The sequence below is a fragment of the Astyanax mexicanus genome, chromosome 19 (assembly GCF_023375975.1).
Source record: "Astyanax mexicanus isolate ESR-SI-001 chromosome 19, AstMex3_surface, whole genome shotgun sequence".
NCBI lineage: Eukaryota > Metazoa > Chordata > Actinopteri > Characiformes > Acestrorhamphidae > Astyanax > Astyanax mexicanus.
In genome coordinates, this window is record NC_064426.1 from 8,098,940 (window position 1) to 8,387,297 (window position 288,358).

Sequence of the window (288,358 nt, forward strand, 5' to 3'; positions counted from 1 at the left end):
GGCTGCGACCGAGGAGAGGAAGTGAGGGAGTGACTCATTCAGCAACATTTCGATTGCGTCAAAGTACACTACATACAGAGACTCTTAAACACATCTAATTAAAGAACACACATAGTCTTATCACACACCAACTCATACTTTTCATTCACTGATATTGCAGACACCAAGAGCCAGAATAAAGCTCTTCGTACGTGGGGCTGAGGTAGTCTACCTTCAGAACCCTGAAGCAAGAAGAAAGAAGAAAAGAACGACACGCATTGTAACTTTAACATTTACACATATAAGGTTATAAACTGTGATTTGCTAAATTAGGGGGGGAACACTTATTTTTTCCTTTACAGGTTGCCTTGGACATTTTTTCTTTACAGGTTGCCTTGGACTTGTAAAACGGAATTGTAAAAAAAAAAAAAAACACTCTGTAACCTTAACACTTACACATATAGGGCTATAGATAACAGTTTACTAAATAGTGGGAAACTTAGAGGGACAACACATTTATTGTGTAATAATGGTTTGATACGTCAAAAGGGGGTGGAACAGGGCAAAGTACGGACACTATAACGAACCAGCACTCCCTCCAGTTATTCCAATATGGCTCCAGGTAATAATAACCATTACTCTAATGGGTATAATGATAATAAAGACTGTAAACCACCATGTATTTTACCTATACTGGAGTGTGAGGAAGAGCAAGAGGAACTGCTGTGAACTGACCAGTCTTGGGGATGACTTTAGGGCAATAAGGTCACTTCCTCCATTAACAGGGTATCGTTAGCCGCCTGGGGCAGAAGGGGCTGTGAGAGAATTTTTCCTGTCAAAAATTGGTTGGTAGGCTGTCGGACAGGTTTTCGCTCTCACTTGTTAGTTAAATGTTCACTCACATGTTTATCAAGTGTTGAACATATGTAAATGCATGTTTGGAAGAATTACAATGTGTTGACGTATCTTGTTGATACGTCAAAAGGGGGAATTGAAGAGTAACTGTTTATTTTACCTTGGGTGTATCGACAAATATCTTTCAATTATGATTACTTATCTTAGTATCTATAATTACATAATCATTGTGTGAAACCTTGTATTTTATATGCATTAACCAATACTCACATTGTATTTGATCATTTTTACTCACAGTGTATTTTATACGCATTTATATAGAAGATTAACCAATAACCACAATATATATTCTTTACACAGATAGTAAAACATTGTTTGATCAGGTATGTGGGCATGTGACAAATTGTATGACAAATTAACCCACATGATACATAAGGCATTTACTAACACATAGGATCTATTGTATGGCGGACTAACCACGCGCCACTAACACATTAACATATAACATATGAAATCTATTGTGTGACTTGCGTAGCTCATGCTTGAAGCATTTCGTTTACTGCATGTCTCTGACTAACGGCCATCAATCATCGGCTAGTGCACTCTGTACGAACTGAATTGATACAAAGGAGACTTCGGGACGAACAGTGCGGCCTACCAAACAGTTCACCTACCAAAGCGGGAGGACGCGCGCACATAGGGAGGACGGCACTGTATAATTACTGAAACAATACCACACTGTCCGGCTGGATACAGTCAAGGCCAAACACTAGTGGTCCGGTCAGACCTGTGAAACTTGAGTACTAACACGTGAAATTACACATACTAACATGAGATGATTTTAGCAACGCCTCATCAGCAGGTTTCACGTCATTTGGGGTATAAACATGGAGTCAGATCAGAGGGGGTCAGAACTTATGCTGGGACGGCTGTTAGACGGTCTTTCATGTGTGGGTTCTCCTGAATATTCAGTACTTTGTAATAAATACTTGGTTTGCTTTCAACTTCACTCCACCTGTCTGCGACTCTCTATCAAACGAACACGTAGGGGAGTTGTACCCCGGACGAGAGGTGGGTGTTGACCCACCTTTCATTTTTCTTTTTCTACAACAGTGTGGACCCATCTTTCATTTTTCTTTTTTACAACACTAGCTTGCCGCTAATGTTAGTATTTTAGCATGTTAAATAGCTCACTGCTTATGTAAGCTAGCTCTCTGTTAACCTTAGTTCTCTCCCTGATAACGTTAGCTAACTCATCGCTAAAGTTAGTATGTTAGCTAACTCATCGCTAAAGTTTGTATGTTAGCTAACTCCCCGGTAACGTTAGTATGTTAGCTAACTCATCGTTAAAGGTAGTATGTTAAAGTTAGTATGTTAGCTAACTCACCGCTAAAGTTAGTATGTTAGCTAACTCATCGCTAAAGTTAGTATATTAGCTAACTCAGGGCTAACCTTAGTATGTTAGCTAGCTCGACGCTAAGTTAGCTAGCTCTCCGTTAATCTTAGTTCTCTCCCTGGTAACATTAGCTTACTGGAAACTACAGTTAGTATGTTAGCTAACTCACTGCCAACTTTAATATGTTATCTAACTCACCACTAAAGTTAGTATGTAACCTAGCTTGCCGCTAATGCTAGATGTTTAAAGTGGGCCACTGTGCTTTCCTGACTTTAAACACACCATCTGAAAATGTAGTACCTACAGCAGACTTACAGTACATGTAAGACAATTTAAGATGTTAAATACCTGTATTTTAACTTTAGGACTTTTTAAAAACCTGCAAGAACTCTGAATTATGCCAAGAACTATTCAACCATGTAAAGAAAAAACAATATTTAAAGACTTAAAGGTCAGTCAATCCAAACAAAGACGTTCAAAAATGTTAAAAAGTCCCAGGAAAGGAAGATCAAGGGTTACCTCTGTTGCACAGGATTAGTTAGTCCGAGTTACCAGCTTCAGAAAAGTTTACAGGATGCCCCCTCCCCCCACCCTCTTTTTTTTTTTTGAAGAGCAGGACTTTATCATTGAAAGCAATGCTAAATTGAGCGTTAAATGAACTCCACAGTAATATTTAAAAGGTGAATAACATATTCTGAGGTAAATACTGAAGAGTTAACCGTTTATTATACCTTGGGTGTGTTGACAAATATCCTTCAATAATGATTACTTAACTTTAGCATCTACAATCACATAATCATTGTGTGAAACCTTGTATTTTATATGCATTTATATAGAAGATTAACCAATACTCACATTGTATTTTATACACATTTATATAGAAGATTAACCAATACTCACAATATATATTCTTTACACATATAGTTAAACATTGTTTGATCAGGCATGATACTAACACAGACTCTATTATATGACAAACTAACCCACATGATACATAAGGCATTTAACTAACACATAGGATCTATTGTATGGTCTACTAACCACGTGTTACTGACATATTAGCATATAACATATGAAATCTATTGTGTGACTTGTTTAGCTCACGCTTAAGGCATTTTGGTCACTGCATGATCCTAACTAACGGCCATCAATCATTGACTGGTGCACTCTGTACGAACTAAATTGATACAAAGGAGACTTCGGGATGAACAGGGCGGCCTTTCTCTCTGTGCGTGTAAAGTCCTTCACCTATCAAAGCGGGAGGAGGACGCTCGCACATAGGGAGGGCGGCACTGTCCAATTCCTGAAACAATGCCACACTGTCTGGCTGGACACAGTCAAGGCCAAACACTAGTGGTCCGGCCAGACATGTGAAACTTGAGTACTAACACGTGAAATTATGCATATTAACATGAGCTAATCATTAGCAACGCCTCATCAGCAGGTTTCACGTCATTTGGGGTATAAACATGGAGTCAGATCAGAGGGGGGTCAGAACTTTTACTGGGACGGCTGTTAACTGTCTTGTATGTATTGGTTCTCCTGAATTCAGTATTTTGTAATAAATACTTGATTTGCTTTCAACTTCACTCCACCTGTCTGCGACTCTCTCCATCAAAACGAACACGTAGGGGAGTTGTACCCCGGATGAGGGGTGGGGGGAAACCCATCTTTCATTTTTCTTTTACAACAATACCAAGGTTTTCTACCAATTCAACTACAACAATCTACACATAATTAATATATAAAAATATGATTTATATGACATAATAAATAATTTTATACATTTGATAAAACCATAAAGAAAGTTACGGTCCCCAGAAATCATGTCACTGATTTAACTAGAGGCTGCATATGTCTTGTATGTAAAACTCAGAGACCAATGTTTATTTTCTGTATTTGCTTTATTTTCTGTAACGCCTATAGAGATGAAGTAGTGCCAAATTGAAAAGCAATCACTAGAGTGGAAAAACATGAACTAATACAGAATAAGGTGATAAAATCCTGCACCTAACAACCCATTCCCTGCACCTAAGCTGAGTGCACAGATCTAACTATCCCATGGAAATGACATGAGTATAAATAAATAAATGCACATAAAAATGTATAAATGTATAAATAAATATATCAATAAATTAATTAATACATACATTAATTTAAACATGTGTTTATCTATTTCTACATTTATTTATTTCCTAATTTCTTCATGTACTTACTTATTTATTTTATATTTTTTATGCCAGGAAAAGATTATATAGATTATAAACATTATCATCAACTAAATATGTGTCAAAAACTTCATGATGCAAAATTGTCTGGCTTTCAAATAAAAAAACGTGCAATTAAAATATATATATTGTTTATTAGTACAGTGGTACAGAATACTGAATGTACCTTTTGGCTGGTGAAATGGTACAAATTTGTACTTATTGCTGTAAGGAATGAGTGTAGCCGGGGAGATATGTGAGACAGGACCTACACACGCCCAGAGTCGTGACCACTGTTCCGCGGCCCGCCCGTACAAAAATCTGTGGAATTAAATTGGGGCACTGCTTTACTGACTTGCCCCTTGAAATATTAAACATAAACTCATCATTGAAACAGAATGCACATAACATTTTGTTTTAATCAATGACTGTATAAAAACAGGAACACTATGATTTCATTTATTTTAACAGTAAACCTTCAGTCCATGTATTTTACATACAGAACCATTTACATTTCCATCAAATTACTCTACCGGAGCTCAGCTCTTGTGAACTAGAACTACTACGGTCCAGTTACTCTGTATAAAAGAAAATGTAAATTTAAAGTGTATATAGAGTACTGCAACGTGACAGTTGTTTTTGCTTTTCATTTTGGCACATATTTTGTGCATGTTTCTATGAAAAAATGTATGTCATGTGTGCATTGCATTTCATATTTTTGTCCGCTGTAGTGATTGCCGTTTACTTTTTCTTCTCTATAAAAACTGGCAAAACCGTTCCTGGGCAGGGAAGCTGGACTTGAACCACTTGTGATCCAAGATCTGCTGCAAATTAGGTCTTGAGGATGGCTGGGCCTGCAGACACCACCTAACCAGTTCATGGAATTCTGTGTAGAGAGATGAGATTGGATGGGAGGAAGATGTTCAAAGTATTACATTTACAAAAAGACACTACCATCAAAAATAATTTTTACACTTCAGGACAGCTGTAAAGTTTTATCTGTGCATATTTTTACCAAACTAAATACTTTTGGATTGAGTTACAAGGTTAAAGTTGAAAGTCAGTGTCTGTTTTACTCTCATTTACTTGGATGCTTTCATTTATCTTACCATCTGATAGGCCATCTTTAAAGCTGAGATGACCACCAAGGATCTCGTCCTCATCTTTAAATGGAAAGGATGCACTGATGACCTGGAACAGCATCTCCCCTAAAGACCATACGGTTGTAGGAATGGCGCAAAAAACTCTGGGGGCAGTATTCCAAAGTGCCTGAGAAGTGGAAAGAAAACAAGCAGAGATGAGCACAGAACTTCATTTCTACTGTATATTCATTTAAATGGCCATGGGACACTAGCTTATTCTCAGGACCATATTTTTAAGGTAATTATTTTTTTATTTTAAAGTGACCAAGACTCCATCTTACCGTCAAAATAACTATATCCGCATCTTCTGATCAAATCACCACAGCCGAAGTCGATCAGTTTGAGCTTCAAAGTGTCCGTGTTGATCAAAATGTTATCCACTTTGATGTCTCTGTGGAAGACACCTCGCTTCTGGCACTCAATCACTTACCTTCACTACCTGTATCATTAAATTTCTTGCCATCTGTTCACTGAGAGATCCTCCGTAGGTTTGAATGAAGTCATTCAGGCCCATGCAAGAAAAAAAAACGCTCCAGGATCAAAATATAGCGCTCAGGCTCATTGAACCACTCGATGAGTTGAATTATGTTTTTAACAGGTGGCTCGCTCATCTTTTGCATCAGGGCCACTTCTATTGGAATAGACCTGGAATCACGAGACTGCAAGAAATACATGTAAGACATGATTAGTTAAATAGTAAATGCAGAGAAGAACATATCAAGCTTAGGACTTCAGGACTATGATGTTGCACAGCTTATATGATTTTTGGTCATGTATTGAAAGTAAAATTCATTTACAGGTTTACTTACGCTTTTGAAGAATCGGTCTTCCTCCTGTTTTGGGATTAATTTAATGGCCACCTATGCAAAAAGACAATAAAAGGATTAGAGATCATGAGGATTAAAAATTAATGTATGTGAGATAATGAAGTTATGGAGACATGGTCAAGAAACTGTAGGCCGTCAGAAATGTGTGTTCCACTGAAGACCACTCCAAAGCCTCCTTCTCCGAGTCTCTCTCCAACAGTGTAGAGAGATTCGTAGTTCTCTGTGGAAACTAATGTTAAAACTGAATATTAGCTCTATTGGATTAATTTAGCATATATTTACCTATTAATATTCCTGGTTATGCAGGTTGCAGTGGAATGAACTTTCTGTTAATATTCAACATTTTAATAATTACAGTTCACTCAGCATAACATTTTATTTAAATGTACATTGTGTGCAATGGTCTGGACAATGAGCTGACCTGGCTTGTTGTTGACCTTTGACTGTTTAGGCCTTCTTCTCCTTTTTCTATACTTTTGTTTCCTGGGCTGTTTGTTGTCTTTTCTCTGCCTTCTTTCTCTTCCTTTCTGGGGATTTGATTTTAGGATCGTCCGTTTGCTGTGGAACCGTCTGCAAATCCTCCTCTTCTTCTCTCTTCCTCTTTCTTTGTCTGAATATAGACTCCTCCATCGTCTTCTAAGAAACTTTTCTCACAATAAAGCTAATTAATTAAATAAATTAAACTTTACTGTAACGAGCTGCACAGTTCTGCTGCTTCTTCTTCGGTGAACTGAGGAGAAATGTGAGGCTTTAGAATTTACAGTTCTTTACAGTGACACTGGATTGTGACATTACGGTTAGAATGCGGTGCTTGGTTGCCGTAGTGATTGTGTTTGAGCTCCACCATTGTGCCCTCTATTGGCTTGTGTTAAACTTTTGAGAAATTATTTGCCTTTCCAAAGAAAATAAAACATGTTGACAGTGATACTCATTACCGTCATCATATTATCATAGTGCTGGGAATGATATACTATAGGGGAAACTAGAACGGGTGTGTATTTCTCTCATACCGCTAGAGGTGCTGTGGAGTGCCGTGCGGAGCAGCAACGTCAAAGAAGCACATGCAGCCCTGTGTAGCCTGTCACTACCCGAACTGTGCCCCATGCCCGATTTGTGCCGTGCATGTGCACTGCAAAATGAGCAGGGGCACAGATCAGGTAGGCAATGCCAAGGTTTACTTCCGCCCACACTGTCGCAAACAGTTTGTACACTGTGGTGTCAAAATGAGGGATTTTAAGTTTTGAGGGGAGGAGCGTTGTGTGTGTGCTCTTACTTTGAGACTGCACCAGAAAAGGGAGGGGAGGCAGGGCTCCACGCTGTCTACTGCTCTCTGGTCCAATGAAGGTAATTTAAAAACCAGGACATTTCCTCACTTTCTGAAAAAAACCCAGGATGCCCGGGACAAGACGTAAAATACGGACATGTCCCGGGAAATACGGACGTTTGGTCACCCTAAAATTTTAATAAAAAACAAATATACCTTTTTGTTCTTTGCTGGTGGAAATAACTTGTTAGCTGGGTAGCTAAGCTAATGAAATACACATATGATAAGCCATTGTAATATAAAGCTGATATTAGTAATTCTTGCTTTTTTTATAAAGACATAAAAAGACATTGTAACGAGAAACAATTATCAATTATCAATTAGAAAAAATTATCAGAGTAAAAGTATTGAAGTCAAAGTACTAAAGTATTAAACTCAAAATATGTAGTGTAAAAAAAAAAAAAAGTAAGTGGAAGTAGGAAAAAAAAAATCCTCCAGTAGATACAGTTACAGCATTTTAGTATTTATGTACAGTAGTGTAGTAGTTTTACTTCATACATACTACTATCTCTGATTTTCTCCACTGTTAGAATAGTCTCTAATGTGTTTGCTATGAAGCAAGGTAGCAAGGTAGTTCTGTTGATTTGTGTTGCCTGGTCAGTAAGCTTACATTGTATAACGCACCAGAGAACCAAAAAATCACAAAACACACATTAAAGATTGTGGGTGTGTGAATGCACAGAGCTCCTAAGTGGCACAGATTGGTTAGCAGGAATCAACAGAACACCCAGGCTTGGCTAAACTAAGCTACACTAAGTTAAGCTAGATGCGGTTAGTGATATAAATATGATGCTTTTTGACTAGTTAGAATGATTAATCAAGATATCTACAAACACAAGATTTCTATGAACACCCATTTTATTGACTTTGTCCAGACACCAAATAATCACGACTGAAACCCTACAATAGTCCAGTGTTTCCTAACTATATTCTTAAAGGCACACCATAGAATCTCTAGCGAGGAGAATACCTCATTTTACCACTTTATTTAGGTTCTGCAGTGACCAGCATGTATGGAAGTAAATAGAAAATAAAATAAAACTGAAAGGAAAACGCTAAAATGAAAATGCAAATACCATTTTGCATTTTCTGTGTGTGTAAAAATATTAAGACCAACTTAAAAAACAAATAAAAGCACTTAATTTACAGTTTTTTGTGACAAAAATAAAATTTAAATTTCATTTTCATTACCATATGGGTATTTCACAGTCAAATCTAAAATAAAAAAGCTAATTGTTAAAAGAAAAAAAAAGTTTTACTTGAGCTTTGGCTTTTCTTGATGAACTGCATAATAAATGTCAAAACTAAAATTAAAATACAATGGTTATGTTTTTATTTATTTTTTTTCTTGCGATATGCTGCAACAAGCATTTAAGCAAAATCATAGTTTATAAAAGGTTCTATAATGAACATTGTACTAATTTCCTTTACATAGAGTAATATCAAATGTTTTAAATGTGCTTTGGCTTTAACTCTAGCATCAGCTCATCAACCAGTAAGCACACACTAACAGTAATAGATATGAGTAAATGGACCTTGTCTTTTAGTAGTACTGAGGTTCTGCCGCTAGAGGTCAGTGTTCCATCTCGTTTATGCGTTACTGCGATTAATGTGTTTAAACGCTTTACTGTTTAAATGGCCTACAATGAGAAAGTGGTGATGTAGTTTACAGACTTAAATCAGACTCTCTCATATCTTTTTGTATTTAAAAAAGCATGTTGCCAATTTTAACAGCCAGGAGGATTGTCTCTCTCTTACCAGTCAGTCAATTTGCTGTCCGGGTTAATGTACAGTTTTTACTGAACCTCAATAAGTGTAAAATTAAACTGCCTCCAACATAGTTAGCTAGCTAATCGAGAATGTTCTGGCACTAATTCATGGATGTGTCCAGTCCAGTACAGCATATTATACACATCCCGCACCACCAATTTAGGAATCTTTACAGTTTAACTGGTTAAATGTTTAAGTTGCCTTTGTCCATTCGAATGCCTTTCAGGATCAAAATCAAGACACACAGCACAGCCATAAGACTGTTACTACTTAAGAGCCCATGTCCTTTTTTAACATAAAGTTTAAGATTAAGGAATTAATGTTTATTATTCATGTATTAATTCTAATGCAGTAACGATCAGAAATTCTGAGTTAGCTGTTTGTTGTAGCATGTTTTGTGGCATCCCACATCCCACTGATGTTAATTATAGAGCTTAGTAAGCAGTTATGAGAGGGAATAACTCAAATGTGGACTTCCATATGAACTCTAAAATGAAAAAAAAAAAAATAATAATAATAATTTAAGACTGTATGTCAATTACCTATGTCCTGATTGGTTGCCCTGCTAAAAATCCAGCTCAAGATCAGCTGGTTATCCAGTAAGAAACATAACCTATGCTAGTCAAGAATTAGTTATTGAGCTAACCTACCAGAGCTGTTAGAGCTGTAAAGGGAGTAAACCATATTAATGTCCATAGATTTAGAAAGGGATGTCATAGATACTCCTGTAGATGTGATGTATAGGTATTACAATATATGTGTCCATGTAATGTGTGGGGATATATAGTATGAGAATAGGTACATTTTCATAACTCAAAAATAAGAAGAATTTAAAAACTTTTTGGTGATTAATTTACATATATAGACAATCAAATGGGAAATAAAAGGTAACTTTGCATATTATACTTTACATATTAAAGGAAACTTTATATATCAAACCTATTTTTCATGATATAGACTATTTATTATAATAATACTTTGATGATATAATTATTTATGGTCTATCATTAGATCTTTTTGTAATATTGATTATAATCATAGTTATAATAATTAGTAGTATTTCTAATATTATAAATCAAACATTTCCACATTTATACATTTCACAGGTAACACACTTTATTTTTCACATCTACATCTCATCAGTGTTCAGTGACATTTCATAGCATACAATATATGAACCCTGTAAATAAACACATTATTATACTCACAGTTATGTTTGGATCACAGAATTATCTGTATACTGTATGTAAATATTTTCAGTTTATCAGTGATTACAGGTAATCAGCCTCTCGCTTTCTTTCTCACTGGGACCGGAGAAGGTTCTACACATACGTCAGAAACTAGCATTTCTAAATCTGTCAGCCTATATGTTCTGTACAAAACATTTGGTTGCATAAGCCATCCCAAGGGTGCAAGACGCATGAAGCCTAGTGAAGCATCCTGGGAGAATGCTCCTTAGCTTGCACATTAATAACTCTTGCACATGCTCCATAATATGAATCTGTCTGTGTGAATCATTGATAAGAGGCAGCTTTTCTAAACATGATCCTGAAAACAGAGCAAATCGTAGCAGATGATATAATGCAAGTTATCCTGTAAACAAAAGGCAGAAGCACTGTCTGTGTGTCTGAATCCCATGATATGTTGATTTGATGCCTTGCTACCCTCACACATCTCCTCAAGAAGGCCTTCTGTATCCAACAACACATGACATGATGCCTTCTTTCCTCAGCATTTTGCATGAGTATGCAGCATTTCTAATGTTTCAGACACAGGGCTCACTTAAAGGGCTTCTATGGTACAGTTTATTTGCATTCAATTAATGTCCCCTGAAGCACATTCGCAATATATGTTTATTTTATTCTAAAATCAAGTGTAATTATTTTTTGACACATTTTTACACATCTATTTTACAACTATTAACCAACCACTCCTTAACACTTCTTTAAAAATATATAAAAATAATACTAATAAATCAATTTGATCAGTACATACACTTTTTATGCATCATTTGAGACATCTTAAAAACAATACATTTAGAATGTTTGCTGCTGTGGAGTAAACTCTACATTTTGAATGAGTTTTTCCAGTTTTACAACCTGCCTAAAAAAGCTGTTAAACTCACATTCCACACCTTTCATTAAAAAGAATTAGGAAAATGAATTAAACATAGTCATTGGTTGCTAAACATGTGTAGCATAATAATCACTATGTGCAGTACAATGTATTTATTTATGTGAATTATCACTGGTCACTGCTTACAAAAACACCATGTTTCCTCCCTATTACAGAAATAGTGTCATATGGTGTGTTAGCCATTTAGTACTTTTGGAAATCTCAACAGTTCATTTTATTCCCAATATAGGTCACTATAAAACACCCAAAATGCATCACAAAATGTAGTGTACAAACAGACTACATCCAGAAACCCTTGGAAGTTACTATTTTTTCTACAGATCCTCCTCCTCTCATTTGTGACCTGGAAAATGATTTTGTCGCCTGTCCAAATACCAGAGGAGACGAAAGAAGCCGTTTAAAATCCTTTTCAAAGTGTCTTCCAGTGGAGGATACACCAGATTATCTTACCCAGGAAGCCTTTTAAGGAATTTGGACCTCCACAGAGCACATGGGCGCTCACATGTTATTTAATGATATTATTTATTTACTTTACTTTATATATATTATTGTGTATGTGTAGAAATTAGAAATAATACATTTTTATAAAGAAAAATACATGACTTTAGACATAGTCAACATCTTATTAAAAGGAATCAGCTGTCTCATTTCTCCCATTACTACTTTTTATCTTTATTCCTCCTCCGATATATATATAAGTTATATCTTTGAGATTAAAAGGACTGTTTTATTTTTTCACTTTTTATAACCTAACCTAGCTTTAAGCTTTTTTTCCTGTGAGCACTGTAGTGATTTCAGCATTTTTAAAATGTTTAAAAACGAGCAGAGAAAAACTAATAAAACCTACAGAAAATATCGCCAATGTAGAATAGTTTATATGTCAGTAGAAATGAACACTTCTGCTACTCTGACCTAGACTCCAATCTGGCAACCCAGCCAATCCCTTTCTCTGCGCTACGGAAGCCCGGTGGTGTTTGAGCTTTGAGGAGGAAAAATGCGATTGGAAATGAGGCTCGCCGGGGTAACGTGAGGACACTTAACGGGTCATTTTAAGGCAGGCTGTGTTATTGTTTATCTTTACAGATTTTTTAACGTGGAGCCGCGAAGAAAAGCCCTGAACTGTTGCATGTTTTCATTCTGACATTAGGCATTAGGCTACAGCATGGTGAGTGATAAAACGTTTTAAAACTACACTATACCATTTCTTACAGCCATAATATACAGGTTACCCCATCCCCTACTGCTTTACATGGTGTCAGGTGACTGTACATCATCATTATATTAAGTGTAAGTTAGTAGGCAGATGTGGGGAATGGTGCAGCTGTACACTCATAAGGTTTGATGTGATTTAATATCAGATCTACAGTAACAGAGAATCTCTATTATCTGATGAATTAAGAAGGTCTGGGTTTTGGATGTAAAACAGCGGCTTTGTGGAGCTTTTAAATACAAGTGTGCGTGTGTGTATGTGCGCGCGCGTCTGTGCGTTCGGCCTACTTTTCTCTTTTTCACGTATGGAAACTAGGCGTTGCCTCTGCCGCTGTTGCCATGGCAACGACGTGGCGCACAAGAACGCGCCGACAAAAAACGTGGGAGCGCGCGCACCATCGATCGAGTCACTCGTGCGGTGCTCACTCATTACACCCCCCCCCCCAACCCACATTGCTTCTCCTCCCCGTCTATACAGTACCGCAAGAATCAAGATAGCCACTGTTAAAAAGCTACTGACATTTTATAATGAAACAAAGTAAATTAATGTCATCAAAAGTTATTTTTGTGAAAAATATGCAACCCTATTTTGGTTTAAATATTCTGTTTTTGTAACACTGAAGATTTACTTTATTGGTTCAGCTTAATTAATTAATTGGATTTATAAGATTTAAGACTAAATCAAAACGTTGGCATCCAAATTAAAATTTAAGTATATATTATTAGTGTGTATATAAAAAGTCTGGCAAAACATTAGGCCCAAAAAGTTTTAGTTTAGTGCGTTTAAAAAAATAAAGTATATATATAGGCTTTTGAATGTAGCAAATAGTACTCATCGCTCTCTGACTTAATTTGTAATTTTTCTAAAAAAAATATACTTATATTTTGAATAACTACAAATGTATCAGTTTTTTTTGTGTATTTTCTGTATTGTTTTGCATCCGTTTCCAAAGCTCAAGTTTACTTCCATTGCTACAGTGCAGCTGTAAGCTGTTGACCAATGACTTGTTTCCTAAAAATCAGCCCATCCCCCCTTTTATTGGTTAACATTTTTAAAAATATTTTTAGCTCTTTTTTCCTGGCAGTTTATTGCTAACACTTGTATCATTTAAGTTATCTGGATTTGGTAGCATTTTAGGTTAATACCTGGGACCCAAAAAATTTTAATGGCAAAAATAACTAAACAAATATTGGTGTGGGTAGTGTATTTATATACAGCAAATAAATACATAAATGAATAAATAAACGAGTAGCTATATGAGAAGATATATAAATATAAAGAACATAATTTAAGGCCAATATTTAATATGGAACTAATCGGTGACTCGGCACTCCGGGAAGAGCGAAACACACAGAAAAAAGGGGGGCTTCGTGCTCGATTGTTCGGCGATCGACCGCGCGCCCTCGCCCTCGCCTGCCTCACAATGAATGGCCGTTTCTAGCGAGAAAGTGAGGGAGAGCGTGAGAGGGTCGGACGCGTCCATCCAAACGCTTCGTTCGTAACGGCTCCCGAGCGAAGCGGGTGAGTACGGTTACAGCTCGCGACAGCGCGTTCACTTCATATCACTGGGGGTCCTGGAGGGGTAGAGAAGGTCGCGTGAGGTGAGGTTGCGGGGGTAACGTGCACGAGTCGGGTCCCGTCCCGGGCACGTCTCTGTTCTGTGCGCTTTTTGGGGGGAATTGTTTGTGTTCGTGTTTTTATGTATCTATTTGTTTCTGATCCACTCGCTGTTTTTTTCTGCGGATTTTTGGACGTATTTTTTTAAGGTGGGGGATGGGCGCAGACGAACGGTACCGACACACGCACACACTCATGCACACACACAAAAAAGAAAGTTTAACCACTTCACGGACCTCTCGCGGCGTCACGGCAGCTGTTGCCGAGTCCAGGATTTAAAATCCAGGTCCAGCAAGTGAAAATCCATCCCAGGATTTGTTTTCAACTGCGTTGGCTAGTCTGCTGCAGCTCATCAAACCGTTTAAGGCAGTTGGAACAAAATCGTGTAATGGATTTTTACTTTGTAGACTTACTGAATCAACTCGGCTAGAGCAGAGCCGCACAAGGAGTTGGAACTAAATTATGGGATTGATGAAGAAAAAAACAAGAAATCGAGTAAATATGCATTTTGTTGCAGAAATGAAAATCTAGAAAAATGAATAAAATCCCTTTTTACTATTTGTTTTACTAAATTGGACGGACAAGATTAAATAAGTTTTAAACAAGTTTTACAAGCAATTTCTATTTTCGCATTTAGTCTCAAATGCTTAAAATACTGCACTAATAAATATTGCTCTGACCGAATACACAGCTCTACTAACATAACTACAACTGTCCTTTCATGTTAAGTGGTTTATCAGTATTTTGGGAGCAATGCAGTCCTAGCAATTTTTGAAACGTTTATTTGACACGTCCTTCATTTTATTATTAATCAGGTATCGATTAGAAATTAACCATATCTTTTCTAACTGAATGTCTTAAAAAATAGGTTCCAGTATGAAATGGCATGAAGCAGCGTAACAGTAGCTATCAATATGGAACAAAGTTCTTATAGTTCTCTTATTATAGTTGTGAAACTAAAACGATAAAAATTTACCTACAGGAGAATATTGTTGTGATTTTAGGCAACTTCGTAGCATAATCTAAACACACACGCATACATTCACATATACACCACCTCCCCCCTGCCCGTCTGTGCTGTTGGTTCAGTCCGGCTCGCCCCCAGTTCCTGCGTTTGTCCCGGGATGACCTGTTGATGTCTGTAAAATAAGACAAGGTAGGCTTTACTGGGTTTTTTGGACGGGTAATTTTTTTAAATAAATCTAGATGTAGAGTTTTTAAGCTGATTCAATCAGTAAAGTGGGGTGAAAATGGAAAAAATAAAATAAATTAAAAAAAAAAAAAGAAACAGAGAGAGAGAGAGAGAGAGAGAGAGAGAGAGAGAAAGCGGGCGAGAGACACCCGCCTGCTATACCAGCAGCCTCATAATCATTCCCCCAGCGCTGCACTCGTGTCGCCGCTTCAACCGCACATGGACGAAGGGCGGCCAGCCAGCCCCAATCTCGGCCGCGTCGTGCTAAGCTGCGGCTAACAGTCGTGGGAGGCCTCGCTTTCCGTCCGTTTCTTTCTCCTCTCCTTTATTTCTCCCTCCTCTTCTTCTCTTCGTCGCTTGTTCGTGTCTCGGGCTGCCGCATTTCTCCCACCGGCTTCGTGCCCCCCGTGCCAAGCAGGGAGAAAACTCGCCATCCTGGCACGGCCGGAGCTGGAGCTTTTTTGTCTCGTCTTCTTTCCGTCGAGGTTTGAGTTTAACGTACTTTTTACTGGGGTTTTGTGTTTTTTTTTTTTAGCTCTAGGCCGTGTTTATTTGGATCATTAGGGGGTGGCTGTTGTAAATGGATAGCTATCCCGCCTGCCCCACTGACTCTCTGGATACTGAATGTACTGTACTGTGAGGGGGGTCCTGCAATCAATACAATACAATACAACACAATGTAATGCAGTGCAGTGTAATGCGGTGCGGGATGGACGTCCACCAGAAAGAGCGTGTTTTCCTGTTTTGTTGATTGTCTTGAATTAGGAAAGTAGGTAGTAGTTTGAACCCTGGACAAACTCAGGTAGCTAGACACATGTTTTGAGTTTTAAAGCTTGGGCTTCTTTATGTAGGCCTTGTTAGATAGGAGAGTGTATGGATGAGAGTTAAACATTTATTTTTGTTGTTATACATCCTCTTCTTTTGGAATTTGAGTTGACTTTTCTATGCCAGTCAGCTTTGTGCTTTTTCTAGGTTATTTTATGTTTAGCCTGTTGTAAATGAATTGCCTACATAATTTACTTTCAGGATACTGTAAGGTATTCCATGTATTGAATTCATTGCCATGCAATGTGTTGCTAAGTGAGAGGTGGGGGGGGTCCATCCATAAAAAGAGTTTGTTGTCCACTTTTGTTGATTGCATTTTGTAGATAGATTAGGAACTTTGTTTTAAAACTGTACTAACTCCAGCATCTAGACACTTATGTGAAATATGTTGTGTGTGATGGATGGCAGTGTTTAAAAAGTATTTTTTCCCGTTCATTTCTCTTTATTTGGAGTGTGAGTTTAATATATTTTGCCACTGGGGTTTGCACTTTTTGGGCCATGTTTTGGTCATATCTGCAGCTTGTTGTAAATGAATAGCCTACCCTATTCACTCACAGTGCACTGTACTGTACTGTACTGTACTGTACCTCTGTTTTGTAGACGGTATTAGGTTAGGAAAGTAGTTAGTCGTTTTTAAGCCGGAACATAACTTGTAACAGGTTTGTCAGCATAAATATGACCACCTATGAATGAATGGGGCAAAGGGGCAGTGAACTATGGTTGGGTTCAGAGCATGGGTTCATTGTGTAGGCCTTCTTGCCACTTCACTGGCAGTCAGTTAGACAATTAGATTGCGACATTCTCCATTTCTTTTTGTTTAAAGCTTGAGTTTAATGTACTTTGCCAGTTTGCTTTGTGCTTTTTTGGGCCATGTTTTGATCATTTGGGCAGCCTGTTCTTAGTGAGTAGCCTCCCAGGATAGTGCACTGGAAGGGTTGTCATATAATAACTCCAATGTAATGCTATGCTAGTGCTGAGTGAGGGCTACCATGATTATCTCCACAGTTCTGTAAATTCTCATGTTACTCCTTGTTAATAGTTTTCAGGGTGACCTGTGGTGAAGTTCATAAGAGACCAAAGCTTGGGCTTCCTCAGTCAGTTCTTCTATCCACTTTACTAGTGATCAGTTAGGACATTAGATTTTGAAATCTTTTGGGTATTTGTTTGGAGTTTAAATTTAATAAACTTGTCCACTTGTCATTGCACTTTGGTGTATGTTTTAATCAACCCTTAATAGACTAAAGACTAAACTTGTCACAACTGAATTGGCCTAAATATGACCACCTCAGGCTTTCTCATGCAGAGTGTCTGAATGGGTCTAAAACCTAACCATGTCTTTTTGTTAGGATTTTAAGTTTAGCCTACTATTCAGTTTGTCGTGGTAATGTTTTGATCATTTGGGCAGCATACCCCACTCACTTTTAGGATAGTGTCATGTTATAGGTCATGTAAGGAATTGAATATAATGCTATGCACAGTGGGGACTCGCTCACTAAAACCTCACTGCGTCCTCTGATTTGTAGACTATATGACAGCAGGAAAGTATCTGATCATTTTTAAGTTAAGACTAAACTTGTCATACAGCTGGTTTGGCCTTAATATGGCCTAAATATGAATAAATATGACCTCAGGTTTCCTCATGGAGGCCTTAATGCCAACTCACTGATGGCCAGTTAAGCTTAAATAGAAAAGTGTCTGGATGAGACTAAAACTTGAGCTCTTTTTGTTTGGGTTTTAAATTTAGCCTACTTTTTCTATTTGGCTTTATGCTTTGGGCTGTGTTTGGATTATTTCGAAGCCTGTTGTACATGAATAGCCTACCCTACTCACTTTCAGGATAGTGTCATTTAATAGGTCATGTAATGAACGTAATGTAATGCTATGCAAAGTGGGGGCTAGCTCACTAAACCTCACTGCATCCTCTGTTTTGTGGACTATATGACAGTAGGACAGTATCTCATTTTTGCTTTTTATAGTCAGGACTTAACTTGCCACACCACTGTATCAGCCTAAATATGACCACATATGAATGAATGGAGCAAGTGACCTGTGACTGGTTTTAAAGTTTATGCTTCTTCACGCCAGTCTTTTTGTCACGTCACTGGTGGTTAGTTAGTTAGGAAAGTGTTTGTGGGCGTCTGAATTTAAGTGAAAATTTTGAAATGCGTCTCCATGTTGTGCCCAGGACGACCCTTTTCTCTCTCTCTCCTCCCCCTCTCTCCGGAGGGAAAAGTTCTTAAATAAACCCTGGGCCTCTCAGTGAGTTTGTGTGAGAGTGTATGTGAATGTGTGTGTGTGTGTGTGCTGTGGCTCTGGCCAACTGTAAACAAGCCATTTTGTCTGTGTGTGTGGGGAAGGGCCTTAGACAAAGAGGGCACTTCTTTTACCACAGAAACCCCACTGCCACCTAGTCAAGCTAGTCATTTTGTTGTGTGTTTTAAGCGCGATCAGAATGTGGTGCCCATGCTGTTCACCCACTCGCCATCCTCTGATTTGGCACACAGTTCAATTTGACACCAAAAATCAAGAGCTAGCTTTCCAACTCCTACCCACAGCACTCTGTCAGGTGGGGATGATGTGTTCTGTCCTGTGTCGGCGGTGGCGTCTTGTGAGGGAAGCAGTGCTGGGTGGTGTTAATGAGAATTCAATATCTCAATATTTTCCACTTGTATCACAGTATTAGGTGGTGATGATTAACGGGGAACTCCAACGATCTTTTAAATTTATGCATAATTCAGTGGAAGGGATGTAAACAGTCTGGCAGAGTGGTTTGATGTTAAATGGTTCATTGTTGGGGAAACTTGCCGGCTTAAGGTTTCTTTACAGTGGTGGTGAAATGAACCTGGTACTGTGATGGCTACAGTGCAGATGTAGCCATTTTATAAACTGTTGAAAAAAAAAGTTTGAATGTAATTGAGCATGTCACAATATTAATCATGATAATGATTTATCATACAGTGTATGGACATGACCTCAATCATTTTTTGCTGATTTCAATATTGGCCTTTGTTTTTTTCTTGACAAGAATAGACCTATAGTGTGAATGAGCCAGTATGTTGACTTTATTTAAAAAAAAAAGGATTTATTTTATTTGTTTCATTTAATTAGAATAGAAAATAATTACTTAACAATTAAAATATCTAAATATTCTTAATAATTAGAAGTGCATTGTTCTTTATTTTAACAATTAAATCAATGTCTGCACCAGTTTATCGTGCAAACAAAATTAGTTACAGTTTTTTATGTAAACTAGCAATAGAAATTTTGGTGGGGGAAGGGTTTTTTTTTTTTTTTTAATTAATATTTTACTGTACAAGTAAAATACCTTGAATTTATTTCCAAACTGTTGTAAAAGCATATTTAAAACCATATTTTGTTATGACTATCTTTGCTAAAACTTTTAGAGGGGTTAAATTCTTACATTGACAATCTGAATATTTAAATCATATTGAAATTATTTATACAAAAAAAAAAAAAAATTTCCATTAGCAAAAATATTTCTACAGATGTGTCCCAGGCAACAATTAGAAAAGCTTAATGCATGCCCCTGCTTCCAGCATAATAATCCTATATTTATTATTTAGTGTAAATTCTATGATACTTAGCCTGTTAGACAAAATTGAGACATGTACAGACAGTGTGATTTTCTAACTGAAATCAATATGTCTCTCTGTACAACACTTAGAGAGTGTTATGGTAGGCTGAAGTTGTTTTGTCTCAGTGTTTAAGTCTTTAATAATTAAATATTTGTTCCGGGTTTTTTTCCCCCAGTATATTTCATCACTTTATGGTTGAGTTGGGAGAAATGGCAAAAAGGTATCACAATTCAAAAAGACATTTGTACAATGTAAAATTATATTAACCATGCTTTTCTTGCACATGGACAAAATGGAGCAGTAGACATAAAATCAAAACATCTATTAAACATTTGTTTTATGGTTTAGTACTGTCTAGGACTGGTGATGCCAAGGGTTTTCAGTCTCATCTGCGAATAGCCAGTGTTGCTGGGGTTGAAGTATTTTCTTTATGGGTGCAATATTGTTTTGTTTGGTATAGTATCTCCTGTGGTTGCTAAAATGTTGCCAAATCCCTGCTATGGTTGCTGTGGGATCCAATGTAGTAGTGATGCTATGGCTAAGTGGTTGCTATAGTGTTGCTTGGTGGGTTCATTGGTATAACAAGTGGTTGCTGCGTAAATTGTTTTGTTTGGTATGATATCTAAGGTGGTTGCTAAGATGTTGCCAAAATGTTTTGTTTGGTATGATATCTAAGGTGGTTGCTAAGATGTTGCCAAATCGTTGCTATGGTGTTGCTAGATGATTTCTGTTGTATTTAATGAGGCTGCTATGGTGTCCAATGTAGATGTGATGGTATTGCTAAGTGCTTTCTATAGTGTTTTGTTGGTGGGTTCTTTGGTATCACAAGTGGTTGGAATCAAGTTTATTTGTGTGGTACCCAAATCTGGTTGCTGTGGCCTTCCCAAGTGGTTGCTGTGTTATCCAGGGGGTTGATATGGTGTTGCTAAGTGGATGCTAGATGGGTGCTGCAGTGATGCAAGATAACTGCTGTGACTTCAGGCTAGGTGGTTTGCTGGACAGTTGAAGTTGTATTCCATGTGGATGCTTTGTTCACTTGGGTGTAGAAAGATTACATCTGCTGTAGCCTTGTTGGCATTACATAGAGATGAATAGAGGGAAGCTATGGAATGATGGTGCTCCATCAGGTACTTTTGGGATGAGTTGGGGAGGTGGGAATGAGGTAGGGTGGTGAACATTTTTGCAATTAAATGATTAGTTAAAGAAACCATGTAAACCAATAAGCAGCTCTCCCAGTACAATTGTCCATATGGTGTGTACCACTGAATTATTTATGCATATTAGATGTTGTTAATGTATTTTCAACTTTCATGTTTAGTGCATTCATGTTTCATTTAGAACCAAAACAATCCAAAGAATAGAGAAGTCTAAAGACTTCAGCTCATAGACGCTTACTGCATTGCTGCTGGGCAGTGGTTCATTTGCTTTACTTACAAGTTTCACTGCAGTGCTATAAGTTACTCAGCAGACTGAGTGTTCATCTTTGTGGTTTAAAGACACGGAAACCCCCTTCTAATTATTTGTTCTTTGCCATGGTGGAACTACAATGCTCTTTGGTGTTGGTGGGGATGGGGGTGTTTTTGTTTACTCGTTTGGTCAACTGCAAATGAAGAATAGGAAATTGGATAAACCAGGAAAGAGCTAAGAGGGCATAACACCAGTATTACTAGTGTTTATTAGGGCATGTTCACACTTGCACTTTTTAATCCAGTTAAAACTGGACTCTGGATTTCATTATTACCTTTGGTGGTATTTGTTTGGGTAGGTGTAAATACAGTAAGTGCACTCTGATGTGGACCAATACAATCAAACTGAGACCCTTAAGAGGGGGTGCTCTTTGTCTGTTCTTAAATGAACTTGACTCATCTGTGGTGAGAATGTGATTTGCGACATTGATTCAACACAACATATTTGAATATTCAATTTTATACTTAACAGCTCTGCAGGTGTAGTTTAAATTGATTTATTATCCAAATAATTAATTAAGCTATTATCATAAATACCATTTGTATTAATATAAAAACCATATCTGCCTTTTCTTCATGTTAAACTGCATAGTATGTGCTAGACCAGAAGACTTACTTTTTTGCACCCTCCCCAGACAGCTCTGACCAATAAGACAAGAGAAGGTTCACAGGTGGTTTCTTATGCCACATTTTGGTGCGCGGAGACTTTCCCTTCTGGTTTGCTTTGCTTCCGCAGTGTTAAAAATCCAAGTTTACAAACTCTAACTGGTTTAATTCATTAACTGATTTAAAATGGAGCTAAGAAACTATAGGTTTGAAAAGGTCCTTAGTCAAAATGTTGATAATTAGCCTAGCGATTGAGCATTCATTATAAAGATTCTCAATGGGTCTTTGATTGTTGCATAAAGAATGCTGGATATCTTGGTGAACCTTGATGAGCAAAATGGGTAGAAGTTAGTTATATTAAACAGGACTGTTTTAAGAATATTATATTTAAAGTTTCAGGTCAGAATGTTCCTTTTAAAACTACTTTTAGTCCTTTTACTGTGTTTAGCTGCTTCTTAGCTGCTAACTTGCTAGGCTAACTTTGCTTCTTCCTGAACTGTTTTAGAATAAAGCAACAGTTTTTATTATCTTTACTTTGCTACTTGACTCTCCTCTGCTATATCTTCTATTCTAGAAAAATCTGTTAGCTCAAGTGTTTGTACTGTAACATTAGCAAGCGGGGAGTTAAAGTGATTTGTTATCCAGTTTTGAGGCAGAAAACTGTCTCATTCCTCCAGAACCCTCGAGCTATATTAGCTACAACATGACCCTTTCATTGTATGTGAGATTGTAGTGTGTAAAAGAGCACAGCTGTGGGCTGAAATGAAGAGTTTCCTCATAGTGTCATGTTAAACAGGGCTGACAGTGTCTACAGTGTCAGACAAAGCGCAGTGTTTGTACACATTCATGTTCAACTGTGACCTCAATCACTGCGAGACTCAACCTCTGTGGAGGGCTGAGATAAAGCGCCATTTTATCTCCCTCTGCTGAATCTCCATCACGTTCACATTAACTCTTCCTCCTACCGTCCCATCCACACACTTTCAGAAGTTCAGCAGCGTTTATTTGCCCGCCCCCGCGTCTCTGAAGGAACTTCACTTGGTGGCCTTGGCTATTGTCTGAAGAGATGAGTCTATTGAACAGTAGCAGTTTTGTCTTTGACTGTATGTGGATGTTTCATTGCAGTTTTGTTATTGTCTCGCTTGGAAGAATGAATGTGCAATGAGAGCAGACAATACATGCAATATTGCAAGAGTGGAAGGCACTTTTTAATCACAATATTTAGCTTTTCTTTGTTTAACAAATCAAAATGGGCTGAACGCACCAGTACAGCTGTGATGCCGAATGGAAAGTGGAAAAACTACAATAAGTGCAATAATCTTGTTCAGGAAAATCTAACTACTCACTTCTATGCAACACAGATATGTCACAATCCACCGACCCAGTTTACACCCAGTCAGTTCATCCTTCCTCAGTTATCAGGATTATTTGGATAAGGCCAAGCCACATCAAATATAAGTGTAAACACACCCAAGACGCATAAAAAACAGATACAAATCCACTTCGGAAGGTGATTTTGAGTAATTCATGACAGCATATGCAGTTGCAAATTTTGTGGCACCAGTCATCTTTAGCACAGCACAGGACGAAACGGTATGAATCAACAGCTGTAATTGGGTTTATCTGCATAATTGCTGTGCAATTGTTTGTACTCTGAGTAGCCAGACACATTTACCTACCAAGTGCAAGCGAATGTGGTTAAAACCATATATATGAGTGAAGTGACCTGATGGAAACAGGTTTGAGAACTGCCAGATACCCATCAGGGATGCAACGATTAGTCAGCCATTGTCAGCTGACAATGTTGATTATAAAATGTCATTGTTGACTAATAATTATTTGTAACAGCACAGCGCTACTCAAAAAGTACTGTGAAGCCTTAAACCATAGCCAGTGTTTGAGTTGCTATTAATCTACAATAAAAAATATTTAAGTATATTATTCAATATATTAATCAATTGAAATGCTCTATTAAAAAGTTGAAGGATATTTTTTTTTCTCCTTCTCTCCTTCTCTTATATTAAAATTAATCATCTTAATTTAATTTCTCATTTAGTTTCAGATTGTCAATGTTTTGCTATGTTGGCCTACATATTTAAATTTACAGCTAATTTCAGTAGTTTTAGGAGATGGGCCCAAGCTTTTTATTTTGGAATTCGAACACACATTTTGAAATGATCTTTTTACAGTCAATGCAGATGTGCAATATAGTTAATCAGAAGTTATGATGTTGTTTATATATTAATAAAAGATTTGTCATGACCTATTTTTTAGTAACTATGGAATTGTCCATTTATTCAATTGGTTTACCAAATAGTTTATTTAGATTCATGTGACTTTTCTGTATAAGGTAATAATAACAAGCGATATAATACTGTCAAAATGGCATAGTCAATATGTCTATATATATGTCTATATTTGCAGGATTTCTCTGGTTAAAAAAAAATATATTCAAAATCTCCCCTCTCATGCCTTATGCAAGTATTCCCAATCTGAAGCTGTGGCACATTGAAATGATTATAGAGAAAAGTAACATGATTTGACAAAGCTTGGTGGTTTTGGGGTGTTTTAAGTTCTTTAAATGTTGGTGTTAGATCTGTTCTCAGCACAGTGTTAACTTGCGTGCAACAACATTTTGTATTACATTTGACTATTTGTATGCTAATTAAATTTGTCTGTACACATCAGTTTGCATATTTTTGGTCAATTCAAATAATGTGCCTCTGCCATACCATATAACCTGAGCTTTTCTTCAGCATGCATAGAAAGGCCTGCTTCTGTGACCCTATAAAGCAGACAGAGGAACCTCCAAGTTAATATTTGCAGAACCTTTCTCCACTGACCTTTTTAGCTAGGATGGCAAAAAAACTTGCTTGTGGTTCTGATCAGAAACTCGAAACATGGTTGTGAACTTCTTTAGCTTTTGGTGGGTCTGGGTGTTGTTCTTTGAGCACAACTTCTGATATCGTCCAAATTCTCAGACAATTAGTGTGCATCATAATACGATAAAATATTGTTGTTGGTACCCTAGTTAAATGCTGATTCTTTTTGTCACTACATTTTCACAATATCCAACAAAAATAATGTTTTATATTGTTAGCATCACTCAAACCTTTTTTTTATTATTCCGTTACTTATAAAAGGCAAAACTACTCATTCATAAACCTAAGCTGTTTTGTTTAAGAAGGTTTTTGACAGTTGTTTTTTCTTCTGCTTCTCTCCTGATGTTTTCCTCAGTTTCCTGCGGTGGTGCTGGCCAAAGCGCCATGGCTCAGACCCTTCAGATGGCGATCCCAAACTTCGGCAACAACATCTTGGAGTGTCTGAATGAGCAGCGGCTGCAGGGCTTGTACTGCGACGTGTCCGTGGTAGTAAAGGGCCATGCATTCAAAGCCCACCGTGCCGTGCTGGCTGCCAGCAGTTCCTACTTCCGTGACCTCTTCAACAGCAGTGCCGGAAGCAAGACGCCCACAGTGGTGGAGCTCCCTCCGGCCGTGCAGCCGCAAAGCTTCCAGCAGATCCTGGCCTTCTGCTACACTGGGAGACTCAGCATGAACGTAGGTGACCAGTTTTTGCTCATGTACACGGCTGGGTTCCTACAGATCCAGCAGATCATGGAGAAAGGTACAGAGTTCTTCCTGAAGGTCAGTTCCCCAAGCTGCGACTCACAAGGCCTCCACACAGAAGAAACTCCACCATCCGAACCTCAAAGTCCAGTCACTCAGACGGCAGCCGGAGCATCAGCCAATGGAGGAGGAGGGGGCGTGGTTGCCACAGCAGCCAGCCGCCCAGCATCCTGCTTGACCCCCCTGCCCTTGGTGTCTAGGGTAAAAACGGAGCAGCCCGAAGCTTCACCCTACTCTGTAGTTTGCACCCCTGTAGCCAAAAGGCTTTGGGAGGGTAGTAGCCGAGAAGGGGGCGGAGGATCTGGAGGTTCAGGAGGGGGCGGGATTAGAAAAGCTGCCCGATTTTCTCAAGAAGCGTCACGAGGGAGCGCCATCCAGCAACAGGGACTGAACATGGGCTTGGCAGTGGCAACAGGAGGCACCAACGGCAATGGTAACGGCACCAGCAGTGGCGCTACCCCAGAGGGCACCAGCCCGGGCACCATGAGCGCCTATGCCAGTGACTCTCCAATCTCCTATCATGATGATGAAGAAGAGGAAGAAGCGGTTGAAGATGGCACAGAGGAGCAGTACAGGCAAATCTGCAACATGTACACCATGTACAGCATGCTAAACATGGGTGCTGCAGGTGAGGAACTGTGCTATAGTGAACTATGTAGCCTTTTGTGATTAATTCTGCAGCTCAGGCGACTCAATGGGCGTAGCATTTTGTAAATGCTTATCAGATTAGTGGATTAGGAACAATTTGGGGTGTGTGATGTTTGCGTTAGTTTAACAATGGAGCAGTGAGGCTAAAGAAGCTAACATGTAGAGGAAAAACCTCATATAGCTATTTTAGCACATTAGATCTTTGCCACAGAAAAAAATCTTATTAGTTAGCTTGTTGGAGTAACTGTCTCTATTACTAGATATTTTAATATAATTTATTTACTATTGTATTATATTAGTTTTAAATTACTTCATTCAGTGATGAGTGTTATTGATGTCAGGATGTTTGATCACCACCCAACTTCATTCCTAATTCCTTCAAAAGTATTGGATGGAACACCATTATTCCAGAGAACACTGCTCCACAGCTAAATCCTAGGAGTTTTTCTAGATTATATTCTATATTCTAGATTAGATAAACTGTGTGTCAGCAATATGTTTGTAACTTGAAGGAGCCCAATGTATTCTCTAGAAGAGGTGTCCACAAACTTTTAGATCTTTCATTAAAAAAAAAAAACACAACAAAAATGTAGCATAGCTAAAACCACTCATTTTATTTGTAATCTGTGTAACCTATTTGTAAAACTATGTAACCTAAAAGTAAACCTTAAACAGTAAAATTATCTTTACTGATCCACAATATTATGGTAAGCAATGTTAATACTGCATTTTTAATGCTTCTATTTATTCCATTTAATTGCTTTACTGCAGATTCAGCTAATTTTAATACTAATAATTTATTGTTATTTGTTAGTTAAACTTTTACTGTATGTAACACTACTCAAATGTTGTGGGTCAGTGGAGAAAATGTCAGTTTGACACCTTTTTTGTCTCACACTGAAACTAATTGTATCTAGCTAGACAAGTACAGAAATACTTAAAGCATTGTTTTAGCCCAAAGTGTTAGCTGAAGTAGGCTCGTAGCTCTAGTGTAAAGCTAGAGCATTACACACTGAAGCTGTATGTAACATTAAATGCTAAGTTTTATGTTAAACATCCTTAAAGAAGTGTCTCAGTTAACATATGACTGGTAGAAATAACACTGGTACAATGAGGCTAATGTAGCTAATGAGTATAGATAAGTACAGTTCTCAGGAAATTTGCAGTTTTACAGAGGTGCAAGGGACAGAACAGAATTAGGAGGAAATATACAATCAATAAACAAAATTCAGTGCATACAAAAAAATACAAGGGAATGTGACAATATATTTTTTATATAGTGTAAAAACATATAAAAAAGTTTTGTTAAAGAGTTTATTCTTACCCTACGTTTATTTGGTTCACACTGAAACTAATGTTGCTAAATGTTTTTAGCTAGAACTGTTAGCTATGTTAGCATTATATCTCTAGTGCCTAACAAACTTCAGACACCAAACCTGTTCTTGGCTGGTGAGGAACTGGACTGTAGCATTTTTTTAGCATAGCATTGATTGCTAAGTATTTTGTGTTGAACATCCCTAGTTAATATAGTGGGTCAGGTTAAAGGTTGCTTCCATACTTTATACTGGGGATATAAGGCTAATGCAGCTAACTAACAAATACAAAGAAAAGCTATTCAGTGTTTGTGGATACGGTGCTTGTTTTTTTTAATGTCTATTTATTTATTTTCTTTCTTTTTTTTACAAATAACATTGTCCTATGTAATGTAAAAAACACAAAAATAATTAATGAGGCTAATGTAGTTAATGAGTATAAATAATAAGTGCAGTTCTCTGTGGTTTTAGATATGCTACACAGTTTTGTTCATTTTGGTAGATTATAGATGAGGTAAGACTTTATTAATCCCGCAGAAAGAAAATTGTACAATCATTCAATATAGCTAAGATAAACCAAAATCAGTCTATGTAAAAAATACAAGAGAATGATATATTACAATCTTTTATATAATGTGAGAAACCACATAAAAAACAAAGCTACATCAAAGTTTGCAAATGTATCATGGGTTATTTATATTTCAACTACCTTTCCTCAAACTATCAATTTATTATAATCTTCATTAGGTTAATTCAATATGTTTTCAATTTTGTTAAAGAGACAGAGTTTATTCACAGACTAAGGTTATTAGGTTTACACTGTAACTATGAGGCTAATGTTACTAGCTGTTTTTAGCTAGAACTGTTAGCTATATTAGCATCATATCTCTAATGCCTAAAAAACTTCAGAGACCACACCTGTTCTTGGCTGATGAGGAACTGTACTGTAGCATTTTTTTAGTATAGCATTAAATGCTAAATATTAGTGAGTTTTTTTTAGTGGGTGAGTGAAGGTATTTTCCTTGTTAAATGTTGCTTTCGTACTTTATACTGGAAGTATAAGGCTAATGGGGCTAACGGAAATATACAGAGAGAAGCTGTTCAGTAGTTGTGGTTACGGTACTTTTTTAATTTCTATTTTTATGAATAACATAGTCCTATATAATGTGAGAAACCAACAAATCAATAAGCATCTGAGTGTGGTTTGAGCCATATGTGTTAGTTTGAATTATGCTAATTGAAATTTTAATATCCTAACGCTACTTGTTAGTTTTATAGCTCCAGTTAGAAGAAAAAAAATCCTTTAGAAATTGCTTTTGATAATCTGCAGTGTAGCAATTAAATACAATAAATATCAGCATTAAATACATTATAAACACCCCTTTTTAACATATCGTTAGATGTTGTGGATCAGTGAAGATATTTTTCTGTTTATGGTTTGCTTATTTAGTTTTACAGAAGCTGGTAACAGAACATGTTTTGTAGGTTTTCATTAATTTTGTCGCTTTTCTCACTATTAAGTAAATTATACAGCCTAAATCTTTTTTTTCCTGTTTTTTTTTTTTTTTTTTTTTTTTTTAAGATAAACGGTTACTTTTCAGGCATTTTCAGTTGAATATTTTTGTTTGCCAAATACTGCATAAATACACGTTGTGTCCAAATGTTTGTGAACACCCCTATAAGATATAAACAAATTGCTCACATACAGCATATCTACCGGTAGTCTCTTTAGAGAAGCATTGCCAATAGAATAGGACTCTCTGGAGCAGGTTTTCCATTCAATACGTTTGAAGGTATTAGGAATGAAGTTGCATACTAATCATTTCACTGAATGCAGTAATTTGCAGTAAATCACTGGAATTCTCAAGTAACTAGTAGACACTTTGCCTAGACAATAAAGACATTTACTCCAACAAATGCAGAATAAACTATGTTTACATGCCCTTGGTTTCTATAGAAGCCTGAAGGAGCAGGTGTTTGTTCGTATGTATTTATAACCAAGACGTCATTTTACAAAATGACAGTTTAAAGGCTTTATGTGTTAGCTACGTTAGCCTTGTAGCTCTAGTAAGCAAAACTACAGAAGCAAATCAGACGCAAAACTTGGGTCTTGCCCTATTGACTCCATTTGAGTAAATGTAAATTTAAATATGACAATTCTGTAGCATATAACCTGCGTTCCTTTAAGCAGAACTAAGTAAACACAGCCAGTCATAGCACATTCCCTGTGTGGTAGCGATGAATATTGTCAAATCTCCATCAGTTTTTGCCAAGCTAAAAGACATTTCTCAGAAAAGTTACACAAGTTCCATATAAACTTTGTCTTTTTTTGTTAAAAGCTCAAATCATTACAGGAGCATTAATATTTAATCAGTGAGTCCTCTCATCTTCTCGATGACTTTGAACGCTCAGTGTATTCTCAAAGCCTTTCAGATGTTTGCAGTCTTTTATAAGACTGAGCTTCAGATGATTATTTTAGGTCATGAAAATATAGATCTTCATTATCAGTAAACAAGTTGTCTGTGAGCTGGAGGGTTTCTGCCTAGTTAAAGTGGGGGTGTTTCAATAAAGGCAATTATTAAACAATAGAGCACTGTTATACAGTTTAAAAACACTGCAATTAGTGGAAGTGATCGTTGGCACAAGCATTGGGACATCTGTTGTTTTAAGGAATAATTGTAGTATAGTTAATTTACTCTCAATATTAAAGTTTTAGTTCATGTGAACAAAAGCCTGGAATGTTTCTGGGAGAACAAACTCGGTCACCTCTTGTAAAAAAAAAAAAAAATCAAATACCACAGCTTTCAGAAATTATCATAATTTCACCATGACTAAAGCTTAGTATGTGGTTCTGACTAAAGTTCTTGCTTTTTTATTATTTTTCTAACTTTTTCTTTTTTACTTACTTTCCCTTATTATTTTGTTGCTTTTTGTCTATATGCATTTTTGTCTTTCTTTTGTTTTTTGTTTAATTCTTTTTCTTATTTTTTTTTATCTTCTGTTGCACTTTCATCAACCTTTTTTTTATTTCTCCTCTTCCTGCTCTCCCACTATTTTTCTCCTTCCTCTCTGTCTATCCTTTCCTGTGTTTTTATCTCATTCTTGTTTTCTCTCTCTCTCCTTTGCAGCAGGTGAACGAGTAGAGGCTCTCCCGGATCATTCGGAGACTCGGAGCCGGATGCGCGGGAGACAGGACCTAGCATCTTTGCCGGCTGAGTTAATTGCGCAGATCGGCAACCGCTGCCATCCTAAACTGTATGAGGAGGGAGATCCAGCTGAGAAATTGGAGCTGGTCACAGGTGAGAGCACATTACTTCCCGAGTCAGTCACTAACATGAGTTTTACACCATAGTAGTTAGTTAGTAAAATCTGTCCTTTAAGTATGTGGTATTGGTGGGTTGCATGAGTTGTCCAATTTATGGCCCCTAAAATTATTTATTATGGGTTAAGGGCTTTAACAGTCCAAAATGGAATATTTCTATTCGACTATTTCTTTGCAGACTTGCATATATTCTTAGGGTCACTGTCTTGTTCTGTGGCCCGTTTTTGGTTAAGATCTAAGATCTTAAGTTTTATTTAGATCCATATTTTGGATTCATTCATCAGTTCACAGAACATTCTTGCAGTAAGCTTCTGGTTTATTCATGTGGTTTTTAACATTCTGGAAACATTGTTTTTTTTGTTTTGTGTCCTCTTAATGTGATGTTCTATTAGCAAGCAAAAAGACTGTAGATGATTAGCTTTTAGCCTTTTTAGAGTCTTACGTTGAAGCTTAGGTTTTAGGGTGAGGTAATTCTGTTTATTTTTTAAGTTTGGAAATTCCTTTTGAGTTTGTGCCACGTTTTTGGGCCAATCGTTAATACCGTTTAAAGGCAGGGCTGGCAGCCACATTAACTCTTCTAGACACACTTGAAAATGCGTCACCACAAGGTGTGTTGGAGCCTGATGGAGCTCATCCAAGCAGTTTAACAATGACTTGAATGTTCTTGTAACCAATGAGCCCCTGCAATGAGGCTTTTAGAGAATTTCTGTAATATTTAATTTCCGAATATAATATATTTAAAAAATATTATCCGGCTGCTGACTGCATTGCTGAATAATCTTTCCACTTCTGTTTGTGTCATGCCAGTTAAAAAGTAAAGTTGATGCTCTGCAGGCAGTCCACGGCTGTCCGATTCCTCCACACTGTTTTCACAGAAGCATGCCTGTATTGTTAACAAGCTCCATAAGCACTGTACATCCATCAGCAGTAGTGGGTAATTTTGTGTTTGTGCACGTTAGCATGCATACGTAAAGGGGGAAGAGTACACATACGATTCCATACGAGACCATAAGCAAACTCAGCTAGTCAGCCATAGCAGAGCACAGAGACGGGCAGAGTCTGAGCTGATGAAACATGTTTTTATCCCTGGATGAGAATGAAGAGATTAGGTTACAATCATAATGTCCCGTGAGTCATATTCAGTAGCCCATGAACACTGATCACGCACACACACACACATGCACACTCACTCTCCTGCTCTCTTGCTTTTTTCACTCGCTCTCTTTCTCTCTCTCTCTCTCTCCTGTTCTTCCTGTTGTTCTGATGAATGAATGAACATTGTATGGACATGCAGTGTCTTGGTATTGTGGTAAAGATCAGGTTTTGTTGAATGCCTGTAAGCTAATGGAAGTTTTCTTTTCTTTTGTGTGTGTGTTCCATACTGCAAGAACAGCTAATGGTAGATATCCATTACTAGGGGTAAAAAAAAAAAAAGAGCTTTTTCACTACCTGTTCATTCACCCTCTAACAAAAAATGCACCCTGTTATTCATATGGGCAAATGGGTTAGTCATGTAAACATAAGACTAATTCTGATTTTTATTTATTTTCAATAGTCAGTTGTTCAAGTTACCATTTAATCCATATAGTAATTGATTTGGGTGGGTGAGCGAAAAGTTTTGGCATTATAGTGTACATGCAGCAGTGTCCAAGCCACATTAAGTTCACAAGTATTAATAAGATGTTAAATTTGGAATATGAGTAAAAAAACTTTTTCATGGTTTCAGTTCCCAATATGAGAACAGTGACTACGAAGAAAGATTAAAAACAAGCATGCAAATGCAGGATTGAATCATTCACCACATGGCCTTCATCCTCGAATCATTCAGTCATCTGAACCCAAACTGGACCTGTATTTTTCTCTAAAGATGTGATACAGTTCCAGGTTGTGGCAGTCCTGGTTTTATGTTAACAACACCACTGCAAACGAAGGCAACGCTGGCTGGCTGATGGACTGTCATGATGACAGGCAGTTCATCAAAATGACTTTTCTCTGAAAGTTTATTTTTTCTTGTTACGCCAGGTTTTGCACATGTGGCATTTTGTTAGTTCTTTTCAGACTTTTTTTTTGTTGTTGCTAACCTCAGAATGTTGTGTTTTTCCCCCCATAGCACCCCCACTGTAACCTGTCAGCTGTAATTTTAAATGTTTTGTTCATGTAACCCAAATATCAAATCAGTTTATTCGCAGGCGCCCAGTTTAGAACACAGAAAACTTTTGAGCAGACGTTATTTACAGCAAGGAAGTAGAGTTAAATGCTTGGTTGAATACTCTTTGAAAAGACATCCTGAAGTTTGTAATGCACAGACAGCAGATGGTCACAGTCTTTCCTGTTGATTCTCTTCTGGGACACAGCTTCAGCCATGTTTAGACCCTTTTTTTTTGTCTTATCTTTAGTCTGCAATATGCAGTATGCTTGCAGGATGCAAATGAGTTCTCTAACTAGTAACAGTCTAAATAAGGCATGTTTTGTTTAAGCTGTCTTTCAGCATTGACAACAGTGTTTGTATTTTATTATTATTATATATTGAGAGGGGTGTTAGTTGTAGTATGTAGAAATATATAATTTTCGGTGTTAACTGCTAAATACTGTGTGATAATTTGAAGAGTAATTAATGGTAGCTAATTAATTAGTGTTTCCTTATTGATATAAACTGAATAATTTAGCTACTGGATAGTTTGTAGTAAGTGCTAGTGATAAGCTCACCATTAAAAAGCTCAAAGTAGCTCCACACGTCATTGGTAGAATTTTAAGGGTCCTGACATTTAAAACGAGGCACTGAGAACTTTTGAAATAATAATCTGAAACTGAGTCATGATTAGTGGATGGATGAGCACCAATGAAGAAGTAAAATAGGGAAACGGATTGCAAGCTTGAATTTGTGCATTTCCACAGATTATCAAATTATTGAGACTTAATTTCAAGATGGTGGCACCTGGAGAATTTTACCAGTGAAGTGTGGAGCTGCTTTAAGCTTGTTAATAGTGTAAAAAAAAAAAAAGTGATTTACTTATTTTTTGCATGGGCCACGCTATGCCCCTATTCTTAGCATTGTAAGCCTGTTGGGAGCATCAGCTAAAAGTGTTGTATTTCAAAATGCTAGGAGTGAATAGAAGTGGGCTATGACACAAAAGTTTGTACTCAGTATCTTGTTTCAGTCTAGAGTTAACCACTTGCTATGCAAATGTATTCTAAAATATCTGTGTTTGTGTTTTTATGTTTGTAGGCACAGGTGTGTTCATCTCACGAGCTCAGCTGATGAACTGTCATGTTAGCGCTGGAACCAGACACAAAGTCCTGCTGAGGAGGTTGCTGGCTGCTTTCTTTGATAGGTGAGTGTGTGTTTGTGTGTATGATGTTAGACAAGGAGTATTATAACTCACTCTATTGGCTAAGTTGTTTAAAGCAGTGTTACTAATAGACACATGGTTTGTACCCTCAAACAGTTTGCCTAATTGTAGTAAAGCTGTGTAGTATTTTTTTTTTTTAAATAATATGCATCTGTGAGTTTTACTAATGTTTCTAAAATAAGCAAAAATAAAATAGAAATGCTTCTGTGTTTAAGACATGTGTTGCTTTAAAAGGGAAACCCTGGTATTATTTAAAATATTAGGCAACCCCCCATCCTCTTTCTCTTTTTTTTGCAGGAGCACTCTGGCCAACAGCTGTGGCACGGGTATCCGCTCCTCCACTAATGACCCCAGTCGCAAACCGCTGGACAGCCGCGTCCTGCACGCTGTCAAATGTGAGTTACCCTTGATTTATCAGCACCCAGCGCACTTGCTCTAGGACATAGTTATGATTTAGTTATTCCTCACAACCTTGGAAAGTGGCACACACATTTATGATAATGATAACAGAATAAATTATCCAATTATCAAATTGTTGGCTTAATAATTTTGTATCAGTTGTATCAGCACAGAAAATACGACCTTCAAAACATTTTTATAACCTTTAAAGTGCAATAATCTAAATAAAACTATTAGATACAATATATAAATAAAATGAGCAATTCCTAGGGTCCAAGCACAGGAAAGGATGGTGCTACATCAAATGCTTTTGAAATTAGTTGGGGTGTGCTAACCTGGCTAAAGAACATTTTGTAATACAGAATTCCAGATGTAATGTGTAGTAGTGTAGAGTGTGATCACAGCTCTACAGTTTACCCGCCCTCCACTGCCACCATCTTTGGACGGATGTTCTCAATCCATAATGTAACCCTGAAAAAGGCTGTAGCTTTTCAGTAGTGTAGTTTTACTTCTGATTGATTTTTATTGTTTAAAATTTTTTATCAGAATCACAGCAGCTAGACAGTAAAAGTTGACCTGGCTGGGCAGCAAGTGTACACTTCGCTTATGCATGCAAAGATAAATCAGATTATTCCACTTGAGTCTGTATCGACCATGTGGGTGTTTGTCAGCACTTATGGAAATGATAGTGTCTGTATTCGTGAATCAAGGCTACATTTCAGGCTAATTATGCCATGTTAAAATATCCATAGCATAAATTTCCCAATACAAAATTTGAGAGTGCAGACCACACCTTCATTTGATCGATGGCGGTTTGAGGAATGAATGTAAAGCAGAAGGCCTAGGGGGGAAAGAACTCTGAAACCTGGGCTGGTGTCCTAAAAGTCATCTCATGCAGCTGTAGTGGTAAGTAGGGAATATGCCAGCTGGATAGAGTTACAGGGATGGGCTTTCTCCATGCTTACATACCTACATTTATTACTTGTATAGTTTAGCTTTTCTACAGCTACAAACTTTATGATTTTAACTGCAGCAGAATTTGAGAAGTGTAGAAATAAAGGTAAACTATCTAGATGCTGAGTGCTAGTGGTCTTTCTACCAATAGTGTAATTACACCAGCTAAAAGGCTAATGTAGCTAATAAGTAATAAAAGCTAATAGCTATCAGTTAGCATTGCAAAAACTCAATGTGTTCTCCTCAAACCTTGAACAACCAAGTGAATAAGAAACCTAAAGAAGATGTCTTAATTCTTAATATACACTAACATGCAAAAAGTCATGGGACAGGAAGTACTGTCATACTGTTAAATTTCATCATCTCAGTATGGCGTTAATTTCACAAGTGGATGGAAGTTATCTGGAGGGATGTTGAGTCATGCTGTCTGGTCTGTCACCCATTGCTTAGTGTTATTTGAAGGTTCAGAATCTCTGGTGCCAATATATCTACCCACCACCTCCCCTAAATGCTCAGTTATGGCTAAAACTGGGCTAAACTTGGGTTTTATGACATGGTATATTATCCTGCTGGAATATCCCATGAAGGGATGCTTATGGGTTACCAAGCAGTAAAACAGTGTACTATAGTGTAATATGTACATAGAGTACTGATTGATGATATGACAGACCAGAACCAAAACTATGCCATAAGAAGTTACTAGGGGGGTGACAAGATGTTCAAGATGACAAAACCAGATGGGACTCAATGTTGGGTTTACGAGAAACCAGAACAAATTTTAACAATACAAATATTTTGTAAGTAATCATCTTGTAATGGATGTCAATCAATTTCTCCTCTGATTATAAATTATGCATGATTTATCATATGCTGTAAAATATAGAACAGTATGTAAGTACTGCAGCTGGTTTTGCCATAAACCCTGTATGATCTCACGTGAGTCTCTTCAGACCTTTGAACTATTGTCAGAATCCCCCCAGTGAGGGTTCTGTATTCAACTGGCAACCCTCTGTGGATTACATACAGACCTGGCAACCTATGACCTAATCTTCTGTGTCGGATCAACACATTGCCTCTGCAGGTGTCTGTGATTCCGCCTCACTCTGCAATTTTAACCATGAGGGCGTGTGTGCGTGCTTTGTTTTGATTACTTGTACACATTTCTTGTGAGACATGACAAGACCTGGCATAAAAAATATTTAGCCATTTTAATCTCAGCACACCACAAGAATTCACCCCAGAAAGGAATGGAATGACCACCAGCTTCACAGTTCTTTGTTGGTCACTGTTGTTAATGGCTTAATAGGGTGTAAGTTACACACAAACCCTACCATCAGTCTGAAACATTTGAATTGCAGTGTGATTTTCCCCCATGCTACAGTACTAGAGATAGAGGAGATAGACTAAGGACCTTCTTTAGGGGCCCAACAGTGGACACCTGGGTATTAAATCCACAAGCTTGTGGTCAGTAACCCAGTCATATGCAGCTCTACAGTTGCATATATAGTCATCACCATGTCATAAACAGTTACACAGATACACAGTATCATGACCTCTCTGTTTTCTCACCTGAATTTATGTATCTATTTCAAAACGTAGTTGATTATTATAGAATTTTAGAGGGTAAGAGAGACACAATTTACACAAGCCTAATATGGCTGTTTTTTACTGATCATTCAGCTACGTTTTAACTGTTTCTGTTAATAATTAAAATTGGGAAATCAAGCCAACCGCAGCATTCGCAAATCCGTCTCCTTCGCATCGCTACTGAAGACTATACTTTGCTTTAATCTTATTGGTCAGAACAGGAAAAAAAAATATTAAAGAAAACTCCCTTCAAAAACAACTGAAACTGAGTGAGTAAGATGGTCCTTACTGTCTGTGCCCAGTCATTAGTGCAGTGCTAGCCCACATGGGCATCTGTTAGCTGACATAACACAATTGGTATTGGCATTCTCCTCCAAATGTATTGAGCTGTCCAGTGATGCGTTAGCTGCCTTAGCTGGATTCAAGTGACTTGAAGAAGGCGCATGCTAGCCTTCGTCCTCCCAACATTGATGTTAATGGTTTTTGGTGGTGGAATTTTTCATTGTGTCAGTAGGCACTATGAAATGGCAAACTAGCAGAACTGTTTTGAGAAATCTCTTTCTGTCTTCATATGTAGCTAAATATCTTTAGTATCTCTAATATTGATCTACCCTTTTCTTTATCTGCAGTTTACTGCCAGAACTTTGCGACCAGCTTCAAAGAGAGTGAGATGAACGCGATTGCGGCGGATATGTGCACCAATGCCCGACGTGTGGTGCGAAAAAGCTGGATCCCTAAGCTAAAGCTGCTGATGGCCGAGAGCGACGCCTACGCCAGCTTCCTACCAGAAAGCATCAAGATGGAGGCCGACGCCCTCGGGGCGGAGCAGGGTTTCGAGCCAGCTGACCTGGAGGGTGGCGCTCCAGAGACGGGCGGATCGGCCGGGGAGTCGCTGCAGGGCGTGGGTGGAGACGGAAGTGCTTTGTTCCAGTGATTTGGAGTTGATTGGGGAAAAAAAGTAGAAAAAGAAAAAAGGAAACACCCACTCCCAACCACCCACCGCTCCCCATGTCTTTCTGCTGCCCCTTATAAAGAAAAAACCTGCCTACTGCCACCCTGCCTCCAACTCTGGACTCCGCTGCTTCTGCTTGAGATGGAGGTGGAGAAGGCGTGAGGGGTGGAGGATTATGTTTGAAGATGAGAAGATGCTTGATGATCAGGGGAGCTAGTGTTCAGAAGTTGAATTTTCCAAAAAAGGTCAAGCCTGTCCAATAGGAGATGCGATTATTGGACAGTCCTCAGTTTTGGATTGAAATTTTCTGCTTTATAGAAAATTCCTGCTTCGTGAACCTCCTCCTCCTCCAAAGGGTGCCTGAAATTCGTTCCTGGAGAGTGTAGAGTTTAGTTAAACCACATATCTTGTTTAGGGCTGCATAATACACAGAATATTGGTATTGCGATTAGAGTGCTGACACAACTGAGACAAAACATCTGACAAATCAAATTGCCAATTCCTTTAATGTTCCCTGTGAAGAAAATCACTGATAGAGATACTAAAATATAGGGAGAACCATATCACTATTGAAATATTTTTATATCTTGATATATACGGATTGAATTATTGTTCAGCCTTAATATCTTTTTTGTTAAATTTATCTAACTATCAACGAGCAAAAATACATATTTGTTCATTGTATAGTCAGCCTTAGCTAACTTTACAAAATCCAGGCTAATATCGCAATACTGAATTACAAGCGTTCTATTCTGCAGCCCTATTGCTTTGATCTTTAATACTCTTGGAAGCTTTGATTGTCAGTTTCTGGTAACCAATGCTGTGTTCTAATATTAGGTTTAGTACTAAACTCTGCCAGTGTGGTACCAGAATCATGGGCTAGCGTACAGAAAACTGAGGAGTATGTGGAGTTTCTTAGGAGGCGGGGGTGCGCTTTTATTTGTTTTTCCTTTATAATCGTTCCCTTATTTTATTTGTTTATTACTAAACTTCTATTTGCACAGAAGCCCCCTGCCTCCATGCTTTGCAGATATATGTATCTTAAAACAAAAATCCTATTTTAATTTTCTGACTAATTCCACTGATTACGAAAAAGACCCACCCCTTTTTTTTGTTTGTTCTCCTTTCCAAGCTTTCTCAAACACACAATGTATGTGCACACACATTCTCAAGTGGCGGTGGTTTCGAGGTTTCCCTGATCACACTGTACTGATTTTTAATTTTTATTATTTTTTGAATGTACAAGTCAGCAGCGCTTGGCTGTGCAAGACTAGCCGATTGTATTTTGGCCTGAGAGAGGGAGGAAAAGAGTCGTACCCACTGTAGCAATGTAGACAGGCTGGAGAGAGAGAGCACAGAATGGAGAGAAAGAGGACGAGAATGAGAAAGGTGTAGGTGGCTCACTCTTTCTCCAGAATTGGAAAGAATTTAATTCCCTCCTCTACTCCTATTCTTCCTCAAACAATCTGGCATCTTGACCAGAAGAGGAAGGAGGAAAAAAAAAAGAACAAAAGAATCTTATCCTTTGTTGAGCTCTCTCTTGTTTTTATTTTTTTTATTTTCTATTTTTTATTGCCTTTTATTATTCCTCCCTTGTTTCTCTGCGTGTGAGACGTGGATCAGAAGATGTACGATGTTTAGGACTGTAAAGAGAAGGGGGACAGAAAGATTTAGTCATATTTTAAAAATATATTTATCTACTCGCACCTTTGGCGTGTGCACAACGAGAAAGAGAGGGATTGTTTAAAATCTCTTTTTGTGTGTGGAATTTTTTTCCTTATTTTCTAAGTGTTTTAGGAGACACCTTAGCTATGGGATTTTAAGAGGGTATGAAGAGAGTGAGAGAGAGAGAGAGAAATATTTTTGCATACTGATATCTTTAAAAAAGATTGGTGCTTAGCTTGTTGTTCCCGACTGGCCGCAAAAAGATTTCTCTTGTAGGCCGGTCCATAACCGACGCTGTTTAAAAAAAAAAAAAAAATAATAGATTGGCCTTTGACTCTTGTTTGTTTGCACCACTGATTTGTGACTTTGTACGGTTTTGTACGTGGATCGGTGCCATTGTAACTGTAACAGTGTGCTGGTACTTAAAAAGTCCAGGGTGACTGTTCCGGATCCAGATGTTTAAAGCGCTAGTTTGGTGGAAAATGTTTTGCTCTTAATATGTGTACATTTGGCCTGGTTTGTTTTCACACTGAGGAAAATCCAAACATGTCAAAATGCATCACAGCAAAAAAAGGCTTCATTTAATCAGACCTAAAAAATTAGTAGGCTAATCAAGATTTTAGCAACTGGCATGGTGCAATCTCCTTTAAATTAATGTCATCTTTAAAAAAAAAAAAAAAGGTACTAACTAAGAGATCTGGGATTTGAACCCACCACCTTTTGGTTGCTGTTTAGGGGTCTGTTTGTTTAAACAAATGAAATCTATTCTGAATTATGTCTAGTAGGCAGCACTGATGTTCTTATCACATAAACCAGTGTTGGCGTGAATAAACTAAAATCTGACACAAACATATTAAACACTTACTCTCTAAAGCATGTTGCCCAAGCGATTTAGAGACAAGGATCTGTATTCTTATGTAATTGAGAATAATTTAACCCAACATGTCTTTGTGGTGTAACAATTTCTTATCATTGATTTTGCACAGAGATGTTTTCATTTAGTCTGGTCATTTCTAAGTGATCCATATTGGTCATTTCCAAAGTAGCTTTGCTCTCTTTAGCTGATAATTGTTTTTTTTGCACTCTGTGGAGAAGTGACCTGGACTTGCCAACTAAGAGCGTATTCTCAAATGTTCCTATTCTTAGATTTTTTTTTTTTTTTTTGGTTTTACATTATGAACTAATTTGAGGTATAAATCTAAAAAAAAAATGTAAGGCCTTTTTCACCAAACTGTCGCTTTAATAAGAAATGCAACATTCCCTGCTTCTGGATCAGCTCATCCTGGCGGGCGTAGTATATGTAGAGTGTATGCGATGATGGTTTTGTACTGGTCTGTGACCTTGTATGGCCCTGAGTGAGTTTGGGGAACTCTCCCCCGATGCATGCGGACGGATGGACTGTATGCTCAAGCCCTTTGTGGGGGGGAGAGGCTTAAGTTGTGCTTCCTATTGTTATGGTCACCTTACTGTCTGAAAGACAGGGCCTGAGTGTGGGTGGGTGTGAGTGTGAGAGTGTGTGTGTATGTATATGTGTGTGGCAGTGGGGGATGGTATCCAGCGCTTGTGTCCCAGGAGAATGAAAGAGAGGGCCAATGGAGTGTGATTGAGCCTGTCTGTGTGTATGCCCCTGTTTGGGCAGCTGTGTGTGTGTGTGTGTGTGTGTGTGTGTGTGTGTGTGTGTGTGTGTGTGTGTGTGTGTGTGTGTGTGTGTGTGTGTGTGTGTGTGTGCATGCTTCAGCAGGCATGTGTGTGTGTGTACACTTGAAACCATCTGTGTACATTCCTTGCACATAGTTGGCTCTGTGTGCTTGCATGTGGGTGATGCTTCGATTAAGATTGAAGTTGTTTGTTTCTCTTGTTCTGTGTGTGTGTGTGTGTGTGTGTGAGAGAGAGAGAGAGAGAGAGAGAGAGAGAGGGAAGGAAGGAAGGAGTGTGTGTATGTGTGTGTGTATGCGTGTGTATGCGTGTGTATGCGTGTGTATGTGCGGGCTAAAGTGTGTTTTAAAGCTTTTTGGAAGCTTTACTCCAGCTAAAGCTCCCCCACCTCCTTTACTAAAACCCATGACGCTTTGCATACCACTGCTTGCTGAGATTTCCATTACGATTAGAATAGGGCTGCAGTTTTATCCTGATCGGACTCAGGAGAGAGCAGTTTCATTTTATTTTATTGATGCTGTTGCCTGATATTCAACATTTTGGACCACTCTGTTCTAATCAAATAGGTAATCTACACTGCCTGTCAAAACCTGTGAATTTTTAATAGCTTAACACAGGGGTGCAACAGCTCTTCATCTCATGGGGTGAGGGGGGTGGGCAATGTTTGTGTTAAGACAAAACACTATACTAAAGGGAAATGAGGTAGACATGTTTCAGCTCAAATAATTAAGATGATTAAAATGTATTATCTAGCAGGACACTATTTTATTGTTCAACAGCCCAAATGTTTGACCCCCGTGATTTAGTTTCGCACCAATCAGTTTTTAAACCTCATTTACAAAAACTAAAGCATATATTGAAGCTCAAATTGATTCAAAGTTGGCCTAAACAGGTCTAAGCTGTGTAAAGAAAAAAACACCAAACTGCTCATATTTAGATATTAGTAAAATGGTTCAAACTCAGTTTCTCAGTAATATTTCTCATTTTTATTTCAGTTAGTAAAAGTTTGAAAAGTAATAGAAAATATAAAATAGGAAAGAATTCTGTAAAACCAAATTAAAACTTTTACATTTTCATTTGATACAGTAAAGAATAAATACGGTTTCGTCAATTTTTCAAATGTCAATTTTTTTTCTCAGTCTAAATTCAGGTAAAATTTACTGATTTCTGTCCATTTTTGTGTTTTGTAACAAAGGTCTGATGGTATAATAAATGATAAATAAAACAAAAACTGAAAATCAAGTAATAATTAAAAATAAAGTACAAATTTAGCTTTTAAAAACAGTCAACAGTCAAGTTGAACTGATGCATTGACAGTTTTACCTCTGACAATTGAGTTGTTTTGAAAATGTATTTTCTAACAGTGCATTATATTTAATTTCAACAATGCTTCAAATATGACAAACGTGATATATGACAACACCGGCTAAAACCCCTACATTTCAGAAAATACCAAAGACCTCCCACAGTTTAGTTGGAAAGAAGATAAATCGTTTTTAATCTAGAATGTATTTTACAGTGCACTCCATCATATTGCACAAATCACAATGCATTCAAGCTCAAATTGGCCAACAACCAATTTTTGACCTAATAATTTGTGATTTTATAAAAACACCAAAAGATTTGCAAGTAGTTTCTACAAAATCTTCCAAAACACTCTATCAAAAGTACTGGCACAATTTAAAATCCTTTAAATTAGCTGACTTGTTAATTAAGACTTGACAGACTGTGTAGAGTAATCTGTAGTGTACGGCTAGTCTCAGCTACATTCATTTATTTAGCCTATTGTTATAAGGATTGGAGTGGGACAAAATATCGATATTGCGATATTGTATCTGTTTTTAATTGTGATACTTTATCAATATGTGGCATCAAATATGCATATTTTTATGAAAAATTAGACACTGTAAAATTTTATTTTGGAGTATTTTATCATGTTCAGTAACACAGATGCTGTGAAGTACTGTAGAGAAATATATCTCTACAATATATTGAGTATCACAGTATCGAGATTCTATATTGTGAGATGCCCTGTGATTTCCACATCTAATCAAGAGAGGGAATTGGTTCTACTGTGTAAACTAGGGCTGAAATCCAGTTCTGTAAAGACTCCATAAAGCTCAACGTTTAATAATGAAGGGATTGTGTTTGTGCGCATTCCCTAAAAGTTTATGCAAACCACGACTACTACCATATGGTGGCATGAAGATGAGCCTTTAAGATAATCATGACACCCTGTAATTGCACTATGGTTTGCAGCGTATATTAAAATGTACTGAACTAAAGCAATGAACGAGTAGCATGATTAAACACTGGCCTGAATTATTTACATCATAAATTAGTTATACTTAAAATGCTTCGATTGCAACACAATTTCTTTTGCAGACATATATATATTTAAAAATGAAGAAAAACAGGACATTGTTCACAGATTTCACCAGAAGGTTGTGATCTAAAATGTTATGGTATTAATCACCATTGCATTCATTTATTCTTCTGTTGCTTCACAAAAAAAATATATTATCGTTTGGTATAAATTGTCCTTTTACTTTGTTTCTGCACATCCCAAATAAATATAATATAATATAAATATAATCTTCATAAAAAAATTGTGGAAAATTTTATATTTGTATTGAGCATCAAAAAAAGTTGCAATATGTCATTTTGCATTACACATGATTTTGAACACCCTGCGATGTGTCCATTGCTTATGCGCAGATTATGAAGGCAATGCTGAAATGATATATTGTGCAGCCCTAGTGTGTGTGTGTGCGGATGGGGTGTGTGGATGGTTGTACACAAGGCCCAAGGATGGTCTCCTGGGACACGGCGGTTGGCTGGCCGTCAGCAGGTTTCTTCTAGAGGTAAATGGAGCTTTTTGCACCTTCTTTTGTAGACTGAAAAAGTGCTTTTTGCACCTGTTTTGTAGAGGATAGGAGAGCGGTGGATCGTGCACCTTTTCTTTTGTAGAGAATTGGTTGATGGATTGTTTCTTTTGGACTAAAGCGGTGGATGCGTGAGTGTGTGAGAGTGCGGAGGAGAGGGAGCGGGCTTGCACCCCTGCTTCCGTCTCGTCACACTGACTTACGATGTAAATAACGATGAGACTGTTGAACAGATTTTTACCACATTTTGTGACCTTTTTTTTTTCTTTTTTTATTATAATTATTATTATTATATTAGGACATCTGTCACTTCACTCAGTGGCTCACAGTAAATCTTTCATCCTTTTTCATTTCCTCGTTTTCCTCGTTGTTCATTTTCGTTCTTGCATTTCCTTCATTTGCATAACCAAGTTTGCGCTTCCAGCTGTGTGCGGGACGTGTGTAGTTGACGCTAGTCTCCCGTTAGGATAGCTTTGGCTACCTTAGGATTAATAACCCTCTTTTAGATCTGAGAGCTGAAATATATGATGTCACTTGCATCCAAATCAATATCTTTCTTTAATTCTGTTTGTTTATTTTAAGTCACATAGATTAGCACACATCCGTTACGTTGTTTTTTTTATGTTAATGAAAAATAATCATGTGCGTACTGTATCGATCTTAAATACTACTAATTTCAAGGCAAAAGAGTTGAATTGCCAAGTCTTTTTTTGTAAGAATAGGAAACAAGATACAATATAGAGATGTATGACTGATGAAAAGACTGTTTGTTTTATTGTTTTTGTTTGTTTTTATTTTATTCTTTTCTTCATTTGTACTGATTACAGTGCTGGTATGGTGGAGGATAATAGCAGGCATATCTTGGTGCTATGTTTGGTGCTGTGTAGATGTTGACCTGTTGGGGCACTGGTGCCTTGGCCTTGTCAGGATGACTGTAGGGCTTTGAGATTGTGAGACTGAAATCCAAATAGCTTCCTGTTCCCTGATTGGTGCGCTACGTAAGTCCTGTAACTGTGGCTTCTACACCCAAACTATAGTATGTGAACACTTTTATAGAGGCATTTAATCATACTGATCCATTTACATAATGTAAGGGTTGTATGCTAGTTTGACAGTTCTTTAGTTGGTTCTTCTATGGCATCAAGTCTATGGCCGCACCTTAATGAAATCTAATTTACTTGATACATCATCCACTTTTTCCCCCCACACATAATTACACTCCAGATCAGGTCAGCAAGTCTAGTAACTAAAAATATCAGTGACCATTTGTTATGATAAACTGTAAGAAATAAATATATCTACTACAGTTAACCAATGAAAAACATGCAGAAAACATTATAAATCTCATTTTGCCAGTATTTTACAATAATATTAATTAATCAATAATTTTGAGACCTTGTTTGTGAGACCATTTAAGAAAATACGCCCCTAAAATTTCAACTTTTCAAACTTAAAAAAAAAAGTTTTATCAAAGGTAATTGAGAGTGGATGTGTTCATACTTTACCTAGAAATGGGCAACAGGACAATATTTTAACGTTTTATTCAATTTAACCCTCCTGTTATGTTTGTCAGGAACAGCATTGGTGTTCCCGAGTCAATTTGCATGTTTAATGATCCAAAATATGTCTGAAACCAAAAGAATCCTTACCAGCAGTGTAAATATTTCATTAATAACTCCATTACTAATTATTTTATCAATATTTAGTGCAATAGTGTTTCTTACCTCTAACAGGTAATGGTTCATTTAGGAATATGTTTAAACTTTTTTTTTTTATGTTTCACTTTTACTTTACGTATAAAACAAAAGTTTTACATAACATTGAAACACATGTCAATTTTGTTTTAGTTTTTGCAGGGGGTGGTTGTAAATATGTGAGATGATCCATTTTCCTATTATATGTTGATTACACTAATGAAAAAGTACTTTTAAAATGTAAAGATCTTGGACAAATTGTTAATACAGGTCAATTTGACCCATAACATAACAGGAGGGTTAAGCACAGCAAGTATGTCATCAGTTCTTTAAAGAACACTGACCCAACTGTGTGTTTAATTATAGAGGTGATAATTAATTTATTTCAGGAATTGCAGGAAATTTTGAAGGAAAAGTATACTTAGTATGGGAAATTATTTGATGAATAGATGTTTTTTAAGGATCACTCATCACTGATGCAGTCATCACTGATAATCATGAAAATGTGGTGATGTATAATATTTTTACCATATTGCCCAGCCTTAGCTCCACCCACTCGCTTCCCCTGCTCCACTGGGGGGAAACAAAAGATGCTCCATACAGAGAACCACGTAAATGATTGTTTTAAAATATAGATTCAGTATCATTACACTCTGAATGTTGTCAGTATTTTTCCTTATAAATGAATTTAGTTATATAATTTACTATAGTTTTTCCCCCCTAAAATTATGTAATATGGAACTTTTAGCTAACTCAATTTAGCATAATTATTTGTAAATTATCACATTTAGGTACCCACAAATGAACTAATAACTATATTCCAACATCCATTATAGTGCTCCTCACACCCACAGTGAGATGTCCATCTTACACCTGAGTCTCAAATCTCTCCATTTACCTCTATTCTTATATTACAGGCAGTGTTTGCATTTGGAAGCTGCTGTTTCGGGACCTCTGTAGTGCACTGTATAGGCAGCAGGGAGCCATTTTCAGTCTCAGTCTCTCCGCCTGACTCGACAGCGATGGTGCCAGTGTGTGTGGTTTTTTTTTCCTCTTTTTTTTCCCCCTGCGTCCTCCATTTTGATGGCACAGATCACATATGCTGCATGCATAGCATCTCTCTATGCCACCTGCTGTGTGCGAGATGCTACTGCAGCTGACATGCACTACCTGTAGCGGACACCAGATGGCGCCACAGCATGAACTGAACTGGGCTGTTGAGTCTTCGTAAGACTGAGATTCTGTCACTGTGGCTACGTACGTTCTGTACGTGGTTACAAGCCTTATTGTGTTTTGTTTTGTATTCATTTGTATTGATTTGGGTTATTATTGTTCCTCCTTTGCTGGTTAACAATCATATGTGTAAACCTTTGTCTGTGTTGGTGTGAACACACTTCTGTCCTGAAAGGACTTGCACACAAGCTTTCGATCAAGATGAAGATGAAGCTGCTGCCCAACTTTGCCCACACTGGATGATGGTGACAGGCCACGTATCAGATCTAGGCATCTGATTTAGAAGTGGCCCAATCATCTTAGAAATCTGATTCCACTTAAAAATTAGCGTTCTTTAACTTATGTTTACGTTATCTGAGAAAAGTAAAAAGATGATTAAACCTGATGTTGTTTAAAGTTGCCTAAGAAAAAAAAACACAAGAAAAGTGTGTTTCCTGTATGAAAGAAGGGACCAGAGTTGTACTGAGAGGAACAGACTGTAACATATCGCTCTGGCCGTCTGCCTGACCTTCGTGCCCAAAGAAAAGCACCTTCTCTGGGCGTTCGCTGTTCCGCGGACCCCCATCACGGCACCTTGGATCAATTCAGTCTCGATGAGCGCAGAGGCCAAGCAGACGGCAGACTCCACAGTGTGTCTGAGTGTGTGTGTGTGTGTAGGACGAGAGTGTGAGAGTTTACGTGTTTGTATTTCTGCGACCCCCCCAACCCCACATCCAACTGACCTAAACATACACTACCGTTCAAAAGTTTGGAAACATGTTTGTTCGTACTTACTGGGTGGTTCGTGAACTAGAATCTTGGTTTGTGTTGCTTGGCCATCAGCAGCCGGAGCCCGAGAGATCGGAGATCCTGAGGAGGCATGCACTTGTTTTTACCCTTTTAGAATCAGGGGCATTGCAAGTGATATGGGTACCAGTGAGTTAAGTGGGGACAAAAGCTACATTGGGTACACAAGTTGAGCTTAAATAATATAGTGTATTTTTTTTTATTTGCTTAGATTGTCCATTTTTCTTCTTTTAAATTTAGTCCAGATCCAGTCAAATCCCACAAGCCAGTTTGATCAATCATTTTGAAGCAATGTAGCATTGCCCTGATTATTGAAGTGAAATCATCCTACCCATTCTACCCAACTAGGGCATTTATGCCCTATTGAACCGAGAGCTGTGAATGGTTTAACATTCCAGGGGCTTTCAACTTAAAACCTTCAACCATCCCACTTGGGAGGCCTTTCTTCTAATCATTGTAATTAGCTGAAATGGCAGTGATGAGCTAATCATTAATCACTGTGATTAGCCAAAAGGCCTCCTGTGTTGCCAACCTGGCATCAGGAGGTGGTAAGTTTAAAGCCCCAGTCTGCAACCAAATCCTCCACAGTTGTCTTCTCTTAAAAACATGGATTATACACTTTTGAACGGTTTTGTAAATCCTGTTCGGGGTGCTACGCTCTGCAGAAGAATTCAGAAACGGCGACCGGGGGCACGCGAGAGAGGACGGAGTGGCGTCTGGCGTACTGTTGTTGGATTTACAGACTCCTCTCTTCTCTCTCTGGATGCCTGTAATGATTTACCTCTTCTATTCCTCTCAACCCCAGCAAACATCCTGCCTTCAACCTGTTTTCCTCAGCGTGGCACCCTATTTGCTGACCCTACTTTTGTAAAAAAAAATATATATATAAAAATAAAAACAAAAAAAACTTGTAAAAAAATGGAGAAAAAAAACTGTGGCCAATAACTATATGTACAGATACAGTAACACAGTAACGAAATACCTGTTAAATACCACAGAATGCAGTTTTACGGGGCAGGGAGTCGAGTTCACTTTAAATCCCACACGAAACCAGACGGGGGGCGTGAACTCCTGCAGATCTTTTTTTTTGTTTGTTTTATTTTTAAAATAAATGATGCAGCATTTCTTGTGCGTGTTGCGGGAGTCCACAACGGCGACCCCACCCCCCACCCTTTCACTTTCTATGACAATATACCTATACAATATACAAAGATATATACTGTATATTATATAGAAGCACTAATGGAAATTTGATTGTTCTAGTTGTGCGCACTCAGCATGAGTTGTAACCCAGAAGCTGCTTCTTCGAGTCCAGCGCAGCGATGTGTGCGTGAGTGAGTGCGTGCGTGCGCGTGTGTCTTCAGCCCCCCGCCCCCACTCCCACTCCCACCCCACCCACCCCACCCACACCATATTTGCCCTAGCTGTGCTCATGCAGTGACATTGTTATGCCAGTGCCCATCCAGTCCACTCCATTCAGTCTGTGTTCAGAGTGCCAATAACGTTGTGAATCCCTAACTGTGACCCAATATTATGAAAAATGTAATTGCACATTAACTACTGTAAAGAGAAAAAAAACAAAGAAAGAGAAAGAAAAGTCAAAAGAGTACATCTGGACATCTTAATAAAAAGGTTTGTAACAAAACAGTTTCAGCTTGTCTTTTTTTGTGTGTTTTGCTTCTTTTTATATTGTGCTGGTTGTCTTTAGTTGCCCAAATAAGATTAATATATTGTTTTATTGTAATTATACTTCAAAAATGCAATGTTTTTTTTTTCCCTGGTATATCCCTGCTTGGAAAGCCATGGTGAAAAAATGCAGTCGGCCATACTGTACCTCTTTTGGAGCAGAGAACGTAAGGGGCACAGCAGTGGCAGCTTATAATGCTTTTCCACTGCATTGTATCTACACTACTTAACTACTGAACTCACTTTAGTCTCTTGCTCACTTTGGTCTCTTGCTCTTCCTCTCTTCTGCTGTGTAACATTGTGAATTTCCCCACGGTGGAGCTTATAAAGGATTTCCATATCTTATCTTGGTCTCTGATGAGTTTTCCACCACCACAGAAACTGTACTGTAACTGTATTTTTTTGGCCACCACTCCAAGAAATAGTTTGATGTATAGTTTTTATAAAGATTTAATGGTTGGAGTTTGAGTTGAGTAAAATAATAAATTAATGTTAAGTAAGATAATTCATTAGATACCTTCCCCTGATTATTGGAGATCATAGAAGAGATCTGTGACTAGAATGGTTATCGATTGTGGGGTTATGAGTTCAGTGCCCATAACAAATAAGTTTCCCCTGCTGAACCATTTAACCATTTTTAAGCATAGCTGACCCTGCATTCTAAAATCAACCTTGTGGTGGATGTAGTACAGTTGGACATATCATTCAGGTTCCAATGCCTGGCTGAGCATGAGTACCACAACTTACTAACAAAGACTCATTTATATCTAATTGCATTTTTATTGCTTAGTTTAAATTGTATAATACAGTAATACTATTAATATCAATGACTGCACTAACAAATTTATTAATACCATAATATCAAATTGCTAATATAGACACACTAACCTACTGAATGGATTTGTTAAAGCCATATAAAGCCACGGTTTAATATAAATTTGTTTATGCAGTTTAATTAAACTAAAAACACAAGGTCTTTACTGAAAATTATTACACATTCTGGAAGATTCAAATGATCATTTCCAATGGAATTCGCCACCCACTTTTAAAAAATATATAAAAATATATTCTTTTTTTTTTCTTTTAACCATAAAAGGCTTATCATGCACACATGTTTTTTTCCACTATTTCTTTTTAATAAATGGAGGTAAACACTTTCATTTAAGTTTAAGTCAAGGCCATTCACTCCCTTGCAAACACAAGCAGTTTTTAATGCTATTACATATCTACATTTCTTCAACAATTTTAGCACCACTCATTTTCATATATTGGTTTTAAAGACACAGTAACCAAAACAGTTATACATTTCATTCTGAGGAATACAAAGGTTACAGAACAATAGAAAAAGAAACCCCATACAAGGTACATAAACTTTAAGTAAAGAAAAAAACACAAGATGTAAAAAAAGAAATTAGGCCGTCTCTCCTCTTTTTTAGGAAAGATATACACAATTAATATCATCCTGAATTATAACCCTCAAATATGGTGTTGTTTTCTAGTATAGACGCTTCTTATGTGTAGTGTGTGTGTTTTAATTTTAAAATTGTAGTGTCACTGAGGGCAGAGAGAGCATTTTTTCTCCATCAAAAACAGGATAAACACCTTTTTATGAACTGGTCCTTCAATTTTAAAAGAAACAATAAATTAACAGTTGTCCCAATACTTTTGTCCACACAGTGTTAATAGTATAAGATGAATAACACTGAACATTCCACACTTCCAGAGCACTTACCAATGCAGATACATTTATCCAAATCCACAAAGCTTTAATATAATCTGCAGTATATCTATTGCTTTATTATATGTGCTAATCACGTCTCTTTCACACGCTTTAGGGTTTGGAGTGGGGCCACTTCCTCTTGCAAAAAAATCAGCAGTCACAAGATCATTTCCTGTCTGCAGGAAATACCAACCACACTAATTCTGCTCGGTGCTTTAGCAGTGTGTGTGTGTGTGTGTGTGTGTGCGCATCATTTGGCTGGCAGGCTAATTAAGAAAGGTTTGTTGGTCTTTTTGGTAAATGTAGATATTGCACCAGACATAGCTTATATAATCTCCATAGAAAAGAGTTGCAAATACAGGTGCATCTCAAAAAATGTTAATATTTTAAGCATTTATTATAAAGTATAAAGTAACTTTTAAATGATATTAATTTTTTTGAGATGCACTAGTAGAATGAGACATTGTAGAATAGAGGTGTACCATAATATATCATACACATTAATATTGTTCTTATTTTGAAATAAAAACATTATATATATATATATATATAAAGTGAACAGCATTCTGTATGGAAAACAGTCTATATGTTTTATTTGTACAATTATTTATGTTTACAGTTTATGTCAATGCAGTTTAGTGTTGTGGTAGGGTTTTTTTGTTGCATTACATAATTTTTATATTACATTATTTTACATTATTATATGATCTGAAACTGGAGGAGGAAGCAGGACATTTTGGGGTATTTGGACATAGTCCTGGGGGCTCGTTCACAAATTTAAACGATAGAGGGTTGCATATTAGACAGGTTTTTAGACATACTTTTTCCCCCCATGACATTTTTACAGTGTAGACCATGAAAACTAAAGTATATGTTACTATATGTAAACTATAGTTATATGTTGGACTGTTATATGCTATCTGTGTTATCTGTGTTATCTATGTTATCTATGTTATCTGTCCAAATAATGGTAGGGATATATCCCCCAGTATTGTCACATGACTTAATTATGAGAATCTAAATTAATTGGCTAAATTTTGGGGGCTAAAATATCCTATATAACCAAATCCAGGGATCAATATGGCTAAATCAGGGGGTCATATAACTTGACTAATCTATGGGAAATGTCTTGTTAAATCAGGGGGATCCAAAATGATTTGGTTCAATTCAGTGATCTATCTGGCTTAATCCTTGGGGGTATATTAAAAAGTGATGACTGCTCAGTAAAACTTTCACTGAACTTTCTTCTTAACTGGAAAGACATACAATTGAGTTTCAGCTAAATTCTTTGTAAACCACTCTAGTAGTCAATGAGCACTGCGGTTCAGTGTATTCTCTGCATGTGAGTCATGTCCTTATATCAGATCATCTTCAAGCTGAGTCAGTTATTAGTGCAGAACAAAAACACAAACCAGCCTTTGAGCAGCAATGTGTGTGTTTTGTTTGATTTGGTCATGCTTGGACATGCTGGTCACCCAACATAGTAAGCTTGGTCATACTGGTTATATAGCTTGAGTTAGCCTGGTAGCTAGCTTGGTACATCATGTTTATAGCCCAGCTAAACCATCAAACTCAAGCAAAAACATACCCTATGCTGGTTAAAATCTAATCTGGTCAACCAGCCTGACCAGTTCAGTTCATCCAACTGGTTGTGCATGCTGCTTTTTTCAGCAGCGTGGTTACTGAATCACTTTCTGAGCAGCTGATGTGAGTGGTGTTAAATTACAGTGCATTGTTGTTGAGCACAGTGATTAATGCAGTCTGTGTTACATAGCATACAATATCAGTGCAGTGATACATTGTAGTGATACAATATCACTACACTGTTATTATAAACAGAAATAATACAAAATACAAAAATGTTTTTTTGTTCTCATCTACAAATGTAATCTGCAGGGTTTGCAGGGAAGAGAACTGTGTCTATTGCGCGCGCGCGCGCGCGTGTGTGTGTGTGTGTGTGTTTGTGTCTGTGTGTAAGCAGCTCCATTAAACAGCTGCATGCTCCTCGAATAAGGGCAGCGGAAGTGTGACGCGCTTTGTGGCTCCATGACCATATTTGGGCATCGAGCGGTGACGCCACCGCGCAGCTAAATATGGAAACGGGAAGCAGCGCCTCCGCATCACGGGCTTTCCGCTGAAAATGAGCAGAGGCCGGAAACTCCATATAAGGTTTTAAGGAGAAGAACGCACACACACACACACAGACCTGAGGACAGCCGGGAGGTCAGCGAGTCTGAGAGGCGGTGTTTAACAAAAACAAAAGATTTCTCTATTATGTTACTGTTAACACTTCTATAAAGGACTTATTTTATAATAATATTATTGTGAGCAACAGTGTCCTAGTGATATCATAGTGAGTCATTTTAAAAGCACACTCTACACACCATTCCTTATTATTAATATTACATTATTATTCATATCACTGAGTCATTTTAAGACTACATGAACAGCCCGAAACTCTACACTACCCTGCAACTACTACTGCTGACTAATGCCACTTATTTGTGTATATACTGCCTAATATATGTGTATGTAGAAGATAATTCCCTTTATATATACAGCTATGGGGAAAAAATAAGAGACCACTTCAGTTTCTGAATCAGTTTCTCTGATTTTGCTACAGGCAACATTTCTCCCAAATTCCAAATAAAAATATTGTCATTTAGAGCATTTAAACTTTATTTGCAGAAAATGAGAAATGGCTGAAATAACAAAAAGATGCAGAGCTTTCAGGCCTTAAAAAATGCAAAGATGCTATTTCATATTCATAATTTTTTTTGAGTTTAGAAATCAATATTTGGTGAAATAACCCAGGTTTTTAATAACAGTTTTCATGCATCTTGGCATATTCTCCTCCACCAGCCTTACACACTGCTTTTGGATATCATTATGCCACTCCTGGTGCAAAACTCCAAGCAGTTCAGTTTGGTTTGATGGCATATTTTTAAATGGTCGAATTTGTTCCAGAGCTATATATATATATATATATATATATATATATATATATATATATATATATATATATATATATATATATATATATATATATATATATATATATATATATATTTAGTTTTGTAGATTTGAGTAACCGAGCTGAGTAATTAACCTATATAAGCCTCACCACAAGATGTTCAGTGCAGGTTACATGCCCTGACATGTTCTGCAAATGACGAAGAATCATCGAAACTAGGAAGCACAGTAGTTGGAAATATTAAAAAATAAATGAGTACATATGTAATTAAAATAGGCAGGTATGTGAATAAATAGATAGAGGTGTAGATAAATAAAGACATAAACAAGGTAAAGGCCTAATTATGAAAGCAAGCAAACAAACTTCTAAACAATATACATAGAAATTAGTAAACGAATGACTACAAAGATGTGTATGTAGCATTGCTATTGCAATCATTGTGTCAGAGTTATCATAGAATTATTTTATTGTATACAATATGTATATGGATATATACATGTATACAAATATTAAAACGTATAAATATATAATAAGCAAATATAATTATACAGCAAATAAATATTTTGTAAAAGTATAACTAACCTTTTTTATTTTTAAACGTTTAATGCATATACTTGTGTTTTTGTGTATTGCATGCATATAAACATATAATAACAAATATTTCACTTTGCACATGTGCTGTTGCATTGTTGTTGTTGTTGTTTTTTTTTTTACATTTTTCTTCGTGTATTATTATATTTATCATTGTGTACAGGTCAGGAATGCTCGCTAGGCAACATACTAACAAGCAGAGTTGTTACTAACATAATAAAAGAATATTTGGCCATAAAACACAGCGAGAGAGAGAGCTGAACCCGCTCGGCCTGTTTCTGCTTTTCCTGGAAAACCCGTAGGGAGGGGGCGGGGCGGGACTGGGTGGGCGGAGCCGGCGAGCGATGTCAATCATGTGACGCAACGAGGCTATATAAACCCTCCCGTCGGCAGCGCGCTGGTGTTTGATTCTTCTGGCTGTGTGAGAGCGGAGGACCGAGGAAGTCCTCAAAGTTAAATAAAAGCGAGGAGGAAGAGCGTGTCTGTGTTTATAAAGGCAGATCTGAGGAGAATTTGGCAGGACGCCATGGACGTGAGCGCCGAAGCGAAGCGGGTGATGGTGCAGGCTCTCAGTAAGTTGTACAGCTCCCGCTCTCAGCGCGGAGGACTGCGCCTCCACCGGAGCCTCCTGCTCACCCTGGTCATGAAGTCCGCCAGGGACATCTACCACTCGGCCAGAGCTGCCTGCGAGAGCCAGGAGCTTCAGGAGAGCCAGGAGCTTCAGGGGAAAGCAGCCGAGCCCCCTTCGGACCCACCACCTCCGCTGGAGAAGCCTCAGCAGCAGGAGGAACAGGAGGAGGCGTCCATGGAGGAGGAGGTCTCCAGCCCGGAGGTCTCTCTCGAGGTCCCTCAGAGGTGCACACAGCCTGAACTGGACCAGGAGAACCGCAGCCCGGCCAGAGCTGACCGTCACTCCAGAAAACGGCGAGGGAAGACGGCCACAGAGCCCGACTTCCTGCCCTGTAAACGAGCCAAGATGGACACTGGGGAGGTTCTGAGGATCCTCCAGGACGCTTCTCTCAGGAGTAACGCTGCTGGGAACTGTGCCAGAGGGACGGACACGCTGCCCAGCGCAAACACACACATGCCCAGGACTGTGGCCACATGCTGAGCTGTCTGCTGGACTTTGACTGCTTGTTGTAGGTGAACTATGTGTGTTCTAATCTACTCCAGCCTTGGCTGGTGTGCTGCTGCTGAAGCTCAGAGCTCAGCCATGCTTCGGTGTATAGCCCTGGTGTGGCTGGGCTGCAGTAAACCCACAGCCCCCCACCCCCATGACTGTGTGTGTACGTGTGTTTGGGGGGTCTCTCTCTCCGGATCTCCTGTGGAAATGAGAGAAGCAGCAGCAGGAGGGGGTGGGGGTTGAGGCTCAGGCTGGGCAGGAAGTGGCTCTGAGTCAGAAAGTTGTGACACGGTGATTCATGGAGGAGGAACATCATCATCACCAGCAGCAGCAGCAGAAGAAAAAAAGGCTGTTGTGGAAACTCCAGCTAAACCACTCAGGACGTGGCCTGCTGACGAAGACGTGACTAAGGGTGCTAGAGCTCACACACACACACTCACTCAGAGTTTCTCTCTCTCTCACACACACACACACACACGGTGTTGGGTGTGCCCAAAACCACCAGATTAGATGACTTTCTTCCTGTAAGTGTATCTACAGGATACGTCATGGGCTCTTTGTGTTGATCACAGGGTGTGTTTGAGGGCAGCTCGCACACTCATGAGCTGTGAGTGAAGGCAGAAAAAAATGTGTGTTTATGTGTTTGTGTATGTGAGTGTGTGAAAGCTCCATCAGGAACACTGTAACTGTATTTATTTATCTGTCTGGACTTTTTTTTAAATGTCTTTTTGACTTGTCTCATGAATAAGCTGCTAAGTATGGTCATTCTACATGTCCGACTACCTCACTTTTGTATAATAAATTTGTATAAAATGAATTTCTGCAGTATGTCTGGTCTTGTACACGAACAATAACTAAAGAAGCTCTTTTAGGCTGGTTTATGAGTAGTGACATCATCTGCTTACAAGCTAATATGCTACTTTTATAGGATAGTTGAGTTGTGTTAAGAACAATAATTCTTTACAGTAATTGTGTTTTACTAGTTTGCAACAATTGCCTTGCCCCTAAAAACTAAAAGTGCTACACATGTAATAGGAAATAATAGTAGGTAATAAAAGTCATTAAATAACGGAAATAATTTCAATGCAAAAAAAGTGTAAAATAAATCTTAAGCAAATAGTAAATAAGTAGTAATAGTAGGCAATATTGGTGATTAAAATAGAATTGTATTGATACTAATAATAACACCCAGTGTTTTACTAGTTTGCAACAATTATGTTGGCTTGCCTCTAAAAACTAAAGTGCTACAAATGGGTAATACATAATAATAGTAGGTAATACAAGTCATTAAATAACTTAAATCATTAAGCAAATAGTTCTAAAAATGTAAAAAAAAAAAAAAGTTTAAGCAAATAATTAAAAAGCAATGATAATAGGCAATATAATAAAGTAAAATAGGTTATAATGTTAGTAATAGTAATACCAGCATGCAGTAATTGTTTAACTAGTTTGCAACAATTATGGTATGTTGGCTTGCTTCTAAATTCTGAGAGTGCTACACAAGGGTAATACGTAATGATAGTAATAATACTCTAATTATGAAAGTGGTGTAAAATATAGTTAAGGTATATAGTTAGTTAAGCAATTAATATATTAACTATTATAATGTTACTAATAGTAAAACCGGCATGCGTTAATTGTGTTTTACTAGTTATATAATCAGGCTCACAATAACAGTGCAATTAGTGTTGTGTATCAGTCCCTAAATACTACTATTTCTATACTCTTGTTCTTGTTAAAACAGTCTGGCAAACAAGAAAACAACTAGCAGGTAAACAGTTAAAGAAATTAAGGCCAAGACTTTTACAAAATAGGTGATACATATAGATAATACATAATTAATTGTAGGTGATAAAAGTATTTAAAAAAATATTACTAAATAACAGAACGTAGGTAAGACCAAAGTGGTGTAAAATACAGTTTAGTTAAATAGTAAATAAGTAATAGTAGTGGAAATATAGGTAATTAAAATATATTATAATGTTACTAATAGTAATACCAGCATGCAGTAATTGTGTTTTACTAGTTTGCAACAGTTCTGTTGGTTTGCAGTTTTATTTCAGGCTCACATAAATACTGCAATTATCAGTCTATATCAGTCTCTAAAAACGATATTTTCTATAATCAGTTCTTGTTAAAAAAAACTGTCAGACAAAAAGAAAAAAACGAGTAGGTGAACAGTTTAGAGTTGAGATATGAGAACACTATTACAGTTACAGTTCAGGCCAACACTGATAAAAAAAAAAAAAGAAAAGTGATACACATTGATAATGCTAATTGTTGGTGATACAAGTAATTTAAATATATTACAAAGTAATAGAAAGTAGGTTATAACAGTTTGCACCACTTTCAATAACTGTATAATAACTGTATTAAAGTGAAGTAAAGTAAATAGGTAATAAGTAATATTATTTGGTAACAAATAAAAAAACAGTATTCGAACGGATTGCAATTTAATTATAAAAATGAATTTACATTAATTAACAGTATTTAGGATAGAATGTTATCTTATTATTAATTGACACAAGTTATTAGACATTATTAATCAAGGAACCTTTTTTTAAACCAACATCTAAATTCATAATTTTTTAGAGAATTCTCATGCATTAAAATGGTGTAATGCTTAATAAGGTCTTAACTAGTGTCAATAAATAATTAGTCGAGATATTACTTAACCATTTAACAATGTTTATTACCGTTGAAAGCACTGTCATTTGTGACCCTTATTGTAAAGTGTTACTGTTTCATTTTTTAAAACAAGGTAAATGAACATTTTTAGGGTTTAAAGAAAGTGTTGTAAATTACAGTTTAGGTAAAATAAGTAGTAATTGTAGGTAATGTAAGTATATGTTGTTATTTATTAGATAATTCATAGTAATTAAGTAAAAGCTGTATGCAGTAATAGTAGGGAAAACCAGGCTGGCAGAGAACAGCCAGTGGGAATGGTTCACATCTGAGGAATGAGAGCAACACTTCTTTCTTTTACAAAAATGGTTCTTTATGGAAATAAATGGGATTCTATTGCTTCAATTAAAAGCAAAACCCTATTCACTTTGCACTACATCAGCAGTAGACTGTTCCCCCACAAGTCGTTTTGTTGTTTTACCCTTCTTTTTTTTTTTAGAGTAAAGGTTACTCAAGAAAACTCAATCACACAATCACACTTCCAGTGAATAAGCTGTTGCACAATGATTAGTGCCAAAAAACTCTCAACCACGCTGTGTTTTTCACATTACTGAGGTTGAATTGTACTAAAAAATGTGCAATAAGTAGTTGATATCTCTTAATAATTAAATTCAAATAGTTAATAGTTAATATTTTAATAATTAATTAAAATAGTTACAATTTAATTTGGCATACACTGCCTGGCCAAAAAAGAAAAGGTCACACACTCTAATATTTTGTTAGAATGGCTTTAGTTTTGATTGCTGCACACATTCACTGTGGCATTGATTCGATAAGCTTCTGCGACGTCATTAATTAATTAATTAATCTCCCAAGATCTTGCAACAGCATTGATGATGGTAAAGTCTGACCGCAGCACAAAAATTCATTGATAGAATAACCTGGTCTATATTTAGTATATTCAGGTAGTCAGCTGACCTCATTCTTTCAGCACATACTGTTGCTGAACCTAAACCTGCAGACCAACTGCAGCATCAACCAACCCCACATCATTTACTTACTTAAATCCAGATGGCGACTTTTTTTTTGGCCAGGCAGTGTGCGTTAAAGCATATCGCCTCTGTCTGGTGGTGTGTCAAATTTTAGCTTACTCCCACAATCTGACTTTCCTTAAGTGTTATTCTGTTGTTTGTGAAGAAAAATGTAATATGAATAGTTTTCCATAAACAGAAAAAGGTTAGGTAGGTTAAGGGGAGTTCTGTCAGTGAGGCAGAATTCGACACACTGTTGTGGTTATGGCTGATGATGATTGCATACAAACAAAAAGATGCACGAAAATCTGGTTTGACTGTTTACATTTCTGTCACATGACAACAAAACAGGTATGCATCTGAGACCTTGACTTAACTTAAAAGTGATTTTAAGGTACAATATGTAATATTTCCTACAGGTCTTTTTACTTTAAGTTACCTTTATTTGATATGCCACAGGCCCTACAGCTGGGTATGAAAGAAAAGTGTTTTACAGTTATTTGTATTGTTAGGTAATATTCATTTTAGTAAACAGTAATTTGAGAGTTATTTTACAGAAAGAACATGTATTGTGCCTTTTAAATTTGGTTTGAAAATATAGGATCCACAAAGAAAAATCAGTCATTTTAGCCTGGTAATATGAACGTAACCTTATTAGAGAAGAGTAGAGTAGAGTGGTGTCCTGACTTGCCCAGGCAGGAAATCAAACATCAGTCTGCCAAAGGAATTCAGTATCGCACGCTAACCATTAGTCACACTGACCTAGTGTGCAACTGAAATCGAAAATCGTTTCCCTGAACTGAAACCAGTCCCCCAGCACTGCTTTCCCTTATTCAGATCTAAAAGTACCCATTTCTCCTCGTGATCTGTGGTCATTGGTTTCATTTTATGGTACAAAACAGATAGAAATCCCGGAACAAACTAGGCCAACTGAGCTTATGAAAAGAATCCACTCATAGCTCAGCACCACTCATGCCAAGGAAGGCGTCACATGACCTGTTGCTAACACAAGCCTCCTCACACCCAACTGAGCTGAGAACAATAGAGCTGCAATAAAGCACACTTTACTGCTGATTACCCGGCTATTAGTCAAGTCAGGGGGAAATAAAAGGCCATTTCCTTCTCCTGCCAGTTCTCCTTCCACCAGGGCTGAATTACCTTTCCCCTCAGAGAAGAGCTTTTTATGACGAGGACGACAGTTCTGACAGTAAAGGACAGGCTTAATGTGTGGCTAAGCCTCAAATGCCTCAAACCCCTTCCTGTCGCTAACACAGCTGACATCACCTTTTCATGAAGCGAAAAGGAATGCAGCTTTGAAAGGCAAGGATTGAGGAAAAACATCATGTTGCAGATGAAAAAATGGGCTATTAATACGTCCCAGTTTTCCATTGTTAAGTGGGGCGGGGGGACAGGCAGAGGGAATGCACGAGGCTGGTATTTATAGACGAGAGAGGAAGGGCAGAGGAGCCCTTCACACTTCCGCACATCTGGCCGGCAGGCTGAGGGGGAAGGGAGGCTGAAAAATGCCTGTGTGGCTAATCAATTGGCCTGCTAATGGAATGCTTCCCTTCCTCATCCCCTTCCCTCAGAAACCTGAGCCGCCGGTGTCTGACATCTCACCGAGAGCAGGACGTGCAAACGGCTTCAGGATGAGCTCACCTCTGCTAAGCTCTGCTGTAGACATATGTTGGAACAACCAGCCCAAACACACACACACTGGGTCACAGTACACACCAGGTTTGCCAGCATTGGGGAAAGATGCACAAAATGCACAATGCTAGCTAGCCTGGTAAAGTGGCCCATGTGTCTGCAGGGGCGTATTTGGAAGTTCTGGGGCCCTAAGCAATGTTTTTTTTCCGGGGGACCTAATTAAACAGATTCTTTTGTATAGCAAAATGCAATATTAAGGTTTCATTCACCTTTTACAAGGTAAAATTCAAGCACTTTCAAGGCCCATTTTCAAGTTTTTCCAGCACCTTTCAGCTGTGGTAAATTAATGATAGCTGTGGTAAATTAATTATAGAATTAATGTTACCCTATTCATTTGATTGAGCAGTTACTGTATGTCAAATTTGGGGTTAAGTTGAGAGCATTTACACAAAATTATTGATTTGCTTTTTTGTCACACTGCAAGAGATGGTATTATGTTTAAATAAACACAAGCAAAATTGTGTTTGGTAATAGCAAAAGGAGATTAAATTAAAACAAAATAAGTTTTTTATGATTTTAAATGTATCGTTTTATGGTTGTTCCGAAGTTACCCTAGTCTACCTTGCCTAGCTTAACTTGCACGTACGGTGTCTCTTTGGTGTCAAACAAGAAATAAATAATGCGTTTAATTTTTTGTTCCTGTTTTTTTTTGCCAACCTTATGGCCAGCAGGGGGCCCCCTGATCCCTGGGGCCTCAAGCAATTGTGTGGTTTGCGTGGTGGTAAAATTTGCCCCTGTTGTCTGGGAGTCAAACACTCTACTGAACTAGTGGTTACACTACTTACTATATTGGCCATAATAAAGAAACAATACCAAGTATCGTTCTTATTAACTTAAGTAACTTAAGTAACTTATTATCTTATTATTAGCATGTCAGCGTGGGACTAACCTGTTATCTTACGCTTAGTGTGTCAGCATGTGACTACCATATATTGGCTTGTGGCTATACTGTCAGTGTATGACCAAAATATTAGCTTGTGATTAGTGTGTGAAACACAGAACTGCATTATTCACTTGTGATTTGTGTGTAAGAGTGGAGCTCAAATTTAGCTTGTGATTACAATGTTACCATACGGCTGGACACATTAACTTGTGGTCAGTGTAGGACTAACATATTAGCTTGCTTAGATGACAGCTTTGCACATTTTAGCATTTCCTCAGGCAGCTTTATGAACTAGAGTCACCTGCAATACCTTTCAGTTAACAGCTGTGCTGAACTCATTAAGAGTTAATTATTGATTTAATTACTTAAATTTCTTGCCTCTTAATGTGTAAAGTAGTGAAGAGGTAGAGTTGGAATACAGTGAATAGCTCTATTTGAGTAATGTTCTGATCTATATAGTATGGCAGGAAGTGCTTAACTACTCAAATACAGAAAAAATGACTTTAGGTAATGAAGGTCAGCCAATCCAAAACATTTCAGGAACTTTGAGTGCAGTCGCTTATGGTGAAACTGGCTCTCATCAGGAACGCCCCAAGAAAGGAAGACCAAGAGTTATTTCTGTTGCACAGGATAAGTTCATCAGAGTTACCAGCCTTAGAAACCGCAGGTTAACAGCTCTCCAGATAAGAGTACCTAAATATTTCACAGAGTATTTTGGTTTGTTTAACACTTTGAAGTTACTAAATGATTCCTTATGTGTTCCTTCATAGTCTGGATGACTGTATTATGTGTTTGTGATTACTGTGTTATTTTAGGGATTGACATATTAACTTGCGATTAGTGTGTTAGCATGAGATTAACATATTAACGTGTGATTAGTGTGTTAGCAAAAATCAACATATTAGCTTGTGATTAGTGTGTTAGCATGAGATTAACATATTAACTTGCAATTAGTGTGTTAGCAAAAATCAACATATTAACGTGTGATTAGTGTGTTAGCAAAAATCAACATATTAACTTGTGATTAGTGTGTAAGCAAAAATTTAAATATTAACTTGCGATTAGTGTGTTAGCATGAGATTAACATATTAACTTGCAATTAGTGTGTTAGCAAAAATTAAAATATTAACTTGTGATTAGTGTGTTAGCAAAAATCAACATATTAACTTGTGATTAGTGTGTTAGCATGAGATTAACATATGAACTTGTGATTTGTGTGTTAGCAAAAATCAACATATTAGCTTGTGATTAGTGTGTTAGCAAAAATCAACATATTAACGTGTGATTAGTGTGTTAGCAAAAATCAACATATTAACTTGTGATTAGTGTGTTAGCAAAAATTCAAATATTAACTTGTGATTAGTGTGTTAGCAAAAATCAACATATTAACTTGCGATTAGTGTGTTAGCATGAGATCGACATATTAACTTGCGATTAGTGTGTTAGCATGGGATCAAAATATTAGCTTGTGAGTAGTGTTAGCATGGGATTAAAATATTAGCTTGTGATTAGTGTGTTAGCATGGGATCAAAATATTAGCTTGTGATTAGTGTTTTAGCATGAGATCAAAATATTAGCTTGTGATTAGTGTGTTAGCATGAGATCAAAATTTTAGCTTGTGATTAGTGTGTTAGCCTGGGGTCCAAAGTTTAGCTTGTGATTCGTGTGTAAGCATGATATCGACATATTAGCTTGTGATTAGTGTGTCAGCATGGGATCAAAATATTAGATTGTGATTAGTGTGTCAGCATGGGATCAAAATTTTAGCTTGTGATTAGTTTGTTAGCATGGGATCAAAATATTAGCTTGTGATTAGTGTGTTAGCATGGGATCAAAATATTAGCTTGTGATTAGTTTGTTAGCATGGGATCAAAATATTAGCTTGTGATTAGTGTGTTAGCATGGGATCAAAATATTAGCTTGTGATTAGTGTGTTAGCATGAGATTAACATATTAACTTGCGATTAGTGTGTTAGCATGGGATCAGAATATTATATTGTGATTAGTGTGTTAGCATGGGATCAAAATATTAGCTTGTGATTAGTGTGTTAGCATGAGATCAAAATATTAGCTTGTGATTAGTGTGTTAGCATGGGATCAAAATATTAACTTGTGATTAGTGTGTTAGCATGGGATCAAAATATTAGCTTGTGATTAGTGTGTTAGCATGGGATCAAAATATTAGCTTGTGATTAGTGTTTTAGCATGAGATCGACATATTAGCTTGTGATTAGTGTGTTAGCATGAGATAAAAATTTTAGCTTGTGATTAGTGTGTCAGCATGGGATCAAAATATTAGCTTGTGATTAGTGTGTTAGCATGGGATCAAAATATTAACTTGTGATAAGTGTGTTAGCATGGGATCAAAATATTAACTTGTGATTAGTGTGTTAGCATGGAATCGACATATTAACTTGTGATTAGTGTGTTAGCATGAGATCGACATATTAGCTTGTGATTAGTGTGTTAGCCTGGGGTCCAAAGTTTAGCTTGTGATTAGTGTGTTAGCATGATATTGACATATTAGCGTGTGATTAGTGTGTTAGCATGAGATAAAAATTTTAGCTTGTGATTAGTGTGTCAGCATGAGATCAAAATATTAGCTTGTGATTAGTGTGTTAGCAATGGATCAAAATATTAGCTTGTGATTAGTGTCAGATATTTTGCTGTAACATGAAACACTGATTTTCTTTTATTAATGTTACAAAACAGTTTCAGGCTTTTGAAATTGGCATAATTTGTACAATTCAAAAGTTTATAATGAATCTATACCCATTTTGATTTAGTTTGGTTGCTTAACTGAAGTATATTTTGAGAAAAGTAATCCACATTGTGTTTTTACATTGATGTTATGTATTCATGTCTACAGTTAATTTTTTTGTCATTATATATTTAGTGACACATTCCTTTATTAAGTTTTCATTTGGGAAACATATAAGCATTGACAAATTAGTGCTTTTGTTGGTAGAAATATTAGCATTCAATATCATTATTTTGGTTTCATGAATTCCTCAATTACACACTACAACCCAATAATTACTATCTTTATATGTGTTGATGGAAACTTTACATTTAAAAACCGGTAGAATTATTTCAAAACACTGGCAAAGTAGCACACAGTGTAGCTTAAGAGGTAATAACATTGCTCTCACATTCAATTCTCCGGCTTGTGTAACACGATTCTGCCGTTACTTGCTCTGTATCAGAGTGTTAGCCAGTAATGCCACAAACCAAGTGTGCTTTTATCATTAATAGTGTACTTAAATTGATGGAGAACATCTATAGTCTATTCTACCTATCCTTCATTCTATTGACCTTCTATTACCATGCTGTGTGCAACAGAATGGGCTATGAGTGATCAAAAATCTACTGATCAATATGGTGAAGTGGGACCAAGCGACATGCATTTAAACACAAAACTGCAAATGGAGCTTACAGAGAAAAAAATAGTGTGGCTTCATCCTTCCTTTAATCATTTTCTTTAAAAGGTGCTTTTAAGTAATATATAAATGGACTCAGGGAAGGCAAAGAGCAAAATAGTGTAGTGTGTCTGGATGGTAGAATGAAAGAAGGATAAACAGCTTTGACAAAAAATAAGAAACCACTTAAAAAGATTTTGATTTTACCAAATTGAAAACCTCTTAAAAACAATGAAGAGGAAGATGGATAATCACAAACCATCAAACCAAGTAGAACTACTTGAATTTTTGCACCAGGAGTGGGATAAAGTTATTCAAAAGCAGTGTGTAAAACTAGTGGAGGAGAACATGTCAAGATGCATGAAAACTGTGATTAAAAGCCAGGGTTATTCCACCAAATATTGATTTCTAAGTAAATAAATATGAACTTGTTTTATTTGCTTTATTTGAAGTCTAAAGCTCTGCATCTTTTTTTTGTTATTTCAGCCATTTCTCATTTGCTGCAAATAAAAAACTCTTAATTACAATATTTTTATTTGGAATTTGGAAGAAATTATAGAATAAAACAACAATGTTCGTTTTACTCAAACATTAACCTTTAAATAGCAAAATCAGAGAAACGAAAATGAAAGTGGTCTCATATTTTTTTCCAGCGCTGTATACAGATATAGACAAAAACGTTTTGTGATTATTAAATTGCGTTCCTCAACAAGAGCGTTAGTAAGGTCTTCTCATCCCAAAAGTATCCACAGCACAATCCTGGAGAGCTTTACACCCCTGTAGGCCACACCTAGCGTTAGTCATGGTGCCAACTGATTTATTCTATGAGTCCTATTCTGTTTTCAGTGAATTTCTGCATGGACTAAACAAGCTGTGTGTGTGCATTGTGACGGGGTGTCCAAAAATATTTTGACATATAGTTCACAGTGCTCAGAGCCACTTGCGGGCTAGAAGGGGTTTAAAACCAATAATTAGAACTAATAACGTGTTCTTAATTACTACTTATTTGTAATTAAAATGATATAAAGTTGCACTAAATTCATACACTAGTCGTATACTAGTCGTATGTTATTTTCACCACTATTTAATATAATTTAAGTATATTTGTGTGTCCGACTGAACATTAAAAATCTATTAAAATGTGATTAAAATATAGATTTAACATCACATTCATTTTGAAGAGTGTATAAAAACTGGGGAAAACAAAAGCAATATACCTCATTGCTACAAGTTTTTTAAAAGTTCTTTTACCGACACTAAAGTAACTAATGTAAACTTTTTAGATATAAATTTAACACATAAAAGTTCATTATCACAATTTTAATTTGTCAACACAAAATTATTGTTTTGTAGCAAATTTGACTGAAGTAGCGTTTTATTGCAGAAATATCGACTCCTTTAGACTCATTTAGTAAAAGTAAAGTTTTATCATAAAAAGCACAGTTTCATAAAATAATACTAAGCATATATTTTTTACCAAGTACGTCACCAGTATAAAATCAGCACAGCCAAATAAAGTATACTTTTTCAAAGTAGACTGAATTACAGATTTAGTAGGTAAAAACGTAAGTATAAGTAGAAAAAGTATACTTGAATTATTGTGCATATAGTTCATGCACACTATTATTATGTTTATATATAGATTTTTAATGTTCAGTCGGACACACAAATACATTAAATTATATTAAATAGTGGCGAAAATAACATACGACTAGTATACTCAATATGAATTTAGTGCAAATTTATATCATTTTAATTACAAATAAGTAGTAATTAAGTACAAATTATTGGTTCCAAAATAACATAACTTAAGTATACTTCTTTTTCACAAGGGTTGTGATCCATATCTGGCCTCAAAATCAGAGTATGATTGCAATAATGCTGTTGTAATCAAATTCTCACAGCTTCCAATATTCCAATGTTAAGTGTAATAATGCTGCATTCAATTTACCTCAAAAGTTGGATGTTGGAGCTGGGAATGATATGACAGTAAGTCGAGGTGTTCCATACAACACTTTCAGAAAATTTTACCTTATGTCAAAATATGTCTAAAAAAGATTTGGTGTTTAACACAACTGAAGTATCTGTAATGTAACCATGTTTTATGGCTAGCCCAGCTAAAACATGTTTTGCAGATCAAAACACCATGTCCACTGATAGATAGTTGGACAGTTCTATCACTGCAATTAATTTAGTGAGACCCAAATAGATATAAATGATAATAAACTGTACAATGTTACTGATTTTACTACTGTAGATATGTAGTGCGGCCATACTGGATTTAGAACTGACTTAAGGGTATTCCAACTGCAATTTCCGCAGCAGGACTACACATATTCAGATGTGTAGTTTACATTGCAAGCTACCAAGACATTTAGACAGACAAGCAGAAAGACATACAGAAAAATAGACAGATAGACTGATTGCTATGTAGCTAAACAGTTTAGCAAGCAAAATGCTAGCTAGCTAGATGAATTAAGCTACCGACTGCTAGATACATAACCAGACAAAATAATAAAATAAATAGAAGCCCTATCCGGACGGGATTCGTTACCCAGGTGTAATTTTCTCTTTTATGGGGGGTCCTCTGTGAATTTATTTCCGGACGGAACGACCATGTATGTGTTTTTCTCAGATGTTTTTTCTCAGATTACCTACTGTTTTTCGCTGATCTCTGTGGTCCTCTGGTCATTTTAGTCCCATCCGGAGACTAATAGTTACATCACCTCATGTTTAATAAAAGCTATTTGTCCACTGCCACACACCGTAATTACACTTTAGGCGCACGTTTCCACAGAGATCTATGTAATTACAACAGTGATGAAAATAGAGGAGCTACTGAACGCAATGTCATGTGACTGAGAAAACCAAAAAACTCACTGGTCCTCCTGTTTTTTTTTTATTGCAGTCCGGATGCAGGAGTTTTATCACAGAGTAGAAGTGAGAAATATTTTTCACAGACGTCCCCCTGAGAAACTAATCCCGTCCGGATAGGGCTTAAGAGAGCTAGCTAGACAGATATACAGACACATTAGCACACATATGGATAAACAGATAGTTGGCTAGTAAAACAGAGAGAAAGATAGAGATAAACAAAGCTTTTGCTAGACAGACAAATAGGTAGTGACAGATGGCTAGCAAACTAATCAGAGGAGCTAGCAAAATATAAACAGAATATAAACAGATAAATAGACAGCTAGCAAGTTAAATAAACAGATAGATGGACAGATAAACTGCATGAAAGATAAAAAGATAGCAAGCATTTTCAATGTTTCAGAGAAAAGTGAGTGTTTCACAGATAGATAGAGAGAAATGAATGACTGGAGAAACTGCTGGACACACTGGAAGATGAATAGGTGTAAAATGCAGGTATCTGCTGGTTAAACTCAACAACACTCGTGTTTTCCACACCTTTTTTATTTCTTTTTTTGACAGTTATTCTGATGTGTCCTGAACATAGTGTCGGAGTGTCTCACCTTCAAGTTTGCAGAAAAAAAGAAAAGAAACAAACAAAACAATCTCCACCAAAGTCGTTTGGCTCTTTAGTTTTTTTTTTTTTGGTCATTTTTCAGTGTTTTTATTTATTTGTTTTGCTTTAAAAAATAGAAAGAAAATGAACATGTTGCTTTTAAAAACATTGATCTATACTCATGTTCTTCAATAATACTGTTCTTTTTTTTTCTTCTTCTTCTTTTTTTTTAATTCCTGAAGATGAAGTTCCACGGTGTGGCATGCACATAGCACATGCAGTTCTGGAAGTAGTAAATATTTTCACTTATTTGTTCTGAAAACATTTTCCCCCTTTTTTTGGTGCATTTTATATTTTCTTTTTTTCCTTAGTGGCTCCTACATTGCTGGTTACCGTTGTGTAGGTAATTCGTCTGATGTCAGCTGAAACGGGGGCTGAGGTGTTTGGTGGTGGTGTGCTTTGACGAGGGTTAGGAAGGAAAAACGCCTGTCCGGACTGACTGCATACACCCACACACCCCTACATCCACACACACGGAATGAATTAAACAAGAAAGCCACAAATATGCAGCACTGGCACGAAATAAGGAAACGCCCTGGCTGTATCAACACACTCATCATATTTCACAATCCTCACAATGGAATATCTTTTTTGATGAACAGTGAAATTAAATTTGAAAATTTAATTTCTAGTAAGATATTTTTGCAGTCGTTTATTTGTGGCCTACTGCACAACAAACGAAAATTAAACTCACTCACAAAGCAGTCTTTTAGGAATACCTGTCCACCTTCTTGTTCATGTATGGCATTATCTATAGTGCCAAACAACTGGCAGAAGTAGAATGCACAAAATCATGTAACTACACCAAGTTGCTTCAGGTAATGTGGTGAGAAGAAAAGCATCTCATCTGTCAGCCAAGAACAGAAAGCTGAGGCTGCAGTGGACAAAGGCTCACCAAAACTGCACAAACGAAGACTGAGGTTCTAGTACTATACTATACTATAGTACTATACTGTACTAAATATAGTCAAAGTATATAATGCTAACGGACAGTTATTTCCAAAACGCTCAAAACTAAAGATCATATAACTGTTTAAAACATATTTTAAATAACTGACAAAACTTAAGAAACTCTTATTAAAGTGTGTAATATTGGGCTCAATAATGTACCAAAGCACAGTTTTTTTGCCTGGTTCTGGCTACTTCTTGGTAGGTTTCGCCACTAGCACATTGATTAGGCACAGCCATCAAGCTTGTCTGGCTCTTTTTATTATAGGCCATGATTTTATCTGTAAAGAGGTGACATGTTGAACATTATGAGATTTACATTTAAACCAGTGACCAGTCTTCTAAGTAGTCTTCTCTGGTATTGTATTGTCTAGTATTCCCCAGAAAATGCTCTGTGAGTGCATTTGATAATGTTTGTTGGGGTGAGGCCTGGATGAGCAACTGATTTCATTTCTGCTGTTAGATTTTGGCAGTTAATTTAGAATAATTTTTTTCTCTGTGGGGTAAAATCCTTTCAAAATATTTTCATGTATTGCACATCATATTTTTTCTCTTTTCTTGGACTGTTTTTATTGGTTTCATCTGGTGCTCAGTGGCAACTACATAATGCCGATTTATGTCCAAAAAGGTTCCAAAAATGAAATGTAATTCTAATGGGATTGCACTTTTTTGTACGGTGCAGTTTACAGTACTCCAGGTATTAAAGTGTTTCCATTGTGCCATTACTGAATATACGTGCAGTCTGAGCTTGCATGCAAACAATCACCTACTTATGAAAAAAGAAAACACTAACACAGTGAATTTGGCCTTTCTTTCTCTCCTTTACACCCCCTTTCCCTCTTCACAGTTCTCCATGCTACAAATGTTGGCTCCCACTTGCCTTTACCTAAGATGAAGTAGTGTATTGCATATATAGGTATATGTTTTTTGATGCTGAAAAACTGAAAAGCAATATAATATATTCCCCCTTAAACTATTTTATTTTCTTTTGTCTATAAGAAAGTTGACAGATGAGTGAAGTATGCTAGTAGAAAAGACATAAAGCAAAAGACAGTTAAAGACTGTTAAATATGGGGTATACAAAATAATGCTTTTAATATAATGAGTTTTGCCATTTAATGTACGATTATATATATTAGATTAGAGTTTGGGCTGTGTTTTCTAAAGACAAACAGAAGCAAAACAGGCTAACCCACATCTTGGAATTTAGTTTTTTGTCCAGTTGTGGATTGAAAACTTTCGCCACGACCATTCTCAATTACTTTTCTCAACTTTTCACCAGTGATTGAGTCTATGACCCAAAGTTTATTCCAAACAGGTCAGATTACGTGTTTTCAGCCACCTGCTTTGGATTAAGCAGTTTCCGACCTGGGTTTTAAAAAGCTTTTGACACAGATTTGGTTTCATTTTAAATGGGTCAGACAAGGTGAAATTGCATTCTGTAGCCAGTTTAAGGCCTGGTGGGTTTTATAGGACCCTATGATTTCCGTCATGTGGAGAACATGGACGGAATTGGGACTGTAAAAAATGTGTTTCTTATATTAAGACAAAACTGTCACATAAAAAAATGAATTTTGGAAACAAATGAACGGATTTCATAGGGCCCTAGTTTTAGCAGCTGTTGTATTCAAGTGTTAGGCAAAGCTCCAAAAATTTCAACGTGCCTTAGGATTCCACTGCTTTTCAAAATAATACAACTTTCAGCCAAAAATGACAACCTTCTGAGAACAACTTTTAGCAATTCTTAATATGACACACTGTTCTAGAAGACACTAAATAACATATACATTTGATTTTAAAAGAAAGCCCCTAAGAGAAATCAAGGGGAACTATTATTAATACAATTATATTTGTTTGAGGTGTAATTTGGTCACATCAACATTATAATAATAGGTTCTATCTCATTATTTTGTGTACTCCCAATAGAAAAAAGGATAAACAGATGCAGAGACAGATAAACAGATGAATAGACAAACAGACTGATAGACAGATGTATATATAGCAATAGTGCATGTCGACTGTGTGTTGAATAAGGCACTGAACAACTAAGTCAGTGATACATTCCCAGACCTACAAACCACCCTTCCGGCTTAGAACTTCAATCTAGCAAGGGGAGCCCTCATACCTTCCTAATGTCTGAAAATGACTAATCAATTCTCCTGATAATGGATGCCCCCCTTTCAGTGATTAACAGATAAAGTACTGTAAAAATAAATATAAATATATATATATTCAGTGCAAAATAATGATGTGACCATGAGCGGCTATGCATGTCAGTCTCGAAATGCTACATATAGTAAAATGATCGCTGTGTGTGTCCTTCCTTCAGGACAGATATCATTTGGCAGTGTATCCGTGTGGATCGGAGGATGATGGTTAATTTTCGGGCCGTGAAAAGGGACACAAAGATCAGCGGGAGACACAAGAGACAAGAGTTAGTTTTTTTTTGTTTTTGTTGTTTTTTTTTTTGGCAGAAAAGGCCCGGTCATTGTTTCACCCATGCAATTTGATTGGCTGTGTTACATGTTCCTGTGCAGTTGGATTGGCTGTGTTACATGTCCTGAACACAGAATGGTGCACCATCGGTGACAGACATTAAAGTCCTACTCCCAGTGTTACAGATCATCGACAAAAATCGACATTGAACAGAAAGACATGGTGACAAGAGTGTGCGCATCAGGACTACAGGCTACAACTGTGTGGAGCACAGTGCCATCTATTGATATGCTAGAGGTAGTGGAGCTCTGTTCCTTCCTTCCTTTCTTCCAATATACTGTACATTTCCACACACTGATTATGTTAACGTAAACGTCATGTCACGTCATGTCAGTAACTGGCACAGTCACATTACGCTCAGATCCACCCCCCTCCTAATGTGCATGCCCATGGGAAAAAAATAAAACATTATGGGTGTAAATACTGTAAAATACTGTTTTCCTGCATTCTATAAAAAGGAATGTTAATAGGGAACACATTGATGTGGGTTCCCACGGCGAATACTAGCCCTGAAATTTGATCTCAGCCAGTTCATTCTTACAATCTCTTTTACTTGAGTCTGGGCACTCTTTCAAGATATACATATACATATCTTCTTTATCAGCTCTGATATAGGTATTAATATTTGTAATTTCTGTATGATCTCATCAAAAATATCTTATTCCTGTAGATTTTTTTGAGCGTATGCTACTTTTAAACTGACTATGTACATCTGCATTGATTCACAACTCATAAATTACATCATAAATAACTCATATCAGCATATCTTTACTGTATATCTTCTTTTCACATCTAGGAAAATATCTGTCTTTACAGTCGAGGCTCAGTTAGTTTAGACGAGTAAGTCACGGACGTGTCTCTGCGCTACCTGGCCGCTACGTCTGGCAGGATCAGCAGGAGGTTATGAGGCGAGTCTACCATGGTCCAGAACGGTCCAAATCTGCCACAGAGCTCCACGTACCACACAAACAGAACCACACCGAAACAATATATGGAAGTACAAAGAGCACAGCTGAGTCAAAGAACCAAAACTAGATACGAAATCAAAGCATTGACATCATCATCATTATCGTCATTGTCAACTTCGTCATCATCACCATCATTGTCGTTATCGTCATTCTGGTAATCTTTTGTATGTATAAACAACATTGTTAAGAACAAATCTAATAGAAAGATGAAGTGGTTCTCTCTCTCTCTTCTCGTAGCCTCCGGCCCCTTCTTACTCCATCACACCCTGGAAGACTGGAGTTAGGGGAGAAGAGTTCAGGTACAGTGTATTTACACATATTTATGTGTGTGTTTGTGGATGTGTAGACGGGTCAATGTGCTTGTATGTCTGTCAAATGTGTTATGTGTGCAAGCAATCGATGAATAGAGAATAATTCTTGCTTTATTATTTTAGTATCATTATTGGTTAGGATTGGTTTGAGTCATTTAGAAATAAAATCTGTTTTAAAAACTCTGATGGGTTTAAACTAGAATATTGAAATAAAATAGACTATAAAATAATGAAATTAAATAAATTTTGCCCACAACCCATTAACACCTCTTTAACTCCCATAAAACTGCCATATTTCTCATTCCTAGCTCCACTTATCAGAGCACCTGATTTTTACAACGTTCTACCACAAGCAAAAGCCTAAAGATCATATGCTGATGGCACTGTCTAAACCTGCAAAAGTGGTGTTGGGCCTCTTGTCCCCTTTGTGCCATCTCTCGTTCTCTTTGTGCTGCAGAACGAGGGATGATTTCAGAGAAGAGTGAAAGGGAGGAAGGCCTGAGACTATAGAGAGAGAGAACTTCACAGACATAAAGAAAGGACCAAGAAGTTTACCCCCCTCCCCACTTTCCCCAATCCATTCAAAGTTTCTTTTTTTAATCTTTTGCTGTTGTTTCAATCATGCAGGATTTTTCCAAGGGATTTTTTAAATTCTAGAAGTTCAAACAAAGCTGAGCAGTGCAACAGAAGAATCAAGCTCCAATGTTTCCAACAAGAAGTAGAAGAAGCCGTAGAAGAAGAAAGAGTGAAGACCGTTTTGTTAACTTATTTTTTTCCTCCCCTCTTTTCGCTTTTTGTATTTTCTTCTCTCTTCACTTTGCTGGGGGTCGATAGCAAGACATGACAGTTCCCAAAAAAAAAACTCAGTCAGGGCGTGTGTGTGCCCCTGCCTGACCCTTACCTGTTTTGTTTTCTTTTTTTTAGGCAAAAACCCACCCTCACGCACGCAAACACACACACACACACACACACACACACACTCACACAGCCAGTGGCCTCAACCTCACTGAAATAATTATTAACAGTAAACACAGATGATAAAACTCATCAATATTACCCAACATGTGGGTGGATTTTTGCAATTAGACGGAGCTCCAGGTCAAGTTGTGTAAAGCAAGTGTCGATTCTCCGTGTTGTTTTTGAGCGACTCAACTCGAGTGGGAGTTCTGGTCAGTGGTGATTGTGGTACGTCATTTCTGTCTGCATGAATGCTGTGTCCAGAAAAAGAGTGCAGTACATTTACTCCCCTGCTTTAAAATATTACGCAAGGCCGTTTTTTCCAGTGTTTCAGATTTTTTTTTATCCACGCTACACGTCTCTTGTCCTTACGTTTAACTTTAATGCAGTCCAAAATATTTGCAGGGGAACGTTAGAGAAAAGAGAAAACACAAAGAACAGAAAGGAAAGAATCATGCCTTGATTTTCCCCTTTGGAGCCTCCAAGCACACTACTTGGTGCTTCCCTGGAGCATGCAGACTTAGGGAAGCGTCTGACCTTCGTTATGTCCTTTATTTTGACCTTCGTTATGACTTCCAATATGGCCTTCATGTTGACCTCCGACGAGGCCCGTGTTGCAGCCTTTTTATGTGGCAGCGTCCCATTCCAGCGAATGCTGAAGTGCTCCCTTGTTCCCTGTCCCACCCTCCCTCCCCTTTCCCCAGAGGCTAGCACCAGTCGTCCTCATCTGTCTCACTGTAGGGTTCGTGCAGGCCCTTTCTGGGCCCTCTGGGGTGGGGAGGTTTGTGGGGTCCGGGGTGTGTGGGAGGGTGGTGGTGGGGGGATGGCGACGAGGAGCGGTACCCATTGGGCATCCGGCGGGCAGGGTGAGGCACCGGCTGGCCTTGCTGGACAGGAGCATGGCGGGAAGTCCTGGGTGAGCGGGGGTGTGGAGAGTTATGGGCATGGTGGGGGTTGCCCTGCGCGGGCGGGCTTTGATCGTAGGCCGGAGGCTCTTGACGGCCAAAATCGTAGTCCTGCTCATCGTAGAAACCACCATCACCCACCATCACCGTGCCCTCAGATGAGCCTGGACCCCAGCGGCCGTGCCGTGGGGAGCCGTGGTGGGACGGTGGTGGCGGGTGGTGGGGTGGCGTGGGGGTTGGGAGGCGTGTCTGAGAGCCGGGAGGGGGTGTGGCCACGGGTTTGCGGACCACGGGTGAGTAGGTGACGTGGGGCCGCGGAGTGGCGGGGGTTTGGGGCAGCTGGCGGCGCCCTCTCCTGGGCGTGCTGGTCCCTGACGTCGAGGGGGCGGGGCTTCCGCTCACCGAACTACTGCCCTACACGAAAATGGAACAAGGCAAATAAAAACAAAAGAACAACAAAATTTATCCCACAACACGAGAGAGAAAGAGAGTGAAGGAAGAAGAGAGAAGAAAAGAGTGAGAAATAGACCAGAAATAGGGAGAAAGAAAGAGGCAAATAGAGAGAAGTTGAGTAAGAGAAAGTAGGAGGTATAGAGAAAGAGAGAAAGAGAGAGAGAGAGAGCAAAACGACACCGACACAACAGCAGTAAGAGAGGAAAAAGTGAAGTTGTGAAAGAGTGAGGGAGAGGAGAGAGTGAGAGAGTGAGAGTGAAGTGGTGTTAAAGAAAGACATCAAGAAGGAGGAGAGCAGCGTGAACAAACGCAAACAATGAGAGAAAAAAATGACCCAACGTTGAGAAGCAACATGTCACAGAGAGAGGACACAGAGAAACAAAAAAAGGAGAAAACAAATAAAGAGGAGTTGAAATCCATTGGAACGGTGAAAAAAAAGAAACTAGCTTAAAGTCATTACAACATGTCTCTCAAACACATAAAGGGTAAACTATGGTGTGCAATTCTCTCAGGTGTGTGAACAATGTGTGTCAGATTTAATAATCATTTGCAGACATGCAACACTCTTTCAGGCTCTAACAGCCTAAATGCAGTATTAAGGGTAGGCGATATGGCAAACGTACAGTACTGTGCAAAAAGAAAATGACACATGATGCTATTTATTTGGGCAGTAAGCCTCTATTATTAGATTAAATACACCCATTGACATAAAACACACCATGAAGGAGGTGTTGGTAACAAATTAAGCTTTATATGTGTGAATGTAATGATTTAATGCATGTTATCAGTTAGAATATTGGAGCCAAAGGATTGATTTTTTGGGGAAAACTGTATAATAGATAGGAGCCTATAGTGCCCCGCCTCTACTAGCCTGTATATAATTTTAGATACTTTTAGGAGGCATACAGGGTCCACTAACAGACTGTCATATGTGAGGGTTTCCCAAATGATCACCCCAGAAGTTGGGACAGTGCTTGATGCTCTACAACAAAGGCAGGACTGAAGCACTCACTGACTGCGGTCAGATACAGAACCTGGATATGGCACTAAAGACGATACAGTTCCAGTCTGTATCAGTCCAGGTTTCTCATTCATGACATCACTGCAAATGAAGGTGACAGTGGCTGGCTGACAGACGGCCTTGGTGGCAGGAAGTTTATAGAAATGAATATTCTGCCTCTCTCAGTCCAATGATCTGTTCCTTTTCAAACACTGTCAAGTGAGAAAAAATGTCTTTGAGGTGTTATTTAGCAGTCAACAATTTCTCACTACCCAAAATTAGCTTCTGAGAGCTATTTTATAAGTCAGCAGTGAAAGCATCTTTACACCCTCTTGTGTCAGACCACACCTGTAACCATTTACATACCTGCCTAACACAACTGCAAAACTGCATGCACAGTTTTGCAGCAATTTATAGTGTGTTATGGTTTTTCGTCAATGAGAGTACAAAGATCCCCTCAAGGACGCTTAGGGTTTACTGGTTCTATTCAATACTTAATTTAGCTAATCAATTCAGTTTAGTCAGTTTACTGCCCAGAAATATAGCATTCAAATTGTACAGTACTGTAGAACATCACAATACTTTAATATATTTTCACAACACATATTTGTTAAGATATTTGAATAGTTTGAATAGACAAAATTCTGCAGAAAAATGCCAGATCTACAGACTAAAAATATTAATTTCTATTGTGGCAGCTTCTAGGACAGTTCTTTCAGCTGTCCATATATGATTCAAAAGGTCCAAATCCAGTATCTTGTTTTCTGCTGAATTTTACAATGTAGAAACTCCACCCCATGTTCCAGCCATGTACATGTATTCCAGACATATACTCTAAATTAATCTAAAACATAATCCTTGCATTGTCTAGTGTAAAGACAGCCTAATGACAAACTACTCCAGTAAAGAATAGAAAACCTTTAAGCTTACTGTAGACAAACGGAAGTGCAGTTTTAGGAAAGAAATCTGGGAAGATTAACATTAAGCGCTTGTTTGACTTTAAAAATAATGTGGCTTATAATCCAGTGCGCCTTATAGTGTGAAAAGTATGGTACCAGGTTCAGCAGAATCTATTCAAATATGAATATTCAGAGGTTCACACTGTGTCGGTATTTTAATATTTACTCACAAAATGATGGAAATGTATTCCACATGAACAAAGTGGTGATGTGGTCTAAATCTCTCTTTATGTCATGTAAGTTCTGAAAACACTGACCTAAGCTATCCTCAGAACAGTGTATTGTGATGGAATTTATCCCCATAATGATCATCATCATATCACCCACCCACATACTATACAGTATACAACAGAGTAGCGTTTCAAGAAAAACACAGACATGTTCCAGTGGAAAAAGAAAAGCACTGCAGTGGAAAGAAAGCTCGGAAGTCCATCAGTTTCGATGGATTCACTTTGGGGTGAGATGAGGGTGTGCTTGTAGGCGCGTTTTGTTTGTGAGTGTGTTTAGCCCACCTGTCTGTGAGTGAGACACTCGCGGCCTTCGCTGGGTGAGCGAGACCAACGGCGGTCCCTGTCCCGGGGCTGCCGGTGTCCGTACTCTCCCCGCTCTCTCTCTGGTGTGTAGCGCTCCTTCTCTATGGAGCCGTGGTGGTGGTGATGATGGTGATGGTGCCGGCGGTCTTTCGCCCGACCCCGGTCTCTGTCCTTCTCTTTGGGAGGGAGATCCCCGGACTGAGTTGTGGTGCTCAGGTCCGTGCCCAAACCTGCTGGTCACATTGGAAGAATGTTTTGTGGATGGACAAGCCAAATTAGAACTTTTGGTTTCAATAAAAAGCATTATGTTTGAAAAAAGAAAAACACAGCATTCCACCATAAAAAACATTATCCTATCTGTGGAACCTTGCTTGATGGAACCATGAATTATGAATTATATGGAACCATGTATTCTGAATTATATTAAATAATTCTGAAGCAAAATGTCAGGACATCTGTCCATGAAGTAAATCTCAAGAGAAGGTGGGTCATGCAGCAAGACAATGACCCTAAGCACAAAAGTTGTCCTACCAAAAAATGGTTCAAAAACAATAAAGGTAATATTTTGGAATGGCCTGAGCTTAATTCAATTAAAATACGTAAGGAAACAGCAGTTGGAAGGAATGGGTTAAAATTCCTCCAAGCTGCAGGACTGATCAACAGTTACCAGAAATATTTAGTTTAGGTTCACATACATTTGCCACTCACAAATATTTAATATTGGATTATTTTCCTCAATAAAAAAATGACCAAATGTAATATTTTTGCCTCATTTATCATTTATTTAACTGGGTTCTCTGTATCTACGTTTAGGACATCTGATGATGTTTAAGGTCATATTTTTGCAGAAATACAGAAAATTCTAAGGGGTTTACAAACTTTCAAGCACCACTGTACATCTACAATAAAAATCTTTTGTGAAAACTTTAGAGAAAACCATTTTACTGCTATACTGTGTAATTCTATAAAGATCCTCTATAAAAATTCACCCCTTAAAAATGTTTTGCCCTTGAACGCCACATGTAAATACAAAAAAGCAATCCAAGTGTCCTCCAAACTGGTGATTTTAAGTGTTTCCAGCAACTGGTTTAACTGGTTCTCAACTTTCTCTTGTAAATACTGGCAACCACTGCGTTTTCTAGTGAATTGGACAGGAGCAGTGAATTGCTGCCTCTTTCACCATCCAGATACTTAGTTGCTTAAATCGAGAACATGGAATAAACCACACACCCACAAATTTTTTTGCAGAATATTATTGTGTTTTGTGCATGTCCCTTAAATACAGTACATTTCGGTACTGTATTTTTAGTATTTTTTACATGCACACATCTCACAAACCCTTGGTTTTTCTGACCTGTGTCGGCGTCGGTGTATCGGCTGAGTGAGCGCTCAGATGCTCGGTGGCTGCGGTCACGGCGCCGATGCCCATGTCTCTGCCCTTCTTCTGGAATCACCCTCTCCATAACGTAATCCTCACCTCGTGGCGGTCGACCCAAACGCCCGTGACCCAGTGATGAGGCCGAGCGCTTCATAGGGCTGCTGTCTGTAATTGTCTGTGGACCGAGGGAGGGAGAGAAAAGAGGGAGAAAGAGAGATAGAAAGAGAGCGAAGGAAGAGAGAAGTTTCCAAATGATTAAAGAGCAATGGGTAAAGAGTAGTTGAGAGGGGAGTTTAACATCTAGACTGTCTGAGAAGATTGCATCTCCACAGGAGTTTATTAGAAACACCTGCTTTATACCAACACCATACCAGATACGGAGCCCTTTATAGGTTCTTAGTAGGAAGCTGTAGCTTATTAGTTGAGGCTCATATTTGTTGATGCTCTCACTGTGTCCATCAAGGCAGAGACCATAATAGGACCATCACTGATCACATTCAACCATGAAGCAGTTAGAGGGATATTGTCATCAGTATGTGACCAGTCATCAATGGCCAAATAACGACCAAGACAATCTGTGCATCCAGAGATGAACTACAATAGGATGTCCAGAAAGTGTCCAAAAAGCGTACTGTGACAAAAATCTAGCAATACCATACCACCTACACATCTGGTCAGTGGTGGTCCTATTGTGGTCCCTTTCCGATGATGAAAACATTAGAGACAACAGATGGGCTACAACCAATGCCAGTAACTGTAAACCTACTACATTTGCTTTTATGGTAGATGCCCCTGATAGAAACCAATATATAGTGAAGATACAAGGTAGGTGGACCTAATTAAACTTGAAACTCAGACAGTGTATGTCTATAAGTGTGTATGTGCGTGTAATATATAAGTATGCAAGACTGTGTACATGTCTGAGGGTTGGTGAATGCTGAGAATGTCTTTGGTCTGAATACACACACCCCTGCACACACACACCCACGCATAAATGAGTCAAATCCCACAGGCTCCACAGACACATCCATCATGCAACCTTTAGCATGAACAAAGGGAAAAAGAGAGAGAGAAAGACAGAGAGCAAGAGACCAATAGCCACGGGCGAGGTACACTCGTGCCTTGCATGCGCCCAGGGTTGGACCTGTAAAAATAAACCTGGCCCAGCCCAATGAAGACCAAAGCCTGTTTCACACCATCACACTTCATGCATGGGAGGGCGAAGGAGTTTGCTCAGGGCCTGTTGCTTTCATACATTAAAGTCTAAGGACTTTAACTCTATTAACACTGAAATGTTGACGGCAAGTCTTTGTCCCCCGTGGTTTCCCCAGAGAACTGAGTGTGCCTCATATTCATGTTGGTGGAATTGGAGATTGCTACAGACTACCATTTTTTCTATCACGACCCAGATAGCAAAAATCACTGGATCCATTTCTGAGATTTCTGCAATTCTGTCCTATATGCTCAGCTCACATCACCACACCCAATACAGCAATCGTCCCAAACCGCATTTGGAAACACCCTGGTTGCCAGGTATAATATGGGGACTGGCTGTCATGGATTTTGCCAACACTGCAAAGTATAAACCACATTTTGCCAAATTTCACATGGCTGATGGCAAGTCCTAGACGATGCTGCCACCCAGCAATCAGCAATCAAGCTTTTTTTGCTATCTGGGTATGTAAAAGGGGCTTCATGCCATCTTTATTGCTGGATTCTCTACTATTTTCTGAATAAACTTGCAGCCACAATTAGCATCATTATGGAAGCCCAATCTTATAGAGCTGTTTCATTACAGCAGCAATGAAAGTGTGTTAAAGGCTCCTAACCAAATTTTCATTATACAACAATGTCAAAATGAAGAGTTTTCCAAAGTAGTTTTAAATTTAAAAAAGTTAAAAGAGATCTAAAAAATGCTGCCTACAGTACTGTATATGTCGCACTATAAGGTGCACTTAAATTCCTTTATTTTTTCTTTATAATCCGGTGCACCTTATGTATGCCTTCTACCAGTCAGGCATCATTAAAGCCACTGCTGAAGTGCAGCGTTATACAGAAGTTTCAGTGAAGTTTCTCCAGCACCGAAGCTTTTTTGCCATTCAGAGGTATTAGCATTACCCAATAAATGCGCTAAACTGCTAACTAATATCGCCCTGGCTTACCGGAACACTCAGGGTTCCTCAGTGTAGTGTTGTTGGGCAAGATTTGCTAGTGGTTAGCTGCTCATGCTAATGCTACTGCACCCAGCCTTAGTGGAAATCTGGAAATTAATGCTTACTGTAAATAAACAGAAGCGCTTTACTAATGTCGCAAATAGCACCTACTAATCAGGTCCGCCTTATGTATTAAAACAGACCAAAATTAATAGACATTTATTGATAGTGGGCCTTATAATCTGGTGTGCCTTATAGTGCAACAAAAAATTGCTACTTAAACACTGTATTATACATGACAAAAAGCAGTGAAAAGTGCAACAAAGGCATATTTTTAAAGATGTAATTGTGCAGAACTGTCCATCTGTCCACCTTTATATATGAATTGAATATCCCCAGTCCATTGTGTTGTACCACACATGACCATTCACTCACACACTTACCACAGAAACCTGCACACCAAACTCCTCACAGACAGTGACATGAGTTAGGATCGACCTAGTGTACAACAGAAAGCACTATACTAATGTTTTGCACCATTGTTTTTAAGAGAGCACCCTACAAGAAGAAACCAACCCACACCTTATTTTTCCGACTACATTCCTTTCTCAAAAATTATGTTTTTGTACTGTCCTTACACTTTTTAATAATGCCTTGGGCAGTTTTTAACCTGATTTTAGTAGTTTCAGCAATCTCCTAAGATGCCCATAATTTGACTTTTCTGAAATAGATCAACATCTTTTCCTCGACTATAGAATGTGTCTTTTCACATGGGTGTTCAACAAATGAGAAGTTACTTACTTCAGCAATTAATGTTAAATAGCTTGTTGCTTGAAGAACATTATTACCCATGCATTAAGTATCCAAGGGAGGCTTTTTTCTATTTGTTTAGTTAAATAAAGGTGGTGCCCTTTTTTGGACAGGCATATATATATATATATATATATATATATATATATATATATATATATATATATACACGTATATATATATGTATATATATATATATATATACGTATATATATATATATATATATATATATACGTATATATATATATATATATACACACGTATATATATATATATATATTTATAATACCTGATGCAGTGAGTAGCTTCTCATTTGTTAAACACCCATGTAGTAGTGGAAAATATGTTGATCTGTTTCAAAAACTTCAAATTAATGATATTTTAGGAGATTGCAGAAACTACAGTAAATCAGTTAAACGTTTGGTGAAATCAAATTGTAGGAAAACAGCACTAGAACTAGAAAGGGAAATTGTTGTGACATCGCAGAAGGTTGTTGAACTGATGCCCCAGCGAATGTGTGATGTAATCAAAGTTAAATGTGGTCCAACCAAATATTAGTGTGTGACCTTTTTTGGCCAGGCAGTGTATATATATATATCCACTCCAACAAAATTCAGTATTTGATCCAGCAATAATGATGTGGAAAATTTACTGTCGTAACAGCCCTTACCACACCCACGCACAAAACACAGGTGCCGGCAAGCAAGCACATGCACATGCAAACATGGGCCTTGAGAGTACAGCAGACAATTAAAGACACAGACAGACGAACAGACAGATAGACAGACTGGCTGGCTGCTAAGCGCACAGATGGCTTATAAGTAGAAGAGAGCAGCAGGCAACGAGGACAGAAATGTTTTCCTGTTTTGCCGAATTATACGTCACCGGCTGCAACACTACAGACCAAACACTGGGAAGCAAGACTGACTTTCTAATCAGAAAAACGGTATCACAATCTCCTCTATTACCCTTACGATATTTGCTGTTGTGAGAAACTCTGAACTCCACTCTAGTGGATGTAATGTTTAACATCTGTGCTAATGCAAAGGATTCATAGAAGCATGACACTTTTTTATGCCATATTTTTTGCAGTTATGCCAACCATGATCTACATCATTTTGAACTGACAATATATCATTACTCTATAAATGAATGAAAATGGACTTGGGGTTTAGTGAAACATGATAATGAGTACTTTGGTTAAATAGCCCACCCTCTTTTACCCCCGGTATTCCAAAATACAGCACTTTTAGTTGATGCTCCTAACAGCCTCATAATACCAGCTTTAGGGCCATAGTGCTACCCATACAAAGAAATCACTAATTGTACACTATTAACACACTCAAAGAAGCTTGACACTTCATTTGTAGAATTCTAAAGGGAATTTGGCATTCACATTACAATAACGATGTGGTCATACATGCCTTTGTTCACCTCTGAATATAGTTTGCTTAACCTGATTATGATGCATCCTCGAAATGTACTGAACCCTGTTCACACCTTTACTATGTGTTGACCACTTGTGATCAGATAACCCAGGGAGAATATTAAGGCCAGGTACAAACAGGGTCTTTTAACCAAGAGTGTTTAAATGGGGAAATTGTCAAAACTGTAGAGAACACCTATACTCCAAGACTAAATCTGATGAACCAGTGAACACAGTGTGTAGTTTATTCAAATGTTAATATCATATAACCTTTTCATAATCACAGCTTGCTTCCGGTGCTTTTGGCCTGTAGTGTGCTGCTTAAGGAACGGAAAAAGAGCGATAGCTGGAGCGAGGAAAACAGAAGGGATGGAGGAAGAGAGGCAGATGGAAATAAAAAGAAAACGTACGCCAAGGTTATTCCCTCGATGCCTTCCTCTCCTCCTCGGCTGCTGCTCAGCCATAAACACACACACACACACACACACACACAGAGCCACATGAGGAGCACAGATGGCACAACACACACAGACACACACGCCGCACAGGCCGCACAGAGCGACAGCAAAACGGCAAGCACAGCCGACAAAGGACACAGGATGGCGTGATTGGAGGAGAGAGGAAAGCGAGGAATTTTGTTTAAAGAAGAAGAACAAGTGGAGAGTGATGGAGTGTATGGAGAAGGCCAAAATGAATGAGGGAGTGAAAAAAGGAAGAGTGGAGAAAACAAGAGAAAGAGAGAGTGAGATAGAGAGAGAGAGAAAGAGAGAGAGAAAGAGAGAGAGTATCTGGTTAGAAACAGAAGCTGCGGTGACAAAGGAGAGACACTTACCACAGTAGCACACACACACTGAGGGCCAGAGGCAGTGTTAGAAACAGCACGCCAACACCATCGACGCCACGCCACAGTACGCCACACAACATGGTAAAGTGAGGTGCGGTACACGAGACAGAGAGAAAACTACGGTACATAATGTGCTGCAGACATGTACAATAAGCGTGGGAACATGAAACCAGTCTACATTTTCAGGTGAAACACATAAAATACAGGGCTGTCACGAAATCACAATTACATTTACCTTCTCAATTTACTGCATACTTTTAGTCGTATTAGTGTTATATAGTATTAAAGGGATGCATGACGATGTCAGAATCATCAGTATGCTGTAAACAGATAGTGGCTGATAAATAACAGCCACTTTGGAACTTTTGTTGTTGACGGAAATTTTAAACTGATATTTGCCTTTTTGTAATTACACTGATATGCCAGAAATTATGGGATAGCAGCATATAATTTTTGATTAGCAAATGGTATCTCAGAGAACGGCCACCAAACCTATATATGTTGTAAGGTGGCCAGTGTGCACGTGAGTTATTGGAGCTCAAGTGAGTTGCCAGATGATCGATATATTCAGTTTCCAAAAGTGTGTGAGCATTTATCACTCCTCGATTCACAGTCACTTGTGTACTGGGAATACATCACAAAAACCATTACCACCCACAGTGAAAGGTAATGATCATGACTGGTGGTATTTGGCTAGAAATTTTCATGCGTATAGATAAGCAACATACAAAAAATTTACAAAAATAACATCCACATTCAATGCAGAAGGCCCCACACTCTTGTCTTTCAGGTCAGTGTAGTGCTCCTTATCTTCCAAGGGACATGACAAACATCATGGGACACAATACTAGTCCCTGTCCCATGACATGTGGCATATCAGTGTATGCTGTTACTCATTCTGCCCAGACAAAAACTAGTTCAAAGAAGCCCATAATAACTGTATGTAAATGTTTGTCCACAACTGCTGTAAGTAAAAAACCCAGAATACTTGCATTGGCCCATAATTCCCATATCGGTGCATCCCTAATATTTAAAATTATAATACTTATTATAATGCATATTTTTAATTATTGCAAAAAATGTTTGATGGACACTCACACCTTATTGCTTTTGCATTTATGTATTTATTTATTTTTTATCATTTTATTTCAAAATTTTCCCATTTTCTCCCCAATTTACACGGCCAATTACCCAACCCACTCGTTCGGACTCCCCCAATCACTATATTATTACTATGCCCCAACACACCAGGAGGGCAAAGACTAACACATGCTTCCTCCGATACATGTGAAGTCAGCCACCGCTTCTTTTCGAGCTGCTGCTGATGCTGCATTGCAGAGTAGCATCATAGCACGCTCGGAGGAAAGTGCAGCGACTCGGTTCTGATACATCAGCTCACAGACGCCCTGTGCTGTGGACATCACCTTAGGAGTGATGTGGGGAGAGAGCGCCATCTACCCACCCGGAAGCTTGATTGCAAAACTGCATGAGCGGGGGTTCAAACCTGCGACCTCCCGCTCATAGTGGCAGCGCTTTAGACCTCTGGACCACTCGGCGCCCCCTTTCGCATTTATTTTAATTATTTTAAATCTTAATTAATCAGTAGATTACCTTCAGTACTAATATAATTGGTAGTGACAGCCCTATATAAAACTTTTTGCAACTCTAGTGCATAATGTGCAAACATCATACACAAGTAGGCTAAGTGTAACACTTATACACTACACACTAACCCGACCACTCAACATGCGCACAGCTAAACACACATACATACACACAGGTTTTATTGCACATTTTTAGTTGTCTGACCTTCTGGACTAGTTATTACAATCCAATTTAAAACACTTAAGTAAAGTCTAAATAAAAAATTCAAATTAAATTACAGATGACTTGAGGGGAAAATAATTCTTAAAAACGTGTAACATTATGTATAATAATATATATGATTATATATATTATTATTATTATTATTATTATTATTATTATTATTTTATGCTTGTTAGCATAATAGTTCAAGGACCTCCACCACACCTTTACTAAAGAGAATTCCAGGCTGGAAAAAAGGAAGCAAATAGTCTATACCAGATAACACTGGAAGCTAAATACACACAAATCATGCAAGAAGACATTACGATGAGAACAATATTTTGACCACTTTGACCAAGTTAGAGGAAGAGTAGCAATAAATGAAGTTGGTATTAAATCATCATCCACAAGTATACATCCTGTGTGTGTTCTTCTGTACATGTGTGTATGCGTCCTAAGTGTGAGAGGTTTACCATGACAATCACTGGAGCACATGGTGTAGTGAAGATGGTGTGGTATGGAATGAAAGAGGATTTTTTTTTGCTTCCCAGGGACAGGCACAGAGAAGAAAGTACAATTTATATAGAAGCAAATGTATAATTTGTGGCCTATACCTGTGCCGAATATGCATTTTAAGTTATAAAGGCATATACTGTACGGTCTAGATACTCTTTATCTAGAGCATTTAAATCATTTTAGTGCTTGCAAAAATGTATTCTGAAATACATCTTGTCAAGCACATATGTTTTCAGATTTTTTATAAACTTAAAATGGATATTTTCCCTGGGCCTGATTCTGTATTCTGTAAATTGAGCTGTAAATAGATTATTGTATTGGAAATTCATTCTTGGGTCAATATTATTTCCAGTTCAGCAACTACATAAGGTCAAGATCAACATTTAACACTTAAAAATTAAAGATAATTCTATTATTATTTCAGATTTTCCTTTAGATAAGGGCCATGTCTATCACACACAAAGGCAGAAATGGGAATGTGAGTTGTTCAGGGGAAGAAGAGACAGCGGAGTGACAGACAGCGGGAAAGAAAGGCGGACAGAAGGGAAAGGAGATAGGGAGACAGGGAAAAGTGACAGGATGAAAGTGCTCACTTGGTTGTCTGCTGGGAGTCGAGGCATGGAAGCAGCCCTGCCATGGCCTTCCATCGGCAGGAAGTGCTCAGTGTCCGAGAACCCGTCCCGCCCCATCTCTCTCATCTCTACCGTCTGCAGAAACAGAGGGAGAGCATGTGTGACTGGCCGGGGACAGCAAGCCCGGAGGGGAGGCCAGGAGACAGGCCTGAACCCCGCAGACAGAAGGAGACCTTTCTGAGGAGATGTATAATGTGGCAGGACAGTCCGGCCCCAGCCTCTGCTCTATGCCCTCAGTGCACAGCCTTCTAATAAGAAGAGTTCACCTTATTTACATGCAGGCCATTTTGTTATTTAAGCCAGCAAAGCAACAAAATAAAACATTCAGAACACAAGGACTTCAGTCAGGACAAGGAGTCAGATAAACAGATAAATGGAGTCTATAGCGTATGGCAGCAACTAAACAGGACTCTACTTGATCCTCTGACATCTCCCTGACTTTGATTGTTCTAAATGCCACATAGTTACTTATGGCAAGGAATTAGTGCTAAATAGAACAGCAAACACTGGCCTTCTCCGAGCCTGGGTGTGCTTTCTCCAGGGCTTTGGTTCGTGAATACTGCTTTTGATCCCTGGAGTCTGATGCAGACCGCACTGGGTGTGTAAGCTATCTGAGTCCACGTGTGGTGGTGTGGGTGTGTTTGGTCCAATTAAAACCCCAAGTGGACAGTTATTATTATCTCATTTTGGCACAAATATCGCACTGCTCCTAGATAAAATGCAATCCTGTGCATTATGATTTTCTTTTGAACATTTGTAGCTCCACACAGTGAAAAATGTTTAAGGAGGTTTGTGTGCAATTCTGAAACAAATTCAGCAAATTCAGCAAGTAAATTCTTGTGTATTGTTTTTTAATAAAGAGATCAAGTGAAGTTAAAAAGTAATTTAATAGTTGTTTTGCATTTTATTTTGTTTCGTATTCTGCATGTTGGGTGAGAAAAAGCAAATGGATTACATTTCCATTTTTCCACTATAATTCGGCACTAATTCCTCTCCATAGTTACTTGTGTCATTTAGTAAACAAGTCAATTTGAGCACATGCAGTGAGTTTATCTGGGACTTTCACTAAGACTAACTGTTCTGTTTCCTGGATGCTATCCATATCGATTTTGCAGCCCCTACTGGGCATTTGAGCATTAACATTACATCTTTAATCATGTAGCATGGCAGATCCTAAGTGATAAGTTATTAATCACAAGGTTGAGGCTTTGATCACGCCTCTTTACGCCTCCAAAGTCTGTACCAGGAGAGACCCTGAGCAGTTGTACCATGGCTGACCCTGAGCAGCAGTTGATCACAAGGTTATGGGTTTGATACCCACAATTGCTAAACTAAAACTGTTAAGGCCTTGAGCAAGGCCTTCTACAAAGACTTAAGCATGAAGCACTTAAGACTGACCCTGGCCACTGAGTTAATAATCAGAAACCCAAGGTTGTGGTTTCACCATCCACATCTGCTAGGCTGCCACTGTTGAGGCCTTCTCCTGCAATGCTGTAGCATGGCTGACTATAAACACAAGAGTTAAGGCTCTGAACCTCTCCAGGGATTGTAGCATGGCTGATCCTGGGCACACGTTCATAAGTATGTTACCCATGTTTGCTAAATTGCCACTTTTGAGGCCTTGAGCCAGGCTCTTAACATCTACAGTGACTTTAGATATTGATCACATAGTTGTGGGTTTACTTCCCATGTCTGCTTGGATGCCATTTGTTGCCCTAAACCATCTATTAACCTCTTTAGGAAGGTTGTAGCATGGCTGACCCTGAGCCTTGAGTTATTGATCACAAGGTTGTGGGTTTGCTGAATATGACTGCTAAGCTGCCACTGCTGAGGCTTTGTGCAAGGGTCTGAACCACTAGACGGGTTGTCTCATAACCAAACAGCCTTTCCAAACTGATATATACTTTTAATAAGCTGTTGTGAAATTATAAAAATCTGCAAATGCAGTGTTTGTTATCTACGATGACCATGGATTTCAGACAAATAATTTAAATTAAGAACTACTAACGCAGTTCTAAAATTCTTAAATAATATAGTAATTACCCTTTATATTGCCATTCTGTATAATATGCAACTTGGCCACCATGTAAATAAGGTGAATGCTCTTGTTTGGTCAGATACAAGAGTCAAGATTTTAGGAGACTGCAGTTCATAAATCAGAGGGCAGTGTATAATACTGTTAGCATTGCAACCACTCACAAGCATTCACTTAGTCCCTTCCACAATGACACATACACACAATATGGGTGTAAAAATGCATAGATATATTTTTAAATCAGTTTTAATTAAGTAATTAAACGTACTTAATATATAACATTATAAAACAAGCTTTGCTAATTGTGGCCAAAATACTAAATATAGTATATTGCTAAAATATAAAAACAATATATTGTATGTTTTATGGTCTATATTTCAAAACTGTGTAAGCATTGCCTTTTGTATTCCTTTTTGTATACACATATACATATTTGTATTCAGTAACAATAGGAAACTGTAGGGAAAACTGAAATTTCAGAATATACTGAATCATGCTGAGGTCAAATATACAAGATTTACACCCCAAACAGACAGACACACAAATAAACAAACAAACACACACACTGATGAGTGGTAGTTGGTCCCAGTGTCATAAACAAGTCCTAAAAGTTAGCAGAGCTGGGTGGGAGTGCCTTTGAAGGTCCAGTGGGGTTCAAACATCCCCTCCCAGACAGCAGAGCATGGATGAGCTTATGGGATGGGATGAGTTTTGTTTGTTTCTTTTTCTTTTTTTTCTGTCAGAGGCAGACACAGAGAAACTGGAAGAAAAACAGGAACGATCAGAAGAGAGCGAATGGCTGGGTTTCAAAGTGAAGGATGGTCCACAGTGTCCAGACTCAGTAACTGTCTGCTGAATGTACATGGAGGGAGGGCAGACAGACTGAACCATCAGGGCTATGGTACTCCAGCAATATATAATACCCACCACGAACACACTGGAAACAGCCCCGTGGGCCAGCACTGCAGGAAAGAGCTAGAATTTTCTTTTATATTCTTAATGTCCCAAAAATCTGAAGTGCATGCATATGTGGAGCTGCAGGAAATAATAAAGTCCCGTGGAGGCGATGAAAATCCTGCTGTTGCGTAAGTGTTGAAAAAAAGAAATGAAAAGTGAACTCCCATCATAAGATGTGTAACTTTTTCTATCAATCATGGATATAACTGTTACGTATATCAAACCTAGGTACCATTCAGCAAGGTAGCATGTGGTTCAACATAGTCCTAATATATATTCGTCTTTGGCCATGCAATTCTTTACAATCTGTCCCTTACAGTGTTACAGGGTTAATTGAACACTGGTAAACTTATTGTGTAATTTATTTTAAATTTTTTGGTTTATCATTGTATAAAAGAAGCCCCATGCTGCCTTTATTGTTGGTATTGATTTATATTATGTGTACAATATTTTTCAAAAGAAGTTAGAAGTATAAATAACTATAAAACTAAGGGTGTTGTTAGTTATCTAGGTGCATCCTAAGTCATGATATTTTACCATTTGATAAACATTTGATTAAATATATTGTTTACCTTAGATTTAACATAACATTAAGCTTAAATAAATTAAAAGTTAAGAGAAATAACCTACCTGTTGTTGAACTCTCAAAATCTGGCCCAATATTTGATGCACCAGTCTGAACCAAGTGAAACTCTGAAGTGTTACTGTTTATTGTAGTAGTCTTGAGTGTCTGAGAATGAGAAAGCTGTGGTACCTGTGAGGTGGAGCGGTTCTCATTTGTGTCGTCTGGGGGTGGACCCTCAGGGCTCCAGCTTCCAGCTTTCTGAGACATCTCCTGAGCTCTGGCTGTGACCCAGGACTGGCTCTCCGGGATGCCTCCATCCACCGCTCTAAAACACACACACACACATATGTGTATACACACACACACACGCACACACACACACACACATAATCGTATCTTCATTCTAAATTTAACTAAGCACATAGGTAAGATCCTCCTATTGAAAAATTACTGCATGGATGATTATGTTTTAGCTAGCAACAAGTTATTCAACCCTAACTGATGCAGTGAGTAGCTTCTCATGCTTAATAGTGAAAGTAAGAGCATTTCCACGTGGAGAATGGCTTCTTAAATGTGCCTTTAAGATGAATGTAAGATTAAAAAGCACTTAGAGCTTTAAAGAGGATACATTGTAGGATACAATGTGTTAACAAACTGTAACATCAGTTTTTGAAAGAAACGCATAAGAAAAAAACATATAAGAACATAACGCTTTACTTACAGGGTGTTGGCAGGGTCCGTCTGCTGTTCAGGAAGGCTGTTGAGTCCCTGTCCCGCGTCCTGGGTTGGGGACGGTGGATCCAGGCGCTGAAACATTAATGGCGTTCGATTCTGTGTAAGATACAACATGGCCTACAGCTGGTATCAGGCAAGCTGATGGGAAAATGGGGGTGGGAAGGAAAGGACGGGATACGAAGCATCCCGGGTGCAAATGAGCGGGGCTCCATCGGCAACAGCAGACAAGTCAGATCGGTCAGCCAGGAGGCATTCCAGGATTTGGAGGCTGGTGGTTTAATGAATGAATCTTCTGAGCTGAGCATTCGGGAGGATGCCAATGGTACCATGCTGAGAATTCATTTACTCTGGTTCATCCCAGTAAATGAATAGCCCCAGTAACTAGTCAGGTGCTAAAATGATGCACTGCTGCAGTACACACAAGTCTTCTAGTCACTTCTAATATCTGTAGCTGCTCAAATTGGGTGACAGTAAAATATGTATTATATTCACTCAAAGCAACTTATAAAAAAAAAGTTAAATAAATAAGCTTTAGACCTATCACTTAATGAGCAACCTATGTAATTCAACCACAAGAGCACAGACTTCTAACAACACAATTATCAATGGTGTTTAATTACTGTTCATTTTTCTGTTTCTGTTCAATGAATTTAAAGGTTTAACCTTAAAGCAACCAGGTAAATCCAAAACAATTATTAGCAGTAGTGACTATGAAATAAACATGGCTTACACATTAAGTTGCTGCTTAATTATATATATATACAAAGGTCACCCAACATGAGCAGCTACTTAAAAAGCAACTAACTGGTTTCATGTTAAAGTATGCAGCATCAGTTAAAAATAAAAACTAGGCACTAAATAATCAAGATAAAAATGGTATGGCAATAAATCACATCTACACAATTTTCCACCTACCCCAAATGTGGTGAACCAGCCAAGACATGACTCACATTTTGCTTCTTTCTATAGAGATCTGCCTATTTAACTCATGAACTGGATGCAATTAATTGACTTTAGTACCCTGTTATGAACATCAGTCAGAGACGCATGCTGTAAATACTGTATGGGCCCTATCTTAGTGATCTATAGGCGAGGCTTTAACAGAGTCAGATGTGCTTTGACTTTGGTGAATTGCTACTTTAACAGGGCAGTTCTTTTGCACTTCTTAGCAGAGGAAACTGAACTGCACGTTCACGCTGTAAAGGTGTGCAAGCAGGTAATTTATGGGAACTATAGGAATGTTATTTTATTGTGTGTTCTGTTTAGTGAATGTAAAAGTCAGGTTTGCACACTTAAGAGCATCTGTATGTGTGTAACAAGCAGGGGTGTATGTGCTAAGTGTATGTGCCAGACCACCACGCCCATCGATGTACATATATTAGTAAAATCCATTGCTTTTTTTAATGGCACGGGTGCAAAGAATGAAAACAGACGTTGTTGATGTGGTGCAAGATATCAATGAGCATCGCAATGCGATATGTAGATCATGTTTAGAATACTAGTTAACAGCCAAACTCTCAGCTAGTTTTAACCTGTCCTGTCTGACAGCTCCAGGTCTAACCTAAAGAACAAACCCAAACACGTCTTTTTAGATTTCGGACATCTGGGGTAAGTGGAACCATCTCTTAAAACCATCTCTTAATACAATCAATTAGCAAGTGCACATATCAGAACTGTGGATTGAGCAAAAGTTGAAGGACCAGAAAAGGAACATGTCTCAGGCTTAGTATCATTAGGTTAAACAGGAGATCAACTGGAAGAAGCTGAATAGGTTTGTTGGTTTACATCAAGTTATTCTATGCCATCCACTTAAAAACATCAAGAGTTGGGCTGGGGTGAGATGAGAAATCCCAACACTTGAGCAAAGACACCCATGTCTCAGGTTTAGTTCAGATGTTGTTGATTTGCTTCATTTGCAAAGACTAGAGCTGTAATTTTAGACGATATTAGCACTTAGTAATGTATTAACTATTTTAATCATTGATCAAGAAATTGCAATTTTGGAAACTGACATTTAGTCACTGCTGATTCATCAAAACATTCAGTCTAACTCAGTTACTTTCAATCCAGTTATTAACTTTATGCAACAGCTGTAAATTAGACAGTTATTTGTCTACAGGTGTAGACAACTATCAAGGCCATGGGTGTCTGGGGCTTTTAAGTGAGTGTATAGCAAAATATCACAAAGGAGAGCAACAGTACAGAGGGTGCTGAAGGCCCATGTTGCATCACATGTTTACACTGTTATAGCATTTAAAATGCTGTGATAACATTTAAGTGGTTATTTAAAGGGGACCAGTCACACAGTCAAATGATCAGTTATCAAAGGCATTATCAATTATTCTACAAATCTCTAGAACTGTAATAATGTTTTTCTTTTTCTAGCTTAGCCCACAGCCCACTCGTTCACTAGGACTCCATCTACAACTTGCATGGTGAGGACAACCACATGCCTCATCCAGTACAGTAGAATTCAGCCCCAAACAATTATTTTTAACTGCTCCAAACGAATCTCATAAAGTACATCGATATACATATATATATTTACAACTATTATACACCCTAAGACATTTTTAACATTTGCACAAATACACGTGATACATTATGTACATATATATGAATTGACAATGAGTTGCCATTCACTAGTAGATCAGTCTTGCTATGTACATACCACCCATACACACATACCCAAAAGGTAATATTGTGAAAACAGTGATGTTAAAGCTACACTTACGTTGCTGCTTTACTGAACCTTTTAAAAACAAATGAATAGACGGAAACTCTGTGAGACATTATAATACAGTTAGGATTATGGTTAGGTTATGTTTAGGTTACGGTTTATGTTTAAATAAGATTAAGGGTTTGGTTTAGATAATGGTTAGGTTACATTTAGGTTAAGTTTAGGTTTAGATTTAGGTGTTGTTTCAGGTAATAATTACATTGGTTGCTTTTTCACATTTTCTGTTCAAATTGTTTGATATTTGTTTGTCTGGGTTGTGAGAGTAATTTGTGAGTACACATTGTCCAAATCCTGAAATAATCATTTAGTCACATATGTAGGAATTTCTCTTGAGACCACGCTGGCCTGTCAAACTAAATTACAAGGTAGCCAACGCACTCTGTGGAAAGTGCCGGATCTCCAGCTCTGATACATCAGCCTGTACCAGCCTGAAGCACAATTGGAGTGATGAAGAGAGATAACACTAAGTTTGAGAAAGCATAGCCAATTGGCTGCTGATGGTGAAGCAGCATTACCACAAACTTATGCCACTTGGGCCATAGGGTCAGCGTCCTTATTCTGCTGAGCCAATCACAGTCCTATTGACATTGTGCTGTACAGTTCTAGAGATAAAAAACTGTTTTATTCTGGTATTTATTGTATATTTATTCTTATAGCAATTAAACAATAATTAACTGCACTGTACATGGTTTGTTTTTATGGCTTAAATGATGAAGTAAGATTTTTTCCAAAATCTAGACCTTCTGACATGTGACTGGTCCACTTTAACACTGTCAAAGGTCAGAACTTTCAGTTTATCTAACATTTGTGCCCCCTCTTAGAACCGTGTTCTATAAATGAGAGTCTGCACCGTCCCAGATAGCAAATACATCATGGCCCACTTGTAGCCCAGACCTTTGGGTGCTGGAAGCCACTATAGGCTACAGTTAGTCCAGCTTCAATCCAGAATTGAAATGGCACACAAATAATTAATAAACAAAAGTTGGATGTAAGCCCTATGTGGCCTTGTGTTTAAATATTAGGCATTGGTGTTAGCATAAGTGACCTGATTTCAATGTGCCTTAGCTGGGCTATATTGTTCCAGACAGTTCTGGTATCAGGGATCTAACGGTTGCATTCAAAACAATCTGAATTGCCATTTCTTGTTGGGCTTTTACATGAGAAATAGATAGAATGCCTGAAAACATCACAAACTAGCTTAGTCTCAGCTAAAATATACAGAAAATTCTCAATATCTCACTTTCATAACATTATATTTTTCAATTTTCTTTTGTTTACTTCATATGTGGTCTGTTTGGAAAGTCTTCTGAGGTTTGTGCTGTAGGTATCACATCTCTAAATCATAAAAACTGTTTGATTGTGTTCAGGTTGTCACTGTCAACCGTTATGTTTATCATATTAAGAATCTGCCACTTGGAGAACAATGACATTTCACTGGTCTACTGGATCACTGTGGAAGAACTGAATATACCATTTGGTGATATGTCATAATTTGGAAACTGGTATAACCTAGTACCTGCCTGAGCTTATTTATTCACTCAAGAATTGATGTGACCAGGATGCCTTCAAATGGATCTTATTCAAATTCAAAGTTCTTCATCTGCCACTGGCTGCAACACAAGCCCAAATCATGATTTAGAGAGATGTTCTTTCATGAAATGCTGAACCATGTTTTTTTCTCCAAATGTACTTTTGATAATTGCAGCAAGAACTGTTTCCCAAATGCATCTTTCTTAGTTTCTTAAAAACTAAAAGTAATTGTAATATCTTTTGGTAACCATTAAGGTCATATTTGTGTAGGTGTTAATGCACTGAAGTGCACTGCCACTCTAAAACTGTTAAGTTAAACAGGCTTTTTTATTTTGTCTTTTGAGCAATCCTATAAGTAGTTCTCTCTGAAAGCTTTCAGATCTCAAATTGATGTCACCTATTCCTGTTATCTGATTTCTAAAATCACTCTGCCATCTTCTTAAAATCTTTTCACTTTTAGGGCGCAGCAAAAGTGTACTTTATTAGTCTACGCTTTATTCACAGTATTATCATATGATTCTGCACTAGTAAAGCTTTTTACTCTACAGAACAGTTTTAGGCAGTGCACCCTAGTTGGGGAAACTCGCATATTTCCAACTGGCTCTTTGGACCATGTATTTGCATTTTGGGGGGGGGGGGTCAATAACACTGATCGTCAGTGTGTAGTCATTTCCTCCAAGGGACTACCTTCTCTTAGATATACATGTACACATTTTGCATTGGTTGATGATCTCGATGTTGAAGGCTGTTTGCTAACCACCCACACGCTCATGCACAATGTAAAATTATGCCATTGGAAAAAGCCTCTGTCATTGTTATACTGTTATGAGTCTGAAATATGAGTTGGCCCTAATATACAGTATAAAAATAAAAGCAACTTTTTAAAATAAAAATTAAGGACTTTTAAAAATTACGATAAACAGTTGGAAACCCTAATGCAATTTAAAAAAATAAAAAAAAATATTTTAAAAGCTAATATTTAGTGCTTATTTGCACTTTAAGTACTTTACAATCAACATTTGAGTTTTAGGTAGGCTTCAAATACAAAACACTCAATGTAAAATAATGATTATTTTTCTGCTATAATCTTTTAAAATTTGAAGGCAACCAGGTCACTCACTCTTCTAAGCTAACCCAACCACTCATTGTTGTTCATTGTTTCACAGTGTAGCTGCAAAATGAATGGCACACAGATAAAAACACAGCAGAGTCACGATGCCAAATGCAGAGTATGGGGTCGGACTGGTGAGAAAGAGAGTGAGAGCAGTAAGCAGTCAGAGACAGAGTAAAAGAGAGAGAGAGAGAGCGTGAGGTTAGAATACCTGCTCATCTCGAAGAGCCTGGGTCCGCTTGGCTTTGCTTTGCCGGTAATACTCCATGATCATCATGGCAGCGTAGATTTTACCCACCGTCAGGTCTGTCGCTGCTGAGAAAAGGACAAGTTACCCTGCACGATTAGACGAGGGGAGATGGACCCTGAGCGAGGAAGGGGGGAGGGCATGGGTGTATACAACATTCATGCATACACAAGACACACACACACACACACACACCCTGTTCTTTCCTCACACACACACACTCACACACCCACTTGCACTCACACTCAATATGCACACGTGGACACACAAAGAGCAAATGGTCTTTTCACAAACTGGTTAAAAATTCCTTCATTGTCATCACTATCATTGTACATTATGTACTACTATTTTACTACTATACACTTTACATAACAGTTCTCATTTATATTGTTAATGATAGTTATCATTGATTAAAACATACTGTTTTACGTGAGACTTATACATACTACGTACTTTTATTATTATTTATTTTTTCTTTACATTACCATTTGTACCCACCAGATCCTTTATTCTTTTTTCTATCTGTAGGTCACACGTGACAATATGCAGACTGAAGTCCATTTCATAATGTAGATCAGATACATACAGAAAACCAATCAGACTGTGTTGCCACTGTTTGGCCTTCCAAGGCGGAATTTTTCATCAAATCAGTGTGAATTGAATTGAATTGTCTATGCTCCACCCACAAATCTTCTCTATGTCCAACTTAATAAATAACTGGTTTTAATTCTGAAAGTGAGAAGCCGAGCGATTCTTATAAATTGGCATTTATTCAACAACTATTTAGCCTATTCACCAATGCTTTTTTACAAAATCATGTTACATTTTCATACTTCTGTACTGTTAAACCACACCAAAGACTTTTAGGTGACTAAGATTTTAAAAGAAAAACTAATTTGAAACACTGAATACTTTAATATATAAGGAAGACAGATCTATTAAAATATATTTGAAGTCACGTCTTTGAAACTATTTCAGAAAGATAAAACCATACTTTTTACACATTCTTCATCACTATATTGAGTAGAAAATAATTTTCTAGAACGGAATAGCAAAATAAATAAATTAAGCAACCATAAACCGCATAAGATTGATTGGACACGCTATGCTAGTATTCTAGCATACCTAACTACATGAACAACAATTAATTTGCTTTGATGTTAATGATTATATTACAAATCTGATCTCTCCTATCAGAGTCAGATGTGCATTTATGGGAGGAGCCTAGGTCAATTTAGCTTCGGAACGTGAAACAGGGCGAAAACAGTCCGTCTCCAACAGGCAGGTTGTACCTTGTCCACACTGTGAAACGTTCAAGAGCCCTCAAACGTCAGCTTTATTTTTACTAACACATGCAGTAGAAAATTAAAGGCATGTTCATAAGCCATGTTGACTGCAGCTCTGTTTGGACAAATTATAATCCTCCACACCCAAAAACAGTGGAGGACAAATTTGTGCTATTGTTAAATTCTATGCTTGTCATGCTTCTTTTCTTAATTATCATAAGAAGTTATGATACAAAAAAACTAAATATCATAACCATGCCTTACATTCAAAAGTGTTATCTATTCTAAATCATGCTTTGTGCAAATTCAGTCCTTAAATCATAGTTAGAACTATAATCATTGTGACTTTGCCACAGGCGTTACAGCATAACAGCAAAGTCACCTGCTCGTCTCATGCTTCGACTGTACAGGCTTTACCTGAAGGTCAGGAGGCCTCGTGCTTTGTCGGGTATATTGTTGAGTGTAAATGTTAAATGGTTAGCTAATGAAACCCTGGAGTGAAAAGACGTCTATAGAGAGCTGGTCTATAGTGAAGCACCCTCTGATCGGAGGCACTGGGAGGTGAGAGCCAGTTAGGGAGTCTGAATGTGAACCTGAGTGGTTGTGCATGATAAGTATGTGCTGGTGTATGAAGCCATTCTGATTTGTTTATATGTGTATCATTATAAATCATGAATGTATTACATATTATTAATATCAATCATATTACATGAAATATCCAATCTCTGGGTAGCTGGGCTGGGGCTGGCACTCCCTTTCCCCTATCAAACAATCAGTGCAATGCTAGCCAGTGCAGGTATCTGTTAGCTGATGCAACAGAACTTAAGTGTTTAGTGTTCTTCTCCAAGCGCATTCAGCTATCCAATGATGTTTAAATTAGCAGCATGCTCTCTTCAGCTCTCATGTGACACAGAGAAAGAACATGCTTGCAGCATTGTTAGCATTGTGCGATAGGGGAAGTCCTAATTAGCGGGAATTGGAAGTTACTATATTGGCAGGAAAGTCTGGAAAGTGAAAAACGTCAGAAATTCAAGGCAGCATCTTTAGTGTAGTTTGGATGTATGACATGTTCAGTCTTTCTTAAATCTACAATTAATTAGTGGGCTTAATGCAGGACATCTATGTTATATCTATGATTGTACTTAAATGGAAACATTTGGGCTTCTGTTTATTTGTACATATTTATAGTAAAGCAAATATTGTGATGTGATCCTTAATGTATTATTTCTGTCACATGTTTGGGGACACTTTGATTTTCAAGCAAGACAAACACTGTAACACTGTAATGTGCTATTCCTTGGGGTACATTTTTGCACATAAATTACTGTGCAAATGTTTTTGACAGCTGAGAAAATTTGAATGAAAAAGCTTGAAATTCATTTAGCTATATTTTTTACCAGCAAAACAGATGTCCATAGGGAAATTAATTAGAAAGGGTGTCCACAAAATATGGAGATAAAATCTACTAGTTACTTTATTATGAATATGAAAACAGCTAAAACTTGAATAAGTTGAATTAGTTAAAGATCTGTGTAGACCTACAATATACTACTTTTGACAAAAATTGGATGGCCAATATTTGAGTGCATTCCTAATAAACCAAGATCAGATATGAAACTTGGTAGCATATCTTTGTAGCATATCTTGAAAATAGAACACTATGCTCTGTTTTCTGTCAACATCACTCTTTGATGATAAGCTGCATTAAAAGCAAAATGTCCCCAGATGTGTAGTGGAGGGGCAGTGGCTGCACTTTCATCAGGGGTCCGCAGAATCAGTAGCATGTTTCTAGCGTAATGAGAGTAAGCTAGCAGTGTGTAGGTCATATGCAGTGCAGTGGAGGAGTGTGTCTGAGTGTGCTGAGGTTTGTGCCAGACAGCGTGGCTCATCAGAGGGTGCAGAGCGGTGACTGGGCTGAGAGAAGCTTCCTCTGGTGGCGAGAGTGAAGAAAAACCCGTAAACACACACACGCACAAACCTCTGGGCAACTTACACTTGTGCGGAGTGACCAGCAGGTCCAGCGTTTTCTGGGAGAGATTCGGCCAAATCGCCATCATCTCTTTCCTCAGCTCAGCGTCCATCTGATGCTTATCAACACCGCCTACACACACACAAACACACACACACACACACACACACACATACATATTTACATACATACACATAACCCCAGACATGCACACACATCCAAAGACCAAATAAAAAAATATAACAATAGATAATCCCACCAAACACACACACACACACACATACAAAAACAATATGTATAAACATTTATATCAAGATTACAGAGTAAAAAACCCATAAATAAACACACAAACACACGCATGCACACGCAAACACAAGCACACACGCACGAAGAAGAAGAAATATATATTAACAACAAGTCTTTTTATATAGCGTTGAAACAGTTAATCAACATTATATCACAAAAATGTAAATAAATTTAAATTATTATTTGCTATTTTTACTATGTATTAAACTTTATTCATTATGGTCTTTATTAGAACATAGAAGTCTATTCTGTGAAAATGACTTTAGTGTAATGCACAATAATCACTTTGTTACCACCATGTTACAGAAATGATGGAAAAGAAATGATATATAAATATACAAATACAATGAAATGCTATGAGGTAGCAGTATGTTGTAATCTTGCGAATGAACACTGGCCAGCAAGCTCATGATGAGGTGATGTGAATTATCAGAGTTTGTGCAGGTACTATAACAGGTGCATTATAGTGCTGTTCAGGCACCAACTCTGGTAACATTTCTTTGAACCACACATGTGTCACATGTGTCTTGGGAATACATCATAAAAGGCATTACCCCCCACAGTGGACAACACAGTAGGTGGTAATGATCGTGGATGGTGGCAGCTGGCTAAAATTGTCCATATAAAGACAAGCGACTCATACAATAAAATTCATACAATAGTTTAGTTGATTAGCATTTTGTTGCTAAAAAGATTAAGCTAACACCAGCCAACCTTGAATGTTTATGTAATAAACATTTCAGGTCTTTTATATGTCCTACTCATTACTAATTAAAGACTGAACAACATTGTTATTGGTGGTATAAACAACAGATAAACAGGGTGATTGCGCAAAAAAACAAGTGTTTACTGTGCATTATTGAAACTAATACAATCTTTAGTTCATAATAAATACAGGCTTAATGCATAGTGAATACATCATTTTTAAATGTACAATCCAGCTTTTACTATTCATTTTATTATCCCAGACATTTTTTTCAGACAGGTTAAGTCAGACATACACTGTGTGATTTTAGCCTACTTTCAAACTCAGTGTGGTCATAGCCAACTGAATATCACGAGCAGTCCAAAGTTTAGCTCAGTAGGTTTCCTTTTGTGAGAAGGGAAGAGATGCCTGATTAACTGCCCGAAGTAAGCAGTCGGAGAACCACAGGGGCTCATGCAACAATCCTGTTATAATGGTGGGTTTCTGGGGTTAGTTAATGTTAAAAAGACAAAGCAGTTGTGTTATATCTGTTTTTGTGTGGCAACCAATGGTGATGGTTGTCTCTTTTGGTTTGTGGTCAACGTGGACAAGGCACACAAGAGGGTTATTATATTAGCATTTGTCACTATCTGATGATGCTATTTCACCACACTATACATTGCAGGCTCTATCTGTACAAAGTGCACAGTTTAAATTTCAGCAAAGGCAAGATTTCCAAAATCGCACAGTGTATGTCTGACTTTAGGCAAGGCTTAAGGTAGAGACATGAGGAATAGAGTCCTGTTGCCCTGTGTTCAAAGGTAGTTCTTATCTTTATTATTTACTGTTATCTTTCTTTAAACCTTATGGTAAACAAAAATGTTTCAAATGGATGTGTATCACTGTAATTCTGAGGAGCTGAAATATGAATATTGCTACACATTGTGCACAGCAGTGTTAAGTGGTTTTGTCAAGAGCTCCTTTTGATTTGGCTTAAACAAACTGGGGTATCCTCAGAGTTTTAAAAAATATAATGTCTGTCATTATTTACCAGCAGATTTTGTATTTCTTCCTTAAAATACTAAATTAAATCCTAAAAGCAGCCAGAAGCCTTGTATTTAATGTGAGGTCAAATCTGAGATGTGAAACTGAATGGTACTAAAAATTATCAGACGGAGACCATCGCTGAGTTTATTGAAGAACAGCAGTTAATTTTGCCTGTTCGTTTAAAAAAAAAATGAAGGAAAAAAACAGTGGGATTTCTTTTACTTGATAACTATGCAGATCTGCTTTTTTCTGGCTGGCCTCACAGTACTCATAAAGACAATATTGAAAATATCCTATGAACGCTCTGTTTCTAGCCATCTTTTACATTCTCTCGAGACATTGCACTTCTGTAATGTACGATGGCCAAGATAAACTAGGCTGAATAATTATGTCCTAGGCAAATACGTACACACATTTTATGTGTCCTTTTTACTCTTACACAAGTGTACTACTAAAAATGACTAATATTATTATTGTTATCTATAAGTTTACTCTACACAGTACTGAGCAAAGACATTTTGTGAAAAAATGTAGGGCTAATAAGACTTAATATCAATGTATAAAATATCACTATATATCAATGTATAAAATATGGTGTGTTTGTTATAATATTTGCAACAAACTGAATTATAACTACTGTATCATGATTCATATCGTATCACCAGATTCTTGTCAGCACACAGGCCTTTGTTGCAATATTCATGCTTTTTCCATATAAAATAAAAACAACATACATTTTTTAAGAACTTGTTTTTGAAACATTTTTGTTTGCATATATATCCCTTATTTGGGCACGATGTTGACCGATGACAATGGAGAGCCACACAGAGGAATAGACAAGGAGAGAAGGTTGAAAAAGGGTTGCCAAACCTTCCCCACCCTTGGCGATCTTGATGTCCAAAGCAGTGCGGATTAAGGCCATGAGGGTGGAATTAAAGTGCACTGTGTTGTCGTCGGCAACCGGCAGATCCATGCGCAGCAGTCTCTGTGGAGAGCCAATCAGATTAGGTCAGAGGAAGAAGTGCTGCACTGAGAGCGTGCGTACACGTTATCTGAACCTCCGAGTGGGATGTGTGTGTGTGTGTATTGGGTTTTGTGTGTAAAGGTGAGAAGTTAAAGGGGAAAGGTAGAGGAGTTAGAGAGGGACAGGGGCAGGGGGAGCTCGATGACTGTTACAGTTACTCCAGATTATTATAGATGGTTTGTTTTAGGCTGAATGCAGCCTAAAGAGCATTATTAGTATCTATGAACTGTGAAGGTTTAAAATCGCATCATGATGCATCAATATAAAGGTTGAAATTGAGTTATAAATGTTAGAATTAACGTAAATTGATTAAATAATTTAATTAGAAAGAATTATAGAATTAGAAGGCCAACACAAGAACATACATGTTAAATACAGAAGGGTGTGAAAATGCATCATGATGTTAATGTTAAAACGATAAGATGAATGCTAGAATTAAGATTTCTCAATAATACAAATGTAGTAAATATACATTATTATACCAATTCATTGATATGCCTAAGCAAGTGAGATATAAATTTGTATAGTACTAAGTTAATTTCTTTTAATGCCATATTTTATGGTTATATATTTTAAGAATTTAGGCTGCTAGTCTAGTCTAGTCTAGTCTCTCCAAAATATTAATTTTGATTATAGTGGCAGTCAAATGTTTGGACACACATACTCATAAAATACACAAAAAAAAAAAAAACACAACACAACACACAAACTCTCTTAAAAATTTGAATTCCTTATTGTTAAAAGTTCTACATATTACGCTTACCGTTCTATTCAAATAGCTATAAAAGTAGCTACATGGGATGCTTATCTAATATTTTAGTGCAGATATTGAGGAGAAAACTAATTCTATTTTTTTTATTTTAATTATGGGAGTTATGTTTTTCCATTATATACATTCTAACATTACCACTCTATGGGCTGCTGAATGGCCTGTAGTGTTTTGGCCCCAGTAATTGCCACTTGCAGTGTAATGGGGAAAATCGCTGCTGTACAACACTGCTAACAAATTTTATTCATTAAAGACCTGCCTTTAGTTTAAATTCAAAAGATTATTACAACATTGAAAATATATTAATTTATAAAGAGTCCAAACATTTGTCTGCTCTCCTGAAATAAAACTTAAATTAAATTAAGAATACAATTAGGCAGTTACTTATATTCATATGAGAAATTGTTAAATGCTCTGGTGCAGTTACAGTACATACTGTAAATCGACATATCCATTATCCCTTTATTAGACTGTCTTAATTGTAGGCTACTCACGTTTGTAATAGCTCTTTAATACTCGATGACCCATATTTCTTTTACAGCGCTCCTGAGATTTTCAATCTAATCACTATCTTAAACATCTGTAGTATATGGTGGATTACTATAGAAATTAATTTCAGAGTGTATCTATTTAAATCCTGTACACTGGCTTATATACACTCCACTTATATAACTGCACAATTCTCATATTGTACATAAGTTTTAGAGACCCTAAAATAGAACTCTGAAGGACTCACAAAATACATGATACCAAATAATGAATTGTATATTTTGCATTAATTACGGATTTAATAACAGAATAATAAATCTAAGCTTAAGTAGTTTATATAACAACAGAATTGAGTAGACCTAAAATCCTTTTACAATAGAAGTCAATAAGCATTAGTTTGAAAATCACAGGAGTTTTCCACTACTCTCGCAGGCCAGCTATCAGTCAAAGAGCTTTCCCTGTAGGAGGTTCACCCAATAAAACCCAGAGCCGTGAATGAACCAACTGATCAAAACAGTGAGTGGCATCTTTTTGGGAGTGTTTTGCTGTATGGTCCATCCACCTGAGGCCCTGACTTACACACACACACATCGTTCTGATGTTAATGTGAAAGGCCGACTGGCGTAGCGACCACAGCCCCTGGGGTCTACACCAATTGTTTGTTTTCCATGCAGGCATCAGTGACCCACAGTGACCCAACCCAACCCACCAATACACACACACATGCACCCGCCCTCACAAACCCGAGCGTGCAACATGCAGCGTGTCCAACATGCGTATACAGCAAGCAGCAGTGCAGCCGAACACTGAAAGCATTGTCCGTTCGGTTCATTCTAGCTCATTCATTTTGATTTTAGTACTCGTCTTTGAGACTCAATCAGATGGGCTTCTGGGTAAAAGAAAAGCTTGATCCAGATTCTCTGGTCTCTCAGTGCAAAAAAAGGAAGAAAAAAAGAAAAATGGGTGCAGGCTATTGGGTTAGATCAGAGCAGCATTCTCCAGAAAAGAAAGGAAGAAGAAAAAGAAAAACAAGGACGGAAGAACAAGAAAAGGCTTTGTGAGTCGTTTTTGTGAAGAAGGATGAGCTAAGATTGAGGGTCCGGTTAGCTTGGATTAAGCTGGAGGTTACGGATTAATATTTTAGAGGATCGGGAACAAAAGCCACTGCCTATGGAAAAAGGACAAGTGGTGGAAGAGCAGGGCAAAATGTGTGCAGGGCAGGAAACGATTGAGAGGGAAGTAGAGGACGTGTGAGGAATGAGAAGTTGGCGAAGTGAGGAGACAGGAAGGGTGATGGGGCAAATGTGTGAAAGGTTGGCTGACTTAAGAAGACATGGTTGGGTTTTAATGAACAAAAGAGAAGAACATAGGAGGCAGCGCTATCGCATGTGCTGGTTTCCTTTAACAGTGTGACTGTATGGGTTTTACCTGCTGAATGAAAGAAAATGGTAGTGCTGTTGCTTTTACTGCCACCAACAGCAAGAGCTGCAGTGAGGAGAAATTGAACAGTCTGAGAGGAGGTGAAAGTTTAGATTTATAAGGGGGTCTGCTTAACAGTTCTTATTTAATTATTTTACTGTTTTAGCATAGCCTGGTCAGATTTACAATTTTACCATAGCTTGCTTACATTTTACTGTAGATGGCTTTTATTTTGTGTTTTAATGTAGCATAATTTTCTCATATCTTACTCTATGGCATAGCTTGCTCATTCCATTTGTACTTAATTTACCTTGAATGTCAAATATAGGAGCTGGAATTACCTCACAGCTAACTGTGAATACACTGTATTATACTACTGCTTTTACTACTACTACTTCAGGTGTGGTGCAGGCATTTTAGTTAAAATGTCCTACTTCCTACATACTATTTTAAAGGGAATGCAGAATAAATTGTTAAATTTCAGCTCACAGTTTGTATTTTAGCAATGCTTAGCTGATAAAATACTAGCTCAGCTGACTCATTTTTATTGCTTTAGCATAGCTGGTTTATAATTTTTGTTACATCTAACATTTTAACTTTCTCACACTATACAATTTAGTATAGTTTTCTTATATTTTGTAGCATAGCTTTATATATCTGACATTTTAGTGTAACTTTCTCATATTTTTAGCATAGCTTTCTCACACCATACAGTTAGCATTTTAGCATAGCCAAATGTCACATTTTTTAGCATAACTTTCAAACAGCTAACATCTTAGCATAGCTTTCTCATATTTTTTGCATAACTTTTCTACCTTTAACAATAGTAATTTTTGTTTCCTCCTCATATTGATTCCATGAGGTGAGAAGTTCAGGATGATTCAGACTGAAGATTGTTTGTAGAAGTAAATGTAGTGAAGAATTTGAAAGCGAAAGGAAATGATGCCAGGAGTAAATTAACAAAATGACAGAGATAAAAATATAAAGTAAAACAAGAGAACAGTTAAAAAGACAGAAAACCCAAAGAAGTAGAGAGAAAGAAGAGCAATTGATCCCAAGGGCATAGTGATTGTTCTTTAAGTCCTAGAACTGAAACATCCTAAGCTGCTAGTTTTTGTCGTAAGCTATGTTTTAGAATAATATATTGTATGATAATGTCATACTTCCAATTCACTGTTATTTAATTAATACAGTATATTCCTTTTCCTTTGGAACTTTTATAATGGTGAAATTTTGCCAAGCTGCTCTAGGTCTTTTGTTACTTAAAAAAAAACCTAGCAGTGATTTAAGGACAATGTGTATCTCTTACTCTAGTGTACATTTCTCACATCCTTTATTTTAGTATAGTTTTCTTACACCATACCTTTTAACATAATCTATTCATATCTTACATTTTGCGCAGCTTTCTTAAATCTTGACATTTTGTTATAGCTTTTCAAAAGTGACATTTTATCAGAATTTATAAAGATTTGATAGAATTTTCCTTTAGTTAAACGTAGCTAAATTCAAAACATTTAATAATTATGCCACAGTTTGTGGAACGTAAGAGACAGATTTGGGTCTCTGAGTATAAAAAGGACAAAAAACGGGATGCAGTGAGATATAACTAAGAAAGAAAAAAAGAGACAGGAAGATTTGTGACCCTAGTAGTTACAGAGAGTGAGGCGTTCTCCTGTTTGCTGGAGCCTGCCAGGGTGCATGTGTGTATGGGGTGAAGAGCAGAGGGCACGAGGGGATGGCTGTGCCCCAAGTGGTGGGCCATGCAAAAGGGCGAAACAGAATGCAAAGAGGAGGGGCCGGAAACAGATTAGAACTGCATTGACAGAAGGAAAAGTCAGAGTGAAAACATTGGATCTAGGGATTAAAATTAGACTTTAGGCCACAAAACTGATCCATATTAGGAAGGCTATGCTATCGCTAAGATACCTAAGTCCTTTATCTGCCCAGTTAAGTGAGAAGAATACTTTGCTTTGTGTATGCTGTGTGTGTAAGTTTGTCTGTAAAAAGAAAGGAGAGAGACAGAGAGCTGGTCCGCAGACAAAAAAAGGCCAGAGTTCCTCGGACAGCATCATCCACAGGGCTGAGGGACGCGGAGGACTGAATCCTTTAGGCCTTCCCACCACTGCTGCACACGCACACTGTGGCTGTGAACATGGGTATGTGAGTACACTGCTGTATGTTGTGTTGTGAAAAGATGTGTGACATTCCTTTGGTACCCTTAAGTAACACATTATATACTTTTGTGTGACTATATTAGAAGGTATAACCAGATCTTTAAATCAAATTTCCTTGCAAGGATATTCCTTGTAGAGTAACTGAAATTCCAACACATTTAATAATACCAAATGTAGTTGTGGATATATTCCAGTTTGGAAATTGTATCTGTAATTTCTGTAGATTTGTTTATCTTTTCGTTCACTATTGCTCAAAAATGGCAAAAATAGCAAAACTGTGTATTTATCTATGGAATTTTCTATTTAGTGAGTAAATGTTTTTTGTGCTCCTCTGAGCAAATAAGTTTCAGTAGATTCAGTACCATATAAAACAAGTGCACCATATTAAAAAAAAAATTAGTATTAATTGTTTGTCAGCTCCGGTGGCATCCCAAATTATTGACTACAGTATAAACACTTACTGCCCAGACGAAGAGCTTTTTCCATGCTAATATTTATAGATGCCTTAAATGTTTGCACATTGCACAGTGTAGGAGAATAATTAATTAGATCAATAGAGTTCAATGTAAAAATAAATAGTACCTATTATTTGATTGGTACATTCATTATGAAATTTGGACACAAAATAAAGATAAACAGCTGCCAGATTTTAATGACGCCAAAAGTAAAAAAACAACAAAAACAGAGAAAGAAGGTTCTTGCCTGACAGAGGCAAAATATATTAATGTGTGTCTATATGCTTATGTTTGCCTGTTTGTGTGTGTATGTACATCCTCGTGCGGTGCAAAAGAGCTGAGAAGGTCCGTCCGTTCCCGCTTCCCTGTGGATCGGCCTGGCTAACACCTAACAACCCCCTCCCCCACCACCAAAACCACCATCACCACCGAATCACAACAGCAGTTGCCTCACATCAGAGAGAACGAAGGAGGGCGAAAAGAAAGAAAGAGAGTGGGAGGACGAGAAAAAAAAAGAGGAAGGAAGGAAACACCAACAGGTTTACGACACACAGCGCTGGCCGCTCGGAGTTAGACCCTCTACCTTGTAGGCAACCCGTGCAGGGCACTTCTTCCCCAGGCCTAAAGGTGGCGACATTTGTCTGAGCATGTCATACATATCCCTGTAACTGATCCTGCCACTGGGCAACCGAAAAAAAATAAAATAAACGAAAAAAAATACAACCACATTGGATGCATGTGGTGGGGTGGGGGTGGGGATGGGTTGGATGACAAATCGAAAGGGAAGAGAAGGAGGGGGAAAGGGTGTGGGAGAGGAGAACAGAAAGTAAAAATCAAACAAAACAAAAAAACAACAAAAAAGAAGGTTATTTGGGCCAGTGAAGGAAAGAGGCAGTATTGGCTCAGGTTGACGACTGGTCAAGTGACAGAAGGAGACAAGAAGAGAAAGAACGGAGGAGAAAAGGAGCTCTAGCTAAGCTAATCTCGGCGCTAAACTGACGTTCTATGCAAACAGTTGGGGCTAGGGGGGTGGGGTTTTGAGGTTGGGGAGGGGTCAGGTTGCATAGAAGTGCAGGATGGTAACGGTTGGCGCTTTGTCAATGCAGTTTCTGTCCCCCTCCCCCCAGAACAATGCACGCTACCATGTCGGCTAGGCCTAGCAAAAGCAAAACCAACAAAATGTGTAAATAAAAATAAAATTAAAAAGTCAAAATGGCAGATCTTCTTTTTCTTTAAGATCTATAGTTTTTTCCCTTGTTAATCCCCCATGCTTTTTTCATGAGTGTCTGCATTGTCCTGCACATTCTCTTTGTCATATCAGAATGCAAGTCAAAATGGTGAGTGTACAAAAACAAAACAAAAAATGCTGTCAAAAAAAGGGACTAAAAAACGAAAAAAAAGAGAAAGAAAAGCGACATTCATTCCATTCTTGGATGCTTATAGCAGGTGCTATTAGGTGTTTTTAGTGGAAGTCAAACCTTGCAGGCCACCCTATGAGGACATTTCTTTCCTAAGCCCAGAGGGGGGTCGATTACTCGCAATAAACTGTACATATCCTTATAATGAATGCGCCCGCTGCAAGAAGAATACAGGGAAGTTAGAGCACGCAAATGCAGAAACAGAGACAGTCAGAGAGGAAGAAGAGCACAATATTTTACACACAGGAAAAGAACAAGATTTACACACACTTAAACACACATTTAGTTCATTTGCAAGTCACCCATTTGAGCTGCTGGTGGCGATTGGCTGTTATCTGTGTTATTTTCTCCAAGCTTTATGTTGTATTTGTAAATGTCTTATATTTATGGTGTTTCTTACTTACAGCCCCTTGAAACAATGAGATATTCTTGGAAATTTAAATATATACCATGTTTGTAAAGTAGAAGAGGAAACCCTTTCTACTGCTTGATTTTAAAGGTGCCTTAGAATGCAAAACTGTTTTTACCTTAGAACAGCTGATTAATGAGTTTGGTACAAAGACGTGAACTTTGGATACTGCAGACTCTTCTATCCATCCTACCTAGCTAAAGCTGCGAGGCAACAAAACGCAATAGCCAATGAAACTAGCAAGCTAGGCAAAAAGATAACACTTGCTAACAGGCTACAATGTTATCAGATAGCTAATCATACACTGTGCTGGGAGAATGCAGAGAGGAGGACAACACTTAGCAAGTAAAAACACAATTACAATGTTCTTCTTAAAGTACAAAAACTAGTCTATGCTGTGGTGTGCTTTGATTGGTTAGGATAGGCTATACTATATGAGACATTACAGTGAGGTAAACCAGCCAATAAAAGCTGAACTTTCCACCAGCCATTTTCTACCAAAGCAAATAAATGAGTAAAGTTTTTTATTTAAAATAACAGGGTGGTAAACTGGTATTTGTCACCCCAACCACACAAAGTCACAAAGTATTAATGCCTCAAAAAACAAGTTAAAATACCTAATATTGCATTCTAAGTCACCTTTAAAAAATGCTGAAATGCCTCTTTGGTCAGTGATCAATCATAATAGTTCTGTCCAACTCTTATTTTACCGTAATTTACTGCAAAACAACAACAATAATACTAAACATTAAAGGGTTTCTAAACTCTTGCTTTTTGTTTTTTCTCTAAATCGTCTTTCTTTCTTTCACCTCTAGCCTATTTTCTCGTCTCTGAGGTTTGGTCTCCTGCAGCAGGCGGGTGACAGGCACTGGAATGCAGATACCAAGAAACTTAGCGTGTTCCGTGGAGGAAGTTGAGGGAGATCGGCACAGTAAGTTTTGCTGGCAGTATGCAGTATTCCAGAGATGGGGGTGGGGATGGGGGTTTGATAGGGAGTGAAAGGGGTTCTACACTGTTTCACAGGACGGGGGTACGAAAGTAGGAGTTGGGGATGGATGGATCGCAGAAAAGATCCATGATTCCCTCTCTCCAGCAGGGGGCGTCTCTGATCTGGCTGGTTGGGTTGGACTTAAGGCTTGGCCTAAGAGTGTCTCCACACCAGTGGCTCAAAAAAAGACGGCATCCAACGAGGAGAAACATGGGCAGTAGGTTCTGTGTGCTTTACAACTGAAGTTCTTCACACTGGTCCTGCAGAACCCTCTATTGCATTGTTTCCTAATGCTAAGACACTGGGTTAAAATCATCATCTAATTATAGAGCTCTTTCTGAAATAAAGTTAGAGCTTAACATTTTTTTTACAAAATAAAAAAAGAAAATAAATGAAAGAACCTTAAGAAATTCAGAATGAATAAGCTTTAATATGGACTGTGCCTTCCGCCAAAAAAGTAGTTCCACAACAACTGTAACAGAACTGTAACTTAACTACAAAACGGTGTATAGTTTATACAGACTAACACCACGAACGTTAGCTTGAAAGCAAAATTGGGTTGGTAACTTAAACGTTAGGACCTTGAAATAACACTAAAACTCTCCTCTCCTGCGCAGAGAAGTCGTCTTCTGTGCGTTTTTAAGCATTTCTGCCTGTTTTGCTAGGTTAGTTAGCCAGCCTAACCTGGCTGGTTACCGTTCTGGCTGTCAGACTGCATTAGCCGAGGTGATTTTCTTTCCCTTTTTCCACAAAAGACGAGTCACCACTGCGGGCGAGCGTGCCGTGGCTGAGCACTAGCCTGTGCTAAGCTAACGCCGTTACTCTGCAATGTGTCGGCGGAGTGATACAGATTTTGTATGAGAAGGCCGTGATGTTATCACAAATATCATCACGGGTAGAACACTTCTCAACCAATCAGATTGTGAGGTCGGAACTAACTGTTGTATAATAGTCCATATTTGCATTCTAACCTGACTCCCAATGACAGACTTTGACACAGTTTTAAGCTGGTTTGAATTAAACGTGAGTCAAACTATTGGCTTAAATCTTCTCAAATGTGTGGGTAGTCTGTATAGCACTTTTATTTGCATTAGCACAACATTGAGTTTAATATGTTTAAAACTGCTGGGGCAGAGTGTGATTGTGATTTGTTTGTGAGCTCTTCTCAACTGATGAGCTAACTTAGCAATTACTGGCTAACTTACCTACAATACTGAGTAAAAATTAGAGATCAAATACAGTATGTTGATCCAGCAAGAAAATGCTGAGCATAACAGTGTTTTAGAGTATATGGAAATGGTTTACATGTGTAGTATGTATGGAATATGGTACTTTAGTGTACATCTAATGTTCCTGGAGTACCACACCTCTAAGTTTTAATAGTATTTTATTTTTTGTACAAAGCTGAGGTTAACTCAGGAGAAGCTTCTTTATTAGCTAATTCCAGTGTTTTTCCTACATCAGTAATGTCCTAAATGACTCACTGGGCTGTAATTGATAACTGTTGTTTTGATGCTGCCTCATTTATTCAATGGGGAAAAACAAGAAAAAGTGAAACAAAACTTTGTCATAGTTAGCATTATACAAAAATGCACATTCTGCCAATGGAGCCATTTCAGGGATATGTGCTAAAATAAAAAAGTAAATGTTAATTTTGGATTTATTCACAACTTTGACACATATATATTGCTGATTGTGGCTACAGTGTTTCCAAAAAATGTACTTTAAAAAATCAGTCTGCCTTAATGTTTTGAGTTACAAACTGAAATAAAAGTACCGTATTTTTCGGACTATAAGGCGCACTTAAAAACTTTTATTTTTCACAAAAATTGACAGTGCGTCTTATAATACGGTGCGCCTTTTGTATGGATTTTACCCGTCAGGTTGTAAGGAGCAGTAAACACACACTCGGTGCAGCGTTATAGAGAGTTTCAGTGCTATACAGAGTCCAGAGCCGTGCAGCTCCGAGGCTGGAGCAGCAATAGCATTAGCTAGCTTATTCACTGTTCAGAGATCAGTATTGTCTAAATTATCTAAAGTAAACACACACTCCGTGCAGAGCCGTGCAGCTCCGTGGCTGGAGCAGCAATAGCATTAGCTAGATGCTAACCGCTAAGCTAGCTAGCTTTTTCACTGTTCAGAGATCAGTATTATCTAAATTTAGTACTTTTAATACTGCTGGAGCAGTATTATTAGAGTTAGATGCTAATCGCTAAGCGTTCACCGTTCAGAGGTGAGTTATCGGCCTGTAAGTCTGTGCTGCTTTGCCTGGCTAGCATTAGCTAGATGCTAAGCGCTAACTCTCTCAGAGGTGAGTTTTATCAGCCTGTAATCTGCTTGTTTACCGTGTTAAAACAAGCTACGGGGGACGAATCGCTAGCTAATATCTCACTGTCTTACCAGAACACGCAGGATTACTCAGTGTAACGCTGTCGTTTAAGTTTGGGTTAACTTTACTAGTTTAGGGGACTAGCTAGCGTGCTAGCGGATAGCTATGCTAACGCTGGTGCAGCAAGCCTTAGTGGAAATCTGGAAATCTAAGCTTACTGTAAATAAACTGAAGCACGTTACTCACCCAAATAAACAGTTTTCAGGAGAGGAATCTGTGTAGATTAATATCCAGCACTCGTTTGACTTTGAAAGAGCTAGATTTGTATACTGAGACGCTCCACCGGCAAGACACCCCCCGCCCCCCCCCCCCGCGTGGGGGATGGGAAACATGGCGCCACCCCTGTTCACTTTGATATAGGCACCCTTTCTAGTGTCACTTAACGCGGCTTATAATGCGATGCGCCCTATGTATGGAAAAAATATCAGAAAATAGGCGTTCTTTGATAGTGCGTCTTATAATACGGTGCGCCTTATAGTCCGAAAAATACGGTAACTAAAAGTGACTTATAAAATTTAAGTCAGTAAAGGTCACTTATTAAACGTATTTATTTAACAGTGTAATTCAGTATTTTATGCCAGCAGCTACAACTCAGCATTAAGTTTTTGTTATTGTGAATTAGGCTGTTGAAGTATGTGTGAGTGTGTTAACATGAGTAAGTACTTGTTTGTATCTGTGGTTCCACAGAGACTCACCAGGCTGCAGGGTCGTACTCTGCCCATATTCTCACATATTCATCCAGGTGATGAGGTCCCAGGATGGAGGAGTCCCGCGTCAGGTACTCAAAATTATCCATGATGACGGCCACAAACAGATTCAACATCTGTAACCAAACATGATCTTTTTTATTACAAAAGCTGTGCTTCTTTTAACTCTTAGAAGTCATTATTAGGCATAGGCTTGTTAACAGGTCATTAAAATAAGCAAATAAATTTTGTGGATGAACATTTTAATTTCTGTTATTGTGAATAGTAAAACGAGGTAAAGATAACCTGATTTCCAAAAGACGAAGTAAAAAAAAAAAAAACACCTTTTTTAGATTTAAATAAATGTTTTCACTTTTAATCTTTTACACTTTTAAAATAAAAAAAAGTTGGGGACCCTGTATTTATCAGTACTTAGTAACAACTCCCTTTAGCAAGTATCATGGCTTCTCATCGTTCTTTATAAGTTAGCTCCAATATGACAAGATGGTGTCACCGCCCCCAGAGTTTTATGTGCAGCATCAATATACAACTCAGAGAGACCTATAGTATTGGTTTTTGGGACAATATGTTATGCCTGGTTCACACTACAAAACTTTTTAAGTCGTCAGGTTGTTTTCCACCAACATGTTTTGTCACAAGAACACGTTAGAACTAAATACACATAAAAAACAAACAATGCTAGTGGAGAATACCCACTTAAAGTGAGCACAAAATGTAAGGAACATGTGAAGCAATTGAGGAAAATCAGAGTTTATGTCTGATAATTTTTATACTGAAATTTACTCTTACTGAAATGTCCTCTACACAGAACGATATCAAATATTTAGTAGTGCAGACATTCTTTTTTTATGTTTTAAACTTCAGTTATAAGTTATAATGCTAGCATCTCTGCTGTAGAAAAAAGGAAATATACAAGTATGCTTTGCTTTTTTACCCATTTATACACTGTATACATTTTTATATTCTACTTAGGAAAAGTAGAACATTTCTCCTGAAACAAGTAGTTTACTACTAGTATTACAATTTTTTTTTTTGTTTTAGCTTTTAACTAAACCCACATTCGTAGAGTACCTACGTGTGAGCATTTAACAGCTATTTCCTAATATAAAAAGGGAAACAGAAAGTGGTCAGTCTATCCATAAACAGCTCTGCAGAAAATGCGTTTTGGACCTGTGGTTCTCTCCTTTTGTGCTCTTCACTCACAATCACAGACTGACTGGATCAGATATTTATCATGTCAAATATTTGCCAGGTGTCTGAGACTTGTTGGTGATCACTCGATTACAGTTCAGCAACTGTCTTTCAGACTGAGTGGGCGCCAAGAGGACCCCAGCACAGGTTTTCTTTGTCGATCTACAAAAAAAAAAAAACTGGTCTAAAAGTGTGTTGTGTGAACCTGGCATAAGGAGTTAGAGTAGTTCTAAATCTTTGAAATTTATATTATATATCATTTTCCAATGATGTTTGTGAAAAAGCCATAGCCTCATGCCAGCCCTAACTTTATCTGAGAATTAATTAAATTTTGTTTTCTCTAAAATGTAAAAAACAATAACATGACATTAATCTTGCTTAAAATTTAACTTAAGGCTAAAGATCAGGTCATCTTCTAGAAATTTTAACCAGGGGAGCCCAAACTTTTGCATGCCATAATATAAAATGAATGATTCCCCCAGCGATGAACCTTTTCTAAGAAAGAGAATGACTCCTCACCAGGAAAGAGCAGAGGAAGATGAAAGAGACAAAGTAAAGGTATGCAAACTCGCTGCCACACTCCGGCTCTGTGTTCCCCGAGCGGGGATCACATTCTTTAGACCCCAAACATGCCAGCATGATTTCATGCCACGCCTCTCCTGTCGCACTCCTGTACACAAACAAACCAACAGAAAAACAGAGAATTTATATTTAGAACACTGCATTCTGGGTGTCCTCCAGGGTGGCTGTTGGCATCTGACTGAACTGGTAATTAGTGTTCTCCTACAAGTGTGTTAGATGTCTAGTAATTGTATTACCGGCATTTGGGGGAAAAGTGTTTGGTTAGCCTTTGTCTGTTACGACTCTTTTGTCAGCATTAGACTGCAAGTTCTATTGTTTTCTTTGTGTGTAGGATTAATTAGATCACACTAAAATTTACTTTGTGACTTGATTGATACTACTCGTACTACCGTATTTTTCGGACTGTAAGGCTTTCGGACTGTACTCTTGTTTTTTACAAGAGTAGAAAAACAATAATATTACAAAAACAGGGTTCTTGCATCATTTAAAGTAAAATTTAATGTTTTTAAAGACCTTTTTATATAGTCATAATTGCTTTATTGTTATTTCTTAATTTCATAGTTTTAGAAATCAAAAAACGTTCCCCAGTTGTTATCTTTTTTTTTTCTTAAAAAGTTGTTCCCTTGTGATGCAGAACAGAGCCTACATAGCTTATGTAAGTTGCATTGTGTTAAACAACACACTGAATTGCATGTAGGAAGCAAAAAATAATAATAAAAGAACACTTTAAGCAGTCTCCAGCTGAAACGTTTGAGTACAGCAGTTGTAAAATGCAGCCTAAAATTACTGGTTATTTTAACCTTTCAGTTAGCTAGCTAATGTTAGCCAGCTCACAACTTATGCTAGTATGTTAGCATATTAGCTAGCTCACTGCTAATATTAGTTATCTGTCTGGTAATGTTAGCTAACTCACCACTAAAGTATGTAAGCTAGCTTGCTGTTAAAGTTAGCTAGCTCTCTGTTAACCTTCGTTTTCTCCTTGGTAATATTAGCTAACTCACCACTAAATTTAGTAGGTTAGCTAACTCCCCAGTAACGTTAGTATGTTAGCTAGCTCTCCATTAACCTTAGTTCTCTCCCTGGTAATGTTAGCTAACTCACCGCTAAAGTGAGAAGGTAAGCTAACTTGCCGCTAATGTTAGTATGTTAGCTAACTCACCGCTAAAGTGAGAAGGTAAGCTAACTTGCCGCTAATGTTAGTATGTTAGCTAGCTCACCACTAAAGTTAGCTAGCTCTCCATTAACCGTAGTTTAATCTTAGTTCTCTTCCTGGTATCGTTAGCTAGCTCACCACTAAAGTTAGGTAGCTCTTTATTAACCGTAGTTCTAATCTTAGTTCCACAGTATCGTTAGCTAACTCGCCACTAAATTTAATATGTTAGCTAACTCACCCCCTAATGTTAATTAGCTCTCCGCTAACCTTAGTTCTCTCAATAGATTAGTTTACAGCCACTGTGCTTTCCCACGGGCATTAAAAACACTGTCTGATGTAATACCTACATTACAGTAATACCTACATTTACAGTAAATTTAAGACAATTTAAGACCTTAACTACCCGGATTTTAATTGAAGACATTGTAAGATTTTTTAAGGACCCGTGGAAAACCTGACAGTACCTGTAGGTCCTGAGATGACATTTTAGGATTGCTGAAGACTGTTTGCAACCAAGGCTCATGTGTAAGAGGGACCAATACTCTGGTCAGAGTACTTATAAATAACTGGTAAAGAGTCACTGTACATTCACATAGGTCTAAAGTATCTTCTACAAATAATTATCAGTGTCCAATTATTATTATCTTATTGGGCTATACTCTTTAAAAGTTGTGTGTGATAACATAACCCACAAAACAAACTTGTAAAGTGTGCAGATTTTGGTTTGTACCCCGGGTATGGTGGGAGGCCTCAGGGGTATTTCCTATGCACAAAGAGGGTCTCCAACTGAAATGTTTGAGAAACGCAGTTGAACAATACATCCTAAAATTATGTTATTTATTATAGTCTTAGTTAAGACTTACTTTGACCTTCCAGTAATCTAGCTCAGTGCTAATGTTAGCTATCTCTCCGCTAACCTCAGTTCTCTCCCCGATAACGTTAGCTAGGTCGCTGCTAATGTTAGCTAGCTCTCTGCTAACCTCAGTTCTCTCCCCCATAACATAAGCTAGCTCATCGCTAATGTTAGCTATCTCTCTGCTAACCTCAGTTCTCTCCCCGATAACTTTAGCTAGCTCGCCGCTAATGTTAGTTAGCTCTCCGCTAACCTCAGTTCTCTCCCCGATAACATAAGCTAGCTCACTGCTAATGTTAGCTAGCTCTCCGCTAACCTCAGTTCTCTCCCCGATAACATAAGCTAGCTCGCCGCTAATGTTGGCTAGCTCTCCGCTAACCTCAGTTCTCTCACCAATAACGTTAGGTAGCTCGCCGCTACTGTTAGCTAGCTCTCCGCTAACCTCAGTTCTCGCCCCAATAATGTTAGCTAGCTTGCCGTTAATGTTGGCTAGCTTTCTGCTAACCTTAGTTCTCTCCCTGATAACGTTAGCTAGCTCGCTGTTAATGTTAGCTACCTTGCCACTGACCTTAGTTCTCTCCCTGATAACGTTAGCTAGCTCGCCGCTTATTTTAGCTAGCTATCCACTGACCTAGAAAACTAAAGGATTTTAGGTGCGCCTTATAGTCCAAAAAATACAGATATTGTTTTTTTTTCCTTAGGCATTGTTGACTAATATTCCCTCCCACACAGCAACTGTATTTTAAGTGTAAATGCATGAGGCTGAACACTTTTGGATAAATAATTTACCACAACTGTAGCGTGGTGTATGGTGAAAACCTATTCAGAGAAAAAATTCTGCTTAAATTCGGGTCTGTGTGTAAAGGCAGGCAATGAGATGATATGTTTTTAATACATTTCTTAATAGATTTTCTAATCAAACTGATAATGTAACTTTTTATCATATTAAGGATTTTATTAGTGTTTAAAAAAACACTGATCCAACTGCACATTTCATAATCAGCCCAGTTTAATAGAATGAATTACAGTTATTGTTAATAAATGTCTTCGTACTCAGCAGGGGAAAGTGTTTGAATTGTAGTTTCTAAGGATCTGTCACAAATGCTGCATTTTGACTGTGATCACATGAATCACAATAAATATGATAGTATGTAATACATATGTTATTTGTGATTAATCACACTTTTTTGTCTCCTTAAGAATGTTTAAACTTTTAATAATGGATATTTAAATGCAAAAAAATACCAATCCCAGCACAGTAATTGGGTAAAAAGCTTATTATTATGTTGAAGACTCTGAAACCCCCAAAACAAATGAACAAACAAAATATTGTGGTGCCCCTGGTGATCCAACTGACGACCACACACCTGAAAAGCAGCATAAGAGCCTGAAAGAAGGTCCTGAAGTTGTTGTGTTGGTTGATGGCACTTTCTCCGTCCTCCTCAATTGCAATGTTCCCAAACAGCTGTTATACAAGACAAATTTTTAGCTCCTTTAATCAGGGACGTTATAATCCACACAACACTCTCATTGTAATGTTTACACCTCTTCTAGCACACTTAGTCCTTTTATTCAACAAAAACAGCAACAAAACTGTACAATGATAGTCTGGTGATTTTAGTGATCTACAGGCGAGAAGTAAACTGTGCATTGTATAGCTGGATTTAGGGCGTGTCGTTTTTTCGGTATCGTGAGGACGCAAAAAGCATTAATTAATTCTCTCAATTAATCATGAGTGTATATTTGGTGTAAAGGTAAATAAAACAATCAGCATTTTACTTGTCAATCCCTCTAAAAGGCAGTTGCGCACTGACTTTGGCACGTTGGTATCTTAACAGTGTAGCGCTTTGCGCGTCTCAGCAGAGGAAACTGATCTGCCTGTCTGTGTTTGTGTGTAAGTAGCAGGGAAGTGCCTCGTGCACATGACTGTTGTCAAGGTTTAAATTGGTCAGTAGCGTACCTGTGTTTTTTGCCTCAAAGATAGAAACATGTCAGATATTTACCTGAACACACATCAGACACCAGACCACGCCCATCAGTGTAGATATATACCTAAACTCAGATGTTCTTTTAACGGCACGGGCGCAAGGAACGTAAGATAGGAATGAGGGGCAGGGGGTACAATAGGGCCCATAGTGTTGTACAAGAGATTTTTAATTATTAGTTTACTTATAAAGTATGCTGTCAGTCAGTAATTAATTTTGGAGTGTGTTTAAGCCCTGCCCACTAGACCACTGTTCTAACTGCATAAAAAGTATATATTTCTATATATAAACTTTCCTTATATTCAGATATTGTGATTAAGATGTGTATGTTCTACATTATTTCAGTTTTTTGTTAATGTGATTTAAACAATCACAATATACTGCCTTACTTACAGTATATTGAACCATAACATCTGTATCATGATATGTATCATATCACCAAGTTCTTGCCAGTAAACAAGAATGGATGAAGCCTTACCTGCATCCCGATGATGGCGTAGATGAAGAACAGCATAGCGATGAGTAGGCACACGTACGGCAAAGCCTACACACACAAACAAATCAGTTAAATTACAGTCAGAGATCTGTCTTACTGAAAAAAAAGAAATGTTTCAATAATAGAAAAATATTTATTAATGGTCTCTAATCAAACAGTAACTTTAAGATACAGTCAAGTCTATAAGTATTAATTTGAAATGGCAACTGCCGTACATGTTCATGCTATAACAGTGCCTCCACCATGTTTAATACATGATGTGGTATGCCTTGGATTGTAATAATCCAGACAATCTTGGTAATCTTGTCAACATATTTTTACGGGGCTCAGAGCTTCCCTTTTAACAGCTTTATCTATATTATGAAGACAGGGAAAAGCATTGTTTGAATGAGTGTCTGTCACATTCGGTTATGTTTGTTTAAATGCACAGACAGAGAACATGGAAAGAAATTAGCGTAAGCATGTACAGCCTCTGAGAAATCCAGAAAAAAATCCAGCTATTTCCATGAACACTTAGCTAATTAGATTACTGCAGAAATATGATTATGACTGCAATGTTGCATGCATGCAAACACGAATATGCCAACTTTCTTTTTTGTAAACTCTTAAAAGTAAAAGTCTATGTTAAAACATAAATGGATAAAATAGATGCAAGTTTTAAGAAAGGGAATGAGTTTCGAAAATCAGTGCCATCATTGACACTGTCCAGTACGAAGTGCATAGAAGGCACTTCATAATGGCCTGATCAATAAATGTGCACTTATTAAGACACATTATCCATATTTCTAGATCTAGAGGGCACATTCTCAAAATTTAAATCCCTATCCCCATTAGAGGGGAACCTAAGACACAATTGGTCTCTTTTTGCCACTATAGAAGGTACTTTAGCAATGTTTTTTTTTTTACCATGGGGCACGAGAGGATGCTTGCCCCTCCCTGCCCCCCCTCTTGAATCGGCCAGTGCACAGAGGTGAAATTATCCAACTTTTCTTGTACAAATAATGCAAGCAAAACAAGCAAAATGTGCGTGACTTACCTTAAATGACTGTACAAAGGTCCAGAGAAGAATGCGGATGGTCTCACCCTGTCTGAGCAGCTTGATCAGACGGGCAGCTCTGAAGAGTCTCAGGAAACTAAGATTGATAAAGTTATTCTATAGAGAATGAAAAAAAGAGAGAGGAAGAAGAAGAAAAAAACAGATAGCTTGATAAATGTCAGCTGAAACATTAGGTGGAGGTAGAATCTTTATTTCTGTTTGTGTATTAGTAGGCAAACCAAATAGGGGTGTTACAAACCAGGGAGGGGAGAAAAATGTTAGAAAATAAAATTCAAACTGGCAAGACTGAGCAGGCCCGGCATATCCAAAGGGAGGGAGGGGGAAAAGCAGGACAGAAAGAAAAGGGGTGAGGGAAAGTTGGGCAGGGGACAACTTATACAGAAAGACAGAGTCTATTCCTCATCCATTTGGGAAGAAAGTGCAAGAACCTCAACCTCATGTGTAAGTCAACCAAATGCACTGATGGCCCACAGCATGCTAAACCCACACACCACAGCTAACGGCTAACGACCACTCACACCGCGCCCCGGCAAGGGTCCAAGGTCGAAGGTTCTGGGCTTAAAGATGCGTAGGTTAAATATAATGGACATCTATTCACCATATTTACATCTAGAACAGTGGTTCACATCATATTTCCACAGCTAGTACAACCTCAAACTCATGAGGCACTGGTCCTGGTGTATTTAGAGCTTGTCTAAACTGCTTAAACTAAACTGTAAAACAAAATATTTGCTATCACTTTACAATTAGGGTACAACAATTAACAGTACTTATAACAGAATGTCTCAATTTATCATTATTGACAACATTCTTAAGCATTAAAATTTAGTTGTGTTTATCAACTCTCAATTAGAGTCAATTAATAAAGTTTATTACTGTCATAGGTACTATTATGTATTACTATTACTTACTGTAAAATGTTACCAAATATTTTTTACTTTAAGGTTATTTTATAGTCTTTAAATCTTTTGATGTAACTTTTTGTCTGATGTAAATTTTATCCCATTTTACCCCAATTTGGAAAGCTAGTCGCCCCACCCACTCATTAGAACTCCCCCATCACTAGTAATGCCCAACACTAGGAGGGTGAAGACTAGCCCATGCCTCCTCTGATACATGTGAAATCAGCCTCTGCCTCTTTTTAAACTACTGCACTTAGCATTACCAGGCACTGAGCGTACTCAGAGGAAAGTGCAGCAACTCAGCTCTGATGCAGAAGCTAATAGACAGCTGTGTTGACCAGCATCACATTTGCAGTAATGTGGTGAGAGAGCACCACCTCTCCACACATATGGTGTACACAACTGATGCATCAGAGCATGGCCAACTCATTTTTTTTATTCTTTTTAATTTTTGATTTTTATTTTTTTAAAACAATGTTTCTATGATCACAGCATCTGTAAAATCTAGTTTTGTTTTTTTTATTGAAGCACGTAGGCACAAATAAAATCTTTAAAACTGAACTACAAGTTAACAATATTTTACAATGAATAGTGTACAAAGGTGGTTCTAACAGTAATTAGCCTAGTAACTGTAATAATATCTGGGGTACATAAGTAAGTAATTTTAGTTCTTTCGGAATCTGTCATGTCAGTCCCTTTTACGGACTGTATATGTAAGAACAGAAGGGTTATGGTTATCCTTTACTGTTATAAACTATATGGAAAGAAGTACTCTGACATCACATTCATTGTTTCATGGGTATTAAACAGTTTTTATCAGAGTTCTGCTTGTTGGAGTAACTGTTTACTGTCCAGAGACCATGTCTGGATTTTAGCTAAATTTTGTGCTCTATTAACTAATTATTTGCTTATTTTATTTTCTTGAATAGGGATTATTTAAACAAAAATACAAATACTTTATTTTCAAGGTAAGACAACTTACTTGTAGGCCACTGATCTAGAAGCAAAATGTGATTAAAACAACATGCATTTAGTAGTACACTTAATCAAATGATTCAAAGTAATGAAACACACTTTATTTGTCTGTCTTTAAGACAGTCTATTGTTTATAGATGAAGTTTTCTGCTAGTAAGGTAAATGCATATAGTATATGCCTTTGAACCCAGAACCTGGACATGGGAAGGGATAGGTATAGGGGCTGGAGTCAGGAGTATGCAGTGTGTGCATGCAAATCTCTACATCTCTCGGCCAATAGCGCTTCAGAATTTCCCATAACGGAAAACATTTCTGCCTCCATCTGTGCCCTAAGAATTTTTCATATATATACTGTACTCTCTGCTGAACAACATTTCACAAAGCAGATTTTCTCAGTTAATTAGATAACTTAAGCTCATTGTTAAGCAAGAGAAGAGTTAAAGGAGATAAAAAAGCATCAAAAAATCACTTAGACATGACTGATAACTGACCTCACATCAGCCCTGACATGTTTGGTATGTGAAGTTAAAGCTTCTTTAGATATGAAAATCACATGCTAGACTAATGCTGATGACTGTAATTAGAATTTCAGCTTGGTTAACAAATCAAGAAAAAATCCACAAAAATAACTTTTAAACCTCTAAATACAAATCTGATCATAATTTGTGGCATAAAATTGGGGACAGTCCAAGTCTAGTGTTTGCAATCTTAGCCTAGCATCTTCTGTTTCAAACTACGTAAAATGATCTTCTCAAACTTTCCTCACTTTTTATGATAAAATAATTTGCATGCATTGTTACAAAAGTTCGAGTTGGAATTCAATTGTCATCTACAATTTAAATAATTGACAGACATAGCGTGTGCAGTGCTGTTACGAGTTGATGTGACAGCAAAGCTGCTGGTGTTTTTAAATACTGCACTGTAACAAACAGGAGCAAGCTTCTGTTTGTAATTTTATAAATAACAAAAAAAAAAAAAACATAATTATAGTACAAAATATTTATAAGCTGTCCTTAAATTAATGGATTCCTTAAGTTATCCAGTCTGTTGAAAATCAGTGCTTTGTGAAATAGCCCTGTTAATATTATGGTTTATATCAGTAACTAAAGACAATACGACAGGTAGCATGCAAACTACAGGTCCTAAAGCTACATGTACTGTAAACTCTATACCCGTCTGACTCAGTGTATACTAGCTACAATTTTGCGATTGTGTGTGTGTGTACGTGTGTGTGAACCAACACCCAATAACACCTGGGCTGGCTGTGTATTTGGTGTGGGAGTGAGACCCTTGAAGTGTCACATAGAGCAGGGGTCAATGTCCATTATTTTTCAAGCACATGCATCATCATCACCATCATCATCACCATCATCATCAGCCACATAGGAAAACAGATGCATTAAGATTTCCAAAAAAATTACAAACCATCTACATGGAGATGTTGCAGATGCATGGTTTATAGCAGCGTTTTTGGAGGTTGATAATAACAACAACCAGTGTGATCGGCCAGGCCAGGTCACAGATGGACATATGAGATTTCACAGTGCATTTTGATTGGATGGATTCGTCAGAGGGCGTAGCCGCCAATACAGCAGCGATTAAAGAAAGCATGTTGGAAAAGAAAATAAAAAAGAATAAAAAGAGGACAGAAACAAAGAATAAAAACAAGAAATGAATAATCAATATGCAGACAATTTCAGTCCAAAAACATCAGTCAGTACAAAAGCCATATACACACTACAACAGAAACTCAGCGTATCGTCATTAACGGAACTGAAATCAGAAAACAATACCCAAATCAGAATGAAAGCTGCATGAAACCATATTAAAAGGATAGTCGTTAAATGCTTTGAAATGTTTGCTTCATGATCTTCTTGTCTATTCAAAAAAAGAAGAAAACTTAAACCAGAAGTGCAACATTTCTGTATCTCGGAGTCTGAGATAGCAAGCATTTTTTTAAAAGCAAGTAAAAGTAAGATTGATGTACAGTGATCAGCCACCAGGTGCTGCTGCTTTACTGAAAGACAAAGTCTCTGCTGAAAACACTCAATACACACACTAACTCAAACATCCACGCTTATACACACACACTAACTCAAACATCCACGCTTACACACACACTTACTTACTAAAACATCTACCTTTATACACACACACTCACTCAAACATCCACGCTCTTACACATATACTTACTAAAACATCTACACTTACACACACACACACACTCAAACATTTACGCTCATACACACACACTTACTCAAACATTCACACTCATAAACACACATAAATCTGGTATTAAATCTAGCCTACACTAAATAAACTTGCTAGTTGCATGTTAATTAGAAGGTCAATCGATGTTAATAGATATCTAGTTATCTAGTGATCTAATGCATGTTGTGACGTTGTTTTAAAGTTTTGTTAAGTGACCAGTATCTACAATACATACAGTATTATGTTCAAACACTGACACTGTATCTACCAGATACCATACTTGGGCTTCATTTGTGATTGCTAAGCAAAAATTAACATCAGTCTAACACTGTGTTTTTTGTCAACAGTATTTTCCTTCTTAACTAAAATCTGATGGATGTTTGATTTGTATGAATCCAAGGCTTATGCTGAGTTTTCATTTAATAATAAAATATAATTGATCCAGTAACTACTATAAATTATTGAATAGCTACTGTAAATTACTCAATATCTACTTTAAGTGATTCATTAACTACAGTAAATGATTCAACTACTACTTTATATTATTTAGTAAATGACTAATATGAATGATTCATTAACTGCTGTGGATACTACTACAAAATAACTATTTACTACTAATCATTCACTACTATAAATTATTCAATAACTACTGTATTATGATTCCTTACACACTACTAATGTTTTACGAACCACTGTACTTCATTTAGTGAATACCATATAACACAAATAAAAAAATCAGTAACTACTATGTATTAATTTTTTTTACTATGTGTTAATGTTATTACTGTTACTACTATAAAGAATGCATCATCTACTTTAAATGATTAAAGGAACTACTATAAATAATCTCATATCCACCTGAAGTGATTCAGTAACTACACTGAATTATAACTGAAGCCTCTATCTGTCTTATCTGTCATTTTTTAAGTAGAAAAATGTAATATGAAATATAATTAGAAGTAAAAATATCTCTAAATAAAATAGTTAACTCCTTTACACGGTTGCTGTATTCTCTATAACTGTATTCTCAGTATTTTCTAGAAATATATATTTTTTCACATTTCACATTAAATCCTATATACAGTAAATTCAAGCAAGGCAGATAGGTCATTTGCCCTGTGTCTTGACTGGAAGGGGTACCTGGTGTAAATTTGACTTTACTGTCAAACTATTGCTTTAATTAAGCGATGGTAACACACACAGAGTGTTTGATTTCAGTGGATTACAGTGATGTAAGCGAAAGCTGGGTGAGCTCCAGACGTCCCAACGCTGTCTCACTGATCTGCTCCACACTCCAACTGGGACAATTATATAAAACCTTCAGAGGAGCCTTGCGCTTCAGTGAGCAGGGAAAGATCCTGTGGAGTTTTCTGTCTGTATCTGACACACACCCACACACATGTGTGGGCACACACAGACTCACACAAACTAAGTAGCCCCTCTGCAGAAATCACTTACCGCTAGCTCTGTGACTATAATGTCAGTGATGCTGCCGAGTACTGTCACGCAGTCGAAGATGTTCCAGGCGTCTTTGAAGTAGTTCTGTGGGAATAAAAAACAAAGAAACGACCAGGTCATGTGAGGTATAGTAAGATTACAAAGAGCAGATACACCATTTTTTACCATTTGTCACTTTTTGACATACTGTAAATCTGCCAGTTGTTCTTTACATTTCTATCAACATTTCATGAGTGGATCAATAGAAATGTCCCAAAATGGCTTAAGAATATTCAGTCTTCTACAAAGTTACTATTTTGTAAAATTACAATATATGATATACACAACATATTACCACTTGTATACACTGATCAGCCATAACAATAACACCCCTTCCTTGCTTCCTCACTCACTGTCCATTTTTATCAGCCCCACTAGTCATATAAAAACACTCTGTTGTTCTATAATTACAGCTTCTACTTTGTTACCCTTTTTTTTCCCCGTTCTTCAATGATCAGGACCCCACAGGACATGTATTATGTGGTGGTGAATCATTCTTACTCAGCACTGCAGTGATTAGCACTGATTAGCCTGGTGGTGGTATATGAGGGGTAATATGTGTTGTGGGTAGATCAGATACAGCAGTGCTTTTTGTGTTTTTAAACACTATGTTCACTCACTGTCCTCTATTCTACCCTATTACAAACTCCTACCTAAAGCTGCTTCACCTTGTAGTTGTAACGTCTGAGACGGAATCTCTGAATCTGTTGCTGTGCAGTTAGTGTTGGTCATCTTTAAGAGGGAGTTGTTGGCTGGATATTTCTGAGGTGTTTAAAAACTCAATCCTAGGGGTGGGCGATATGGTCCTAAAATAATATCATGATATTTCATGGTATTTTTGTGATAACGATACTCTTGGCAATATGACGAAATACTGAATTAAAAAAAATATTTCAAGAATACACTAGTGCACCAAAATGAATATTACATTTACATTTACTTATTGCACGTGATATGATATGGCACACATTTAACTGAGATTTAAAAAAATACCAGAAATTCCTCAGAAATGTAACAGAAGTCAATGATCCAGAATGCCATGGTACTAATAATGCGATTAAAGTAAAATAAATGATACTGGACAAATATAATCTGTCTCTAGTAGATATAAAATGGGAAATGAGAACAGTGTGAATTTTTCTTTGCTAAAAACAGCATAAAAGTAGTATCCTGGCGTGATAATTGGGGGTGGGTGATATGGCACACTATTTCAGGGTATTATATCGCTCACGATATAGAATTTTTTTTGTTGTTGCCGGTATTATCACGTTTGATACGATATGGCAAGTGTAGATGCCAACTGTAAGCTGTAACTTTCTATTGCATGTATTTTAAGTAAAATATCACAAACAAAATATCACAAAAGCTGATGACTGTTTTGGGGTCTGGATATTTCAAGGCACTCTATGTCGTTGCATATAAAAAAGACTGGTAATCCTAAAGTGGCCTAACCATCAGCCCTAACCCTGATCTTAGCAAGTCAATATACCATCAGGACCTTTCAAACCAGTTAGTCCAGTATTCCCCACAAAGTAAAGCCATCTTCGTCCCAAAAATGTACACAGCCTTGTTCCTCACTTTTTACTCTGTTTGTTCTACTACCCCTTCTTTCTCTCACAGGCTGCCCGGGGGTTTGGCAGCATGCATACTGAGTGCATGTTTTTTTTTTTGTGCAGTCCTGTGAAGGCCTGCAGTAAAAGAGTGCATTAAGACCACTCTAACTAGCAGATGCAGTAAAACTGCAGCATCCGAGCACTGAACTTTAAGTGCTTCTGCACGGCCAAACCTCAAATACCTACCTGCTCCTGTGTGTGTGTGTGTGTGTGTGTGTGTGTGTGCACTTTCTTCTTTCCTTAATTCCTTAATCCTCACCCATTTAGTGACAAGGCAGATTTTCTCCTCTCTCTCTCCATCACCTAAGCTTACCCTCCATTCTTCACCGACCTTTCTGCCCTTTCTTGACTGACCTTTGCAGAAGAAAGTTCTCCATTTTATTTTTTTTCTTTCCTCATATTAAATTTCTTCAATCTCCAATACCCTTAATCATATAGTACAATAATCCTATAGTAGGCCAGCTGTGACTGGGCAAATATAAATAAGAGTTATAATTCTTTTTTAGTATGAAGATGTACTGAAAGAACTCTCTAAAAGATAGTTAGAAAGTTAAAGTTCTAGCATTTATTTCAATATTTTTAGCAGCAAGATTATTGCATTGTTTTTATTTTGTATACTTTAACAAGTTTGTATGTGTATAGTTTCTGTATATTATTACATGTTATTTTCCTACTGGCTTCGGGCATTATTGATTTGAATAATGGGCGATGCCCCTTTACTCCTGGCTCCCAATTAGTGTGTAGTAATGAAGACCAGAGCTTCCGCCTCTATGATATTCAGTTAATATTAATGACGAAAACTGAAAGTGAAAAAACATTTCTGTTAACTAAAACTAAAAGAAATGGTCATTAAAAGAAAACAAGGTAACTAACTGAAACGGAATTGAGAGTTCATAAAATGAACTAAAACAAATTGAAATTACAGAGAGAATACCCTTGTTTTCATGTTTGTTAATTTATTTATAAGCGCTGTTTCCTCTAGAGCAGTTTTACAACTCCGCAGCCCATGACGTTACTTCTGTTTACATTCGCCAGCTACACAAATTAATGACAGAAAACACTGAGAAAGCGGCAGAAGTCTGTATGGGATTAGAATATGAGCGTGAGGGAGATAAAAGTGAAAAAGGTACTAATGTATGTGGAATAAACTCCACACAGCTATAAGTCCATTTGAGAAGCAGCATAAGAGTGCTAACTGTGTGAACTCTGTGAGTAGTTCATACACCAGAACATCCCAAGCAGGAGGATAAACTGAAAAATCTCTCTGTCTCTCTCTCACTCACACACAAAATATCTGTATTTCAGACAGCTGTGTTCATTTTGTGTTAGTTCTGCACTGATATGGTAAAATGCTGTATCTGTATCTAGTGCTGGGTCTCCATTTGCTACTGTAATCCTGAGTTGATATTTTTGGTCAAAATGAGTGAAACATAGAGTTTATTTGTGTTTCTCAGATTGAGCCCTCTGATGTGACGTGTGTTTCATGTTTATATGTGTTCTTTGCCTATTTTAAGCAGTAGTATTACATTTATTTTGCACTTAAGGCTGCTAGCTTGTGGACATTTACAGGTTTTGTGGACAGTTGGTTGTTTCACAGTAACTTTTTTCACAATAATATTTTTAGTTCTTTTGTTGAGTTTCATTAGAACAATTTTTTAATACCTAGGAAAAAACTAATACAAGAACTGATAAAAACTATAAAAATAAAACTAAGCACTAAAAAATAATAAAAACTAGCAAACCTACTCTTAAAACAATTTAAAACTAACTGAATTGGAGGAGAAAAAGCGAAAAATTCAAAACTATTATGACCTTCCTGCCAAGCAATATAAAAATGAACAAAAATTATGCCCAAAACAAAATAAGGCTATAAGGAGGTGGCAAAATCTATAGTGGTGGTGCTTTTGTTCTACTGTGCATGACTTCTGCACAGATATAACCTTAAAGAAGAGTTTAAATAAAACAATCGAATTATAGTTGTAAAGAGAAGATATAATACATCATATACCCAGTTATAAATCACGTGACCATACACAAGCACACACATATACAGTGGTCTTGGGAGTTACTACAGCTAATATTAACACACACACAAACACACAGAACCCAGGCATGAACACTCACCAGTGCTCCAAAGGCAATGATCTTCAACACACACTCCAGAGAGAACAGCGAGGTGAAAACAATGTTCAGGTTGGCTAGCATTTTCTCATACGTTTCTGAAGCTCCATCATACTAAAAGCAAAAACACACAGAATCACACACTGCAGAAAGCAGATTCCAGCAATGCAATATTAACTGATCTCCATTTACAAACAAATAAGTGAGATTAGTAAAATATATAAAATCAACTGGTCAGTGTAACATTTATCAGGTACATTTTCTAAATCTTTCCAATTTGAAGCTCAATGGTAAAATAGAAAATTAAGTTATTATGTACATTTTTTTCATTTAGTATAGTAAATAAGAAATGGGTTTTAATTCATTTTTACAATTGTTAATTTTTAATTTCTGGCCCACACAATTTGAATTTCACAAAAAAAGAAAAAGAAAATAGATGTTCTTAATAAACAACTAATCAGAAAAGGTATCATAAAATCTGAAATAAAAAAGGTGCAAAAAATACACAAATAAATATGGACCCTAAAACTAGAGAAAACTGTGATAAGCTTACCAATCATAACTACTCTCTGAATGAGCAAAAAATTGCATTCAAAAATAATAATAAAACATTAACTAATTCATATTTTTTTTAAATATAAAACAGTGAAAACATGAAAGCTATCCAGCCTGCAAAACTGAGATATTAAAATGTAAATACACTGACTTTCCCAGGACATTAAAAATAGTATATATAAGAACTTTGTGTTGACAGGGGCCCACCTTCATCATTAGTACGATGGTGTTGAGCGCGATCATGGCCATGATAGTATACTCAAATGGCGGTGAAACCACAAACTCCCACATGCGGTACTGGAATGTCTGCTTGTTTTGAGGCATATGACGAGTCAGTGGCCTGGCGTTGATGGCAAAGTCTATACAGGCTCTCTGTAAACATTAGAAATAAAAGATAAAAGCATTATACAATGTATTATACTAAATATAAATACCATAATATTACATGCATCCACAAGAAATCTAGAAACATATTTTACAATATATTAGCTATAAAAAAGGAAATGCTAACATAACTAACAATCTTTAAAATATGAACACACTTTTATCATGTGTAAAAAAGCCCTTACTAACCTTCAGATATATAGCAATACTTTTGTTAATGTTTATAATGTAATTCACAGAAAATAATTTGTCCTAAACCAAGCTGACAAGTCTGTGCCACAAAAAGACCTGGATGTAGGTAGAGTGGCTTGAGAGAAATCTATAGGCAGACATTTACAGAAAAAAATCTGAGCAATTGCTGACTAATACTGTGTGTTTGCTACTTTAGCCTCGTAGCTCCAGTTTAAAAGCATATCATTATTATAACTTTATCTTACATATATATTTTTTCTTAATAGTCTTTGGCAAACAGAAACTGTTAGAAAATTAGGCCATTTTTTCCAGTAAAAGTATTTTTCTTATATATTAAAATTTAGCGAAGTAATTTACAAGTGGCAATCACAGGGGTCCAAGCACACATGCTATTATGTGTTAGAAACAAATGCTACACCAAACACTGTTGCCCTATATGCATGTTGTGATTGTAACCCAGTCATCGCTTCAGATAAAACAACCAGCCCATTATAATACAGTTATTGACCCATGTGGTTATAGAATCCTCTCAGTCACCTCATTCTTTTCTAGACTGTAATCCTCCATCATCTTGTCTCCTTGTTCCTGGAAGGTTATGATTATAAGAGCTACGAAGATGTTGACGAAGAAGAAGGGGAAGACCACGAAGTACACCACGTAAAAGATGGACATTTCCATCCGGTATCCCGGGCTAGGGCCCTGATTCTCATAAGTCGCATCGACTGAGTGTTTCAGTACCCTGAAAAAAAAATAGAAACACAACAATTGAGGCTACAAGAACACTCCTACTACTGTTTAATAATCAGGATATGTACTTTATCAGACTGGATGTTTATAACTGGAGGGGTATGAGCTTTTTGATTACTTATTATAATATCCCTTTTCAGCTATATGACCTTTGACTGACTAAAACTGGCACAGAGTACAATTTGTTTTATTAAGACAAGGCAGTCTTTGCCATGTGAATGGGTAAGTGTGTACTCACTGCGGCCACCCCTCTCCGGTAGATACGGTGAAGAGGGTGAGCAGGGCCCAAAGCACGTTGTCGTAGTGGAAATCGTACTTCTTCCACTCCCGCTTCTGCGCCTTCACTTCGTTATCCCGTTCGTACACTAGATATTCACCTCTGAACAAAAGCCACAATTATTATCCAACAACTCGTTAAAACATTGGAGGTTAGAGTCAGGGGTGTAACAATTAGCATATTTTCAGCTTTGGTGAGATTTTCCATTTTGAGGTCATGACAATATTTTGTTTCCCTGAATCACATAGAAATTGTTTGCTTTTTAAATGCTCCAAATACCCCAAATCTCAATTTATAGAAATGCTATGGTAAGAAGTGATTTGACTTCAGAAATGTGATCATTGATGAGCCTTTCTAAGAAACTGGTGCCATTTTGTCACTGATTTTTTTTTTTTGTTCATCAAGAGCAAACCCATTTCTTTTGTTCATTAAAAAAAATAAGGCAAACTATTATCCATTTTATTTTTACCACTGCTGCAAAAAATGTCTGCATTTTTTCATGTGCTTAAAGCACTATTTTCCTCGCATTATTAGTATAAAAAAATGCAGTTGTCCTAATTTGTTTTAAATTAAAACTTCTCTTTTTTGTTTGCTGCAAAGTCTTAAAAATGTCATTAATTAATTTAGGTCTATTTTAAGCAAAAGAACCTTGTTTATAAACCACACTAGTTAGTGTGATGGGATAATGTGGCTAACTGAGTGGTGCTGACAGTTTTTTTTAACTAAATATATATTTCTATATATTTTTCAATATTTTATTATTATTATTATTTATTTTTTTTATTATTATTGTTATTATTATTTAATAATATGCAAAAGGCAAATGTTTCTTAGAATGACTCAGATATGTGCACAGATTAACACCTCCCCACTCCCTGCACTCTTAGCTCTGATAGGATGCAGCAAGATGCCAACATTTCCTTTATGATTGACAACGGGTTCTGCAAAAGAGAGACGCTGGGGAGAGAGCGAGGAGCGTGGATGAAAATGTGAATTGGTTACACCCCTAGTGTATGTACATAGAGTTCTGACCTGCAGTCACGCTCAAACTCTTTGGACTCATCCGTGCAGAAAAAGAATTTGCCCTTGAAGAGCTGCACTGCCACCACAGCGAAAATGAACATGAAGAGCATGTAGACAATGAGAATATTTAGCACGTTCTTCAGCGAGTTCACCACACAGTCAAACACAGCCTGAAGACAGAGAAAAACAAAGACAAGGTCTCTGAAATCAACAATCATTTTCTTAAATACATAAAACTATATTATGAGGTAGCATTATCCAGTTGTACAAGACATTCTTTCTTTTTTCAGCTTTAGTTCTTTTAAAGGTCCACCACCAAAATATTTCACTTTGGTGAGGTTAGCAAGCTAAAATAAGCTCAATTGCTAATTATAAAAAATAAATACATAAAGTGATTTTTTTAATAGCTGTGCATTTATAAAGCTGTGCAAAGATACATGTCTTAGAGTGTAGAACTGATATGTGTGAAGCTGTGCTTAGCTTAGCTAATAGCATGCTGAATAAAGCAGCTAATATTAAGAGTACATACTAAAAAGTAATACTATTATTCCATATCATTGTATGTTAACCACAGTACAGAGGAGTACAGATGTGATTGATTGGTGACAATTATGAGTTCAGCAGCACTGGGCTGAGGAGTGAACTTAAAATGCCACCAAACTTGGTTACCTTAAAAGCAAAAGTAAACAAAAGTATGCTACATACTTTCTTCAATAGAAATAAAGTTTAACATTAAACTATGTTTAAATGGTTCAGGGATTTGGCTCATTAGCAAATAAGGCTGGGTATAGATATTGGAAAAATGTGTCGAGATATTGGTTCCAGAATAGCAAAAACTGTATGTCTGTTCTGTTGAAGAATCTCATCACCCATGGATTTATTCTTTTTCAATCAATCTGCAGAATTTTTGAATTCATAAAGAACAGCAGTGCTTTGTTGCTGCTGGAGACGGGGGACTCTGGACTAAACACACCGCCACCAGACTCAAACACAGTTTTCAGTGAAAAAATACTTTCAGGTAAACAGTTCACTGTGCTCCTTTCTTGCTGTGTCCAGAAAAAAAACAACTCTCAGTACTATGCTATTTTTTTCGTAATATTACCATGTATTAGCAAGGTTAGCTAGCATTAGCTTGCTAAAATTCAGTGGCCGTATGAACATGCCTGTATTGACGTATAAGGTATCAGAACTCATGTTCTGTAGGTAGGATGAGCTCTATAAACTTTATTTCATGTTGTAGGAGACAGTGCTGAGGCTAGTTTTACTCAAGCTAAGCCCATGGAGAAACAACCCTCTTTCACTGTAGCAGATAAGCTGAGGGTGTTGGTTAAGAGGAGGGAGGAATGTCACAGAGAAAGGACAAAAAGGAGTTCCAAAACTACAGGTACATGTCGTCCCTGCTGAATTTAAGTGATTCTGTCTTCTGACTTGGTGGTGAGAAAAGAGTGGAAGAAAGTGATGCCAGTTCTATCAGATCTTGCATTCAAGTGTATGTGAGTAAAAGCAATGTCTACACCCTCAGAGTTTTTTTTTTTCCCATAGCTGGTGATACCAGAGAAAGCAGGCATTTACCAGAGAAGACTGACATACTTATATGTCTTTAGTAGAACTGTTCAACACTGAACTGCATCCAGAAATATGCTTAGGGAAAAAGATTTTTAGTTTAAGCAAAAGTAATGCTGTTGTTTTTGTTCTTAATAAATTGTCACAAACACAAAAACACAATGTTTAGTGGTTGTTTGGTTCTACAAGATTAAATAAAAAAGATCCTCTTATTGTGACAGTATGAGAGTAAGATTACACATGTTGGCTGTTAAATAAATCCACTGTGTAAGAATAACTATCCCTTTTTGCATTGTTTTGTTATGATTAACAAAAAGATATCAGAAAAAGTATAATTTGGGTATCTGTATAAATTCAAAGTATTGCATCTGTATCAGTATCAAAATGTAAACGATTCCCAGCACTATTAGCAAATTAATAAAGTGTTGAACTTGAAGTGTGAATAGATTAAACTGCATTAACACCAATGTGTTGCATACAAAATGTTTCTCATACAAAAATTTGACTGTTCAAGAGTAAATAATCAATTACACAAATAGAACTTTGACTGATAGACACTAAAATCAGCGAAAGATAACACAGCTAGTTTATTTGGAGCCCAGCGAGGAACAAACTTATACAGCTCTGAAAAAAAATAAAAGACCACTTAAAAATTATGAGTTTCTTTGATATGAACTTGTTTTCTTTGCATTATTTAAGGTGTGAAATCTCTGCATATTTTTTTATTTCATATGATAATATTTTTATTTGGAATTTGGGAGAAATGTTGTACGTAGTTTATAAAATAAAACAACAACGTTAATTTTACTCAAACATATACCTATAAATAACAAAATCAGAAAAACTGATTCAGAAACTGAAGTGGTCTCTTCGTTTTTTCAGAGCTGTGTCTCATGCTTAGACACACCTAAAAGCTAACAAGTGTGAAAGTTAAACCTGTGCTAAAGTAAATGTAAAATTGCTCATTTTGGAGATTCTATTAAAACTACTGTACTTTCTCTCAGAAAACTGCTATCTAAAGCTAGCATGACATTTCCATGCTTTTTAGCTTGCTAACCCAAGTATTACAACCCAAATAAGTACAAAGTGAAGAAAAAGCATGTAGTAGTCAGCAAAATGCTGAGGTTCAGTAACTTACCTTGAGCTTAGGCAGGCGTTTGATAGTCTTGAGGGGTCGAAGCACTCTCAGCACACGGAGGGACTTTATGGTACTGATGTCTTTCCCCTTACTGCTTCCACTGCAGGACGGCCACAACACAGAAACACACACAGACATGAACACAAATATGGTTAGAGTGAGAAGCTAAAGAGCGTGGTGGGTGCCAAATTCCAACATGGGTGACCTGATGGGGTTTTAGGTACCCATGGCTGGCACAAGCAGGCACTAACTTAGTGTGTTAGTAGCTCATACCAGTCAGTAAACATGCCTGCTAGACATTCATCCGCAGTTCAGTTACAGCAGAATGCACTGCATCCCCACAGCTCACACTGAGAGTGTAGCCTGCTATAGTCAGCCTAGCAAGCCCATCTCGGCGTGCATGTACACACACACACACACACACACACACACACACACACACACACACACACTTAGTGATAGACCGAATTCACTCGATTCAAATCTATACACTTGAATAAAATATATTAAATCAGTACAGCATTTTATTCACATCATGACACATTAGAATCAAGTAAATTCAATGCATCACACGCACACACACAAACACACACACACACACCCTCACACACATACAGTCATTTAACTCCACACACACCCACACCCACACCCACACACGTGGATCATGCTGTTGTTGAAACTCAGCTCAGTGGATGCAGCATCCACTGCTAACCCCAATCCATGCTGCTTTCATCACCACACTTTTTACTACTTTTCACTCCCGCCCCCCCGTGCTGGTTTCATAGGGTCGCAACGGCAACAGCATGAGAGCTGCACCAATCAGGGCAGACTGCAGTCTCAGGCATCCCCACTGCAGGAATGCCCAGTCAAGCCTCTTTTTCTTTTTTTTTTTTATTCTCATCTCTTTAAATACCTCATTATTTTGCCTCTTTTTTGAGTCTATGAAATAAAATATAGCAAATATGGGGAAAGTTAACAAACAAAAAACATTCACTCACTCAAAGGCCCTTATTATCTGTCATTAACATTTAACATTCACTTCCTGCGTGGTTTAATCACAAATGATTACCAAAATGCACAGCCATTCATACCTGGCATTTTAAATGTGTCTCCTGTGAGGTGGGGGTGTCTAGGTAGCTGTGTTTTCCAGTTTTCTTTGCACAAACAGGCCTCAGCCCAAATGGAGTCGAGGTACCTATGGTACTTTCGCTTGTGCAACAGCCATGCATATCACCTTTATCCATTAGCTTGCTATTTTTGCATGCTAAGCAAACCCCTTACCAGAAGTGGACAGAGTGGTATCTTGGTTATTATAAATGTTCTGGCAGGAACAGACACAGCTAATGGGGGTGCTGTTTTGCTGTTGGGGCGCATAAAAGCAAATTGCTGTTCACACTACAATAACAATGAGGTTGTATGTCTGGCTACTTCTAAATGTGGTTTGAGTGATCATAAGACAATGCGTCCTTGAGATGCACTGTATCCCATACACATATTCACTTTGTGCTGACACACCCAGGGCAGACATTAATGCCAGGTGTGAACAGAGACAAAATAAAGAGCAGTCATAAATGAACTGCATATCGTTTTAAGGTGGAATAAAAACCCACACTTGAGTCTAACAGTCCAGACACCATTAAAACCAACTCTACATTCACAGATCTCAGTAATCTAACCTTTAGTTTCTTATGGTAATAGAAACATTCTGTGAATGGAAAACTCAAACACAGCTAGCAGTTTACAGCTGCGCATTATAGGGATACATATATAATAAATATTAAGCTACATGTGAACAGTCAGTCCTTGACATTGATGTGCTGGCAAGTTTAAAAATCTGTGTACGTTTTCACACCTGTAGTTTGTTTCTCTTGTCCAAATGAATTGATCCATTTATTTACTAACCTTAACGGACCAAAATGTGCCCCAACAAACCATGAGAGCATGTTGCCTTGTCTGGTCAGAGCAAGAAAGAGAATACAACAAGAAGGTCCTGTGTTCCAGACCAGCAGTATGTTTGTCCTGTGTGAAGCTGCTCTGTGTAAAATTTTGCAGCTAAACTTTTAAACACATTTTTTTCAATGGGATGCGCAGCGCAGATGTCCATGCAGTCATGTCCGTAAATTCTGCACATACCGCATTTGTGGTGTAAACAACTTAGTACATTAGTTAATAGCTGTAGTGATTATCTGGTTAATAAATCAGCCAGCCAATGAACAGCCATTTAACTCAAACTTGAATAGTATATTTAATGATTGGGTCGGATCTAGATCGGATCACATTCTCACCACAACCCTGACACCGGGTGCTGGTGTGAAAACATCCTCAGACATAGATGACTGAGTCAGAATATCTCCGAATCATCAGGTATGTCTTATGTTTTATGAGTTCCTGGGATGCACTGGTGCATGTAAGGACAACCAGTGAGACTACACAATGTCCAGCATGTGGTTTTAATAGTAAGACTAATTCCTTGGTCCTGATAAACCTGGCAACACATAGGCTGAACTACTAATGCAGGTCATGCGCTACTCACTTCGGCATCTGGATGTGCAGCTGCAATGTCCAGCTGTGCTGCTGGTGACCAGCTAGCTGTGTTTGAGTACCGACCGCCTGACTTGCACTGAGCAGATAAACAGCCTCAGGCTGCAGGATTAAAGGTCAGTGCACTGATCTCCTCTCTGCTGGTGAAAGCAGTAAGAAGTAGAGCCATGACTAACTACTGCTATTATAACTAGTATAGCTGTCTCTAGCACTGTAATAACTTAATTTTAACCTTTTAACTGCCATATTCTTCTCCATTTTCTTGTTCTATCCTTATTCTCCTCCTGTTTCTTTGACTGTCTGTTTCTACTTTTCTACTCCTTCATTGTCTCCTTTTATTTTCTGCCAAATTAATCTGCCAAAATATTTGGAGTCTGAAGTGAATGATTTCAGACATGTGGTCTTTGTGACGACAACTGGAGGGGTACAACCTTCTGTTACTTCTATTAAAGAAGCAAGAAACTTCATTCATAAATATGTCCTGGCTATTTACACTGGTTTACAAGAGCATATAGTTATAGTACAAAATTGACACTCACACACTCATTGTGGACATAAATATGATGGGCTTTCAATGATTTTGTTCGATTGTTTGTTTTTTCTAGAGCATAATAAGGGCACAGTTCTCTGCAATCTATGCAGGGTCAAAAAGAAAGACACCCACAGTTATTAATTTAACCATTAATTAACAGTGGTGCATAATGCTTCAACTTGCCAAAGTTAAGACCTCTTAACTTCCTGTGACTGATCATGATGTCAACCTTGTTACTGTAAAGTTATGCATTACAGAGAGACTGAGAGACTCTGAAAGAGATTAAGAGACTGCTCAGACTCCAAAAATAAGTTCAACTCAAAATTACGGCTGACCACATAGACAAAGAAAAATAAATTACAAATGTACATTATGTTTGTGAAGCTTCTGTATATTTGTACCATTGTAGAATTCAACTCTATAATCACTGTAATTGTAGGTAAGCATGGTGGTGGTAGCAACCTGCTGTGAGGTTGCTTTTGAGTTTTTTATAATCGCCTTCCCATGTCCTGTCCTATGCTTAAAACCAGGTCCATGGTAGACAACTGTTGTCACCATGATACTGACAGCTACCAAAAGAACATGGTCAAGGTGCAACATGAACTAATGACCATTTATCACCACCTTGACTAAAGTCTTGAGCTGACCACACAAACAAAGAAAAACATTCTTAATAAAAGGTCATGGTTTTAAGGTCAAAAAAGCTGAGGTATTCAATGTCAGGAACACTATGCTCAACTTTTAACCATGGTGGTGGTGGCATCATACTCTTCATACAATCAGGGTTCTGCTAAATAGTTATTCAAAAGCATCTAAATAAGATTTTTTTTACTTGATGAGGGAGACCCTGTGTTGATTTTAGAAACCCAATAAATATGTAAAAAAAACTTAGCAAGTAAAACATTGAAAGCCCAAAAATGCCACAAATGAGTGCATGTTTCAGTTCAATGTTATCACTTTAACTATGAGGGCGAACTGACTCTGACTTGTGTTTGTGCTACTGTCTTAGGCAAAGAAAGAGAGTAATAATCAGAAGAGAGAGAAAAAGAAGAGAAAGATGGGTGACCCGCAGACGGACGGACGGACTGACAAACGAACGGACAGATTCAAAAAAGAAAGAGAGGAAAGCTGTGTAACTGGCAGGACAAGCATCAAGAGCAAAGAGTGAAAGAGAGAAAGAGACAGGTGGAAGTGAGAGAGAGAGAGAGAGAGAGAGAGAGAGAGAGAGAGAGAGAGAGAGACATTACCCGCTGCCGCCGCTGGAGATGTAGCCGGTTGGAGAGATGAGATAGGGTCAGAGACAGTCAGATAGAGAGAGAGACACACACATACACACATGTACACATACAAACACACACATAGAAAGACACAGAGACAGGGACATGGGGGGAGAGAAAAGGATTGCAGGAGGAAAAAAACATCCATATGAGCCACAAACAAACAGCAGAAAGAGAGAAATTAAAGGTGTAAGGCTGCATTTGTTCTGACCTAAGCATGCCTGTGTGTATACCTAACACCCAAACTTACACACAAACACACCCTCACGCATTTACACCTTCACTCATACACACATATTACTTACCAATACATATAATAGTTCTATAAAACTGCAGTTATAAGGGCACAGAAAAGCCCACCTAAATCACTTTCATTAACAGCACTGTGCCATTTTATTCACACTACACACACACACACACACACATATGCACATCCACACACACAGTCATACTAATCTCCTTTAAGGCATGATGTAAGGTAAGTAATGCAGACATGCACGCTCATACTGTGTGTAAATTCACTCCGCTGTGATTCGAGCCATTTGAGTTAGTGAGCCATGCCTCCTTTTACACTTCACATCATCCTGTGCTCCAGCATCATGTGACACTGAACTATGTCACATGGAGATAACTGGAGACCTGGGCTGTGTCCAAAACCACATACTAAATAGCATTTTAAATACTTGAGTGCATTTATTAGTACAGTATGGATAAAATATTGCTTGGTTTTGTGCTACAGAATGTCACAGAAGTGTGATTTGATGGACTACACAAACATATGTAATGCCTGTAAATATACAGTTACAACCAAAAATGTCTGCAAAATTTGGTAACAAAATTTGGAGTGGAGGTGCACTCTTCTACTGTTCTATGAGTAAGAAAAAACGTGAATGATTTAATTGATATGCGATTTCCAGACAGTAAGCTTTGTACAGGTAAGTGGTAAAGTGAATTATAAACTGAAAGAAAATGAAAGATTTTTTTTTGGGTTAGTCTCCATTAAATAAATAATCAGTATTTCTTCCTAATCAATAGTTAGCATGATCAATATGTTACACAGTTTGACATTTTCATTTCTCGTTTTTGGTAAAACTGTTTTACTTTTGGTCGAAATAAGCTTCAAGGTCTCTTCTCGGAGTTGGTACGAAAATTGTACATTTAATCTTGTGAGATGTGTCTGAGCTCCACAAGGGCTAACTATTGTATTTTACCAGATGGAAACCTATAGTGTCTGTTTTAAGGTTAGAACAGGCTAATCGAACAAGTTGAGACCAGTCATCATCTTAGGTCAGGTCGACCTCGAGGATGTACATCACTCAATTGTGACTGCTGAAACGGTGGGTGATGAGGTCCGTTAGTTAAGGCATAAAGACTTGGCAAGAACAACTTAGAGTATAGACTGGGTGAGGCTGAGATACGCTGGCTGGAACTGGATTTTTTTCCTCAAAATTTGATTTATTTAAATAAGCTGACAAATCTATTTTTGGACTGGCACTCATTTTTTGTTGTTGTATCAAAGCAGATGGGTTTCTTTCACCACCTATACATTAGATAAATTCCAGCAATTAAGACAACTCATAAAATAATTTATGACATAACAGTGTATGTGGTTTTGGACATAGGTCTGGAGTTTCACGCACTTTCATACATACATAGATTCACACACACAGCTCTCAAAAAAAAAAAATTGTTCATCTCATTTCTATGCGACTCCATGACACCAAAAGATCAGCTTTCTATATTGTCCACTGGACCAACAGTTGAATCACAGGTAGAAAGTTCCACAGCTTAGAGCTAAGAGAATTGCCCGAAATTGCTTTCCCAGTTGGATAATCAAACCCTAATTTACCCTTCGAAATGGAGCACGGAAACACAGGAGCACAGTTACCCACAATGGTACACCAACCGAAAATGGTTATGCAAAAAAGTGTATGAGGAGGACACCCCCACATTCTTTGTTTCTTCTTTACCCTGTTTTGTTTAGTTAGTTACAGTATGCTTATGCTGGCACCCTCATTCTGGAGGACACAGTGACTCCTGGCATATGCCTATTCTACCGTGCAGCTATTTGGGCCTCCTCCCTTCCCCAGACAATAAATGGCTGCCTGAATGGATGCTGCATTTGTGGAAGCAGCTGATATGGATCTTCAGTGGTCAGAGTCACTCTGAGGTGGTCAGTCTGATTGGCTGTAATCACATTACAGCTCTATCTTTGCAAGCGCTGGTCTAGATCTTGCCTGAAGGCAGTCTGGCCTGTTTCTCTGTGCATCATTCTATCGTCTTTTTTCGGCTTGTCTATACACTAACAAATCAAATGTTTAAAGACCTTTAGCATCTCAAAGTGTTTTTTCTTACAAATGATCATGATTTCTTAGTATGTCATAATGCATATTAAATAAATGCCTGATTATTTCAGGATTTGGCTATGTGCAAAAAGTAGAAAACTAAAAGAACAACTGATAGAAGCCTTAACCTGGGAAGAATCCCAATTGAACACATTATATCCCCTTCTTTAATGTCACACTTTTCAGCTGTTTAAATAAATCAACTCTCGGGTTTGATATATGCTTTAAACAATAAGTTATTCATATCTAGGCCAACCTGCTCTTCATGCTCAAGAAGACCTTGAGGTATAAAGCATTTAGTGTTGAAGCTAATCAGCAAAAATATATTTAATGCCAACAATTCTTTGAGAGGCAACCACGAAAATTCAGCATTAATTCACCAAAAAATCACACACATATATATATATATATATATATATATATATATATATATATATATATATTTGATGGAGCATTCATTCAGCTTCTACAAGCTTGATGTCTGAAAGTTGCTTTTGCACTTTAGAATAGAAAATGCTAGGCTAAATTTGCTGTCAAACACTTGACCAGAGATGGGTACCATTCCCATTCCTTTAAATACATGAACAAAGCTTACTTTTTCTTCCATTAAAGTAAAATTTGTGCAGAAGTCAGTGCATAATTAAACAGTGCACCACGATTCTAGAATCTGATAAATGTTCTTGAAGGTCTGTCACAGTCTAACACAGGTTCTGGTTTGCCTTTAGCAATCCTAAGAAAACTGTCTTGGAATTGCTTTGGTATTCCAGTCCTTTAATTGGTTTTCCACTATCTAACGTTACGAAGGTCTAAAACCTTGGTTAAACGTTACGAAGGTCAAAAACCTTGGTTAAAGATATATTTAAACTTAAACTTAAACATGTGCAAAACAATTAACCTGGAAGTATTTTGAGCTGGATTAGAGATGTTTTAGTGCCTAAATATACTAAGCTTTGTATAGGTGACAGCCTAAGTCAAGTGTTTGTAGGCAACATTAACCTATCATCTCTCATTTAGATCCTTATTCAAGATCATCTGCATCAAGGATAAGTGATATAATATGTTAATTGGACTTTCCTTGAACTTAATGATCTTACAAAACTGTCAGTCATTCTATCAGTGAGTAATAATCATGTCAGCCCACCATGTAGAAATCTGATGTTCTGAAATCATTGATGTTTTTTTTCCCTTATTACTTCCTATTTTCCTTTATATTCCCTCTTTTCCAGCTTAGGATGCACAGGTTACTCGGGATCTATCATCTATCACAATCCATCACTGGGACAGAAACAAACACACACACACACATACACACAAACACATAGACACAAATATGTATGTTAACACATTTAGGTGTCCACATACTGCTGGGTTTACCAAGAGTTGATCAGCTGAATTGTTAGCTATCAACATGAAAGAAAACTGCTCAGCCAGGCCACTGACTCTAGCTACCGCTAGAGAGGAAAACAAGCCAGCCTTAGCTTTGTTGGGTTTTTTTGTGTCCTATGTGTGGGGAGACTGGCAAAGAGCATGGCATTATGAGAGGGGTCAGTCGAAAAAAAGGAGTAGAAGCCAGCCATGTGACAGGCAGGGCAGGCATGAGGAGCAAGACAGACAGAGAAAGGCAGTAGGGCTGTCACAATCGACACTGGGATTAGAAATTGAGTCAGACTTTGACGACTAATCAAGCAAAAGACCTTAAAAATAATTTAACCCTTTAACAGTCACATAATAAATAATATATATGTATATATTATATATACTGGTAAAATTACATTGCAAGATTTTTATTTAGCAACATTTAAGGTTTTTTATTGATTTATAAAGACAGCAAGTCAACCTGCTTGTTGACTTGCCCAGTTAGGGTAATTATAGGGAACAAGCCAAACTGAAGAGTCACTGTAATACTGTATATTACAATTGCTATATGATAGCTATATTTCAGGGTTCAACTGAATTGGTGTATTGAAGATAGAAAAACATATACTAAACAATAATTAATTTTTTTTTTTAGAAAATGTAACATAAGTCACATTTCATTGTTTCCTCTAGCTAAGGAAAATAATATTTTTATTATATAAAAATTGCACTGCTTAGGTAAATGTTTTGTGCTTTGTTGGTTTGTCTACTAGGTTATTAAAAAGGTTAAGTGTTTAATAAATATTAAATATAAACTGTAGTTCTGTAATTACAAAAAATACAAAAGAAATACAAAATAATTGAGACAATTTAATTAATTTAATGGTGAAAAAAATGGCAAAAGTCATGATTTTTATTCTATAATATTTCACTTTCTTTGGCTTCGGTTTAGCACAATTTATGTTGATATTGGTTCATCTTTATAATATAATTTATAGAAATAAATATTTACATGTTAATAATTAATAAATTACAGCCTAAGTAAGTAACAAAACAGATTATTTTGTTTCTATTAAATGTTTAAAATGGTACACTGTATAAAAAGTAACCACTGATGGTTGCAAGAGGTTTAAGAAGTTACAGGCTACAATATATATCAAATCAAACCCAAATTACAAACAATTTAGTCTAGCAAGGAAATTGGCGAAATGATCTTATGCAGTTTAGGCTGAGCTAAAATTAGTATCCAATTCTGTTTATTTGTAACTAAGCAACTCTACCAAGTGCTCACATACACTTTTCTATCCTCAACTTTATGTGCACTTTGAAGTAGATTTCCAAAGAACTGCATCACACTAATGATGGAGACAATGATGCCAGTTCACGATACTGCCACTGAGAGGATGAAATCATCATGTCACACTCTGTTTTAGAAGGGGGATAAGGACAAACAGAATGAGAACAGAATAAGAGTGTTTATTACAGCTATTAACTGTAAAAAGGAGAACCATGCAGTTACAAGGCATGTTAAAGGGTTAAAAGGCCTAAAATCTCAAAGAAATGGGTGTGTGCTTCAGGCACTGTCTCTAGGAGAGCAACATCCACATTTAAAGGTGCGTTATCATCATGCAAACCACCAACTAAACTTTTCCGATTCATCAAGAAGATATTTTTTCATTGGTTAATCGGGTTTGATCGATGAATCGTGACAGCCGTGAAAGACAGTAGGAAAAATAGATAAAGAAAGAAAAAAGAAAGAAAGAAAGAGGGACAGATAAAGAGAGAGAGAGAGAATCAGAGAGAGAGAGAAAGAGACAGAGAGAAAGAGACATTACCCCTCTCCTCCTCCACCACCACCTCCTCCACTGTGTGTAGGCCAGTAATAGAGGGAGAGAGAGAGAGACACGGAGAGCGAGAGACACACATACACACATAGAAAAGACACAAACACAGACACAGAGGGAAAGAAGACACAGAAAGACTGAGACAGGGAAAGAATGGACTTTTGTTGGCGGAGGAGGATTAAAACACATCAACATTCCCCCCAAAGAACCCGATGGTGTACCCCCTCCCTACATCGTCTTTATATGTGGACACCTAATCTAGTGCAAACACTTGAACGGATAAACACACAGATAAGGGCACAGAAACACAGACACCCTGCAAGAGGAGATTAAAACACAAAACAGTCATGGACACTCGCAGCCAGGGGGCGCCACCGACACCCCGGAGCACCTGGGGTTCTTTTAGCATGAAAAGAAACAGAGAGAGAGTAAAAGAGAGAGAGGACAAAGCAGGGAGAAGGAGAGAAGGAAAGCAGGGACTATCAGGCATAACATCCTAAACACTCACTTGAGTGTAGCGTTACCAGGCAAAGTGGTCAGGGGAAGGAGGGTGCTAGGGGACAACTTTGTAGGGTTGTAATAATACAATGCACATCGTATAAAGGCAAAGCTCTCCTTTTAAACGCACAGGAACTGAAAACTACTGTAAACACAGTCCTAAATACTTAAAGCTTAAAATTGCTACATGCTTTTTGCAGTAGCATATCCTTGAAGTGATTAAACTGTTTTGTTTATATTACCAAAAAAGTTATTGCCCTAAATAAGATAAGGGTAGGGTTACTGTCCTATCAGGGACCTCTTAATGTCAAGTCAAAACTGTATGTTGTTAGCTAGCTAAAGACTGCAGCTAGTCAGCCTAGCATTAGCTTTTAGCCTTTTCAGATGCTCTAAAGGCTTTTTGCAGGCTAGATAACTGCTGAGTCAGTTCGTTTACTTGGAGCGTTTTTTCCCTTTGTTTGGTTTGGTTTCATGCAGACACAAAGTTAAAAGCACCAAAAGACGCACCAATAAACCACGCAAGCACATTGTCTTATCTGAGTGGTCAGCACTATCTGGTACGGGAGCAAGAATGTAAATATAGCAAAAAGATTCTGTGTACCCGAGCGTATATATCTGTGCAGTGTGAAGCTGCTTTAACACAGAACACTGAATCGCTGCGCTTTCAAACACAGTGAGTAGTGAATGCAGCACATGTGGCATTCAGTGTAAAACAGCTTAGCATTGAGCAGCAGAGACAGCATTTGTTCATAGCTGTGGTAATTTGTGTTATCTGGCTAATATATCAGATTAAACTGCGCCTTATCAGCAGTTTAGCTCAAATAACACCACAAGCAAACCGCTCCAGAGTTCGAATGGGACCAGACCGAGACCACCTCCTCTAGCAGGTCTTGGTCCAGGTGTTGTGATCCGCACACGAGTGTGATTACTGTTTTTTACACCTGCTCCTTCAAACCGCAGTAAGGGTACAAACAAACCAGAGTCTGTTTTAACCAGACCCAATAATGCTGGTGTGAAAACGCCCTTATATTAGCTATAAAACTTCCAACATTTGTCTGGGGTAACGTTAATTTTAGGCTGCATATAAAATGAGTCAACATTGTTATATAACAGTTTAAGGACCCTATTTTTGCGTTCTATAGGTGAGCCATTAACCATGCAGCGTGCAGTTTGACTAAGCGCATTCCCTTTAAGAGGCTGGTGCTATTTATTTGGCATTTTAACAGTGCAGTGCTTCTGCACATTTCAGACAAGGAAACTAACCTGCTCATTCACACTGTAAAGATATGTGAGTATGTGGTCATTTACAGGAAAAACAATGTTATTTTATTTTGTATTCTGTTTATTGTTGCAAAGATAGCAATGAACGCCTGTAAACGTTCATGAAAATCACATAGCATGTTTTCATGTACCTATAATGATCAATACATTGCGAGACATCTGAATTTTACATTTTGTGCATTGTTACACTCCTACAAAGTAGGGGTCACTTCAAGGGAGCAGGCGTAATTCTAGGGGAGTAGGTGGTCATTCTAAGGATGTAGGGGGTCATTCTAAAGGAGGAAAAGGCCATTTTAAGGCACCAATGTCCATCTCGTGTAATGGAGGCCTGATTTTCCTGTTCAAACACATTAACTAAACCTACAAACTACCTGCACTGTAGTTGTAGTAATCAGTTGTGTTTGAGGAGGGAAACGTCCCAATCAAGCTGCACTGTGGCCCTCCAGAACTGGACACCTCTTTTCTCAAGAGTCATGCTGAAGCAGATGTAAGATTAAGTAATTACAATTATTTGACATTCATTATGCAGTTACTGTTTTTCGCTGTCAGTCTGTATACATTAGACATGTAAGCCAGATGTATGAGTTCACTGTGGACACCTTTCATCAGCCTTTTTTAAACAATCCTAAATTAAACAAGTGTATATTAAATTTCATAAATGGCGCTTAAAAAGTCCACTACCATTACATTTATTTCTCAAACAGATTGAAAAGGATGTTTTCACACAGGAACATACATGTGGAAATGTATTTTTATTCAGTTTTCTGAATTTGAGTATAAATAGCATTTTTCCATTCCTGCTCAGCATTCAGCGTTGCAATACATGCTCAGCTTTCTCACCTCTGAAGTCCAACCACATGCAGATGGAGGGCTTCCCAAGCCTTAAACATACATTTCATACTCTGCAAATATTCTCTCTCTTTTTGTTTCTTATTTTGTCATGCTCTCAAACCTGATGTACAGTAAGGAGTTGTTGGCTTTTCTTTTAAACCTAGCACACCTTCCAAAATATAAGCATTATTCTGTTATACTGCATTCTAATGCATTATGATACTGAAATACAAGAGTTATTGTTGTGGAAAGGTTACAAATAGTACATTTAAAAAAAACCTCTGCAAATACAAATATGCACAGTTAAAACAAGGGACCGATGCCATTATAAATCACTGGCCATCACTGGTGTTTTATGGACTCCATATTGTATGATGGAACCCCACCAACTGCCACTTGTACTGCTATATGTGAACTCTGGCTTATAGCATCTACAGCAAATCACAACTTTTGTGGCTTCATTATGACAAAAAGTATTTGCCAGTATTTGCTGCTTGTGAAGTTATATGTAAAATGTGGCTAAGATCTTACGTTATTTACAACAGCTGATGACCATTGTAGTTCTATGATGGTAAGTGATGGTAAGGGTCCCCAGAAATCGCCATTTGTAAAGTAATATGTAATATGTGGCTAGCTCTCATTGCACATACAAGAGCCCACTACCATAGTTTTATGGTGATAAGAAATGTTTGGGCCATAGAGATTGCCACAGGCAAATGTCATATGCTAAACCTTTACAGTGTCTTCTCACAGTGACTACCAACAGTAGCCATTCTTATTAATTTCTTATTAATGCTGGGGGTGCTTGGACCCCAGCATCTGACACTTGTTAAGTCAAAGGAATCTAAAAGTAGTTTTAACATGCTTCTATGACACTGAATCCTTTAGCCAACCAACCCCCTCTCCTTACCTCTTACTACCTCCTCCACTCCTCCCCATGTTCTCTACCTGGTATGGTTCCACTTCAGGGAAGTTCAGGTGGCCTGGGCACTAAAGGGTTAAAGGTGCCCGGGGTCGCCACCCCCACGAAAATGAGGGCAAGGGGTTACGGTAGGGCTGGCAACAGGCAGATGCTCTAGCATTCATGAGTGAAGAAGAGGGGAGAGAGGAAGGGAGGGAGGAAGGATACACCAAACATACAAAATGAGTGCAGCTAAAATGCTGAACGAACGCTGACTTTGAAAAATGAAGAAAAAAAAATGCATTTCCTGTACTAAAATATGCACAATAACTGACTGATAATGAGTTTAGCTCCTACTGAAGCTCCTGCAGAGATTGTATTGTATCTCTGATCAGATCCACCTCATCCCTACATTCAGAGGATCCTGAAGGCTTTTCACCGATGGGATGTGTTACGTTAGGAGCGTGTAAGGATTTAAGTACGCTCAACAGAAAGGTTGTTATTAATGAGGCTTTTGCCATTGTATTGTCTAGCGTACATTAATGCAAACAAATTAAATATGAAAAGAAATTGTTGGAAAGGAATATTTTTAGCTTGATATCAATAAAAATGTGCTGGTGTTTTACTGGTTGTTGGCTAACTGATTTAACTCGGATACATTCTAAGAATATCAATAATCGTGTCTATATTATTAGATTGGACACGAAAAATAAATAATAAATAATAAAAATAAATGCTACAAAGTGTTCCATGAAAAAAGAAAGCTTAAACAAATATGTATTTCACAAAAATGGTTCTGCATTCTTTTAATAAATAAAGGAGCAACCGAACAGAATTTGAGAGAATGAGAGTGATAGAGTGATTAAAAGTAAGAGAAGAGGGACAGAAAATGAGAAAGTTTCGCTCTCAAAGGTGCCGGGGGCTGTGCTGGCTGCACTGTGTCGTTTGGCTGGTAGAGGTTGACAGGGCAGGGCAGCAGGCGTGGGCTAAGGGTGGGCAAGGAGAATGAAGGGGATAGTGGGGAGGGAGGGGGTCTTCCTGAAAGACACTTACGTGAAGGCGAAGGCCACCAGGGCACCACTAACCACAATAAAGTCCAGAATGTTCCAAAGGTCACGAAAATAAGAGCCTTGATGAAGCACTAGACCTAGATCTACCATCTGAAAGAGAGATAAAGAGTATATATACAGTATTCGGTCACTCTTACAAAAAAAAAACTTGTATCCTCCAAAATGGTAACTTCTTATGAATAAAAGAGTCTCATTAGAGTATTTAACACATCCTTTGGAAATAATTTCAAGAGTCAGATTAAAAATATTTCAAATATGTCAAGTGATGTAGCGTCTCAATGATGAAAAGTACTGCTTGGACCCCTGAGATTGCCACACACATGTAATACATAAACGATGTCTTTGCTCTTAAAGTTTCTACAACAGTTCATTACTGTCAAATGTGGCCCTGACTATGTTTTGGCTCAGTCTGGCATGAGCTGGGTCAAAAAAATATGCAAAACAAAAGATTAAAAATGCATATACATATACGTAAAACAACATATGAACACATTTTAATATGTAAGTTTCACAGATGTTCAGAAATCTTACCTTTATGAGCATTTCAAAGGTGAACACACCCGTGAAAACATAGTCAAAGTAACGCAGGACCTGCAGACAGCACGGAATATATGGTGTTACGATAAAGCACAGATGCAAATTAAGCAGACTGGAATATTAGTTAGATTGTGGCTAGAATTGTGATCATTATTGCACAATATAGACATTTCGTTTGTAATCAATGTAGTAATTCAGGCCATTTCTTTTGTAACCGTAAATACAGAAAGGAAGATAAGCTAGGAACGAGGAATTACAGAGGCACAGCTTTACGGCACATGTGTTAAGAAACAAGACTTAAGGCTCACATTATTTCGGGGGGAGTCAGGCCACACAGGGTCTTCAGCAGCCAGAGCAATACTGCTCATAGCAATGACCAGCAGAATGCACATCTCGAAATACCGCAGAGTCACAACATAGTGACACAATCTCCGAAACCTACAACACACAAAGAAAAGAGAAATAAAGATGTTACAGATATTAAACTCCTATACATTATGGGCGCTACACATCAAAATTTAACAAAAATAACTATTGTTTATAAGCATAATAAAACATATACAGCCATATCCAGAAACAAACAGTACTTAGTCTATGAACCGTAACAAATGCAGGCAGGAATTAGCACACTTTAGATCACCATTTTTATTTATTTCTCTTTATAATATGCTACATTATTGTACAGGTGATGCTCAACAGCAGAACAGGTCCCTAATTTTTGCATGGGCTGTTTTCCCTTTTCAGTCTAAACATTAATCTTTAGGTTCATCTTTAAATTTGTGTTTAAGAGATCAGTTTATCTTCCATTCATTTAATATTTACAATACTTAATGGAAGAACAAAGTGAACTGTTCTCACATGTCTGTTATAAATCAAATGGAGAGAATGCACAGTACACTACACTACACTACAGCAAGAAAAGGAAGAGACACTGAAGAGACAAATGATTATGAATACAGAAGGTTATCGTTCTGATGTCTGTTCCACATGGAAAAAGATAGTTATTTGGGCATTGCTAAGGCTGCAGTAGGCAGGTAGCTGATCTACTAACACAGAGGTAGAGATGCTGGATGAGGCCGGTGGCAATGTGGATAGAGACCGTAGCCAGTATGCTAATGCTGGGTAGCAATGTGGGATAAGGCTGAAAGTCAATGGTGCAGTAGTGATAATGTATGACACCTGTAGTAGGTGTGTTAATGCTGAGGTAGCAGTATTGTACAAAATGTGTAACCAGTGTGCTAATGCTGCGTTAGTGATGCAGTTTGACGCCTGTATCTGGTGGGCTAGCACAGCGTGTGGTGATGCTGGACAAAGCTGGTAGCCATGTTGGATGAGGCCTGTAGCTGAGGTTAAGAAAATCACAGATAGGTATTTGCAAACTCTGTAGAATTATAGCAAAAACGTGAGACCAGAAACATCCGATAACTACAACTGCTTCATATTTAATACCAGGCTCTGTGTACTGTGTAATTAAGATTACTAATAATGTATTGGTTAATTTACTGATTTAGATCTTAACAGAGGTACTACTCAGTTTAATTCATTTATGTTTTGATTCACTGTATCTAAATCCTTCTGAAGTTATATTAGTGTTTCAGATTTACAGGTTAGTTTGGACGCTGTAAACTCACGGGTTGGTAGTAGACAGGATGAACATGGAGCTGTAGGGAGGCATGGGTTTAGGCCCGCCATCATCTTTTTCATCATCGTCGTCGTCACATTTTGTATCCTCTTTCTTCGGCAGTGGCTCTGTGTTCGCATTCTTATTGACTGTGGGATGGAAAAGTTCAGCAAAGGAAAAAGCTGAGGCTGAGATTTTCACACATCAAAGGACATCAGACCAACCTGCAGAACAATTATTCAGCACAAGATTCTCAAAGGCCCTTTATATGGACTACACTGACACAGCAATACTGTCCTTTTGTGGAAAAATCGGTTCAATCTTTCATTTTGGAGAGATTTAAAAAAGCCTAAAAAAACAGATTCTGCCCAGCCACATGCAACATGTTTAAAATGGCTGTTCAGATGATCTTATTCCTATTATGATGATCTTATTCCTATTCCTATGTTAACTTCTCTTATTCATCTATCCAAAAATGCTTTATTTGCTACAAAAAGGAAAGAAAAAAATAACCTACAATGTGATGGGTATTGTGGCAAATAAGATATGTTTCACTTTTTGGATAGAAGGGTTCCTTGGCTTGCTTCTGTAGTTCCTTATAGTCTTTACTCCCAGTGAGCAACATTTCTAATTTTTGCTCATTACTTTTTTGATTATATTAAGCACCTTGAACTTTGTTTGAAGATAAAGTCTATGTTTTAATAATACAATTACAGTGCAATTCTCAGGGATGGGCATGTATACAAGAACATTAAAAATAAGATACCTAAATACTCTAACTGTAAATGTAACAGCCATGCCATGTATCAAAATACATTTCTGTATTTTTGTCATTTTAAAATATTTTTCAAATGGGAAAAGTGGCACATCATTTTAATAGTATATACTATTATACTATAATTGCTTATATACTATAGCTGTTCAGTCTGTTGGTCTCTCTTTATTTTTGTTTTTGTGCATAAGCAATGCAAACTTAACATAGCCTGAAGAGAGCAGAGGAGAGGAGAGTATGTTGTTGATACTGGAGAGCAGCTTATCACTTTCATCTCTGTTCAGAGACTGCACACCTAATTTAGCATTTGTTGATATCATCACATAGACATCTCACAGAAAGTTTTTTTAAATATATACTTAAACTACAAAAAGACAAAACTCTGAAATATTTTGATACAAAATATGAAGCCATTTCATCAGCCCAAAATGTTTCTATCAATGTATCAATGCTGCCCATCCCTAATAATATAGATATAAGTTCTAACTGCTCATTTTACATAATTTTAACATATCTCTGCAAAGACTTAAAACATTTAATTGAAAGCTGTAGAAAAGAGCAGTAAGAACAGCCGTAAGGAGTTTGTGTCCAGAATGATGACCGGAGCTGTAGAAGATTCTAAAATGACTGAGAAAGCTGTAGAACATCAAGAATGAACAATACAATTAATATCCAAGAGATGATCAAATCAAGTCAATTAACAAAAGCTCTAAGTAGAAAATTACAGTATATTACAGTATATAATTACAGCAGTATATATTTATTATAATACTTATTTACAAACGTAAGAAGATGTTACTTTGTATGCAAGAAATATTTCCTACCCTGTAGGATGGCGTTGTGGGACGGGAATATGGGCGGCATGTCTATGGAGGTGTAGTCAGGCTTGTCCAGATTAGAGAAATGGGCAAGGTTAGCGAGGTTTGTGGTGGTGGATGTTGGGTTGGTGAGGATGAGGCTGCTCTCTGTTCCCAGGTGGGTGCCATGGGTGCTGTTGGTCAGGCTCAGCAGGCTGCTGTGGGGTGTGGAGTGTTTGCGGGTGGACGAGGGCACCAGTGGCTGAGTGGCCAGCTTGCTGTTCATGACGTTGTCCAGATCCTCGCTGTACTGACTATCCTGCCTGGACAGAGTCTTCTGAATGGGCCGAGTGGTGGAAAGGGTAGGACCGTCCCTAAACGAGAGAAAGCATATACTTAAATCCCCTTGAATTTAATATCAATTATATTTAAAACAAAAGATTTGGGGATTCAGGGATTTAGAGACTTCTCTGTTGATAGCATGTAATTGTACAGGAAATATAGGAGATTCTGTAGAAAGTAAATACATCCAACACATCTACCAGACCACTCTGTTTTTAAAATGAATGTGTAAGAAATTGCAAAGATGGTTGTACAATAAGACTGACAGCATTAATCAGAATACTTTGTCCCCTTCCAACTTTATACTACTGCTTTTAATTAAAGCTAAAGAATCTTAGGGACTGCTGATTTAACAAATGTCATCAAGAAATGGCTTAGAAACTAAGGCTACATCATTGCCTACTACACACTAACACTACAAGATTAACACTAGATCTGGTAGGTTAATACAGGAAATATTAACATACTAACCCATTTTCTACTAACAGGACGTGGTGAAGTGTTGCTAAGCATAATTATATGTCACTGCATGTCTCTGCAAGGCACCAGCCCAACATGAGTAGCTCTACCCATTACATTCGCATTGTGTTGTTGGCTAATTGCATTGATTGCAACTGCGCTCACAAAATGAGTCTTTTTTGGGTAAGCATTTTGGATATCTCAGCACAGGCAACTTTGGCACTTTCTTCTTCATTGCTTTTATTTTATATTACTTCACTTTTACATATATTATACCACATACTGAAATTCAACTTGGTATAACTAATTACAGTATCGTTTTTTACAGACTATAAAGCCACAGCGCTATAAGGGTGAGTTTTCAGTAACGTTTCTCCAGCGCTAAGGCCATGGCTAAAAAATAACTCACTGAGGGAACTACGTTCCAAACTCCGAGCTGCCGAAAGAAAATGGCATAAAAACCAAAAACAAGCAGACCTAAAAAACTACCAACTGCTCCTGGCTTCCTTCTCAGCCAGCATCACGACTGCTAAAACTGAATTTTATCACAATAAATTCAGCTCCCTCACAGACTCCTGGAAACTATTTGCTACTTTTAAATCACTACTGAACCCTCCTCCTCCTCCTCCGGCTACATGCCTTACTGCTGAAACACTTGCATCATTCTTTACTGGAAAAGTGGCAGCTATCAGCAACCAGTTTACTGATGTAACATGTAGCAGTCCTACTACATGCTCTGCAGCCCGGTGTCCCTCCACCGAAGGCATTGTGCTCTCCTCGTTCACTTCTCTCACTGAGAACGAGACACTGGCTCTCCTAACACGTAGCCGTCCTACTACGTGTCCGCTTGACCCAATTCCCTCAAACTTACTACAAACCATCGCACCTGCAATCATTCCGGCTATCACTCACACCATCAATGCCTCTTTAACTTCTGGTGTTTTCCCAACTGCTTTCAAACAAGCACATGTGACACCACTGCTTAAAAAGCCTTCTCTCAACCCCGCCCAGGTTGATAACTACAGACCGGTCTCACTACTACCCTTTCTCTCTAAAACACTCAAGAGAGCAGTTTTAAATCAGGTCTCTGGCTTCCTCTCCCAGAATGACCTCCTGGACCAGAACCAATCTGGATTCAAAAAAGGACACTCTACCGAGACGGCTCTGTTGTCTGTGACTGAAGCGTTGAAAACTGCTAGAGCTGCAGGTCAGTCCTCAGTGCTCATTCTGCTGGACCTCTCGGCCGCCTTCGACACGGTCAACCACGACTTCCTCCTAACTATACTTTCAAACATGGGGATCTCAGACAATGTGCTGTCATGGTTTAGATCATACCTCACTGGGCGCTCGTTCAAGGTGTCGTGGCAAGGACAGCTGTCCTCAGCCCACTCCCTATCCACTGGGGTTCCCCAGGGTTCGGTACTGGGTCCCCTTCTCTTCTCAATATACACTGCCTCTCTTGGTCAGGTTATCCACTCATGGCTTTTCCTACCATTGCTTTGGTGATGACACCCAGCTATACCTGTCATTCTCACCTGAAGATAACTCTCTCTCTGCACGGATATCGTCGTGTCTCTCTGACATATCCTCTTGGATGAAGGAGCATCACCTTCAATTAAATCTCTCAAAGACTGAACTTCTGGTCATACCAGCAAAACCATCTTTTCAACACAACCTCTCTATAAGCATCGACTCTCTCTCTCTCTCACCGACAAAGGTTGCTAGGAACCTGGGTGTTATGGTTGATGACCAGCTCTCCTTCACGCACCATGTGGCCTCGGTTGCTCGGTCCTGCCGCATCGCGCTTTATAACATCAGGAAAATTAGACAGTTTCTGACGCAACAGGCCACCCAACTCCTGGTACAAGCAGTCGTCATCTCACGCCTCAACTACTGCAATGCCCTGCTAACTGGCCTCCCGGCCTGCGTAGTAAAACCACTCCAAATGATCCAGAATGCAGCAGCACGTCTGGTCTTCAACCAACCAAAACGGGCACATGTCACCCCGCTGCTCATTGAGCTCCACTGGCTACCAGTTGATGCTCGCATCAAATTCAAAACTCTTACAATCGCCTACAAGGTGCTGACAGAACAGGCTCCTTCCTACCTGCACTCGCTCCTGAAGGCTTACGCTACCTCCCGGCCGCTGCGCTCCTCCAATGAACGTCGCCTCGCTTTGCCAAACACTCACACAAAGCAATCCAGACTGTTCTCATACAGAGTTCCCCAATGGTGGAACAAACTACCTTCCACTACCAGATCAGGAGAATCTCTCGCTATCTTTAAGAGACTCCTGAAGACAGAGCTCTTCAAAGAGCACTTACTCTCCTAACACCTCTAACACACTAACTACTTCTAACCCCATTTCCTTATTCCCCTCCTTCACTTCTCTATCCCTTTATTTCCCTTCGACCTCCTTTAAGCCCTATCTAAAAATGGGTTATCTAAATTCCTATTACTTTTGTACTTCATTATTGTAAGTCGCTTTGGACAAAAGCGTCTGCCAAATGAAATGTAATGTAATGTAATGTAATGTAATGTAACTAACCTGGGATGAACTGTTAGCTAATAGCCCCCTGGATTACCGGAACACTCGAGGTACCTCAGTCTACCGCTATCCTGCTAGTTCTGGAATAAGTGGCTAATGCTAATGCTGCTGCACCCAGCCTTAGTGTGCTGGAGAAACTTCACTGAAAACTCACCTTTAGACAAAATATTGGAAATCTAAGCTTACTGTAAATAAACAGAAGTGCTTTAATCACCCAAAAAACAGTTTTCATGATAGAAATCTGTGTTGATTAACATCTTACACCCCACAAACAGTCTTTTTTCACCCCTTGTGCCTGAGCCGTTAGAATAGTGACAGGGTTTACAAATATATCTACACTGATGGGCGTAGACACCACTTCCAGATGGAGGACTGAAAATGAGGTATGTTTGGGTAAATTTCTGATGTATTGCTATCTTGGTAGCAAAAAACACTGAACGCAACTGACTAATTTGAATCCTGACAACAGTCACCAGTCAGATGGTCATTCCTAGTAATATAGTAATAAAATTGATGGCTCATCTAAAGATCGCTAAAATAGGACCCTAAATGTCTAAGGACCCTAAATGTCTAAATAAGAATCCTGCAAACTCCTGTCTCTATTCCTTGCAATACTTCCGTGCCATGCCATACTTGTGGCATTTACACAATAAGTTCTCCCTCACTTACTTCCGGGTTCGATGCCGCACTCTCTCTCCTTGCTCTCCTCTCTCCCTCTTCCCCTCTTTGTCACCATGACGGTGCCGTCTCTGCTTGCGCTCCACCCCATCACCGTGCTCGCACTCTGTCCCTCCCTCTGTCTTCCGGTGCTGGCGTGAGCGCCCGCTCTGTCCGCTCTGACACGTTCGCCTGCGGTGGGGCTCTCTTGTGCCTCCCTCCGGCCCCTCATTGCCACACGGTGAGGTTCGTGTGCTGGCCTGGTTGTCGGGGTCTCTGCGGCTCCGGTTGGACTCTGTGGACTCTCCTCTTTCCAGTGGCCGTCCTGGCCCAGGGGGATGGAAGGCGGGAGGTTTGTGGAGAAGCTCCTGACCGCTGCGCTGAGACTCGCCTGGTTGCGTTTTGTTGGTGTTGTTGTTCCTGTTCTCCTGAGGGTCCACAACCAGCGGTCGGTCCAAATGGGTCTTCATGTCGGGACGGATGTGGCGAGAATAAGACACCTGACAAGACGTAAAAAGTTAGCAAGGGGATTCTACACTGTATACAAATTTGTTGTTTCGTAGCAACTGTTGCAAGTTTGGACATACTTTACAGAACTTTAATAAACCTAACAAATTACCATAGCACACGCGTTCCTTTTTAGTTGGCATGCAAAAGTCTGGGCACTCCTAGTCAAGTCATTCCTACTTCAAACAGCTAAACCATTTTTTTAACCTGATTTCCAAAGGTCAAAGATAAGATTTTTTATATTTTCAGCAAGACCTTTTATTAATCTTAAACAGTTTCAAAATAACAAAAAATGTAAAAAGACCCACAGCAAACATTTGGGCTTTCTGCATGGTCAGTACCCTTTTGGCAAGTATCACAGCTTGTAAACCGCTTTCTGTAGTAGACTTGCAATTCCTGTTGCACTGCTCTTTGAGGTCTATCCACATATTTTTGATCATGTTTACATCATGGGACTGTGAGGATTAAGGCAAAACCTTCAGCTTGTACCTCTTCCGTTACTGTGGCATGGATCAAGGATTTTAAGATGTGTTTAGGATTAGAACCTTTAAAGGGGCAATGGCACTTGGTAGTTAGAGCACTAGAGCATCACTAGGCCACCAGATTATTGATGACAGGCTTGTGGGTTAAATATGGGGTTTGACAAGGTGTAGCTTTTGCTCACCAGGTAGAGCAGTAATGGCTGTGCACCACTCTGGCCATGTGTACAAACTATATAGCAATGAACAGCTGGCTACATTCCACCTGTGTCAGCCCAAAAAGTTTTAAAATGGTTGTCTATATTTTTATAGAGAAGCTGCCTTCTTTATAGCTTAAGCTTTGATGTGATGCTTGTTTCTTAGGACTCTAACTTTATGAAGGTAATATGTGTGCACTACAGTGCACTACTACTACAAAGTCTGTTAAATTCTTCTGAATGTATTTTGCAGTAATGATAAATGTTAACAGTTCTCTGTCTACTTGCCTTCCAGCGGTCCTCTGGGTCCAGCTCATTATAGAGCGCCTCCCTGCTGGTCATTAGTGTCTGCCTTCGCAGCTCACTGGTGCGCTGCTCCCACACTGACTTAGAACCCTTATGGTTCTTCTGATTCTTCTGCTGCTCCTTACTGCAAACAGAGAGAGAGAAAGAGAGAGATACAGTCAGCAGGATACACACAATACAAGATAGAAATGAGAAAGAGAAAGGAATAGAGAGAGAGAACAGAGGAGAGAGAGAGAGAGAGATTCAGCAAAACACAAAGACAAAGTCAAGAAAGTACTGAAAGACAGAGAGAAAACATGAGAAAAAAGAGAGATAGGTAGAAAGAAAAAAGAAAGAGAGAGAGAAATAGACAGAAACAAAGAGAGACAGTGAGTGAGAGAAAAACACAAGATAGAAATAGGAGAAGAATAGAGAGATAACAAAGAAAGAAAGGATGAAAGACTCAAAGATAAAAGAGACAGAGAGAAAGAGTCTAGTAAGTGTTGTTAAGGTGTGACTGATATGAACAGAGGAATGCAGAAGGGTTTCCGCCATCGAGCCTCTATTCTACTCACACAGCTACTGCAGTGACACCAAGAGGGCGCTAGATTGGGAAAAATGCACCCACAGAGCATAGAGAGAGAGAGAGAGAGAGAGAGAGAGAGATACAGAAAGAGAATAGAGAGAGAGAGAGAGATGGAAAGTGAGAACTACAAAGTCTACAGGACATAGGCTCACTTCTTTGGGCAAGTGAGTGAGTTAGAACTAAAGGAAGGAAAGAAAAAACTACAGGAGAGAGTCGGCAGAGATAAAGCAAAGAAGAGAGATAGAGAAGAGGGAGAAGGATGAAGTGAAAGACCCATCCTATCCCTCAGGCACACTGCAGGGGGTTCAGGGGGGGTGTTAGCAGGGAAGAGCATTTTTATACACCAACCAAAAGCACCGAGGCTGGGAGTAGACGGGGAGGGAACAGGGGGTGAGCGGAAGAAAAGAATAAAAAAAGAGTAGTGCATAAATACCAGTCCAGAAAGGGTTCAGAAGTGTTGAGACGCTCAGAGTGAACGGTCACGCTGAGGAGGGAAACAGCACGTCAGAGACGCAACAGCAGAGTCTCTAACACACATACACATACACGAATACACACATGGGGGTGTGTATGGCCAGTTGTTTTAGCCAAAGATGACACAAGTGATACAAGTATTTATTAGCTAAATAACTAATTTTCCACCAGTAGTAAAATAACTTTTAGGTATTAACTATGAAATGCTAAGGATCTTTAAAGTCAGTTATATTGACAGAAAAACATATTATTAATATAATTTATATCAATAATTGCATTTTACTAGCAAAAATGACTATTGACATTTGCCTATGTACCTGTGTTTTTGGTTGCCAACATAGCAATATGCCAAAAATGTACCTAAACACAAATCAGTTTAAGACCTTTACCCCCAACAGCATATATATATAATTATAAATATGCAGACAAAAGGCGTAAAAAAGGCTGTTGGTGGGATATAAGAAAGGAACAATGCACCTTGTGTGGGGTGTAAGATAAGGCCTTCATTTTTTTTTATCTTACAAAGAATTGTTTAACTGCATTTAACAACATTAAAAAACTTTTAGTTTAAGTTAAAGTTAAAGTTTAGTTTAAGATTTGTAAGGTTTTCTCATGAAAGTTTAGAAAATATTCCTGGACTTTTTGCTAGTCATAAATACAGTGTTGACATGGAGAACTGCAATTTCTACAAGCAAAACATAATTGTAGATGCCTTTTCTAGTAGAAAGTTAATTATAATTATTAAATAAGTGTTATTAAATGTCTAGTCATAATTACATTAAGAATATGTTGTTTCAATAATATAACTAATTAGATTTGCTTTATAGATCTGTAAATCTGATGTTATTACTAGTAAACATTTCATAGTTCATATCTAATATTAGAATTTCTACTAGTAAAAACTGCATTATAGAGAACCAGACCTTCAGGTTTTGCGAGTAAAAGTTTAGTTACAGCTTGTATCAGTGGTGGCATGTAAGGCTATAACACCTTGCCATAGGTGTGTGATATCATAGTACTCTATTGTTACTTGTAGACCTGTACAAGTAACAGAATCCTCTTATTCAAATACTCTTGTTTGAAAATAACGCTTTGACACTTTTTCTTTTATTCAACAACAGTGGAGCTAAACTGTTACTATTATTATCATCATTTCTGTAACAACAGTACATCTGCTGATTCTTCCACGAGCACAAGTGAAGATGTGTTTAGAATCATAAGCTGACTCAGTTGCAGAGACACTACTAGAACTGCCAGGGTCAATGTAACTAAAGAAAGCTAAGATGTGATTTTGCTCATGTGTTTCCCCCAAAAATATTTTCTTTAAAGCTAAATCCTGGATGCTTTGGTCTGGGGATGCCCTAAAATGTGAACTGTCCTATACAAAAGACTTTATATAAGGCATGATATCTGTCTATCAGCACTGCACTCAATCATTTGCTATGTGCAGTTAATATGGTATTAAAGAAACAGTTACATTAATCAAAAAAAAAAAAAAACTAGACATGACTAATTTTGCTTAATCAAGTGTAGAAAAAGAAATGCTAGGCTAATATTGGTTAACAAATAATAGACTTAGATTGTCTCCAGAAAGAAACAGAAAACGATTGTTTCATAGTCCGACCCAAAAACTACACAGTAGGCATATAAGTGTTAAATGAGCTAATTTAAACAGAAAGATTCTTTTTAATTAATTGTATTTGTTGTTTAAAATGTCTTTACATTAATACATTATTACATCATCATTTTGCTTAATCTAAAGCTAAATTCTGTAGCAGATAAAACCAACAATATTTAATATTAAGGATGCACCAAAATTGTTTTTTTTTTTGTCTGAAACCAAAATAATAAAGGCTGAATACTGAACTATTTTTCACCACTGATTAAAGCACTTAGCTTAAACGTATTTCTGTCTTATCTGACATGCATATATCGAACTTATTTTGTAAAATGTATTATATATATATATATATATATATATATATATATATATAAAAAAAAATATATATATATATATATATATATATATATATATATATATATATACATAAGGCTCTGGAAAAAAAAGCCGGCTCTGTTACTCAATCTCTCCTTCTACACAGCCCCTGTTTTAAAAAAATGCTAACGCTGCAGTATGACTTAAAATAAATAAGCCATTGGTTGGTATACATTGTCTTTGTTCCTTATTCGTCTTTGTTATTTTTAGCCAAGTATCATTGGTTAAAAATATTTGGTGCATCCAATATCAATTGTGTGTTTAGTACCAAATTGTAGAAACTTATTTTTAAGCATATTTTTAAACTGTTTGCAATGCTAATCAATGTGAGTGCCTGAAGTATTGGGGAAAAAAATCACTCTTCCTTAATTGAAAGAAAAAAAAATACATATGTGGAAATTACAAAAGCAGCCTGTTTTAAATCACAGATTAAAATTTTAAGGATAAAAGATTAAAAGATATGAACAAAATATGAAAAATAAAATCTTTTTTTAAACCATAAAGTTGCATGAACATTTATTGTCTAGAAAACATACAGTATAATATGCAAGACAAAAGTAAGATATGGCCCCAGTCAGGTGCTTCTTCTAGCTGGCCTGTATGATGAGTGCACGTGTGTACATGCATTCCCGCCCTTCTATTCCACACATGATCACATAAGGAATGGTGGCCTTTGAATAAATTAGGCAGCACGCGGAGTTCCTAGAGCGTTCCCTGGAGGGAGAACAGGAAGCATTTGCCCTTTCACACAGAAGACGAATCAAAGGAGGTCTAGTTCTCACAGAAGGTGGGCAAATGTCAGAGATCAAAGACTGCCGCTGTGTAACGGAGAAAGAGCCAGGGAGAAAGGAAGAGGGAGGGAGAGAGCGAGAGAGAAAGAACGAGTGTGGAAGAGAGAGAGAAAAAGAAAGGGAGATACTCACGCTGCAATGGAGAGATTGGCTGCAGACAGTGGACTCACTTCAGCCACCTCTTTAGCCTTCTGAAGAGCAATTTTCTGATTGGCTGCCTGCTCTTCCTCCTGCTCATCCTAAATGCAAGAAACAAGAAAATGTAATTAGTAATTAATAAATATTTTCGTGCACTCCTGATCATAAAGTAGTATTTTATTTAAAACAATTTTTTTAGTAGAAATATGTTTGTCTGTTTGTATATTTTTACAGAACCTTGGTCAGCTCCTGTGCATTGGCCAGATTGTCCACAGCGATGGCCAAGAATACATTCAGTAAGGTGTCTGAACACATTGGGTTAGGGCAAACTCACCACAGACTGAAGCCTGTTATTACATGGTAATGTAACTGTGTTTGTATATTCTTACATCTATACAATGCACTGAATGTAAAACAGGTCACTTGAAACTCGAATTGTCTGGAATTCAGGTCCATCAAGCTACTAGACCTTCAACAAACAATTTCATTCTAAGTAATGTTCGAACATTTATATTGATCTATTCAATAAGACTTGAGATAAGGGATATTCATACTACATTATACAGTTCATAACATTGTCTTTATTAGTGAGGATACAGTTTCCAAATAGTGTGAGGACAATGAAGAAAATGGAGAAGACCATGCCCTTGTTGACTCCTCCCTGAGACGCGATCCCATCATACATCACCATGTTCCAGTCTTCCCCTGTCAGGATCTGCAGAAAAGAAGGTTAAATATTGGTCATGATGTCAGATGACAAAAAAATTACCTAATGATAATGTCTAATACTGTTACATGCCTGCAGGGAAAGCTAATTTCACAAAGTGTATTTGTGGTATATTTTGCACGTTGTATATATGTAAATATTGTAAATATGTACATTAAAAACCATATGCCTTTGCACACATATGAACTTGAGTGACATCCTATTACTAATCCATAGGGTGTAATATGATGTCAGTCCACCCTTTGCTGCAATAACAGCTTTAACTATTCTGGGAAGTTTTTAGTGTGTTTGTGGGAAAATTTTCATCATTCTTCCAGAAGCGCATTTGTAAGGTCAGACACTGATGTTGGATGAAAAGGTCTGGCTCACAGTCTTCGCTCTAATTCATCTTAAAGGTGTTCTATCGGGTTGAGGCCAATCAAGTTCTTCTACACCAAACATGCTCATCCATGCCTTTATATACCTTGCTATGATGAAACATTAAGATTTCCATTGACTAGAACTCCTGTAATAATAATCCCCACTCATTTACACTTGGTACAATGCAGTCTGTACAATTTTCTGCTAAATCAAGACTCGTCCATTGGATTTCCAGACTAATAAATATGATTTCTCAATATGTTTTTTTTTTTTTTTATTGCACCTAGTCTTGAATGCAGCTGCTCAGCAATAGAAATCCATTTGCTAAGCATCTGCAGACCACACGCAGCCTTTCACTTCATGGCTGGGTTTCTCTCATTTCCAATCTTCTACTTTATTATAATATTACTGACAGTTGGCTGTGGAGTATTTAATAGTGAGGAAATTTCATGACTGGACTTGTTGCACAGGTGCTGCATCCTATCACGATTCCACGCTGGAATTCACTAAGCTACCGAGAGCTATGTTTGTAGAACCAGTCTGCATTTTATAGGCCTGGTTTTATACATCTGTGGCCATGAAAAGTATTTGGAACATCCAAGTTAAATAGTTTTAATGGGTAAGTGATTACTTTTGACAATATAGTGTTTGTATTTTTACTTGCCTGAAACACTGTCATTATTGCTGCAGGAAATGTATCAAAGTTGGTTGGGGGAGTGCCACCTTCAAAATTAAACCTAGACAAAAAAAGGCAAACAAGTAAATAATTATTAGTGATCTCATACTACAATGTTCAGCATGCATTATGCAAATACATGGTAAAGCCATTGGACATCCCAGTGGCACTCAATCAATCCTGCCTGATAGCCTAACCACTCATCTTTAGGCTAATTACCCCACAAAGCAAGTATTAACACTCAATGTTGGGGGGGCATTATAACCCCCAAGCCCACACCTGGCTATAGACTTGGTGCTAATAAGCTCATATTTGTATATTTAAGCTACTATATTATTTTCAGAAGCACCCCACCTTTAAAATGTGTCATCAATACAGTTTTTTCTAGTCTTTAAACAACAAGCTATCACTCTAGGGACTACTGGGGGACGTACGTAGAATGTGATTAAGCATGTCTGCAACAGATACAGTGATTGTTAAGCTTTTCATCCTGGACAGTGACCTTTAATTCAGATTCAGTCAGCCTACAAAAAAATCAATATGTTGCAAACTGAAAATTACTACATATGCTGCAATAAGCAGATTTATTTTGGCCAGTTTACAAAAGCTGGCCATATATTTCTTAAAGCCTAAGCATTTTTTAGATACATTATGAAGTAAATATTTGTGCCAATATTAGTGGCAGTACTAATATAGGAGTACTGCCACCAAGAACAGATTTTATTGCAAGTGCTCTTATTGCAAGACTCTGGTACATCTGGTACAAAGTCCATTGTTATGATGGGAATTTCATAATATCATTTTCCCAACTGCTTAGAAAATGAACATATATTATTGCAGTCAAACTTACTATAGACATTGTAATGAATAAGATGCATGTTAAAAAAAAAATATATATATATATATACAGTGCCCTCCATAATTATTGGCACCCCTGGTTAAGATGTGTTCTTTAGCTTCTCATAAATTGAGTTTTGTTCAAAATAATATAGGACCACGATGGAAAAAAAGAGTAAAATACAACCTTTAACTCAAGTGAATTTATTCAGTTGGAAAAAAATCCCACATTAAGAAATAATTATTTAACATCAAATCATGTGTGCCACAATTATTAGCACCCCTGATGTTAATACTTTGTACAACCCCCTTTTGCCAACAAAACAGCACCTAATCTTCTCCTGTAATGTTTCACAAGATGGGAGAATACAGAAAGAGGGATCTTTGACCATTCCTCTTTGCACATTCTCTCTAAATCATCCAACGACCTGGGTCCTCTCCTCTGCACTCTCCTCTTCAGCTCACCCCACAGGTTTTCAATGGGGTTGAGGTCTGGGGACTGAGATGGCCATGGGAGGAGCTTGATTCTGTGTGCGGTGAACCATTTCTGTGTAGATTTGGCCACATGTTTAGGGTCATTATCTTGCTGAAAGACCCAGTGACGACCCATCTTCAGCTTTCGGGCAGAAGCCACCAGATTTTGTTTTAAAATGTCCTGGTATTTTAGAGCATTCATGATGCCATGCACCCTAACAAGGTTCACAGGGCCTTTAGAAGAGAAACAGGCCCACAGCATCACTGATCCCCCGCCGTATTTCACAGTGGGCATGAGGTGCTTTTCTGCATACTCAGCTCTTGTGTTACGCCAGACCCACTTAGAGCATTTGTTGCCAAAAAGCTCTATCTTTGTTTCATCTGACCAAAGCACACGGTCCCAGTTGAAGTCCCAGTACCGCTTAGCAAACTCCAAACGTTTGCGTTTATGATTGTGAGTGAGAAATGGTTTCTTCCGTGCATGCCTCCCAAACAGCTTGTTGGCATGTAGATAGCGCCTGATGGTTGTTTTGGAGACTTTGTGACCTCAAGAAGCTACCATTTGTTGCAATTCTGTAACAGTGAGCTTTGGAGAACTTTTTATTTCTCTTATCATCCTCCTCACTGTGCGTGGTGGCAAAATAAACTTGCGTCCTCGCCCAGGCTTGTTTACCACTGTTCCAGTTGTTTTAAACTTCTTAATAATTCCTCTGACAGTAGATATGGTCAGGTGTAGGCGAGTAGCGATTTTCTTGTAGCCATTGCCTGACTTGTGAAGGTCAACACACATCTGCCTCACTTGAATGGTATGTTCCTTTGTCTTTCCCATGTTGAAGATAAATGGCCTCTGTTTCACGTCATATTTATATCCCAGGGAAACAGGAAGTTGTGAATTACTAATTAAATGTTCCTACATACTCTGATCAACTTCGTAAACTACTGTAGAAGTGACAGAAATACTTTTATTAATTTATTTCCTAAGAATTGTTAGGGGTGCCAATAATTGTGGAACAGGTGATTTTATGAAGAATAATTATTTCTTAGTCAGGGATTTTATTTCCCCCTTAAAATTTACTTGAGTTAAAGGTTGGACTTTACTTTTTTTCCCATCGTGGTCCTATATTATTTTGAACAAAACTCAATTTATGAGAAGCTAAAGAACACATCTTAACCAGGGGTGCCAATAATTATGGAGGGCACTGTATATATATATATATATATATATATATATATATACGTATATATATATATATATATATATATATATATATACATATATATATATATATATATATATATATATATATATATATATACATATATTTATTTATTTAGGCATTCACAAAAGGTTAGAAAAATGTAGACTTTCATAATTTCACTTGATTGAAAAAATCAATAGCAAAAAACACAAATAATTTTTTTTATTATTCAACTAAAGCCTTGGGCTAGTTACTCAGCTCTATATTTCCTTATTTTGGTTTATGCTTGCTTTTCTCAATTTTGTTGATCAGAAACAGTGTTCTCTTAATCTGTAAACAATGTACATTTTTCAGTTTTCTCAGCCCATTTAGCTAACTGTACTTGGGGCCATAAACTGTTCAGTGGGATGGCCTAAAAACAGAGGGATCTACCTATTGGCTATCCTGTCATGGCCGCCACCAATGCAACAACAATAGATGAGCTAATTAGCAATGTTGCATGAGCTCTGTTGCAGAATCTTTAGGACAGCATTGGTGATGCTGAATAAGCTCAGTCACTGATACTGATACTGCTAATGCTGTGCTAGTGATGTTGAATAAGCCCAGTCACAAGCACTGCTGATGCTAGCTTTTAAAAGCAACTTATGATTAAACTTAAGCTTCTACTTCAGGAAAAAAAGAAAAAAAAACAGTCAAATTCGTGTTAGCAGAAAATGATAAGATTATAAAGCTGTGCTACTGACTGTCCTCCGAAAAGCTGCATGCCAAGAAGAGCAAAGACCACGATGAAGAGGAAGAGTAGGAAGAGCAAGCTGATGATGGACTTCATGGAGTTTAATAGAGACACCACCAGGTTCCTTAGAGAGGCCCAGTACCTAAGAGGAGAGAGAGCAGTATTAGACAGATTGACAGTCTTACTAACAATAAGAATCCATGTTTAGCCTTCTCATTCATACAGTATTCATACAGGCAAGAGGTGCAACATAACACATATTCATACCAACAGAGGTCACAGTATTATTTTCTTGCTTTTTTCCCCAATGTACAAACTGAGATGTGAACCAATCTGTGACTTTTATGTAACATTTAGCATACAGCTCTTAATAGCCAGTAAATAATGTCTGTGCTACCATTTACTTTAAAGTAAACTGCTAAATTGGCAAATTTGGCCTTACAAGTAGAAGATTCGTGCACCCACACAACAGTAATTAAGCTTTGTTTACTTGTTAGCAATATAGGCCTTTCAGCAGTGCTTAAAAATAAAGAAGTAAACCTGAAACACCATCCTTGCCCTCGCTAGATTGAATCGTAGATTTAATCTTCCCGGAAACATATATTAAAATACTTTCAATCTACATAACGATGGACAAAGGGGTATGTGAAATGGACAAATGTGGGAACAGTAAAGAGCTGAAGACCTGGAGACAAACACCAGACACGAGAGACTCACTTGGTCACCTTGAAGATCCTCAATAACCTGAGAGCTCGCAACACACTGATCCCAAACGAGGTCCCAGGCTGGATCATAGCCCAGAGCACCTCGAATATGCTGCCACATATGACCTGTCGCGCACACACAGGGACGCACACACACACACACACACATACAGAACACATACATTTAAAGCTTTTTCAATAACAGCAAGCAACAAGAACAATTGTATGACCATTGTAAAGGAAAAAAAAATAAGCTGACAAAAGAGTGTGGGTGTAGTTTACACAGGCTGTCATTTGACTGTGCACTGTTATCAAAAAATATTCAAAAAAGCAAAACGAACCGGAACTACTTTTTGCTGTATTGGTAAGTAGAATAATTAATGAAATTAATTATGGTGCAGTGAAGTATCAAAGTATCTAAACAGACTGACCAAACAATTTTTTTACCAATTGCAGACACAGGTGTACCTTATCCCTAATTGCTGACCAGGCACTGATTCCAATTCCAAATTACAAGGTCCAAATTAGATTCAGTTTTGATTTCAATTTGATTTAAAATGGATTATTTTAAGAATATTTCAGTTACAATTACAGGACCTAATGTAATTGTACAAAGAACACTTGAACACAAAAGAGTTTGGTATAGAGCTCCAGTCATACTTAAATGAAATGCATACCAGATCTTGTTGCACAAAATAAACAATATCTGGTCTCACAAAATTAAAAGGAGTTAAAGATGTCTGCACACACAGAGAAAAAATAGACTAATTTTAAAGATTGGTCTTGGGTTTTTTATTTATGAATTTATATTGGATCATTTAAATTAAAAACATTTAGCTATTTTTCTAATCCACCACTAAGAAATATGCAGAGCAGATTTTTTCCTTCATTTACTTTTTTGTAAATCTCACGTAGTGTGCTGTGACACATTTTGGTGCACTTGGATTTTTCACTGTGTGAAAACAAATCAAACCAATAGGAAACGCTGCAAGTTTACAAACCTGGTAATTGATTCTTCCAAAACAAACCAACTATATGTGTGAAAACACCCCTACTAATGAGAAAGCCCTTAATGGACAGTGGGAAAGACAGCAGGGAACTTACGATGCAGTCGAAGCAGTTGAAAGAGGAGTGAAAGTAAGGCCTTGTCCCCAGTCCATATATCTTAATGCACATCTCAGACATAAAGATACCCAAGAAGATAAACTCTGCAAAGTCTGAAAGGGAAAGAGAAAGAAAAGATAAGAGAGAAGTAGAGAGGAAAGTAAGTAAGTGCATGAATTAATCATAGAAAGATCTGACTGATCTTATTAAGCTTCCAAACTGTCAATAATTGATTGTGTAGTTAAATTATATAAGTTATTGTTGCAATCTGACAATGCTAACTCAATATAATCATAAAACTGCTAACACTTAATCGAGAAAAGGACAGAAAGTATAATGCTGGAGGAAATGGAACACAGCATGCAGAATATAATGACGGATGGGAAGTGTATTCATTAGCGATGTGGACTGTATGGGAAATGTAATTACTACTGTATTATTGGTCTGATATTACAACAGCAGCTGAGAACTCTGCTCTCAATTTGCACTCTCACACTGCCACTACAAGGGATGGGCATTTATATACTGTTCAAAATTTAATTTAAATGGATCACAGTATGTGGACATACATCAACTCATATTTCACAGAAATCTGGTTGGAGATTTGACCATTCTTGCTTACAACAAAAAGAGTCAAATACTCTAATATTTCATTGGACCACCTTTAGCTTTGCAGCATTGCAGCATGCATTCGGTGCGGTATTGTTTCGATAAAATTCTGCAATGTCACAAGATTTATTTTAATCCAGTGTTGCATTAATTTTTCATCAAGATCTTTCAGCAGCATTTATGATGGTAGAGTCTGACCGCTGCACAAAGCCTTCTCCATCACATCCCAAAGATTCTCAATGAGGTTAAGATCTGAACTCTCAATCCATGTGTGAAAATGATGATCTCATGCTCCCTGAATCACTCTTTCACAATTCCAGCCCATGAATCCTGACATTGTCATCTTGGAGTATGCTCGTATCATCAGGGAAGAGAAAATCAATTGATGGAATAACCTGCTCTATATTCAGTATATTCAGGTAGTCAGTTGACCTCATTCTTTCAGCACATACTGTTGCTGAACCTAAACCTGCAGACCAACTGCAGCATCAACCCCACATCATTTACTCCAGGTGGTGATTTTTTTATTTAGCCAGACAGTGCATAAATAAATCCAAATGCAAAAATGTTATCTTTATTTTTCATTATTTATGATTAAAGTATTTTTGTCTTCACAAAACAATTAACATTCATAACTGCATTACTATAATAATTAAGATCAGTTTAATGGGCCCTGAACTCTGTGGAACTCCACAATTCCCAGTAGTCTCTGTCTTAGGTTTATTAGCTGAATAATTCAAGGGTTCAAGGGGATGCCAACTAGACACTGCAGTTATCTATATCATCTCACACACCTATTTTCTTTACTCTGCCTCATTAATTTGCCAATGGCCAAACCTAAGGCCTATACATTACCATGGTTCCAAGTTTTGGTTTGATCATATGTGGTACATGGTCAAGTTATTTCAAAGGTCATGCTGATGAATTCTGAAACAGTTCTACTTCCTCATTATTCTGTCCACATAATATGCCAGTTTCACTGACAAAAAACAGCCCCTAGTATACCACCACCACCATGTTTAACAACTAGTAAAGTGTTTTGAAGGACAAATGCTTTACTTTCCTTTACAACAATTTATCAAACATACTCTTTGTCACACATGACTATACAATTTGTACAGAAATCTTTTTTTTATGTGGTCAGCTGCAAATTTTACTCAAGTTTAAGAGTGTTGCAGTATTAATGTATTGTCTTCTATAAGTGTAAGTCAGTGGTGGGCAATTAAAAAACATCTGTAAATGAAACATCTGGCCCATGAGGTTGTTTAAAATATAATGGAAAAAAAAATAAAATGCCTCTCTGGCCAGATTTTGTGTACATTCCTCCCCTGTTGCGCTTGTCTTGACTTTAGTTTCTGGCCATTCTCGCCTTTCCGCTCCTTCGTGGTATCCCTATCTCCTATAACGCCGTTTTTCATGGCTGTGCCCCAATTCACTAGCTGGGGCAGCGGTCCTGTTTTCCACATGATGACTTGGAAGATATCTGGCCCACGGCCAAACTTAATTGCCGAACCCTGGTGTAAGTTATATGTCTTTTAATCAGTGCACTAATGTATACATCCAAACAATAAGGAACAGAGTCAGACAAGTAGATTAGAAAGCTGAAACACTCACAGAGAAAATCTGAGAGACGATCTGGCTGGTCATAATGAACCACCGCCACACACAGTGTGTTCAAGCCCACCAGGCACAGCACCGTCCAGTAGAACGCCTGCGTCTTCACAATGTGGCGAATAAAGAAACGTAGCCGACGCTCTTTCTTATGGAACGATGAGCCCTCCAGCTTAGAACTCTTCAAACTTGCCCGTGCAAATGGGGAACCTGAAAAACACAAACGAGGGATTTGATACAGTGCACTACTCTGGAGATCACATATGTGCAAACAAATGTTTGAGTGCAGGAAAAACTGCCAATCATTTTAAACAAATGTTTTTGTGTACAAGAGTTTCTCACCCAGTGTGAGGTCTCCGTCCCCCTCTTCTGGATTCAGCAGATCATTTTTGCTTTTCTTGATGGTTGGTCTTCTCCTCGATCCTGCATGTCACACAGACAAGCATGACTAGATCATTTCCAGGGCATAGATAGCAAATTAATAAACAAAAATGGTATTCAAGCAGCTTTCAGACTCATACAACTCAAGTCTGATTTGTGCTTCTGTACTAAGTGAACGCATTGTCAATGGCATAGCTAGCACAAGTGGTCTACACCTTTAATACTTGTGCATTGGTGTGTCTGTGTCTTTCTGCGAGTACACTGTCAGAGAAGGCAGAAAGGCAAATGTAAGAATACAATACTCTGCAAACCATTTACAGCTGCTGCAGTCTGCATCTCTGCAACATACAGCTAGTACTGCTGTCTATATTAGTGCATTAACACATGTGATTAAACAAGAAACTTTAGAATGTAAATGTTTTTTTACACAATTTTTTTTAGCAATTTTGGCCTCAACATCCTGCCAAAGTGCACTCTTTTTACTGGGCCTGGTGACGTTTTAGCATTTTGTAAGTGTTTTAGCAGTATTTATCAATGTAAACACAATAATCTCCTCTGCAGAGTTTTTATTTATGGCATACTTTTACTTTAAAATATACAATTAAACAACCATATCTAATATATATATAATACGAATAATAATATTTCTTGTATTTAGTAATCCATTATAAAGGTTTACATTCCTAATAATAAAAATGCAATTAATCACAATCAATTACAAGAAATTGTGCAATTAAAAATTAAAATAAGTGAATAAAAGCGCAAAGCAAGCTAACATCTACAGTAACAGTAACAAAAAGTCCAATGTATGTCTGAAAATACTTTGATGTTGAAAGTACAGTGCTGCACACAAAGCTACAAAAAGTTTAAAATGCCAAAAGAACAAAAAAGGAAAAAGACTAGTTGGCTGAATTAAGTGTGGAGCTACACTTAGTGCTTAGAGCTAACATGTTGGCTAACACAGCAATCATAAACAATAAAACATAGTAATAGAATCTCTGTGTTTAGCTCTAACTTAGTGTTAAGCATGCTATCTAATTCATCTACCTCAAACGTGGGTAAATTTATGCCACAACATTTTTTTAATTATGCCACAGCATTTTTTTTTTTAGTTTTTAAAATGTTTATGTAACTGCTGCCATTGGGAAGGAGTGATGCATGTTTATTGCAGTAATTAGTATGCTACCTAATGTGTTTATCACAAGCATGAGTACATTATGCCACATTATTAAATTCAGTATATATATATATATATATATATATATATATATATATATATATATATATATATATATAGTAACATATAGTAACCTATTGTAACCTATAGTTTTACAATAAAACTGGATAAGTCACTGGGTGATTTATGTATGAGCTTCCCTCAGCTAAGGAATTAGTATACTGGCGAACACCCCTAGAATAAATTCTGTAAAATTACAGAAGTAAAGATAGTAATATTATGTCCTAAATAACTATATATGCATTTATAGCTGTCTTTTATTTATGTTTTTTTACAGCCAGTAGGAAACTAATGTTCATTCATTAGCATTTCCTCTGTTTTTGGTCTTCAGAGCAAGGTTGCCCTTCAGAGGTCAGCCAGAGTTGCAGCGGAATTAGTCATGAACGAATAATAGCCTTACATTTCATTTCCATAGATAGCCCAGGAGTTTAGCATGGTAATGTATGCATATATCACAAGCATGCTAGCCACAGAGCAGGGGATAAAATATCCCTTCTTCAGCAAAGTCGAAAGTCGAACATGCTGTAAGCAAGGTTTCCGGAAACAATACCGTCAAAGGGCATCCGGTCATCTCCATCATGGTCCTCATCTGCCAGGATCACTTCTTCTAAACGAAAAACAAATCAGACGAATAAGCACTCTCAGTCTAGACATGGGGCACACACATGAAAACAGCGCTGATGATTCATATACTATGATTAAAAAATATACACATTAATGTAGTATTTTCTGCACAGATTCAAAAGCAAATAGTATCAAAATCAAAAGTTTCGAATGTTTACATCTTATTTAATTAATTTTAAAAGATTTATTGTTTTATTACTCATAAACCATTAACACAGTGTAAAAATATGACAACGTAAACATGATAGCTGCCCACCTGCTTTACAGATCCACTCCAAATACCCGTTCAGCTCTCTCTCAATCTGCTGCTGCCGCCTCAGCTTCAGAAACTCGCTCCTGTTCTCAACACGCTCCCTCTCTTTTGCAAACTCCCTGTGTCACAAATAGAGGCTTGGCATTAAAGGCTGTAATGGTAGGGCTGTAATGGTGGGGTCACTTTGGGAACTGGGTCCCAGTATAAAAAAACAGGCCGGTACAAACCCACTCCCATGTGAGCCCCACATGAGTATGTTGGCTAGTATGTGTATTCATAAAAATCAGATTTTTCTTACATATACACATACTTTGTATCACTGTAAATACACACCCACTCTACACAGTATAGTAGTAATTGACAATCTACTATTGCTACCATTTACTTAAGATCAAATAAAACACACACTAATAAATAAAACATGTTCTTACCCTGACAGCACACCCAGGACCAAGTTAAGCATGAAGAATGATCCAATAATGATGAGCGGGATGAAGTACATCCAGTTCCACGCACTGCCTGATGCATCGTTACTCTGAAACACACAAAACACACACAGATCACAGAGGTTAGTACCAGCTTTTTTCTATCCAGCCCATTCTCTAATCCATTTTCTCTAAGTTGGCGTATTAATTAATACATTATGAACACACCCCAAAACAGTGCTATCTAGTAAACAGTAAAAAATGAACAATATCATAATAATAGTTATTGTGTACAATACTGTAACACAGCATAAGTACTGGTTTAAGACAATGAACTGGGCATAATTCTAAACACATTCCTGTGAATAGGGCAAACTTTGGATACAAAATCACATAATAAATAGGGCCAAAAATGTGTGGACAAAAACGTTTTACTATGTAGTGACCAGTACATAGTTGTGGACACAGACCAAAACGATGTACTGTATAATAAACAGGGCATAATTTCCAACATGGTCAAAACAGTATACTGTTTTATATAATACTATATAGTAAACAGGGAACAGTTTCTAGCATGGCCAAACAATATATTGTAACACAACATAGTTAATGGCAGACACCAAAAAAAATGCACTACATAGTGTAGATACCATAATGACATGGCTCAAAACAGTACTCAGTATAGTGAACTGGGCATGGATCTGAGCACAGTCCAAAACAGTGCAATCTTGTAAACTGGGCACAATTTGAATACAGAAGCAAAATAATGTACCAAATAATTAATAGAGCAAAAATATGTGCCCAACTAGATTTTTACTATGTAGTAAACAGGACATAGTTTTGGGCACACCCAAACACAATGTACAAGTAAACATAACACACTTTTCAACAAGGTATTGTTCTGAACAGAGCCCAAATCCGCACACTATACAGCGAACAGAGCAGAGTTTTGAACATGACCATCTGTGGAACTGCTGCAACCTGCAGTTGCACTGTAATGCAAACAGTCAGCCATCTTATGTGGCAAAGCTCCACTGGCCGCCCCCGGGGAGGCAAGAGATGGCCTCAGCTAAAGAAAAAAAACTAGCCCCAGAGCAACAGAGAAAAAACAGGAGCTGTGGGTTCAGATCCATGGGATGAATCAACTGCTTTAAAAGTGATTGTCATTGTTAGCAGCAACAATAGCATAATATTTTATTTAATTTATCCTAAATCCTTGAAGTTGATTAAGCATATTCAGTGTACATGTTTCAGGGAAAATCCTGCTTATTTAAGCACTGTGGCATGATAGAAGACATTAAAAGCATTTGGAAAAACTGAACCGACAGAACATTCCATTGTCAGAAAAACAAAGACCATGTGGTTTGTGTCTTTAGTTTTCTACTATAATGGAACTGCTGCATTTGGGGTTACCAGTGTTAAAGCCTGGAAAAACAAATACGAACAGTAAGCTAACCCATAATTGAAGTCAATTTATTTTTCTTCTCCAACTTATTTGAACTATTTTTGGATCTTCTGTCAACCCCCATTTGTCCATCAAAACCTAAAATATTCCCTTTCCCCTTTTTTTCCTTTCCTGCAGTTCCGGTTCGTTTTTCCTGCTCAATTCATCTCCCTCTTTCTGTCCCCATTTCTCTCTCCCTCGCTCTCTCCCATCTCTCTTCATTTCTATCTCTCATTTGTTGTCTCTATCTGTCTCCCTTTCTCTGTATCTTGCTCAACCCCCATCTCTCTCTCTCTCTCTCTCTCTCTCTCTCTCTGCATGTCTGAGAGCTCTTGTATGTACTGCAGCTTTTGCAGCTTTTTCGCCCATTAAATTTTCATTGGTTTCTTCCTCAGCAGCTGTAAGAATCACTCCGGTTGAACAGCGCCTGATAAATATAGAGCCCCAGTCCACGGGGCCTGGTGGAAAAATGAAGAGAGAAAAGGAACGAGAGAGACAGGGAGAAAGAAAAAGGAAAGAGGAGGATTAAGGAGCAACACAAATAAAGTGAGAAGAAGACTGAGGAAAGAGGAACAATGTAATTTGTTAATGCTGTTGCTGAAATTACTTAGCATGTAATGAACATGATCTTTTAGCTGGGATTTACCACTTTTAAGGGGCCATAGAATTATTTAGCTTGCTCTATCCATTCCACAATCATACTTAAATATGTACTTTATGTCCATGTCCATGTTTCAAACATCTAGCTGATGGTTTGAGGTCATTCCTTTAACATCACTCCATTCCCTTTGTTGAATGTACTGGTTCCACTGGCTGCAAACAGCCCCAGAGCACAATCCTATGACCACCATGCTTAACAGCTGGCATTGGTATGTTTTCGGGTTAAATCCCTCACCTTTTCTTCTACAAACATCTGTCTCATCTGACCATTGGCCTCAGCAAGTTCAAAGCACTTCGGAATTTTACCACCAGTGTTATATTTTCACCTCATATGTCTTATTCAACTACAGAACACAACTGTTTTACCATTAAAAAAGAAAAAAAGAAAGCCGCAGTGAGTTCATGGTGCATTAACAAGTCCACGTGGACTCCTTATGCAGCACTGTTGACATCACTGCCCTACTTTACTTCACCGGAACCCCAGTGACCGTGGCGCTGGACACACCTGAGTCTGAGAGAGTGGGAGCTGGAGTGGACAGGCTGGCCCTCTGTGATAAGAACATGCACCCTACCACACCGGTGCTCAATGAATAGGCCCACAGACGCAGATTTCGCTTACTGTGCGCTCCCTGAGGTGCACAGCGTGTGGATTAAGACGGAAATTCGATGTTCCAGTCTCCTACCTCCCCCATCAATTTCTTTGTGTTCATATTTACAGCAGCGTAGATATTTTATAGGGCTTCGGCTTAACGCGCACTGACGGCATTTAAAAACTCCTGCGTCAGCAAGACAGAGTGATCTAAGCAGGTATGAACTGCAGGAGAACTTTTCTTGCGAACAAAGTTCCTGCTTAACTTCAAAAAACATCTCCAAATGTCACTCAATGTCAAACCATTTATCAAACAGTGATTAGTCTACCACCACATGCCACACAATTTCCAGTCTTGAATTGTACAGTGAGTTTTGAAACTGGAAACCATGCATGAACTCCTATCCTGATTCTGAAAGTTATAATCCTGTCTTGCACTCAGACTGAACTCTTTTTTTACCTTCAGAGGGTGTAGAGGTTTCAGATGTAGCTCCTGCCAGAGGTGTGTAATGTTAACTTATATGGCTGTGCGATGAATCGTATTTTTATCATTAGCACAATATGTGTTTTCATAGTAAAAATATCAAAGGAGCTGCTGCCATATCGCAGTGAATAACAGCAAACTCAAACTGCACTACCTGTGTGTAGCCACAGAGGGAGCTCTTCATGCTGCAGACTGTGCTTATGTGACATAGCTACACTGTAACAAACTGATGCAATTTTACAGGGAACTAATAATAGTAAAGTAGAATTTCAATTAAATACAGAACACTGCTATAAATATTTCCTCATTACACTAACTTACTGAATTAACAATAAATTCTGATAGAAGTAAGGGAAACTGGTAAATAACTTTTTGCATCTTGTATTTTTGTACAAAATCAGCTTGTTACTTCTTCAAAAAGAGAATGTGTCTTTATGTGTATGTTACACAAAAAGTCTTTCCTATTGGCTCCTTGTGTCATTTATTTGCGTAATAGATGTCCCTCTTTACCATCATTGTGCATTCTTTCCCATCAGGGCTAACATCCCTTGGGTAATTAGCTCAATTTTATATAATGATTGACTGTCTGGCCACAATGTTGTAGGTAATGAGAGCAAGTTACAATTTTCTTTACTGCAAAGTGTGACTTTATTCTGGCTGAGAAATTGCAATGAACTAAGTCTATAATGCATTATTGTCCCTTTCCTTTTACATCTAGATAGACAGACAGACAGACAGACAGACATACAGACAGATAGATAGCTACTTTATTTATACCAAAAGAAATTTAGGAGCATTTTAAGACACCAGATTTCCAACTATTTTAGAAAACAGCATGTTTTCACAGCTCTATTTGGTCTGGTTAAAACAGATTTTGGTTTGTTTGTATCCTTGGTGCAGTTTATTTGAGCAGATATATAAAAAAAAAATAAATAAAAAACAATTTCTGACTCACATAGTAAAGCAGGTCAGTCCAGCCCTCCATGGTTATGCACTGGAAGACAGTGAGCACGGCGAACAGGATGTTGTCAAACTGCGTGATGCCATAATTAGGTCCCAGCCAGTATAGCCTACAGACGGTCCCGTTCGGACAGAGGCGGGATGGTGGCTCCAATCCACAGGGAAACTCCTCCCGAATTTCATCTATTATGGAAAATAAACAGATATACTTAGCATCATCTGTTCTACACATCAGATATCAAACATGTCTTATTAACAAATTAACTGCATCTTGGTTAAGTAATAAATCACGTTAATTTGGTTTATTTTTCACTACTATTTTCTTGCAAATGTATGCAAATGTTTGGTTGACATAAACAGCTGTTCACTAAAGATTTACTTAAAATAATCACTTGTGAGTTCCCTATGGTAATCTTTTATCAATTGTTCCTTTAGTTTTAGGATAGGATTTCTGCTCTGGCTCATGAATATTCATACTTGCAAATATAACCTCTGATTGGCTAACAGCACTGTGAGGCAGTGAGATGAACAACAGTTAAAATGTTTAAAATAAAGACATTTTTACACCAATAAAAGTCTTTGCAATGTCATATGCTACTTTACAACATGTGCAATGCCCTGCTATGTGCAGTTCAGCCACTGACCTAGTCTTTGGGTCTCTGTAAGACCCCAAAACCACCAGAGAGCCTATATGAGCCTCAACTGTACTTCGCTGGTTGTGTTCCATAGACATATTCTAACCATTTGTTCATTAGCTCTGAATTACTGGGCAAAGCATATAACACTGATGTGTTATTCACACAAATAATACAGAAACGAACTGCCAGCACTGTTAGCTCCTGTCTGATGAGATGTGCCTGGCTGTGTGGCTTCAGCTCCGCCTGTAGGCCAAGGTGGGCAAGGCCATGAATACTAATTCACGGGTTGACGTAGACAGGGGTGTTTTACCTGATTAACTAATTTTTCTAAACCTTTTCTTTTACTAGCTACTGCAGCCAATGGAGGTTGAGAAAGAGTTTTATGTGCAGCATCATATACAACTCAAAAGACCTATTGTATTTCACAAAGAACAAGAAAATGTAGATTTTAATAAAAGGACACCTTTAAATATACTGCAGTAAATTAATCTAATAAATAGCCTGAAATGGTTTGTTTAGACTCTCAGCAAGGTGAAGAACAGACAGAAACGTACCAGTGATTTCATCAAAGCATGTTTTGTGGAATTTGCCAATGTAAAACTCCAAGCCGATGATGGCAAACATGAGGATAGCAAAGAAGAGCAGCAGTCCAATCTGCAGCAGTGGGATCATGGCCTTCATGATGGATTTCAGCACCACCTGCAAGCCTGGAGGAGACACAGCATGTTAAGTGGTGGCATTCCATTTTTGGTACTCACATATAGTGTAAGCTTTGATATACTCTGTGAAAGTCACATGATTTTCATGTTAAGGTTAATGTAAACTCTGTGTGCACACAATAAAAAAATATGTTACTGAATAAAATGTTACTGGACTTTGTGTGCCTCCTACATTTGGGGAGTGTATTTTACTTTTACGCAAAAAATAAAAGGGGCTACACAGCATCACACAGGACTGGTGCTCAACATTAAACATTAACTTTGATACGAATATGAATGCTTCCACAGCCTTCTTTCCACAACTGTACAATATCATAACCTCCTCCACTGACATCATGTTTGTTGCTGTCAGAAACCTTTGACTCTAAACTGCCTTCTAGTGGATGGCACCAATGCCAAAGTAAATAACGCATAGTAGTCTGTGGGCATTGACATATTCATTTTTGTACATTAAGAGACTATAAATGAGCCTTAACGGGTTTTGTTGGATGATTGTTTACAGGTCCAGTTACTCCCTCTTGGGTTCAATATAGGATACTTACTGGGAATCCCCGAAACCAGTTTAAGTGGTCTCAGCACTCTCACAGCTCGTAGCGTTCTCAGGTCAAATTGGGAGCCCACCGAGGAGAGGATTCTGTATAAGAAACAAAAGAAATTTGCCATTAATTCAGAGATTCCAATTCTCCAACTCGTCACATAAGAGGTCACATATTACTGGTTTGTAGATATATAGGAAAACAAATACACCAGGTGAGGTCCAAAAGATTAGGCACACTCATGCTTCATAAACATTCAGATTTCTCAAATCTGAATCAGCAGCCTAGCACTCAAAAAATGAAAATAACTGATGACTATTAACCAAAATTTGTAATGTAATTAATGCTTAGTCTTAACATTCCAAACACTCCAAATTACCCAAAACACACTATTTAATGACCAATTTATGCAGAAAGAAAGTTATCCCAAAGGGTTCACATACTATTTTCCTGCTACTGTACACTGTACACTTCATATGCTGTGCGATATGAAGATAAATATGATTTCATCAATTATTCATGCAAATATATAAAGTAGGCTACAATAAAATGTATTGGTGTGGTCACTTTGCATAAACTCGGTTTATATAAGTGATAATAAAGTAATTTTCGCAAAAAAGCTTCATAATGTGGTTTTGCGACATGACGCTGCTTTACGTTATTTGACGGTCACACGCGGAAACGCCGGTTTGCATCATGCTTTATGTTATTAAACTCATGAGAGCTGAACAATGGAGACACATTGTTCTTTTGAAAAAATTATCTACTGCATCTACCTCATCTGTTTTCATTTGATATGTATATATTGCTGCACTAAAAGGTAGTAATTCTCATTTGTGAAAGTTGGGTTTAATGTCACTTTGAAATAAAGTTGGAAAAAAGTTAGCAATTGTGTCATATTTTTCGAAGAATAACTGAAAACATACTTAAATGTGATATATCATGATATATATCATTATCTTGATATGGGAAAAATCATTTATCACGATATGTAATTTTTTATATCAACCAGCACTACACTAACCTATACAGCCTATACCCCCCTACACTCGCTTTAATACTCTATACACCCTACACAATCCTATACTTTTTTTTTAACTTAGTAAAGGTTTCCACCCATAATAGTAACTCTTATCATTTGGCACAGCTCCCTGAGCTTATTAAAGGTTGCCTTACGCCGAATCTAAATATCATATGATAAAAACGTCTCTATGCTCCTACAAAAGTATCTGGTGTGCTTGCATTCACAGTTGTTCAGTGGATGCTGTCTCTGATCTGCAAACAACACCCATAAAAATACTGAAAAGGACTGTAACAATAGAAAGATTTATAGACCAAAATAAAACTCTCCATTCTGCTTGCTTAAATGCTGCTCCTAATCACAGTATCCTACATCATCTAAAGTTTCTTAGCTTAAGCTTAGTAAAGGCACAATTTCATAATAGAAATGGCTATATAGACAGAGAGGAAGGAAATAAAGAAACATTAGGTAGGTGGGAGGACGGCTGTAGTGAATGGAAAGAGCAGAAGATGCTGACTGGCTGCTTTTATTCCCATCTTCCTCCTCTTCTATTTATAGAGCTGCGGTTCCAACACCACCGCCAGCGTCAGCTCTACCTGACTCATTATATACCTCACCCTTTCACACACTCTCTGTCTGTCTAACACACACACTCACGAAAACAATCATCTTAATGATGACAGTAGTGAACAGCATGAGTTGCAGTTTATTCCGGCAGGGATCAGTCCCCAAGGTGCTGGCGGAGACAGACAGGAAGCAGAGTTATAAACAGTAGTGTTGTATCGATCAGCAGGAAACAGGCAAAAGGGGGCAGTAATGCTGAACCACACCAAACACACATACACACACACAGGCATTGGAAGGTAATGATATGTATACTGCCAAGTGTGTTGCAATGTATGATTCTGAGGTTGAGATTTTATGCATTAAAAAGTCTTATTTCAGCTCCCGCTACTTTTAGAATAAGGTGCAATACAAAACAGTCATAACAGTTATAACAAAGCTCAATTACACCAACATGCCAAAAGGCATGGGACAGAAACTATTATTATAACTAGAATTAATCAATTTATACACTGACACTATCCCATGACTTTTGGCATGTCATTGTACTTAACTTTTTATCTTTATATTTTACGCTTCCCTCAGTCCACCGAACATTTTTTCTAAAATGCATCAGACTTAAGATGTTCTTTGTTTATGTATGGCACTGGAACTTGAAGAAAAGATGTAAGAGAATGATTTCTAATTTCCATATTTGTCCAGGACTTGCTGAAAAGTAGAACAGTGCACCACCACCCCAGAGTCTGTTAAGTCCTCAGTTTTTGTTAATTGACATTTTTTAATTAAATTATAAATTGAGGAAACTGTAACCTGAAAATGCTTTGCTATTTTCTTATATTCTTCTCCTTTTTTGTGGGAATCAATTATTTTTTCCTTCAGAGTGTTGAGCAGCTGCTTAGAGGAGCTCATGAGGTTGTTGACTGCTGGGACTTCAAGGAGTCAGAGTATTGTTTTGAAAGTTTTGAAATTCGTCTTTTTATTATCTAGTCTTTTTATAATTATGATTGTGAATAATCTACTACCCTAGAAAATCACAATCTAAACCCATGCTAAAATGATCTTAAACCTGCATACAACAACAATTAATACATTATTGCCTTTTCCTTTTCTTGTTTCAAGTAAAAAGTGTGGTGAAAGCACTAATCTTTCGAGAAAAACAAACTTACATTTGATGTGTTTTGGAGTACTAAGTTATTCTCCTTCTTTTTTAAGGGTAACCGGAGGCCCTAATTGACTTAAATAAATATAATTGACAGAAAAATGTACAGCATAGCGTATTGTAGGGCTGTGAAATATATAGTAAATACTGATACATTCAAAATTATTTACTTCAAGATATAAAAAACTACCATACTAACATTGAAAATGGTGAACAGACCGTAGGGTCACTTTTTTTTTTTTTTCAAAAATGTGACCAGTGACCAAAAACAGCATTTTTGTGAATGTACCCTAATTTACTTAAAAAATAAATGTGGATAAGGGTGAACACAATGCCTATACAGCAAATATACACTGATTCTTTAATCAGATATTTTCATTGCTCTTAGGCATATTGAGAAATAATTTTTCAGTCATATCACCCAGCACTAATATATGATAGCATTAAATTTTTACAGTTTTGATATATAAAATGTCTTTAAAATCATGGCAAATCAATACACATGTCCATCTGCCAAGGCACATTTGAGCTCAATTTAGCAGAAAAGCACAGATTCTGGTGGGCCCAGCATTCAGCCTAGCTCCTGGGCCTTGCTGGAGGCCTCTGGGTTTGTGCGTAGAGAAAGCGTGGCAGACCCTGGAGAGCACACTCTGGCACAGTGAGATTAGGGGGTAAAGACAGAGCTTTCACACACACTCACACCAGTGTTTACACTCCGTTCACAGGGAGGCGCTCAGCTGGGAATCACCTGCCAATCCACCTCACACACTCTTGGACACATGCTGAGAATGAGCATGAGTGTGTGTGTGTTAGTGTGTATATACATGAGAGAAAAACAGCAGTGCTGAATGAAACAAAGGCAAACACATCCTTAGCAAACACAAAAGGCCAACATAATAGAAAACAAACAGTGTTTTCAAAATAACAAAAAAATAAAAATGGCCTGAAACTAAAGTTTTGCCATCCTTTATGATGTGTACAGTACTTATGGTGCATTTCCACAGCATTTGGGATAAGAATGTTTAAGCACTTTATGATTTGATTATGATGAGTCTGCAATGCGATTATAAAATGATTATCGAGGCACCTTGATGCATCTTTTTCTTCTATACAGGATTTCTTTTTCCTTCACTGCATGACTACTTGGTTCTTTTAAAGTAAAGTATCTCTAATGTTCTATAATGAATTCTCTTATTTCACAGGCTCTTTAACACTATTAATATATACTAAAAAAGCACAGTGATTTCAATTACTCGAATGATTAATACAAAAATCTCAAATTAATGTTGTTAGGGGAATTTGAAAAACCAGCTACAAGAAAATCAGGAACAAGTTGATTATAAATTAAAATATAAAATAAAGTGCTTTAGCCAGCTATATAAGTATAATGAGAAGCAGGACCAAGGGCCCTATCGTACACCCTGCGCAAAGCATGTAGGGTGTCTCGTTTCCATCGTACCATCGTCAATTTTCACGTCCTGCGCACCTGTTCTTAAAATAGCGGCGGACTTTAGGAATATATTAACGCTGATGGGAATGGTGGTCTGGAAATGACGTGTGTTTCTATCTTGGTGGCGGAAAAAAGACTTGTGCGACTGATCCGGTGAAACCCCGATTAAAATCAACAGTCAGCCGCGCAGCCAGAACTGGATCACGATCACCACGAGCACTGCACTCCCCATTCACTATACCACACACCATCACTTCTTTACCACCTTTATTGAAAATTAAATATACTTAAAAATCTGCACAGTAACTATAAGTTATTATTAGTTCTGTTTATTTCTGACAGTTATAAGGATTTATATTTATGTTCAGTGCACAGACTTAATAACTGCCGCTTAATATAGCAGATATAGCAGATATTTTATTCAGAGAATTTTAACAGATGCTTATTCTCACTCAAATGCTGGAGTTAAAGATCTTTTAATAGAAAATTAAAAGATAAAACACTTCGACTACACATAAATTTATTTTATTTCACTTTAATATTATTTGACTGAAACTCACTTTTATTCATTTATTTATCTGAAATATAAAGCACGTTGTCACCCTGGCGTCTGGTGTTGCCCGTCAATTATACAAAACTTAAAGCATTTGAAATAAACAGAAATATAAAGCTATATGTTAGCATTCATTTCTTATTACCAGGGTAAATTTATTAAAATCTTAAATATATTAATTCATTAACTAAAATCTCGTCCAGTGCTCTGAAATGTAGCGGGCTTGGCGCAGCATGTGCGACATTGCGCACGGGATACTGTTTTTTAAATAAACATTCTTGAAGATATTTTGTCTTTGTCTTCCTAACCTTAAGTACTTATAAACCATTGAAAATGTCATTTCCTCAAAATGGGCGATTCCAAACCTGTCCTTTATCTCAGCACTGACTGTAAATGTTTCCTTACATAATTAAACAATTTTCCCAACATATCTAGTTGCTGCAGTTCACAGACCCTGTTATCTCTGTTTATGCTTCACCAATGAACTCTCAGAGCTGATTTTGAGGAAAGATGCTGACGATTCTGCAGCTGCTGCAGACTACAGGCCCATCTACCTTCACACTGCAGCGCTATGGCAACCAGCAGTTCCTCATTCACATAGTTTCTACGGTTACCGGCCCCGCTCTCATTCATAACTGTTTCCATGGCAACAGTCGTCTTCCTCCATTGATAGAATCTCAGCATCTCTGCACAAGGCAAGGGGAGGGGCGGAGCCTGATTGATCTACTGCTTTAAACCACCCCCCCTCCCTCCTTCTGAATAACTAAATATAAATCAGGCTGACTGACACACACACACACACAGGCTTCACCAAAACACACTCTCTCAACACACAGCACCCAATCAGAGCACTTGTCACGTGCAAACAGACACACATACTCATTCTTATGCATGCATGCACACACACTGGAAAATACCCTGTGCATTAGTATGAACCCAACTTTCACGTTTTTTTACATTTTTCATTTGCATTACAAAACCAATCAAAGCATGTTCAATCAACTTGACTTGTTATACAAACAACCACTGATGTACAGAGATATTACATTAAAATCATATCAGCAGATAATAATTGCTTAAAAACAAATGAGACTTGATTCATATTTTAAACTTATATACGCATTTGTCACAAAAATGTATGTTTCATTTATTTGTAATATTAATCCATGTGTATGGAAAACTATCACAATACATTTCATTTTATTTAACATCATTAAAAAGTACTTAACATCTAGCTAAAATCAGATATGTGTAAACATCTGTCCAACACCATTTAAATTAGTCAACATCTAGCTAACATGAGCTAAACTAGTTAACATCTAGGAGTCTAGACATCTGCTACAGTTTTTAATATCTAGTTAACATCATTAACAGTAGTTAATGTTTAATACAAAGTAGAGCTGTTAACATTTAGCTTACAACAGATAGAGCAGATAACATCAAACTAACATCAGGTAGAGTATGTAACATTTTTATTTAATTTTTATTCATCCTCTCTTCATTCTTTATTTCTTGCTAATTGAAGTGACTATCCTTCTATATCCCTTACTTTGCATTTTATCTGCATCTGATCCACAATAATACATGTCCAGAGGTTTCCAAATGCCCCTTAAAATCAGTGAACTCCACTATTTTAAATTGTTTAATTTAATTTTTATTTAAAACTGATTTGTTTTCTCGTTACCGACCTTATATTTTGTATTTTTGACTACTCTTACCCTCTTGTTTTGTTGTGGATATTCCTTGTATAACCTCCTTGCCTGCGACATCTGGTACGTTGTTGTATCTTGCTGCCCTAATTAGATTTTTACCATGCCTGTCCCACAAAACTCTTAAAAAATTTAACCACTTTAAAATAAAGTTTGTTAAGTACCTGTGCATGTCTGTATCTCATCTGGCCTGTATGACATATGAGCTGAGTGTGACTATTTACTTTAAGATGGACTACGTAGCTACAGTTTCTATCACCTATACACCTGTAATAATGTGATAGCAGGTGTCTTCTTATTGGAAGCTCAGCAGGTGAACTGGAAGATATTAGCTATTAGTTGATATTGGTTGCTTTTCTTGCTTAATTAAAATCAGCTAATCTTCAACTTGTAATCCAGTGTGGCTAAAACGACATCACAACCTAAAAATAGCACTTTGTTTTGGATGCAGGAGCAAAATATTCCCAGTGTACCGCTCTGCTTCCCGAAATACATCTGCCTGCCTTTCAATAAAACACAGCGAGGTGGCCAAAACCTGAATCACCAAAATAAAACAGTAAACACACACACACAGTCACAGATGCTTCCTACCACTCTTAATGTGTGTGTGTGTGTGTGTGTGTGGGTGTGTGTGTGTGTACTATCAAAGCACTAGGCCAGAGGTGTTGAGAGGAAGCAGAATCATTTCATCTTCAAAGAGATCCAAACCTAAAAGACGCATACACCATTCACACTAACACACACACATAAACACACACACAAAAGAGAGCAGTAAAGGACAGCACAGGACAGCTGTGTGTTCGTGTGTGTGTGTGTGTGAGTGAGAGAGAGAGAGAGAGAGAGAGAGAGAGAGAGAAAGAAAGAGAGAGAGAAAGAGAGACATGTGAGACAGAGACAAGAGAGACAAGAAAAAAAAAGGCAAGAACAAAGAAAAAGAAAAAGTAACAAAATTGTGCATAAAGCCCTGAAGAGTAAAAGGACAAACTACGTACAACAGCATAACAGTTTCCATAACTTAATTATCTTTGTTTTAATAATACATCCTTTAATTCCTTCACTACACTATACTACCAGGTACTATCTATCAGTGGTGTGCAGTAAGGCCATTCTATCTAGAAGGGGTGACAATAAGTGCATGTAAATCATTACATAATTTTTAATCAGAAAATATATTTATATTTATAGTTATTGTAAGTGTAAGCATATATTTCATAAATTACCTAAAACAAAAAAACAGCAACTATGCATTAGTTTGCATTTTTCAGCTTTTTGACACATATCTGACTGACAGCGGTACTAACCAATCAAAACTGCTTTTTAAAATGTCTTCTACTTGTACTGATTTTTTGAAGGGTGTAGTAATGAGTCTATAAGCAAAGACATTCATGATTTTCACTACAGGGGCGGGGCCATGGCTGTCTAACCAATTCTCAGCGTTCTGATGATTGGTTAATCGTAAAACAGAGCTAATGCTGGCTTAGTTCAATAGTTCATCATGGAATTACATCTGCAAATGAGACAGACAGATAGTACACAAAAGTAACTAGGAATGATAAGATAAAACAAAACTTATAAAAATACAAATACCAAAAAAAGTGTAAAACAATTTGTATTTGTAAACAAATACACAAAATACAAATACAATAAAATATATAAAGTATAAAGGTACAGTCAGTAGTGTGTAATGGAGATGGTGCAGTTGAACACAGTAGACAATAAACACCAGTTGATTTGCATATAATGAGGGTACCTGATGCCAGCCATACAAAAAGTGCAAATACACAGTTATATAATAATTTAAATTTGCAGTGCAAGCTTGTGCAAAAACTACTAGTGCAATACTAACCAATATTCCTTATACTACTATATACTACCCCATACTTACTATACTACCCCATACTTACTACACTACAAAACTTACTACAAAATACTACCTATACAACCCTATACTGCCCCATACTCCCAATAGTACCATATACTGCTCTATACTAACCTACGTTGCACTCCATAAACTGTTATCCCATACTAGGGGTGTGACATATCGCATTGCAATAATACCCTTTACTACCCAATACTCTCCTACACTCCCCTATAATACCCTTTACTACCCAATACTCTCCTACACTCCCCTATAATACCCTTTACTACCCAATACTCTCCTACACTCCCCTATAATACCCTTTACTACCCAATACTCTCCTACACTCCCCTATAATACCCTTTACTACCCAATACTCTCCTACACTCCCCTATAATACCCTTTACTACCCAATACTCTCCGACACTCCCCTATAATACCCTTTATTATCACATTTTCTCCTACACTTCCCTATAATACCCTTTACTACATAATACTGTTCTACACAACCCTATTATAACCTTTTTCCCTTTTACTACCAAATACTCTTCTACACTCCCCTATAATACCTTATACTACCCAACACAATCAATATAAGCCCTCTAAATCTCACCACTCTAAAACCAAATAAGTGAGAGTGAGAAAGGGTTGTCAAAGCATGTGTTAAAGACAAAGCAATACAGAGAAAGGCAGAAAGATAAAGATAAGTAAAGAGTGAAAAACTGAAAATAAGAGATAGAAAAGGAAAAAGAGAGGAAGTGGAAATAAAAAAAGGAGAGGGATAGAAAGGTTGCAGTGGATGGTGAAGAGAAATGCTGTGTGATTCTGTGCATCTCGCACTGTTCCTCCCTTGGGCTTAGCATAGAGAGAGAGAGAGAGAGAAGGTAGAGGGAGGGGCGAGGGTTGGATGCAACTGGAGAAGTAATAGGTTGGAAAAAATGGTGGCATGAGAGCGGGAGAGGGAGAGAGAGGACGAGAGAAACAGAGCAAGCGAATGAGTGTGCAGGAGCTGCTGCAGTAACCCTGTTTCTCACTGCTGCAGATGATCAATCATCCAGAGCAGCTTCCAAACACATGCACATTGAAGCTCTCTCTCTTTTCTCTCCCCCCACCACTCTTTATTTTCCTCTCTCGTCCTTTCTTTCTCTCTCACCTGTGTCTTTCTGCTCTCTTTCTAAACACATTTGTTCAACACTCAACACAGTTTTGTCCCCATTTTCCCGGTAATGACACTGTAACCCACCCACCCCCCAACACCCCCTCCACTTCGTTCAGGTTGGATGAAGAAGCTCAATGACACACAGACAGCCAGTCCCAGCTTTTGAGCATGTGCAATAGAGCACCTTTGTGAGCATGTTTAGCATATTCTTGCCCTTATATCTTTCCACACCTCTCCTTTTATTAGTTGTCAATTTTCTGCTCCTATCGGATCAGAGTCACTTCCATATGTGGTCGTAGATCGGAAAAAAAAGCTTGTCACTTCAAAATGATCACAGCTATTTTCCAACCAACATCTAGAGCATTTAAAACTGTTACAACAGTTATCAATAACCTTGATTACATCTTACAGAAATACAGTCCACAGTCAAGCACGTTCACACAGATCAAGAAAAATTATTCTGGAAGAACGTTTCATGGTATAATAGGCTGATGGGACACAGTACGGCATTCAACCCCAAGACAACAGCACCAGCTGTTAAGCATGGTGGTGGCAGCTTTACTCGAATCAAGACCACCTTTTTCTGTCAGATCAATTATTGGTTTGTTGTTCTTTGAGCAGTCTCAATAGCGTTGGATTTTAGAAATATATTAATGTTGATAGGCATGGTGGTCTGGAAGTGACGTGTGTTCAGGTAAATTTCTGGTGTGTTTCTATCTGGGTGGCAGCAAATACAGGTGTGCCAACTGCATCACCGTGCACACTGCGCACCCCAAACAAAATACCACATACCATCATTTTTTTACCACAGCAACAAAAAAACACCTCGCCAAGAGCCTTCAGTAATCAACTACAAAATAAAATATACTTAAAATGTGCACAGTAACTATTAAGAGCCATATTTTAACAATCTATAGGTGTCAACAGTGCACCATGCAATTAGATTTAGGGCGTCAATATTATTTGTGCGTCAAAATGCAACCCATTTTATAGAACTTATATGCAAACATATACAAAAATAATGTACAGTAAAGGGAGGAGGGAAGTGGATTGTGGATTTTTATGCCTTTAATCTCATGTATCTGCTTTGGCTGGGTACAATCAGAAGCCATTGCTGATGGCACAATGACACATTAACACTGAGACAGGCGGTGTGAAGAAAATGGCTGCAGCAGCAGCAGCAGCCGTGGTACTCCTGCAGAGGCTGCTCTACACTCTCCTGCAACGCTCACACACACGCACACACGTATCGCCTGACCTACTTACACACACTTAGCCTCAAACACACACTCACACAGGAGCTCTGGAGTCCATGTGTGGAGTAATTATACCTATACACACATGCATAGACATATGCATAATGCATTAGAACAGATTCACCGGTATGCCAGTGCACAAGTGTGCACAGATTTTCACACACAATCATACACACTCTCTTTCTCTCTATCTCTCTCTCTCTCTCACACACACACACACACACACACACCGACATGCACTCTCAGCACTACAGAAGGCACAAATGAGATATACTGGATGGGTGGATTAGATACAGTAGTCAGTAGTGACCGGGTTCCAGGTTCTTAGTCATGATCAGTTTTAAAATGACAACTGTTCAAATGCAGAAACACATTTTTTTTTTTTTTAATCAAAAACAAAAGATAAGGTGTCTTAGAATGCAAAAAAAATATGGTATATATACCATATAGACATAAGTAATGGGACACCTGCTCATTCATTCTTCCTTCTGAAATCAAGTGTATTTAAAATAATTTATTCTGCTTTTGATGCAGTTTCTAAAGGCTTTCTATTAGATTTTGGAACATTGCCGTGAGGATTTAATGACATTTATCAACAAGAGCATTAGTGGGGTCAGAATATTGGACCACCGCCCAGCTTATCCTCACTTCCCCACCTCATCTCAAAAGCACTGAATGGAGATCCATCATTCCAGAGAACACAGTTTCAATGCTCCACACAGGCATGGTGCCGAAAGGTTGAAGTTTATCTGCTCCAGAGAGTCTCATTCTATTGGTGGTACTTCTCTACAGGGACTAGACAGGTGTGCGAGTATGCATTTGTACACCTGCATCAGCAATAGAAGTAGCTTATCGTAAGTGACTGCATTAATACGTTTCAAACCATCAACCTCAAACCCGACTGTCTGTTCATTCATATGACAATCTGGCAAAACCAAAACTGAGCTATAAAATGGACCAATTCCAAAACCAATGTTCAGTGTTCAGCAGCTAAAAGTATTCTAATTTATATCAAACAAGAACTTATATTCAAGCATTTTCTTTTAACACTATGATTATTTTGCTGCAGTGGCAACAGAGTGAGGGAGTCAACAGGGAGAGACGAAAAAAATGGCAGCTTACATAAATAAAAAAAGAAAGCATTTAAGATTACGTATGATTCTTGGTATAATTTTTTCCTTCTTCTTTTTACTCCCTATTCACAAACTAACTATTTTCCAGCTGTGAGATACAGGATAGTAATGTTAGCTGAGCTTACGTAGGGTGCCGCAAACCATGGTCTGGACTAAAGGACCAGAGTATCAAAAGGACAGAAATAAAAGAAATCAGAGGATAATCTTTTGAACTCATTCTGCTGCATGGAGCGCGTACACAACACCTGCCAAAGCAACTCGCCGAGCTCATAACTAACATTCTACAAGCCAGTTAATATGTAATATGCAGACTCCAACAACATAGCTGATGGTGACAGGATGTGGTAAAGTTCTTTATTATGCTCACTAAACTGCAGTATGAAATTAAAAATTAGTGCAAACTCTGCTCTGAACTTTTAGGTGTGAAAACCCTTAGTCATTTGTTTGTTTATCGAAAGAATGACTGCCTTTTTTGTGTACATTTCAAGTCACATGTGATCTACTGTGGCTTTCTGTTGGATCAATATGGCATTTATTTACGAACCACTGTTAAATGATGTGTTAATATTTTTTACTAATACTGTGTGTGAATATTTTTCACAACAACCAGTCACATACTATAATACCGATCTTTAAAGCACATGATACTATGTGTGTGTGTGTGTGTGTGTGTGTTTGTGTGTTTGTGAGTGAGTGATTGAAAGAGAAAGAGAGAAAGCACTTGTGCTCTGTTGCAGCAGCTGGGGGACAGAGTGTTCAGTAATTATTCCAGTTACTAAAGGAAGAAAGAACTGGTATGGGGACAAAGGAAAACATGGAAAACAAAGACAGGCTTAGCAAGAGAAACAGAAAAGGTTATGTAAAATGCTATTTGAAGTACCTGAAACACAAATAGGTAAGAGAAACATAGAGATACAGAATATGCTGCTTATCTTTGTCTTATTATTAAACGTCTGTAAACCTACTTTCTGACATCTGTTGTATTACATAACACTAATGTTTTTAAATCACATTAAAGTGTACCAAAAAAAACGTACAATGTGGATTTGTTAACACTTTTTCAAAAGTGGAGGCATCATGTTGTGATGATGCTTTGTTAAGATCTGATGATAAATAGTGCATTTTAACTGGCTTTAAAGTTTCTACAGAGATTAGCTTGTATGAAAATAATGAGCTTGTAAGTTTAAACAGTTTCAATTAATTTAGAAATTCTGTTTGTTTTATTGTAAATCAATTAATGAAGCTACACTTAGTACACATAGTAACTATCTAGAGACCTAAGAACGCTTTTTAAGAACACTGTTTTACACTTAACAGCAGCCAATTACACACAGCATACTCTCATTTGAAAATTACTGTCTACCTCAAGGACTGCATTGACCACTAGGGTGTTTATTCAGGGCACAGTGTTAATTCATCTGGGCATTCACTCATTTCCACACATGCTAACCACCAAGCCACCTTGTCGTTTATATGAACAGGACAGGTGTAGTATATTGCTTGCCAGCTGTTCACCTTTTTGGCTACTTTTTCTTGTAGTTGTCCTGTTCAAAAAACCAAAATGTAGATTTATACAAAGAGTCCTTTAAGCTCTCAGGTTGACCTACCATCTCTTAAGATGTATCTATGTAAGACAAATATCTCGATTTTCTTCTCTCCTGGAACAAAGTGGTTAAACGATTCACCTGCAGTCTTCGAATGCTGCTTACCATGAAGATCATTACTATCACTTAATTATTTAATAATACAGTGTATTGTATCCCTTTAAATGCCATCAGATTCCCAGTTCCAGATTCATCAGATTAGATCTACAAGACCATGTTTACACTTGGTCACTTCATCTATATTAAGTATCAGGATTTTTCGGGATAATGTAAGTGTAAACACATTTAAAAGAGATACAAATCCAAGCACCCAATCTATTTCAGGAGGTGGTCTGAGATGCATTTAAGCCCCATGTTACAGCAGTATAAATGCATCCGTCTTTTCAAATCACATTAAAAGACCAAAAGTTCTCTCAGTAAAATTAATTCTCCACCACATGCAGAACTTTATTGCTGAGTACGTAATTGCTCACCTAGAAATATATTTGCTGTTAACTATGCATTTGGTTTGCATGATTGCTGCCCCATGTAGTCTGCATCTGTATCTAAGTTCTAAGAAATTATCGCAAAGCATACGTGAGTGACAGTGCATACAAAAACACTAGGTGCAGAACAGGATCAAAGCAGATCAACATGACAGAATGTTTTAAAGATTGGCTACCTATATCTGTATGTGTCCTTGCCGGTGTGGCAAGTGGAAGTCTTTATTCAAAGCCTCCGAAAACACATTTAGCGCACAAACAAGTATGTGAACAGTTATGTTCATGAAGCAGCAGGTTGTATAAGCCAATGCATGGTTAAATAAATAAAGAGCAAATATTTCTCTAGCCTGTATATTTTGTCAGCATGCACTACCAATGTTTGAAGAATTTGCCAGCAAGAAGAATTTGGCGTGTAGGAGTTGCCACATCCTACACAGCAATCTGATTTCAGTCTGACTAATTGGAGACATATTTGACTACAAGTTGAAAATGCATTTACTCGTTACTTGTGAACAGATGTAAACAGGGTAAATAGTGTAAATAGGTGTAAATAGGCTTTGACTATTAGTGTTGTGTCAATTGTGTCAAACTAGAAGCTGCATCATACCACCATGGCACAGCCTAGACAAGGCTGTCCCTTAAAACTCAGCATCCCAGAATGAAGGGGATTTGTTAAGAAAGCAACCAACAATGGCTTTGAATCAGCCTACAGAGTTCAGTAGCTGAGACTGGAGGGAAGATACACCCGACAACAATACAGTATCAAGAGCCAGTATATGGTGCAGGGAAGAATATATGCAATTTGTCAGAAAGGTTTGTGGTCAAATTTGAGCAAAATTAGGTGTTCTGGCCAAAGTTTGTCTCTCAAGATGAAGTGCTTTTAGTTTTTGAAATCGACAACATATAACACTAGCAGTAAGAAGCCACACAGAGCTAAAGCAACTTTCAACATATGAATCCGTACAGCTCTCAGGATCTGATTATCTTCCTATCGCCAATAATGATTACAAAGCTGATTGAGAGATCCATCTCTATTACAAACACTGCACAATTATCAACAAGATTCTTCCCAAAAGTTAATGAGGCATGAGGGTGGTAGTACCATGCTGTGATGATGCCTTTTAAAAACTATGAAATAATTCTTACTGGGATTTTAGTGGGGAACTCACTTGTGGCTCCAGTGAACACTGTCTTTTTCAATTTTCTTTTCTTCATTCTCCATCCCCTGTTTCCGCTCAAAAACCCTCCCTGACAGCTCTCCAGCAGACATCTCTGCCAGAACTATGCATGCCACCCGTTGCCTCCACTCATCTGTGTGTGCATGAGTATGTACGCCTGTGTGTGGTGGATGTGTGTGTGTGTGTGTGCGTGTGTGTGTGTGTGTGTGTGTGTGTGTATACATGTGAGTTTGGTGACATTTTGCTGTCTATGGCTTCTTGTCTGCTCTAATCCTGCCTCACCATGAGCTCATTAGGGCGAGACAGCACACACTCACATACAACCTCACAAACACACACACACACACACACACTATACATACAAATGCCATCCCTCTACATATGCACACACTACTGTGAAAAATTTTAAATCGCTTTCCATGTTTCTAAAATGTCTTGGTTTTCAGTTTTTATTCATTATTATCATGTGTATGGATAATAAGACTTTTATTAAGCATGTTTATGAGCTATTATAAATTGTTTTTGATGTATAAATAGTGAGTAAGTGTCTTATATTGGGGTGAAAAGGGTCCACTAATGTACTGATGGTTACACGCTTATAGACCACCCTGGACTATATATTTTGCTTTCCTTTCATGATGTTTAGTTACTTACGTGTGGGCATTGAGAAGATGCATAAGCTTTTAGTCTCACTTCTCCAAGTTTAATGTTAGCTTTGTCCTGTACCAAGCTTGAGAAACTCATTCACTGACATTAATCACAAGACTTGAACCACATAGCCTCTCATACTTGTTTGGAGTTGACAAACTGCCTGTCTTACAAAACTATCACTATAAAACTATAACTAAAGCCTATCACAGCTTTAGAGCTTAAAGGTTTTTGCTAGTGGGCTTGGAGTATATAATATTTAGATAAGTGTACATATAATAAGTCAAGATTGTTGGGTATATATTTTTTATTTAAACTGGCCTGTTTTAAAGCTTTGTTTTGATTATGCAATTATTCTATTTATTTATTTATTTTTGAATGCAGAGACAACAGTGTTGGAAGTTTATAGTTATCATTTTTGTTTCAAGATAAATGATTCAATGATATGTTGATGCATTCAGATTTTGGATTAAGAGGCATTCTGGATAGTTATTAATTTATCAGGAATTTGAGTCTGGATATTATCTGACTATATCTTCATAGTTAATGTTACATAGACCTTTAGTATTTTCCACACTGTATATTGCTTCACATTCAACCATGTGAAAATTCTCTTTGTTTCTTGGTGGGAACCAGAAAATAAATACAGAAAGAAGATCCTGTGTTCATATTAGTGCTACTAGTACTAGCATACTAGGACTGCCTAATTAGTTTCACATGAAGCAACAGCAGAGATTATCTTTGTCTGCACCTGAATGCAATTACTGTACTTACACTGTCCAAATTATGACATGGGTGAAAATAAATGCCTCATTTAAGCAGATGTCAAAAAGCTCTTATCTGAAACCAGGCTGGTTTTGAATTATTGATAGCAGAGAGTAGAGTTTGTATATGTATGTCTGTGTGCCTGTTTTTGTCAGCCTGTGCATTGGTTGGGTGAGCATGTGTTTAAGTATGAATATATAAAGTATTTCAGACTCACCCTGTAAGCACCACTACGAAGTCCATCATGTTCCAGCCGTTGCGGAGGTAGGAGCCCTTGTGAAAAGCAAAGCCCAGAGCCAAGATCTTAATTCCAGACTCAAAGCAAAAAATGCCGATAAAATAGGGTTCTGTGTCATCCTGTGAGGGAGAAGAACAGAGGGAGGCAGAGAATGAACGAGAGAGAGATTGACCATAATTTAACATTTTAAAGTAAGTCATAATCCACTTATTAACTGTCAGTAAGTACTATAAAAATAATAAATACTATATTTTTGTGAGTTTCCATAAAACAATGCAGAAGTGATATTGATACATACTGTACTGTCACATATTTTTCACATATTTTACACGCTTGACCTTTAATCTTAATAAATTAGGCATTAATTTTAGTAAAGCTTATCTTCTGAACTTTACAATCTGTGATTAATTTGAAGCCATTGTAAGATTAATTAAATATCTAAGAACATATTTTATTAAGTTCTAAAATTTAGATTTATTTATATTTTTTTTATGTGAAAGCAAATTTATGAAGAATAAAAATGTATTATGATTTTAACTTTTTCAAAGCTGTCTTTTTCTTGGTGTGCTTTTTTAATGTTTTTTTTTATATTTGTTTGGGGCAATTATAAAAAGGTGTTTTTCACCTCCACCAAAACTTTAAGATTAAACAAAAAAAATTGCAAATACACACTTAAAAAAAACCCACTCATCTGTATGGTGATGCAATAGCACCTCTGTTATTTCTGCACTTGATCTAGTTTATTTATTGTGGTATACATCGGTTGGATTGCATTTTAATGCAGAAAATGCTGCATTTCAAAGTGATCATTAATTAACATACTTCAGATTTAGGTAAAGTTCAGTTCAACACCTTTTTCAAGAAGTGCCTCAAAATATCCTTTACCCAAAAGCTAAGCACAATGTCAATTTCCTTACCTAGAAGTCTTTACTTGAACCAGTTAATATAGAGAATGGACTGACAACAGTAATTGCAAGGGTTAAAAAGCACCTCCAAAAGAGAAACCAGGAAACCATGCAGTAGGAAGTAAAAAGTGTAAATCAAGCTCGATCTGATTCAAATTTCTATAAGACTTGTCATTTACGACCCCAAATAATAGACTCAAGCTTTGTCTTGTGGGACTTAATAGATGAATGAAATGCTGACAGAGAGATGTGACAGAGTTAGCCAACAATGGAGGAAATTGCACATATCAGCACATACACACACACACACTCATATACGGGACTCACCAGGCGCTCGGACATGGGCGTCTTGTCCCCGTCTGGCAGATGCTGCTCCAGTGCAAGGACGATGCAGTTTGCGATAATGGTGGCCAGGATCATGTACTCGAACGGAGTAAGGGTCAAGAGTTAAGGAACAAGACAGACAGCAACAGAGCAACACATCAACATATTCATTAGCTAGGTTCATCAAAAAAATATGCAGTAGTCATTTTTAACTTTAACTTTAGCTTTTTAAAGTTAGGTAAATTCTGGGCTTTATTAATCCCACTGTGTAAGATCATGTTCTGTCCCCTTGAAAAAAACTACTACCCCATTCACTAATCAAATATGCAGTGCCAGTTGTCAGTTTCCCGTTAGGCTAAATATGACTTTGGACATAATTATTTTAGAAAGCTGGTCAATCCTCAGAGAAATTGGTACAAATAAGCACATATGATAGCAGAGCTTTGCCAATGAAGACACTGAGAACCACTTGAGAACTTTCTGTTTGTGATCCTGAACCCTGGTCATTGCCCCTATAGTGCAATTGACCAAACTAACTTACTCAGAAATCAGCTTATAGTTGATAAAAGAGGGTGTATTACAGCAGCAAAGTTGGCATCCAGAACCCTCCAGAATTACGATCCATAAACTGCATGTAATAAAAACTGAATTTGGAAAAAATATTGATATATCAAAGTACTGTGCCATTTCTTAAAAACACACACTTTACTAAGAACACTGTGAAATGTACAGTAACAGATCTGTTTTTAACTATCGGTATCACAAAAATACCCTGAAATATAGTAATATTATTATAGGCACATTTTGCTATCTGTAAGAAAAGGAATATTCGCACTGTTCTTATTAGCCATTAAAAATCTACTTGAGACAGATTTTATCTGTCCAATATCATTTATTTTACTTCAATCCTGGATATATGGAGTACATTATTAGTATTATGACATGTTGGATTGACTTATGTTACAATATGGTAATATTCTTAGCTAACTAAGGTAAGGTAAATAAGATAAGTAAGCTAAGCTAAGTAAACAAACCTGTGATAAAAAACTTCCTTTTAAAGTTAAACGAGCGCTGGATGTTAAACTACACAGATTATTTGGGTTAGTAAAGCGCTTTTGTTTATCTACAGTAAGATTAAGATTCCTGAGTTTCCTGAAAGGCTGGAGCATTAGCATTAGCAGCTAACTGGTCCAGCAGTGCTAGTCGGGTTGAGCAGGAGGCTACAGACCGATAATACTCACCTCTGAATGGGGAAATAGCAAGCGTGGTTAGCGGCTAATTCTAATGCTACTCCAGCAATACTAGCCGGGGTTAGGAGCACGCTACAGGCCGATAATACCCCCCTCTGAACAGAGAAATAGCGAGCAGTTAGCAGTTAATGCTAATGCTGCTCCAGTAGTACTAACCGGGGTTAGGAGCAGGCTACAGTCCAATATACTCCCCTTTAGCGGTTAGCTGCTAATGCTAATGTTACTCCAGCCTGGAGAGAACTAAACTGAAACCCCTGAATAACACTGTAATTTGGCAGAGTGGCTTTACTGCTCCTTACAACCTGACTGGTAAAATTGATACATAAGGTGCACTGGATTAAAAGGGGCACTGTCATTTTTTGGGAAAATTAAAGTATTTTAAGTGTGCTTTATAGCATAAACATACAGTAATCTGACAAGAGACAACTGAGTGATGAGCTTTACCAAATGTAACATTAGCTAACCTAACTAAAGCTAACCTAGCTATAAGCTAGTGCACAAACACCGGTAGCATTAGCTAGCTATCTTTAAATATAACGTCACTCAGGCACACAAAGGAATATTTATTCAGTAATGTTAGTACTACAACAAGCTAATAATGTTATAGACTAAATGACACCTGACAATATATTTATCAAAATTTTGTCTACAAATTGTTTATTTATGTATTAATATACTTAACGTTACTAGCTAAGTAGCTTATATGCTCCTCTCCAATGTTTCTTTCTCCCAGTGAGGTAATTAGCTAGCTAACTAGCCTTAGCATTGTAGCAGCGCAGCAGGCAGCTAATAAAGACCAAGTAGAAGTTTATTAAAAGTCCCTACTCAAATAAACTGAACAAAATAAAGCTTCCAACACTACTTTTCACACTTGTCATCAGTAACAACAGCTTTACAGTCACAGACTGACTGAAAGAAATTAAAAGAAGTTAGCTAAAAAGGCTTGAGGTTAGCATGCTGGGGTAACTGACCACCAGGGATGCCAGGTCCAGCAAAAATATTCAGCCTAGAGTCTGTCAAAATCCAGAAGAAATCAGGATATAAATGGTTAAAGACATACTATCACAACTTTTAAGCATACTACACTTTTTTAAAATAAGAATTTTCTTCACAAATCTTTACACCCGAGGTCATGACATTGTTGATTTTCACAGCAACATTTGAAGTGGAAAACTGTGAAAAAACTACCACCATAAAACTCTGACCTCCACACAGCTGCTACTGTATATGCAAACAGTGTCTCAGTGAAGCGGCTAATGCTGTCGATATGCATACAGCCTACTCACCCTCGAGAGCATGTTTACAGTGAGCCAAAGATGCATGTCAGTTTAAATCACACACAGATCCAGGCCTGTGCTAGGTCGAACTACACACACACACACACACACACATTGCATCACTGGCGATCAGATCCATGTTAACCGCTCAAGGAGCATGTGGCTAATGATGAGCCATTTAAAGCTAAGAGAAACTGTCTGACTCATGTTGTTTCACACACACACACACACACACACACACACACATACATACACACACTGTGCAGACAGTGCCCTACAGCACAAACGCACACATTACTTCAGCTTGGATACATGTTTACCATGCTTCAAGCTCTACCAGCCAGGCTGTGTGTGTGTGTGTGTGTGTGTGTGTTTGAGGCCTGCTCAACTAGTGCTAAGGTCAGGACATAAGATGGGAAATGTTAGTACTCAAATGTTCTTTGACCCCAGATGAACCATTATTTATAATTTAGCCATTCAATTTTTTAATCCCATTTTAATCCCATACAGTGGCACGCAGAAGTTTTGGCCTCCGCTGTGTTTGGTAGCCACCAATAAACTTCTGATTGAATTCTGGTCAAATATTTGATCGGTCTTTTTTGCAGAATTGGTGTTTAATTAAATTTAAAATTTTAAAATTCCACTTTCAGAGTGAAAAACAGAGTATGATGCTCCCACCACCATGCGTAACAGGTGGAAATGTTCTTGGATTTTAGTAAACTAATACTTTTCCAAAAATGTAAAGAGATTATTAAATTGCTATAGCATTCATGTCCATAATGAGTGTACTTAAAGCTGTGTAATTTATTGATATTTTATCATAACATGAAACATTTTCTTACCATATTGACAACATAATTTAAAAGATATAACAATGATATCATCAGTGCTTAAAGAACAGTGACTGTCTATTACATTTAGTAAAAAATGCTGTTTAATTGGATGATATGCAGCAAAAATGAAACAAACACTGCTGACCATGATAAATACGCAAAAATATTGTGTATATTCAATATTCATTCATTTATATAGTATGTCAGTGTATAGACATATATCAAGGGCAGAAGCTTTACTGTTTATATCTATATCAGAATTACATTGTATCGACCGAAATTAAGAAATATTGTGTGGTATAAATTTTAGCTATATCATCCAGTTCTAGGTGTACTATATAAAAACTGCCACCCACAACAGTAAGTTAGTGTGTGTAGCACGTCTCATGACTTTTACCATGAAAGATAAAGAAAGCTAAAGTGACCCACAGGATATGCACATGGGGCACCCTGCATTGATTGTGGATGTAATTTTTTGCCAGAGTCGCTTTCCAGTTTGCATGGACATTGGTCTTAATCTTTACCACCCACTGTACTGCATACAGTGCATGGTCAGGCCTTCTATGACATATTTCGAGTACACACATGCCATTGTGGATTAAGGCATATAAATAACTTGGGAAATGTTCTTAATGAACAGTATACTTTATATATATATATATATATATATCCCTATATGACAGAGTATGTACGACCCCATGTACTTTTCCTAATAAAAATAAAGGCCTGTTACCAGTGATGTCAGTAACGCGTTACTTAGTAACTTATTTAAGTCACTGTGCGTTACTCTCTCTCTCTCTCTCTCTCTCTCCACCTCATCTCCTCCACACACACACACACACACCGCTCCCTTACCCATTCCCCCTCCGCTCTTCCCCAATCACACGTGTCTCGCTTTCTCCCCTGTCTCTCTCTCTCGCGCTCGGCGTGTCTTTAGTTTCCGCCCATTTTCGTTTTTCGCCAGTTCTCAGGCTCCCTATCTCTTTATTAAGGCGTTTTTTTGCGGACGCGTCCCAATTCACTAGCCAGGGCAGCGTTCTGCCACAAATTTGATTGGCAGAGGAGAGCGTTTGAAGATTTTACACCACACGTGATTGGAAGTTCACTGTGGCGCAGAGCGCACATACCGTAAAGACAAGAAAAGTTCCGGTGCTTTAAATGAACACTGTCAGAATTAAATCCTTCTCAGTAGTTGGGTCCGGTATGGGTCCGTATTGGACAACGTCTGGGTCCGGACCCGGACCGCAGTCTGCAAATATGTGATCCCTGGTCTAGACCATATACACAGTTCTGTTTTATAAAACCACTCCTTGCTGCCCTGCAGAGAACAACAAGTTCAGTGTTCAGTTTTACAGTGTTAAATATGTCAGGTCAAGAAAGACTTTCTTTATTTTATATATTTTTTATAAAAACAAGTATTTATGTTTAGTAAAATCAAGAAAGACCATATTTTATTTTTTAAATATGTTAAGTTATTTTTTTTATTTTTATTTTTTAAAAATATTTTTTTAGGAAATAATAGAGATACATTGTTGCTGTTAAAAATGCATTTTCCAATAAAGGGAGTATTGGCAAAACTGGTTATAATGTTTATGTTAAGGCGGCGGGAGGTGGTGTCTGCAGCTGCTTAAAGTAACTAATAAAGTAACTTGTAAAGTAACTTAGTTACTTTTAAAATCAAGTAATCCATAAAGTAACTAAGTTACTTTTTAAAGGAGTAATCAGTAATCGGATTACTTTTTCAAAGGAACTATACCATCACTGCCTGTTACCTATTTTTAACAGTGTATCATACTGAAGGCCATGGAAATGACACACCAAGCCATCAATACACTCTAGTATGACCGGAAGCTTGGCTCAGCTCAGTTTTTTTTACTCCCAGAAGTGCCTGGCAGGATGGAAAGATGAAAGAACGAGGGAGAGCTTTTCTCTGGTGGGATGAATGAAAGTCCGGTCTATCCATGCTGGCTGCCAGTGTGTGATATGGCCGTGGTGTGATGTGACCGCCATGAGGAGCTTTTGAAAGGACCCCTTTCTCTGCTGATGTGAAAGGTGTGTGCTTAAAGAGTGCATGAATATAAGAGCACTGCTGTGATCTGCCGAAAGCCTTCAATTATAAATCTCCCTCATCTCCACATTACAAACAATGCACACACACACACACACAACACACATACACTTAAAAACGTCTTTTTCTAACATGGAAATAATATATGGAGGAGCCTGAACTAAAGGTGTCATATTCACAATGCATAGTATGTGACCACCAGTGCAGCACAGTGCTTCTGTAATGATTTGCATCATCTCTCTGGGGGTACAATATCTCATTTAATTAGTATCAGTACTTTACTTTAAAAATCACATTTTGTCATACTTAATAACTCAAAATGCCTCACACCAGCATAAAATATTAATATATTGTGAAAAAACACTCAAAAATAAGTGCTCCTTCAAAGTTTCTTTAAAGTAAATTTTTGTTGCAATCGAGTGAATCAAAACACTAAACAATGACTCGGTTCTCTTCTTGAACATTGGTTCCAAACCGTAGCGTACGTAATGCAGGACTGATGATGTCACTGACTTTTTTTCTGTTTTTCAGGGATTTTCTGGTAATGAACAGCTCACCACGTACAGTAAAGCCTGTACAGTCAAAGCATGAAATGAGCAGGTGACTGTCTGTTTGGCTGTAAACAGTCTGTGAGTTAAAATAGTTCCATTGCTGCTGTTTGTAGCTGCGCTGTTTGGCTTGTAAGCACTACATTGTTGCTAGGTTACCTGTATGTGACGGAGTAATACATGGAAAACTTTGGTTACAGTGCATTACCGGCTGATAACAGCACTCATAGAATGCGTCTCAGCATTGCCTTTAATTTCTGATGTTTTAGGTTTTCGCAGCATCGTATTGAAAGTGATAATTTGGGTATTGTGACACTACTAGTGAATATGATCTAATCATCTCTCAAGATCAGCTAATTAGAGAAATATTGTCTGATCACATATTTTGGCCTTAAAACCTCCACCTGTATTGATACATAGCCAATTGATTGTTCTATTTCTCTAAGAGATATTGGTAAATGTGTTTCTTTAAATCTATAATTTTATGCTGTTTAAAGATCACTTCATATTCTTCTATTCACAGTATTAGTATTATGTCGCTGAACTGTTCATTGTACACAAGTGGTCATCACAGGTATGAGATCTCAAAATCTTATTCACAGCAAGAAAAGAATAGATAACCTTGTATAGCGTCCACTCTGCATCAAATATCATCAAACATCTAGAGGGCCTCGGGCCCCTTCAGAATAACAAATACATGCGCACAAACGCTGCACTCCTAGCAGCCAGTTACTGAAGAACAGACACCGGAACGAGAAAGCACAGAAAAGAGGAGTGAGGGACGAATGACAGTAGAAAAGAATGACATGAGGAGAGAGAGTGCTTGACTAATGTATTCTGACTGTGTTCTGATGACTAACCCTCATAACACTCGCTCTCTTGCTGGCTCTCTCTTTGTCTCTCCCCTTTTCTCTCTGTCTCTGTCTCTCTCTCTTTCCCACGTCGTCTTTTGCTCTCTCTCCAAGCGCTCTGCCAGCTCTCTTGCCTTTCTCCATCTCTCCTCACCATCCCTCGCTCCAGCTCTCTCGCTCAACCTGCACATCAATCATCTATCGCCATGGGCTTCGGCTCCGTTAGGCTGAATACAGTCTGCACCGTCAGCAAGAAACACACACTCATACACACACACTTATACCTACATACGCATGCGCTTTTAGAGGAACAAAGGCAAGTGAGAGAAGATAATGGGAAAAGGAGCAAAAACCCACAAATATTGAAGACTATATTGTATGGAGCCACAACATTAATACAGCTCTGTCCCATTAAGGCAAGGAACACTACAAGAGCACTAAAGGTGTCCTATAGTGTCAAGTTGGTGTGTACAATATGGACAAAAATACAATTTAAGCTCCATCTAATCCATCTAATACAATTTGTACTCCATCTAATCTCAGTGTCTAAGGCCTGTCATCAAATGTCAGCAAGTAATCCAGCTCAGTAAATCTGATATCCTCATGGCTAACCTCCTCCCACTGGAACCCTGCCGTGGCCGGCTGCTATGTCTTTTCACATCGTGGCATTAACCCAACTTGCCCTTTGTGTTTTTATTGTAGAAAACATTAGCTTTGTAACTCAGGATTAGGGTAATATACAGACACGTTACACATATCAAAGCAAACAGCAAGATTTACTCAATTTAACAAGCTTCCTTGGCCTAGTTAAAAAAAAAAACAGTTAGCACTGCAGATAACCTGCTCCAAACCTGTCAATACCAGCTGCCATGACTGTTAACACTGTGGCTTCAACTTTGCCAAGCCTAGCTGTTAGCCTCAAGGAAAACCTGCTTCATAATTTAATAGCTTCATTAAGCTATTCAGAATTTGGGTAACCTAGAGTCAAAAAGCACTGCAACAAACCTGCTCTAACCCTGCAGTGGCCAGCTGCTGTGTCTGTTATCATGGCAGCTAATTTAATATTCTAGGCGTCATACCTGAGGCATAAGGTTAGAGGAAACTACAGACACATATCATAGCAAACAGCAGGACCTAAACTATCTTACCAACGTGATGACACTGGTTAGCATGATGTCATTTTCAGCAAGTAATCTAGCTTAGGAAAATGGCTAGAAATGTAATTTAAATAGCATAGCAGCTATCCATTAAAAGTGAACTGTCCATACATTCTCCAGTCTCTCCCTTCCTATAAACATGAACCTTTTGGTACAATGCCTAATGCCAGGCATGGTTTAGAAGGGAAACCAGAATTGAGCTGTGGAGCAGTGAAACTTTGTTTCCTCAAATGACACTTTGGAAAGAGCTACTTGGGTGTAAGATGTAAGATGAGTTGGGGATAAGGTGGGATTGTGATCGTCAAATACCCTGACCTCATTAGCGATTCTGTGACAAAGAGCAATTAAACCGTAACTGAAATACTTTAGATCCTATTAGAAAATATTTTTACTGCACAAAGGAGACAGATAAACCAACAAAAGTAGGACAAACTTTTTAATTACAGTGATTTTGGAAAAAGAAACGATAAAGAGTAGTTGTCCCAAAAGCATTCACACATATAAATATATTCCTTCAATTACATTAACTCTTTATTCTTATTTAAACTTATTTAAAGAAAATATTACTTCAGATGTAGCACACATGTATAACAATCCCTTTGTTTATATATAGCTAATTGGTAAGTGGTAAATTAGCTCTTTTTTGCTGAGCTATCAGGTTCAGTGTGGGATGCAACGCTTTGTGCGTAAATCAGTCGGCGCGTAATTAGCAGCAGACGGACGAGCTGACCTGAGAGGCTTTTGTGCTGGAATGTAAATATGTATCGATTTCCTCATCTTGCTTTAAGGTCCCAGGCTGTTTGCTTTTCTAATACTATCCGCACCATTCTGGAGCAGCGGCTGCATTATTAATGAACTCCAGATAGAGCCCACTTTTACCCCACCCCCCCCCTCCTCCTTTCCACTTCCTCTAAACGAACGCCTCCACTCTGAAACTCCATTACACTCTGGATCTCCCCTCACTCTTCTGCTGTTCATTCCATCTTCTGATAGGATTAACTCTGAAGGATATTTAGGTTGGGGTGCGATGAAGTAGTGGTGGGTGTGACAGAAGGACGCAGTAGGTTAATTTGATTGTCAGAATGGTGTCTTAATATTTTACTGTACTTATCTGTCATATTTCATATGAATAACTTAATATATTTGGCTCTCCACAGTTTGGAACATACTCAAAAAATGCCCTTTAAAGGGGACATATTATACCCATTTTTAGTAAGAATAGGTCTATAAACTATACAAAACATGTTAATGAAGTTCCTTACACAAAATCACTCTTACACATACCACATGTTAGTGTTAGCTTGTGTTAAATGGCAAAGCATGAACAAGCTAGTCCATGCTTAGATGTGATATAAATACAAAACACTTTATTTGAAAGTACTCTCCCTCATCTCCTGACTTGTATTGGACCTACCCTGACTTGTCACAGATCCCTCCCTCAAATGATCTGCTGGCTAATCACAACCAAAATGATCGAAATGGCATTTCTTTAACTGATCTCCCTCTCTCTCCCGTCCTCTTATCTTTTTCAAACTGATTTTTTACATTTTCCCATCTTATTTCATAGAGAGTCTTTACTTCAATTTCTTTGCACAGGAGCATTCAGACAAAAACATTTGCAGCATACATTTAATGAATCAAACCTGATAAAAGTTTTTACCCAACAAACTTATATTTGAGAACAAAGCCACAAATCAGTGACGATTAGAAACCGCCTAATATCATCTGTTTAGGTACCTCTAAGACCATTCTCTCTACTTTGTGTCTGATCAGTAAGCTAAATTTTAGACTTTACTTTAATCTAAGAAACTGTATGCTCTGTGTATGTTGTATGCTGACTACTTGAATAGTCAGACAATGGTACAGATACAGGGGTTGGACAATGAAACTGAAACACCTAATTTTAGATGACAATAATTTATTGTGGTGACGGACAGTTCTGGTGGAAACAGGAGAGTTGAGGTGCACATTGAATTCTGCCGTGATTTGAGCAGCCGGGTTTTATGTTTTTTGGATACAATCCGAGTTAGCACCCGAACATCCCTTTCAGACAGCTTCCTCTTCCGTCCACAGTTAATCCTGTTGGATGTGGTTGGTCCTCCTTGATGGTATGCTGACATTACTCTGGACACCGTGGCTCTTGATACATCACAAAGACTTGCTGTTTTGGTCACAGATGCTCCAGCAAGACGTGCACCAACAACTTGTCCTCTTTTGAACTCTGGTATGTCACCCATAATGTTGTGTGCATTGCAATATTTTGAGCAAAACTGCGCTCTTACCCTGCTAATTTGACCTTCACACTCTGCTCTTACTGGTGCAATGTGCAATTAATGAAGATTGGCTACCAGGCTGCTCCAATTTAGCCATGAAACCTCCCGCATTAAATGACAGGTGTTTCAGTTTCATTGTCCAACCCCTGTATATCTATAATAAGGTAATAAAGAGCCTGTAAATGCACAGATTCATTGAATACTCTGTTTAAAATTGTGCATTGTATTCAATACTGTAGGTTGTGTACATGAGTTAATATAATTTCCATGACTTTATCTCCAACCATTGATTACTCCTGATCCATCTCATTTCTGCATCCATTTAAATACTTTTGTTAGATTTAGGAAGGAGGTGTAACCTGCAGAACAGTAGCTCTACAGGAAAAGGGTTGGTGACCCCTGTTTTAAATTATACTCTCCAAAATCTATAAATGGTGCAGTAATTTGTGGCACTACAATTCTGCTTCTTAACAAACATTTGTTTTAAATTAGAACAGCTTTATAAGTTATACACAGTACCAGTTGGACAAACCTTTAGTGGTTTTTCATTATTTTAAAACATTCTACATAGTAGATTAATACTAAAGTCATCCAAACTATGTAGTAAACATATATATTTATTTTAAAAAGGTTTTAATCATGCAGAATATGTTTTAGATTTTTCAAAGTAGCACTTCCTGCTTAGATGAGAGTTTTGCTTTATGAGGTAGAGTCACCTGGAATGGCTTTCAGTTAACAGCTGTCCCTTGATAAGAGTTGATTACTTAAATTTTTCATGTGTTTGAGGGCATCCGTTGTAAAGTAGTGAAGAGGTAGAGTTGGTATACAGTGTATAGCTCTATTTGAGTAATGTTCTAATCTAGATTAAGGTCAAAAACTACTTACCTAAATAACTAAATAAAAAAATACTTTAAGAAATAAAGGTCAGACAATCTAAAAAAAGGAAACAATGAAGAACTTCTATGAAAGTATCCTGAAACGTTTTGATGTAAGTGGCTCTCATCAGCACCACCCTAGGAAAGAAAGACTATTGTTATTTGTATTTTAACTAATTAAATCTTAAAGACTAAAATCTATAGAATCATCTTTGAAATCTGTCTGAAATGCATCCAGATCGTCATTTGTTCTACACACAACTGAATGTGGTTTAGGACACGTAAGACCTATTTTAGTCTATAAACACTGAAATACACTTCTCTGCAGAGCTGAATGGAGAGGCAGGAATCCTGAGTAAACACTCCAATTTTAGCTCAGATAACAACAACAACACAGTCCAGCTCAGGAGCACAGCGCCTCAAAATACATTCTCACAAATAAAGGGGTTTCAGATGGTTCTACGAGAGATAACTAAAAAGAACCGGTTTGATTTGGTTTCATAAAGAACCATGACTGTAACAGAGATCTGTGAGTGCCATTCCAGGTGTTGTGCCAAATTACGCCTCCTTGACAGAATTTGTCAAGCAACAAAACAAGTGTAACAGATTGCTTTCACTTTTCTTTTATTTATGTTTATAAATAATGGTTTATCTACAGTTACAGTAGATACAGGGACCACCAGCTTAAACGTTTTGCACCCATATTGCTGTGTAAGGCGTTGGAAAAGAAGTTGGATTTTGGCACAATATGTTCTATTTTTTTTTTATTGTTAACAGGGTGATAATGGAATGCCTCAGCTTCCTGTAATTGGTGCAAAATCCAAACTGTCTAAAGGTCAGTTTGACCAGTCTTGCCTCATTGTATCTCATTTAGGGGAATGAGGTTTCAGCCACCTTCTGTAAAGCTCATCCAACCTTACAACAGAAGCTCTGAATGAGCACACTTGTGGGCGGGGCTTAAAAAGGGCAATTGGCTTGTCTGAGTCGGTGAACAGCTGGTGGCAGGTTTGGGGGTTTGGCCTAGGTTACAGTGTCTCTTACAGTGTCTCTTACTGTGTGTGTGTGTGTGTGTGTGTTTAAATGCAGGTAAAGGTTTGGCGGTGGTAACAGCAGCAGCAGGAACAGCAGCACGTGACTTCAGGAACACGAGCATGAAAAATCAATCCATCACACACTCTCCCCACACTCTATACACTAAAAATAACCTTCTCCCACGTCAGCATCTCACACACACACACACACACTCCACCCAGCCACCAGAGCTGAATAATTCACTACAAGAATGCAAGACAGACAGACAGAGAGAGAGAGAGAGAGAGAGAGAGAGAGAGAAAGAATACAGAGACACAAAGAGAGATGAAGAGATGAAATAAGAAAGATAGAGTGAGATAGAAAGATTAAGGGAGGAGAGAGAGATACAAAAGATTGGAAGAGACAGAGAAAAAGAAAAGACAAAGGAATCAACAGAAAGAGATTAAGAGAATGAAAAGAAAGGAGAAATAAGGCAAGGTAAGATACAAAGGATGGACAGTAAGAAAAAGAGAAATGCAACAAATGCACAGAAACATACTGACACCCTAAACCACCAGTACACAGCGGCATATGTCCTGAGCATTGACACTGTCACCAAACTGAGATCCACAATAACCAAGTACAGACTGAAGGTGTTTTCACATTTTTACATTCAAACGGAAAATGTTCAAAGGAACATTTCCACTGACCACCTCCAACACCTTCTAACACGCCAACTACAGCACAACCCAAATACACACACATAACATATTATACCCTCACATAATGTTACACTGAGATTATTAATTATAGGTAGATACTCTCACTGAACACTTTAATGCAACATTTTTGTAGAACAAAAAATTAAAAAAAACATCAACATAAGTGATGTTGCAGCAACAAGTGCTTTAAGAACATCCAGAAATGGTGACAGATTAAATGAAGAGCCAAAAAGAAAGAGAGAGAGGCAGATTATAGATAGATACAGAAGAGAGAGGAATAGAAAGGTGAGAGACAAACAAAGGAGAGAGTGAGAGACAGAAAGACATAGAGAAAATGACATAGAGAAAAAGTAATAGAGAGAGATGCAAAGTTATAACATAAAGGGAGAGGAAGATGGAAGGAAAATGTTACGTGCCAGTGAACTCACTACACACACTTTCTCACTCTCTCTCTCACACACACACACACACACACACACACACAAAGCCTGCCAAGATGTGTTGTTTTCACTGACAGCATCACTATCATATGCATAGCAGAGCTGATCCCAACACAACACAGCAGCCAGCAAGTGCTGTGGGTCCACTAAACACACTCACTCTCTGCAATGCTAGTGTGTGTGTGTGTGTGTGTGTGTGTGTGAGGGAGGCACAGGTATAGAGACTGCTGACGGGTGTGTTTTGTTGACTGGGTCTGCGGCAGCAGCTGAGCAGAGTGTGTGTGGCCACAACATTACACACCACTACACACTCATTTAGAGGCAGATATTAGCAGGTATAAAGGCACCATCCACACAGAGGGACGAGAGGAGCGAGAGAGTTGTGGGAATGAGTGCAGGACATGCTGGTTTGGACTCCAGAGGGAAGGGGAGGATGTGAGAAGAAGGGACAGCCTTTCACAAGCTATTAGACAGAAAAAGACATGGAGAAAGAGACAGACGGAGAAGAGGAACGAGAGACAGAGAGAGAGAGAGAGAGAGTGTGTGTGTGTGTGTGTAAAAGAGAGAGAAGCGAAAGGGTCTGCAAAAATTGAGAAAAAATCCATTCACTGTACAATCAACTGTACATTCCAAATGTATGTGGACACTCCTTCTAATACAACTACTTTAACCACTTAACAACTAACTATGTGCTAATTCAAATTATTATTCAGTAACTTTGCGTGGTCAGACACTTTTTGGTTGAGTAGCTGTGGTTCTTAAGCACTTCCATTGTACATAATAACACTGACCAAAGATCAAAGAAATATTCCCAAATGACTTGGAATAAAATCTTTTTACATTGACTTCCACTGGAAGTTAAGAAGGCTTCTTTTGAAAAGTTGCTGTTTGCAGAAATAAGGTTTTTGGGTAAGAGTGAAAAAATAGGTCAAAAAAACAGTTCAAAATCTTTGAAATGTTCCAAAACAATATAGCATTAATTTAAAAAACCTGTTTAGCCTGTTTACACCTGGTAACCTGGCCACTAAGGACTATATCTGGATAAGGCCAAGCTAAGATGCAGACCAAGATGCTGGAACTGCTATTCTACGATCAAATCTTGGAAAATGCTGCTCATCATCAGAGTCTGAGAGAGCCATGCTGTGGCTCGTCTCTTGGCTGATGTATCAGAGCTGAGTCACTGCACTTTCCTCTTATTGCACTGGCTACACAGTGTTAATGCATAAGCGGCAGTTGGAAAGAGCGAGTCTTCATAGCGGGTTTCATATATGTCGGAAAAGGAATGAGAAAGCCTTCACTCTCCTAGTTTTGGGAGCATTGCTAGTGACTGGGGTCTTTAAAATTGGGGATATTAAAGTATTTAAAAAAAATATGTAAGGCACATTTAAAACAGATACAAATCCTATCACTCAAATCACTTCAAAAGGTAAACAATGTGAATGAGTCTGCCTCTCAAACACACATTTAACAAACTAAACTACCCACAGTACAACCAAAGCCCATCTTAGTACAATCGAAACATCAGAAAATATTTTTTGGTCTCGTCCAGTATTTCAAACCTTCAAATATTTCAAGACTTGCCGGCATATTTACTGTATGCCAAAAAAGGACCAAGAGACACTGGCCACACTACTATAACTAACTGCTAATACTATAATACTATATGTTGATGTTGGCTATACTACTTTAAAATTAATTGATATTTATGTTGATTAGTTATAAAGTTATTAATTTTACCGGGTTTAAACTATACCGGGTGTCTAGTCTCTCTGCAATAATAAATGTGTAGGGTATTTTTAGACTGCATTAAGTAACTCTAGTAAAGGTGCCTACATCGAAGTAAGCAAATGTGTCGCCATGTTTCCCTTCTAATAGGACATCTGGAGGACACGCCCAAGTAAACAAAACTGCAATTCTCAAAAAAACATTTTGACTGGTAGAAATCATACATAAGGCACACTGGATTTTAAGAAAATTAAAGACAATTAAATGATATAAAAAATACGATATATCAGCATCGGCCGAGAATTGCCACATTGGTACATCCCTAGTAATAATCACCACACATCAAGCAAATTTGCATATTCCAGACCACACAGCAATCACATGTCAGTCTGACTATTCATAAGCACATTTGACTACCAAGTGTAAATGTGTGTGGCTAAAATCTGACCAGGATACAAACCAGAAACTAGTCACATTCCATAACCAGGTGTAAACAAGGTCTATTTTGCAGCTTTTTGTGTAAAAATGTACTGGGTTTTACATTTTTAAAAAGGAGAAGAGCAAAGAACTCAAATGAGAAACCACAACAATGCCAGAGCTCAGTTACAGCAGAACAGGCATAATGGAAAAAAAAAAACGTTCCGCTCTTTTCCCATCTGGATTGGTGAGGAGTTTGATTAACTTGCTCGCTGGTGTCACCCACATTTACAAATGTTCCACTCTGCTCCACAGTGCAGGGCTGAATTAGTGAAAGTGGGACTAAAGTAAAAGCTGGTGAGATTAATACAGAATAAATAAAGCATGTCAACATTTATACACATTAAAACCATGATTTAAGTACACAACCTGAATGGGGATGTTGGAAGTTGGGATGCTGTGTAAAACGCAAATAAATGTAAATTAAAAGAGAATGCAATGATTTACTAATCTCAGAGGTCCGTATTTTATAGGACACATATCAGATGTTGCATGTAAAAAAAAAAAAAAAAAAAATTCATGAAAAAGTAAAAAGTCATTAAAACTGTATTTTAAAATAAATCAGATACATTTTTGCCATTTCTAGACTGTATTCAGATTGATGTTTAATAGACTGGACAGCCAGAAACCATATGCAGGAAGATTTTTCAATGCGGATCTACTCTACATCACATTTGAAGGTAGTCTCAGTCTGGATGTGCCAAACACTCTGAACTCTGTCACTCACTACACAACAAACAACGACCATATCAAGTCCAGAGTCAGCTATGCTAACCAGAAAGAGCGGCAAACGTTAGTTTGTAAGACCCTGTTATCACAGCAAACAAAGAAGATACATTTGTAATATCTGGACACACAAAAATAAATGAGCTACTGCCCATATTTGTTCTAAGAGACTCTTTATAACCCTTTTTATACCCAATAATGTGAGTTACTGCAGTTGAAAATTGCTCTTATTGCAGTAGCACTTACTTTTCCAGTCTTTTGTTGATCCATTTAATGCAATTTTGTATTGTGTATACAATAGAGATATATAACATTTGTCTACCATTGCAATCTGTTTTATCATATATGTATTTCTATATTTTAGCTTTAGCGGAATTGGGGTTGTAATACAGACAGCAGCAATGAGGTAGCAGAATTGCGTCAGGATGCTATTTGTTGTATGAAGCGTAATTGGTTGCTGGAATTTGGCTACTGGTGAATATTTGCTTCTGCAGTGACAGCTTACTCCTATATAGCATCCACAGAAATGATGATACAAACTCCAACCCACCAATGCTCCTAATATATCACTTTTCTTTTTATACATCTTCTTCCTCCTATCTTTTCTTTTTGCCCTTTCGAGGCTTTCTCTTTTCCCAAATAAAATTTCTCGAGCACTCTTTTAAAAGTTAGAACACATGGCCTACCTCTGGATGGTACCTTTGGAGCTACAGCTATGTAGGTGCTAGTGTGCTAGCCAGGAAATTTATTGAACTTATTGCATCAGTTGTGTTTCTGATAGGAAACTTAGTGCTTACACATCCACAATATGGACAAAAGTAATTGGACGCCTGCTCATTCATTACTTCTTTTAAAATTAAGGGTTTACAAAAAAAAATTATCCTGCTTTTGTTGGAGTAACTGTTTCCACTCTACTGAATTTTTTTTTTGTATTTAGATTTTGCATAGTGCCAATAGATTAATAGTTGTCTGTCAATCTGACAGTCTAATTATTTTACAAACTCTGAACATCTGAACATATAGGGCCCTATTGTACACCCCGTCTATTTTCACGCCTTGCGCACAGGTACAGGTAAATATCTGCATTGTTTTTATCTTAGCGGTCGGAAACACAGGTGTGCCACTGACTGAGTTAGACCACGATAACAGTCAACAGTCAGTTGCGCAGCCACGTCTGGATCACTGTGCGGACTGTGCACCCCAAGCAAATACCACATACCATCACTTCTTTACCACAGCAAAAAAGACCTCGCCCAGAGCCTTCAGCAATCAAATATTGCTATCAAATATACTTAAAAATCTGCAAAGTAACTATAAGTTATTTTTATTTTTCTGACATTTATAATGATTTTACATTTATTTTTATGTTCAGTACAAAGACTTAATTGTAGCTTAATATAGAAGATATAGGCATTCTGCTGTTTGCAAATTTGACAGATGCTCATTCTCACTCATATCCTGCAGTTGTGGAAATTAATAATGAAAAGAGAAAGGCACTAAAATTCACTTTTATATTTTTATATTTAAAAAGCACCAAAGCACATTATCACCATGCTCTCCTCTCGTGCTGCCTGTCAATTATTCAAAACTTCAAACAATGTTAAATAGACAGATCTATAAAGCTATATGTTACCGTTCTTTTCTTATCACCGGGGCCCATTTATTAAAATATAAAATATATTAATTAATTAAATTCTCATCCAGTGCTCTAAAATGCTGCACGCACAAAGCGCAAATAGCTAGTGCACTATAGATCGCAAAATTTAGGCCCATAGTGTACCTATAATTCTATCTAGTACTGACATTACAATATAGACTATTGTAAAAAATATTGCTATTTAAAGGTATCCTCCAGCAATAAAAAAATAAATAAATAAAAATTACGACTTACACTAGATGCGCTAAAGAGGCCAAGGGTTGGACAATGAAACTGAAACACCTGTCATAATTTTAGTGTGGGAGGTTTCATGTCTAAATCGGAGCTGCCTGGTGGCCAATCTTCATTAATTGCACATTGCACCAGTAAGAGCAGAGTGTGAAGGTTCAATTAGCAGGGTAAGAGCACAGTTCTGCTCAAAATATTGCAATGCACACAACATTATGGGTGACATAGCAGAGTTAAAAAGAGGACAAATTGTTGGTGCACGTCTTGCTGGCGCATCTGTGACCAAGACAGCAAGTCTTTGTGATAAATCAAGAGCCACGGTATCCAGGGTTATGTCAGCATACCACCAAGAAGGACCAAACACATCCAACCGGATTAACTGTGGACGCTGTAAGAGGAAGCTGTCTGAAAGGGATGTTCGGGTGCTAACCCGGATTGTATGCAAAAAACAAAAAAACACGGCTGAACCCAAATCACGGCAGAATTCAATGTGCACCTCAACTCTTCTGTTTCCACCAGAACTGTCCGTCGGGACAATTATTTATTGTGGTCTAAAACCAGGTGTTTCAGTTTCATTGTCCAACCCCTGTACGTTTGATATGTATAGTTTGATTCTTTAGTGTACATTGGGTTTTGCCAGGCTAGTGCTGCTATCAAACTCTGGATTTGCCTAGCTCATCAAAAGTTGCAAAATAGCTTCAAAATTATAGCTTTAATTTAGCTATTATTTTGGTAGTACACTGACCTGCAGTAAGAAAAACAACCACTATCATTTTTCTCAATAAGCCTTCAATCGGGCTCTTAAAAAATATTACACAACTTTGGTAAAGCTGCCAAGACCATCAGAAAAGTACCAGTACTGTAACCTACAGGAAACTGTAGGGCTGTGTAAAGCACCCAGACAACAATCTTTGGTAAAGCAGGCAGAATAGTGTTAAACTGTGTAATCAGTCGTTTGTGTAAAATCATGTAACAATGCCTTAATGCACATGCTTTTTAACTTATATAACATATTATCATTTTACATACTAACACATGATTTAACATATGTAGGTAGCTTACAGTTCCCCTTTTAGTGGAACCAGTAAACAATTTATGTGATATTTTTCTTACACCATGCCACATTAGTTTTTATTGATTTGATTTTTTTCTCATTAAACTTTTTTGTTTAAGCCCTCAAGCAAAGTAGTCTGAATAAACTGGTCAAACCCCCATGTGTATTTCCAAAGCCTCCAATATGACTGCTGGTAAAATCAGCATGGCCACTAAGCAAAACCAGCATATGTTGTGTTTGTGATGCTGTAATGATGGTCAGCAGCAAGGGACACTAGTATGCTAATCACCAGTAAAAACAGGAAATGCTGTGTTCTGGACATGGGTGTCCTAGCCAAGCCCCTTGACCATGATGTGTGACCAGCAAAATCAGCACCAGGTCAGAAAAATCTGCATAAGCCATAAGCTGTTTTCCTGTAGGGAATTACCAAATTATCAAATTTCCTAAAATATGTGTGGGTTACACTTTAAAACAAGCTTGCGGAAATGTTTTTAAGTAAAACTAGTACACTAAACCTAAAATAGGAACATTTACAGATCTAGTTCAGATCAAGTTTAGAAACAGTCAGTCTGTTTATAGCCGCAGTAACAGAAACAGCATGTTTAGTTAAAAAAGAGGTTGGATAATGTTTTTTAAAACTAAATTCTCAAAATTTAGAATGTTGGAATTTCTCCTGTAATTTCTTTTTAACTATTGTCAACAGGAAACAGTATGTGTACAGCAACAATAACATAAACAGTCCGTTTTATTTGGGAAGTAAAAATGAGGGTGGAAAACTGGCCATGAAAACTGAGTTTTCAAACGTTGGAATGTCAGAACTAGTCCTGTCAATTTATACCATCAATTTAGTACTGTAGCCAACAGGAAACAGTCAGAGAAACAAACAGTTTACTTGTAATTGGAAAAAGACAGGTTGAAAAAAATGGTTGTGAACATGTTGGAATTGGTCCCTTTACGTTACATGGACAAGTACTGTAGCCAACGGTCTGCTTATAGCATTAGTAACATAAACATGTCTTAAGGTTTGTGCTTAATTCTAGTTAAAATGCTTGTAAAAAGCATTTTAACTTGTAGCCAACAGGTAACAGTCTATTTAAAATAACAGTAACATGCGGTTGATTCTAATTTGATTGGAAATGTCATAATTGGAAATGTCATAATTGGAATGTCATAATTGGCCACTTGAAGATATACAAACAAGTACTGTAGCTAACACGAAACAATCCAGCCACAAGAACATTAAAATAAACAGCCTGTTTCATTGTAAAGGTAAAATACACCTTGGAAACTATTGTAAAAGTCAAATTTTTAAATGATGGAATATCAAAATTAGTTGCATATTAATGCATAATAATATTTAAAAGCTTTGGGAAAGCTATGTGATATGTGTATATGGATCTTACAGACAACACATCAACCAGGCTTCACCGATTCTACTCCCAAGCTACTCCTACCATTGCCTCGTCTGCATGTGCATCACTCTCCTGTACCGTCTAGTGTTTGTCACCTCAAAACAGGCTGAGAGCACAGCTGGCATGGAGTTTTCCCCAGTGGAGGAAGCCTCTCCAGGGTCACCAGTTTGGGAGAATGAAAGCTGGATACGTTCTGCTCCTCCTCCTCCTCAATCACATGCTTTCTAAGCAAGCAACCTACTTCAAGCAGAATGCAATGCTAAATGGTAGCATTTACATGATTCACTACACAGTGGTCAGTACTAAATATAGCCTGGTTATTATTTATTTGAACAATGACACAATTTTTTTTTACCTTGCAATTTTTGCAACCTTTCCTCAATATACTACCGTAATAGATTTGAAATGAGACGGTCAGAAATTATATCCATATTTCCATGCACAAGGGTTGTTGGACAAATAATGATAATTAAAAATATATATGTAATTCTTAATACTTGGATGCCAATCGTTTGACTAAAGTCTATAGCTGATGGACATCACCAAATGCGGAGTTTCTTCATTTAAGATGCTTTGCCATGCCTTTTCTGCAGCTACCTTCAGGTGCTGCTTGTTTGTATGTTTTTCTGCTATAGTTTCGCTTCAAGATGCTCTTGGGTGGCTTATGCTTCATACATTTCTACAGTAAATTACCATTATATTAGTGTTGCAAGATTTGAATGAAACTAATAGGGATGTCACGATTCTCTAAATCCTAGATTCGATTTTATTTCCGATTTTAGGGTCACGATTCGATTCGATTCGATTCTCGATTTTATTTTGTATTTTTTTTACAGCAGGGAGGCCTATGCCAGTTTTAGATTAGTCTATGGTCAGAAATTTACAATATCTTATTTCAAAAGGTGGCTTGATATAAGTGATGCAAAGTGATACAGGTGATCTGTAATACATCACATTAGGCACTAATGGTCAAATTTAAATAATTTAATTAAGATATATTTGTAATGCCATCTAGTGGCTTTTTTGGTAGCAACGGTGTGCACATAACAAAATAAATAATAAAAAAAATACTGGAACAGTCATGCCAAAAATAATTGAACAATTAGAGCCTTAACAAACTGAACTCTATCCTACTATAACAGTTAAACATGAAAAATAAGACTTTAAGACTTTTTCAGTCCCTGAGAACGACAATTTAAAAAAAAAAAAAAAGATATATTATTATCTTTATCTGAGAGAAAGATGCTCCTGGGGCTAGACAAAACAACTGATATTTATATATTTTCGAGTTTTTCTTTAAGAAGATGAGAATGTCCACATTCTCTGGAGGAAGGGCTGCTTTTTGAGCTACAGTGTGCGGTGTTATTAGAGTAGCGTGCTGCGGCATTTGCGGGAGCGATCGACGATCCTCTTTTTGACTTTGATGCTCAAGACCATGACATTATTTCGATCGATTTCGATGAAATATCGAAATCGTGACACCCCTAGAATCTTAGCATGACATAAAGCTCCACACACTCCAGAATTTACTATGTGATTTCTATGAGCAGTCATCAAATACACTAGTTCCACTGACATCCACATACGTCCATTCCATAATACTGCCTCCACCATTGCTTATGAGTTCATTGTCTAAATACATTTGAGTTTGTAAAAATGAATGTAAAACAGTTGATATCATACTTTTCTTCTTTCCTTAAATTAAAGGATTTTGGATGTTTGGATGTCAGCAAAGGGGCGGTATTACTCATTGTCTGATCTGCATATTGTGATATGTCTGCGTACCAAAGTACATGAACACATCATCCACACCTAGTGCTAAACTTAAAAGGGTTACCACAATAAAAGTGTTTTTTGAAGGTTAGGGAATGTTTGTAGACATTTTAAGCAGTACTGGTATGTTTCATTACTTTAAAGGAACATATTTCAGCTATTATTGGAAAAAAATATGGTTTAAGGTTTAGTGGCTGTTTAAAGCTAAAAGTTTATATATGGCACCATTTAAAATTCATTAAGGTGTTATACACAAAAAATGTGCAAGGTTGCTATGATGTTTCTATGTGGTTGCAATGATATCCCAGCTGGTTAATGTGCATTTACTATGTCGTTTGTAGATATGTGGCATAAGCGTTGCAAGGTCCTTGCTATGGTATGTCTGTTAATTGCTGTAGTGATGCAATGTGTTTGCTTTTATATCTATGTTGAGTACTGGTATATAATTATAACCATTCAAAAATCATAAAAATCATATTATGTTAAAAAATGGCAAAAATTGGATTGTGTAACATGATGCACGTGATAACATGCTACATCAAACATTCCATTCCCTATTGGAATAACAAGCACAAATCAGCTAAATATAAATATGTTCTGTAGTACTTCTACTTTCATAAGTCATTAAACCTGGTCTGCACACCATGCACTTATGCAAGCCTCTCTTCCCTCACTGTTTCCCCCTCCTTACAGGCCTGCGTCAGAACACACTGCCTCGCTCCCATCGCTTTCATACAGCAGGAAACCAAGCCCAAGGAGTAAAGAAGGAAGGGAGGGAGGGAGAGAAAGAGGGAGGAGATGCCATTGAGAAGAGGTCTCTCAGTCCGCTGTTATTTTTAGGCCGACGGGACCCACAGAAAGCGCTAGAGTACAGCAGACCTGACTGGAATGGAAGGGGGAGGTGAGTCAGGAGAGGAGAGGAAGAGGAGAGCAGGACGGAGAGAGAGAGGATGGGAATGGGTCTCTGATTACAAGGGTAAACTGGATACAATTCCACCAGCCCAAAAGGTTATATTAGCTATATTCTGTACATGTATACATTTACTGATGTTCTGCCCTCTTCATTAGAAACCTCCCCCGGTAGCTCAACCTTGCTGGTATAAAGTAACGGAACAGATTTGCAGTTTGTGTTGGCCAACATCAGTGGCCAGTTTCTGATCAAACAGCTCTCTGCAGGTGTCTAGGTGTTTTTGAGTGGTGGCCTTTCAACCAAACAGTAACACTGACATGCCAGATATACCATGCCAATAGTGTCCTTCTGTATTTGAGAACGATACACTAGCCACATAATATCTGGTTAACAGTAGGGATGTGGTCAGAAACTGAACAAAGATAAAAGGGGTAGAGGGTATAGGGTAGAGGGGTAGATAAGCTGCCCTTTCTGATTACAAGCGACAAGCTAAAGCAAAAAAAAAAGTCCATAATTCCACCTCACCCATGGCTGATTGCTAAGATGTTGCCAAGTGGTTGATATGGTGTTGGAAATGGTTGATAGATGGGTGTGACAGTATTGCAGGGTGAGTAACACAGTGTTTCTGTTATTGGCGTTGGAGTTGCTATGTTGTTGCTGGCATCTAGTGGATGCTATAAGATTACTATAGCATTGCAGGGTCGTTGTGAAATTTCTGTTGGTTGCTATGTTGTTGCTAGGCAGTTGCAGTGGTATTTCAGGTGGTTCCTATGATGTCACAAAGTGGTTGCTAGATGAGTACAATAGTGTTCCAGGGTGACTGCTCTAGTATTTATATTGGATACTGCAGTATTACTTGTGCTTCGTAGAGAGACGGTATAGTGCGACAAGACTGCATTGCTATGGTACTTATGCTGTTGCTTTCTGGGTGCTCTGTATTGCTAGGTGGTTGCTGGCAGATGCTGTGGTATCCAAGGTACACAACTCACAATTTGAGGTTGTTTCTGACGTTTTCTGATTTTTATCATTTTCATTCTTAAAACTATCAATATGTCACATTTTGTTTATGTTTGTTTGTCTTACATCTTTAAACGTTCTGTTAACGTTGCTGCAATGTCACTTGTGTCAAAGTTTTAATTTTTAGTTTGGGTTACTTTTAATGTTAGTATTTGTCTGAGAAAGTTATGTGAGAAACGTTTTTAAAACATTTTGATTATGTTTTAGAATGTTCCCGGAACATTATTTCTGTAACATTACCCAGCTAACAGAGAGTGTTTTAAGGTTGGTACTGCATTGAAAATGTTCCAGGAAGGTTAGCCTGTAGTCATTACGGTGTCTTAAGTGATTGCTCAGATGTTGTCAGGTGATTGCTGTGGTAGCTCATGCTGTGGTAGAAACTTTTAGTGGTTCTTTAATTCGAAACTGTAGAGAAACCCTTTAAGGTGAATTGTGGAGTCCTCAAGAAAGCTTAAGCTGCATCAAGAAACATTCCTTCTAAATATCTTTACTTAAACGTTTCTTAAAGAACCTTAAAGGGGTTCATCCACAGTTTCAGTTTGAAGAACAACTGTAAGGTCCTCGATTCTCTTAATTTACACATATAGAACAGTGTATATATATCTACACATCTAAAAAGTCACCAGCTGCCCTGCTGACAGCAACCATATTCATTCACACAGACCATGAAAGACAAAAATGCAAAAATCCAGTATTTTACCTAAAATCAATCCTCTTGGCAGGGAAACTGGAGTCAAAGAGGGGATCATCCCTACATGATCAGCCATCCATAGAACATCCAGTGACGTTGAGTCAAGTTCTATTTATATAGAGATTTTAACCACTGCCGGTCTTCACATAGCAGAGATCTTTGCAGAGATCCCGAAAGCGATAAGACGTAACAATTTAGAAGTCAAAAACCTTGAAAATAACTATAAATAAATAGAGGAGGTGTATATGTTTTATACCATATACACCTAAAATGTTCTAGGCTATTGCCCTAACACAGACAAACAGCTATACCAGGGTACATTTTGCTGGCGAGACAGAAGCTTAGACAGACCCAAGCAGACAGAAAAGAGAATGAATAATTGAGGTTCTGCAGATAGATGTAGATCACTGTACACAGAAGAAAAAAAAACACTGGATGGACTCAAGGCTCGGATCACACTCTAGTCGTCTCCTGTCTCCCTCTGGTGTTCACTTTCTCCTGACTTCTCATGTTTTCCTAACTTCTTCGTCTTACCTCTCTCTCTCTCTGTCCCCTTCACCTTCCCTTTGTTCTCTCCCCTCAAACACAGACCACCCTATTCTGTATACACTGTTCTAATGCCTGATGGCTTGGTGGGTTCGCTGTGATGTGAAGATGACTCAAATGCCTCCTGGTACCTAGCGGGCACAGTCACATCAAACAAACCAAAAGTCTTAATTCTGCATCCACTAAACGAGGGCTGGGAAATATACTGTGAATATTTTTATATTCTAAATGTTTTTTTACAAGATATACAAAAAAAATTGCTCCATCCAGGATGGCAGATTAAAGTGTAGTTCAGTAAAACAAAACAAAACAAAAAACATATGAAAGTCATTGAACACTTTTTGTACATTTAGTTAGCCAAGACATATTTAATATGTGAAATTTGTTTCTATAGTGTAGGACAGGAGATGTGTGGTGGCAGTTCTATGATTTGGGGTTGCAGCAATTAGTCAGGTCTAGGTTGAGCAAAGTTACGTGCTCAAGAATCAGAGGACAGCTGACTACCTGAATATACTGAACCACCAGGTTATTCCATCAACAGATTCCTCCCTGATGGCACAGACATATTCCTAAATAACAATTTCAGGAGTCATGGGGCTCAAATTGTGAAATAGTAATTCAGGGAGCATGAGACATAATTTTAACACATGGATTGGCCACCACAGAGTTCAGATCTTAACCCCATTGAGAATTTGTTGGGATGTGCTGAAGAAGACTTTGTGGAGTGGTCCAAATCTCCCATCATCAATACAAGATCTTGGGGAAAAATTATGCAACTCTGGACAAAAATAAATTAAGTGATATTGCGGAAGCTTATGGAAACGATACCACAGTGAATGACTGCTGTAACCAAAGCCAAAGCAGGTCCAACTAAATATTGAGTGTAATATGTGCAAATTAACATCATAACCAACAAACTTTTTTCAAATCAGTCACTTTCCTGAGTTAGGGGTTTGTGAATAAAAACACTGATTCATCAGCAAATGCAGTCTATTTTCAAATGGTTTACTGTCATCCACACATAAAAAAATCACAATTTACATGCTACAGAAACTTCTAATCCTCTCTTTGCTTTTTGTTAATTTGGTCTGTTTGCAGTAATTCTGAATGTCTAATAACAGAACAGTACATAACAGAACGTTGTATGTACAACATCCAATGTCGTATGTGCTAACTCCTAAGGTGGATCTAAAGGCAGCAATATTGCCCACCACGACACACTACCTCTATAAATTTGCATTGTGCTTTAATACTGATTGCATTCCAGATATCAAACAGAAAGACAGGTTAAGATTATCCATTCTGTTGTATTTACACTCACACATACAGTACAATAGCTATAAATTCTAAGTAAATAAATAAAAGAAAAATGTTAATTGCAGTGTAAGAAGCTGTGCTGACCTCTTGTCCAACAAGCTCCACAGTTAAATCCCAGTCCACTATTACAGCGGTCAGCCGCCTACAGTACACAAAGCAATTAAGCATCTGCTCTATGATTAAAGTCTTTCATTAGCGATGAAGCTTCTTAGATATTGTGGCGGCTATATGGCTACAGCGATGGACTGATCAGCTAAAAGTAAGGCAGCTTTCAGTATGTTGGACGAATGGGCAACGTTTTAATTCATTCTGGAGATGTGACTGTAGATAAGGTACCACTGAAGCATCCAGATGGTTCCTTGAGTTGTTATGGTTCAATATTGTCCACCATGCTGTCAAATTGGCAACCAGAGTCTGCATAACAGGACCACCTTCATCTTAGACTGCCTTCATTGAGTTTACAACAAAGCATAGCAGATTTTTCCACTGGATACCGAGTTACATCAAGTTACAGTCCTGAAGCTAAGCTCTGTTTGCTGCTGAAATGAACTGAAGTAACTGTAGCCATTTTAACCCCAAAAAGAGAAAGAGAGTTAGCACTCCCCACTGACAATTAAAAGAAGAAATGATGTTTAAAATGATACTTCAATTCAATTTGACCAGAAAATAATGTGGCGGAGCAATGTCCAGGATATGTAACTACGCTAACATTAGCTGACCAATTAGACCATATTGGCCATTTTAACCTAAGACCTAGCAAAAAAGAAAATTCTTCAATAAACTTTATGCAGTTTCTGTTAAAGCCCCCAACAGCACCAACAACATTCCATGATCGATAATAGTACGATTAACTAGCTCAACTTAGCTACACTATGTAGTGCTTACAGTCTGTTCCAAACAATTCTGTCGATTACTTAATTCCTAAGTGTAATGCTGCTCTCTTATTATCGAGCTAAATAACATTTTCTGGGGGGGGGGGGGGGGGGAATGTGCTACTAATAGCACAGGGAAAACTTACTGTCAATATTACATTCCTTGATATATACAATATATCCAAAGTATTGGAACATTTGCTTATTCACTTTCTTACAAAATCATTTTTTTTTTATAATATACTGTTTCTACTAAAATTAAGGGTATTAAAAAAAGGTTAGTCCTGGACCAAAATTTAGGAGCACTGTTGTGAGGATTTGTTTGTATTCAGTGATTGTTAGTGGGATCAGGATGTTGGGTGATCACCACACCACCTCATTACCCTAACACCCCAGCTTGTCCCAATGTTTTGGATGAAGCACCAGACAAGTTTTCTCAAATGGAAAGAAAATCTTCATTTTATATGACCTATAAATATAGTGACCTTCCAGTGTTCCCACAGGTCTGAAGCAAACCGTGGGGGAGTTCCTTTGGGGAGGTTATCTGAATATGAATATCCAAAGTCCTTACGTTGCTTGTACGCTTATTACAGTGAAGGTTAAATTCTCTGCGTTTTCTATTTTTAGATTTGAAGAACTACATGAGCTAAAAGAAAACTGGGTAAAAAAATGCCAATAGCTAACACTATCAAAGCTAAAAGCTGACCGCTACCAATAAGCTACATGACTGTGACTGACTTAAAAGCAGCATGGGCCTAGCCAGGAATCTTTGGTTTCAGACAGAGCCTTAGTGAGATATTAGATTATAGAAGCAAAATTCAACTTTTGCCCAAAAATAAAAACTCAGAAAATGGTAGCCCGCAGCCCGCAGCCGAGTGCTTTGCTTAGGTTGATGTAGCGACACCACTCTCTACCATCAAGGAGAAGGTGAGGTTTTTTTTTGGTTGTTCTCACACACACACCATATCTCCAAAGGTTTGTGAACACCCAGCCACTTAAGGTTTGCACCAATTGCTAAGACAGGTTTTTACATATATACATATAGCTTAAATAATTTCCAAAAGAAAAGTGTTGGTGACAGACTGACTGAACCTTACAGTGACCTTACAGTTTTGGCAGGTTGGTGCTCCATCCAGCAACATTAGGATGATTTTTGGTTGTATATGTGATTCAAGGCTAACTGTTTAACATCAGTAGATACAGTAACTGCAATACTACTCTTGCAGCTGCAATCACATTTTCAAAGCAATGTTTAAAGATCTATTGGAAAACATTGATTAAGGAAGAATATTGAATAAACCATTGTAAACAGGCTCTTGGTCAGTGTTTAAGATCTAGTTGTACAACATTTATGGTGATCGTTCACTGTAAATACTGCACTGAGATTAAAAACAGGCTTGTTATTAAAATAAAATTAATGACTTAATTAATTAATTAATTATTTAAGGGAAGCCCATTCAGAAATGGATTTAAGCGAAAGGGTGAATGAAAGGGTAAATTTTGTTGATTAAGGAAGCTATAGCAACAGTATTCTGTATTCCTCTGCACATATAAAAAAGTGCTTCATATTTCCCTCCACATATAAAAACAGTATTCCCTATTTTCCTGCACATATAAATATAACTATTTTGTATTTTCCTGCACAGTATCCCCTATATATATATATATATATATATATATATATATATATATATATATATATATATATATAGAACAATAGTTTTCCATGTTCCACATGCAGAACACACATACACACATACACCAACAACTTTCAGAAATGTTGTATTCTCAAAGCTGTGTTTCTACTAGATTTTGATGCATTGCTGTGAAGATTTAATTGAATTCAGCATTCAGCAACAAGAACCTTAAGACAGTTCAAATGATGAATTATCACCAAAATAACTGAATGGAGCACCATCATTGCAGAGAACACAGTTCCACTGATTTATGTTATGGCTCAATGTTGGGTTACACCCTTCTAGACCCCACACCTGCCATCAGGCATGTTGCCATTTTTTATTTATTCCTTGTGTCCTATTATATTCTACTAGCAACTTCTTTGCAGGGACTAGACAAGCTGTTTGTGTATGTGCAATTGCACAGTTGTGTTGGCAGCACTTGGTGTACACTTACAGTATAGATAGCTAAATACATTACATTAGAAGGAGTGCCCAGTGTCAACAAACATTTGGACATGCAGTGAGTGTATTTAGGTGAAAAATGTAATTGTAAATAAAACTGCCTAGTCACATCAACAGCAGCTTTTTTGGAAGCTTCATTAGCGCAGTAGATGGTATACAGAATGTTGGCACACAGAGGAGCACCCAGCAGAATAATAACCACAGCATAAAAAAATGATATTAAATATGATTGGGGTATGACAAACATGTATATAGCGGAACACAAACGGTAAAAGCTCATATTTTCCTACAGTGTTAAATAACCTTCTGTTTTTTAAAGGTATGAAGGACCAGGCCACACATTCTCTTGCTTGATTTAAAAAAAGGAAAGAAAGGGCGGAAAAAAAAGAGAAAGGAAATGGTGGCTTCAGCCTGTTCCCCCATCCCCCCTCCTTTTTTCCCTCTCCTCTCCTCTCCTTTTCTCCGTTCTCCTCCCTCCTTCTCCGTTTTCGACCTGAGTTACAGATTGCACTTGCTGACATCAGCAAGGCAAAGCAGAGCAGCAGCAGCGGCGGCGATGGTACAGAGCGTAATGTGTTACATGCATAGGCACAGAAACACACACACACACACACACACACACAGACTTCTGCCTGTTATTAAAAGTGACCAAACCCATCTCTTTATTAATTAGTTATCCTGGTGGCTAACAGCTAAAATGCCTTATCCTGTAGAGGGCATTTTTAAAAATACATTTACATTAATAAAACCCTACACACACAAACGCACACACATACCATTTTCCAGCTTAAAGAAACAAGCCCCATCCCTATAATAATTAGCCGCCAAGCTGTTAAATGCTACAAAGGGTTCTTTCTACTGATGTACAGTTACCTTAAACAAAATTAAATCCGAAACACAAACACAAACACACAGACAATACCTGTTTAAATGGAGTGACCAACCCCAAACTTATAGTAACTGCTATAACTAGCTAATAACGGCTATGAGCGTTTTTTCTGTACCTAGCTCTTTCTCTCTCTCTCTCTCTCTCTCTCTCTCTCTCTCTCACACACACACACACACACACACACACTGATGATTGTTTTAAAGTGGGACAAGACCCATCGCTTTACAAGTCTATTAGCTTAACTCTTTCTGTAGAAAACATTTAAACAGTTAAGGTTAATAAAATAGAGCTAAATCCTACATACACACATACATCTTTGCCTGTTTTAAAACGTGGCCAAATCCATTCTTTTACTAATTAGTTTGTTTAGCAGCTTCAGGTTTCAAGACCCTTTTTTCTGTAGAGGGCATCTGTGACCAAACCCATATCTACACCTATTAGCAGCGAGGCAGCTAATGTTATCAAGCCCTTTAATATTTACTAGCCTAGCTGCTAAATGCTAAAGAGCTTCTTCTGTAGAGGGCATTTTAACAGTACAGTATATGTTAATAGCTATTAAGCCTATACACACACACACACACACACACACACACACAAAACACACCATTCCTGTTTTTCTAAAAAAGACCAACCCCACCTGGCAGCCTAGCTATTACAAAGGTTCTACTGTAGAGGGCATTTTTAATGGCACAGTTTATGTTAATAAAACACGGCCAAACCATATATACACACACAAGTGTACACACACACACATTCCTTGCTTAAAATAAATTACTTAGATCAACCCTAACCCCTAACCAGAGCTTTTCCTGTAGAGTCCTCATACACATACACACACGCACACACACACATGTATACACTAGTATATAACTGCTTGTTTTAAAATGTAACCAAATCCATCCCTTTATTGATTATTTAGCCTAGCTTCTAACTGCTACAGGGGCATTGTTTCTGTAGAGGGCATTTCTAAGAGTGCAGTTTACAATAAATTAACACTTACATAAACACACACACCCAACACAATTTTCTTAAAAAAGTTTTAAAAAATATAAATAAAAAGGGGGCCAAAACCATCACTGTTTGCCACGCTTTTAGCAACACAGTTTACATTAATAAAACACATATAAAGCATTCTTACACACATAGGCTCAAACACCATTACCAGTTGACCAACTCCACCTGCTAGCTTTGCTCTTAACTGCTACAATGATTTTTCCTGTAGACATTTTTACAAATACCATTTACGTTACTAAACCACTGCAATACCTACACACATATACTCATAGACATGCACACTTACACACAAGCCGAAACGCTTCGTCTTTATCCTTATTTTTACTCTGACGTCTAAAAGGCCTAATCCCTTAAACAAAAAGATTCTTCAAGGGGTCCTTTTCAAAAGCGGTGTTTACACATAGAGCCATGGCAACTCAAAGGACCAATTGAATGCTTAATGGTTTTCTGCCATGTTGTAGAATCTGTTGTACTCAAAATGGATCCTTGTAGAACCAAAAAGAAGACCGCTAAGTCAAAGGACTTTTTTGTACACTCTTAACAAAAGAGTTTTAGATGTATTTAAAAGTATTATTAAATGTATTTAAAATAAATAGTTATATATTAAACAAATGTAACAAAAATATAACCAAAATATCTCTAGGTGTACCCTGGGGTAAATGAGGATACATCACAGAATACCTCATCAACAGAGGGAGTTACACAATGCCTCTTGGTTTGTGCCAAAGGACCTACTATTCTTTGGTTCAAGCTGTTAATAAACGTTCTGGGTTCCAGAACTTTTTTGTTGTTGTAAATGCACCAGTTAGGTATTTAAAAAAGAATGAAGCCCATTGCTTGTCAGAGAACCCTTTGGTAATTCTGCTAGCCAAATGTATGATATTTAAAGCCATTTTAAAATATTTAAATTCTACATAAATGTCTTCATAGACACTTAATAAAGAAGATCCATTTAACCAGGCAAAGAACTATTTTAATGTGTGCTGACATGGTACTGTATCGAACCATTATTTAACAAAATAATCCTTGTAGACAAATTTTAAGAGTGGGCTGGATGGATCACTTTTTGTTAAGAGTGTAAGCAATGGGTTCATCAAGGGTTATTTAGTAAAAAAAATGGTTTTTATTATGTATATACTTTTAAATCTCCAAGAACAGTAAAATAATTTTGTCATCTGGTCCCCATAAAGAGTGAAGCAGACCAATCCATACACACAAACCATGGAGGCTGCAGCTGTGAAACATACAGCACTGCTGCTCTATTCACACCCAGCACCACATCCAGCAGGAATCACACTCATACCCTCCAGGCAGCATCACGGCCACTTGCATCTGGACAGCATGTACCATATAGTGGCTAACTCTACATACCCACTGCGCTGTCCATACAAGCAGCAAAGGCTTGAAATGGTTCTCTCAGTTCCATTTAAAATGTCTCAAGCAACAAAACCAATTTAATATGGTTCTTCTATCTTCAAATGTGTGTAGTTTCAATGTTTGCATGTTTCTTCTCTTTTAGCTTTGTTAAGTAATTGTTTGTCTATTAGCCAGGTAGCTAGTTTTGCTGCCTCAGACTGCTAGCTAATGCTTTGTCATTACAATATGCTAGAGCATCATGAACCAGGAGCTGTTAGCTAGTCACTCTTCCCTATTATCTATATGGTACCGTGCACAATTTTGGGTTCCACTATTTTGAGTAGCATGAGCTCAGCTACTGCTAGTCAGACTAGACAACGACAAGCTTAAAAATCGATAACTTGCTGATGAATGCATAGACGATATTACATCCTTGCTTATTTGTTGCTTGCCTAGCTGGAATTTTGAGCATTGAAAGCAATTCTAGCTACATACTAGTTGTGATTAGCCATATTCACAAATACATGACCTGACAAAAGCTGAATCCAGGTAACATGCTTATGTGTAGCCAGTTTAGGCAGCCCAACTGTTAACCAGAAAGATTTGTAGAGAGCTTCGATGTTGGCCCCACATATGAATGTCAGTGATGGGGGCCACCTGGTTTGTATACTGCACATAAATTAAAGGGGCTTGAACAATAGGGCCCTTTTCAAAAGACCAACCCTCTCAGAGCCCTTGACTGCCTGGATCCACCTGTATAGCACAAGTTCCATGTTTCATGTAAACCCTTCAAGAGCTAGTTGGCTGGGTTCTGATGCCGATAGCTGAGGTCAACAGGCTAAACGGGACATGAACAAACCTACCCATCACGTGTTATCAAGACATAACCCGATGTAGGTGCTTTGAGACAACTCATACCCAAGCGGGCCGTTGTGGAAAGGATATGGCCACTCGGTGATCTTTTTGGCGTACTTTCTCACGAAGTTGTCCTCACTGAAGATGAACAGCGAGCGGTTGACAGTGAAGCAGTTCTGTCGGACTGGGATGGGGTTGTAGAGGGCCATGGTTCGGGCGCGTTGTGCCATGGACTGCTTGTAGACCCGATGGGTCCCGGGAGGGCCCCCTTGCCTTCCGGGCCCACCCCCGCCAAGGCCGCCACCGCCTCCGCGCGCGGGGCCACCCTGCGCGTGCCCATGTCCATGTCCGTGCGCATGCCCGTGGCCGTGCGCGTGCGCGTGCACGCCGCCGCCGCCCCCGCCGTAGCGGGACGGCATCTCGTCCGTGAAGCGCGCCATTCCAAGCCGTGCGCGAGAGGTTGAGAGGCCGAGCAGAAGAATAAGATGAAGATGAAGAAGAAGAAAAAGGAGGAGGAAGAGGAGGAGGAGGAGGAGGAGAAGAAGAAAGAGGCTCCGCCGCGCCACCACAACCACATCACATTCCCGTTATTAATGGGGGGGAAAGGGAGAGAGGGAGAGATGGAGGGAGGGAGGGGGCGCGTTCACGTCTCCATAACGTTAAAAATAACGTTCAAAAAAACGTAAAAAAAAACAAAAAAAAAACGCACAAACAAATGTCCAAAATGTTTATAGGTAATAGATGAACAGCGCGTGATGATGCTCGTGTCCCTGGAGCTCGCGCTTAAAACACACCCAACCCAGTCAGTCCGTCCTCACCTCAGCGCGCGGTCTCGCTGCATCGTGTCCCAGCATCAGCATCAGCAGCATCATCATCATCCTCACCATCCCTACAGCAGGTCCTTCTCCTTCTTCACGTCTCCAGCTCCATCTTAACCGACCGTTCCTCCTCAATATCTCTCTCTCTAAATTTCCTTCTCTCTCTCTTTCCCTCTGTATGAAATCCCGAACGGACTCTGTCGTTCATACCATTTTTATGACTTCAAAAATAATGATTTCTTAATAAAACAAAGCGCATTTTTTGTACAAACACTCACGTGTCTGGTCCGTTTTCCCCCTGAACCAAGAAAAAAAGGAGAGGAAAAAATCGATTTATTTATTTATTTTCCCCAAAACATCCGCAATATTGGGTACGGTGTGGACGGTGTGGCTTCCGCGCGCCCCCCGCATTATTAGTCCCCTTCCTCCGGAGATGGATGGATAATAAAAAATTAACAGATCTCTCCTCCGATGAAAACATATTCGAACGCGTCTTATTTTCTTCTTCTTTCAGTTTTTTTTTTATTGTCTCTTGCTATGTTCCTCACCGGCTCGGCGCCGTTCCGGAGGTGTCCAAGGTGTTCTGGCCTCCCATAGCAGCAGCAGCTCGCGCGTTCCTCCCCCCTCCCCGTGTACCGGGGCTGCTAGAGCTAGAGAGAGAGAGAGAGAGAGAGCTAGCGAGGGAGGGAGCGAGAGAGCGCGCGCGCGTGAGTGAGGAAGAGTGCGTCCGCGCGCGCGTGTGTAGAGTGCGTGTGGAGTGCGTGCGTGCGCGCGCGTCCTTTCAGATTCCCCCTCAACATGACAACATCCTCGAGTCGCCTCACACCCCCCGCCCCGCGCGCACCTCGGTTCTCCTGGCGACCCCTTTGGTTGCACTCCGCTCTCTCTCTCTTGTGTCTCTGTAGATTCCCCTCGCTTCCTCTCTGCGCGAGGAGCACTGAAGAAGATGAGCAGGAGGATGAGCAGGCAGGGTGAGGAGGAGGAGGTGAGAATGAAGGTTAGGTCCGATTCCTCCGGTGAAGGATACGAAAGGGGATCTGAGCGCCGCGCGAGCGCCGTGCCCGAATCGGAGGATTCGTTGCACGTGACGCGCGCTAGCGACACCGATTCGAAGATCCTCACTTTTTCGTGGATCCGCTCTCTCACGCGCACGCACTCACTCACTGAAGCGCCACCTTCAAAGTATGGTAACCTGCTAACTGCTAATCGTAAAAACTGCAATTTCTTTGCAAACACAACTCCGTCGTCTTAACGTTGCAACACAAACACACATTTTGTAATTTGTTACGTTGTACATGTTGTTAGAAAGTCAAAATTAAATACTTTAAAGGTCTATGTGTATAGCACCTTTCATCCACAGTGGCAACTTCAAAGTGCTTTACATGAACAGGGATAAAATACAAAGAAACATAATACAGGAAGATGATAAATTTGGGGTTACACAAGGCCATTTTCCTGCCCTATACTCTACTCTCTCACTCACTCATTTTTAACCCCTTAACAGGCTTAACAGGATTTTTGTCAGTTGTCTGCCTGACATTACACCACTAAATCTGAAAGACTTTTATTTAGGCATTACATAAAAAGCTTTCATGATTAATAAGGAACATTACTGAAAAGCATAATTGTAATAGAAGATTTAAAAAGAAAAAAAGTACATTTGCCAATCTCAAAATGTAATAAATAAAATCATAAAACTGTCTCTTTCCTGAACTTCATTTAAAATCAATATTTTCTAAATATAAATCAAACAGTTCATATCCTCCAAACCTTTAGTTTTGTTATGTTTGTCTAGTTTTTATTTCTATTTTCAAACATGTAGAATTTGGGCTGAATCCTGTTACTGATATGGAATTATTAAGAGGAGTATGGAGTGAACAGGCAGCGTCCAGCCCAAGTGTCCTGTAGGAGATGTCAAAGCCAGGTTGGTGTGGACGTTTATGATTCCATCAGCAACATTTTACACAAACACAAAACACATAACCTAACCTTTCTAATTCAGGAGCTAATAAATAATGTGGAAAATGCAAAGACATACAAACAGTAAAAGCAAAAAAGAAAACATTAAACATACAGTAGTCCTACATTAAAAATAGGTTTAAATTGACAGAATTCAAGACAATACAGCATAAACAGGAACATTGGTTGACCAAAGACCAAATTCCAGACATTTTGCTTTATAAAAAAGGGAAGCATTTTAAGTACATTATTGCACAATGTTCTCTAACGGTTCTCAATATAACGTTAACTGATCTAGTATATTTTTCTATACAATTTATTACAATAAAAGACTATAGTCATTTAAAGACTATTTTCCTATTTAAACAAAGACGAACTTGTTGTATTGTTTTTAACATAACAGCATAAGTTACATATTTATATTTATCTTAGATAAAGAGAGAGGGGCGGGTATGAGATAGACGGAGGGGGGGTTGGTTTTATCAAGTGTGTTTGGTCTGAAAGTGTAAACAATAAACAATACATTATACTGCCCAGAAAACTGGTACATATGTCACTAAAAACAAACGGAATTTTTATATTGGAGGCCCGTACAACTATGACTGTTAGAGAGAAATGCTTAAAAAACAGTCATGGCAGCTAGCTAGGTTACCTCAGCGGTTAGCTTCATGCTAAATTAACCGATAATCTGAGAGGAATTAGCTGCTCGGAATAATGCTCAAAAGGAAAATGTCCATGTAAATTACAGAAAGATAGTAGCGTTATGCAAAATGTGCTGCCAAAATGATTTTTTGGTTGTAGTAACTTTATAAATAAATTAACCTTACCTCAAATAAGATTTACCTCAGATCCTGTCAGAGCTTCTACCAACTGACAAAATATTTGAATTCCCGGCCACGCGCTCCCTTTAAATCCAGAAGCAGGTTGCAGAGGTGCAGGTAACGTTGCTGCAGCATCAAGCTGAACAGAATATTCTGGGTTGCCAACTGTTTATGTCAACAAAGGTCCACATAATATGCAATAGCAAATTTTGTACACAGGTTGACAGACAGTAGATGCAAAGTAGCCCCCAACCGAATTTAAAGTTATCTGCAACATTGTAAAAAAAAATGGCACCAACATACCCACAACTGAATACAACATTGTGAGTTTTTTTTGTTTACTGGGTTTCCATAAATTACAAAGGGGTTAATTACCGTTATTTGGGGCATAATCCCAGACAGGATCACTGTTTTTTGTTGTAATTTTTTTTGTGGCATCCCTGATACAGTTTATCTATCAAAAACATTAACAGTCAAAAATATTCCAAATACACGAATTACTTGTTAAAATGTACTTTCTCTACATGTAGAATTACTCGTGTGCTTCCATTAATTTACTATCTTACTATGTAACTCTTTGTTAAAGCAACTGTCCTTGTTTAGGACACTGAAGAATCATATCTAATCTAATTTAATCTACTCATTTGCAAGCTATAATCTGAAAAAAAAATTGAAGCAAGTTTATACAATGCTACTGCAGTACATTATTAAGTAAAACAACTAAATAATTTATATTTAGTAAAATAAGAATTAAAAGTATTAAAGTCTTTATTTTACCACAGGCAAATAATTATTTTAAAATTAATAAAACTAGTGTTTTTTTTAAACTAAAAAACAATAAAATAGCAATTCCTACCCATCACATATAAAGCCTATAAAAAACTTTTTTTATTATTATTTAAATGTGCACATTAGCAAATAATCCTCTAACTTTTTTTTTTATTCTTTATTTTTTCAGTGTGTACTTCCAACAATTAACATTTACAATGTAAAATTTTATTATAACACAATTATTACATTTGTTATGCCTTCAAAACAAAAAAAACTTATTCAGAACAAGGAACTATTAAGATTGAGGATGCCTCAAATAATTGTGCAATAAAAATGAAATAAACACAGTATGGAAGAAATAAAATATATACGTTTTCTGGGTAGTAGTTTATTTTGTTTGTGTTTCAATTAAATCTGGTCTTTTATTCTTCGTGTAAATGGTCCATATTGATCATAGTTTTGCAAGTTAAATAATTTGTTTCACATGAATGGAAATTAAATGATTGAACACTAAATAGCCCGAGTACTAGAATGGCCACTTGATATTTGCAAGTTTTTGTATAATATAATCCAGAAAACATTAAGTAATTTCTTGCATGGCCATATAGACCATTGTGAACAGCCTGACCAAACACTATCTTTACCAAAATGGTCAAGCAATTGATCAACCAGCCTGATGTCCAGCATGGTCAAGTTGGTCATGCTACCCAACCAGCAAGTTCATCAAAAGTGCACTATCCTAGTCAAGAGTTAAACAGGTTCACTAGATTAATCAGCTTATTTTACCATTATAGATTATATCGTCACCTGGATGATAGTATTTTTCAACCACATTAACTCTCAGAGACCAGTTTTAACCATTTAAAATGTTACCTGCCAGAACATGCTGGTTTTGAGCTGGGGTTTCATCAGTACTGTTTAAAGTGTGCTGTTTCGGGGGTCTCATGGTTTTTTTTTCCAGTCTCCTGAATTGTTGACAATGCAGCCAGAACTGGTTCTGGGCTCATCTGCAATTTTGTTACTAGATTTAGCAGCTTTTTGGATGCCTTTAGTTGGGGGGCAGTTTTTAAGGAGACACTAGGGACACACAGGCATCTGTTGTTGTAAATAAGTTGAGTCCAGGGTCTCCAAGTAGGTGTAAGTTGTAGAGCTTTGGTAGTGTGTATGTGTAAGGGTAGAAGGGGGTTCAATTATCTCTAAATTTGTAATCCATAACTTGTTTGTACATTAGATGGAAAAGCTGTATGTGTACAATATAATATAATATAATATAATCTTTACTAGACATTACCACACTTTGACTTCCTTAGAAGATGGACTAGGTTATGTCTGAGTGAGCCCATGTGTGAATCAGCAAACTTGACTAAATATGGCAATAAACTGACATGCCATGGAATAGCATGCATTTAAAATTACATTACATTACATTACATTTGGCAGGTGACATGAGAGTTGTGAGAGACTGAAAACAGGCCAGCATGCTCATGGCAAAATGATGTAAATTATGGGAGTTGGAGCGAGGCCTGATACTCGGTGCTAGATGGATGGGATGGTTGTTCTACAATTTAATATTCCTTGAATTATAGCATTACGTGCGTACGGAAAATACGTCATAGAAGACATTAGATTAGATTGTCATTGTTTACAGTACAGGTACAGAGCCAATGAAATGCTGTTAGCATCTAAAATTATACATTATTATTTACACACTCTTTAGTTTCTGAATCAGTTTCTCTAAATTTGATAGGTTTATGAAATTGTTGTTTTAATTCTATAAACTATGGATTTTTCTCCAAAATTCCAAATAAAAAGATGTTATTTTGAGCATTTATTTGCAGAAAATGAGAAAAGGCTGTAATAACAAAACAGATGCAGAGCTATCAGACCTCAAATAATGCAAAGAAAACAAGTTCATATTCATAAAGTGTTGAGGGTTCAGAAATCAACATTAGGTGGAATAATCCTGGTTTTAAATAACAGATTTCATGCATTTTGGCATGTTGTCCTCCACCAGTCTTACACACTGCTTTTGGATAAGTTTATGCCACTCCTGGTGCAAACAGTGTGATTAATCATCTTCCTCTTGATTATATTCCAGAGGTTTTCAGTTTGGTAAAATCAAAGAAACTCATAATTTTAAGTGGTCTCTTATTTTTTTTCCATATATATATATATATATATATATATATATATATATATATATATATATATATATATATATATATATATATATATATATATATATATATATATAAGAATAAGAATAAATACCAGAAAACAGTGGACAGTGCTTTTTAGCTATCTTGGCAAACATCATGGGACACAATACTGTTTTTGCCAAATTTTGTAAATTGGTAATTTTATGTGTCTTAAAATATAATCCTTTGATTTTTGCTCATGCTGGTCAACCAGCTTGGTCATGCTAAACATGTGGGATGACCATTGTCGTCATGCTGGTCAGCATGCATGGTCATGCTGTTTATCAGAGACGGTCTACTAAATCTTGCAATAGCTGATCTCTTTCTCTTTCACCTTCTGTCTGTCATGTGTTTGTTTGTTCTGTGCTCCATCCGTTTGTCCATCTGTTCCTTTTTTGCTCCTTCATTTGGTTTCCCATCCACCCCACTGGCTGAGTCAGCATTACATGTGCAAGCAGATACAGCAGTCAAGTGAATCCCACCTTCTTTCAAGCATTGGCGCATAAAAGCTGAATAATGGGTCTATACACAGAAGGCTTTACGGCACTATCTGCATGTGTAAAAGAGCCTGATTCAGTCATTTCTCTCCACTGCTCAGTTATTGCTCACACTGATGGGCTTAGTTCAGTTGCAGAGCAGGCTGGGGGTCTTGGACAGATAAAGGTGAATCAACCAAATTTTAGTCTTAGTCTTAGGATCACACCCAAGCAGTTCTCAGATTAGTTCTTTATTATTTACACTGGCAAGGGTGTTAATCAATACATCCAACTTAATTCCCCTGAAGCCACCTTGCCACCTTCTCCCTGGTGACCTCCCTTACATGTCTTTGCCTCTAAAATAAATAAAAGCACATGATGTATCCTTGTTTTTTGTGGAGTGATTTTGTCTAATCTGTAAACAAGTATACACATTTCACATTAAAATATATATTTCTCAAATATGTACATTGATTTGTTCAGCATAAGCAATACAGGCAACCTTATGCCATGGGCTTGCAGAAGTAACCTGAACCTATGCACTATAAAAGAGAGAGAGTGATTGTAAGTCCCGCCCACAGAGCACACTTGTTCTATTGAGGACAAAGACAGACAAATCAAAACATAAATTCCACCCCCAGAGAAAAGTCTACAGAACACAAGAAGACCCCAATCAGGATGTTCTCCTTATCTGTCACACTTTTGCTACATCTCTTACTCACTTGATTCTTCCTACAAAGTGTGGAATTCCAAAATACAATGTCCAATTTTTTAAATATTGTGTGTTTTTGTATTTGTGGGTGTTGGGAGCTGTTAATATGTGAGAGAATCCCACGAGTCAAAGGAGAATTGGGATGTCTGCATCCAGTGGAGGAAGTAGTGCTAATAATGTATTTACTACAAAAAAGATTAAGAAGCAGCAGTGTGAATATGAGTAATGAGTGTAGAAATTAGTTCCGGGATCTTTCTTTTTCATCATGTTTTTTTTTTACTATTTTATAACTATTTGCTACACATCCCATGAGAATGAATATGAACATAGACTGAATACAGTGAATACAGAATACGGACAGAAGGCTCTGTCCATATTAATCTGTATGTAATATTGAGCCCAAACATGTGTTTGCTTGTGTGTTTGTGTGTATGTGTGTGTTTGTTTCTGGACCAGATGTCATGCAAACCTGGTATACCCTGACAGCACAGTGTGTTAAAGATTTTGTTGCTTTTTTTCGGTTGCTGTGATGTGCTATTCTTAGCAGCAGACACAGAATTAATGGATGGAGATTTCCCATCAGTGTCTGCTCTTTCCCTGACTCCCTCTCTCTCACTCTCTCTCTGTCCACCAATGCTGACTAATTCCATTCTAAAAACGTGGCTCATTGACTCACCATCTGCAGAAACACTGAATGAGGGGAGGTTCTGTCATCATGGAACAGATATTTCTGTATTTTTATTAAAATTGACTGATAGATGTTCTGACCAGATGATAATAGTTTTTGGAAGTCAGGTTCTCCTGTCACCTGCCACAGACCTGCTGCCCACCGAATTACTGCCATTGCTGTTGGTATTATTTGATTATCCTTTTTATTACCATTAACCATCATTATTACTTGTATTATTCTTGAAAACTCTATTTTAGTTATATTAGTACACCTAGACATATTAGACTTATGTAGCTACCGTGGTATAAAAAGTTTGGCACCCCTGATAATTTTCATGATTTTCCTTTATAAATCACTGTTTGTTCGGACCAGCAATTTCAGTTAAATATATTATATAGCAGATGAACACAGTGATATTTAAGAAGTGAAATAAAGTTCAATTTACAGAAAGTGTGCAATAATTCCTTATACAAAATTAGGCAGGCGCATAAATGTAGGCACCCTTTTCTTCTTCTTCTTCTTCTTCTTATTATTATTATTATTATTATTATTATTATTATTATTATAACACAACCTACATACACAGGTGAATCCAATTATGAGTTTTCAGCTGTCACTTTCCACTGTGAGGAACGTAGTGAGGGAATGGAAGACCACAGGCTCAGTTCTATTTAAGGCCTGAAGTAACATGCCAAAAAAAAAAAACACTCAGATAAGCAGAGGAGAAGGATGGTGAGAACAGTCATAATCAACCCACAGACCTCCAGAGCTCCAAACACCTACAACATCATCTTGCTGCAGATGGTTCAATGTGCATCATTCAGCTATGCGCACTTTGCACAAGCAGAGGCTGTATGGAAGAGTATTGCAGAAGAAGCCTTTTCTGCCTATGCCGCAGAGTCGCTTGAGGTATGCTAAAGCACATTTGGTGGCAGCTCCATCAAGCTGTGGGTCGGCGGGCCAGTAAAGGTACTGGGAATCTTGTTAAAGTGGATTCCAGTCAATATCAGCAGATTCTTGAGAACAATGTTCAAGAATCAGTGAGAAAGTTGAAGTTGACCGGGGCTGGATACTTGAACAAGACAACAACCCTAAACACTGCTCAAAATCTACTAAGACATTCATGCAGAGGAACAAGTACAATGTTCTGGAATAATCATCTCAGATCATCTCAGTCCCCAGACCTAAATATTATTGAAAATCTGTGGGGTGATTTAAAGCAGGCTGTTCATGATCAGAAACCATCAAACCTGACTGAACTGGAGATGTTCTGTAAAGAAGAATTATCCAAAATACCTCCAACCAGAAGCCAGACTCTTGTTGGAAGCTATAGGAAACCTTTATAGGCTGTTATTTCTGCAAAAGGAGGATCTACTAAATATTGATGTAATTTTCTGTTTTGCCTAATTTTGTTTAAATAATTTTTGCACACATTCTGTAAATCCTTTTAATTTAATTTCACTTCGCTATCAATTTCACTTCATCTGCTATATGATATATTTAACTGAAATTGCTGATCCGAACAACCAATGATTTATAAAGGAAATTCTTGACAATTATTATTGATGCCAACTTTTTTATATACCACTCTATATAATGACTCTTTATTAATAAAATATAAGTAGTCTGAATAGAGGAGGATCGGTCCCTTTTTGTGGGTCTTCCAGGGTTCCTTCTTCCAGCTCTAAGGGAGCTTGAAATTGTTGCTCACTGGGGTTAAATGTTTCATTTGATTCGTTGTGCTCCTACCAGATTTCTGTATAGCTGTTTGAGATATCAGCTGTATATAAATAAATTTGATATGATTTGATACGATATTTGAAGAGTAAGCTTTAGGTGGCCCAGTATCTGCCACTTAAACTGCATTCATTTGCTTGTACACATTCTGTTCAAAAGTTTCCACTCCCCTATTCACGTACAGTTTCTTCCAAAATGTTTCAAAAATGCTTGATTGGTACTTGTCCATTATGCTAACAGACTTTCAATGTGTCTAAAAAAGCTTAAAAATGAGTTTTAAAAGTAAAAAGAATGATTGGCTGTGTAATATTCCAAACATTGTTAATGGAACTTCATAAACCCAAAAAAGTTCAATATAGCTCCATCACTGAAACTTTTTCCAAAAAGGATAAATGGAGGTTCATCAATCCAACTCGTCCAACAAGCAGACAAACCAAGTCTCACTGAAGCTGTGGGAGTCTCCCGCATTTCGGTAGTGGCTCCCTGATGCCCGCGAGTCACATATAATCTCCCGGAATTCAGAACGAACACAAAAGCGCACACAGGCGACAGACTGTTTTTCTCTAATCGCGTGTGGGAAGGAGAGAGAGAAAACAGATAGGGTTCTGATTGGCCTGTTCTCTGCAAAAAGTCTGTGAGACAGCCAATCAGTTTTTAGTGTGGGCGGGCAGTGTTTTTCCCCCCTCCTGGACGGGATTTGTTTAGTGAGTGAGATATTACAATATTAATAATTATTGTAATATGACATTAAAATTAAATGTCATTAAAAAAAAGTAAAATTAATTAATGTATAAGTAAAGGTTCGTTATCCTTTGGTGTGTGTGCAAGTTTTTTTTGTTTAGTATTTTTTGCCGTGGATGGTGGTAACCTCCCTGAAATCAACTTTTGCAACTTGGGATGTCTGAACAAGTGATCTATCACTAACCAATTCAAAAACTATTAAATGGAGATTCATTATTCTAACTAATCCCAGAGAGTGGATATTCATCACTCAAACTCAAATCAAAGGAGATCAGTGTCTCTTTACCACTCTAACCAATAAGAAAAGTATTAAACAGAGCTTCATCACTTCAAATCACCCTAAAGGTGATCAATAATGCTTGACCACTCTAACTAATCCCAACAGAGCTTTCTCACTCCAACTCATCCTTAAAGTGATCAATAAAGTTTCATTACTCCAACTCATTTTAAAGGAGGAAATGGTATTTCATTACTCCAACTTATCCCAAAGAAGATTAATGGAGTGTCATCATTTAGACTCATCCCAAAGGAGGTCAATGGAGGTTCTTTACTCCAACTCCAAGTGTACAGAAAGCATCATATTTCTAACTTATACCTACAGTGCTTCTACATCAAATTGTTTCAAATGTGTTCATTGTAGCGTGAACTGTTGAGAAAGGAGGTCAATGAACAAGTACAACTTATCCCAAAAATGTTTTATCACTGCAACTTCTTCAAAAAGTTACAGTAAGTATCGATCAAATATCTTGAAGTTTGTCCTATCTTTATGAGCTATTGGAGGTCACATTAACCAATTCATATAATACGAATGACAAAAACAACACAGTTTTTACAGGTATCTTGTGAGTTAATGAAAGATTAAATCCTAGATTGGACATAATTCAATCCAATAACATTAGATTAGAATTAATGCCATTTTGCCACATATGTTTCAATTTAAATAAATGGTACTAATAGCTATATGATAATCATTTCCACTGTTCAGTAGTGATGTGTGACAGAGTGTTTAAAAATGTGTGCCTGATGTTTACATGTGTGTCTGTGCTGTAATAAGCAGTGTGTTACTTTCTCTGTGCAGTGTGATTGTGTGGTCTTCTTGTGCATGTGTGTGTGTGTGTGTGTGCATGCCAGAGTGTGATGATGTGTGAAATTATCTCTCGCCCTTCCAAATGAAAAACCTTGAGGAGGAGCAGACTGAAGTTCCAAACAGTGGCCTAAATTCATTAATCAAACCCCAGAGGATGGAGGAAAACACACACAACACATACTTACCATCATATCTTCAGTGCAGATCTGATGATGATGGTGTGTGTGTGTGTGTGTGTGTGTGTGCGGTCATTCATGTGTCACAAACAGATTTTGGAATGTTTTCCAAATAGCAGGAATTTTTTGCTTCCCATCTGGTGACAGTTCCACTGCCCAAATACCCACAAACCCCTACAGAGAGAGAGAGAGAGAGAGAGAGAGAGAGAGAGAGAGAGAAGAGGAAGATGATTATGAGGATGATGATTCATATTTGGAACCAATATATTTGAACATTTGAACATTGTGTGACTATTATAAAATCTAAAATGTAGAGCTAAAAATGACCAGGGATATTGGCCCATTCATATACAGAATAAGATCAGTTCTCAGTTCTAATATCAGACTCCTCCCACATACATTACAGAACATCATTTATAATGCATATTCATACAACGTTTGTTTAGATTCACTTCACACTGTTCAGCTTATTAAAGACATAATAGTCATAATAGTGATAATACTCATTAATTCACTATACCACAAAGCTCTCACAAAACCATGCAAATACAAGTGTTATTTTGTTTTTAATGATCTTTTTCGTGTCCACACAAATAGATGTAGATTAAAACATACAGATATGAATATTAAAGTATAACATATATTTTTGGCAGCATCATTAGGTCTGGGTAAATATGCTGTGCTACACCAATACGAGTTATTGGACAAGACACTTAACATTACATTGGCCTTTTTCCTGTAATAGGAATAACCTTGTAAGTTACTCTGGATAAAAGTTTTAGCTAAATACAGATTGTAATAACATTGTGAAACAACTCATTATTAAGTCACATATTTTCATAAAGTTCCTGGAACATTATTTCTGTAACATTTCTGGAACTTTTCAAAAACTTTACTAAAAGTTAATGTTAATGTGTAATTATTAAATAGAATGTCCCATCCTGGAAACCACTATCAGGCCTTGCTCTAATCCCCCTAATTTATGTCACCTTGTCATGGGCACAGTGGATAGTGTTCACCACCACTCACAAGATAACACCTCACAACATATACAGGTGTATGCATTCCTAAGCTGTCCTCTAAGGTGACATTTCATGGTGAATTTATGTACTGTGTCCCATGACTTTTGGCATGTATGTTGGCATATCACAGACTTTGACATGAACCACTGTTAAGAGATTATTAAAAATGCTAATACATCTACCTATTTACTTATTTATTTATTTATTTACTTTACCTCAATACAATCCTAAAGTAATGAATGTTGGCTACTGTCTGTAGAGAAGGTGAAATCATCTTATGGGATGTGGAAGTTTTTGTTTGACAACCCCTGATCTGTTTGATAGGCTTCCTCCTTGTTGTGATCTATAGTTTATGGCCTCTTTTCAGCTGCCAAAAGATCACAATGTTCTAAATCAGTGTCCAGCTCTGTTCCTGGAGGACTTTCTGCTCTGAACATTTTAGTATTTACTCTGCCCTGCCATCCCTTATCCAGACAGTTTGCTAATTGACAAGCCCTTCCTGAGAAGGAAGCACTAAAATGTGCAGGACATATGGTTCTTCAGGACCAGGGTTAGGAAATGTACGGCTAATCTACAAATACATGCTAAATGCCTTTTGTTCTATTACTTCTTTAGGTGTTAGATGTAACGCATCTCACACACCGTATTATGAAGCGCACTATTAATTTGATTCACTGGATTGTGAGGCACATTTCAAGCGCTAAAAGTAAGAAACAGAGGTAAAGCTATGTTTCCCTTTTAATGGGGAAGCTGGAGAAAGCACCTAGGTAAACAAAACTGTAATTCTAAAACAAACAAAAAAAAAGTAAAAAGAGCACTGGGTATTATTCTACACATATTTTTCTCCTTTATTTTAGCTAGTAAAGTGCTTCTATTTATTTACAGTAAGCTTAGATTTCCAATATTTTCAACAGTGCAGATAGCAACAGTGCTAGCCATGGTTAGCCACGGTTAACGCTAGTAAAAGCACACAACAGCGCTTCACTGAGGAATCGTGAGTGTTCCCGGTAAGTCAGGGCGCTATGGACCATGTAGCTTGTTTTAATACGGTGAACACATAGTCTACAGTCCAAAATACTCACCTCTGAACTGCGTAGGAGCTAGCGTTGTGGTTAGCAGCTAATGCTAATACTGCTCCAGCCTCTGCGCTGGAGAAAAACTTCACTGAAACTCCTTTGTAATGGTGTACTTCAGTGGAGTGTCTTTACTGCCCCTTAATACCTGACTGGTAGAATTAATACAGAAGGCACACTAGATTATAAGACACTAATGATTTTTGGGAAAATTTAAGAAAAAGGGTTAATTTAAATAATATGAAAATATTAGTATGATATGATTATAATAAGGCTTAACTATTGGATTCTTCAATAAAAGACCAATTTTCTATTTTTTCATAGTCCAAAATTCATATTGGAGGCATGCATTCTTGAGCCATAGTAGCTTTCTTGTCGGCTCAGACCAGACAGGATAGAATTAATTTACACCCTTGCTGGTCCAAATTTTCGCCCCCGTCAGGATTTGGACCAGTACTCAATACTGCTGACCAAGATCATCTTACTAAATGTAATAGATTAACCTATTTGTCTGGCCAAACACGCTGGACCTCAAAAAAATAGATCGAGATATCCTGATATAGTTTATGACTGCTTATTTCTCTCTCTTCCTACATAAACGCCTTGCTCTGTTCTACATGCAGATGTGATTTCTGCCGGAGTTGCTCGAACAGTTTTAAACAGATGCTGCCGGTAACAATCACTACTACCCACTCCGATGTCCACTGTGGGTGGTAATTCCTTTGTTGATGTATTCCCAGTGACACTGTGGATGGAGTAATGGTAAATGGAGTAAAAGTAAATGTTAAATAGAATGTCCTACCCAACTGGCACCCACTATCAGCCCTCGTTCCAACTCCATTAATTTATGCTGCATTTTCATGAGCACAGTAGCCAGTGTTCAAACTCACAAGATAACACCTCACAACAAATTTATTTTCTGCGGTCCTACAACTTTCGATATGTCAGTTGGCATACTTTGATGTAAACCATTGTTCTGAGATTATTTAATATTAAGGGTCACCTATTTTATTTGATAATGATAATGATAACTAATCACCAGTTCAAATCACCTGCTTGAAATCACATCTTTATTTATTCAATGTTTTTATGTGTGTTCCCACATTGCAATTTAACCCTGAAGTTATCCAGATTATGAAGGGACACATAAGGAATCATGTAGTAACTTAAAAGTGTTAAACAAACCAAAAAACTCTGTGAAGAAGCATTTAGATGCTCTTATCTGGGGTAACTGATAAACTTATCCTGTGCTCTTCCTTTTCTGGGGAGAGCCAGTTTTATCATAATGTTTGATGGTCTTTGCGGCTGACTTGGGAATACTTTTCTTGAAGTTCTTGAAATGTTTTGGTCTGACTCACCTTTATTTCTTAAAGTTTTTTTTATTTATTTAATTGGGTAGTTCTTGCTTCTCATAATCTGGATTAGAACATTACTCAAATATTCACTATTCACTGTATACCTGTAACTCTACCTCTTCACTACTTTACAACTGATGCTCTCAAACACATTAAGAGACAAAAATCTTAAGTAATTAACTCCTGATGAGCTCAGCACAGCTGTTAACTGAAAGCCTGAATTCCAGGTGACTCTACCATATAAAGCAAACAGAAAATGCCAAGCTGCCATCTAAGCAAGGAATGCTACATTGAAGGATCTAAAACACATTTAACACTTTATTAATAATTTGAAATGCAGAAACTTTTAAAATTATAAAAAACCACTGAATTTAATGTCCAATGTTTTGACTGGTACTGCATATTAACAAATCAAATGTAGTTTAGTTGACAAAACCTAACATATATTGAGTATTATTTGCATTTTCCATGCCGTCATATTATTTAATAATTTTGAGTTGTAGGTTATTAATAGTTGACGAAAGTAGTAACACCAGACTCCAGACAGTATAAGGGTTAAATTACTGTATCCGTGCTGATGAATGTGGAATGTGCAGTGAAGCTACATGCACAAGCCTGCTGGTGTGTGTGTGTGTGTTTGTATGTCCTGGTGTGTTCAGCCTTGTCACACAGCCGGATTTCAGCAGGCAGTCACACCAGGATGCCAAATCCTCCCCTTTTACACCAATAAAATCCCTCTCCCCAGCACATCATTACAGCAAGCATCACTAATCTAAAACAGCAGCACACACACAGATGGAGAGGAAGAGAGCAACTGAGAGAAAGAGACTATGGCAGCAAAAGATCCTGACCAAGTACAGGGTGTACTGGGTTAATGAGCAAATTGGGCCTTAGAAAAAAAAGGGTTGTTAGAAAATGAAGACAGTATGACAGTCACTTTTTAGACTTAAATAAATAAATATATGTAATTGTCTTGCTGCATGATGAAATTCTTTACAATTAGATGCATTTCTCTCTCAATAAGCGGACTGAATGTTTCCGAAAGTACTGGATTAATTAGCAGCTACAAGCAAAAATTATATCAGCAGGAATTAAGGGGCCTAAAGCCATAACACTACCTTCACCATGTTTGACAGATTGGGTTGTTTGGTTTAGATCAGTAAAACATTGTTTTTCAAGAGGAATTGAAATAGAGTAATACTTCTACAGTGCACAACATCACTGAAATACTCAAGAATCAGGAGGAATTTTAGGACATCACCAGTAAGGGCTTAAGCCTAAACTGAATGCCTGTGATCTCTGACCTGTCATTTAACAATAGCTGAAAAACCACATGGACAAGGGATTACTCTGGAAATCCTTTTTTTAAGGAATCACATTCATGAATGCCTTTAATAACATTTGCAAAACAAAAGATTTATGTTACTTATAGAAGCTTATGTTTCCTGACAGCAACCTCTTTAACTGATTCACAGAAAATATGTGTGTTTAAACAGATTTGGAGTGTTTATAAGGGCAGTTGAGTGCAAATACAAATACAAATACAATTAATTGGTTTTGCATATATCTGTGTTTGCAGAAAGAATGGAACATAACACTTGAAACACTTAATCATTTGGTATCTACCGTGCTAAATGTTCTAAGAACGAATTGTAATGTTATGAAGTGGGAAATGCTTTACTGTCCTAGCTTTTTTTGGAATATGTTGCAGAGCTGAAATGCAAGAATGGATGTATATTAATAAATTATATGAAGAGGAGCAGATAAAAAAAATAATTATCTTGGGTTCTTTCTGTCTGCAATCATATTATAAAGAAAATAAATATAAGATACTTTGCATTTTTTCTTATTTGCATTATCCACACTGTTCCAGCATTTTCCAGATTTGGGGATGCCTTTATGCAGCATAAAGGGAGGGCGAGACAGAGAGGGGAGGGTGGGTTGCTGAAATTGATGGCTTCTTCGCCACATATTTTCCAAGTTAACACTCAATCAAAGCTCACAGTACAAACCGCTGCATTACTAAATCCTCGATCGGCGATGGCATGTAATGCTGCCACACTAATGGCCATAAAGGAAACACAAACAGCAGTTCAAAGAATAAGATTATGTCGCTGTGTAGCGCTGCAGCAGCCCAACTCAATGAATCATGAAGATGAATAATTCATAAACAGCACACACACTGAGTTCTGCACTCCTTATTTAACCTCCTTCTGCCATCTTTAACTCCTACTGCTCGCAGAACAGCGCTAGGTCCACCTACCTTGTACCTATGTTCACTGGCTGTTTTATCAGAAACACCTTAGATATAGGTGCATTTTATACTGTAATTTAGTGCTGCACATTATATCATCCCAACCTCCATCCTGCCTATCGATAGAATGGGACCACCATTACTGCATATCAGTGCGCACCAGATATTACTGTTATGAGAATATGAGGCACAGCAGTATCACTGCTAGTTTGACAATGGGTCTTCCATAAAAAATATCCAGTCAACGGTTATATACAGCTCTATCAAGCTCTGTGGTTTAACATTAAAACCTGATGGTTAAAAGATGGCTGACTTAATACACCGGCAAGGTGGTGCTAAAAACAAGCAAGTAAAAACTTAAGAATTAAAGCTCCTAAAACATCACTATGCATTATGTACTTGCACTAGCACCACATACAACCAACCACGCCACTACAACATCACTACTGTAATTGCAGTGCTGAGAGAGGACCCACCCAGATGACATCAGATCGGTATTGGTTCTATGGTGACCTCTATTTATTGATTGACAGAAGAGAAGGAAGTTGATAAACCAGGCAGAAACAGATGGGCAAGTGTCTAATATTACATAAAATATTGATCTATATACAGTGCAAGTCAAAAGTTTGAACACACCTTCTCATTCAATGTTTTATTTAATGATTTAATGTCTTTTCTACACTGTAGATTAATATTAAAGACATTAGAACAATTAAGGGACACATATGGAAATATGTAGTAAAGAGTAAAAAAAAAGTGTTATTCCTCCACATGAATCCCCTGATCTAAACCTGATGAACTGAGATGGTGATTTGAGGTGATTTAATTGGGATGAGCTGGAGCTTCACAGCATGAAGGAAAAGCAGCAACTATTGTTCAGCACCTCCAGGAACTCCTTCCTTCAAGACGCTGAGAAAACTATTCCAGGTGACTCTCCCTCATGAAGACACTGAGATTAAAATCATTAAAAACCAAGAGTGTGCAGATCTTCAAAGATACAGCGCACTTTGCACAAGGAGAAGCTGTATGGGAGAGTGATGCGAAAGAAGCTATTTCTGCAAGCACGCCACAAACAGAGTTGCCTGAGGTGTGCTTTTGCTTTTGCATAACTCAGGTGACTCTGTTTGTGGCGTGCTTGCAGAAATGGCTTCTTTCGCATCACTCTCCCATACAGCTTCTCCTTGTGCATATTTTGGTTTAATGCATATTGCACATTTTCTGTTAGTACAATAAACCTCATTTCAATCCTGAAATATTACTGTGTCCATCAGTTATTAGATATATCAAACTGAAATGGCTGTTGCAAACACCAAAATATTTAGAACTAAAAATTATTAAGATTAATAGGGGTGCCCAAACTTTTTCATATGACTGTAAATGTGGTACTCTAAAGTATAAAACATATTCTTGTTGTTTTGAACACTTTTTGTTCACAAAATAATTCTGCAATTGTAAATGTAAAAAAATCATAAGAAAGAAACCAGATTGAATGAGAAGAGATGTGTCCAACCTTGAGACCGGTTTTGTATTTCAGTTTCTTGTAAAAGTATTCAATCATTAATTGGTTGTTGTTACAATTAATGAAATTCCTAAAAAGAGAATCTGGCATCCTCAAAACAGAGCAAAACAGAATCATTCTTAAACTTAATAACTCAGTTTGTAACAGTTTTGGCTTTTTATATTTACATAAGCGGAAGCTTTATGAAGCTAAAAAGGCTAAAGTCTAATGTTTAGAAGCAAGCAGATGCTATGCTAAAAGATAACGGTATGCCCAACAAAGAAGGCAGTAGGGTGTGGTTAAAGGAAATGGCATCATGTGTTGTACTAGATAAACTGACTTACATAACCAGAGGAAGGGCAGGAAAATTTTAAAAAGTATGGGGACCATTATTAGAATTTCTTAAACAGCAAGATATAGAAGTATTTCTGAGTGCATTTCTGTTTTGTTCAATTTGCTTTTTTTATTTTATTTATTTTAATTATTTGTATATTTTTTTAATTACATTTAATTTTCTCTAATTGTATATTTTATTTGTTTTCAATGTGAGTTATGTGAAATTCTATGCCTTTTGATTCAATTTACAGTTGATAGTAAACCATGTATATATGATTTCCTTTATTTCTTATTGTTTGTGTTTTTGAAAATACATGGTGGATGGATATATATATATATATCCATCCACCCATTTTCTGTGAAACAGCTGTCAGGAATCAATTTTTACATTTGGACTGTTATTAAAAATATACTTTTAGAACAATACTGTATATAGTATTGCAAAACACACACACACACACACACACAAACACACACACATACACAAATATATATATATATATATATATATATATATATATATATATATATATATATATATATATATATATATATATATATATATAAGAGACCAGAGTTTCTTTGATTTTACTAAATTGAAAACCTCTGGAATATAATCAAGAGGAAGATGGATAATCACAAACCATCAAACCACCAAACTGAACTGCTTGAATTTTTGCAGCAGGAGTAAAGCAGCATAAAGTTATCCAAAAGCAGTGTGTAAGACTGGTGGAGAACAACATGCCAAGATCATGAAAACTGTGATTAAAAACTACGGTTATTCCACCAAACATTGATTTTTCAACTTGTAAAACTTTATGAATTTGAACTTGTTTTCTTTGCATTATTTGAGGTCTGAAAGCTCTGCATCTTCTTTGTTATTTCAGCCATTTCACATTGAAAAATAATTGCTCTAAATGACAATATTTGTATTTGGAATTTGGGAGAAATGTTGTCTGTAGTTTATAGAATAGAACAACAATGTCCATTTTACTTGAACCCATACCTATAAATAGCAAAATCAGAGAAACTGATTCAGAAACTAAAAGTGATCTAATTTTTTTCCAGAGCTGTTTGTATATAATTTTTTGAGACATACTTTGATATATATATATTTTTTTTTACACCTCCAGTAAATAAGCATGTAAAACTGCAAGTGAAAATGTTTTGCCCCAACCAAAGTCACATACTTTCTACAGTATTTATACATCAAACATCAGCTAATATACTAAACACATGCATTCTATGACATCTCAAACGGTGTATATGTTGCCAACTCTGTATATCAGTATGGCTGTGTGTGTATATAGGGTGAGTGTGTGGGAGGGGGAACTGGGCCATTTCTCTTCGTGTGGAGTAGTTTATTTGGGGAAAGGCCACGTGGCTTGTTCGCTCGGCAGCTAGAGCGGTCGGGCTGATGCAAGCGCAGCACAATGCATTTTTAAACAGCACAGAATCGCTCAAAGCCCCAAAGCAGGCCAAGCGCTGCTAAGAAAGCCACCATTCAGCCTTCAGCCTCACTGCACCTGTCTCTAAGCCTGTCGTTTTTCTGCCCCGACCCATGCAGAGCTTTCGCCATGAAGTAGAAAAACAAAGACAGGAAAGCACAGAGGAAAAACTGAAATATATCTATTCAGAAATATATCTTCTGCATGCCCTATCACCATGAAGAGATAGTTGTCTTTTACTGTCATTTAATAAACCAGTATTCTATTGTGAAAACACATTGAATACACACCATTTTAGATATGTACACACAGCATCGTAGATATGTAACAATGCAAAAGTCCTGGAACACCTGCCTTTGAAATCTAAAAATACAAAAATACAAGCTGCATGTGTGCACTGTGCAACTGAAGATGTACATTAGGAGGAGTGTGTACAAGCATTTGGACATACAGTGTATACTTGATTTGAAGCAGGGTTATTTACAGTTTGGCATTGTGTAAAAAGCATAAAACGTTTTGTTACATCTTTTGGTCCATTCATCATGACATGCTAGATTCAAATGTTATAAAAATGAAAGACAACAAAACATTGAGATACAAGGTTTTTGCTTGATGGTAACAATATTGGCAATTTACATTCTTTAAAACTGCATTTCAAACATTTCTTTTACTCATTTACTGAATATTCAATTTGTTTGAATAAAATGTGATTTTAATCTAAGAACTTACATATATGATTAATCTTTATTCTGAAGAATAACAAGAGGGTTGGCATTGTTTGCTACTACAATAATGTATAATTCCCAGGCTCTACATAGGTAGTTAACTATGTTTTAACAGTACTGTAGACAAGACATTCCCAGTAATTAGGGTATTTTGCACTGCAAAATATCAAATGAAGCGGTGAAATTAGCTTGATTGTTACAGGAAGGAAGTGTACTTCCTTCTGGGCAATAATACTGGAATATTAAATATGATGACCACAGGTCCAGTTATTAGTCTGCAATTCCAGTTAAATTGTATACTTAAAGTTTTAGCTGTTCAATAAACCTCAGCTTCATAAAGACACAGAGAGACCTACTGATGTAACAAGTTACACATTTACTGGCTAGTTAAAAAAAACAATGGAACATATGTGTCAGTAACATTATTTAGTTAATACTAAACTAAATTGGATATATTGGATGGTTAGCTGTGGGTTAGCTCCCAAAACACCACTCATCATTGCAATGGAAGTAGATGGGGCTCTTTAAACCTCACCTACCCATTTTTGGCACTCTGGATATGGTAACATTTATTGATATTGGCAAAAGGGATGGGCCATATCGTATTGTATGCATTTTGGAATATCGTGAACGATATTATACCCTTACATATCAGCCACCCCTAATTATCACATGAGGGTACTACTTATTTGATATTTTAAGAAAGGGAAATTCTCAATGTTCTTATTTCCCATTATATATTAACTAGAGTCAGATTATGTCTGTACAGTATAATTCATTTTACTTCAATCCTGGATATTTGGAGATTTTTGAAGTGCATAATTCTGTTACAATTTGAGGAAAATTCTTGACATTTTTTATATCTTAGTTACATTTTATATTTTTTGCAATAAGAGAATTTATGTATTTTTGAATATTTTTTATTTTTGAATTTATGTAATTTTTTATATTTTGTCATATCGCCAAGAGTATCGTTATAAATATGTTATTTCTACTACGCTTTTCTAATGTTTTTCTATTTTTATTTTAATGCTTTGTACTGAATAATTAGACAGAATGCAAATTAAGCTAAAATTACACTTTGTTGTAGCAACCACTAAGCCAAAACAACACCTTAGCAACTGCTTACTGACACATTTGCAGCTTATTGTTAGTAATCACCTAGCAACACTTTAGCAACCACTTAACAACATTTCAGCAACCAACACCTATACCATAGAATTGTCTTAGCAACTGCCTAGCAATATGCTTGCAATTGCTTGTTATCAACCACCTATAGCAGCATCTGGGCAAACACTAGCAATACCGTAGCAACACCTCAGCAACTATCTAACAATATGAACTACAATCAGACTTTGCAGCATTCTCTTCACACCTCAAATTTAGTGGTTTAATATTTTAAAATTTGGATTATTACTAAAGTCATCTAAAATACGAAGAAAAACATACGTAATTTAGTACACAAGAAAGGGTTAAACCAACCAGAATATGTTTTATATTTTACATTCTTCAAAGTAGAGTTGGTATACAGTAAACATATTTGAGTAATGTTCTAATCCATTTTATGGCAAGAACTACTCCACTAAGTACAGAAAAAAATGACTTTAAGAAATGTAGGGCAGTCAATTAGAAACATTTCAATAACTTCATAACTATCAAAGACGTTATGATGAAATTGGCTCTGACCAGGACCACACCGGAAGTTAATAGGTTCATCAGAGTAACAGCTTTATAAACCACAAGTTAACAGCATCCCAGAAATTAGTATTTTAGTTTTTTGACACTTTATTCTTTATGTGTTCTTTCATAGTCAGGATGGCTTTAAAAAATAAAAACATTGAATGAGAAGGTGTGTCCAAAATTTTGAGTTGGGGAGATGCCTGATAGTTGGTGCCAGATGGATGGGACATTGCATTTCTTAAGTTTTGCGAGCATTTGACAGTCCATGATCCATCATGTCACATGTGTACCAGGTATACACCATAAAAGGCATTAGCATCTACAGTAGACAGAGAAGTAGGTGTTAACGATTGACACAAATGGTGTCTGGTTAGAATTGTCTGTAAGACAAACAACTCATCGTTCAATGCAGGAGACACATGCATAACCACAGGTCAGTGCCGCATTCTTTATATTCCAATGGACATGGCAAAAGTCATGGGACACAATAACAGTTCTTGTCTCATTATGTTTTATGTACAGTAGGTATATTTCTCATTAAGGTATTAGCATCTCTAAAGTAGTATTCCTAGTATGCAGTGTTTAGTACCTTCTGAAAGAGCTGCAAGGAAGGACAGTCAGCAAACCAACAACTGGGTCATGGGTGCCCACAGCTTATTGATTATGATCTATGATGGCCCAACCTCACAGCTTACTGGACCTAAAGGTTCTACTGCTAATATTTTGACACACTACAATGCAAGCAGTTTTAATGTTATGGCGGATTGTATGCTATAGATTCAGTTGACATTCCTGTGTTATCTGCTCAGTGGGGGTGGAAAATAATGCAGTAGGCTTTACTTATATTACAATCAATACAGCAGTGTGCAGTCACATGACCAACATGTGCCGTCTTGGAGCTCCAGTGATTTCCTGTGTTCCACAGAGCAGCTGCTGTCTTTCAGATCTACTGGGAAAAGGCCCTCTGATGCATGAGTGTGCAAAAAGAACTCGTGTCCTTGCAACCCTGTAGTCTGTAGCTGCAGTTAAGATTTAATTCTGTAATGATGACTATTATTCTCTAACACTGTTGTGTAAACACAGCCATGTGTTTTTGGGTGGACAAAAATGAGACTAAGTATATAAATTAGACATTTAAAAAAACAATGTATAGTCAAAAGTATTTTTATATTTATTTATTTAGTACATTAATTGTTTCTTCCAGAGTCACAGGTATTAAAAAAAGAGTAATGCTGCTTTTGTTGGAGTAACTGTCTCTTGTATCTAGACAAGGCTTTCTTCTAGATTTTGGATCATTGCTGCGAGGATTTGATTGTCTTCAGTTACAAGAACATTAGTGAGGTCAGGAAGAATTAAAGATGATCACCACCTCAAATCATCCATCCCCACACTCATCCCATAGGTATCATATGGAGATTGATCATTCCAGGACGCACAGACCCACTGTTCCACAGTTCAAGACATTATGCAAATTAGTTCATCTTTCTCTAGACAATTTTTTTTTTTATTTTACCATTTTGCAGTTAATTTTGACCAAATCTCTTATTTTAGCTGTTAATTTCTTGATTACCAGCTACCTATGCATGAACTCAGATCAGACAAATGCATCAAAATTTTGCTTACTTATTTACTTACAATTACATTTACTGTATATCAATAACACATATACACTTAGATCAATAATAACTTATATATTTGGCTTATATAAGTGACAAAAAGAAAAAAGCTTTTGGCGTTTGGCAGAAAAAGTGAAAGGGCCAAATAATTTAGAGAGAACACTGACTCATAATGCAGTGATAATGCAGTATTTCCTCGAACATTATGATTTCTTTGCAGTGACAGCAAACCCACAATCCACCAACCTCCTCCTCCAGGCACCAGCAGTGCTGCCTGCCTGCCTGAGTGCTGCTGCGTACAGAGTGGGCAGGGAGTAAGAGAGGGGGCTGGCAGGGAGAGCCTGGGAAAAAGTGCAGGTTTAAGTTCTTTTTTACACTTTATTACTCATATATATTAAATTAAATAAAGTGTTCAGCATTCCGTACCATGCTTTGTACCAGTTTACAATATGAGCTGTGCAGGACTAGCATAGTAGCATTAGCTGAATAACTTTACCAAAAACTGACTGCCCTTTTCTTTGCAAATTCCAAGTTAGCTACTTAGATAAATGTGACTTCAGTAGAACAGCTGATTGCACATTGCACTGCTAAAGTAAATATATGATTAAAATAGCACTACTGAAATATATATAGATAAACTACACTATACTAATCCATTTGTCTCAGCAATACTGTGATACTGAGTGTTTTTACAGTAAAAAAAAAGCACCACATATGATTCAAACATATGTAAAACTTAACAAGGATTTCTCATTTTTTACTACAAGTATGCTATATCCTGCGAGCCAAGTTGAAGAACAAAGTGTAGATTTCTCCTGGATGCTCCTCAGCAAGCATGTGTATATTATGTTCAGTTCCATCAGCAGTTCACTCGGTTTACCAATTTACCAAACCAAGTGTTGATTAATATAATTAAACAAAATAATAACTCTATTAAACTCAGATGAGAGGGACAGATTAGGAGATGTTTTAAGGAAAACTGGGCTGTAAAAGCTGTTCTGCTTTTTGTAAAATTGCTGTTTGTATTTATTGTAATGCTAGTTTAAGTTTTACTGAGATAATAAACACTTACTTCACAGATAAGAAGCTTTTTCTTTACTTAAATTCCCACAGGTGCCTAAAACATTTGCTCAATACTGTACAGACTAAAATGGCACTACTAAGGTACATTTATAGTTAGAATGACACTGCTGTTGTAGTTAATTTGTTGTGCTTTGTTGATATGTCAACTGGGATATTAAAAAAAAGTGTCTAATATGGTTTTTAATGTATTCAGTGGTGAAAATAGTGGCACTAGTGGCAATAGTTATCAACTTTGTTTGATATTTGGTATTTAACCTTCAGCCAAATGTTAATTTGTGCTTTGTCCTGGTTTTGATCAGAAATTTTCATTTCAGTGCATCACTAACACAGATACTTCGATATCAAAATTAGTAAGAATGTGTGGCTACAACATTAAACATAATACCACACTACAGGGTGCAGGTTGAAAGACTAGACCAGAAGAAGTGAGGCTAGACATACAGCCCTTCCCCTCGCGCCTTGTAGTGTGTCAGCACTCGGCCTCCAGCGGCTGTAAATCTCTGAGTTACAGACTGCCTAATGCCCTCTTACTGCTATAAACAGCCCTGTCTGACCATTACAATTAAGGGTGATTACAGTCATTACAGCCAGTTGCCTTAATTGATGAGGAAAACTAGTCAATGTGGAGTTTGTGCTTGTGTGTTTTTGCTCGCTGCTAAGCAGCCAGTCGTGAATCACCTGTCAGTCACTCAACTGACTGAAAGTACTTTCTGATACTGCTACAGTAAACACCTTTCAGCTACATCTTACACTAAGCTGAAAGTCGGGAGAAGCTCGGCTGGTCGAGCAGAGTACTCACAGCAAGCCCTAAGTGCACTGCCTGAAGTAAAATTCAAAAAATGTTACTCAGCTTAGTGTGATCTTGTTTGGTCCAGACATTAGGACTTTTGAAGTTGATCCAAACCAAAAAAAACTCAGGTGTGGAAGGTGTTGTGACTCAGGAATCTAGGATGATTCAGATTTTCGGACCAATTATAGAAAATTGAAGCTGAAAATTGTCAACCTTTAAATTAAAAGAATAAAAGAAGATAAAAAAAGAACTGCTGTGATGCTGAAATCTGCCTCCCGTAAGTCATGACAACAGGGCATAGCAAAGTTTGTTAGTGCACACAAAACTATCCAAAACCATCTCAACTAAAAGAACACAATGTAACAAACATCTCAATCTTGTTTTGCACTTTGAAATGTGAATTTACATGCTTTACTGAATTAATTGAGCTGGAGGCTTTTTCTCACAAAATCAGACATTTATGGGAATGACAGTTTGGGAGTTCCACCCCTTGTTAAAAATTCTGGTTGATTCTGCTTATAACTTTAACTCTCTTTTGCACCACCCCCAAATAAAATAGACATTCTGATTGGTTCTGCTGTGTAGATTCATTTTTTTAACAGTTTGTTTGTCAATAAGTAGTGAGGAATAGACAGGACTTGAGATGGACTCAGGACTGGCAGCTTGTGTAAAGTCTTGGTATAATAAATGAATAGTAAAATGACTGAGTAGTAAAATGTAGAAGTGTCAGTACTGCATACTGGCACACTTTATGGTCTGCCTAAATGACCAAATGCTACCAATGGTTTTTCCATAGACTTCCATTTTCTTACAGTACACATTTCAGTCTTTGTTTTTTGTTTCATTATTATTTCAAGGAGTTTTCCATTTTTCCTTTTTTTTACCCAGTTAGGACATTTTAGTCAGTAGAACATTATATACGTTATACATTTATTCTCAAAGTTGTATATGGGCTTTTTGGCATGCGAATGTTTGATTGAAATAGAAACACCTGTGGACTGGAGCCTAATGTTCTTCTGTCTCTCTAATGTGAAAATGCTGTTTACCTGAAGGGGTAAATTTGGTGGTCTGTCAGACCTTGCATGGTTATTAGAGCTCCTAGAAACTCCAAACAAATGTAAATGGTTAAATGGTTTTCCATACTTGTGTTTACCTGTGTTTAATACTGTGTGTTCATTCACATTACACTCACAAAATTATGCACCTTTATATTTAAGAGTTAGTTTATTTGTTTTTTCAAATTATTGGTTTGTGCCACTTATTTCCCAAAGAGGGCACTGTTAATTCACACAACCCCTGTAGTTTCTTAAAATTCTAATAAACCATAAAATTAATTTGAAGGACATGAGAATATACATTAAGCCCACAGAATAGTACACTGAGCTCACAACATACTATATTATTTTGTCTGTTCGAAATGCATTTATTTTTTTTAGTATTATTTTGTAACTGCTACAAACCTATCTTGTGGCCCCACTATATTATTTTGTGATAACTTCTTATTAAAAGCCAACCACCATCTTACCTTAAAAATATTTAGAGAACGACCTGCTGTACGTTTTAAAAATGCATATAGTTTTTTCCTCGCATGTGATGATTGAGTGAACAGCGCCCTCTAGTGCAAACAGACCATAATGACCCTCCTAGATAATCAGCATTAGTCAGTTCACAATAGTTATGAAACAGATGATTGTGCCCCTATAGAAAATAAGTATATGGGCACATATTTCTCTATATATATGTATTACAAATTATATGTATTTCAAATTCATTTTTTATTCCAAATAACACATTAAACACTTAAGAATATTATTTTAAAATACTTGTAAATGCATTTAACACACGTTTATATGACATGCATAGCCTTAATTTTTTAATCAACCCACAGGCCAGCTCCAAAGACCTTCAACATCAACATCATCAGATATCAGAGTCACTTGAGGTATGCTAAACCACATTTGGACAAGCCAGCTTCATTTTGGAACAAGGAGCTGTGAACTGATGAAACTAAAATTGAGTTATTTGGAGGGAAGTATGCATGACAGTGCACTATAGGATCCTGTGGTGTTGTCTAAGATCCTCCTTAATGGCATTTTCCCCTTAAATGACTTTTATACTTTAAGCAGTTTAAGAAAAACATTACTTTTACACTTTTACTTAAAACTTTTTACGTAAAAAGCTTGAGTTTACTTCAGTTCTAGAAGTATTTTAAACCCTATTGTCTATATTTCTACATAAGTAAGTAGTAGTAGTAAGTAGTGACTAGAGAACACTATATATCCATACAGAATGTGTTCCAGGTTTACCAGACCCCAGAGGAAATTGAAATATTATATAAGACAAATTGGTACTTTTTTGGCAGTGTGGGCAGGTGGCAAGTCCTACTAGAAAAGGAAATCCACATCTTGATAAATAACCTTGATATTACACAGTGGCCCAACACCAGCAGTTGACATGTCTCTCCAAACCATCACTGATTGGTGGAAACTTCACACTAGACCTCAAGCAGTTTGGACTGTGTGTCTCTCCACTCTTCCTCCAGACTCCCCTTGATTTACAAATGAAATGTAAAATTTACTGATGATCAGTGATGGTTTGGAGAGAATAAGTATAGACTTACATCTAGTTCAGGGTGCAAATTATACTATGATAATTGTTGGAGTCAAGAATTTCTTTGGGGTGTAAATGGAAACCAGTACAGTATTTAATTCTTAATAAATAGAAAATAACAATGTAGCTGAAAATCCCTGTAGAAATGGCTTATGTCCCATCTCATCCACATATTTTGACACTAGGACTACAATATTAAATATTAAGGGGAGATGTAGGAATGCATTTATATAGGTTGGCTAATGCCTTTTAAAAAGCTTGGCTATTGTTAATTTTCAAAGTAGCCTAATAAAATAAAATATTACCATAAAAATTGTAATATACCAGTTTACTGTAAAATTACTCATATGAGTAACTAATTCCTCACTAGGTGTATTTATTGCAGTGTATGAAGCATTTAGTTTCTTGTTCACATTTCCCTTTCGCCTTAAAACACATTTTCACTCCACCTTAACAGTTTCCCTGCATTAAAAACAAATGTTCTCTACGGTAAAACACAGTTCCATCTTTAGACTGTAGTAGATGATAAAGTGTTTTAAGAGTTTTACATATTTCTACTTAGGGTGTGCAGAAATCACAAACAGTCCATATAAAACAGAACCTGGATTCCCATTTGAATGTTCTGTTCCACCTTAAAAGCGCCCAAAAGAGTATCTGCAGCCACAGCAGCATTTAAGGCGGAATGGAAAATTAGCAGCATTTAAGGTGGAATAGCAAATTCATGTGAGTTATTTATGTAAGGAAAAGTGTGTTTAAAGTGCATATTAAAGAAAGCTAAGTAGATAGCGCTACTTACACGTAATGTTGTAGCTCGAGCAGCTCGCGCACCTTAACTTAAACACACCTGACCAATAATGATCCAGCTGCAGGTAAACGAGAGGAATGATTATTAACGTGGAATAATGGTATGATCCACTTTAGGGGGGGTTGAAATCGTGTCACAATAGTCTTCCAGGCATAGATACTGCATTGTTTTTGTAGTATTTAACATTATATGTAACAAGTTTATATAAATGTTTTTACCTTTTAGGGGTGTGGAAGTCTTAATTGGGGGGGATCTAATCAATACCCCCCGTAATGTGCACCCTGGTTAAGTCTATACTATTCTTCATTGTAGGAGTTCTTCACTTCTGAAGTGCTTTAATTTACTATTTGGAAAGTCTTTAATACACCTATAATAATAACAAACAATTGTTACCCGATTTCCACACAGTTTGGTTTGTTACAAACAACAGAGATGCAGTTATGATTCAGGATGCCGTCACACATTACAAATATGTGCTTTCATGCTAAAATACTACTGTTTTATGCTTTTTAACAAAGACAGACATATGGTATGGCATATTAATAACTGTATAAATTAATAGATTTTATATTTATATGTACAGACATACACATATATACAAATATATATATACATAAATACATAAATACATCCCAAGTTGCAAAAGCTGATTTCAGGGAGACTCCCACAGCTTCAGGGAGACTTGGTTTTAGAGGTGTGCCAAAAAATCGATTCACATAAGAATCTTGATTCTCATTTACTACGATTCAGAATCGATTTAAAATGTCCCAAAATCGATTCTAAGGTCCAATCCCATTTCTTCCCTTGGCCCTACCCCTCACTGTAAGTTCACACTGCAGCGGCACGAAGCGTTTTTCGCTCCGCCTCCCACTGCCCAAAGCGACAAGTGGCCGCTGCAGTTTGAACTTACCGTCAGACCCACACAGAGCGTAGGTGTATGAGAATCACCGGTAAGATGGCAGAACAAGCACTATATTACCTTAGATTAACGTGTAGTTTTAATGTTTTATGGCAGAATGCTTCATAACAAGCATAAAAAAGATCGCTAGTAGTTAGTTTCCGTTTCTGTTAGCTAGCTAACTAGCTAACTTTCCAGTTCCACCTTAAATAATGCAACAGGTGGCAGCGGGCTGCAGCATTTAAGGCGGAACGGAAAAATAACAATAAGCTAATCAGAGCTAATTTCAGCTCCTCATCACAGAGGAATTAAGGAATGGACAATATGAATTAATTTCTCCACCTCCTGCCCCCTTTCTGAAGAAATACAACGGCCTAAAATTAACTAGTTAATCAGCAGCTGCTCCTGAACTTTAGCGCTTCACTGCTATCATCACATCAGCCCAGCAGCGTCACCTACACACCACCGCTAGTAGCCTGGTAATAAAGCAGTGTTATTTATTATTTATTTATTGTTCATTAACGTCATTGTGATATCCCAGTGATTCCTCTGTCACTGAAGACCCACATTCCTGCACATTTTATTGTTTTTGTAACACATTACCTTCTCCAGGACCAGTGTATATTATGGAGGCTTTTTTTCAATAAGATTCATAAGCCAGAAGCAGAAATTTTTATAAATCAAATCGTTTTGAATCAAAAATCGATTTTGAATCGAATCGTGGCCCCCAAAATCGGAATCGAATCGAATCGTGAGATAGTAAAAGATTCCCACCCCTACTTGGTTTGTCTGTAAATACACACATTATATACATACTATATATATATATATATATATATATATATATATATATATATATATATATATATATATATATATATATATATATATATATAAATTCTCTCTCTCTCTCTCTCTCTCTCTCTCTCTCTCTCTCTCTCTCTCTTTGTTAAAGAGCATAATACAAAGTATTTCAGAATGAAAGCAGGTATTTCTAATGTGTAACATTGTCCTGTATCATTACTACATCTCTGCTGTTTGTAACAAACCAAACCTTGAGAAAATCGGGTATAAATTGGTAGTTGTGATTTTTATAAGTGTATTAATCACCTTCCGAAGTGTAAATTAATGCACTGGGGGCGCAGGGTTGCCTCCTCCAATATGGCGGCCACGTACAAGATGTCTATGTAATACAGTACCTGCTCCAGTACAGAAGGGGGCGCTTCGTGGAGAGGCCGGAGTAATAGCTCAAACTACATTTCCCAGAGTGCACAGCGGTTCCAGTATGGCGCTGCCCGTGCTGGCGGTGTCCTGTAGATATGTTAAATCTCGCTGAACTGAGTGCAGTAATGTCTGTTTATCGCTCAGTGCGCGTAGGGATGGTGCTGGGGCTCGGGCTGGTGTGGAGGACTGTGAGGCAGTGTGAGGGCAGAGCTGGGCTCAGGGCAGTGTCGGGCAGTGCTGCAGTACAGGGGCTTAGAGCAGGAGAGCACAGCTGGCTCTGTGGATCCACTGCAGCTGTTTTACACACAGTGCAGGGACGCGTGGAGGTGAGGCAGAACTTCATCACTGAGGAAGAGGAGAACGCCCTTCTTCAGGAGCTCGAGCCAGGACTGAAGAAAAAGAGATACGAGTTCGACCACTGGGATGACGTACGTTAAGGACTATTAGCACTAGCTATAACATATACAGGTGCATATCAGAAAATTTGAATATCATTAAAAATGTTACTTTGTTTTAGTTATTCAGTTTAAAATGTGAAACTCATATATTATATAGATGTGTTACATACAGAGTGATCTATGTTAAGTATTTATTTCTTGTATTGTTAATGATTATGGCTTACAGTCAATGAAAACCCATAAATCAGTGTCAGAAAATTAGAATATCTAATAGGACCACCTGATATTTTTGGCAGTGTGTGCAGTGCACCAAGTCCTGCTGGAAAATGAAATCTGCACCTCCATAAAAGTTGTCAGCAGGCAACTTTGACAATAGATATGACTCTCCAAACCATCATTAATCATCAGTAAATTTTACATTTCATTTGTAAATCAAGAGACCACAGTCTGGAGAAAGGGTGGAGAGACACACAGTCCAAACTGCTTGAGCTCTAGTGTGAAGTTTCCACCAATCAGTGATGGTTTGGAGAGACATGTCATCTGCTGGTGTAGCTCCACTGTGTTTTATTATCAAGTATTTAAAAAAGTGCATTTTTTCCCCAGAAAATCTTACAGCACTTCATGTTTTCCTCTGCTAACAACTTTTATGGAGATCCGGATTTCATTTTCCAGGAGGACACACTGCCCACACTGCCAAAAGTTTCAATTGGTCTAATATAAAATAAAAAAATTCTAAGACACAGATTTTTGAGTTTTCATTGGCTGTAAGCCATAATCATCAACAACAAAATACATAAACACTTGAAATAGACCACACTGTGTATAATACATCTATATATAATATGAGTTTTACATTTTGAATTGAATTACTGAAATAAAGTAACTTTTCAATTATGTTTTTTGAACTGCACTAGTATAACATGCTGCCCATTTGAGGCCTGTATGGGCAGCCCAACTGGGAACCAGTCGTATGGATGATTAATTCACACAACCCCTGAAGCATCTTACCGTCTTTCTCTCAAACTCATCACTGTATGATTTATGATTGCTTCATACATATTAAACACTTTAATTGTAAGAAACACATTAAGGCAGATTTGTTTTATTAATGTAACATGAAAATTTAAATCACATAACAATTTAATGTGACAACATAAAAAAGGTCATGATCACAAGGTAATATATGTAGGCAATGAGGAAATATGTACAGATTACATTCTTCTGTTCCATCAAGGTCTAGTTTTAAAGTCTATTGTTGAAGGTAGCCCGGGGTTAGCATAGGCACTTTATATGCATGTTGTATGCTGTTTAGAGTAGCTTTTCTATCAGTTCAGAAAGGGGTGGATTAACCTTTGTAGTCCTTGCTCATCAATGAGCCTTGGGTGCCCAACACACTGTTGCTGGTTTGTGGATTGTTCCACCTTGAACCACTGTGACGGGAACATCCTTGCTGCTTTAGAGATGCTCCAGTCCAGCTGGTTATAACAGCTGGTTATTATGCAGTATCAGTAATATTATCGTTTTTATTGTCCACTCAGGCAATTCATGGTTACAGGGAGACGGAGCGGGCGCAGTGGGGAAGTGTTTGTACCGGTCTGTTGAGCCGTGTTAGAGGCGTGGCTTTTCCAGAAGGCAGTCCCCTGCTGGGGCCTGTGCATGTCTTGGACCTCGACAAAGCCGGCTACATCAAACCTCATGTGGACAGTGTAAAGGTGTGTCCTCTTTAAGAGGTTTAAGAGGCTTTTCTAAAGCTTTGAACACATACAGCTCTGTAAAAATTAAGAGAGCACTTAAAAAAAAAAAAAAAAAAAAACCTCTGGAATATAATCAAGAGGATGAAAACTGTGATTAAAAACCAACCAGGGTTATTCCACCAAATATTGATTTCTGAACTCTTAAAACTTTAAGAATATGAACTTGTTTTCTTTGCATTATTTGGAGTCTTAACCTCTGCTTCTTTTTTTGTTATTTTAGCTGTTTATTATTTTCTGCAAATAAATGCTCTAAACGACAATATTTGTATTTTATAGTTCATAGAATAAAACAATAATGTTAATTTTACTCAAACAAATACCTGTAAATAGCAAAATCAGAGAAACTGATTCAGAAACTGAAGTAGTCTCATTTTTTTCCAGAGCTGTATATAATAGAATAACAGAGAGGGGGTTTGAACTGATATGGCAGAAGATGTTCTCTACCACTGAAAAGCTTTGCCCTAGAACCTTGCCCTAGAAGTGTGGCTGTTTTCAATATACAACTTATACGTGTCTTTCCAGTTTTGTGGAAGCACCATCGCTGGGCTCAGTCTTCTATCTGACAGTGTTATGCGGTTGGTTTTGGAGGATAACTCTGCAGAATGGGTGGATCTGCTTTTAAGTCGACGTTCTCTCTACATACTGAGGTAAAAACCGCTCTCCTTCAGTCTTCAAGTGATATTCCAGCAAACAAACTTTTTTAGTTTTTTTTTTTTTAATGTTCAGTTTTCATTAGATTGATTGTTTTCATATAGTAAATATGAGTACTAATATACATGGGAACTTTTGTTTTTCAACCTCTCATTATCTCTGATGTACATGGCTATTTACATGGCTATTTTTAACCTGTGTCTCTTGGGTAAACATGCTGTTTTTGTTACTGGGCTTTTAAGTGTGAAGATATTGTATGTAAATGGATCGGTTTTAATTGGCTCCGAGCAGTCAGGAACAGTGATTCTCAACTGGTGGGTCATGGACACGTTCTGGGGTGGGGTCACAGACAGCTTTGTGCAGTTTTAATATTTAACCTTATTGTAGTAACTTTTATATATGTAGTTGTGATTTCCCTCATCAGTTTATTTAAAAAATAAATCTTAAATTTACTTTGAATGAGCATGTATGTTTAAATTGTTTTTTGAAGGCTATTTTTCAAAAATAAATTTGTTTGGTTTGTGTTCTGTAAAAGTGGGTCATGACTTAATGACCATGAAAAATGTGGGTCTTGGGTTGAGACCAGACTAGAATTCAGCATCAATGGGTAGTCTCAGATGATATTTAGATTCAGTCTCATTTCTCTTTTGTTTTTGAGGTGTAATTCTGTTTCTAGGGGAAAAGGTGAAACCTCCCCATAGGAACTGGGACAATCTTTTTTCATCCAATACAGATACACCTATAGCTAGTGCCAGGTGGTATACCGGAGAGGGATTTAAAACCGGAGGGGGATTTAAAACCGGTATGCATTTCTCTCATACCGCCACACCACTAGAGGCACTGCGGAGCGCTGTGTAGAAGCGCACAGTGTAGAACAGCGCCACCAAAGAAGCACACAGCTCGCTGCAAGCACACAGGTGGTACAGCAATAATTATTATTGTTCATTCCTTAATTCCTCTGTGATGGGGAGCTGAAATTAGCTTATATAAACTTTTATTTTCTTTTTCTATTCCACCTTAGTAAATGCTGCAGTACACTGCAGTGTCTGTTGCACCATTTAAGGTGGAGCAGAAGCGTTAGCTAGCTACTGAGACTACTAGTGAATTTTCTTATGCTTGTTTTAAAGAAAATGGCAATAAAACATTAAAACTACACATTAAAATATGGGCTAATATAGTGTTTATCATCATTTTTAACAAGGAAAATACTCAAATGTGTGGGTTTCTTTGGTCACTTGTGCCACCATTCCAGCCTGCCAAATATCGGGATACCCCTACCCCTAGGTGTGCTTGTACAAAACAGAGGGATAGGGCTAAGTGGTAGGGGTAAGGGGTGAAATGGGATTGGGCCTTAGTTTTTGATAGAAATGCAGATCTGAGATGCAGAAAATATTATATATTTCACTTCATGTAATTAATGTGTGAGGACAACACACAAACACACACATCTCAGCATGGTGTGAAATCATCTGCTTTCAGATCTTAAGCACCTGTCTTTAAATGTCAAACGGTGATTAGTGGGGTCCACGCAGCATGTAATACTATGTTCACCTCACAACATTTAATGTTTGGTTTTGGTTTCCATTCATACTCTCTGGTTAAATTCCCGGTCTATACATTTTATCTGTGTGGACTAATGTGAATAGCATGCTTTAACAGCTACATGAGATTTATATGGTACTTCAAATATTATTAAGTAGTAAATATATTTTATTTTTTGTTTTTTACATTGTTAGATAATTGACCTTAGATTTAGACAGACTTTTTTTTCTAAATTGTGTTTTTTTCCTCCACAGGGATGAAGCACGCTTTAAGTTCACACACGAGATCCTGAAGGATGCAGATTCTTATTTCTTAGGACAGAGAGTGCCTCGCCAGCGGCGGATCTCTGTTATTTGCAGAAACCTTCCTGTTTAGATGGCTAAAGGTGGAGGACTTTTATGTATTATCTTGGAAGGACAGTGAAACACAGTCTCTGGCTGGTATGAAGAAGTTTTCAAATTGGATATATGGAATATAGCTGCTAAATTCTCATTTTGTTCTTAGACTTTAACGGCAATGAGGGTAATGAGAAAATGGGGCTTGTGAAAATATTCAACTGTAAGTAAGAGCAAGTCGTTTGTGAAGTATACAAAGTTATACTATAATAAAAGTAGAAATAAATTTGGCAAAATATGACATATGAGACTTACAGGGGTTGGACAATGAAACTAAAACACCTGTCATTTTAGTGTGGGAGGCTCATGGCTAAATTGTAGCAGCCTGGTGGCCAATCTTCATTAATTGCAAATTGCATCAGTAAGAGCAGAGTGTGAAGGTTCAATTAGAAGGGTAAGAGCCCAGTTCTGCTCAAAATATTGCAATGCACACAACATTATGGGTGACATACCAGAGTTCAAAAGAGGACAAATTGTTCGTGATCATCTTGCTGGTGCATCTGTGACCAAGACAGTAAGTCTTTGTGATGAATCAAGAGCCACGGTATCCAGGGTAATGTCAGCATACCCCCAAGAAGGACAAACCACATCCAACAGGATTAACTGTGGACGCTGTAAGAGGAAGCTGTCTGAAAGGGATGTTCGGCTGCTAACCCGGATTGCATCCAAAAAACATAAAACCACGGCTGATCAAATCACGGCAGAATTCAATGTGCCCCTCAAATCTCCTGAACTGTCTGTCACCACAATAAATTATTGTGCTCTAAAACCAGGGGTTTCAATTTCATTGTTCAACCCCTGTATGTGAATATGATTATTATAAGAGTTGCAGTTACAAAGCTGTATTTCTACTTGAGTAAAAATACAGAAATACTTCCTTGTGTGGCACTTTGAGATTTAGGCTCTGTTAAGGCCTATCTTGGTATTTATGAAAACAAATAGTTTATTCTGTCTCCAGTAGCATTTTTAAAACTCAAATTGTCCCTATGAGAACACATTAAGTTCCTAAACTCAAACACAATAATGCCAGCACAACCGGGGTTGATAACATGTCACAAAGAATGATGTCCAGTTTTTACTAAAAGCAGTGATGGAACATTTTTTGTTCAATCTCTCATTTACATACTACTAAAACTCAGTTTATTAATTAAAGCAATTAATTTTACACAAACATCTAAAATAAGTCTATCTGGGTCAGACTACTTAAACACTTCAGTACTCTACAGCTAGAAAGGAAATCATCATCATATAACAGTTAGTAGCAGCATCACTTTTTGCTGTGGTCAGTACTGTTCCCATACCTTACCTCGATGTATTGTCATTATCCCATTATATATACTTTTTTTGTGTGGCAGTTGTTCATTATATTGGGTAAAAAATGCGGCAATATACATTGACTTCCATTGAAAAAAAATTCCCACCATTATTATTTTGTAAATCTTTTTTTTTTTCTGTGACTGGAATGATGTGCCAGTATCTTATTATTTCTGCCGTCACTAAAAGAAAATCCTTTTGTATATTTGGTGTCCATAACGGGCGCACTTGTAGCAATTCAGTCGATGGTTGTTTGATTCTGGGAGACAAATTTCTACTTGCCTGTATATTCTTAAATAAAAGACAACAAACAACAAACAAGACTCCGAAGTGGCTTAATGCTGATTGGGTGCTCTAGTTGGTATTAGAGGCCGACCTATCGATCGGCCAGCCGATTTAATCGGCCGATTTTTGTTATTTTTTTATCAATCGGCATCGGCCGATTTTCTTATTTGGCCGCGCAGATTTTAATCCGGCACATCTGCGGGCAGCTACTTGGAACGCAGCGCAAGGTTTCAAGAGTGAGCAAGACTTTCAACGGGTAAGGCATCCATTTTTACAATCCAGTGTCCCAAAGTCTATATTTTCTCTCATGATTAGTAATCTGTGATGTTGCTTCATTTACTGAAAAAGAATAGAATTTCAACTGCATCGGTGTTGTAGCATTTCTCTCCAAACGAAACTATGCTTAGCGTTGATGGCAGGAGTGCATTTGGAATGCGCCCTGACTATGCAAGGCAAGCCCTATCTATAAGCTCTAGTATAAAATAACTGACATCTCTTCTTCAGAAACGAAAATCTAAGTAAATAAAATCAAATTAACACTTGATATTTTCAGTATTTAAATTATTTTTAGACGAAATGAGGGCAGGACTAAAACTGTTTAAGGATATTCGCAGCATCAGCTGCGCTGAAATAATAATTACTGGTTAGTCAGGATTATTAGAGGACTGTACTTCTCCTTATATATAAACAGTGTTGGGCACGTTACTTTGAAAAAGTAATTAGTTATAGTTACTCGTTACTTCTCCAAAAAAGTAACTGAGTTACTAACGGAGTTACTCCACTATAAAAGTAATTAGTTACCAGTAAAAGTAACTATCGCGTTACTTTTTATTATTCGCCCGTCAAAAAAAGGAAATCAATTATGCATTTACTATTATTATTAGAAAAATAACAAAAAATAACAAACGAAAATAAACCCAAAATGTTGACAAAAATATAATCTAACGAATTTCAAAAAAATAAAACGAAATTCTCCACACAACCAAAGAAAATTACTAAAACTTGTAATACTGAAAAAAGCGGAAAAACGCGTCTGGGGATGAAATTTAACAAACCAAGCCACACTCAAAAGAAATATGTATATATAAAACAAAATAATGGACAAAAACAACAATTTAATGCCCGTTAAAATGGTATTAATATAACAGCTTCACCAAAAGAGAATAGAGCTTAGATCATGCCCAAAAAATCCGACCCAGCCGGAGCCCGTGCACATTCTGCCCAAGCCCGAACCATAAACTGTCTGTTTTCGGGCTGATTGAATGAGCGAAATATAATCAGAATTATGTTAATTAACACTGTAACATAGAAGCATAGAACTATTATTTAATTTAAATGATTTTTAAGAACAGCTACACACAATGCTGCAAGTCAAACGCGGAGGCGTTCACGTGCGCCCAGAGCTACGTGATTACAGTTTTCATTTTTATTATAGTTTAACTTTATTTTGTTTTTATTTTTTCTGTTCATTTTAGGGTGGGCTTGCTAGCGCGAGCGCTTTACACAAGAACTAACGGACCACGAGTGCCGCGCGCTCGGCACAACAACTCCCGCTGTACAACTCCGCTGTACAACAGCGCTTATAAATAAATTAAACACAAAAATGAGGGTATTCTATCAGTAATTTCAGTTCGTTTTAGTTAGTTTTATAAACACAAAATACAGTTCGAGATAGTTATGTTTTTCCTTTTAATTACCGTTTTTATTAGATTCAGTTAACACAAATGTTTTTCACTTTCAATTTTCGCTATTTCGTTCGCTTTAGTGAACAATAATAATTGGTTACTTAGCAACATTGTAATTATCACACCAGAGCTTTATATAAAATAAAAATAGGAGCCTGATTTCGGGTCGGTCCTCAGGTCAGGTGGGATTCGGGCAGAGAATCTAAGCTCTAAAATAGAAAGCAGCAGCACCACAAAAACCGGAGCAGCTAAAAAGAGCTTAACGTCCTTAATTCGGAACTTGGGTTGTCCAGGGCAATCACTGAATTGATTAGAGCACGCAAATCGTCACAATTGTGCCTCACTTCACAACGCCAAACCACAGGCACAGCGGCCAGAAGCTCAAGTTCACCGGACAGAGGAGGGGTTAACCAGGGCAAAGCGAAATAAAAAAAAAAGTTCATAGAGCTGCTAAAGTAACGTGCAGTAACGGGGTGTCGGAAATGGTAACGGCGTTATAGTTACAGTCATAGTAATTAGTTAGATTACTCGTTACTGAAAAAAAGTAACGGCGTTAGTAACGCCGTTAGTTTTAACGCCGTTACTCCCAACACTGTATATAAATAAGCTTTATTGTAAACGAATTAATAAAACAAATAGTTTCTAAAATAATGGAGTTAAAATAAAACATCTCTTTTTCCTTCACTACAAACAGACATTAAATCATGCCGCCTCCTGCTGTAAAACTCACCCGTTTAAAGCGGTTTGCGCTGTTAGATATTAAATGAAACGATGAGCAGAATTTTCTGTTTTGTCGGGTTCTACTTTAGAACCCCCTCCAGACTTTTCTGATAAAAGCTAATTTTATCCTGAACCTATAAAGTCCGCGCTCTTCAGCTTTCTCAACTCATTTTCCGCTCACGCACCGAACCTCCAGTACAGCTGATGAGACGCGTTTCTCTGGCTAAGGAGCTCATTTGAAGAAGAAAAAAAAAACAGATAAAGCTATATTTAAATTACAGCACCTGTCTGTTTTTGCATTATTTATAATTTTATTCTTAATTTAAACGTCACCCATTTTTGTAAAATAATAGCTGCAGCCCTAATGTGAACATTTTATAACATTGTCCTCCCATGTCCATTCGTTTTCAACTGCATGGAGTTGAAGAAGAAATGAGCTTTGCCGTTTTGGAGTAACTATCTAAAGTTGTCACATTATGGAAGTCTTCTTGCACTCTGTTAAACATATTAAAATGAATAATTAATAGACTAACAGACTGCAACAAGTCATACATTTGTTAATTAGTAGGCCCCTACAGTAAATTTTATATAATAGCAAACATAATATTTCTACTATAAACATGAATATATAGTGTATATAGAACATATGTTATATAATGAATAAAATAAAATGTTATGGATAATACAATCTAAATAAAATTAATATTTTTTTTATTAACATATAGTGATATAGTAACATTAAAGTCACTATAAAATGCTAACCTTATTTTCAATAAATTGTGTGAAGTTTACAACTGTTGTGCCTCCTCTTACTAGTATGATTTTAAGCATGCCAAATAAATATAATACGATAGCATATCGGCCCTAAAAATCGGCAGGTCACATCGGCCATCGGCTGACTCTGACCACTAATGATCGGTATCGGCATCGGCCTTAGAAAAACCCATATCGGTCGGTCTCTAGTTGGTATACCTAGTTTTGGCATTGTAGAATAATAAGAGTTCATTAAATGGAAGTGACAAACCATGAAGGAGGAAAAACAGTGACATTAAAAAGAAACCTACCAGAGCTGAACATAAGAGCTACTTAAGAGAGAATCGAAAGCAGGGCCATCCATCCATCATCAATACCAGCTTTATCAGTCAGGGCCACTGGGGAGGTTGTGGAGCCTATCCCAGCCAGCATTGGGGGAAAGGCAGTACACACCTTGGAAAGGTTGCCAATTAATCGCATCTAGTCTAAAAAGGCCTGTCAGAATAACTTTTTTTGGAAGTTAACCTACAATACAGAAATCATTGTGATTAATTATATTAGTAATTGTATAGCCATTATATGCCACTAATTTGATAATACAAGAGTATAATTAAGAATTTAAATTTGTTTAAAGGGGACAAACACAAACTAAAAAAAAAAAATCATCCATTTTCTGAGAATCAGCTAAAAAGAGTTTGGTGTCAGGAATCATATGTTTCTACGAGACGTTTGGATGGCTCTCTTATTGTGACTTCAGAATAAGGAGACCTGCATAGAACCAATCTGGCACCAACCCTTTACCTGTTAACCCCCACCAGAGCCCCGCCCACTAGATCAGATAAAAAAAACCAGAGCTTTGAGATCTCTTTATGTGAGAGTGATTTTGTGCAAAGAATCTAATGAACATGTTTTGTACAGTCCATAGACCTATTCTAAACTTGTGGATTAAAAAAAAAAAAAAAGGTACAATATGCCCCCCCCAACAAGTCACAAATTAACATTAAATTAATACACAAATCAAGGCTGCTTGCACTCAAATAATGAGGTTTTTATTACAGTGTGGGATATTGTATATGTGAAACAATTAGTTATTGAACTAAAAAGGCAGTCAAAACAGCTTTAAAAAATGCATCCGGTTTAAACCAGTAAAAAAAAAGTATTTCTAGCTGCTGTGTTGAGTCAATATCAGCACTCTTTAGGCCTGTCCATCACCCATTAATAAATGTGCTTACAGACTCATAAATGTACCAATAGTCAAAGATAATTATCAAAAACATACAATTTGCTCTCTGAACATTTCCAATCTCACATTCCTAATCTTATTACTAGTTATCTGACAAATAAGCTGTGCTAAGAAATTGGAAACCTATTTTCATCTTAGAACTTCCCTCAGCCTCTCTCCATTTTGATGTAGCCTTAAAACTTGATCTCCTTCTGGATCTTTGTGAACTTTTTATTAGTAAATGAACACTAAGTGAACACTGAAGCAAAAGAGAGAATCTAAAGCCTGGCGTAATATTATGTAACACACCTAAATGTTGAATTGTTGGGACATTGCTGTGCCAGCTGAGTGTCTGGAGTCCTCACTACACCACACTATCCCAACATTCAGTTCTCTTCAGGTTTGTGGAACACTAGTTAGTGCTCTTGAGTGTATTTCACAAACCACAATCTCTCAGATAAGCTGCTTTTGTCTGCTTTACTCCGTGAGGTAGAAGTGCATCTTGTCATTGATGTTCTTTCTCTCTGGGTTGAGTTTCTTGAGGATTTGGGCCAGCACATTGACTGTCTGCTCGCTGCTCAGGCCGGTGCGCTTGGTCTGGAACTTCTTCAGCAAGTCTTTAGTGGTCATGGGTTTTCTGATCAGGTACCGCCGTACCGCGTCCTCTGTGAGCTGCACATCACTGTGAAACAGAAAGAAAATGTCAGTTAAATATCCAGTGAAAGGGGTTCTTAACATGGGGGTCGCCACTTCTAAGGGGTCCAGATATATTTGGATGACATTTATATCACCAAGACCTACCTGGAGCTGGGTGTAGATTTGCCAGATGCTGGCTGAGGGGTGCTCTTTCCTGAAGGACTCTGAGAGCTGGGATCCATCTTTAGCCTTTTGGCAGCTGGTGTGTCTGAACTGGGCACAGTCGCCTGCCGCTTACCTGAGGAATCATAACGTATAGGAAATGAATGAAACCAGAAAAGAGAGAGAGAAAAAAAAAGGCCAGAACTAGGGTTGGGCGGTATTGAAGTTTATCATACCACCATACCGTCGTCAGGTTATATGGCGGTATACTGTAGGAAAATGCACGCGATTTATATGCCGACACTGTGGTCTGACTGGCAGGCTGAGAGACTGCAGGTCATGCAGCCCGTAGGCAGTAGAAGAAGCGCGAAGTGCGCACCCATTAATCCAAATGCGGAGCTTTAAGGATTCAAGGAGATTTTATTGTCATTCGCATCTTATGTGGTACATGAGGTGGAACGAAATTGTGATCTCACGATCCAGTTTACACCCAAGAGCTGTTATTAATAGATATATAGATAAAAGTACAATAAAGGAATACAATAAAAATAGAATATACAAAATAGTTAAAGATAAATACCCCAAAATGAAATAAATAGAAAGAGTAGACAGGTTGCAACAACAAGTCCAGAGTGCAAATGTGCTATAGCAGCATGAAATGAATTAGAGAAGTAGAAAATAAAGTGTCTCAGTGCGGGTAAAGTGACCGTGTTTGTACAGTAATTGTCCTTGTGTGTCAGTGCAGTGTGTTGTTAAGTGGAGTTTAAGAGTCTTACAGCTTCCGGAATGAAGCTGTTTCTCAGTCTGGTTGTTTTGCACTTGATGCTCCGCAGCCTCCGTCCTGAGGGAAGCGGGACAAAAAGTGCATGTGCTGGGTGGGTGGGATCCTTCCTGATGCAGGTGGCCCTCTTCCTGCATCTGGAGGTGTAGATGTCCATGGTGCTGGGGAAGCTGACTCCAACAATCCTCGCGCGCGCGGATGAGCTCGCATTCAGGCTCACGTTCAGGCTCGCGTTTAAGCTCGGGTTCAGGCAGACAATCTAAATTCTAGTATGCAGAACTATATTATTATTATTGTTATTCATTTTCCATTCTTTTAAATAGCAGGATACTTTGATTTTTATTTCTCTGCCCGGACCCGACCCTGCCAGAGTAAATTAATGGGAAATCTCGGGAAATAGTCTGTGATGTAGTCATCTAATTTTTAATACTATTTTTATTTTATATAAAGCTATGGCCTGATAATCACCATATACCTAAGTAACAATGTATTTTTGTTAATGAAAACAAACAAAATAAGGAAAAATGAAAGTGAAAGTTCTCCTTAACTAAAACTAATAAAAACGGTTATTAAATGAAAAAACTAAAACGAACTTGAATTACAGAGTGAATACCCTCATTTTGTGTTTGTTAATTTATTTATAAGTGCTTTTTCCACTACTCTAACTCTCACTCTAACAGCGTGTGGTGTTGTGCCGTTCCTGCCTCGCAAAGGGGAGCCGGATTCTGCGGGGGTCAGATTTCGGCAACGCGCTGCTGCGCACAGAGCGCCTAGTGGTCAGCGGAATTACTTATATTTACAGCGCTCGAGCTAGCGGCGAAATAATGACAGAAAACCCTGAGGAAACTGCAGAATTCTGTATGGGATTAGAATGAGCACGAAGGAGATATATAAAAAAAAAAACAAAAAAAAAAACTGTTTTGTAGAGAAACAGGAGATGAGGAATATTTGAGTCTGAACACTAGCCAGTGTGCTTATGACAAGGCAACATGAGTTCAGGTGTCAGATGGAGAGTATATTCCGTTTCTGAAGGTATTTAAAACCTTTTATGCAACAAAACTTTTTTTTATGCATATTTCAAGAATACACTACTGCAACAAAATAAATATTAAACGTTGTATTTAGTATAAGTTTAATATATTCAGTAGAAACAAACTAAAATAAAATTTAAACAAACATTTGTCTATTTCCTAAACAATGTTTAACCATAAAATAATAAGTGTAACTAAATATCAATAGTTCTTTTTCAGAGAGACTGTAGGGCATCCATAAACAAGAGGCTTGTTAAAATGTTTGTGTGTACCTTGTTCCAGTTTGCTGGCAGCAGCGCGCAGTGTATTGGAGGTGGCAGCGTTGTCAATAGAAGGAGTTCCAGGGCGGCTTCCTGTTCTGGAACTTCCGGTAGACCCCCTGCCTCCTCGTTTAGGTGGGGTCCGCTTCTTCTGCTAACATTATGAAAAGAAAAATAGACTTACACACTGCACACAAAAATTTAAATCCTACAAAACGAGGTAAAATTCATACACATATCTACAATCTATTAATATTTAGAACTCAAATGAAGACATATTTGAATAGCTTAAAAAAATATCGGGCATGTTTTTAGGCAGGTACGTAGGTAGGTAGGTAGATAATGTATTGATCCCAGAGGGAAATTCTAGAAAGACAAAAGGTAGCAACCAAAATTGGCCTAGGTCTCAGAGTTAAAATGTTAGGAGGTAATATTCTATTATTTAATTCAGGTATATTCCTTGCGTTCAGTAACCTCTGTAAGATTTTGTGTACTGATGCCTTTTCTACAGTTATGCATATTGAAAATATAAAATTTGGTATTCCCTGCTTTGGGGCTACGCCTACAGATGGGACGTGATATTCAGACTGCAAAAGCATAAATGCATTTCTAGACGTTTAAAAGTAGTTACAGGATTTTACACATATATGATGCAGCATTATGCAAATATTCCTGCAAACATTTTTCCTACCCACTTCTTCAAAAGGTACAAAATGCAGATGACAGCACGCCAAGCCAGTGAGGCATCGACATGATTCTGAAGTTATTGTTTTATGGTAAACATGCTCTATCATTAAAAAAAATACTCAATTAGAAGTGCACTATATTAATATATAAATTTTATTACCAGCTGCAATACTTTAGGTTAGGTTTTACCTACCGCCATAAAAAGTGCAGAAGCTGTCTCTCCCTCAATATCGCTGTCCTCAGAGGTGTCAGATTCTCCACTGCTGTCTGTAAAAACACAAACGAAACAGTTTAATCATTTAATTAAACACTACATGAGCATACCACAATACATGCTACAAAACAAGTAACAAACATGGTCAAGAATCTCAAAAAGCAGACTAATAAAATGCATGTTGCAGATCAAAAAGTAGTACCCAGTTGGATGCAGGGGGTGGTGGTGCTGTGTAATCAATTTTTTTAATGCAATTTAGTCATAATTTTTACTCTAATTACAAATTATGTATGTATGTATTTATCATATGCAGCTGTTTTTACCTTATCATCAACAACTTCTCTGTTGTATGATCTCACATCAGTCTCTTTAGACCTCAGAACTATTATCAGAATAACCCCCCTTAGGATTCTACACAGACCTGGCAACAACAACTGCGTTGTGTCAATGCGTTGCCTTTACATATGTCTGTGTTGAGTGGCTCACTCAGACAGCGTTGCTGTTTGCAGCCCAAAATGATCAAACATTTGTTTTGGTTACCTCTGCACAAGTCTTGCGACACACATTTACCACCTGTACTGAAATATTCTGCTGTTTAAATCTCGCGAGATCTAATGGCACGAGATCTTGTCACACCCCTACTGCTCAATAAAACAGTTATATATAAAAAACGCATAGCATTCTGCACCTTTCTTTTTCTTTTTCTCTGCCTGCACAGGGGTCTTCTTTCCATCTTCCTCCTCCTCTTCTTCTTTGTTTTCCTCTTCGTTCTTGTTCTCTTCCTCACTCTCCTCTTCACTCTCCGAAGCCTCATCAATCCCTGTCCAGAAAAGAACAAAGGATTGCTGAGACTTGTACATTTAGGAAACAAATAATATATGTGTCCAGATTTAAATTCTGAATGAATTTATACACACTGTTGCTTTTATACAAATCCTTTTTGAAGGGATACATGATTTTCACATGACAATATATTACATGATACACACACACACACTAGTATGTTTTTACAGAGATACCACTAACCTTTTGGAACATCGTCGCCTTTGTTGGGTTTTGCCTTCTCTGGCTCCTCCTCCTCAGAACTGAAAAACAAAAACAAACAAGATGACCAGATTCATACCCCTTCATTTCCATATTTTGTCACATTGCAACCACACACAAATATATTTCACTGGAATTTAATGTGAAAGATCAACACAAAGTGGTATACAATTGTGAAGTGGAAAGAAAATTATGCATGATTCAAAACATTTTTTACAAATAAAAAAAACTGACAAATGCACTGTGCAAACGTATACATCCCCCCTGAGTCTATACTTTGTGGAACCACCTTTTGCTGCAATTACAGCTGCAAGTTTTGTAGAGTATGTCTTCACCAGTTTTGCACATGTAGTGACTGACATTTTTGCCCATTCTTCTTTGAAAAACAGCTCAAGCTCAGTCAGATTAGATGGAGAGCGTTTGTAAACAGCAGTTTTTAGATCTTGCCACAAGTTCTCGATTGGGTGTAGGTCTGGACATTGACTGGGCCTTTCTAACATGAATATGTTTTGTTTTAAATCATTCTATTGTAGCCCTGGCTTTATGTTTAGGGTCATTGTCCTGCTGGAAGGTGAACCTCCATCCCAGTCTAGAGTCTTTTGCAGACTCCAACAGGTTTTCTTTAAAGATTGCCCTGTATTTATCTCCATCCATTCCCCCATCAACTCTGACCAACTTCCCTGTTCCTGCTGAAGAAAAGCAGCCCCTGAGCATGATGCTGCCACCACCATGTTTCACAGTAGGGATGGTGTGTTCAGAGTGATTTGTAGTGTTAATTTTCCACCACACAACTTGCATTTTGGCCAGAAGTTAAATTTTGGTCTCACCTTTGGATCAGCTATGGAACAGTAAAAATGCTTTTAAAAATGTGGGTTTTTTTTAAATAGTGTCCTTGCACTTCAAGTTACCACCTTATCCCTAGTGCTGTGGTGTTACCTGCTTTCATCAGACATGTAGTCCACCTCCAACCCCTCAAAGTCACCATCATCACTGTCTTCAAATCCCTCTTGATCACTGCCCTTCTTCTTCTTCTTCTTTTTACCCTTCCCCTTTGCGTTTGTCTCTTTTTTACTCTTCGACTTGCCTTCTCCATCTGCAAAGATTTTAGCGGAAAAAGCAGCAATTAACAGGACATCACAATCTGATAATGGTCCTTAACTCAAAAAAAAAAAAAAAGGTTGTAAGGAGCAGTAAAGTCACTCCGCTGAAGTGCAGTGTTATATAGGAGTTTCAGTTTAGTTCTCCAGCGCAGAGGCTAAGCGCTAGCTCATTTGACATTTAGAGGTGAGTATTATCGGCCTGTAGCCTGCTTCTAACCCTGGATATGTGGAAGCTCCTGCTTAAGCTAAACACAGCATTCTACTAACTCTGCAATTATTACTGTCAACAACACAAACTGCAAATTCATACTGTATAAAAAACTATTAGTCACACTGCCAACTGATACTGTATTAGAAAACCACAAATTGTAAAGTAAAAAGTCCAGAAAAGACATATAAAAATCTGATATTACAAACAGTCACTCAAAATAATCCAGCTGATCTTAAATATTTTACTGTATACAATTTCCTCAAATCTGCACTCACCTTCTCCTCCACTGCTGTCACTCTCATCAGTGCTCATCTCCAGATCGTCCTCCAGGTCATGAATGCGCAGGTCTCCTCCTCTGCCTCCTTTCTTCTTCTTTTTCTTCCCACCTTTCTCCCCTGCACCTTCCTCCTCCTCCTCTCCGTGCTCCTGCTCCCTCAGCCGGCGCTGGAGCATGATACTGAAGTGGTTCACAACTTTATTACGCCTAAACAGAAGATTGGGAAAGCAAATTATTGCAATATAGAATGCGACAAATTCCTCACTGTGGACCTAATAAAGATTTAATTATTATTTACACACAAACATTTAGCACAAAAAGTAAGGAAATTTGGTTCGGTAGATCATTCCTTTGTTGTAACAATGCTTCTTGGCAATAAATCTTATACTCTAGCCCGTCAATGTCCCTGGTGCCATATTTGCAAGGAACATGTGTTCCAAACTAAACAAGATAGAAAATGTACAGTGATATGATTTATATAATATTACCAATATTTCAAAACAATATTTACAATATATTTCTTCTGCCTACTCATACTTTCATATGAAAATATGAAATTCAACTTAAAAATAGTACACAAAGCTCAAAGTTAAACAGATATGAATATAACACATCTAAATATAAATAAAATCCCATTGGGATGATCTGGGAGTCATAATGTTATTTTACATTTAAAACCTCTGTCCAATTAATTTTTTTTTTTTTTTTTTAATAAACAGCTCTACAGAAGGTTCAGAGATTATACTAACCTCTGAACAAATTAAAACATGTATAATCATTAAAATTACTCACCTGCCCCATTCCTCCTCAGCTTCTTCTGCGGTGAGGGTGCGGTGCTTGGCCTGTGGGGTAAAGTTGTACCAGCCGTGCACAGGAAAGGCCTCGAAGGCCCCATCGGCACACTGGGTGAAGATGTAGTAGGAAGCATTTTCTGTTACTCCACCTTTCTTCAACCCCTTAAACCTGAAGGCAGAGTAAAAAAAGGGTTAAAACAAAACAGCAAACATACAGGATACAGGATATAGGACTGCCTGCTGGTGTCCTTAACTAATGATTTTCCAAATTAAATATAAAGGATATCCAGAATAGAAAACACTTGATTTTGAATAATCACAGTTCAGTACACGAGGGTGACAAACCATGAGCCTAAAAAAACATTGGCAAGCTCTTTAATAGCCAGGCCTGCTGTCTCTGTTACCATTACATCTAGGACCTTGCTGAGGTTGTATGTTAAGAGTTGCAGCTCCAATGCTGATAATCCCAGCAGTTAGAATTGAGGCTAACACACTTCAACCAGCTTTTACCCTGCTTCAATCTTGCAAACTTTTATAGTAGTTAGTGCTTTGTAAAAATATATGATTAGAAGACTAGATGTTTCTTCTTCTACTGCAGTCTACCATATTGCATGCACAATGCTGTGTAGGCAGTCTGTCTTATTTGGGGAGGATCTAATGCTGCATTCAGTTTACCTCAAATGTTGGAGCTAAACCTTCAGATCAGCTCTCAGGTTAGCAATGTTAGCAACAGGAGTTGGTAACGCATATGGTATTTATACAGAATTTCACACATCCAAACACCATGAAAACACGATCACTGGCAGAAAAGTTGCAAACTATAAAAAGAAAAAAAGTGCTGATAATACTAATAATACTAATGCTTTTATTACTGTTGCAGCCATATTGGATTCTCTCCAGGCTTTCCAAATACAAACATCAAACAAGTGGGGATGTTTCATTTAAAATTTCCTACTAGGAAATTCAGACATCAGAGTTAAAATGGAACACAGCGCAAATTTCACCCGTTACCCCATTACAACGTCAAACTTATTGTTTATTGTTATATTAACCCAAAAGAGTCCACGGTAACATCTGTATAAAGTCACATTTATATTTCTGCGTACTGCGCTTGGCGGACCAATTACGCACAGTTACATTTCAGGGAGGTGTGCGTCGAGCTAAGGCCTATGGTACGCAGCAACGCATAGGTTACGCAGTAGGTTTGACGCAGAAGTATAAATTGGGCTTTAGACAAGTGGTTTTCAACCATTGCGCCAAAGTACTGCAAAAAAGTATTTTTTATCTATTTTACAAAGTAAAAATTATTTTAAATATATACATAGTTCTTCAAATGTAATTTAAGATGCAAAGTTTATTAATAAGACGAAAAGTTAGATTATTTGCCAAATAAAACATATTTAGGTCAAGCGAGTTGATTGGTTTGCATAGTACAGTCACAGGCAGATTTATTGTTACTGAGAGTCTGAATAAAGCGGTTTTCTTGTGCTACGTTTTACACACCATACATAAATGGAGTGTTTGGCGAAAGACCCTGAAGATTCAAGTGAAGTCATATCGAACATAATGAGAGCATCACAAGATTGTGAATCTGTGTTCTTTCATCTGACCTTATTAACAGAATGTAGGAGTGCTGGTTTAGAGCTGGAGATAAGAGTATTTTATCTT

At 37.5% G+C, this 288,358-nt stretch overlaps 5 protein-coding genes and 1 long non-coding RNA gene across 28 annotated transcripts in view; 3 read left to right on the forward strand and 3 right to left on the reverse strand.

Annotated features, from left to right (window-relative positions):
* Positions 1 to 4,572: 4,572 nt before the first annotated feature.
* LOC111193016 (uncharacterized) lies at positions 4,573 to 8,277 on the reverse strand. Its single transcript, XR_002650209.2, has 5 exons — positions 6,828 to 8,277; positions 6,389 to 6,635; positions 5,861 to 6,238; positions 5,547 to 5,706; positions 4,573 to 5,323 (listed from the first exon to the last, which is right to left on the reverse strand). It is a non-coding gene; the product is annotated as an uncharacterized LOC111193016 (long non-coding RNA).
* A 4,384-nt stretch (positions 8,278 to 12,661) lies between these two features.
* On the forward strand, positions 12,662 to 39,764 carry LOC103025552 (nucleus accumbens-associated protein 1). 4 transcript variants are annotated; one of them, XM_015602574.3, is made up of 6 exons: positions 12,662 to 12,801; positions 25,386 to 26,402; positions 30,864 to 31,034; positions 34,284 to 34,389; positions 34,705 to 34,802; positions 37,977 to 39,764. In XM_015602574.3, exons 2-6 carry the CDS (start codon positions 25,415 to 25,417, stop codon positions 38,279 to 38,281), a joined length of 1,668 nt encoding a protein of 555 aa, XP_015458060.1. In that variant the 5' UTR covers positions 12,662 to 12,801; positions 25,386 to 25,414; the 3' UTR covers positions 38,282 to 39,764. The 4 variants fall into 4 exon arrangements, with proteins under 4 accessions (XP_015458060.1, XP_007237841.1, XP_022527425.1 ...); XM_007237779.3 differs by lacking the exon at positions 12,662 to 12,801 and adding an exon at positions 14,219 to 14,367; XM_022671704.2 differs by lacking the exon at positions 12,662 to 12,801 and adding an exon at positions 14,405 to 15,619.
* Positions 39,765 to 55,572: 15,808 nt separating this feature from the next.
* On the forward strand, positions 55,573 to 57,129 carry ier2a (immediate early response 2a). Its single transcript, XM_007237780.4, has one exon. The coding sequence runs from the start codon at positions 55,716 to 55,718 to the stop codon at positions 56,298 to 56,300; it is 585 nt and encodes a 194-aa protein (XP_007237842.1). The 5' UTR covers positions 55,573 to 55,715; the 3' UTR covers positions 56,301 to 57,129.
* A 12,250-nt stretch (positions 57,130 to 69,379) lies between these two features.
* On the reverse strand, positions 69,380 to 238,119 carry cacna1aa (calcium channel, voltage-dependent, P/Q type, alpha 1A subunit, a). Of its 20 annotated transcripts, none has more exons than XM_049467678.1 (49): positions 236,282 to 238,119; positions 202,230 to 202,335; positions 200,977 to 201,116; positions 184,227 to 184,318; positions 183,520 to 183,672; positions 182,323 to 182,510; positions 178,197 to 178,300; positions 177,769 to 177,884; positions 177,439 to 177,495; positions 175,613 to 175,693; positions 175,274 to 175,480; positions 173,051 to 173,163; positions 171,960 to 172,072; positions 171,253 to 171,384; positions 167,988 to 168,060; positions 166,834 to 166,951; positions 166,474 to 166,541; positions 166,231 to 166,337; positions 163,271 to 163,321; positions 162,255 to 162,396; positions 160,796 to 161,283; positions 156,805 to 157,151; positions 155,219 to 155,357; positions 153,896 to 154,025; positions 153,582 to 153,641; positions 153,034 to 153,140; positions 138,575 to 138,674; positions 135,883 to 136,043; positions 134,812 to 134,952; positions 134,364 to 134,565; positions 133,458 to 133,622; positions 132,699 to 132,809; positions 128,923 to 129,006; positions 123,356 to 123,472; positions 122,302 to 122,367; positions 121,206 to 121,303; positions 117,770 to 117,920; positions 116,048 to 116,175; positions 110,732 to 110,828; positions 104,698 to 104,803; positions 101,805 to 101,912; positions 98,490 to 98,590; positions 92,884 to 92,993; positions 92,352 to 92,487; positions 88,567 to 88,680; positions 85,218 to 85,259; positions 80,394 to 80,592; positions 79,019 to 79,269; positions 69,380 to 76,508 (listed from the first exon to the last, which is right to left on the reverse strand). In XM_049467678.1, the coding sequence occupies exons 1-49, from the start codon at positions 236,629 to 236,631 to the stop codon at positions 75,897 to 75,899; spliced, it is 7,182 nt and encodes a 2,393-aa protein (XP_049323635.1). In that variant the 5' UTR covers positions 236,632 to 238,119; the 3' UTR covers positions 69,380 to 75,896. The 20 variants fall into 20 exon arrangements, with proteins under 20 accessions (XP_049323635.1, XP_049323633.1, XP_049323634.1 ...); XM_049467676.1 differs by having other exon boundaries at positions 98,490 to 98,593; XM_049467677.1 differs by lacking the exon at positions 110,732 to 110,828 and adding an exon at positions 111,627 to 111,723.
* Positions 238,120 to 268,778: 30,659 nt separating this feature from the next.
* On the forward strand, positions 268,779 to 274,387 carry alkbh7 (alkB homolog 7). The gene is made up of 4 exons (XM_007239177.3): positions 268,779 to 269,202; positions 270,711 to 270,884; positions 271,449 to 271,573; positions 273,374 to 274,387. Exons 1-4 carry the CDS (start codon positions 268,870 to 268,872, stop codon positions 273,492 to 273,494), a joined length of 753 nt encoding a protein of 250 aa, XP_007239239.3. The 5' UTR covers positions 268,779 to 268,869; the 3' UTR covers positions 273,495 to 274,387.
* Positions 274,388 to 279,298: 4,911 nt separating this feature from the next.
* Positions 279,299 to 288,358, reverse strand: part of gtf2f1 (general transcription factor IIF, polypeptide 1) — a 13,895-nt gene continuing 4,835 nt past the window's right edge. The window contains exons 6-14 of the mRNA XM_007239176.4: positions 286,689 to 286,859; positions 285,895 to 286,103; positions 285,245 to 285,401; positions 284,291 to 284,349; positions 283,953 to 284,084; positions 283,244 to 283,317; positions 282,376 to 282,517; positions 280,295 to 280,427; positions 279,299 to 280,175 (exon numbers count right to left, since the gene is read on the reverse strand). Of these exons, the coding sequence (XP_007239238.2) occupies positions 279,971 to 280,175; positions 280,295 to 280,427; positions 282,376 to 282,517; positions 283,244 to 283,317; positions 283,953 to 284,084; positions 284,291 to 284,349; positions 285,245 to 285,401; positions 285,895 to 286,103; positions 286,689 to 286,859 (1,282 nt within the window). The 3' untranslated portion in view covers positions 279,299 to 279,970. The remainder of the gene's footprint in view (positions 280,176 to 280,294; positions 280,428 to 282,375; positions 282,518 to 283,243; positions 283,318 to 283,952; positions 284,085 to 284,290; positions 284,350 to 285,244; positions 285,402 to 285,894; positions 286,104 to 286,688; positions 286,860 to 288,358) is intronic.

Coding starts and splice junctions, on each gene's coding strand:
- LOC103025552 (XM_015602574.3), top strand. CDS start 25,415: ATGGCTCAGACCCTTCAGATGGCGATCCCAAACTTCGGCAACAACATC. Junction 26,403..30,863: donor GCTAAACATGGGTGCTGCAG/GTGAGGAACTGT, acceptor TCTCCTTTGCAG/CAGGTGAACGAGTAGAGGCT. Junction 34,390..34,704: donor CTGGCTGCTTTCTTTGATAG/GTGAGTGTGTGT, acceptor TTTTTTTTGCAG/GAGCACTCTGGCCAACAGCT.
- ier2a (XM_007237780.4), top strand. CDS start 55,716: ATGGACGTGAGCGCCGAAGCGAAGCGGGTGATGGTGCAGGCTCTCAGT.
- cacna1aa (XM_049467671.1), bottom strand. CDS start 236,631: ATGGCGCGCTTCACGGACGAGATGCCGTCCCGCTACGGCGGGGGCGGC. Junction 153,141..153,581: donor CCTTTGAAATGCTCATAAAG/GTAAGATTTCTG, acceptor TCTCTCTTTCAG/ATGGTAGATCTAGGTCTAGT. Junction 138,675..153,033: donor CTGGTGGCCTTCGCCTTCAC/GTAAGTGTCTTT, acceptor GCCGTCCTGCAG/TGGAAGCAGTAAGGGGAAAG.
- alkbh7 (XM_007239177.3), top strand. CDS start 268,870: ATGTTAAATCTCGCTGAACTGAGTGCAGTAATGTCTGTTTATCGCTCA. Junction 270,885..271,448: donor CTCATGTGGACAGTGTAAAG/GTGTGTCCTCTT, acceptor GTGTCTTTCCAG/TTTTGTGGAAGCACCATCGC. Junction 271,574..273,373: donor CGTTCTCTCTACATACTGAG/GTAAAAACCGCT, acceptor TTTCCTCCACAG/GGATGAAGCACGCTTTAAGT.